The sequence below is a fragment of the Salmo salar genome, chromosome ssa04 (assembly GCF_905237065.1).
Source record: "Salmo salar chromosome ssa04, Ssal_v3.1, whole genome shotgun sequence".
Lineage (NCBI taxonomy): Eukaryota > Metazoa > Chordata > Actinopteri > Salmoniformes > Salmonidae > Salmo > Salmo salar.
Window position 1 is genome coordinate 51743825 of NC_059445.1, and position 233093 is coordinate 51976917.

Sequence of the window (233093 nt, forward strand, 5' to 3'; positions counted from 1 at the left end):
ACAAAACACAATGACGAAATAACAGGCCGGTAAGGCATTAAGGCTATACCTAGCACAATCTCCCACAAATTACCAAAACAAACACATACCTATTATATAGAACCCTCAATCAGAGGCAACGAGAAAACACCTGCCTCCAATTGAGGGTTCAACCCCCCAATTAACTAAACATAAAAACACAAACAACTAGACTTAACCTAGAAATACATAAACAAGAACATTGCCCAAAACCCGGAATAAATAAATCAAACACCCTTCTAAACAACCAACCACCCCAAACCACATAAAACAAATACCCCCTGCCACGTCCTGACCAAACTACAATACAAATAACCCCTATTACTGGTCAGGACGTGACAACATGGTCTCCGATCGGGGTTCTCATCTCAGTTCTGGAAGGCATTCTGCACCCTGTTTGGGTCATCAGCCAGCTTGTCATCCAGATTCCATGCCCAACTAACAGTCAGTCGGAGCTAGCCAACCAAGACCTGGAGACCACCGTAAGGTGCCTGGTCTCAACCAACCCCACTACCTGTAGCCGTCAACTGGTCTGGGTGGAGTATGCCCAGAACACCCTTCCCAGTTCTGCCACGGGACTCTCCCCTTTCGAGTGCTCCATGGGGTATCAGCCTCCACATGGGGTATCAGCCTCCACTCTTCCCGGAACAAGAGCAGGAGGTCAGCGTACCCTCGGCCCAGATGTCTGTCCGCCGCTGTCGACGTACCTGGAGAAGAGCCAGGGCGGCTATTTTCAAGACCAACTCCAGGTATTGTCGACAAGCGGACCGTTGCCGGACCCCAGCTCCCCGCTACCGCATTGGGCAGAGGGTATGGCTTTCCACTCGAGATCTGCCCCTTCGGGTAGAGACCCGCAAGCTGTCTCCCTGGTTCATTGGTCCCTTTCCCATCTCCAGAGTCCTGAGTTCCACTGTGCTACCCCGTACCCTTCGTATTCACCCTACCTTCCATGTGTCTAGGATTAAGGCCGTGTCTCACTGTCCTTTGTCTTCTGTCTCCAGGCCCATCCCTCCCCCCCGGGTTATCGGTGGCTAGCCAGTGTATACGGTGAGACGCCTTCTGAAGGTTCGACCACGGGGCAGGGGTTTCAAGTACCTGGTTGACTGGGAGAGTTATGGCCCGTAGGAGAGGTGCTGGGTCCCTGCTAAAGACATCTTGGACCCGGCCCTCATCGGCGACACTCCGGTCAGCCAGGTATGCGCCCAGGTAGGACGCCAGATGGCATCCCTAAGGGGGGGGGTGGGGTTACTGTCACGCCCTGATCTGTTTCACCTGTTTCCCGGTTTTGACCCTTGCCTGTTTCTGGACTCTGTACACGCCTGCCTGACCATTCTGTCTGCCTTGACCACGAGCCTGTCTGCCACTCTGTACCTCCTGGACTGCCACTCTTTACCTCCTGGACTCCTGATCTGGTTTTGACCTTTTTGCCTGTCCACGACCATTCTCTTGCCTACCCCTTTGGATTATTAAACATTGTAAGACTCCAAACATCTGCCTCCTGTGTCTGCATCTGGGTCTCGCCTTGTGCCTTGATAGTAACCACATTCTGGGTAAGTTGTGTTTAATGGTCTCTTGGAAAAAGTCCTTGCACATCACTGGAACATTCATATTAAAACGTTAGATAATGGCGTAATGAGACTCTTAAGGGAACATTCTCTAAAGTTGTGGGAACGTTTGTTGTTAGCTGTGATGTCAGAGCAAAATGTAAGGCGATTACATCTCAACTTTAGTGTTCAGAGATTCTGAAGTTATTAACACTTCAAGACTGGGTGAACATACACTATATTTACAAAAGTCAGCCCCCAGCACTCTTAATTCTCAGCGAACTGGGTGTGCCTTGCAAGACCCAGACTCTGATGGGTCACAATAGATTAACTTAGCTCATGAGCATCTACAAGTTATATTCTTCAAGAATTAATGGGTATACTATATACACTATACACACAATAGTATATGGACACCCCTTCAAATGAGTGGATTCGGCAGTTTCAGCCACACCCATTGCTGACAGGTGTGTAAAATCGAACACACAGCCATGCAATCTCCATAGACAAACATTGACAGTAGAATGGCCTTACTGAAGAGCTCAGCGACTTTCAACATGGCACCGTCATTGGATGCCACCTTTCCAACAAGTCTGTTCGTGACATTTCTGCCCTGCTAGAGATACTCCTGTCAACTGTAAGTGCTTTTATTGTCAAGTGGAAATGTCTAGGATCAACAACGGCTCAGCCGCGAAGTGGTAGGCCACACAAGCTCACAGAACAGGACCGCCAAATGCTGAAGCGTGTAAAAATCGGCTGTCCTCGGTTGCAACACTCACTACCGAGTTCCAAACTGCCTCTGGAAGCTAAGAACTGTTAGCAGGGAGCTTCCATGGCCGAGCAGCCCACACAAGCCTAAGATCACCATGCGCAATGCCAAGCGTTGGCTGGAGTGGTGTAAAGCTCGTCGCCATTGGACTCTGGAGCAGTGAAAACGTGTTCCCTGGAGTGATGAATCACGCTTCACCATCTGGCAGTCTGACGGACGAATCTGGGTTTGGCGATTGCAAGGAAAACTCTACCTGCCCCAATGCATATTTCCAACTGTAAAGTTTGATGGATGAGGGAAAGGGTCTGGGGCTGTTTTTCATGGTTCGGGCTCCTTAGTTCCAGTGAAGGGAAATCTTAACATTACAGCATACCTTCTAGATGATTCTGTGCTTCCAGCTTTGTGGCAACAGTTTGGGGTAACCCTTTCCTGTTTCAGCATGACAATGCTCCTGTGCACAAAGCGAGGTCCATACAGGCCTTTCCAGAAGAGTGGAGGCTGTTATAGGGGGATCAACTCCATATTAATGCCCATGATTTTGGAATGAGATGTTTGACGAGCAGGTGTCCACATACTTTTGGTCAGGTAGTGTAGGTAGTTAATGGCTGCAGGGCAGCCATTAACTACCTCTCTCTTATAATAAACCCAAACTGGTGCACAGAGGCAGACAGACAGACATACGAGAACTGGCAATAATAAACCAGTACTGTAAATTGTGAATCATTGATCAGAAACAGATGTCTATTTTTGTATGCATGATATCTATCCAAATGTTTGTAATTGGTTTTGTATTCCGAGCAGGGCCCAATTAATGTATGGGCTTACCGGGGCTGAAGCCCCTGGGCCCAGGCCTGTGGGGAGGCCAACAAAATATAATATATATATTTTTTTACTATAATAATAATAATTTTTATCCTACCACACAAGTCTTCTCTCAATGTTCAAAATACACCAGAGAGCATAATTTAGGCACAGAGGGTCAAAAGTTTGTAAAAAAAAAATAACTGAAGATTAGGTTTTATCTCAAGTACATACAGGTAAAATATTATAAAATTAAATTGCCAAAATTAAGGAAACGCCAACATAAAATGTCTTAAAAAAGTGTTGCACCACCACAATAGACCTAAACCATGCCAGGAAAATGCACCCCACACACAACATATTCTTTGTATCCCTCGTTTACTCAAATGTTTCCTTTATTTTGGCAGTTACCAGTATGCCGACAGTTGGAAAGGCTGCAGTATAGGCTACAGCTTGTTGCGGTTGTGGTCAAAGACATATAATTCATAGAAGGGTCTCGTAACCTCTTATCCTGGCAATTTGACTGTGAAACTCATGGGTACACTAGCAATGGATGCCAGTCCTGACTAGAATGGGAACTATCTATAGATTATATTTCTATAGTTGGTTGCGGCTGTCAGTTTGCCTTTTGCAGATTTCAAAATATAATATCAAGAAAAACGTAAAGTATTGGAAAGCAAATGCCGACTGCTGAAAAGAGAAGACTATCTGTCTGTAGAACCAATAGAAATAATCATTTCTCAACAACTCCCAATTTGTAGGGGAGGGGCATGGGGGGAGGGAGCCTATACAAAAACATAGCCCCAGGGCCTATGGTGTCTTAATCCGGCCCTAATTTCTAGGTGTGTGTGTGATCTGAAGAACAGTGAACCCCATCGTGCACATTGTGTTTCTAATAAATATTTGACATTTTAGGTAAAAGCAACATAAGAAAGTGTTACATTTCGAAGTGTTCTCTGCAAAAAGGTAAATAGCTGTATGTAAAAAGCTGTTCAATGTTTGAGCATGCTTTGTGTTTTATGTTTGTTCATTGATGAAGGACAAGCCGGAGGGTAAGTTTAAGTACTTTTAATAACCCAATGCTGCCTGGAGCTAGCGATGTACAACAGTGTGTAGCCATCAGAGGTGGGACCAAATCACAATTATTCGTGTCACAAGCAAGTCGTAAGTCACAATTAAGGTCTTAGTCTCAAGTTGAGTCCAAGTAGAACGGGTCGAGTCTCGAGTCAAGTCCAAGTTGTGCGTTCTAAGAGCAAGTCAAGTTTTTTCAAGTCAATTCTCAAGAAGTAAAAAATCAATCTACACATGCAATGACAACTACAAATATGTGTCCATTTATTAAGGCTATCAGACATCCCTTTTCATTATTTTGTATGAAACACATTTTGACAAGCAGTTTTGACATGCCAAAAGACCAGTAGCTAGGCCTATGCTAGGAATTGTTGCTTGATGCCCCATTGCTGGTGAGCTTGAAAAGTAATATTCTTGATCACCAAACTGTTTTTGGAGCTGGATATTTATTTTTGGCAATTTGCTCTCACTACAATTTGACATATTGCACTAAACTCGATCCTTTAGCTGTACAGCAAATCAGCAATCTGTTTGCTAGCTAAGTGGTTCCTAAACTTTTTGACCCGCGACCCCCAAAAAAACAGTGGTTCAAAGCTTGAGACCCCCCACGCATGCATGTGCGCACACACAATTGCTGCGCAAATGTAGCCTGTCATTTCAAAAGCTGCCATGGCTAATTGAGTGACTCAGTGACTGACATAACAAGACAAAAACTGCTGATGCACAACCACACTGCACCTTGTGTATTCCACTATTCTACATGAACTGTGTTGTCCTTTGTAGCTCTGTTGGTGGCTTACGTTAGTTTTTTTTTTACATCCCAATATTGCACTTTTTATACATCACAGAAGACTGAAATATAATAAAACTGTTTGACATAGACTTCCCAGTTGTCTTGAACTCACTGAAGTCAAGTTTTCGCAGTTCTGAGTTAACAGTTGTTTTGAGCGCGGAACAAATCATGCTTCATTACAGCATGGCCAAGGTTGAATGTTTATCATTTTAAACTTGGAAAAGAGCCCCTTAATCCCAGATTTGGGACCACACAGCAACTCCACTGAATAGCGGGCTAGTGATTGCTTCGCAACGCTTGCAGTTAGCCACTGTCACTGATTTCTTCCAAACCACTCATTGTTGAAATTGCGATTGTGTAATGTTTATTTTCAATGGCCGATGAGCACCGATATGTTTTAGCTATAACTTCTCTTCATTATTTCTCCTCATATGACAAGGATTAAAACGGATTTGCCAGTGAATTGTCAACTTGATTCGTGATGATGACTGCTAGCTAAGATTTTGATAGTATGATGTTGACATAATCAGTCCAATCAAAGCTACTGTAGATATAACGTGATTTGACGTCATTTTATCTGTGGCCAATGACCTTGAGCCTTCTTGGATGGGCACTTCTAATGTAACTCTATGGCAGCACCCAAAGGGCTAGAATTTTCTAGCTCTACCCTTAGACTTGGTAGTCCCCATGAGTGACAGAACACTGAGCCAATCACGGCGCAACGCTCCGTATTTTCTGCTGTCTTGCCCCACCACCACAGAAAGCACTGAGCTAGGCTGAAACACCTGCATTTTGGAGCTGCCTTACTCAAGAAAACAAAAAGAGACCATGTTTGTATGTGGCTTTATTAACTCAATGATACATTCTTTTTTACATTGTTTGCAAACTGATATGTGACACATATTAATGCCAAAATAACATTAACATTAATGCCAAAAAGAAGTTCCAGGTCTCCGGCAGCCTCTGGAACTGCCGGTCTGCAGCCAACAAGGCTGAGTTCATCTCAGCCTATGCTACCCTCCAGTCCCTAGACTTCCTGGCGCTGACGGAAACATGGATTACCACAGATAACACTGCTATTCCTACTGCTCTCTCTTCGTCTGCCCACGTGTTCTCGCATACCCCTAGAGCATCGAGCCAGCGGGGTGGTGGCACTGGAATCCTCATCTCTCCCAAGTGGACATTCTCTCTTTCTCCCGACCCATCTGTCTATCTCCTCATTTGAATTCCATGCTGTCACAGTTACCAGCCCTTTCAAGCTTAACATCCTTATCATTTATCGCCCTCCAGGTTCCCTTGGAGAGTTCATCAATGAGCTTGACGCCTTGATAAGTTCCTTTCCTGAAGATGGCTCACCTCTCACAGTTCTGGGTGACTTTAACCTCCCCACGTCTACCTTTGACTCATTCCTCTCTGCCTCCTTCTTTCCACTCCTCTCCTCTTTTGACCTCACCCTCTCACCTTCCCCCCTTACGCACAAGGCAGGCAATACGCTTGACCTCATCTTTACTAGATGCTGTTCTTCCACTAATCTCATTGCAACTCCCCTCCAAATCTCCGACCACTACCTTGTATCCTTTTCCCTCTTGCTCTCATCCAACACTTCTCACTCTGCCCCTACTCGGATGGTATTGCGCCGTCCCAACCTTCGCTCTCTCTCTCCCGCTACTCTCTCCTCTTCCATCCTATCATCTCTTCCCTCTGCTCAAACCTTCTCCAACCTATCTCCTGATTCTGCCTCCTCAACCCTCCTCTCCTCCCTTTCTGCATCCTTTGATTTTCTCTGTCCCCTATCCTCCAGGCCGGCTCGGTCCTCCCCTCCTGCTCCGTGGCTCGACGACTCACTACGAGCTCACAGAACAGGGCTCCGGGCAGCCGAGCGGAAATGGAGGAAAACTCGCCTCCCCTGCGGACCTGGCATCCTTTCACTCCCTCCTCTCTACATTCTCCTCTTCTGTCTCTGCTGCTAAAGCCACTTTCTACCACTCTAAATTGCAAGCATCTGCCTCTAACCCTAGGAAGCTCTTTGCTACCTTCTCCTCCCTCCTGAATCCTCCTCCCCCTCCCCCCTCCTCCCTCTCTGCGGATGACTTCGTCAACCATTTTGAAAAGAAGGTTGACGATATCCGATCCTCGTTTGCTAAGTCAAACGACACCGCTGGTCCTGCTCACACTGCCCTACCCTGTGCTTTGACCTCTTTCTCCCCTCTCTCTCCAGATGAAATCTCGCGTCTTGTGACAGCCGGCCGCCCAACAACCTGCCCACTTGACCCTATCCCCTCCTCTCTTCTCCAGACCATTTCCGGAGACCTTCTCCCCTACCTCACCTCGCTCATCAACTCATCCTTGACCGCTGGCTACGTCCCTTCCGTCTTCAAGAGAGCGAGAGTTGCACCCCTTCTGAAAAAACCTACACTCGATCCCTCCGATGTCAACAACTACAGACCAGTATCCCTTCTTTCTTTTCTCTCCAAAACTCTTGAACGTGCCGTCCTTGGCCAGCTCTCCTGCTATCTCTCTCAGAATGACCTTCTTGATCCTAATCAGTCAGGTTTCAAGACTGGGCATTCAACTGAGACTGCTCTTCTCTGTGTCACGGAGGCTCTCCGCACTGCTAAAGCTAACTCTCTCTCCTCTGCTCTCATCCTTCTAGACCTATCTGCTGCCTTTGATACTGTGAACCATCAGATCCTCCTCTCCACCCTCTCCGAGTTGGGCATCTCCGGCGCGGCCCACGCTTGGATTGCGTCCTACCTGACAGGTCGCTCCTACCAGGTGGCGTGGCGAGAATCTGTCTCCGCACCATGCGCTCTCACCACTGGTGTCCCCCAGGGCTCTGTTTTAGGCCCTCTCCTATTCTCGCTATACACCAAGTCACTTGGCTCTGTCATATCCTCACATGGTCTCTCCTATCATTGCTATGCAGACGACACACAATTAATCTTCTCCTTTCCCCCTTCTGATAACCAGGCGGCGAATCGCATCTCTGCATGTCTGTCAGACATATCAGTGTGGATGACGGATCACCACCTCAAGCTGAACCTCGGCAAGACGGAGCTGCTCTTCCTCCCGGGGAAGGACTGCCCGTTCCATGATCTCGCCATCACGGTTGACAACTCCGTTGTGTCCTCCTCCCAGAGTGCTAAGAACCTTGGCGTGATCCTGGACAACACCCTGTCGTTCTCCACTAACATCAAGGCGGTGACCCGATCCTGTAGGTTCATGCTCTACAACATTCGCAGAGTACGACCCTGCCTCACACAGGAAGCGGCGCAGGTCCTAATCCAGGCACTTGTCATCTCCCGTCTGGATTACTGCAACTCGCTGTTGGCTGGGCTCCCTGCCTGTGCCATTAAACCCCTACAACTCATCCAGAACACCGCAGCCCGTCTGGTGTTCAACCTTCCCAAGTTCTCTCACGTCACCCCACTCCTCCGCTCTCTCCACTGGCTTCCAGTTGATGCTCGCATCCGCTACAAGACCATGGTGATTGCCTACGGAGCTGTGAAGGGAACGGCACCTCCATACCTTCAGGCTCTGATCAGGCCCTACACCCAAACAAGGGCACTGCGTTCATCCACCTCTGGCCTGCTGGCCCCCCTACCTCTGAGGAAGCACAGTTCCCGCTCAGCCCAGTCAAAACTGTTCGCTGCTCTGGCACCCCAATGGTGGAACAAGCTCCCTCACGATGCCAGGACAGCGGAGTCAATCACCACCTTCCGGAGACACCTGAAACCCCACCTCTTTAAGGAATACCTAGGATAGGATAAAGTAATCCTTCTAACCCCCCCCTTAAAAGATTTAGATGCACTATTGTAAAGTGGTTGTTCCACTGGATATCATAAGGTGAATGCACCAATTTGTAAGTCGCTCTGGATAAGAGCGTCTGCTAAATGACTTAAATGTAAATGTAAATGTAAAAAAAAAATTGGGGGGAGGGGCAAAAAATGTGGGGCTCAAAACAAGTGGGACTCTATGCTGAATGACAAGTCGCAGTCATGGTGAATACTGTTACAGATGTGTTGTCCATGTTTGTCTTGAATTCTGAAAAGACAAGAAACATTGCCTTTATAGAACTCAGTAAAAATATTTACAGAGCTAGATCTTTTCCTCCCATTTGTCTTACAGGACTGGCTATACTGTGCATGTTGAAGGTTCAATCAATCATTTATCTTTCTGCAATATACAGTTGGATTCGGAAGTTAACATACACTAAGTTGACTGTGCCTTTAAACAGCTTGGAAAATTCCAGAAAATGATGTCATGGCTTTAGAAGCTTCTGATAGGCTCATTGACATAATTTGAGTCAATTTGAGGTGTACCTGTGGATGTATTTCAAGGCCTACCTTCAAACTCAGTGCCTCTTTGCTTGACATCATGGGAAAATCTAAAGAAATCAGCCAAGACCTCAGAAAATAAATTGTAGACCTCCACAAGTCTGGTTCATCCTTGGGAGACATTTCCAAACGCCTGAAGGTACCAGGTTCATCTGTACAAACAATAGTACGCAAGTATAAACACCATGGGACCACGCAGCTGTCATACGCTCAGGAAGGAGACCTGTTCGGTCTCCTAGAGATTAACGTACTTTGGTGCGAAAAGTGCAAATCAATCCCAGAACAACAGCAAAGGACCTTGTGAAGATGCTGGAGGAAACAGGTACAAAAGTATCTATATCCACAGTTCTTCGAGTCCTATATCGACATAACCTGAAAGGCCGCTCAGCAAGGAAGAAGCCACTGCTCCAAAACCGCCATAAAAAAGCCAGTCTACGGGTTGCAACTGCTCATGGGGACAAAGATCGTACTTTTTGGAGAAATGTCCTCTGTCCTGATGAAACAAATATAGAACTATTTGGCCATTATGACCATTGTTATGTTTGGAGGAAAAAGGGGGACGCTTGCAAGCCGAAGAACACCATCCCAACCGTGAGACACGGGGGTGGCAGCATCATGTTGTGGGGGTGCTTTGCTGCAGGAGGGACTGGTGCACTTCACAAAATCGATGGCATCATGAGGATTGAAAATTATGTGGATATATTGAAGCAACATCTCAAGACATCAGTCAGGAAGTTAAAGCTTGGTCGCAAATGGGTCTTCCAAATGGACATTGACCCCAAGCATACTTCCAAAGTTATGACAAAATGGCTTAAGGACAGCAAAGTCAAGGTATTGGTGTAGCCATCACAAAGCCCTGACCTCAATCCGATAGAAAATTTGGGGGCAGAACTGAAAAAGCGTGTGCGAGCAAGAAGGCCTACAAACCTGACTCACTTACACCAACTCTGTCAGGAGGAATGGGCCAAAAATCACCAAACTTTTTGTGGGAAGCTTGTGGAAGGCTACCTGAAATGTTTGACCCAAGTTAAACAATTTAAGGGCAATGCTACCAAATACTAATTGAGTGTATGTAAACTTCTGACCAACTGGGAATGTAATGAAATAAATAAAAGGTGAAATAAATCATTCTCTCTACTATTATTCTGACATGTCACATTCTTAAAATAAAGTGGTGATCCTAACTGACCTAAGACAGGGAATTTTTACTTGTATTAAATGTCAGGAATTGTGAAAAACTGAGTTTAAATGTATTTGGCTAAGGTGTATGTAAACTTCAGACTCAACTGTAGTGGGTCAAATTGTATTCACGATCAAGGCTGTATCAAAACAAAGGCACATAAACAGGCACAGACAGACACAGCAGGTTATGCCTGTAAGATATTTTGATATGTGACACGTATTAATGCCAAAATAACATGCAAAACAGGCAAGCCCACTTGCTGGCCAACAGATTTTCTCTGTAGTTTCCATTCAATAGGGCTTTCAGTACATTTATCTTAAGCTATCCCTTTCAATACGGTGTATGTTTAATTATAATTTTGTTGACAGAATCAATAGAATACATGGAGAGAACTGATTCAGAATAGATGGATTAATGAAAGAATGCCATCTATGCATCTTCGTCTCCGTTTCAGCAGCAACTTGTACATTTTAAAATAGTCTGATCTTGTAGATTATTTGGGCACATTTTAGGGTTAGGAAAGCATGTATGAATCATTAAATAAATGGGTTTGGAGAGCCTTTACGCACAAAATATATTGATGAATAAAAAATACAGTGGTTTGATTCATCCTGAAATACATTAAATACTGGATGGTGCAAAAAAGTGTACAATAGGGGTTGAACAGTAGTCCTATAAATGTACCCTTAATCCTCACTATTCATGGAACTGTATGACAACAGTCCAATTGTTGTGAACCGTGCGTTAGGCTCCAGGTTTAAACTGCTACCTGGTCTGAGTTCCATAATGATTCAAATAGACTACATGTCCCAAATTACTGCACAACGTTAGCCTAATATGATCCACTAATGCTAGCAACCCCCAGGAACAACTACAAGGACGTGAAAGAGGAAAGAAAGGTAAACAGAATGGAATGATGCAAAATGTAAACTACAAATTGAAGAAAACTAACACTAAAGTAACAGTTATAAATGTATGTGTGTATTACTGACGGTGGCTCCCGATAGTGGCTAATATATGACATGATACACAATTTAAAATAAAACGGAGAAAAGCCCAAGCATAGGCTATAATTAAAACATACATCAACTCGGCAGGTTCAGCCCTACAGAAGCCTATAACTTGGGTGTCCAAATTTCATCCACGCAAATTATGAGGGCACACAATTAAAATGTTGAATAACGGCACAGCTATTTATTCTAGCCTATTTCACTGTGAAAAAGGGGACGCAATACATGTCATGTTTATATGATTTTCAGTTTGCTTCCATATGGCGAGTTTCACATTCGTCTACATGGTTCCTAAGGAAAAATAATCTAAAACAATTGCAATGTTTATTCACAATCCCCTTCTCCTAACGGACTACTTATTTTCCTAGCTCTTTTATATTGCTCTTATCCATTTATAAATTACAGTGCATGGAGAATGCTATTATTTCTGTCAGAAAAAAGAAAGTAGATGCTTTCTCTACTGAGAAACCGGCAGGTTTGCTCGACCTTATTCATGGTTTCTTGGCGCATAAAGGTGGTTGGATTATGAGGGAGTGAAGTCAAGGTCAGAATAGGGTTCATCTGTAGACACCTCCGCCACACATCCATTTCTTAGATCTCCACCCTGAGCCAACGGGTGAATAGCATGCTATTCTCATGCTTAAATTCAAGGTCAGAATATGCATAGAGATAAAAGTACATAAAAAGGAATTACTTTCCGTTTGCGTGTGCTTACCCTGGGTTGGAATCGGGCCATTGTGAATAGCACATCAATGCAAGGGCTCCCAATCATCATTACTAACATCAGCCATTTGTCAAGCAAAGTAAAACTTTCAGAAATTATGGATTACAGCCAGTCTATATTTTCCATTTTGATCATTACAAACTCTTGTATTCGTTTATACATACTGTAGACAACCCATGATTTAGGTTGATGATTGCTATTTCCAAAATAAAGGAAATCACACACAAAAAACACAGTTGTTTAATCTTGTACTTTTCATTTTTATTATTAAATTGACAGAGAAATTCATGAAATATATATAAGTTACAATATTGTTCATCACTTAACAAATGTTAACTTATTCTGTCTCATTCTCTATGTACAGTAGGCCTCAAATTAAAATGTAGTCTGGTGACTGATGCAGCTGTATGCTGCATAAGATATTAAATATAAAACCTAGACTTGACTAAGAAAACCCACACGGAGCCCTTTTTTGACCTATTGTGTATTTAGATAAATACATAAATGATTATAGCTAAACCAAAAATCAACAGAGATGAAGGGCAGCTCTCTGAGACAGGACAGACAGTAGCAGAAATAGTTCTATTCATACTAATAATGATGATAACATGAAAATATACACTGTTGTAGATTACAGATGCTTTTCATTGTTTTCATACACTTTATTTATAGTGACTTTAGAACTAAAATAATGTTTACAGCATAATTGTAGTTCTACATGGTGGTTTTGAAAAGTATATTCACAAATGTGAAGTGTAAATATCCCATTAAATTCTGTTATAATAGGGTTCATGTAAAGCCCGACACCCTCCTCCCACATCTTGATGAGACATTTACATACAATATCTGTTTCATGTACGTCTTGCCATAGTTGCACGTGGCAGTTTTTCAGTGGCATCGCTTTTACTTTAACAATTTATTCATTATTCATTATGAAAACGTTGTCTACAGGACTAGAACTGTGTTTAACCCATTTTTAACAGGAGGCCAGCCTGTTAGACACACGGTATATTTTTAAGACATGCATTCTGATGGCTTGATTGGCCATTCCGTAAATTGCAGGGTTTATCAATGGTGTAAGCAATGTATAGTATAGTGACATGATGATCCGAAACATAAAAGATGTCCCACTCATGTTAAATCTACTTTGAGCAATTTCAAAAAACCCTCCAATAGAGTAGTTTATTACTGAAAGTAAATGAGGGATGCACGTTTTCAGTGCTTTGACCTGAGATTCTTTTGAGGATTTCAGACAGACCCTGAAAATGTGTGCATATGAGAATATAATCATGAGGAGCTGAGGGATCATAATGAAAGCTATTAGCACAAGTCCTACAATACTATGGTAAAATGTATTAGAACATGCATTTTTGACCAATTCAAAATTGACACAAAACAATTTAAAATGTATGAACCTCCCACAAAACTTCAATCTCAAAGTCAAGCAGAAGTACATCAGAAAGAGAGAAAAGGGATATAGCCATGCCAATGCAACAAGTTTACAAACCTTGGAAATAGACATGATGCTGTGATAATGTAGTGGATAACAGATGGCAACATACCGGTCATATCCCATGACAGCCAAAATATGAAATTCAACCGCTGCATATGTATGTACCCAATAGATTTGTATTAGACACCATGGCAATGATATCTCATATGTCTCAGACAAAAGTAGAATCAGAGTAGAGGGAAGAAATCCAGTGCTACCATATAGTCCGTTAGCAGCTAAGTTACATATGAACACATACATGGGTTGATGCAGAGCTCTCTGACAGCATATCACAGCAATCAGCAGCAAATTGAAAGAGATGATCAAAATATACAACAACATAAATATAGAAAACTGCAGGTACTTGTTATTTTCCATTACAGCATATGCAGTCATGGTAAATACTGTTACAGATGTGTTGTCCATGTTTGTCTTGAATTCTGAAAAGACAAGAAACATTGCCTTTATACAACTCCGCCTTCAGAAAATATTCATACCCCTTGACTTATTACACATTTTGTTACATCCTGAATTCAAAATGGATGAAGTATTTTTTATTCTCACCCATCTACCCACCCTATTATTACAAAGTGAAAACATTTTTATACATTTTTGAAAATGAATAGAAAATGAAATACAGAAATATCTAATTTACACACGCTACCGTTCAAAGGTTTGGGGTCACTAAGAAATGTCCTTGTTTTTGAAATAAAAGCACATGTTTTCGACCATTAAAATAACATCAAATTGGTCAGAAATACAGTGCAGACATTGTTAATGTTGTAAATGACTATTGTAGCTGGAAACTGCTGATTGTTTAGGAAATATCTACATAGGCGTACAGAGGCTCATTATCAGCAACCATCACTCCTGTGTTCCAATGGCACGTTGTGTTAGCTAATCCAAGTTGATAATTTGAAAAGGTTAATTGATCATTAGAAAACCCTTTTGCAATTATGTTAGCACAGCTGAAAACTGTTGTTCTGATTAAAGAAGCAATAAAACCTTCTTTAGACTAGTTGAGTATCTGGAGCATCAGCATTTGTGGGTTCAATTACAGGCTCAAAATGGCCAGAAACAAATAACTTTCTTCTGAAACCCATCATTCTATTCTTGTTCTGAGAAATGAAGGCTATTCCATGTGAGAAATTGCCAAGAAACTGAAGATTTCTTACAATGCTGTGTACTACTCCCTTCACAGAACAGCGCAAACTGTCTCTAACCAGAATAGAAAGAGGAGTGGGAGGCCCCGGTGCACAACTGAGCAAGAGGACAAGTACATTAGAGTGACTAGTTTGAGAAACAATCGCCTCCCAAGTCCTCAACTGGCAGCTTCATTAAATAGTACCCGCAAAACACCAGTCTCAATGTCAACAGTGAAGATGCTGGCCTTCTAGGCAGAGTTGCAAAGAAAAAGCCATATTTTACTAGGCAAGTCAGTTAAGAACAAATTATTATTTTCAATAAGCCTAGGAACAGTGGGTAAACTGCCTTGTTCACAGGCAGAACAACAGATTTGTACTTTTTCAGCTCAGGGATTTGAACTTGCAACCTTTTGGTTACTAGTCCAACACCCTAACCACTAGGCTATGCACTAGGCTCAGACTGGCCAATAAAAAGAAAAGATTAAGATGGGCAAAAGAACACAGACGCGGACAGAGGAACTCTGCCTAGAAGGCCAGCATCCCGGAGTCGCCTATTCACTGTTGACGTTGAGACTGGAGTTTTGTGGGTACTACCTGGTTTTTCAAGCGGTAAAACACACATAAATAAGCTAAAACATGAAATTGCCTTCACTTATTCTTCATCGAAATGACTTATTATTCTCAACAACCTTTCAATTCCACCTAGTGCAAACACTTAGTAAATATGATCTACAGCAAACTCTTATCCATTGTATGAATGTGGTCATTTGATTTGTTTAATTAAAAGCATTAAGGTTCTCCCATGTTCCGACTAGCTCATACTTACCACAGCAGGGACGTCAGGGAACAATTACTTCTGAGAAGGAAGTGCATGTCATTATTCAAACTGGATAGAGAATTGTTAAAGGCCTGGTCCGGTCAAAAAGCTAATTTTCCTGTGTTTTACATATATTTCCACACTATGAGGTCGGAATAATTCTGTGAAATTGTGATAATGCCCTTTTAGTGTACAATCTGTTTGAAAAGACCACGTGTTTTGGTGGGAAGGAGAATTTGGCCAGTAAATTAGTTCATCTTTATTGAACAAGGCAAGTCAGTTAAGAACAAATTCTTACTTTTAATGATGGCCTAGGAGCTCCTGCTTTGTTCAGGGGTAGAACAACAGATTTTTACCTTGTCAGCTCGGGGATTTGATCTTGCAACCTTTCAGTTACTAGTCCAACGCTCTAACCACTAGGCTACCTGCCACCCCATATAGACCAATAAGAAAGAGATTTCCAAACCGCTCTGCCAATAACAGCTCGTTTTCAGTTTCAGTATTGAAAACAATCACAGTAAGGTACTTAAATGTTACACAGAAATGATTTGATAATGAACTAATAAAATGGCTTTAACTAACCTTTATAAATACACTATTTCTAAAATATCATTGTACCTTCAAACAATTTAGCTCCAGTGATCCCTAGTTATTGAATGAAACAATAATAACTCAACAGGAAATCATTCAAAACAAGGAAACAAATGTATACAATGAACACATTTTAAAGAAAATAATTAAAGGAGAAACCATAAATTAAGAGTTATTCAGAAAACGAAAATGCAGTCTGTGCATGATTTACCTGTTTCTGAGAGTCTGAGAGTTAAATAAAGGTTAAATAAAAATGAAATAAAATGTCCCTCTCAATCCAACACTGCCAGTGTTACACCTCCCCAGGTTGGCAGAAGTGAATGAAAATGTTGCATCAAGTGTCTTTTTGTTAAGACATGTAAAAACATGACGTCAGTTATCTGTGCGACATATTTGACTGATGTTGAGTATTCCAATCCCACAGGACACTGGCTGTAATCTGTGTGTTCCTAGACACACCGTGTCAATAACACTTCCTGAAACAATGTCAAATATAGTAGTGACATGAAAAATATGCTTCACTTCACAAATTAATTGCATTTTAATTGATCCATTGATTTATTTCATGAGAAAAACATCTTGACACAGGCTCACACACAGTGAGCAATACTTTTGTTGGTTAGGGCCAGTTTGGATGAAAAAACAACACCCTAGGTCAGGGCAATTCAACTATATTCTTATGGGAGCCAAGTATTGCAAGTATTCTTCTGAAGAACTATAAAAAACAGCGCGCATACACACACACCATATAAAACACTTAAAGATCCCCTCCAGCCTCTGTAGAACCTCATTTATTACCTCATTTACTTAACAAAAGGCTCAATAGGTAGTCCAGGTATCCTCTGACATGGCACAAGTGGGGGTGGCTCTTTTCTCTTTTGTCCTCAATTGCTCCTCTATTGTTCCCGCAAGCAAGGGGAGACCGATGACATCAGAGTACAGGATCAGACCAACTCCTTGAATTGCCAAACGCTTCATTTTCGCAGTTGTGTCTAAACTAAATTTTGCTAAAAAAAATGTGACCATTGAGTGTGTGTACTTTACTGTATTTATACTTGGAATATCGTTTTTTCGCTATGATATTTACTGCCCTAACACATGGATAGTGATAACATGGACCAACCAGCTACTTTATTTTTTATTTTTGTGCTTTTGAATCTGGCCTTTATTGCAATTAAATTTCAGTCTGAATGAAGTATACTTTGAATATATTTTCCTCAGTCATTGAAAAACTTTTCATCCTCACTCACTCTATGTACAACAGACTGTATGTTGTAAATTTCAAAAACAGAATGTTGACGGCTCAGTACATCACCGGGGCCAAGCTTCCTGCCATCCAGGACCTCTATACCAGGCAGTGTCAGAGGAAGGCCCTAAAAATTGTCAAAAGACTCCAGCCACCCTAGTCATAGACTGTTCTCTCTGCTACCGCACAGCAAGTGGTACCGGAGCGCCAAGTCTAGGTCCAAGAGGCTTCTAAACAGCTACTACCCCCAAGCCATAAGACTCCTGAACAGCTAATCAAATGGCTACCGAGACTATTTGCCCCCCCATAAGCTGCTGCTACTCTCTGTTATTATCTATGCATAGCCACTTTAATAACCCTACCTGCATGTACATAATTATCTCAATTACCTCAACACCGGTGCCCCCGCACATTGACACATTAACTCTGTACCGGTACCCCCAGTATATAGACCCGCTATTGTTATTTACTGCTGCTCTTTAATTATTTGTTTTTCTTATCCCTTACTTTTTTTAGGTATTTTCTTAAAACTGCATTGTTAAGGGCTTGTAAGTAAACATTTCTCTGTAAGGTCACCTGTTGTATTCAGCGCGTTTGACAAATAAAGTTTTATTTTATTTGACCTAAGCTCTCATCTACAATAAGGCCCTAGCCAGGAAGGTAATGCTATATGCAGAGGTCACAAAGCAATATAGGCCTACAGTAATTTTAACCCCCTCAAACGTGGATTGCCATTGTTTGCATGGCCACATTGGGTACATGGCTCCCATCTCCCTCCATTCAGTTCCATCAGAGTTACATCAGTGTTGTCTGACGGGAGGTAATTACAGCGCTGTCCTCATCTGCTTCACCCTAACCTCCAGACACTGGCCACAGAGTGCTCCGTTTGGTCGGAGTGTCCTTTAGGTCTCATCAGTGTGTGGTTTTTAATTGCTTTCCAGGGGATGAAAGTATCAAGTGGATAATGACCACTGATAAACATGTTTATCCACTTTGCAATTTGTCAGCGATATCCCAGAAGGTACTGAGAACCCTCCAGAATGTACACAACGTCAGAATATCCAAAATTGGATAACAACATCTATAGTTGAAAGTTAATATACTGTAACTCTAAAGTTACATTCTCTTCATAATGACACTGTTCATACATCATCTGTCAATTACTAGGGAAATCAAATCAAATCAAAACCAAATGTTATTTGTCATATGCTTTGTAAACAACAGGTGTAGACTAACAGTAAAATGCTTACTTACAGGTAATTTTCAATGCAGAGTTAAAGACAAAGATAAAAAAAATAAACGAGGAAAAAATAAACAGGGAATAATGATTAACAGTAATGAGTAAAAATAACATGGCTATATACAAGGAGTACCAGTACCGAGTCGATGTGCAGGGTATAAGGTAATTAAAGTACAGTAGCTATGTACATGTAGGTAGGGATAACGTGACTAGGCAACAGGATAGATAATAGACAGTAGCAGCACTGTATGTGGTGTGTGTGAGTGTGTTTGTGGCGTCAGTATGCATGTGTGCGCATGTTATGTGTGTGTGGACGTATGTAGTGTGTGTGTGTATATGTGTGTTGGGATGTCAGTGTAAGTATGTGTGAGTGTGTGGGTAGAGTCCAGTGTGTGTGCATAGAGTCAGTGCAAGAGTTTGTGCAAAAAAGGGTCAATGCAGGTAATCTGGGTAGCCATTTTATTAGATATTTTGCGGTCTTGTTTAGCAGTCTTCTGACATAGTGGTAGAAGCTGTTCAGGGTAGTGTTGGTTCCAGACTTGGTGCACTGGTATCGCTTGCCATGCGGTAGCAGAGAGAACATTCTTTGGCTCGGGTGGCTGGAGTCCTTGACCATTTTTTGGACACCGCTTGGTATAGAGGTCCTGGTTGGCTGGGAGCTCAGCCCCAGTAATGTACTGGGCTGTAATCACCACCCTCTGTAGCGCCTTACGGTCGGGTACCTTGCAGTTGCTGTACCAATAGTGATGTAGCCAGTCAAGATGCTGTCAGTCGTGCAGCTATAGAACTTTATGAGGATCTGAGGGCCCATACCATATCTTTTCAGCCTCCTGATGTGGAAGAGGGGATGTCGTGCCCTCTTCACAACTGTGTGAGTGTGTGTGGACCATGTCCATTTCTTAGTGATGTGGACACTGAGGAACTTACAGCTCTCGACTTTCTCCACTACAGCCCCATCAGTATGGATGGGGGCGTACTCGCCCCTCTATTTCCTGTAGCCCACAAACAGCTAATTTGTCTTGCTGGCGCTGAGGGAGAGGTTGTTGTCCTGGCACCACACTGGGCCCCCGTGTTGATGATTAGCATGGCGGATATGTTGTTGCCTACCCTCACCGCCTGTGGGCGGCCTGTCAGGAAGTCCAGGAACCAATTGCAGAGGGAGGTGTTCAGTCCCAGGGTCCTGAGATTGGTGATGAGCTTGGAGGGTACTATGGTGTTGAATGCTTAGCTGTAGTCGATGATCAGAATTCTTACATAGGTATTCCTTTGTCCAGGTAGGTAAGGGCAGTGTGGATTGCAATAGAGATTTATCATCTGTGAATCTGTTGGGGCGGTATGCGAACTGGAGTGGCTCCAGGGTGTCTGGCATGATAGTGTTGATGTGAGCCATGACCAGCCTTTCAAAGCATTTCATGGCTATAGAGATGAGTGCTACAGGTTGATAGTCATTTAGGCAGGTTACTTTGATGTTCTTGGGCACTGGGAATATGGTGGTCTGCTTGAAACAGACCGGGTCAGGAATAGGTTGAAAATGTCAGTGAAGACATTTGCCAGCTGGTCAGAGCATGCTCTGAGTACACGTTCTGGTATTCCGTCTGGCCCCGCGGCCTTGCGAATGTTAACCTAGGTCTTACTCACATCGGCTATGGGGAGTGAAATCACACAGTACTCCGGAACAGCTAGTGCTTTCATTTAACTCGGTAGGCTCGTGTCGCTAAGCAGCTCGCAGCTGGGTTTCCATTAGTAATCTGTGATAGTTTAGTAATCCGTTGAGCGTCAGAGCCAGCGCAGTAGGATTCCATTTTAATCCTGTACTCACGCTTTGCCTGTATGATGGTTCATCGATTTTTTTTTTTTTTTTAATTTAAGGATAGACAGGGGAACACTTCAACACATAGACATAATTTACAAACGAAGCATTTGGTGTTAGTGAGTCAGAGGCAGTAGCGATGACCAGGAATATTCTCTTGATAAGTGTGTGAATTAGACAATTTTCCTATCCTGCTAGGAATTAAAAATGTAACTAGTATTATTGGCTGTCAAGGAAAATGTACGGAGTAAAAATAACATTATTTTCTTTAGGAAAGTACAGATACCCCAAAAACTACTTAAGTAGTACTTTAAAGTATTTTTACTGCCCGTTGCTGACAGGTGTATAAAATCGACCACACAGCCATGCAATCTCCATAGACAAACATTGGCAGTAGAATGGCCTTAGTGAAGAGTTCAGTGATTTTCAATGTAGCACCGTCATAGGATGTACAGTACTATATATACACTGCTCAAAAAAATAAAGGGAACACTTAAACAACACAATGTAACTCCAAGTCAATCACACTTCTGTGAAATCAAACTGTCCACTTAGGAAGCAACACTGATTGACAATACATTTCACATGCTGTTGTGCAAATGGAATAGACAACAGGTGGAAATTATAGGCAATTAGCAAGACACCCCCAATAAAGGAGTGGTTCGGCAGGTGGTGACCACAGACCACTTCTCAGTTCTTATGCTTCCTGGCTGATGTTTTGGTCACTTTTGAATGCTGGCGGTGCTTTCACTCTAGTGGTAGCATGAGGCGGAGTCTACAACCCACACAAGTGGCTCAGGTAGTGCAGCTCATCCAGGATGGCACATCAATGCGAGCTGTGGCAAGAAGGTTTGCTGTGTCTGTCAGCATAGTGTCCAGAGCATGGAGGCGTACCAGGAGACAGGCCAGTACATCAGGAGACATGGAGGAGGCCGTAGGAGGGCAACAACCCAGCAGCAGGACCGCTACCTCCGCCTTTGTGCAAGGAGGAGCAGGAGGAGCACTGCCAGAGCCCTGCAAAATGACCTCCAGCAGGCCACAAATGTGCATGTGTCTGCTCAAACGGTCAGAATCAGACTCCATGAGGGTGGTATGAGGGCCCGACGTCCACAGGTGGGGGTTGTGCTTACAGCCCAACACCGTGCAGGACATTTGGCATTTGCCAGAGAACACCAAGATTGGCAAATTCGCCACTGGCGCCCTGTGCTCTTCACAGATGAAGCAGGTTCACACTGAGCACATGTGACAGGCGTGACAGAGTCTGGAGACGCCGTGGAGAACGTTCTGCTGCCTGCAACATCCTCCAGCATGACCGGTTTGGCGGTGGGTCAGTCATGGTGTGGGGTGGCATTTCTTTGGGGGGCCGCACAGCCCTCCATGTGCTCGCCAGAGGTAGCCTGACTGCCATTAGGTACTGAGATGAGATCCTCAGACCCCTTGTGAGACCATTTGCTGGTGTAGTTGGCCTGGGTTCCTCCTAATGCAAGACAATGCTAGACCTCATGTGGCTGGAGTGTGTCAGCAGTTCCTGCAAGAGGAAGGCATTGATGCTATGGACTGGCCCGCCCGTTCCCCAGACCTGAATCCAATTGAGCACATCTGGGACATCATGTCTGGCTCCATCCACCAACGCCACGTTGCACCACAGACTGTCCAGCAGTTGGCGGATGCTTTAGTCCAGGTCTGGGAGGAGATCCCTCAGGAGACCATCCGCCACCTCATCAGGAGCATGCCCAGGCGTTGTAGGGAGGTCATACAGGCACGTGGAGGCCACACACACTACTGAGTCTCATTTTGACTTGTTTTAAGGACATTACATCAAAGTTGGATCAGCCTGTAGTGTGGTTTTCCACTTTAATTTGAGTGTGACTCCAAATCCAGACCTCCATGGGTTGATAAATTGGATTTCCATTGATTATTTTTGTGTGATTTTGTTGTCAGCACATTCAACTATGTAAAGAAAAAAGTATTTAATAAGATTATTTCATTCATTCAGATCTAGGATGTGTTATTTTAGTGTTCCCTTAATTTTTTTGAGCAGTATATATATATACTATATATATATATATATAGTATATATATTTACAGTACCAGTCAAAAGTTTAGACACACCTACTCATTCAAGGGTTTTTCTTTATTTTCACTATTTTCTACATTGTAGAATAATAGTGAAGACATAAAAACTCTGAAATAACACATATGGAATCAGGTAGTAACCAAAAAAGACAATTCAAAATATATTTAAAATATATTTTATATTCTTCAAAGTAGCCACCCTTTGCCTTGATGATAGCTTTGCACACTCATGGCATTCTCTCAACCAGCTTCACCTGGAATGCTTTTCTAACAGTCTTGAAGGAGTTCCCACATATGCTGAGCACTTGTTGGCTGTTTTTCCTTCACTCTGCAGTGTAACTCATCCAAACCATCTCAATTGGGTTGAGGTCGGGTGATTGTGGAGGCCAGGTCATCTGATGCAGCACTCCATCACTCTCCTTCTTGGTCAAATAGCCCTTACACAGCCTGGAGGTGTTGGGTCATTGTCCTGTTGAAAAACAAATGGTAGTCCCACTATGCGCAAACCAAATGGGATGGCGTATTGCTGCAGAATGCTGTGGTGTCATGCTGGTTCAGTGTGCCTTGAATTCTAAATAAATTACCAACAGTGTCACCAGCAAAGCACCCCCACACCATCACACCTCCCCCTCCATGCTTCACGGTGGGAACCACACATGCGGATATCCTCCGTTCACCTACTCTGCGTCTCACAAAAACACGACGGCGGGAACCAAAAATGGCAAATTTGGACTCATCAGACCAAAGGACAGATTTCCACCAGTCAAATGTCCATTGCTTGTATTTCTTGGCCCAAGCAAATCTCTTCATCTTATTGGTGTCCTTAAGTAGTGGTTTCAATTCAACCATGAAGGCCTGATTCATGCAGTCTCCTCTGAACAGTTGATGTTGATGTTATTTGGGCTGCAATCTGAGGCTGGTAACTCTAATGAAGTTATCCTCTGCAGCAGAAGTAACTCTGGCTCTTCCTTTCCTGTGGCGGTCCTCACGAGAGCCAGTTTCATCATAGTGTCACACCCTGATCTGTTTCACCTGTTTTTGTGATTGTCTCCACCCCTCACCAGGTGTCGCCCATCTTCCCCATTATCCCCTGTGTATTTATACCTGTGTTCTCTGTTTGTCAGTTGCCAGTTCGTTTGGTTCGTCAAACCTACCAGCGTTTGTTTCCCTGCTCCTGCCTGTTTTCCAGCTCCTGTTTTCTAGTCCTTCCCGGTTTTGACCATTCTGCCTGCCCTGACCCTGAGACTGCCTGCCGTTTTGTACCTTACCCCACCATTCTGGATTATTGACCCCCACCTGCCCTGACCCTGAGACTGCCCAGCAAAAAGGCACATGAAAGATTAAGATCATGAGCCAAAAGATGATGTGGTTTGATAAGACAAAAATGTAACTATTTGGCCTGAAGGCAAAGTGCTATGTCTGGAAAACCAGACACAGCTCATCACCCATATAACACCATCCCTACCATGAAGCATGGTGGTAGAAGCATCATGCTATGTGGATGCTTTTCAGCAGCAGGAACTGAGAGACTGGTAAGGATAGAGGGAACAATGAATGGAGCCAAATACAGGAAAATCCTTGATGAAAACCTGCTTCAGAGTGCAAACAACCTTAGACTGGGGAGAATATGTATGTTCCAACAGGACAATGACCCCAAGCATACAGCCAAACCAAAGCTGGAATGGTTTAAGAACAAGAATGTGAAAGTTCTTGAGTGGCCCAGCCAAAGCCCAGACTTGAATCCCGTTAAAAATCGATGGAAAGATTTGAAGATTGTTGTTCACCAAGATGACTCAAAACTGTAATCGCCACCAAATGTGATTCTACAAAGTATTTGGAAAATATGGCTAGGTTGTAGATTTGAAGGACCATTAAAATAGGGGAAAACATAGGTGCTGTTATTAGGCCGGTTGTAACCACTACAGAATGTCCAGTTAGAACAATGAAGGGGCAGTGTTTCCAGATTAAGGGTGTTTATTGAAGATCCACACACACACACACACACACACACACACACACACACACACACACACACACACACACACACACACACACACACACACACACACACACACACACACACACACACACTGACCACTCTTGGTTCTAAGTTCTAACCCAATAATATCTGTAGATACAGTAGTATGGTTTCATATTATGCACACACAAGTACAGCTAACTTGTCTTCTGAGGAGAACTCACAAACTGTCTACTTGGCTTCCCGGGACTGCAGATTGCGACGTCGCAGGTCTCGACGAAGGTCTCAGGACTAGAGACTGCAGGTCCGCAACAGCAGAGCTCTTCTAGGGCGTCCGGACTGCAGATAGGGAGGTCGCCCCATCAGCGACAGGAGAGGCCCCCGGGACAGGAGTTGAGATCGGTTGGATCTCCAAAGCAGCGTTGGCAGGAGATCTCAGGACAGCAGACAGCCAGAACCCCACATCAGTGACAGGAAAGGACTGCGGGTCAGGAGCTGAGATCAGCTGGATCCCCACAGCAGCAACAGGTGGAGATCTCAGGACATGAGACAGCTGCACACCTGAACGAGAGGAAGAAAAAAGCAGGAGAGAGCTGGACCCCTGGTCCAGGTGAAACTGACTGAGTGCCCAGAGCTGTTGATTTGGGGCTTGACAGAGCTTGGGGCCTGACTGGGCTACAGACAGTGAGCTAGGGGATGTTAGATCTATTAAGACAGAAAGCTCCGGACCTACTGGGATAGGAAACTTGGTCCTAAATTTCAACCCAGTAATAACTGTAGATAGTGTGGTTTCATATTATGCACGCATAAATACAGCTAAAACATGGTGCAACTTGTAACTTGTCTTTTGAGGAGAACTCACAAACTTCCACTTGTCAATATAGAATGAGCAAAGTATATTTTATACAAACAACACATCCTATACAGTAGTCAGGGTAACATGACTGTCTCTCACAGAGAGAAAAACATCCTCTGGAAATGATTAACATAAGGACAATAGCACGAGTTTGAGATTAGGTGAAACAAAATGTTGCTCTCGGATACCGTGGCACTACTGCATCATGAGCCTACCCTTTGCAGTGAATCAGTTTTACTAATGTGATTAGGAACAGTATGTCTATTCAGACATCCACATAATTCCATCCTGAGGTTCTCACAGTGACCATAGCGTTCCCTATTAAAGTCACTCCTCCCTCAAGACCAACATACAAAACAGGCCATGACTAAAAGGTTTAGTTCCATGTCAAAGTCATTGGAGTAGCACCATCATCTTCTTCAGCAACTAGAATGTCTTGTCAACGTATGGTCACCTTGGTGCTCCTGGTTTTCCTATTGCTTAATAGTAAGTTTGGATTAAATGTGTGTTTACATGTCTTATGAAAATAGCACTGCTGAATGAAATGGTTATATCGCTGCATTGGCATTCAATAGTTACATGTAAGTTGCATGTAATACAGTATATGCCATATGTTTTTCTTAGGTTTCTATTGTTTATTTATTCCAATTTGTACTCCTTTTGGTTCGAACGAAAGTTGTGGAGAATGAGGCTGCATCATTTCCCTTCTCTTGCCCCACCCTGAGTGGAGTCTGTCGAAAACTTTGCCTGCCAACAGAGATGTTCTTTGGACCACTGGGCTGTGGAAAGGGATTCTTGTAAGTCTATATTTCAACAGTTCCACATGAAGTAAATGTATTAAATAGTGGGACACACTTTCATTTTGAATATGTGCACTTACTAATCTATTATATTATTTGCAGGTGCTGTGTTTCTCATTTCTTATGACAACTGAATAATTACTAGATTGTTTCTGATCAATCACACATGAAGACATCACCATCCCCATTTATGGTCTTTCTTCTTATGTCCCTCCACCTGACCTTGGATTCTGTGGACTGCCTTCCATGACTTAACTGTGTGTCTAACTACCTTTATATTTATTTGTTGCAGTTTTCTGTTTGTAACACCCCCCAAATATAACATATCCTACTTTGTATCTAATAGTATTTCATTGCAAGAATCACCACCATCATCACAGCTTAGATGATGGTGGTGGCGGGGTGGGATGATAAATACACTGGGAAAACAATGTAATAAATGCATGTATTAGTGATACAGTTCTCCTGTGAGGAGTGGATGGTTATAAAAGCTGTTCTGTTATATTATGGTGCTATTATGGTACTCTTGTTTGGAAGAACTTATAAAGCATAAAGGGGCAATCTGTGATTGCTACATCCATTGTTTTTGTCAAAATGCACAAGCTCAGAAAATTTGGTTGGAAATCATTGATGGACAGCCATGTTCAAACTTTGTTTTTATTAATTAAGAAACATTTCTATAATGTAGGTTGTATAAATACTGTAAGTAGGAAACAAATCCAATTGAATCCCTTTTAAGATTGAATTTTAAGGCAGCAAAATGTGAAAACTGTGCAAGGGCTATGTAGACTTCCGCTAGGCATTGTTAATATCCACTGACTCTCGAAGAATATAACTTATAAATGCCTCATGAGCTTAGTTCAACTGTCTTACCCCATCAGAACCCCAAATATAAGCTTGTTTTACCACATTGTTTGTAAACAATGCCATTGTAAACAAACACTCTATAAACAATTCCATTGTAAACAAACACTGTATAAAAACATGGTTAAAACTATTTCTCTATGAATTCAAGAATGGTTACATTTCTCCAGCCCAGCCCCATCCCTCAGCTATTTAATAAATAAGTGGCAGGGTGTCAGCTTTGTTATTCTTTGTTTTACAGATTTCCCCTTTAATCCAGAGGGGTTTCTTTGGGGGGGGGGGGGGGTTAGCAAAGAAAATACACATTTGGGATTCATTCAGAAGTCAAGTTATGTCTCCTTAAAAGTATCTTCTCTGTGTGATAATACACATTTACCGGTAATAAGGCATGTGATAAAACTAAGCCTAGGGTTCTGTGGAGAAAAGCATTTACAGTCACTGGTGTGCGTGGCCGAAGAGCTCTATTTTCACGTCATCTGACTATAGCAGCGGTTCCTGGCCATGTGCCATTGCCGTTTATCAAACTTAGCCTAGGCAGCTGATAGTGGGTGCTAGATCTGCACTATTGTTTATGATTGATGCGCATAGCAGGTAATACTCTCCTGTCCCCTGTGGACCAGCTTGTACATAAAGCATCTTCCATTCAGGCAGCAAGGTATGATTTTCCACTTTAACTAGCTTAAAATGACGGGCCGTCTGAAAAACAAATGTGTACTGTCTTAATAAAACACCATCTTCCACCACTGCTGTACACCTTTAGCTGAACGTGGTGTGCAACATCCTAAGTTATCAGAAAATGGTTGTGGACATTTTTGTTTTATTAAGACAGCACACATTTCTCTTCAGATGGCGCGCCATTAAAGCTAGTTAAAGAGGAAAGTAATGCCTTTGCAGCCTGAATGGAGGATACTATATTTACCAGCCGGTCCACAAGGGACACTAGTGTATTACTGGCTAGGCACATCAATCCTAAACGATAGCGCAGATCTAGCGCCCACTATCCTGGCAACGAATGTTCCGCCCTCACAGGCCCCTGAGCCTAAGTAAGGATATGATTGGAATGGAATATTGTCTTTTAAAGACAAAGAAGTGGGAAGTAATAAAACTTTTCATGATGTAGTCCACCCTAAAACCCCACCAAAGAAGAAGAAGCTCATGGAGATCTCCAAGAACAGCGGTTCCCAAACTAGCGGTTGCAACCCCATGTGATATGAAAATGGGGTTGCAGGAGAATTGTCAAAATCCTGGTAAAAAAAAATGTATGTAATAATAATAATATTGTAACATCGTCTTTGTCTCTCAAAATCATTGTAATGTGGTTAATCTTAAAAATCTAAATGAAAATCCTTCAAATCTTAAATCGTGGGAAAAGGCAGCACTTGACTGTTGGACTTGAATCATTCACATGATGAATGGCTAAGCCCGCTACGCTAGCAAACCACACACTATTGCAGAGACTTTCATATTACCAGCCGCAATTGATATGGTGAAAACAATGTGTCGGGAGGCACCGAAACTCACATCAATACCTAAAAAATTGGACTGAACAACTCCGAAACTCCCCACCTTATGCTCTCCAAATGGACGTTAGCTGTGAGGGCTGGGATGCATTGACCTTTGTTCGCTGTATGTCGGGGGATATAATTCAGTGGGACATCATTTTCTGTCTCACGATTCCCGAGCATGAAACAGCACAGGGGATGTTCAGTGTGCTGCGTGGCTATATTGACGAAAAACAGATTCCACGGGATCGAATGGTGGGCTTTTGCACAGATGGGGCTTATTCTATCACGGGTACGGCGGGCAGGCCTCTGCACTCTAATTACGAATACGTCTCCCTCTGCCATATGGACACATTATATGATACACCCACTGAGCTATAATGGATACACCGAGAGCAACTGGCGGCAAAAAAAGCTGAGCGCAGAACTCAGAGATATGCAGCAGGTAACTTCGATTGTAAACTACGTTGCACACGCCTGTTGGCAAAACTACTGTATGTTGAGATATGCGATCAGAGGATGATAATGTTCTATTTCACACTGAGGCTTGGTGGTTATCGAGGGGGAGTGTTGAAAATATTTTTGGAATTAAGAGAGAAACTCTCAATGGATGTTGACTTTCTGTGTAATGAAAATAAAATGTGTCTCCTTGCCTATGTAACAGACATATTTGGGAAACTGAACGAACTGAACGCAAGCATGCAGGGGAAATACAAAAAAATTCTATAGATGAGTGAATGAAATTGAACAGCTGATTGAGCTGTCATGTGACCGAATACTGCAGACAACACATTCACTGGTCACTATGAAGGAATTTTGGTTCCTGACTCAAAGGGAATACTATGCCATTTCACTCCGAGCATTTATTCAATGCACTGATTCAGTGCTCTCGCCTGCATTAAAAACAAATCAATCCAGGTTGGATGTGACAGGAGAGATGAGGTGCGCACTGTCGACCACACCCCTTGACTTAGAGAAGCTCCGACGCGACAAGCATCAAGGACACCTTATTAGTGATGGTGAGATAAGATAAATTATGTCAGACTAATTTGAAATTTACTGTAATAGCCCCACATTAAAAGTATATGATGGTGAGTTTAGAATACAATCAGAAATACTGTTAGTATGTTTTGCAATTGACTGCCATAACCCCAATTCAAAAAGTAAACACACAAAAAGTAAATTACATCATTTTGTTTCAAATGGCTGGGGTCGTGTGAATTTTCAGACATCAAAATTGGGTCGTGGGCCAAAAAAGTTTATGTCGCACCCTGATCTGTTTCATCTGTCTTTGTGCTGGTCTCCGCCCCTCTCCAGGTGTCACCCATCTTCCCCATTATCCCATGTGTATTTATACCTGTGTTCTCTGTTTGTCTGTTGCCTGTTTATTTTGTTTCCCCTTGTGCCTGCCTTGTCTATTTTCCTGTTTTCTAGTTTTCCCGGTTTTGTCCTTTCTGCCTGCCCTGACCCTGAGCCTGCCTGCCATCCTGTACCTTTGCCCTCTACTCTGGATTACCAACCTCTACCTGCCCTGAGCCTGCCTGCTGTCCGGTACCTTTGCCCCACTACTCTGGATTACCGACCTCTGCCTGACCTGAGCCTGCCTGCCGTCCTGTACCTTTGCCTGCCCATGTTCGAATTAATAAACTTTTGTTACTTCGACATTATCTGCACCTGGGTCTTACCTTCAAACGTGAGACAATCCCTGTCCTAGAATAAGAGTTTCAAGGGAACTGTGGCTGCGTCCAGCCCACAGGCCAGGTTTATGCTCACTCTCTGGTCACTCTCTGGTCACTCTCTGGTATTTAGTACAAAGTTTTGGACTTTTGCTCTTTGGAGAACAACAAGAAAATAAAAAAAAACATGCAGCTAAAGGCATTAAACAATTTCTCTGATAGAAAATGTCCTAAGTGGCATCGATATTAGTCAGAAACATTTATTTTATTGTCAGAATTGACAACAAAGTGTAAATAGGATAATTTAGGATAACTGAGTTTTGTAAGTGAGTTCATGACTTGAGAGTTGGGTTTTGATTTTGACAAACCACTAAAACAGGATACACAGCTGCGACGATTGCGCTCTACCCAATCCTACAGCAGAACACACAGTCAGTAGGCAGGTATCCATTGACCCAGGTATATTCGACAAAAGCTAAATAATTGCAATGTGTAATGGAAATGGCAGATACAGGAGAAATGTTCTATAGATTGAAAAAAATATATATTTGTTCGATAGGGATGGATTTGTCTGACTTACTTTACTGCAACAAATAATGATGGAAACTGTGTTTATCTAATAAATTAATGCTGAATAATTTTGAAAGAATGCCTACGCGGGGCACATGATGTCATCACGTAACTATAAAGCTCCACATTTAGTTCTAAATGCAACTGAAGAAATTAGAGAGGCTCTGAATTCAATGAAAAAAGGGAAATCACCTGGCCCTGAAGGCCTATCAGTTGAATTCTATAGACAGTTTGGGGAGTTACTAGAATACCCTATTTTTAATATGTTTCAAGGTTGCATTAAAAGTGGGGAAATGGTCTCCACTATGAAACAGGGCCTTATTTCATTGATTCCGAAGCCCGATAAAGACCCTTCGCTCATTGACCATTGGAGACCAATTACTTGATTAAATATTGATTACAAATTGATTGCTCTGGTTTATGCCAAAAGATTAAAGAAAGGAATAGATACCATTATAAATGAGACTCAAACAGGATTTATGAAGGGCCGTCACATAAGCTCTAACATTCGTTTAGTCTCGGACCTTATAGATTATTCAGATGCAATTGACTCAGATGCGGTTGTCTTATTTCTGGACTTCTGTAATGCCTTTGACACAATTGAACATGAATTTCTCTTCAGGTCACTTAAACTTTTTGGATTCAGTGAAATTGTTATCAAAGTCATTCGCATGTTTTACAAAGATATAAATAGTTCTGTGTTACTAAACCTTAATACTTCCAAAAGATTCAGTATCAACAGAAGTGTACGACAGGGATGCCCAATTTCGCCATTTTTATTCATTTTGGTTGTGGAACTTCTATCTCTAGATATTCTTAATAATGCAAATTTGTATGGCTTAACCATTTTTAACAAAGAAATCACAATTTCTCAACTGGCTGATGATACAACTCTTTTTTTTAAGAGACAAAGACCAGGTTGCCCTTAATGCTATAACTGCATTTTCTATTGCATCAGGATTAAAACTGAATGTTTCTAAATGTGAAATCTTATGTTTATTTGACTCTGATGATAAAGAAATAGAAAATATTCCTGTAAAGGACTGTGTTAAATATTTAGAAATACATCTGTCAAAAAAACACTTAGTCAGACAACATATGAATTTCTCTCCTAAAATTAAGAAAACCAAAAATATATTTAATAATTGGCTACAAAGAGATCTTTCTATACTTGGGAGAGTACTTCTGTCCAAGGCAGAGGGACTGTCTCGTTTTGTGTACCCCTCATTATCTTTATTTGTAAATCCTTCTACTTGTAAAGAGATCAATAAGACCTTTCTTGACTTCATCTGGAAAAATAAGTCTCACAAACTAAAAAAGTCAGTCCTTTCTAATAAAAGAGCTGAAGGCGGTCTGGAAGTGTTGGATTTTGTTGACATAAATAACTCTTTCAAGATCAACTGGTTGAAAAGATGATTGATCAATACTAATTCAATATGGTATTTCATTCCAAATAATGTGTTTAATACATTGGGAGGTCTTCAATTTTTACTGAAATGTAATTATATTCCTGAAAGATTACCCGCTAAATTGGCTAGGTTTCACCAACAAGCTTTAATGGCCTGGAAAATATGTTTCCTGCACAATTCTTCCCCACATAAAGATCGTTTGTGGAATAATTCAGACATAACTGTAAGGAATAAGTCATTGTTCTACCCCAGCTGGCATGAGAGGAATATTGACTTTGTTCTTAATGTTTTCGACAACAGGGGCAATATTCTTACATATGAATAATTTATAACATTGAAAGAGTTTCCAATACCTTTCAGAGAGTGATCAAAGCCATTCCCAGTGGTCTAACTACACTAATGAAAACTCATCTTAGCTTTAGTAATGATCACAAAGCTTATCCAGAACTCAGATGGAAGGTGTGGGCTTACTTGAGAGATCTAGTTGTAATAAATATAAAAGACAAATTCACTATTCACAAAACCAACTAACACTGAGAGGAACATTTTTCTCGAACATGCTTATTGCTGACATTGTCTGGAAAATGCATGGTTAAGGCCTTACAAATATTGTATACCAAACAAAGTTACGGAAGTGCACTTTAAAATTTTACATAAGACATATCCATGTAATTTTATGTTATCCAAATTTGTGGCTATTGATGATATCTGCGTTTTCTGTGAAAAAGAAGGTGAAAATATATCTCACTTGTTCTTTGAAAAAATTTGTGTCAGAAGTTTGGGAAAACCTTGCAAAATACATATTTACCATTATGAACACCACCCATGTTTTGACATGAAGAATATAATATGCTACTATTGCAATGATAACAAGACCATTGAAATTATTGTGAATGTTTTTATTCTTGTTACAAAATACTTTATACACAAACAAAAATTCCAAAATTCTATACCAAAATAACACATATTTCTGATTGAATTTAACTATCTTATTAAAACATTAACCCTAGTGAATAACAATAAGAATAACATTTTCCTGAATCATTATAATAAGATTTTTTCAGAGTGATTACAATTGTTCTAGAATTGTTTCTTTTTTTATTATTTCATTGATATTTTTTGTTTGTTTTAGTATTTTCTTATTAATACCTGCATTCTGTTTTGTATGATGTAACAATGTAAATTGTTGATCTGTATTATGATTAAAAAAATATATATATAAAAACATATATATATATATTATTTGGTTCTAAATGCCTACTTCTTAAATCTATTTTTCAACTATAAACATTTTAGTTGCTTTGCAGGACAAGGATTGTCCTGACTTTAAAGAATGCCAAATTGGGCTAAGCTTGCAGGGGTGCATTTATACAGGGTGTATCGTCTGGTACGCACCTATAATTCAAAAGTTTACTTACAGAGTATGTTTTCACTATGTTAATAATTTCAGTCAATAAAAATATGGAATGAAAAGGTCTAGGTAGCATAACTCAAAATAATGGGAGCATTTCCACAAGGAAAAGGTTAAGCAGGGTAACAACACAGCTGCCATCTTGCTTCTTGTTTTCAGCTTTACGATAACCTATTGGAAAACGGATTAGCCTACTGCATGAATTCTGTTAGCATGAGACAAGGCTTTAAAAATATACATAACTGTCACGTCCTGACCAGTAAAAGGGGTTATTTGTTATAGTAGTTTGGTCAGGGCGTGGCAGGGGGGTGTTTGTTTTGTGTGTTTGGGGTTTTGATGTATGTTCTATATTTTATATTTCTATGTTCATTCTATGTTCCCTATCTAGTTTTTGTATTTCTGTGTTTTGGCCTGGTATGACTCTCAATCAGGGACAGCTGTACTTCGTTGTCGCTGATTGGGAGCCATACTTAGGTAGCCCTTCTTCCACCTGTCTTTTGTGGGAAGTTGATTTTGCATAGCGGTGAGTAGCCTGCAATACTGTTCGTTCGGTGTGTTTTGTTTATTGTTTTGCTGGTTCACGTTAATTAAAATATGATGAACCCAACCCACTCTGCACCTTGGTCTCATTCCAACAACGGATGTTACAATAGCACAGTGGTAGGGATATGCTTCTGGTTTAATGTGACCCTCTCCTAACCCTCAGAAAATTGAACCAACTAAGGTGTCGTAATTTTTTTTTAAATACAAATATTTTCACATGACCCTCCCCTTGTACTGTTAAAACATGCACCACACACATCCAATAAGCAACACATAACGTTGGGATACGGATGTAACCTCGGTTCTCTTTAGTTTTCGTAATGGGTCGCCAAACGACCTATGGGAACTCCCTCCCCTTCACGAGATGTGATTGAGATGCTTAATATCAAAGATGTTTACAGTCGCGCCACACCCTTATTGTACCCATGTGACCTGTCACTAATAAAGGTGGTGTGGCGTGACATCTGTAACCCAATGTTTTATTTCGTTTTCATAACAGGTCACCAAACGACCTATGTGAGAGGCTGTACCAAAGAGATCGTTTGGACAACATTGTCAGGATAACGCACCATTTAACTTAGTCCAGATGAGTCCCTGGGACGTCCTTGTATCCACCACAGAATAACAGGGTAACAGGGTAACACAGAATTCAGCTGTGGTATACAATTGTATACACATGCATGCTGAAAGTTAGAACTTACAACATGAGGCAACAAATTGGGTGCAAAAGCACCAAGAGTGGAAGGCCTCTGTATAGAACATCCATCTCACTGATGGTTGATAAGTATCTACAATGTTCTCAGTCTGCTCACTTATCTAGGTTGAGAGAGCGTGCCGTGTCCAGAACCACAGAACCCACTGATATAACATAACATTGAGCCTGTAGTACCTCATGAAAGTCATGGGTGTTGCCCAATTTGCAGCAGCACAGATAGAGTCCGGGGAGGTTCCTTTGAAAATGGACCATGAAGTGACCACAGCCCTGGTAAAGTGTGCTACCACACTGTCTGGAGTTGGTCTACCTGCTGCAGCGTATGATTTTGACACTGCATTGGTAATCCAAAATGCCAGTCTCTGCTTTGAGACAGCATGCCCTTTGGTGTTCTCCCCATAACACACAAAAAGCTGCTCTATTTGACAAACATTTCTTGTTGCATCAAGATAGGCACACAATGCCCTAATCGGGCAGTGTATGCAACTCACAACTCTCCTGTGAGAAGTGGGGAGGCGGGTGAAATGCCGCTATGATTAAGGGCTGGATGGCATATGATGATGAAAGCACTTTAGGTAAGAATGCTGGATTTTTCCCAAGCACTGCCATAGATCCATCTTCTGCTAAATTGAGGCATGAAGGATGTGTAGAAAACGCATGTTATTCTCCAACACGCTTGGCTGAAACAATAGCCAATAGAAAGGCAGTCTTGACTGAGAGCTCACATAGTTTAAGTGAAGACACTGGCTTAAGTGATCATAGGACAACATCTAACTCCCATGAGTGTACTGAAGGAGCCTTGGGAGCCATAGCCTGCGGGCACCTTCCATGAATTGCGATACTAGAGTGTGTGCCCCTGGTGATGCACCCGTAATCTGGTCACGTCCCATGCAGATGGCTGCCATATACACTTTCAATGTAGATGGGAACTTCCCTACAGCTATAAGCTCCTGGAGGAAAGTCAAAATGACAGAAATTGGGCAGGAAGATGGCAATTCTGCATGGTCGACACACCACTTCCTGGAAACGCATACAGCATCCCCCTTGGCCATCTGTGTGATAGGGCATCGACCCTGAGTGGGCCTGCTGGACCCTTTACGGAGAACCACATAGGACAATGGGTTGAGTCTTGCGATGCGAATAGAACGACGATGGCACTTCCGAATCGAGCTTCAGTTCGTTGATGTGAACCATTGTCCATGGTGCTGACCATACACCATGGACCCCTAACTGGTTCAAGATCAACTCCCCATCCCTGTAGGGAGGCCTCTGTGGTCAAAGTCATCCATTTGCGAACTACGACTAGGAGAGCTCCACTGGGAGTTCGAAGTGCTCGGCGCCACAATTCTATTGCTCTCCAGCAACTCATTGAAATTGTGAGATTTTTTGGTTTGTCCCTATAGATTGTGACACTTGTACCAGTGCTGTATTGGCCGCATGTGGAACAAGCCCAATGGTACAAAATTGACTGCAGCAGCTAGGAGGCCAAGGAGCCTATGACTAGCATTGCCACCTGTTTTCTCAGTTTGGATGTTGAAAGACAATTTGCCAAAGATACCAGAGAGTGTTGCACACATGATTTCAATGTCCAGTGTCAAGCCCAGGAAGTGACTTTTGAAATAGCCTAATCATATTAAAACATTGTGACTAGTTGTGTTTATGCCACACATAAAATGTAAGACATTTTAAAAGTGAAATTATAAATATTTAGGCTTTATTGAAGTGCTAGGTTTTAGGTCGAGGAATAGCCGCTAGGATCGGAAAGAAAGCAGAACACATGTTAAACTTTCCTGAATAACTGGGCCTGCTGGGTGCACAGGCCTATTTATTTCACCAGGTAAGTTGACTGAGAACACATTCTCATTTACAGCAACAACCTGGGGAATAGTTTCAGGGGAGAGGAGGGGGATGAATGAGCCAATTGTAAGCTGGGGATGATGGTATGAGGGCCAGATTGGGAATTTAGCCAGGACACCGGGGCTAACACCCCTACTCTTACGATAAGTGCAATGGGATCTTTAATGACCTCAGAAAGTCAGGACACCCGTTTAACATCCCATACAAAAGACAGCACCCTACACAGGGCAGTGGGATCTTTTTTAGACCAGAGGAAAAAGTGCCTCCTACTGGCCCTCCAACACCACTTCCAGCAGCATTTGGTCTCCCATCCAGGGACTGACCAGGACCAAACCTGCTTAGCTTCAGAAGCAAGCCAGCAGTGGGATGCAGGGTGGTATGCTGCTGGCACGTAGGACGACTATGGAGAATGATGATCGGCAACAGACAGTGCATCAGTATCAGAAGTAAAAATAAAGCCAGACTGGCCTGCTACTATGCCTTTCTATAATCTGTTGAGTGAATGGAATAAAAATTCAAATAACAAGGCTTTTACGCCATTATTCAAATGACATTTTCAGTGCAGTTTACAGAAAAAGGTAACAACAAATTGCTTTTTGTTTTGGTGTGTCTAGGTGTATGACTCGGTATCGGTTGCGGATGCCTAGAGAGAAAGTTATACTTACGGTTGGCTCCGACCTGTTGTGTTTCGGGGTCATATCAGAAGTAAACATACAGTTAGACTGGCCTGCTACTTTCTATAATCTGTGGAGAGTACACTCACAACTGATTGGGCTATGAAGAGAGTAGAGGAAGATGGGTCAAGGATGAGGGATTCTACAAATCCTCCTGGTGAATAGTAGTCCTTTGCCAGTACAGAGTAATAGGCCCATGAATTAAATGGGCTTCAGTCTGGTTGGCTTTTTAGCATTCATTGCCATGGTTATCAACTCTATCACAGAAATGGAACATAAATCACTGACAATAGTTGCGTAGTGGAAGCTGCAGAGAAGTACTTCAGATTTTACTGCAGAGGATTACAGGGAGTGTTGAATGGTGGTGTCCCATCCTCCTAGGCTGTTGGCCTGGGGTAGATTCAGAAAGTAGTGGAATGGGGTGGCAGGTTTTTATTTTATAAGTGACGGGTTAGTTGGCAGGGTAATTTCTTTCCCTTTTCCATCACAAAGTGAAATATATTTACACTCATCTCCAGTTGGTGGTGGCAATGCACCTTTAGGTTGCCAACCTCCATTTAAAGCTGCAATATGTAACTGCTTGGTTGACCCTACCAAATTCACATAGAAATAAGTTATAGATCTGTCATGTTCATTGAAAGCAAGTCTAAGTGCTAGATCTGTTATATGTGCATTAATTCTATGCTTGTATCTTTTACTTTCGGTTTTGTACACCAGCTTCAAACTGCTGAAAATACAATATTTTTGGTTATGGAAAATATATTTCACACCGGTTTAATACCTGCTTGTTTTGGCAGAAATTTTAGCAACCAGGAAATGGCGGAACGATTTCTTCATAGTGCACCTTTAAAAAACACAGAAGAAGAAGAAGAAAAACAGATTACCATTCCAAAGATGTGTATAACTAACCCAAGATAGACCACCGACTTGCGTTTCGAATGGGACCAAATTAATCATAGTAGGCAGAACAAGCAAGAGCCAAGCACGATGTAACGAGATCCGATTGGCGCGTTCTAGCATGTCGTTGCATATTTCCTTTAGAGAACGCCTACTGTGAAGTGTGCGTGTGTAATAACTCAATTGGCCCTTGCACTCCTTCTAAACAACGCAATTAAACAATTTGGCAAATGATAAAGTCTGTTCGTAACATATTCTAGTTCTGGGAACAGAAAACGGTATTGAGATCAAACGTTTCATCGATGTAAAAGAAATTGCAGAATGTTGGCCAAACTCCGTCAATGGGCTTCCTCTCATCGCCATATTTGGTGGGGAGCGAAACCACCAACCGGATGCTTCAGATTTATACATCCGGTGAAACTTCTGGCTCATTTTTCTATCTGTGACCGTTCTCCTAGCGGCAGGATATTATTATACAGGAAATGCATTAGTCTTTAGCATAGCATTTTCATAAGAGTGGCTTTAGACACCAAACAATATAGTTATACACTATTATAACGTATCTAGTTATCTTTCCAATTATACTTTAGTTTGCTAGCTGTGGCATACACCGTTAGCTACTTGAGTCTTCTACAAATTCTAAGCTGTTAACTAGTTAAATTAGTTAGCTAAATCTAGCCTCTGGAACCGGGAAGGAGAGGACAAAACAACAAGGCACTGGACTGGTACAAGAAGGATCATACCACTTTATTTTATAACTCAATTGTCACACCACTTCTCCCCAGATAGCTAACTAGATATGTTTTACTTCCGATTATTGATATTGATCTGATCAGTTGATCGGACAGTCAGTGATGATCAACCTGACATAAAGTACCGTAGTTTTAAGATCGCTAGCTAGCTAACGTTAAAATATCTTAGCTGAGATTATAGCTAACTAATGTAAACATAGCTATCTATCCGTGGTAAGTCAAATTCGTGTTTGTTGTTGTCTTAGCACACCCGGCTAGCGAGCTAACGTCAGCTTATCAGCTAACTAACTTTAACTAGCTGAGTTGTTACCGAACATAATCGTTTTGTCCACCAGACCGAATGTTTTCCCCCCCATTGATTACAATTTAACGTGTTTTCGCTATTTGCTAACTTAGCTGGGAACGCGAAATAGCTATTTGCGTTTTATATACAGGCACCATTGATCGTAAAAAATATTATACCGTGAAAGTGTGTTCGTTTATTTCAACAGCGTGCAATTGCAGCCCGCAATTCTGGGCGTTCCTGTATTGTGGACTTTCCCCGTCATGGGACGATGGCTAGCTTGCTAGTTCGCGACACCGTTAGCTATCGCCTGTTGTGTACCGGAGAAAACCGTGCCTGACAGTCGGGAGCGGTTATTGTCTACGGCTTGCGCGGGAGGCTGGGGCTACACGATGTGTTTGCTACCTAGCACACGGTGTCGTTCCCGCCAGCTGTGTACCGGACTAGCTGGCACACTTTAACAGAACTGCGGGAAAACAGTGCCCGACAGGCGGGGACGAAGGACACTGTCTGCCGATGTACGGCTAGCTAGATACCATTGTCGCCCCGGCCCTTCTATAGGCTTTATCGGCGACTGACATCCAACGTTATTGTGCATTAACGCCACGTACTGTACTGGAGCACCTCTGTTAGTTTAACAATGTACCAATAGAAGTATAAAGAGGGGTTCCTGCAAATGCAAGAACGCCCCGAAATGCAGGCCGCAATTCCACCCTTGTTTATTTGGTTTGGTGTTGGAATCATTTGTTATTATGCAATTGATTAATCGATGTATGAGATTTGCCTCTTCCACTCTCCAGGCTGAACTTCCCAGCTTCCTGGCTCTACTCATCCCATTCTCCAGACAGACTGTGAGGCAGGATGTTGGGTCTGTGGTGCATGGGTGCCCGACTGGGCGTTCTCACTCTGGCGCTGTGCTGCACACTGGCTCCCTTACCTGCGCATGCATACATCTATGCTGTGAGTCCTCATGATTGTTGAACTGTGTGATCAAGTTTGTTGTGGATTTACATGTGATCTCAGTGTACTGGCATTGATTTGAACACTTGTGTCTCTATCTGGTAGCATTACAGCAATATGACCAACATGTTGTTTGAGGACCTGCCTGCCTTTTTTGGATCATCACTACCCAAAGAAGGACTTATGGTGAGTAGTGAGTAAGGTTTAATATCAAAATACTTAATACCAAAACGATACCATGGAAAAAGAAGGCATATTAGCCAAAATAATAGAATGGCACTTGATCCAGACAGAAACTCAGCTACTGCTCTATTCAATCATTAGGCATCTTTTGAGTTCAATATCATTACACTTTACATTTTTGCGTCAACATTTTTCAGAGACAGCCATGTACGTAAAGTATTCAGACTAGAGGTCGGCCGATTAATCGGAATGGCCGATTAATTAGGGCCGATTTCAAGTTTTCATAACTATCGGTAATCAGCATTTTTGGACACTGATCATGGCCGATGACATTGCACTCATCGAGGAGACTGCATGGCAGGCTGACCACCTGTTATGCGAGTGCAGCAAGGAGCCAAGGTAAGGTGCTAGCTAGCATTAAATGTATCTTGTAAAAAACAATCAATCTTAACATAATCACTAGTTAACTACACATGGTTGATGATATTACTAGTTTATCTAGCTTGCCCTGCGTTGCATATAATCGATGCGGTGCCTGTTAATTTATCATTGAATCACAGCCTACTTCGCCAAATGGGTGATTTAACAAGAGCATTCGCGAAAAGAGAACTGTCGTTGCACCAAGGTGTACCTAACCATAAACATCAACGCCTTTCTTAAAATCAATACACAAGTATATATTTTTTAAACCTGCATATTTAGTTAATATTGCCTGCTAACATGAATTTCTTTTAACTAGGGAAATTGTGTCACTTCTCTTGCGTTCTGTGCAACAGAGTCAGGGTATATGCAGCAGTTTGGGCCGCCTGGCTCGTTGCGAACTGTGTGAAGACTATTTCTTCCTAACAAAGACAGCCAACTTTGCCAAACGGGGGATGATTTAAAACTTCATACGACACCGAGTTTGACAATAGCCAGTGAAAAATCAGAGCGCCAAATTCAAAACCACAAATCTAATCATTTATATTTCTCAAACATACGACTATTTTACACCATTTTAAAGATGCACTTCTCCTGAATCGAACCACGTTGTCCGATTTCAAAAAGGCTTTACAGCGAAAGAAAAACATTAGATTATGTTAGGAGAGTACATCGACAAAAATAACCACACAGCCATTTTCCAAGCAACTAGATGCATCACAAAAACCCAAAACACAGCTAAATGAAGCACTAACCTTTGCCGATCTTCATCATTTTTTGTTCGATAAAGTTCATATTTATATCCAAAAATATATTACAAAAATACTCATCATAAACATTGATAAAATATTAAACTGTTATTCAAAGAATTATAGATGAACATCTCCTTTATGCAAACGCTGTGACAGATTTAAAAAAAGCTTCACGGGGAAAGTACACTTTGCAATAATCTGAGTACTGCGCTCAGAAAAAGACATTAGGCAATACAGATACCCGCCATTTTGGAGTCATCTAAAATCATAAATAGCATTAGAAATATTCACTTACCTTTGATGATCTTCATCAGAAGGCACTTCCAGGAATCCCAGGTCCACAATAAATGTTGTATTGTTCGATAAAGTCCATAATTTATGTCCAAATAGCTCCTTGTTGTTTGCGCGTTCAGTTAGCTACTCCAAATGTAGGAAGCGCGCGGAAAATGTCACGACGAAAAGTCAAAAAAAGTTATATTTACGTTCGTTCAAACATGTCAAACGTTGTAAAGCATCAATCTTTAGGGCCCTTTTAACGTCAAACTTCAATAATATTCCAACCGGACGATTCCAATGTCAAGAAAAACATTATGGAACACAGCTACCTCCTCACATGAATGATGTCCTTCCCTGAGTCAATAACTTCCCAGCCTTCTTGTTCGCTCTCTGTTCACTGCAAAAGGCTGAAACAAGGTTCTAAACACTGTTGACATCTAGTGGAAGCCTTAGGAAGTGCTAAATTAATCCTTTGTCACTGTGTGTTAGATAGGCAATGACTTGGAAAGATTCCACACATCAGATTTCCACTTCCTGGTAGGATTTTTCTCAAGTTTTTGCCTGCCATATGAGTTCTGTTATATTCACAGACATCATTCAAACCGTTTTAGAAACTTCAGAATGTTTTCTATCCAAATCAACTAATAATATGCATATCCTTGCTTCTGAGTTTGAGTAGGAGGCAGTTTAATATGGGCACGTATTTTATCCGAAAGTGATAATACTGCCCCCTATGCGATTGGTGTCGTAAGAGGTTAATAAAAGCGCATTTGCGAAAAAAGCACAAACGTTGCACGAATGTACCTAACCATAAACATCAATGCCTTTCTTAAAATCAATACACAGAAGTGTATTTTTTTAAATCTGCATATTTAGCTAAAAGAAATTCATGTTAGCAGGCAATATTAAACTAGGGAAATTGTGTCACTTCTCTTACGTTCATTGCACGCAGAGTCAGGGTATATGCAACAGTTTGGGCCGCCTGGCTTGTTGCGAACTAATTTGCCAGAATTGTACATAATTATGACATAACATTGAAGGTTGTGCAATGTAACAGCAATATTTAGACTTATGGATGCCACCTGTTAGATAAAATACAGAACGGTTCCGTATTTCACTGAAAGAATACATTTTTTGTTTTCGAAATTATAGTTTCCGGATTTGACCATTTTAATGACCTAAGGCTCGTATTTCTGTGTGTTATTATATTATAATTAAGTCTATGATTTAATAGAGAAGTCTGACTGAGCGGTGGTAGGCAGCAGCAGGCTCGTAAGCATTCATTCAAACAGCACTTTACTGCGTTTGCCAGCAGCTCTTCGCAATGCTTCAAGCATTGCGCTCTTTATGACTTCAAGCCTATCAACTCCTGAGATTAGGCTGGCAATACTAAAGTACCTATTAGAACATCCAATAGTCAAAGGTATATGAAATACAAATCGTATAGAGAGAAATAGTCCTATAATAACTACAACCTAAAACTTCTTACCTGGGAATATTGAAGACTCATGTTAAAAGGAACCACCAGCTTTCATATGTTCTCATGTTCTGAGCAAGGAACTTAAACGTAAGCTTTTTTACATGGCACATATTGCACTTTTACTTTGGTCTCCAACACTTTGTTTTTGCATTATTTAAACCAAATTGAACATGTTTCATTATTTATTTGTGACTAAATAGATTTTATTGCTGTATTATATTAAGTTAAAATTGTTGTATTATTACACATATATAAAATCGGCCGATTAATTGGTATCGTTTTTTTTGGACCTCCATGTATCGGCCGTTGAAAAATCATAATCGGTCGACGTCTAATTCAGAGCCCTTGACTTTTTCCACATTTTGTTACATTACAGCCTTGTTCTAAAATGGATTAAATACAAAAAATCCTCATCAATCTACACACAATGCCCCATAATGACAATGTGAAAACAGGTTGTTTTTTTTGCAAATGTATAAAAAATAAAAACATACCTTATTTACATAAATATTCAGACCCTTTGCTATGAAACTCGAAATTGAGCTCAGGTACATCCTGTTTCCATTGATCATCCTTGAGATGTTTCTTCAACTTGATTGGCGTCTGTGGTAAATTATATTGATTGGACATGATTTGGAAAGGCACACACTTGTCTATATAAGGTCCCACAGTTGACACTGCATGTCAGAGCAAAAACCAAGCCATGAGGTGGAAGGAATTTTCCGTAGAGCTCCGAGACAGGATTGTGTCAAGACACAGATCTTGGGAAGGGTACCAAAACATTTCTGCAGTATTGATGGTCCCCAAGAACACAGTGGCCTCCATTATTCTTAAATGGAAGGAGTTTGGAACCATCAAGACTCTTCCTAGAGCTGGCTGCCCGGCCAAACTGAGCAATCGGGGGAGAAGGGCCTTGGTCAGGGAGGTAACCAAGAACCCAATGGTCACTCTGGTAGAGCTCCAGAGTTCCTCTGTGGAGATGGGAGAACCTTCCAGAAGGACAATCATCTCTGCAGCACTCCACCAATCAGGCGTTTATGGTAGAGTGGCCAGACGGAAGCCTCTCCTCAGTAAAAGGCACATGACAGCCCGCTTGGAGTTGGCCAAAGGCACCTAAAGGACTCTCAGACCATGAGAAACAAGATTCTCTGGTCTGATGAAACCAAGATTGAACTCTATGGCCTAAATGCCAAGCTTCATGTCTGGAGGAAACCTTGCACCATCCCTACCTTGAAGCATGGTGACGGCTTAACTGACTTGCCTAGTTAAATAAAGGTTAAATAAAAAAGGGACCTCAGACTGGGGCAAAGGTTCACCTTCCAACAGGAGAACGACCCTAAACACACAGCCAAGACAACACAGGAGTGGCTTCAGGACAAGTCCCTGAATATCCTTGAGGGACCCAGCCAGAGCCTGGACTTGAAACCGATCGAATATCTCTGGAGAGACCTGAAAATAGCTGTGCAGCGACGCTCCCCATCCAACCTGACAGAGCTACAGTCGATCGGCAGAGAATGGGAGAAACTCCCCAAATATAGGTGTATCAACCTTGTAGCGTCTTAACCATGAAGACTCGAGGCTGTAATCACTGCCAAAGGTGCTTCAACAAACTACTGAGTAAAGGGTCTGAATACTTACAGTTGAAGTCGGAAGTTTACATACACCTTAGCCAAATACATTTACACTGAGTTTTTCACAATTCCTGACATTTAGTCTTGTCAGTTAGGATCACCACTTTATTTTAAGAATGTGATATGTCAGAATAATAGTAGAGTGATTTATTTCAGCTTTTATTGCTTTCATCACATTCCCAGTGGGTCAGAAGCTTACTTACACTCAATTAGTATTTGGTAGCGTTTCCTTTAAATTGTTTAACTTGGGTCAAACGTTTCGGGTAGCCTTCCACAAGCTTCCCACAATAAGTTGGGTGAATTTTGGCCCATTCCTCCTGACAGAGCTGGTGGAACTTGAGTCAGGTTTGTAGGCCTCCTTGCTCGCACACGCTTTTTCAGTTCTGCCCACAAATTTTCTATAGGATTGTGGTCAGGGCTTTGTGATGGCCACTCCAATACCTTGACTTTGTCCTTAATCCATTTTGCCACAACTTTGGAAGTATGCTTGTGGTCATTGTCCATTTGGAAGACCCATTTGCGACCAAGCTTTAACTTCGTGACTGATGTCTTGAGATGTTGCTTCAATATATCCACATAATTTCCCTCCCTCATGATGTCATCTATTTTGTGAAGTGCACCAGTCCCTCCTGCAGCAAAGCACCCCCACAACATGATACTGCCACCCTCCGTGCTTCAAGGTTTGGATGGTGTTCTTCGGCTTGCAAGCATCCTCCTTTTTTCTCCAAACATAACGATGGTCATTATGGCTAAACAGTTCTATATTTGTTTCATCAGACCAGAGGACATTTCTCCAAAAAGTACGATCTTTGTCACCATGTGCAGTTGCAAACTGTGGTCTGGCTTTTCTATAGCGGTTTTGGAGCAGTGGCTTCTTCCTTGCTGAGCGGCCTTTCAGGTTATGTTGATATAGGACTTGTTTTACGCTTGTGGAAGCTTTCATTAGACCAATGAATTTGCCGAACGGGTTAAGGTCAAACAACTTTTTTGTTTACTGTTTATATTAAATCGAGCGCTCTCAAACTTCCCATCATTCTGATTACGATAGTCATTTTGTCACCCTCATGGCAAAGACACGGAGAAATGCATATGATGCAGCTTTGAAGTTGAAGGCGATTGATCTGGTTGTTGGAAAAGGAAATAGAGCTGCTGCACGGGAGCTTGGTCTTAATGAGTCGATGATAAGACGTTGGAAACAGCAGCGTGAGGAATTGACTCAGTGCAAAAAGACAACTAAAGCTTACTGCTAATTTTTTTTTACAAGCCGTGTTTCGTTAAAGCCTATTTATTTTTGTTACAAACCGTGTTTCGTTAAAGCCTGTGTAAAGTTAATTTGTTTCAATGTACCGGTAGGCACCTGCGGCTTATAGACATGTGCGGCTTATTTATGTTCAAAATAAAAATTAAATTCAGTGGGTGTGGCTTATATTCAGGTGCGCTTAATAGTCCGGAAATTACGGTATTTAAACTTCTGAACCACTGGGAATGTGATGAAAGGAATAAAAGCTGAAATAAATAATTTTCTCCACTATTCTGACATTTCACATTCTTAAAATAAAGTGGTGATCCTAACTGACCTAAGACAGAGAATTTTTATTAGGATTAAATGTCAGGAATTGTGAAAAACTGAATGTAAAGGTATTTGGCTAAAGTGTATGTAAACTTCTGACTTCAACTGTAGATATTTTTGTACCTGTTTCCTTCAGCATCTTCACAAGGTCCTTTGCTGTTGTTCTGGGATTGATTTGCACTTTTTGCAGCAAAGTACGTTCATTTCTAGGAGACAGAACGCGTCACCTTCCTGAGCGGTATGACGGCTGCGTGGTCACATGGTGTTTATACTTGCGTTGTATTGTTTGCACAAATGAATTTGGTACCTTCAGGCCTTTGGAAATTGCTCCCAATGATGAGCCAGACTTGTGGAGATTTTTTTCTGAGTTTTTTTGGCTGATTTCTTTTGGTTTTCCCATGATGTCAAGCAAAGAGGCACTGAGTTTGAAGGTAGGCCTTGAAATAAATCCTCAAGTACACCTTCAATTGACTCAAATTATGTCAATTAGCCTAATCGAAGCTTCTAAAGCCATGACATGGAATTTTCCAAGCTGTTTAAAGGCACAGTCAACTTAGTTTATTTAAACTTTTGACCCACTGGAATTGTGATACAGGGAAATAATCTGTCTGTAAACAATTGTTGGAACGTGTACTTGTCATTACAAAGTAGATATCCTACCCGACTTGCCAAAACTAGAGTTTGTTAACAAGAAATTTGCATATACCTATACAGGTGAATGCATATTCAATAGGAGTGTGTGCATGCATTGAGTTATTGGGCTTGTTTTGCCTTATTTCAAATCAAATGTATTTATATAGCCCTTCTTACATCAGCTGATATCTCAAAGTGCTGTATAGAAACCCAGCCTAAAACCCCAAACAGCAAGCAATGCAGGTGTAGAAGCACGGTGGCTAGGGAAAACTCCCTAGGAAGAAACCTAGAGAGGAACCAGGCTATGAGGGGTGGCCAGTCCTCTTCTGGCTGTGCCGGGTGGAGATTATAACCGAACATGGCCAAGATGTTCAAATGTTCATAAATGACCAGCATGGTCAAATAATAATAAAAACAGTAGTTGTTGAGGGTGCAACAAGTCAGCACCTCAAGAGTAAATGTCAGTTGGCTTTTCATAGCCGATCATTGAGAGTATCTCTACCGCTCCTGCTGTCTCTAGAGAGTTGAAAACAGCAGGTCTGGGACAGGTAGCACATCCGGTGAACAGGTCAGGGTTCCATAGCCGCAGGCAGAACAGTTCAAACTGGAGCAGCAGCACAGCCAGGTGGACAGCAAGGAGTCATCATGTCAGGTAGTCCTGAGACATGGTCCTAGGGCTCAGGTCCTCAGAGAGAAAGAGAGGGAGAGAGAGAGCATACTTAAATTCACACAGGACACCGGATAAGACAGGAGAAATACTCCAGATATAACAGACTGACCCTAGCCCCCCGACACATAAACTACTGCAGCATAAATACTGGAGGCTGAGACAGGAGGGGTCAGGAGACACTGTGGCCCCATCCGACAATACCCCCGGACAGTGCCAAACAGGAAGGATATAACCCCACCCACTTTGCCAAAGCACAGCCCCCACACCACTAGAGGGATGTCTCCAACCACCAACTTACCATCCTGAGACAAGGCCGAGTATAGCCCACAAAGATCTCCGCCGCGGCACAACCCAAGGGGGGGGGGGGCGCCAACCCAGACAGGAAGACCACGTCAGTGACTCAACCCACTCAAGTGACGCACCCCTCCTAGGGACGGCATGGAAGAACACCAATAAGCCTGTGACTCAGCCCCTGTAATAGCGTTAGAGGTAGAGAATCCCAGTGGAGAGAGGGGAACTGGCCAGGCAGAGACAGCAAGGGCAGTTCGTTGCTCCAGAGCCTTTCCGTTCACCTTCACACTCCTGGGCCAGACTACACTCAATCATAGGACCCACTGAAGAGATGAGTTTTCAGTAAAGACTTAAAGGTTGAGACTGAGTCTGCAACTCTCACATGGGTAGGCAGACTATTCCATAAAAATGGAGCTCTATAGGAGAAAGCCCTGCCTCCAGCTGTTTGCTTAGAAATTCTAGGGACAATTAGGAGGCCTGCGTCTTGTGACCGTAGCGTACGTGTAGGTATGTACGGCAGGACCAAATCCGAAAGATAGGTAGGAGCAAGCCCATGTAATGCTTTGTAGGTTAGCAGTAAAACCTTGAAATAAGCCTTTGCCTTTAACAGGAAGCCAGTGTAGGGAGGCTAACACTGGAGTAATATGATCACATTTTTGGGTTCTAGTCAGGATTCTAGCAGCCGTATTTAGCACTAACTGAAGTTTATTTCATGGGACCATATGGGATTTATTTTATTTTACTGCAGTTTAAGCACCCGGCCCAGAAAAACAATTTCCATAGTTGGCCAAATAGAGAAGTCAGATTAGAAATTTCCTAATAAGACACTTTAGTCAACACCTTTGTTCACAAAACAGCCATTGGATTATTCAAATAAGGCCAGGTCTTTTTCATCACTCAGCCACAGATCCTAACGTTTTATATTCATCCCAATGTCTGCCATGTTGTGTCGCTGCTCCCTGTGCACCCTGAGTGCTAGTGTGCAGGTGATGTTGGTCTATGTAAACCAAATGTAACCTGGATATAGACGGTCCATGAATCGGCGTATACAAACATGAGTAGATTACCTTGAAAACAGCGCTCAGACATTTTAGAGTCAGTCTCCAGTTCTTATTATACCTCAGTGATTCATACACAGTTTCACTGTGGCAATAAATCATCTTTCGGAGAGACGTGAGAGAGAGACCAATTTTAAGTGAATGGCACAAACATTATGAAATCAGCATATTTTGCATTATGGTTAGCATATTATCACAAAGTACTAGGGTAGTTAATTGATATTCGCTTCAGCTGTAAGCTAGCAAGGAAAGTTAGTTTACAAAGCTGGAAGCTACTGGTATCTTCTTGCATTATCAAGTGTTCTTGCCATTATGGATGTTGTTTTGCGAACAGTAATTAACAGTTTTTACATGCCGTGTCGCATTATTCAAGTGTGTTAACTTCTGTGCTGTATGAGTGGTGAGGTAGCATATGATGCAGGCACGGTATAAAGGTTTCTACACACTTAATGTTCGTAGAGTTGTACGTGCGCTGGGTGGAGTCATGCACCTTTTGTTACATGATATCTCATCAGTCCATACTCCCAAATAGCATCATTCACAAGGGGGTGACAGAGGTGTTCTTGTTGTCTTCTCATTTGTTGTGAAAGCAAAATAAGAGTCTCTTGCCTTCTTTTCTTCCCTTGCTAGCAAGTTGGCTAAACATTGCAAGCTAGCTAGCCTTTTAGCATCCCACATTGCCATGTGAAATAATATGCCCCGGCAAATATTCTTAAACTTTCCGGTGTGACTTAAAACATTATTCCAACTTTGATATGCTTCTTCAATGTCTTTGCTCCCATATCAGCTAAAAAAATATATCTTAAACTTGATTGCTAACATGCGAAACATTTTGGGACTATGTCAACAATTCATTAATGAAAGAAATACCAAAAGATTTTATTTTAAGGGGGACATCGGCTTCGCTCAACAGACTTGATCCGTGAGACACATTTCACAGAAGTACCGAAAGTAAAAACAAATTCTAGTACATTTACATTTTAGTCATTTAGCAGATGCTCTTATCCAGAGCGACTTAGTTGGTGCATTCATCTTAAGAATGCTAGGTGGGACCACCACAACTCACAGTTATAGTAAGTACATTTTCCCTCAATTTAAAGGTCAAGTGTTAGTTCACAAAAGGCATTTTTTCCTTGTTTTTTTGTGAGGGTCAGGGTGAGAAGGGGGGTGCTGTGGGATTATTTAACATAGGGTTTCAGATGTTTTCGGAAGATGGGCAGGGGCTCTGATGACCTAGCTTCAGGGGGAAGCTGGTTCCACCATTGGGATGGCAGGACAGAGAAGAGCTTGGACTGGGCTGAGCGGGAGCTGCCCTCCCGTATGGGTAGGAGGCCCAAGAGACCTGAGGTGGCAGAACGGAGTACTCAGGTTGGGGTGTAGTACCGAACCGTTTTCAGGTTCTAGTATCGAAAAAGTACAGACGTTTCCGTATACCATGCAACACTAATGTGAGAGAAGGGTAATGGAAGAGTGAATACAGGAGCAACATGTCCTTTGATCCATTGCAAACATCAGCAGAAACCTCCTTTCTCTCTCTCCAAGGGTGTGTTAGTAGAGTCACGACCACTCAACGGCTGCACTCCGATAGAACCTCCACCACCACGGCCCACATCTAGTGATCCCAACACGACCACTACTAACTACATAGTCCTCATCCGACGCTATGACTGCAATTTTGATATCAAGGTTGGTGTGTGTTGCTATGCTGTTGGGTTGCTTAGGATATAAGGTGTTGCAATTACATTTGAATTCAACAGATTATCTATGGCAACATATTCAGTGTAAAATCACACTGCGCCTAGTGTTTTCAATTATTACAATGTAAATGATGGTTCTGTATTCAACGCAGGTGCTGCATGCACAGCAAGCTGGATTCAGTGCAGCCATTGTTCACAACATGTACTCAGAGACTCTACTCAACATGAACTACAGCAATGGTGAGGATCCTACAATCATCACCTTCTCTAAGCTGCCTTTATCCATTTCTTACAGAATCAGTTCTGTTAGTACAATGTTTACTTAACCAGGTTGCTTGATTTGTCTTCTCTCTCCTCAAAGTCTCAAGTAGTCTTTATTAACCAGTATCATCCTAATAATTAAATACATTGGTAATGCTGAGTGGCAGTGCCCCCCTTTTTGTTTGTTTGTGTGTAGAAACTATTGCAGAGGAGATTGAGATCCCCTCAGTATTCACCAGCTACTACGCCTCCCAAATTCTCCGGACCTTCATCATTCCTGAACAAGGGTGAGTACCATTGTGACGTTTTTATTTTTGTCAAACTCAACTTCCATGACAAGCTGTTAATTGGTGATTAATTGGTGATTTCTACCCCTAGTCACAATGTTAGATGGAGGTATGACTTAACTGTCTGTTGAGGGGTTATGATTGCTTATGTAACCATTCAACAGGGTCTTTTATTGGATATTTGTTCATGGTCTTGCACCATAGTGAAGACCGGACCTTTATTGATTAGATTTGCGCTGAGATTCAGTCATATTCTTCACATCTTTGCACTCAATTATATTTGTCACGTGCTTCGTAAACAACAGGTGTGGACTGACAGTTAAATGCTTACTTATGGGCCCGTCCCAACAATACAGAGAGAAAGAAAATAGAGAAATAATAGAAAAGTAAAACATGTAATAGCAGATACACAATGAGTAACGATAACTTGGTATTATACAAGGAGTACCCGTGCCGAATCGATGTACAAGGTAATTGAGGTAGATACGTACATATAACTAGGAATAAAGTGAGATTGGCTGGTCCTATGTGGACGTCATCACTATGTTGGAGATGGTGTTGAGTCTGGCACTGCTGTCCCTCTTAGCCATACAGATTTGTGATCCGGAGGTGGTCGCTGTTCTGAACAATACCCCCATACTAATGCTGATGGTGCTGTATTTGGTATGCAGGGCCTATGTGATCCTCAAGCCGGAGTTTGCCTTCCCACTCTCATACTATCTCATCCCCTTCACTGGAATAGTGGGCATGATCATCCTTGTGATGGTTGTCATCCTGGTAAGTGCCTTTAGGAAACAGACTCATTTTGCTATGAATGGGGAATTGATTTCACAATTTGAATAGTTAAATATTCATTTCATACATCCTAAAGGAATGGAATTCAATAATTGTATTCGCATATTAAAAAGCACTGTGACTCTCAATCCTTAGATTTTGGTGTGGCCTGTGTCTCTTCATTCCCTGCCTTGTCTTGGTTTAGATTGTGCGCTGTGTGCAGTACAGGAAAAGGATGAGGAAATATAGGCTGACTAAGGAACAGCTGAAGAGGATCCCCATTCACAAGTTCACTAAAGGTAACGAGAGAGTCCCTCCACACATTCAAATGAGAATCTGTCACCAGTGTAACTAGTCAAAGATGTTGCAAAACACTTTGAAACAGCAGTACAGTATTTCTTCTCTGGAATGTTGAGAAACCTGATTAACAAGAAGGGTAATCTGATTGATTGTCTGCTCCTGTTATTATTACATTACACGTAGCATTACAATGCATTGTATTTCCACCTGTCACATGTCAATCTTATTTGTATTCTAGGTGATGAATATGATGTCTGTGCTATTTGTCTGGATGAGTATGAAGAGGGTGACAAACTGCGAGTTTTGCCTTGCTCACACGGTAATTGCAAATGATCACATTTGGCCCCGTCTCACTCAGAAGTTGTTCTCACAGTTCCAAGGCCATATGGTAACGGTTTTATTTCTGTCATCTCTTCAGCGTACCACAGCAAGTGTGTGGACCCCTGGCTTACAGGGACTAAGAAAACTTGCCCTGTGTGTAAACAACGCGTAACCCGACCTAATCCAGAGTATTCTGAGTCCGAGTCTGAGGATGATGGGGCACCTCGTGCAGACGAAGAGGGGGCAGAGGGTGAAGCTGACACCGAGCGCACCCCTCTGCTCCGCCCCTCCATCCCAGGCTCCCCTTCTGGCAACCCAGGGGCCTACTCTGCCACTGTCACCACGGTAACCACCGCCCAGTGCCTAGGCTCCCCCGGGCACAGCGACTCGCCCATCCTGGAGTACGAGGGCTACTACTCCCCTCAGGAGGAGTCAGACTCTGATACTGAGGAAGAGGGGGTGGACTCCCACCCCTCAGATGATGACACTGCCCAGCTCATTGTTAGGGGTGCAGTGGGGGTCTGAAAGCCTGGAGGGAGCTGAGATTAAATTACTTTGTGCTAGGTGAAAAGGGTCAGGCTTGTCCCTGCAGGGTGTTTTTAAATGGTTTATGGAGTTGTGGCTATGAAGTTGTCTCAGCCATAGACTTTCTAGAACACTATTGTCACTTTGGTTACGTAGGACAGATTTACATATTTTATCCAATTTAGACTCAATGTTGCTAGCTCTAAGATGTTAATATTTAGCCAAGATTCTGTTATGTTTTAGCAGCTCTGTCTTCAACATGAGGCACACATTGATAAGTACAGTAAATCAGTTACAACATTTAGCTTTGAGTCTTTGCCAGTGAACTATAACCCCCCCACCCACTCACCCATCCCTAAAACTTAAGATTTGCACAAAATGAATCAACTGACAGGTAGTCTCAATCTTAACTAGCAGTATTTAGTCGAATACATTTTTTCAATGCACTATTTGACAATTGACATACCCCAAATTCTTATCTTCAATGAACATATTGTACAAGGAGATAAACCACCTGAGATTATTTTTGTAGTTATTGAGTAGACTCAAGTCATCCACCAGTTGTTCTTCATATTTCTTCAACATTTTTATTCTAGTATTACATTGTTATTGCATTGTTGGGTTTTGAGTTTGAAAGAAAGGCATGTCACTGTACTTGTGCATGTGACATTAAAACTTGAAACTTGAGTTGAAAGGAAACTACAGTGCTGCAGTCTCATTAATAAGATCTTTTCCCCATGCTAGTAGTATACTGTACTGTATGCATCTCTGTAACTGGTTTCTTTCATTATATTGGTGAAGTGGGAGTATAGTTTACTCTATGGGGTGTTTCTCTCTCTGATGGGTTTATGGAGTTTTTGGACTGTTAATTTGTTATGCATCATTGACCAGTAATCGGGGCATGCCAATGGAGATTATTATTATTATTTCTTTTTTACTTCACTGTAATATATTTTTATTATCCAGCATTGTTTCTTTTAACTTCTTTTACTCCTTTTAAAAGTTCAGAATTTGTCCAGTTTAATTTTATTTCAACCTCTTCTATGATAGATCGTTCAGAGTTCTTCATGATGTTGTAATATTTCTTTGTTTTCTGTCTGTTTTTGTTTTTGAAAACTGGTGATGTGGTTCCGTCTAAAAGAGATTCCATCTGCTCTCTGAAGAAGTTGAACAAACTCAGGAATAGGAACATATTCACTCTGTATGGAAATTACATTTCAGAATTCTTCATGGATATTCTTGTTTTATTTTCATACAGAATGAACATAATATTACACTATAGAATATAACAAACCATCGGCACAATTCTTTCCAGTTTTGTCAGTCTCCTCACATCAGCCTTTGTCTACCTGTAGAAGTACAGATTTATTGTTAGGAGAATAGTGTGTATCTTAAGGGACTATTACTCATGTAACAGTGTTTTTTTTTTCTTCTTCCTGTGTAGCCTTTTATACACAGTACACACTTTAGGAACAAGGTAGGCAACCATGTATATGATCATATGTCCATGCATCAAAATACACTCTGTTTAGATCATTTTTTTTCTCTGGAAAAGAGCAGAAGGGGGATGCCAGTACTTACACATTGTTACATATTCACGTTGGTCTCCACCTCGGCTATGAATCTATTGCTTTCTGTATGCAATTTCTTGATTGTCTGTGTACGTTGCGTATTCTAGTATTCCTAGGATGGCAATTATTTGTTGACAAATTATATGTTGACATCTCCCATATGACATGATGTATGATTTAGCTTTTGAGTAGAATGTGCCTAATTTCAGTCAGAATGTATCTTTATTGCTGATAAATGATCAATGTTCATATACCACAATGTAATTTGTAGATGTATTTTTTTTAACATTTTGGAAATCATTTATGTTGGATGAAAGACTTATGTCAATGTACCTTTAAGCACAAGCAAAACGCTAGTAACAAGAGTAATGGAACTGGCTATAAGCTTCCGTGGCGCTCATGCCATTGGGACCAAGTTTGAAGTCTTATGTAAAACTTTCTTTTTTGTCATTGTCAGTTAGTCCTTGACTGCTGCTTTTCCATAACCTCCTTTCTCACTGCTGAAGATTTATATAGTCTTGTGACATTTTATGTTGGTCCCATAAAAATAAATTACATATTTTGGGCTTCTGTTTTAAGTCTTGAGTTTTTATCAGCCAGGAATCAACTTCCTATCAACATTAGTTAGAATACGGTAAATTAACTTAAATATCCCCTCTCCCTCCACCAAAGTACCATGTTTAGCAAGAATGGTGTCTTGCCTGGCTGAGTTTGAAAATGAAGAACAATTGTCATAAGATTCACAACAGTCATGGAAATCAGAATAATTCTAAAAATAGGCTATTTCTTTGATGATAAATGTCCTAAATCATTACCAACTACAAAACTAGTGACTCATACTGTACCATAACTGAATGACAGCATGAATTTGCTTCTAGCCCCCTGCAGTCAGTCCTGCAGTTCCATTGGTTGAATTGAACTGAGCCATGAATGGTTATGGTCAATGGATTGGACCAGTCACCACGCCTCTCTCATTTCTATTCTGTGTCAAAGAGACACAGGTTCATTTATAAGCAAATACCTCAGAGTACAGTCCTTAGGGTAATTAACATTGAGCATAGCTCAACAAGTCTGGCTATGATATGTTCCCTGGCTGTGTTTTCATTTCAATAAGGCTCTCCCCCACACACTTTAACTCCATTTATAAAAGACATTCAGCTAGTAAACAGTCATCACACAAATCAGTTGTGCACTTGCCCTTTAGAAAGTGTTTGACATCACGCCTGTGAAAGCATATATATAACCTCCAATGATCTAAAACCTCCAATGTTCATTATACCTGATACAACATATCTGTTATTTCTTACTGTCTGTTGTGGGAAATGATGCCTGGATCATCACTTTCCCGCTCTCCTGTGTCTCTCACTTACTATTCTAACTGATCTCATCTTTTTTGCTTGTTTCCAAAGAGTTCCCTTAAAAACTGGACAGGGAGGAACGTGACCAAATGTATTTGCCTTTGTGCTGAATAAAAAACATGTTAGCTACAAGAACATCACTGTTTTTAGGGGACCCTGTGTTCCACTTAAAGCTGAAATAAACACTTGTACTGTAATTCATGTATAATACAAATGATGGTTTCAGACTGTTTGTATTGTTTTTCCCTGTCTATCATTGGTTTTGTCAAATTACTATTTTGTACCACAAATTAATTTCATGTCTCTTAAGCAGCCAGATGTCAATGACGAGTCAGGGGATGTCCGTATATTATCATCATACAAGGATGTATGGTTTAACGTGGATCAGGGTGCTGAACCCACTCCTGTCTGGTCGCACATCCTCTGGGACTTCATGGATCACCAGCATAAGTTCAGTGGCAAGACTAAGAGCCAAAAGGATGTGTCATACCATTGAATGACAAAGGTGAGTACTGGAATATATGTGCTGTAGCCAACTCTTTTATTGTTGTTGTCATGCCAATGATAGAGGAGTTGGCTACAGCACACAGTATGGGACCAGACATGATAATGTAGCCTGGTGGTAATGTGCACAGCACCTGTCAGGTGGATGATTTATCTTGGAAAATAATAAATGCTCACTAACAGGGATGTAAACAAATTTGTGCACACAATTTGAGAGAAATAAGCATTTGTGCTCATGTAAAATTTCTGGGATCTTTTATTTCAGCTAATGAAACATGTGGCCAACACTTTACATGTTGCGTTTTATTTTTGTTCAGTGTATATTTTTGAAACTACCCCTTTATGATTCATATTTTTGTGCAATTATTAACATCCCCTGAAATTCATATGCTGCCTTTGAAGCATACAACCTGATATATATATGTATAATTAAATGTATATAAGACCTCTGTGACGTTTGTAAAAGTTATTTTTATTATATGTTTTATTGTTCTTTATTTTTTTTTAAACCTGTGTGTTTGGCTATATGCTTATTAACTAAATATGCAGTTTGAACGTGTAATCCAACTTCCGGGAAATGTGTTTCCTGTCTAACAGCGTCGCCATTAAGAGACCACGCAGGATTGCTAAAAGAACGTGATTTATTAACAGGTAATTTACCCCCTATAAAGTTTCATTTCATGTGGTCACGAGATGTATACTAAAGCTGATGTTATGTAAAGAAAGTAACAGCATATGTTTTGTAGCACGTAAAATACAACGGCCTAGTAAAAGTACCGACCTTGCTTTGTTTGCGTCTACCGGTACTAGCTAGCAACTTCCAACTAACGCGGCTAGTTAGATAGCTAGCTAAATTACAGTGCTGGGGGCGCTAGCTAAGCTAATTTTAGCTTACTACTATGAACATGTAAACTAAGCTAGCAGTAAATTGGAAGTACCTAATTAAACTACAACTAGCTACCATGGAGAAAGAAGTAGCTAGGTGGCTAGCTTTACTAAACCTACTTCGAAAAACAGATATTCAAGCTAGCTAGTTAATGCGGCGCGAACACTAGCTAGTTACGTTAGCTACCTAAACAGCTAGCTAGCTACTTGAAATGCCATGTAAGATGTTGGTTAGCTAACTGGTCATGTGACTCCCAGCAGCAGAACTCAACTCTTTGCTACACACATTTGGCTAAGGACAACGTAATGTTGGTGTTTAACAAATTATGATGATTATATTAGCTTGATTACTGTGGCCCGTTCGATTTCATTTGTTTGTTGCCATTAGCTACTTACCATTTTAATGTTTATGCTCATTTGTCCACTGACCTCAATTTTTAGGGTGATGGCGGACAGTGATGATGAATATGATCGCAGAAGGAGAGACAAGTTCCGTCGTGAGAGGAGCGACAACTATGACCGCTCCCGAGAGAGAGAGGAAAGGCGTAGGGATGACTGGAATGACAGGTGAGGAAGAGGGAATAGACTTGTATAAAACAAGAGAGAAATAATGGCACGTTGGAGGCAACTTTTGAAATTAGGTCGAACAATTCCAATCCATATCATACATGCATGGTGTTTCACATTTATCTTTTTGCTCTTTCCGTTTACTGGCGCCCATCTGCCAGGGAGTGGGACAGGGGCAGGGAGCGGCGTAGCCGGGGGGAGTATCGGGACTACGAGAGAGGTCGCAGGGAGAGGTTCTCCCCACCCAGGCACGACATGAGTCCCCAACAGAAACGCATGAGGAGAGATTGGTGAGAATCAAATTTATCTACGTGACCTACATTGCTGTCCACAATGTTTGAGTTAATCTTCCCTCTGTTTTGATCAGGGATGACCATGGAGGAGATCCCTACCATGGTGGGTATGACTTGGGCTACGGTGGTGGCGGAGGCCCCAGCTACGCCCCTCCACAGCCTTGGGGCCACCCTGACCTTCATCTCATGCAGCCTCACCATGGCATACCCATCCAGGCAAGGTGAGGAGGGTAGACTGGTCACAACCAACCTGTTCATGCAAAGATGCTGTCTTTGTCATCTGTGGAAAGCAAATGACAGTAAAATGGCACCATGTCCTTGACTGGAGCTGTGACTGTTCCAGCTTGCCCTTAGTTAGTCAAAGTTTCTAAGTACCTGGTGATCTCACACTCTTTTTAACCCTGTCATTTGTCTACTAGGCTAGGAAACATCCATGATATGGATCTGGGCCTGCCACCTCCGGTGATGAAGAGCTTTAAGGAGTTCCTTCTGTCTCTGGATGACTCTGTTGATGAGACCGAAGCAGTCAAACGTTATAATGAGTACAAGATAGACTTCCGACGGCAGCAGATGCAGGACTTCTTCCTTGCGCACAAAGATGAAGAGTGGTACGATTATCATAGCCTTTGCTGCTCTATTATTAGTATTCATGATCAGTTTGCTGTGAATTAGGCTGGCAACACTGACAACCTTTCGATTCACAGAAATTGTCAGTCAAATGGATCTGGCACTATCGGAGCTGTTCGTTAATAGCTTGGTAAAGACAGTATAGTTTGTGGAAGACGTGCGGCCTATATTTGACAGGCTGCGATATCAAGGCAATCAAGACTTTTAGTTGGTTAGCTAACTAAAAAAGGGTATAGTTGAATGGGTGTATTTAAAACATCCTGAACATACTTAATTTAAGCTATTTTTATATATAAAGATTTTGATCTATTATTGAATGTGTTAAGAAAATACTTGGTATTTTTGGGCAGGCTTATCATGCATACCATGCCACCTTCAGATAAGAATAGTTGGTTAATGCTATGGGCGGTTACCATCATGAATAGAGAGGTCAGTAAATAGCTTAGCTACTAAACAGTACAGGATAGAGATTTGGCTCTTAAGTGAGTCTGATTTGGATTGTCAGTTGACACAGTTTTTAACAGAGTATGTTTGTCGGTTTAGTTTCACACTTCACACAGGGATTATGATACAATGTCAATGTTATTTTCTTTTCTTAACTTAACCAAACCTTCTTCCCTCCCACTCCTCCCCCTGCCCTTCACAACAAGGTTTTTGAAGATGAGAAAAACTGGAACTCCTCGCAGGAATCGTTGTTAGACAGCTAGGGTTTGCACTGCGCACAATGCAGTTGCTTTTAGACGTACAGTACCAGGGATACTAGCTAGACAGACAAATAAACCACTTGCGCGCATGGAAATATTTTCTTTTCTTTAGTATGTGATGCTTTTTTCCCCCCATTTTTGTTTTTATATTTGGATCAAATCGAATCCCAAAACCGAAAATGAAATTGTGTATGCACACAAACACAGTAGGGGGGTGAAGTGGAGCCCATTTTTACAGAAGAGACCCCTCTCAGTATATATGTGTTGTTATACTGGGAGAAAAAAAGGTAAATTTTGTCCACTCCATGGCAAATTTGCTCTTCTGAACTGTAAAATTCTAAACTGTGTTATGTTATTTTATTTGAATATCTGTGTCCCTTTTGCCTTTGAGTTATTTTTGGTGCGTTGACCTAAAGCATCTTGATATGTTTCACAAACGGCTATACTCACACACAAACATAACACCATGCAAACTTTGTGAAGAATCCACAGTAGGACACCAGAGCATTTCCAGGTGCAGAACAAAAGTGTTTCTTCATATGCCAGTCACTTGAGTGGACCTGGATACACTACATAACCAAAAGTATGTGGACACCTGCTTGTCGAACATCTCATTCCAAAATCATGGGCATTAATATGGAGTTGCTCCCCACATTGCTGTGTTAATAGCCTCCACTCTTCTTGGAAGGCTTTCCACTAGATGTTGGAACATTGCTGCGGGGGACTAGCTTCCATTCAGCCATGAGCATTAGTGAGGTCGGGCACTGATGCTGGGAGATTAGGCCTGGCTCGTAGTCTGCGTTCCAATTCATCCCAAATGTGTTCGATGGGGTTGAGGTCAGGGCTCTGCAGGCCAGTCAAGTTCTTCCACACCGATCTCAACAAACCAACCATTTCTGTATGGACCTCGCTTTGTGCACGGGGCCATTGTCATGCTGGAACAGGAAAGGGCCTTCCCTAAACTGTTGCCACAAAGTTGGAAGCACAGAATCGTCTAGAATATCATTGTATGCTGTAGTGTTTATAGGCTCGTAGGCTTGTGTGCAGCTGCTCGGCCACGGAAACCCATTTCATGAAGCTCCCGACAAACAGTTATTGTGCTGACGTTGCTTCCAGAGGCAGTTTGGAACTCTGTCGTGAGTATTGCAACCGAGGACAGACGGTTTTTACACGCTTCAGCACTTGGCGGTCCCGTTCTGTGAGCTTGTGTGGCCTACTACTTCATGGCTGAGCCGTTGTTGCTCATAGTTGTTTCCACTTCACAAATACAGCACTTACAGTTGACTGGGGCATAAATGTGACAACTGGACTTGTTGGGAAGGTGGCATGCTATGATGGTGCCCTGTTGAAAGTCACTGAGCTTTTCAGTAAGGTTATTCTACTGCCAATGTTCCTCAATGGAGATTGCATGGCTGTGTGCTCAAGGTTGTACTCCTGTCTGCAACGGGTGTGGCTGAAATAGCCAAATCCACTAATTTGAAGTGGTGTCCACATACTTTTGAGTATATATTGTAGTTGCATTTAATTGATGGACATGCTGTGTCCCCCCCCCCAAATAAGACATTGCAGGATACAGGAACGTTCAGAAAAAAGTTGTCCTCCAGTATTTTAATTTTGTTTTTTTAATTTGATTTAGTGTTTGGGTATAGAATGGCAGTATATTAGTCCCAGTTCATTGCTGTAGGCCAGTTTATTTGGCCTGGCCATACATACAAGGGCGTTCTCTAACATTCTGCTCTCCTCCCCTCCATCCCTGCCCCTGTCTCTCCCGTGCTCTTTTGGGACATTGTTGTGAACTCAGGTTCAGATCCAAATACCACCCGGATGAGGCGGGCCGGCGGAAGGCTGAGGCCCACAGTGGCTTGCAGAACCGGCTGAATGTCTACATATTCCTGATGGAGAACGGATGGTTCGACACAGTCTCCCTAGACATGGAGAAGGCCCAGGCCATCATGAAGGTCTTGGATGCAGGTAGAGTAGTGGGTGTGGTTGGCGGTGGTTAGCTGTGGGAGACTTCTCTAATGGCTTCATTCATCTCTCTTGCAGAGTATTTTGATGTCAACCTTAGTTTCGAGCATTGTCAGGATGAGTGTTATTTGTTGGTGGGTTTAGTTATTTCAACAGGTTATATATCCTAACCCAGTGGTCACCAACCTTTTTCTGATTCAATATCACTTTCTGAGTCAAAATGCAAGCTGAGTTCTACGATTCACAATTTTGTAACATGACTTAAAAAATGTACGCGTATGCAACATTAACCTATTAAAACAAGTTCTGTAGCAATGAGGGTTTTTCAATGTTTTTCTCAGACCAATTTGAAATTATATTTAAAAATGTAAGGTATATGATCACACTGGTAATATACTTTGTTGTATTACTTAAAACCCCTTAACACGCGAATCCCGTTAGTGGATCGATTTGACAACTGCCAGTGAAATAGCACAGCGCCAAATTCAAAACAACAAGAATCTCATAACTCAAATTTCTCACACATACATGTATTATACACCATTTTAAAGATAAGATTCTCCTTAATCCAACCACAGTGTCCGATTTCAAAAAGGCTTTACGGCGAAAGCATAGCATTAGATTGTTAGGACAGCACCTAACAAGAAAAACCACACAGCCATTTTCCAAGCAAAGAGAGGCGTCACAAAAACCAGAAATACAGCTAAAATGAATCACTAACCTTTGATCTTCATCAGATGGCACTCATAGGACTTCATGTTACACAATACATGCATGTTTTGTTCGATAAAGTTCATATTTATATCCAAAAATCTCAGTTTACATTAGCGCGTAATGTTTTGCCTCCAAAACTTCCGGTGATTTTGCAGAGCCGCATCAATATACAGAAATACTTATCATAAACTTTGACAAAATATACAGGTGTTATGCACAGAATTATAGATACAGCAGTTGCATTAAGGAGGAGTGTGTCAGATTTCAAAAAGCTTCACGGCGAAAGCAAACTTTGCAATCTGAGTGCGGCGCTCAGACAACAACAACAAGCCAAACAGAAACCCGCCATTTTGGAGTCAAGAAAACTCAGAAATAGTATGATAAATATTCACTTACCTTTGATCTTCATCAGAATGCACTCCCAGGAATCCCAATGTTTGTTTTTTTCGATAAAGTTCATCTTTATGTCCAAATACCTCCATTCTGTTCGCATGTTAGGTTCACTATTCCAGGCGCGCGCTTACTAACTCCAGACGAAAAGTCAAAAAAGTTATACTACAGTTTGTAGAATCATGTCAAACGATGTATAGAATCAATCTTTAGGATGTTTTTAACATAAATCTTCAATAAAATTCCAACCGGACGATTCCGTTCTCTTTAGGAATGAAGATGAACTCAGCTCGCTCCCAAGCCTGCGCGCGTGACTGAACTCATGCCTTATCCTGGGACACCTGGTTGGAACAGCTCTTGTTGGCTCCCTACTCACAGTAAAAGCCTGAAACGATGTTCTAAAGACTGTTGACATCTAGTGGAAGTCTTAGGAAGTGCAACATGACCCCGTTAACACTACAAATTGGAAAGGAATTAACTTCAAAAACTAAAAGCCTCAGATTTCCCACTTCCTGGTTGGATTTTTCTCAGGTTTTGGCCTGCCATACGAGTTCTGTTATACTCACAGACATCATTCAAACAGTTTTAGAAACGTCAGTGTTTTCTATCCAAATATACTAATAATATGCATATCCTACCTTCTGGGCCCGAGTAGCAGGCAGTTTAATTTGGGCACGTTTTTCATCCAGACGTGAAAATACTGCACCCATCCCTAAGAAGTTTTAAGGCACAGCTGAGTGAGCATAATTTGCTTTTTAAAATTTTACTGAACTGATGGCCTGCGTCTAAGGCTTCCTCTCACCGTCCCTCTGCCGAGACTGACCAAAAAGGAGCTAATGGCAACTCGAGTCGCACTGCATTATTTCTGCCCCGTGCACCAATTCATGTTGTTACTCCTATGACCAGAGAAAGTAATATTTCTTAATATTGAAGACAAGCTGATAATAATAACGCAAGCTTATCTATACAATTTGCTACTCATGCATTGCAACTGCAGTGTTGGTTGTAGCGTGAGTGGAAGTAGGGAGAAGCACATTTAATGATTGAACAAAGTGTTGACAGTGAAGTGCTGAATGCCTTAAATATGAACTTCCTTGTAAAAACAGCAGGTCTTTGCTGATTTCATTCTCTTTAGTCATGGTTTTAATCTCACAGTCTCAACTTTGCTGTGCGTTTGAGGCTTTTTTTTACAGTCTTTACATAAGGAAGCTCAGATCAGTGTCTGCAGTTATCTTGATTTGCTCTCTGGGGCTGCCGGGTAGGCACAGTTTTAGCTTCAGACACATGAAATGGTTCAAACTGGGAACACTTCACTATGCCAGCGCTTGGGCAGCTAGTGCACCTACTGCCAACAGCATGAAATGAATAAGACAAAAATAGACATGCAAGGCTTTATCATTGGGTTTTTTACAGAAAAGTTTGCTGATCGACTATGAATGCTTTGGAGATCGACGATCGGCCGGTTGGTGACCAGTGTCCTAACCCCTGTCCTCCCTCTGTCATTCAGCGGTGATAAAGATGGAGGGAGGGACAGATCATGACCTGCGTATCTTGGAGCTGCCGTCTGAGGAGGAAGAGGAGAGGGAGAGAGCTGACAGGGCGGCAGCTGTTGGTCCGGGAACTGAACCCCCCAAAAAAGAGGAGCCCAAGGATAAGAATCAGGACAATGACCGCAAACCCCCAGCCGACAAAGAGAATGTATGCTGTCTTGTCGTAACCACTTTCTTTGCCCTGCTCTATTCTTCCCCCTCGAGAACAGGAAGTCATCAAATTTTATTGGTCACATACTCATATTTAGCAGATGTTATTGCGGATGTCGTGAAATGCTTGTCAACTAGTCATTGATGTAGCAAACTCTGCCACAGGGGGAGAGTGATGCCTGCAGCACGGAGAAGGGTGCAAACGGTGGTGGTGAAGCAGCAGCAGAAAGGAGTGAGGGAGAAGAGAAAGGAGAAAAAGAGGCGAAAAGCAAAGAAGTTGTGCCTGAGCCTAAGAAGGTTAGTGTTTAGCATCCATGCTTCTTATTCTGTCTTTTATAATGAATGTGCTGCTCTTAATGGGCCAAATCCTAACTTGCATTGATGACAGTGAGAAATTTGCACTAAAACAGTTCTCAAGTTAGGATTTGGGATAATTGATTTGAATCAGTGATGGATCTATTGACCTTTACCACCACCTATTTTCCTTCCCATGTGTGTGTTAGCTGAGTAAGAAGAGGAAGCGGAAGCACAGTGGAGACAGTGAAGATGAGGCCAGTGCCTCTGAGAGTGACTCCGATTCGGACTCCAATTCCCATCATTCCTCTGATAAAAATCCAGAGAAGGAAGATGAGGGTGAGGAAAAGGAGGAAGGGGAGGACAAGGATGATGAGGAAAAGGAGGAAGGGGAGGACAAGGATGAAGAGGAAGAAGAGGGTGAAGGTGAGCGATGAAGGGACTGTGTTGGAGTCACTGTTTTTACAAATTCTAGTATTCAAATATATTTTTGGTAAGCTAATGACTTCTCTGCTCCACTCAAATTGTGTAGCTGACGGGAAGAAAAGCAAAGAGGAGAAACCAAAGGAAAGGGCGAGAGAGAGGGAGAAGCAAGAGGAGAAGAAACCCAAGGAGGACCAGCCCCTGAGACCCAGGCCTCTCCACAGGACCTGCTCTTTATTCATGAGGAGCATCGCCCCTACAATATCCAAGGCCGAGATCATAGCTGTGAGTTCAAGCAATTTGACTGTACAAACATACTGAACACTTGTATGGACTGTCAGAATGACACTACTCTGGAGTTACATTGATACAAGGGACTCTCAGATACAGCTGTTACCCACACACACACAATGGCTGGAGGCATCCTGGAGGAAGGACTAACGTGTTGTTTTTGCCTCCCTCAGCTATGTCGGAGATATCCTGGGTTCATGCGAGTGTGCTTATCTGATCCCCAACCGGAGCGCAGGTTAGTTCCACTTCCATGTGACCACAGCCAGACCCTCTCTGCTGCTTCTTGCTGCTAATGGACTATAGTGGATGGTTGAAAATGTAACGTCTGTCATTCACCTCATGTATGTATACCTCTAACCACCTCCATTCAATGTGTCAGGTTCTTCCGACGCTGCTGGGTGACGTTTGACCGTAGTGTCAACATCAAGGAGACCTGCTGGAACCTCCAGAACATCAGAGTGAGTTTAACAGCCTTTCAAGACTACAACATTAGGTAGTACTGGAACCTGATGATGAGCAAGATATGGCACTTGAGTCACACAGCTGGTTAGTGAGTGTTCTGACCCTGTATGTGTCCTCTTGACTGTGTGTAGCTGCGTGACTGTGAGCTGGCCCCGGGGGTGAACAGAGACCTAGCCCGGAGGGTCCGCAACATCAACGGCATCACTCAGCACAAACAGGTGCTGCGCAATGACATCAAACTGTCAGCCAAACTCATCCACTCTCTGGACGACAGAGGCAGGCTGTGGACCCAAAAGGCCCGGGGAGATAATGTGTCTGCTGTGGAGGTACAAGACACTGAAAGCAATTTGGCGTCTTTGCAGTATGTATCATGAACTTATCAGTTTCGTTGATGTTTAATCCCGTTTTGTGTGGTTGTATCAGATGGCGGCTCAGAACCCCATCCTGAAGAACATCACTGACTACTTGATAGAGGAGGTGAGCGCTGAGGAGGAGGAGCTACTGGGCAGTGTGGGCGGAGCTGATGCAGAGGAGGGCAGCAAGGAGGGGAACCCAGCCGAGATCACTGTGGAGAGGGACGACACGCTGGTCAAGGTCCATCCATCTGCCTTGGCACACACTGATACACAGCAGCTTTACATTATTTTTATGCAATGAACTGTTTGGGTTTTGTCGCTAAAGTAGTCAAATGGTCAAATGAAAAGGAAAAAGTACATTATATTGACTTGATTTCCTTCATCTCTTCCCAGGTGTTGGACCGTCTTCTCTTGTACCTGCGTATTGTCCATTCCATTGACTACTACAACAACTGCGAGTACCCCAGCGAGGATGAGATGCCCAACCGCTGTGGCATGATACATGTGCGTGGGCCCATCCCTCCCAACCGCATCACACACGGGGAAGGTGAGCAGGACACTACTGTAATATTCAACACTGGCTAGGCACACATTTGAGATGGCTACATCATACACTGACACGCTATTGACTGGCTGTCTCCCCCTCCCCCTGTCATGCACCCAGTGTTGGAGTGGCAGAAGACATTTGAGGAGAGGCTGAGCCCCCTATTCAGTGTGAAGGAGAAGCTATCAGAGGAGGAGGCAGGCAAGATGGGCCGGAAGGACCCGGAGCATGAGGTGGAGAAGTTTGTGTCGGCAAACACCCAGGAGCTGGGCAAGGACAAGTGGCTCTGCCCCCTCAGTGGCAAGAAGTTCAAGGTGTGTGTCTGTTAGGATGGAAGTAAATTGTCAAACAGAAATATTGTATATCCAAAGAACATTAAACATGTACTGGTCTGTATCTCCCTTGCCACTGTGTGGTGCAGATTAAAATGTGAATTAATTCGTTCCCTCTGCCTGGCCAGGGCCCAGAGTTTGTGCGCAAGCACATCCTGAACAAACACGGGGACAAAATTGATGAGGTGAAAAAGGAGGTGGTGTTTTTCAACAACTTCCTCATGGATGCCAAGCGACCTTCCCTCCCGGAGATGAAGCCACCTCCTCCACCTGGCCCAGGACAGGGTGATGAACGCGTTGCACATAGAAATAGAATGAATAGAGCTGACACAATTCCCTGTTGTCGCTGACAGTCATATTTGTTCTACACCATACATTTTGTATTCGAACGTTCTGTAATGTTACATCCTCCTGAACAGGCCCCCGGGGAACAAATGTTTCAAGAATAGTTTAGGTGTAGCTGTATCATTGAATCTTAGTGTGTTTTTCCACTGACCCTGTCTCTCTCCATCTCTCTGTAGGAGTTCTTTCTCCAGGCATGCCCTTCCCTCCCCAGGGCCTCATGGGCTTCGGTCCCGGCCAGCCTCGTCCTCCTGTCATGGGTTACGGAGGTGAGCCTCTGCCTCATCTTCTATCGTATTATCAATCACATTGATTTATTAAGCCCTATTTACATCACCACTTATCCTGAGAATTGAACAAATTAAGTTTACCACAACTATGTAATTTGGTTGCAGCTCTCAGGTATTCTGTTCTGACATGACACACATACTGTACGTTTCTCTTCCCAAGGTGGACCTCCTTACCCACCAAACCAGTATGGGGGCGGTCGGGGTAACTATGACAACTTCCGTGGACAGGGTGGTGGCTACCCTGGTAAACCCCGCAACAACAGGTGAGACCATGGTCAGTTATGGAGGAATACCGCACCAATAGCTTCGGCCAGCGGCATACCACCCTGCATCCCACTGCTGGCTTACCTCTGAAGCTAAGCAGGGTTGGTTTTGGTCAGTCCCAGGATGGGAGACCAGATGCTGCTGGACGTGGTGTTGGAGGGCCAGTAGGAGGCACTTTTCCTCTGGTCTAAAAAAAAACATCTGAATTCTCAATGGCGGTGATTGGGGACATTGCCCTGTTTAGGGTGCTGTCTTTCGGATGAGTCGTTAAACGGGTGTCCTGACTCTGGTCACTAAAGATCCCATGGCACTTATCGTAAGAGTAGGGGTGTTAACCCCGGTGTCCTGGCTTAATTCCCAATCTGGCCATCATGGCCGCCTAATCATTGCCAGTTTCCAATTGGCTCATTCATCCCCCCTCTCCCCTGTAACTATTCCCCAGGTCATTGCTGTAAATGAGAATGTGTTCTCAGTCAACTTGCCTGATAAAATAAGAGTTAAATAAAAACATTTTTAAAAAGCTTTCCTTTTCTGCTAATGACAGACTTGCGTTTAGAAACCTTTGTTAATTTTTCTCTCACTCTTTCCTATTTCTGTGCTGTGCCTCTTCGCTCTGCATCCTGGCTGTTTCCTTCAGAATGTCTCGGGGAGATCCACGCAACATCATTGAATACCGTGACCTGGATGCACCTGATGACATGGACTTCTTCTAGACCATCCATTTCATTATTTTAATCTCATTTGTTTCTAATCATTTGTAATTTCCCCTTCTCATCCCCTTATGTTAAGTGATGAATTAGCCTCCTATTTTTTTTGTTCAGTGTCTGCGGAGCAAAGGCTCAGTACAATTGTAACCAACTTGAATTCCAAAAATGTATAACCTCAATAAAAACGAATTTGATGACAGTGGCAATTTGTTTTATTATATCAGCAAAAAAAGAAACGTCTTCTCACTGTCAACTGTGTTTATTTTCAGCAAACTGAACGTGTAAATATTTGTATGAACATAAGATTCAACTGAGACATAAACTGAACAAGTTCCACAGACATGTGACTAACAGAAATGCAATAATGTGTCCCTGAACAAGGGGGGGTCAAAAGTAAGTCAGTATCTGGTGTGGCCAACAGCTGCATTAAATACTGCAGTGCATCTCTTCATGGACTGCACCAGATTTGCCCGTTCTTGCTGTGAGATGTTACCCCACTCTTCCACCAAGGCACCTGCAAGTAACCGGACATTTCTGGGGGGAATGGCCCTAGCCCTCACCCTCTGATCCAACAGGTCCCAGACGTGCTCAATAGGATTGAGATCCGGGCTCTTCGCTGGCCATGGCAGAACACTGACATTCCTGTCTAGCAGGAAATAACGCACAGAACGAGCAGTATGGCTGGTGGCATTGTCATGCTGGAGGGTCATGTCAGGATGAGCCTGCAGGAAGGGTACGACATGAGGGAGGATGTCTTCCCTGTAATGCAGGCAATCTCAACGCTGTGCAATGATGACAAGCTCATGCCGATGATGCTGTGACACACCGCCCCAGACCATGACGGACCCTCCACCGCCAAATCGATCCTGCTCCAGAGTACAGGCCTCGGTGTAACACTCATTCCTTCGACAATAAACGCGAATCCGACCATCACTCCTGGTGAGACAAAACCGTGACTCGTCAGTGAAGAGCACTTTTTGCCAGTCTGGTCCAGCGACGGTGGGTTTGTGCCCATAGGCGACGTTGTTGCCGGTGATGTCTGGTGAGGACCTGCCTTACAACAGGCCTACAAGCCCTCAGTCCAGCCTCTCTCAGCCTATTGCGGACAGTCTGAGCACCGATGGAGGGATTGTGCGTTCCTGGTGTAACTCGGGCAGTTGTTGTTGCCATCCTGTACCTGTCCCACAGGTGTGATGTTCGGATGTACCGATCCTGTGCAGGTGTTACACGTGGTCTGCCACTGCGAGGACGATCAGCTGTCCGTCCTGTTTCCCTGTAGCGCTGTCTTCGGCGTCACACAGTACGGACAAAGCAATTTATTGCCCTGGCCACATCTGCAGTCCTCATGCCTCCTTGCAGAATGCCTAAGGCACATTCACGCAGATGAGCTGGGACCCTGGGCATCTTTCTTTTGGTGTTTTTCAGAGTCAGTAGAAAGGCCTATTTAGTGTCCTAAGTTTTCATAACTGTGACCTTAATTTCCTACCGTCTGTAAGCTGTTAGTGTCTTAACGACTGTTCCACAGGTGCCTGTTCTTTAATTATTTATGGTTCATTGAACAAGCATGGGAAACAGTGTTTAAACCCTTTACAATGAAGATCTGTGAAGTTATTTAGATTTTTACGAATTATCTTTGAAAGACGGGTCCTGAAAAAGGGATGATTATTTTTTTGCTGAGTTTAGATATATACATACACACACACACAATCAAAAGGTTGGACACACCTACTCATTGAAGCGTTTATCTTACTTTTTACTATTTTTCTACATTGTAGAATAATAGTAATAGTGAAGACATAAAAACTATGAAATAACACAAGGAATCATGTAGTAACCAAAAAACAATTCAAGTGCAGTTGCAAAAACCATCAAGCGCTATGATGAAACTGGCTCACATGAGGACCACAACAGGAAAGGAAGACACAGAGTTACCTCTGCTGCCGAGGATAAGTTAGAGATACCAGCCTCAGAAATCTGCCATTAACTGCACCTCAGATTGCAGCCCAAATAAATGCTTCATTGAGGAGACTGTGAATCAGGCCTTGATGGTTGAATTGCTGCAAAGAAACCCCTACTAAAGGACACCAATAAGAAGGGACTTGCTTGGGCCAAGAAACGTGAGCAATGGACATTAAACCGGTGGAAATCTGTCCTTTGGTCTGACGAGTCCAAATTTGAGATTTTTGGTTCCAAATGCCATGTTTTTGTGAGACGCAGAGTAGGTGAATGGATGATCTCACCAGGGAAGAAACCCAGCATCTGGTGATGTCTATGGGTTCCAGACTTCAAGCAGTCATTGACTGCAAAGGATTTGCAAACGAGTATTACAACTCACAATATAATTTATGATTGCTAGTTTGTGCAATGACTCTTGAGCCCCTAAAATTGGTGGGGGGGGGCTATGTACACTGCTCCAAAAAATAAAGGGAACACTAAAATAACACATCCTAGATCTGAATGAATGAAATAATCTTATTAAATACTTTTTTCTTTACATAGTTGAATGTGCTGACAACAAAAGCACACAAAAATAATCAATGGAAATCCAATTTATCAACCCATGGAGGTCTGGATTTGGATCTGGAGTCACACTCAAAATTAAAGTGGAAAACCACACTACAGGCTGATCCAACTTTGATGTAATGTCCTTAAAACAAGTCAAAATGAGGCTCAGTAGTGTGTGTGGCCTCCACGTGCCTGTATGACCTCCCTACAATGCCTGGGCATGCTCCTGATGAGGTGGCGGATGGTCTCCTGAGGGATCTCCTCCCAGACCTGGACTAAAGCATCCGCCAACTCCTGGACAGTCTGTGCAACGTGGCGTTGGTGGATGGAGCGAGACATGATGTCCCAGATGTGCTCAATTGGATTCAGGTCTGGGGAACGGGCGGGCCAGTCCATAGCATCAATGCCTTCCTCTTGCAGGAACTGCTGACACACTCCAGCCACATGAGGTCTAGCATTGTCTTGCATTAGGAGGAACCCAGGGCCAACCGCACCAGCATATGGTCTCACAAGGGGTCTGGGGATCTCATCTCAGTACCTAATGGCAGTCAGGCTACCTCAGGCGAGCACATGGAGGGCTGTGCGGCCCCCCAAAGAAATGCCACCCCACACCATGACTGACCCACCGCCAAACCGGTCATGCTGGAGGATGTTGCAGGCAGCAGAACGTTCTCCACGGCGTCTCCAGACTCTGTCACGTCTGTCACATGTGCTCAGTGTGAACCTGCTTTCATCTGTGAAGAGCACAGGGTGCCAGTGGTGAATTTGCCAATCTTGGTGTTCTCTGGCAAATGCCAAACGTCCTGCACGGTGTTGGGCTGTAAGCACAACCCCCACCTGTGGACGTCGGGCCCTCATACCACCCTCATGGAGTCTGTTTCTGACCGTTTGAGCAGACGCATGCACATTTGTGGCCTGCTGGAGGTAATTTTGCAGGGCTCTGGCAGTGCTTCTCCTGCTCCTCCTTGCACAAAGGCGGAGGTAGCGGTCCTGCTGCTGGGTTGTTGCCCTCCTACGGCCTCCTCCACGTCTCCTGATGTACTGGCCTGTCTCCTGGTAGCGCCTCCATGCTCACCGCCAGCATTCAAAAGTGACCAAAACATCAGCCAGGAAGCATAGGAACTGAGAAGTGGTCTGTGGTCACCACCTGCAGAACCACTCCTTTATTGGGGGTGTCTTGCTAATTGCCTATAATTTCCACCTGTTGTCTATTCCATTTGCACAACAGCATGTGAAATGTATTGTCAATCAGTGTTGCTTCCTAAGTGGACAGTTTGATTTCACAGAAGTGTGATTGACTTGGAGTTACATTGTGTTGTTTAAGTGTTCCCTTTATTTTTTTGAGCAGTGTATAAAAATGGTTATAATTCCTACATGGTTCATACAATAATTTTTACAAAACCCTTAAATTAAAGATGAAAGTCTACACTTAAAACATATCTTGATTGTTTCCTTTCCAATCCATTGTGGGGACATACAGAGCTAAAATGATGCAAATTGTGTTATTGTCCAAATACTTATGGACCTGACTGTATATATATATAATAGGATTTTGTAATATCCTGTTGTGTACCTTTGGTAATGTTATAGTATGACTTATTAATATACAGTATATAACTACTAGAGAGACAGCGCTGCACTTGAACTTGGTTTAATGCCATGACTGCCATGCAATACCCAACCTTGCGCATGTGGAAACTACATCACAGACTTCTACTGTTTTCTTCTTGACCATAATGTCTTATTGCAACATTGCAATCGAAAATGCGTTATTATGATCCAACACCAATAAAATGTCTCTCACTCCCACCCTGAAAATTATTACGGGTGGGACTTTTAGGGGTGGGTGGAGAAGAAAATAGCAATGGCGAAGAAATGTCCATTTTTGTTCATAAACGTTTCAATTATTTGTAAGAGAGGACCTCGCACTTACAACTGATAACAGTGATGCTGAATCTCTTCTCATAGAAATTCCCTCCGTTTTTTGGGGGGGTGGTAAAAAAGTGGTAATTGGATGCATCTATCGACCACCCAATTCTGACATTGGTCATTTTATTGATATCCTTGCATCAACCTTGGATTTGATTAATAATGAAGATAAAATGTGTTTTCTGTTGGGTGATGACAACATAAACTTATTTAAAAGTGAGAACCACTCACTGACATCTGACTTTTTGAATACTTTATACTACAGCTATCAGTATCCAATCATCTAGAAGCCCACAATAGTGATCAATTCATCTACCACCCTTATTGATATTTTTACAAATTATTTTAATAATGTGACTAACTTTATACTGACATTTCGGACCAAAAGTAATTGTGAGGGCTTTAAGATGTTAATGGATGATATTTCATGGGAAAATGTGTATAATCAGGCTGATGTAGAGTCTGCTTACCAGACTTCTCACATCTTCTAACTCTGTATTTCACCACCAGTTGGGTTCTGTAAACCTTGGTTTGCAACCGGTCGCAAAAACATCCCCAGTTAAAAACAAAGTTGTATAAAAAGTTTCTCACAAATGTCCTCTCCCCTGATTTCTGCAAATTACAGAAAGTATAAGAGCAAATTGAATCAACTACTTAAGATATCCCCAAAAATATAGATTTACTAACAAATTCCAAGAATCCTAAATAATATAACATCAACTTGGAAAATCATCAATCAACTGTTGAATAAGAAAAAGGCATCTACAATTATCCCGTCTCCATTTATTGTTGAAAATAAGACCTATAGTGATCCTGATGATAAGTTTCTAAGATGGTGCCGACAGACACAGCAGCTCTGCTTCTAGCTCCTAAGCAATTTTGCAGTATTTCGGTTTTTCTTGTGTTATTTCTTACATTATTAACCAGAAGTTTTTTCTACTGCACTGTTGGAGCTAGGAACACAAGCATTTCGCTACACCCGCAATAACATCTGATAAATATGTGTATGTGACCAATACATTTATTTGATGTTATTTCATGTGAATTTAATAACTTTTTTTGTGAATGGGTTCCTCTATGTCAAAGAAAATAGAGAAAACTGATGGAAATCCCTTGGATTACATTAAGGGACATTTCCCTTCTCTGCTTCAGTTTGATCTTCCTGATGTGATAATGGAGGTGATGGAGGTAATTGGTTACTTCAAGATATCAGCAGCAGGGCAAGGTGAGATTGGTGCCTCTGGTGAAATCAGTGTCTTCATCGATTACTGAGCTTCTAACGTACAGTACCAGTTAAAAGTTTGGACACAGTTACTCATTCAAGGGTTTTTCTTTATTTTTACTATTTTCTACATTGTAGAATAATAGCAAAGACATCAAAACTATGAAATAATATATATGGAATCATGTAGTAACCAAAAAAGTGTTAAAAAATACAAAATCTATTTTATTTGAGGTTCTTCAAAGTAGCCTCCCTTTGCCTTGATGACAACTTTGCAACGGTCTTGAAGAAGTTGCCACACATGCTTAACACTTGTTGGCTGCTTTTCCTTCACTCTGCGGTCCAACTCATCCCAAACATCTCAATTGGGTTGAGGTCGGGTGATTGTGGAGGCCAGGTCATCTGATGCAGCACTCCATCACTCTTCTTCTTGGTCAAATAGCCCTTACACAGCCTGGAGGTGTGTTTTGGGTCATTGTCCTGTTGGAAAACAAATGATAGTTCCACTAAGCACAAACCAGATGGGATGGCGTATCGCTGTAGAATGCTGTTGTAGCCATGCTGGTTAAGTGTGGCTTAAATTCAAAATAAATCACAGACAGTGTCACCAGCAAAGCACCCCACACCATCACACCTCCTCCTCCACGATTCATGGTGGGAACCACACATGCAGAGATCATCCGGACATCAGTCCCTACTGCTTAAACACACGGATCACTCTCAAACAACATTCTGCTTTTCCCCCTATTGCAAGGTTTAAAACAAAACAAACATTATAACTTCCTCCATATTGGAAGGCATTGTTTTCATCTTAGTATCCCTTCAAAAGTTACTCTATATTTATTTTACATTTCTGTTGGATATTCACTTTCTGCTTCAATATTTATTAAATGTTTATTATTTTAAGATGCATATGTAACGCTTTGGAGGCATCAACATGTAATAAATGGGTGGCACTGTCTATCAGTCCCCTGTAGATGGCGTGCTCTGTCCATAAAAAGTCTCTACCGAGCACGTTAAACGGTTGAGTAGGAGAATACAGGAAATCATTGGTTCTATTTTCTATTTAACAGGGTATGGGCTTATTTCAAAATGTATTACCAGGGTGGAGGAAATCTCATAAGTGTGTATAATTTTATTGGTTATGGGTAAATCAAGTCCCGCACAATGCTTTAACCTCATCTTTATCATATGATCCATAAAGGGACCACTCTGAACAGAATCATTTTTACACCACTTATGTACGTCTACGTGAGGATGTGCATGTTTTATATTAGTATTATTATTTATATTGTTACTTCATCAGATCTCTAGTAACCCTTTATACATTTATGCTACATCTCAAATTCCTCCTCTACACTCGTGTTCTATTTAACAGCATATTCTGAAATATATTCAGCATATTCTCATTTCATATCTCCATACAGAATCCTTTTATAACGTTATAGGGCTTCTCCTGTCTGTGCTCACTACCTGTAGATCGATGGGCAGTGGTGGACAGAACCCCATGATAACGTTATCGATCTGAAAACTCAGCTCACACAGAATCAGTAATCCTCTTTCCCAGTGGAGCTAGTCCCCTGACAGCTCTCATTCACTCTGTACAGTCAGCTTAATATCCACATTTCAATCAGCTTATTATCCAAATTTCAATCAGCTTAACATCCAAATTTCAATCAATCATCTTATTATCCAAATTCCAATCAGCTTAACACCCAAATTTCAATCAATCAGCTTATTATCCAAATTTCAATCAGCTTAACACGTCCTTTCCTCACTAACACAACCAAACACAACTTTCACATCCACATTCACTTAGTACAATTCCCAAACACACTCTGTAATCTCCCTTATTTCTCCATGAGCATCTTCAACGATTCTCTGTCGTTATCTCCTATGCACCATATGTATCTTCACTATACATATAAAATAGCACAGAGTGCACCTGATGCTATTCTCTACCAGTGGCTGCAGACCACGTGCACATTTCTCTTATAAATGCCTACAGACAGCTGTCAGCGGAGCGTGATACTGTTACTTGCCCCTGCTCTAGTCTTCTCTCTAGGACTAGGTCTAGCCTTCTTCCACGTCATATGTATCTTCTGCAGTTCCTCTATAGTCTCTACAGTCGCCATAGTCTCTACAGTATCCATGGTCCCTGAGCATCTGTAGTCCCTGAGTATCCATAGTCCCTATAGCATCGATGGTCCCTGAGCATCTATAGTCCCTCAGCATCTACAGTCCCTCAGCATCCATTGTGTCAATAGTTGATATAGTCATAAATTGCTATGGTCTCTATAGGTTCTATAGTCTTGCCACTTCCCATACATGTAAATAAAACCTGGTATTCAAAAACATATTGTGTTATCTTGTAGGTTAGTGGTACCATCCTTCTACATCTTTATGTTTAGTTTCATTGGTTTTATAATTTAAATGTAATTTTTATACAAATTCCTTTAAATTGACTAACTGAAATCAGTTGCCATCCCTCAATTGTTTGCAGATGATGTGTCTCCTCCTGCGCAGCTCACAGTAAGGGTCTGATCTGGGCGGGTTCTTGTCCTCTTTTGGTCAGATGGAAATTTCCCTCACGCTTCATAAAATGCGCAACCGGTTTTCCTCGCAGACCCATACTGGGAAAACTCCGCAGGTAGAATCAACTATGTTGTTCGTGACGCCAAATTGTCGTGGAAGTTCACTACCATGTCGTGGAAATTACCACCAGAGACACTCAAAGTCAATCTTAAATGAATCATCCTTTATTATCAGCACGCTGGAGAGGTTCCAAACAACTCAAAGCGCCATAGTACACTTGTCAATCAGGAGCTCTGCTGGGGCAGTCCCAGCAGTTGTCTTAAATAGGGCTATACGCAGACAAGTTATATTTCCATGATTTAGCATAATTAATTAATCATTACCGTTTTGTTTCATTCATGTGACTGACCAATACTGGCTCATAACATGTGACAGACCAATACCTCACGAGTCTTCTTCTCTCTTAGCTGAGATCTTGAAACAGATATCTTTCATTCTCAAAACAAAGGTCTGGACGTACTGTCAAAATGCAGCTACTGATTTGTTCAGTCAGTCACTTGCATGAACACAGAAAACAGTTATTAGAAAAGCACAAACATTAAAAAAAATTCCAGTACAATTCTAAATACATTTTCAAGACTGGCCACCTCTAATTACCTGGCACCATCTGCACCTTTGTTTAAGAAATTCAATATGTTGTCTATTTACAACATTAATGTATGCCAATTATGCACTTCTATCTACAAATATTTATACAGCCCAGACAGTTTACTGAAACCCTTCAATGGATTCTTCCAGGTTAATTCTGAAATCCATCTATATAACACAAGACCTCACATTGCCAGGTCGCTGTCAGATATGGAGGTACCATACCCTCGATTTGTTATCTTCACATTGCCAAAACATCATCATCCCTCAATAACTTCAAGCAAAGACTTGGGGTCAGCCTGATGAACCAAACTACTCTGTAATCTCCTCCATATGGTGTCAATACTCTCACATGTACACACCCATTTTAAAAAAACAAACATTTTTTTCATGATTACAATTGATTTATACATTTATAATTAGTAAGTTTTGTTATTTGTTTTAACAAACCTTTTTTATTTTTGTACTTACAGTGGGGGGAAAAAGTATTTGATCCCCTGCTGATTTTGTACGTTTGCCCACATACAAAGAAATGATCAGTCTATAATTTTAATAGTAGGTTCATTTGAACAGTGAGAGACAGAATAACAACAAAAAAATCCAGAAAAACGCTTGTCAAAAATGTTATAAAATGATTTACATTTTAATGAGGGAGATAAGTATTTGACCCCTCTGCAAAACATGACTTAGTACTTGGTGGCAAAACCCTTGTTGGCAATCACAGAGGTCAGACGTTTCTTGTAGTTGGCCACCAGGTTTGCACACATCTCAGGAGGGATTTTGTCCCACTCCTCTTTGCAGATCTTCTCCAAGTCATTAAGGTTTCGAGGCTGATGTTTGGCAACTCGAACCTTCAGCTCCCTCCACAGATTTTCTATGGGATTAAGGTCTGGAGACTGGCTAGGCCACTCCAGGACCTTAATATGCTTCTTCTTGAGCCACTCCTTTGTTGCCTTGGCCGTGTGTTTTGGGCCATTGTCATACTGGAATACCCATCCACGACCCATTTTCAATGCCCTGGCTGAGGGAAGGAGGTTCTCACCCAAGATTTGACAGTACATGGCTCCGTCAAATGATGCGGTGAAGTTGTCCTGTCCCCTTAGCAGAAAAACACCCCCAAAGCATAATGTTTCCACCTCCATGTTTGACGGTGGAGATGGTGTTCTTGGGGTCATAGGCAGCATTCCTCCTCCTCCAAACATGGCAAGTTGAGTTGATGTCAAAGAGCTCCATTTTGGTCTCATCTGACCACAACACTTTCACCAGTTGTCCTCTGAGTCATTCAGATGTTCATTGGCAAACTTCAGATGGGCATGTATATGTATTCTTGAGCAGGGGGACCTTGCGGGCGCTGCAGGATTTCAGTCCTTCACGGCGTAGTGTGTTACCAATTGTTTTCTTGGTGACTATGGTCCCAGCTGCCTTGAGATCATTGACAAGATCCTCCCGTGTAGTTCTGGGCTGATTCCTCACCGTTCTCATGATCATTGCAACTCCACGAGGTGAGATCTTGCATGGAGCCCCAGGCCGAGGGATATTGACAGTTCTTTTGTGTTTCTTCCATTTGCGAATAATCGCACCAAATGTTGTCACCTTCTCACCAAGCTGCTTGGCGATGGTCTTGTAGCCCATTCCAGCCTTGTGTAGGTCTACAATCTTGTCCCTGACATCCTTGGAGAGCTCTTTGGTCTTGGCCATGGTGGAGAGTTTGGAATCTGATTGATTGATTGCTTCTGTGGACAGGTGGATTTTATTGTTGTTATTCTGTCTCTCACTGTTCAAATAAACCTACCATTAAAATTATAGACTGATCCTTTCTTTGTCAGTGGGCAAACGTACATAATCAGCAGGGGATCAAATACTTTTTTCCCCCACTGTATGTATTGTATATATTTTTTTTGTGGTGACATTTTCATATAACCCCTTGGGGTTCCAACCAGACATGTACACTGTTTTTTGTTGTTGTTTTAATTTGTTTTATCTGTATTGTCATCTATCACTTAGTTTTCCTTGTTGCAAATAACTAAAGTAATATTTAAAAATAAGTGAGTATGTGTTTATACAGGAAGTACCGCCCCCATGGGACCAAATACCTAACTTCTTACTACTTTAATACACATAAGTGAACTTGTCCCAATACTTTTGCTCCCCTAAAATTGGGGGACTATGTACCAAAAGTGCTGTAATTTCTATACGGTTCACCCAATATGGATGAAGATAATTAAAGTTGATTTCAATTCCAAACTTTTGGAGTATAGAGTCAAAAGACAAAATGCTTCAACCAATCATGTCAATGGGAAGCTATACGGAGCCCGCCGCATTGTTACAACATTTGAGAGGTGCATGGAGCTTGATTTGGCCTCTGCATGCTTCCAGAGGCTCCACAATTGCGCCAGAAGCGCCATACGAAGCCTCCGACCACATTTTCGGATCAAGCATAAATTGGCTTTTAACCAGACAGCTAGACACTTAGAAAAGGACAATTGATGATCCTCATTCCAGCCTAAACCAGCTGACCAAGAGGCTCCCCTAGTTCGAGGACAGTCATGAGTCTAAAGCAAACATAATCAGAGATACCTAATGCACAAGTTTTGCAATGACTGATCTGTCCATTCCTGGCTCACTCCACTTATGTCCTCAGGCAAGAAGAGGAAGACACTAGGAGATCATTTCAAATTGAGATTTCAGAAAAATTTCCTGGCTCTACTGGAGGAAGAGGTGAGGTCCAAAAGTCTGGCCCTGCGGCTCTGCTTTCCTCCCCTCTCTTTAATCATCTGCTCCTTCTCTTCACAATCCTTCTGTTTCCTTTCATCTCCAGCTGCTCGCTATAGGAACTGAGTCGGAATGAGGGACCCGACTGCCTGTGCCGAGCCCTCCAAACTGCCCCAGCATCACTTTTGTGGCATGTGTGGCTTCCGGGTCTCCCTGCACCTGCAATTCCTGTGGGGCGCGCTACTGTGTCCGCTGCCTGGGAACGCAACATGAAACCAGGTACACCACTGGCACTGCAGAGGGTGTACCTGGTCTCTTCTCTTTTGGTTGAATGTTGTTAGTGTTGTGATGGGTAGAACTTGTGAGCTTCTCCACTCATAATTTAACAATGACTCCCTCTCTCCCTCCTTTCACAGGTGTCTGATATTTATGTCTAACTTTCTCCCTCATTATTCACGATTCATTCAGGACTACCTGTAATCATGGTAGCATCCATATTCATGTAGAAGTGTATGCACATTATTTCCTTATAAATCCTAAATCACACAATCAATCTCTGTTATGAAATGGAGAGTATCTTAATGGCGTCAGCATGCTTCCCAGCCGAAACTGTTCAGTGGAGTTCGTGCATTAATTACGACAACATTTTGTGACGTTTTTGTTCGTTATGGACTTCGGTGAGATTTTTTTTCGGCTGTTCGGGAACACAAATGTTTTTCTGGAGGCGAGCCGAAGTTCGGAGCAGAAGTCTACGCCCCTTCGTCGGTGATTGGTCAACAGTAGGGATTCTTTAATAATGTCTATGTTGTCATTTAATGAGAGACGACTCATTTTCATGTACATTTTTTTCATTAACTAAGATGTTTGGTGCATTCTTTTTCAGATGTAAAATTGTGTGACTAAGATCCCTCTGGCAAAAACGTCAACATTAATGGCAGAATTATTCAGTTATCTTAGATTAATTCTGACTATTTTGATAAAGTGTATACTGGCTACGGCGTCTCAAAATTGACAAACAGTACTATTGCCACTTTTTTCTCATTTTTCAAACAATGGAGTATGCGAGCACACTCGTTCGGGTCGGCTAGCTGCCACCCAAACTGAAGCATAATGACGCCTTTAGAGGGCACCATGCTGTCAGGCTTATGGAGGTTAAACTCCGCCTTGGGTCACTCAACTCCTGCAGGGCATTCCACTCGTCCATACATCTCCATGGCAACCTGTACCTACCTGTACCACCACCTCCTCCTCCACATCTGATGGTCTGTGATGGATAGGAGGGATATATAATACACACATTACAACTACTAAAAATATAATTATCTACCTGTTGCACTGCGCATCTTGCCGTATCAATCAATATTATTATCCCCAAAAGTTGTTGAGTTGTGGTGTGTGTGTTGTACTTAACAGCTTTTGGGGGTAATAACATTGAGATGTGGGATGTTGGACGAGTGGCAGGCGTCAGTATGCTTCAGTTCGGCTGGTTGGCTAGCCAAAGTCGTAGCCAGTATACACATTCTCAAAATAGTCCGAATTAATATAAGATGACTCAATAAATTTGTCATTAATTTTGACGTTTTTGCCGAGGAGATCTTACATTTAAGATGTTTGGTGCAGTATTTCTCAATGAAAAAATGTGCATGAAAATGAGTCGCCTCTTGCTGAATGACAGCAAAGATTTGACTGAAGAATTCTACGGTTGACTACCGACAAAGGGGCTACCGACTTCGGCTTGCCTCAAGATTATTTTTTGTGTACCTGAACAACTGAAAAAAAACCTTACCAAAGTGGTTAAATTATTGGTACATTAAAGCACATGCACTGTTCCCTTACAGTAAATACAGTCAAAAGTTATTAGCCAGGCAGCTTAGTGGATCCAGGGATCAATGATTGGAACATCGCTGGATCCTGAGTTGGAATATGTTCATTCAAGTAGTCTCACTGTGGAGATCGGTTGGCTACAGTATCTGACAAAAAGACACCATGACAAATCACGTCATTCACATAGTCCTTGTGGGAGCAGTCTAAATGATTGGCCTATATGATGCGCAGCTCGTGGCTGTCTGAGAGTCCACAGCTGGCCTTGTGTCCATGGAAGAGCTTGGCCAGGGCCTCCATGTAGAGGCCATGGTAGTGATCCACTTCCTCCTGAGTGGGGGAAGGCCGCTTTGGCACTGGGATAGGACTACCCACTGGAGAGGAATACACAAAAATGGGTGGAGCAGAGTGAGATACTTAACACTATGTTGCTGTGCATACTGTATCACAAAGAGAGAGAGCATTTGTTCAAAGCTACACAAGCTGCGTTCTATAATCAGTCACTCGAAGCGGTTTTCTAATCTAGTGAATTACTAAAGTGACTTTAAAACTCACTAAAAGTTACTAAAACACTTCTGAAGCCACTACTTTTGCAAACTACTGTGTAACAGAAAAAAGCTAGACCTCAGTAACCAATGGCGACTCTGGAAGAGATTGTAGATCATAAGACAACGCTGTGCATTTTCAAAATGACAAGTTAATCAGTAAATTAAGCAAGGCATTTCGTTGACATAGTGACTGACCGACAGTGGTGACAGGGCAGTGGTAAGGCATCCAGAACCAGCATTCACCCACGAACAGACAGGGGGCAAAGCCCATGAGCTTCTTAAAGAGTTGCTGCAACCTCCAGCCCACACTGTCCTCTGTGAAGATCACCTGGCGGAAGATATTGTTCTCCCCATACGAGTAGACGGGCACGAGGTCAGCCCTGAGGAACAATGAGAGAGATGAGAACTGACCCACTGGGTTGTTATCTAATAAATGTATAAAAAAAGTCATTCTTAAACACAGCCAAAAGCAGTTAGCCAGTCAGTTCAGTGGATCAATGATGAAGCTATGTGATGTATGGTTGTATTCTTTTTATAACTACCACACTGCTTTCTTGTGTATTCGTGGCCTCTCACTACTGGTCCATCCATAAGATAGATAACTCACCCAAACTCCAGGGCCACCCGGACGAAGCCTTTCCTCTGCTTCATATACACAGTATTGACCCCAGGCAGACTCAGCAGAGACTCAGCAGCGCCCCCTATCACAATCACTACCGCATTGCCTTTCCCACTTTTAGACAGAAGGTGCTCTAGACTGGGCTTGCTGACTGGATAACAACCTGATGAGAGGAATAACAGACAGAGAGACAGAGAGACAGACAGAGTAATTTATTGAACAGAGGCGAGTAGAAGGATATTGTGTTACATTAAGGGGGGAATTCATGGTGATTGATTGGCAACAACACAACATCCCTTTTCCTCACAGAAAACATTTACATCTCCTTACAATATCAATTACTACAGCTTCCAGAGAGCCAAACTTCCCTGGAAGCCATATATACCTGTGGCCATGGCATATTCCCTGTAGAGGGGGACCTTGAAGATGCCACCTAGTATGCAGAGGCAGGAGCGCACCCCAGGGAAGAGGTCCATAAAGCCACAGGCCTCAGTGCTGAAAGAGGTAAAGGCTCCCATACTCATGACACCATGAGGATGACACCCTAAGATGTAGTTCTTGTTTGGGTTCAACTCCGCTGTCTTCACCAACTGAACAAAGGCAGGGAGAGAGATACAGATTGGGGGATAGAAGCAGGGTGTTTAAATTGATTAAAACAAAAAACAAAACAATAATTCCGGTCAATTTACAAAGCTTGTCATCATCAACATACCTTCATTGGGAAGTAGTCCCTTACATGTTTCCACATTTTCCAGTTTCTCACAAATGCAGTTCTCCTGCCCCCTGGTGGTGACAGAGAAGAACTTTCACACAAGCAAATTAAGTTGCACACATTCAGGAATTCAATTTTTTGTTTACTTGAGAGTTAAAAGAGACCTTAAAAGAGATTAGTATCACTTGAAAAATGCACAACATTGAAGAATTCAGGGCAACATTCAGTATGCCAGTACCTCTTTCAGGTGTGTGCCAGTCCTTCAACTGCCATATGAAGTAGAGAGTAGGCAGTGGCCACAGAGAGGTAAACATAAGGTACACCATCAACCCAATACAAGCCAGACCTGAGGAATAGGGAATGGTGAGCGGGTCCACAGGGAGGGAAGCAAAATATGACACATACATTTTGCTCAATGCCAGTCAGCATAAGGGCTCCCGAGTGGCGCAGTGGCCTAAGGCACTGCATCTCAGTGCTAGAGGCGTCACTACAGACCCGGGTTGATTCCAGGCTGTATCACATCCGGCCGTGATTGGGAGTCCCATAGGGCGGTGCACAATTGTTAGGGTTTGGCCGGTGTAGGCAGTCATTGTAAATAATAATTTGTTCTTAACTGACTTGCCTAGTTAAATAAAGGTTAAATACGTTTTATTAAAAAGCATGTTTCTCTCTCAGACACAAATGTACAAGCACAGATACATGCAAATATGGGGTCTCACCTAATAAGAGGAAGGTCAGTATCCATTGCAGTACACTGATATTCTCTAGGAAATCCTTCAATTTAGTCTTTTTCTGCTTCATCCCTTCAACCTAAAGAGCAAAAAGAGATATAGTTCAATATGATCAGGCATTCACATCTCTGTCAGCAATGTGTGTGTTTCAAATGAGATTGTTTTTGGGACGTGTAGGCCTTTAGGCTAGGCTACTACACTTGTTGGAGACTTGAGATGACAAATCAAATGCAGTGGTATTGTCTACATCACTAATCTAAATTAAATTTGACTTGTGACCTTAGCATTGGCGATAGCACTAATGTTGTGCATCAATATATCATTATGTCTAGCCTACGGAATATCAATCAAAAGATCAGGGCAATGTTTTAAATGTAAAATCGATAATCCACCAAAAAGTTTACTTGACAATCTAGACAAACTAGAATGCATTTAGGCAAACTGGTTAAATTACATTTAATCGGAAAAGGATTTGATTTTTGTTACCTTTTCTGTAATTTCCCCTAAATTGTTCACAGAGCAACTGTCCGGAGAAGCCTAGTTGACCTAACGTTATATCCTGCATGGACGAAGGATACTTCGATCGACTGTCCGGAGAAGCCTAGTAGACCTAACGTTATACCCTGCATGGACGAGCCTACTTCGATCACAGTTCAAGTTGCATATATGGCAAATAACGATCACTTCCACTCCCCCAACACTTTGACACACTAACGAGCTATTGTTAGTGTTTCTAATATGTTGAACCATTGACAGTAGAACAAGTTACTATATTAACAATACTATCATCTTTAATAGTAACTCAAGATCATCAATTTACTAGAACAAATCTCGGAGCGGAAGAGTACGTCCCTCGGTGAGTTTCCGGATCAACAGTCAACCCGCTTCTCTAGAACAATGAGACAGATATTTCACTGGATGTATAAATATGAAGCATCCGCTTGGCGTTTCTACTCATTACCAAATATAGTAGTGATGACGTTAAATTGATTTTGTCCAACATTGTGCAGAATCTTTCCAAACACTATATTCTGCTACGAACAGAGCGAACAAAGTTTTTTAGACTTTACCTTTTGTCAAAGATTTAAAAAAAATGCGTTGTTTAGAAGGAGTAAAAAGGCGAATTGGGTTATTGCACCCGCGCACTTCACGGAGCAGGCGTTCCCTAACGGAAATGTGCAAATATCTGTTAGAACGCGCCAATAGGACCTCGCTAGCTCGTATTTGGCTCTGCCCACCTCCTTGCTCGTTCTGCCCACTATGATTCATTTGTTCCCAATAGAAACGACGGGCTGTGGTCTATCTTGGTTTAGCTATAACAAAAATATTTGGTCAAACGATAGACCGCAGCCTGGCTTCTTCTTCATCTTCTTCTTCTTCTTCTTCTTCTGTGTGGTTTAACGGCGTTTGGCGTTCAATATGTTGCATTACCGCCCCCAATTGGAATATAGTATAATTCCATTATACTTTGTGATACAAAATGGCAAAAAAGGAAAATAAAAAAACACCGAACTAACCCTAACGCTACCCCTTTCCACTACTTTGACCCTATCTGCTCCTGCACCATGCCAACGGCCTGGGAGGACAGAACACCACCACTCAACACACCCTGTATCTCATACACTCAAGTACGTCCCTGCAGCTGCCACCACAACATCTATTTTCTGTGATTTTACGTTCCATTTCAGCGGTACGGTTAATAACCATTGCTATGATTGATAAGAAGCCAACCTTACTGAAGCATATATCTGCTCCTTTTATTTTATTTGTCCCCAACGCACTAGACGACCAGTTCTTATAGCCTCTAGCCGTACCCTTCCCGACTCCTCCTCTGTTCCACTGGTGATGTAGAGGTTAACCCAGGGCCTGTAGCCCCTAGTTCCACTCCTATTCCCCAGGCGCTATCCTTTGTTGACTTCTGTAACTGCAAAAGCCTTGGTTCATGCATGTTAACATCAGAAGCCTCCTCCCTAAGTTTGTTTTACTCACTGCTTTAGCACACTCTGCCAACCCTGATGTCCTAGCCGTGTCTGAATCCTGGCTTAGGAAGGCCACCAAAAATGCAGAAATTTCCATCCCCAACTACAACATTTTCCATCAAGATAGAACTGCCAAAGGGGGTGGAGTTGCAATCTACTGCATAGTTAGCCTGCAGAGTTCTGTCATGCTATCCTGGTCTGTACCCAAACAGTTCGAGTTTCTACTTTTAAAAATCCACCTTTCCAGAAATAAGTCTCTCACTGTTGCCACTTGTCATAGACCCCCCTCAGCCCCATGCTGTGCCCTGGACACCATATTTGAATTAATTGCCCCCCATTTATCTTCAGAGTTTGTACTGTTAGGTGACCTAAACTGGGATATGCTTAACACCCCGACCGTCCTACAATCTAAGCTAGATGCCCTCAATCTCACACAAATTATCATGGAACCTACCAGGTACAACCCCAAATCTGTAAACACGGGCACCCTCATAGATATCATCCTGACCAACCTGCCCTTTAAATACACCTCCGCTGTCTTCAACCAGGATCTCAGCGATCACTGCCTCATTGCCTGCATCCGTAATGGTCCGCGGTCAAACGACCACCCCTCATCACTGTCAAACGCTCCCTGAAACACTTCAGCAAGCAGCCCTTTATAATCGACCTGCCCCGGGTATCCTGGAAGGATATTGACCTCATTCCGTCAGTAGAGGATGCCTGGTTATTCTTTAAAAATGCTTTCCTCACCATCTTAAATAACCATGCCCCATTCAAAAAATGGAGAACTAAGAACAGATAAAGCCCTTGGTTCACTCCAGACCTGACTGCCCTTGACCAGCACAAAAACATCCTGTGGCGTACTGCATTAGCGTCGAATAGCCCCCGCGATATGCCACTTTCAGGGAAGTTAGGAACCAATATACACAGGCAGTTAGGAAAGCTAAGGCTAGCTTTTTCAAACAGAAATTTGCATCCTGTAGCACTAATTCCAAAAAGTTCTGGGACACTGTAAAGTCCATGGAGAATAAGAGCACCTCCTCTCAGCTGCCCACTGCACTGAGGCTAGGAAACACTGTCACCACCAATAAATCTACAATAATCAAGAATTTCAATAAGCATTTCTTTTTACGGCTGGTCATGCTTTCCACCTGGCTACCCCTACCCCGGTCAACAGCTCTGCATCCGCCCACAGCAACTTGCCCAAGCCTCCCCCATTTCTCCTTCACCCAAATCCAGATAGCTGATGTTCTGAAAAAGCTTCAAAATATGGTCCCCTACAAATCAGCTGTGCTAGACAATCTGGACCTTCTCTTTCTAAAATGATCTGCCGAAATTGTTGCAACCCCTATTACTAGCCTGTTCAACCTGTCTTTCGTATCGTCTGAGATCTCTGAAGATTGGAAAGCTGCCGCGGTCATCCCCCTCTTCAAAGGGGGTGACATTCTAGACCCAAACTGTTACAGACCTATATCTATCCTACCCCGCCTTTCTAAAGTCTTCGAAAGCCAAGTTAACAAACAAATCACCGACCATTTCGAATCCCACTGTTCCTTCTCCGCTATGCAATCTGGTTTCAGAGATAGTCATGGGTGCACCTCAGCCACGCTCAAGGTCCTAAATGATATCATAACCGCCATCGATAAAAGACAATACTGTGCAGCTGTATTCATCGACCTGGCCAAGGCTTTCGACTCTGTCAATCACCGCATTCTTATTGGCAGACACAACAGCCTTTGTTTTTCAAATGACTGCCTCACCAACTACTTCTCAGATAGAGTTCAGTGTGTCAAATTGGAGGGTCTGTTGTCTGGACCTCTGGCAGTCTATGGGACTGCCACAGGGTTCAATTCGGGGGCCGACTCTTTTCTCTGTATACATCAATGATGTCGCTCTTGTTGCTGGTGATTCTCTGATCCACCTCTACGCAGACGAGACCATTCTGTATACTTCTGGCCCATCTTTGGACACTGTGTTAACAAACCTCCAGACGAGCTTCAATGCCATACAACACTCCTTCCGTGGCCTCCAACTGCTCTTAAATGCAAGCAAAACTAAATGCATGCTCTTCAACCAATCGCTGACCGCACCCGCCCGCCCGTCCAGCATCACTACTCTGGATGGTTCTGACTTAGAATATGTGGACAACTACAAATACCTAGGTGTCTGGTTAGACTGTAAACTCTCCTTCCAGACTCACATTAAGCATCTCCAATCCAAAATCAAATCTAGAATTGGCTTCCTATTTTGCAACAAGCATCCTTCACTCATGCTGCCAAACATACCCTCGTAAAACTGACTATCCTACCGATCCTTGACTTCGGCGATGTCATTTACAAAATAGCCTCCAACACTCTACTCAGCAAATTGGATGTCGTCTATCACAGTGCCATCCATTTTGTCACCAAAGCCCCATATACTACCCACCACTGCAACCTGTATGCTCTCATTGGCTGGCCCTCGCTTCATATTCGTTGCCAAAACCACTGGCTCCAGGTCATCCATACGTCTTTGCTCGGTAAAGCCCCGCCTTATCTCAGCTCACTGGTCACCATAGCAGCACCCACCCGTAACACGCACTCCAGCAGGTATATTTCACTGGTCATCCCCAAAGCCAACTCCTCCTTTGGCTGCCTTTCCTTCCAGTTCTCTACTGCCAATGACTGGAACGAATTACAAAAATTACTGAAGCTGGAGACTTATATCTCCCTCACTAACTTTAAGCATCAGCTGTCAGAGCAGCTTACCGATCATAGCACCTGTACATAGCCCATTTGTAAACAGCCCACCGAACTACCTCATCCCCGTGTTGTTATTTTTTTTTTCTCCTTTGCACCCCAGTATCTCTACTTGCACATTCATCTTCTGCACATCTATCACTCCAGTGTTTAATTGCTAATATGTAATCATTTCGCCACTATGGCCTATTTATTGCCTTACCTCCTTAATCTTACTACATTTGCACACACTGTATATAGACTTCTATTGTGTTATTGACTGTACATTTGTTTATCCCATGTGTAACTCTGTGTTGTTTGTGTCGCACTATCTTGGCCAGGTCGCAGTTGTAAATGAGAACTTGTCTCAACTGGCCTACCTGGTTAAATAAAGGTGAAGTAAAATAATAAATAAATAAATATATCACTCGTTTGCCTATCTCTCTGTGCTGGCACAGATCTACTACTCACAGGGATCCTCTCAGGATTCCTCACTCTTGACCCATCCTCCTCTACTTTCTTCACTGCCTCAGCATAAGACACCTTCTGCACTACTCTGACTCTGGCCACCTCAACCTGCCTCTCTCGCACCGGACACTTCTGATCCCCAGCAACATAGGCAGCCCTACAGTTGACAGAGACAACTCTTTCCACCAAAACAACATAATCCTCTGTCCCATGTGCTCCTGCACACTTCCCACATCTTGGAATCTCCCTACTACACACTGCTGCGACATGACCATAAGCATTGCAACTAAAACACCGCAGTGGATTCGGCACAAAAGCTCTAACAGGATTACTGATATATCATAACATGACTTTGATTCAAAACGCAAAAGGACAGACTGTGACAACTCTGCTTCACCACACTCCCCACTGGGTCTGCGTCGCACCAAACGACGGGCGTCACAAACACCAGGGATGTTCAACTTCAATTGCTCCACCTCCACACTAAACGGTACCCCAGAAATCAATTATTTCAATGGTGCCCTGTTCCTAAGAGCAAATTAAGAAACGGTACTTGACCCGAGTTGCGTGGCACCGAGTGCCCATTCCCTTTTGGCAGAAGAAACACAGACAAACATTACAAGTCCACTTTGGGTTACCTTCACTGATTTAACAGTACTCAACATCTTTTCCACCCAACCTGATACCACATATGGATCAGCCAAAAGGCCTGAATCTCACTCCCACTGGGCCAAACTCAACTTTATTATAACCATGTCCATCGATGCAAGACTCACCGCGCCTTTCATCTCAGTTTAATCTCCCTCATTCACTTCCATTTCACCTCCAGAACTCAGTCTGGCAGACATCTCACTCTGTTTGTACTTGACCCCAGTCTTCTTCGACAGACCATCTCCCTTTTAATCGCTATCTTCATCAAATTCAGATTTAACCTCAGCTTTCCTCATTCCCTTTGACCTCTTCTTTCTCTTTTCCCTCCTTCATTCCTCCTCCGAAATCCACCTTTCCGTGTTCCTGTCCCAATATTCCTCTTCTCCCGGCTTTGCTAGCGGCCTGGTGGCATCCCCACATAACTCCATCTCTTGATCATCCTGCTCACCTCTGAAACGTGTATTCTCCGGGTGCCAACATTTTGAGCGCATAAGAAGTGTCACAACTCCTTCATTCTTCATCCACCAACCTCAGTCAACGACAGCCTCAAAACCAGAGTGTAACGCCCTGGCCATAGAGAGGGGTTTTTGTTCTTTATTTTGGTTAGGCCAGGGTGTTACATTGGGTGGGTGTTCTATGTTCCTTTTTCTATGTTTTTGTATTTCTTTGTTTTGGGCCGTGTGTGGCTCCCAATCAGGCACAGCTGAAGCTCGTTGTTGCTGATTGGGAGTCACACATAAGGAGCATGTTTTTCCTTTGGGTTTTGTGGGTAATTGTTTTCTGTTTAGTGTGTTCCTAACAGAACTGTTGCTAGTCGTTTTTGGTTTCTTTTGTATAGTGGTTGTTGATCATTAAAACCTTTTATGATGAACACTAACTCCGCTGCACCTTGGTCTCTCTCTCACGACAGCCCTTACACAGAGCCTGTCATTTTCAATGGGAGCAAAATAATCATAGTGGGCAGAACAAGCAAGGAGGTGGGCAGAGCCATGCATGAGCTAGCAAGATCCTATTGGTGTGTTTGAGCATTTATTTGTATATTTCCATTAGGGAATGCCTACTTCGTGAAGTGCACGTTTGCAATAACTCAATTCACCCTTGCACTCCTTCTAATTTTCTGAAACTTTGGCAAACGGTAAAATCTACAAAATGTTGTCCACTCTGTTCGTAACAGATTCTAGTTTTAGGAACAGAAAACTATATTGAGATCAAAGGTTTCATCAATGAGAAAATTAGCAGAATATTGGCCGAAATCCATCTCACTCAATCTTCTCCCACTGCCGGCCACTGGGCTTCCTCTCATCACCATATTTGGCTCAGATGTATACATCTGGTGAAACATCTGGCTCATTGTTCTATCTGTGTCTATACTACTCGGTTTAAACTATAGAGTCTAGACCACAGGTGTCAGACTCATTCCACGGAGGGCCCAGTGTGAGTTTTCACTCTCCCCTTGTACATGATTAATGAATTAAGGTCACTAATTAGTTCGGAATTCCCCACACCTGGTTGTCTAGGGCTTAATTGAAAGGAAAAACCAAAAACCTGCAGACAATAGGTCCTCCATGGAATGAGTTTGACACCCCTGGTCTAGACTGTCAAGTGACAGCAAAGTTGGTGGGTAACTAAAGATAGTTCACTCAGGCCATTTACCATTGGAAAAAATGATAAGTTCCAGTCTACTTAACTGGGTGTCTCCCATAGACACCAATGCAATAGCAGGTCAGCCTGGTCTACTTGTTACATTGACTTTCATTGAACCAGAAAACAAAACAAAAAAACAGCGAGTGGCACTTCCTCTTCCATCTCTGATGACAGCCATTGGTGTCAGCTCATAACAGGTAGACAATGCATGGAGTGCTTGGCAAGTTTCGAGGAGTCATGTCAATCGCAATGTACCAGCTTGGACGTACATTTACATCTTACATGAATGCATGCATTCCAGATACACATTCTGTGCAAGCCTGCTCATATTAGAAGATAATTATATGATATTCATGTGGTTCATGAGATGTAAAAGCTTATCCAGGCATTGGAAAGCAGTGGGGGCTGCTGAGAGGACAGCTCATAACAATGGTTGGAATGGTGCGAATGGAATGGCATGATGTATTTGATACCATTCCACTGATTCCGCTGCAGCCATTACCATGAGCCCATCCTCCCTAACTAAAGTGCCACCAACCTCCTGTGTTGAAAAGATCTGATGTTCTACGCACGCCTGCCCAGAATTTGTGTATCTGATACGCTCCTTATATGTCTTCTGACTATGGCTGTGTTCGAAGAGGATCAAAACTGTAATGTATCATGGGTAAATTGTGACTGACTGATCTACAAAAAGTAATGAGTAGTTATTTATGATGCAATGTTCTTTGTAGATCAGTCAGTCGGTAGTTGCCTGCACTGTTGGCTGCAATGTCAAACAAGCCCATTGTCTTTTGACTTCCGAGACCGTGGGAGGAGGCCTGTAGGTCTACATACTGTAGAGATGGAAGGGCCCTTCCGAAAGTGTGTGTTGATTACGACATCTGGCTATTCAGGGGCTGTGAAATATGAAAAGCAAGGTGTGGACTTGTCTCCAAATAGTAATAAATATTTAAAGGGACTCACCATAAGCTACATTATCTTGGATATGAGTCTTATTAAGTTGATTATTCATTATATTTCTGGCACATTTCTTAAGTAGGCTACACTCTCAGAAAAAAATATGTTATCTAGAACCTAAAATGGGACTTTCCCCATAAGAGGACCCTTAGAAGAACCCGTTTTGGTTCTAGATAGAACCCTTTTGATTCAAGGTATAACCATTTAGGGTTCCAAGAAGAACACTTTCCACAGAGTGTTCTACATGGAATCCAAAAGGTTTCTACCTAGAACCAAAAAGGGTTGTACCTCTAAGCAAAATATTTATCCTATTGGGACAGACGAAGAACCCTTTTGGAACACTTTTTTCTAAAAGTTTAGATCTACTGGTGCTCTACATGCCTAGTGTCACCTGTTTCCCTTCAAAGGCCACAAACTATCATGGTCCAAACACTCCAAGGCAGTTGTGAAGAGGGCATGACAACACCTTTTCCCCCTCAGGAGACTGAAAAGATTTGGCATGAGTCCCAAGATCCTCAAAAGGTTCTACAGCTGCACCATCGAGAGCATCCTGACCGGTTGCATTACCACCTGGTATGGCAACTGCTTGAAATTTGACGGTAAAGGCGCTACAAAGGGTAATGCATATGGCCCAGTACATCACAGGGGCCAAGCTTCCTGACATCTAGGACCTAAACTCAGGAAAAAAAGAAACGCCCCTTTTTCAGGACCCTGTCTTTCAAAGATAATTCGTAAAAATCTAAATAACTTCACAGATCTTCATTGTAAAGGGTTTAAACCCCTTTTCCCATGCTTGTTCAATGAACCATAAACAATTAATGAACATGCACCTGTTGAACGGTCGTTAAGACACTAACAGCTTACAGACGGTAGGCAACTAAGGTCACAGTTATGAAAACTTAGGACACGAAAGAGGCCTTTCTATTGACTCTGAAAAACACCAAAAGAAAGATGCCCAGGGTCCCTGCTCATCTGCGTGAACATGCCTTAGGCATGCTGCAAGGAGGCATGAGGACTGCAGATGTGGCCAGGGCAATAAATTGCAATGTCTGTACTGTGAGACGCCTAAGACAGCGCTACAGGGAGACAGGACGGAAAGCTGATCGTCCTCACAGTGGCAGACCACGTGTAACACCACCTGCACAGGATCAGTACATCCGAACATCACACCTGCGGGACAGGTACAGGATGGCAACAACAACTGCCCAAGTTACATCAGGAAAGCATAATCCCTCCATCACTGCTCAGACTGTCACCAATAGGCTGAGAGAGACTGGACTAAGAGCTTGTAGGCCTGTTGTAAGGCAGGTCCTCACCAGACATCACCGACAACAACGTCGCCTACGGGCACAAACCTACCATCGCTGGACCAGACAGGACTGGCAAAAAGTGCTCTTCACTGATGAGTCGTGGTTTTGTCTCACCAGGGATGATGGTCGGATTCGTGTTTATCGTCAAAGGAATGAGCGTTACACCGAGGCCTGTACTCTGGAGCGGGATCGATTTGGAGGTGGAGGGTCCATCATGGTCTGGGGCGGTGTGTCACAGCATCATCGGACTGAGCTTGTTGTCATCGCAGGCAATCTCAACGCTGTGCGTTACAGGGAAGACATCCTCCTCCCTCATGTGGTACCCTTCCTGCAGGCTCATCCTGAGATGACCCTCCAGCATGACAATGCCACCAGCCATACTGCTTGTTCTGTGCGTGATTTCCTGCAAGACAGGAATGTCAGTGTTCTGCCATGGTCAGCGACGAGCCCGGATCTCAATCCCATTGAGCACATCTGGGACCTGTTGGATCGGAGGGTGAGTGCTAGGGCCATTCCCCCCAGAAATGTCCTGGAACTTGCAGGTGCCTGGTGGAAGAGTGGGGTAACATCTCACAGCAAGAACTGGCAAATCTGGTGCAGTCCATGAGGAGGAGATGCACTGCAGTACTTAATGCAGCTGGTGGCCACACCAGATACTGACTGTTACTTTTGATTTTGACCCCCCCCCCCCTTTGTTCAGGGACACATTATTTCATTTCTGTTAGTCACATGTCTCAGTTGTTGAATCTTGTTATGTTCATACAAATATTTACACATGTTAAGTTTGCTGAAAATAAACGCAGTTGACAGTGAGAGGACGTTTCTTTTTTTTAATGAGTTTATGTACTAGGTGGTGTCAGAGGAAGGCCCCAAAAATTGTCAAAGACTCCAGTCACCCAATTCATAGACTGTTGTCTCTGCTACTGCATGGCAAGCGGTACCAGAGCACCGAGTCTAGGACCAAAAGGCTCCTTAACAGCTTCTACCCCCAAGCCATAAGACTGTTGAAAAATTAATCAAATGGCCACAGGGACTATTTACATTGACCCCCCCCCCCCTTTGTTTTTCAGTGCTGCTACATGCTGTTTATTATCTATGAATAGTCACTTGACAAATTACCTCGACTAACCTGTACCACGCACATTGACTTAATATTGGTACCCCCTGTATATAGCCTCGTTATTGTTATGTAATTTTGCTGTGTTACTTATTTGTATTTATAAAAAAAATTTAAAACTTTATTTAGTAAATATTTTCTTGACTCTATTTCTTGAACTGCGTTGTTGGTTAACGCTTGTAAGTAAGCATTTCATGGTAAGGTCTGTTTTATTCAGCCCATGTGACGAATGTCATTTGATTTGATTTGAAAGGGTATAAAGCACTAAAGGTAGGCCTTTAACTAATGGTAAAATTAAGTTAAGAGTATGAGTCGAATAGAGACTACATAAAAAATGTCAGTTATTTATCTAGAAAGGGTATTACACATATGCCCTCAGCTATTTTCGATTAAGGCAGCACCCCGCACCTCTCTGATTGAGGGGTTGGGTTAAATGCCTAAGACACATTTCAGTTGAAGGAATTCAGTTGTACAACTGACTAGGTATCCCCCTTTCCCTTTCTTTTCTCTCATTTCTTCCATCTCCCTGGTTTGGAGCTTAGGCCTACACAGTAGCCTAATGGATATGATTCTTTCTACTGTAGCGATATTTGCATACAGTTGAATTCGGAAGTTTACATACACCTTAACCAAATACATTTAAACTAAGTTTTTTTGCAATTCCTGACATTTAATCCTAGTAAAAATTCCCTGTCTTAGGTCAGTTAGGATTCCACTTTATTTTAAGAATGTGAAATGTCAGAATAATAGTAGAGAGAATTATTTATTTCAGCTTTTATTTCTTTCATCACATTCCCAGTGGGTCAGAAGTTTATATACACTCAATTAGTATTTGTAGCATTGCCTTTAAATTGTTTAACTTGGGTCAAATGTTTCAGGTAGCCTTCCACAAGCTTCCCACAATAAGATGTGTGAATTTTGGCCCATTCCTCCTGACAGAGCTGGTGTAACTGAATCAGGTTTGTAGGCCTCCTTGCTCGCAGACGCTTTTTCAGTTCTGCCCACACATTTTCTATGGGATTGAGGTCAGGGCTTTGTGATGGCCACTCCAATACTTTGACTTTGTTGTCCTTAAGCCATTTTGCCACAACTTTGGAAGTATGCTTGGGGTGATTGTCCATTTGGAAGACCCATTTGCGCCCAAGCTTTAACTTCCTGACTGATGTCTTGAGATGTTGTTTCAATAAATCCACATGATTTTCATTCCTTATGATGCCATCTATTTTATGAAGTGCACCAGTCCCTCCTGCAGCAAAGCACCCCCACAACATGATGCTGCCACCCCCGTGCTTCACGGTTGGGATGGAGTCTTCGGCTTGCAAGCTCCCCCTTTTTCCTCCAAACATAATGATGGTCATTATGGCCAAACAGTTCTATTTTTGTTTCATCAGACCAGAGGACATTTCTCCAAAAAGTATGATTTTTGTCTCCATGTGCAGTTGCAAACCGTAGTCTGTCTTTTTTATGGCGGTTTTGGAGCAGTGGCTTCTTCCTTGCTGAGCGGCCTTTCAGGTTATGTCGATATAGGATTCGTTTTACTGTGGATATAGATACTTTTGTACCTGTTTCCTCCAGCATCTTCACAAGGTCCTTTGCTGTTGTTCTGGGATTGATTCGCACCAAAGTACGTTCATCTCTAGGAGACAGAATGCGTCTCCTTCCTGAGCGGTATGACGGCTGCGTGGCCCCATGATGTTTATACTTGCATACTATTGTTTGTACAGATGAACGTGGTACCTTCAGGCATTTGGAAATTGCTCCCAAGGATGAACCAGACTTGTGGAGGTCTACAAATTTTTGCTGAGGTCTTGGCTGATTTCTTTTGATTTTCCCATGATGCCAAGCAAAGAGGCACTGAGTTTGAAGGTAGGTCTTGAAATACATCCACAGGTACACCTCCAATTGACTCAAATGATGTCAATTAGCCTATCAGAAGCTTCTAAAGCCATGACATCATTTTCTGGAATTTTCCAAGCTGTTTAAAGGCACAGTCAACTTAGTGTATGTAAACCTCTGACCCACTGCAATTGTGATACAGTGAATTATAAGTGAAATAATCTGTAAACAATTGTTGGAAAAATTACTTGTGTCATGCACAAAGTAGATGTCCTAACCGACTTGCCAAAACTTTAGCTTTAACAAAAAATGTGTGGAGTGGTTGAAAAATGAGTTTTAATGACTCCAACCTAAGTGTATGTAAACTTCCGACTTTAACTGTATAATCACGGAGAGCCTATGGCTACATACAGGCAATGAATATACTTATACGAACACTTCTCAGGAGGAACCAGGTAATGTACACATTTTTATACTACCTGTAACAAAGCATGTAATGGACTGTTGACTGCATGACTGAGACCCCAAGCATTGGACCCCTCCCTGCGTTGTAACTGACATTGTAGAAGCCGCAAGTACAATTAAGATATCTCTAGCCTGCAGGAATCCATTGATATGCCTCATCGCCTCACAAACATTCAACAACATGGGCAGTTACGAGTTCAGCTCAAAGTAAACAGAAACTTTAGCACCACTGTTCAACTGAACAGCAATGCGCTCAGGCCCACACACATTTTAGCACCGTGGACAGTACCTCGACCAGCATGAAGTAGGCTAGCCTAAACAGAAGACTGACAGCTGATTCAGCACCACGGCCACTGAACAGCGCTGTAGCCATGAGCACCTTAGTTCAGCACCATGGACAATACCGCGAAGGCGAAAAGCGAAGTAAAGAGAAAACCATCTAGATTCAGCACCACAGCCGCTGAACAGCGCCGCACCCAGGCAGCTCATATCCTGAGTGAACATTCCAAACACCTCTAATTGCAGGCGGAAAGCCTGCGGACAGATTACATACTTTGCTATAGTTTCCATCCCCCCTTTCCAGTCCCCCTGAATTTTAGAATTGCGAACTTGTAGGAAATAAATAAAACATAATTGCAAAACTGCTCTCAGACTCTTTGGTATCCCGTTACACCCTGACAGTGTTCAGCTTCTGAGAATAAATCTGCTACATATTTCCTTTCTTCACATGCCAACCTGTCATATAAGACAGTGATGATGGTGCAGCCATTTTCAAAGGTGCTTCTATTTATAGATTAAGAGGAGAGTGATGGGATGGAGAGGAGAAACTAGGCGGGATTGAAGGAAACCAACATGAAAGTAAGCCTTAGAGAACTTTAGGCTAAATAGGCAACTGTTATAGAGTGGTAATTTAATAGACTGGCTATCTGTTTAAAAAAGATCATAGTGGAATGTAAAACAGTTTTGGGACACTTCCACCGCCGACAAAATCCCAATTTAACTCAATCCCAATTCAGTTTGCAGTTCACAATATTGAAAATACAGACCTCAAGATGGGAAAGAGGACTAGCCTAACGAAGTGACAGGGTTAATACCTGTAATAAACTGTTCATAACTGGCTAGTCGACAAAGTTGATACAAGTCCTGAAATGGTTTAATGTATTTCTGAAGATTTTGTTTTGACCCTGTCTGTTGAAGTTCAATGCGTTTGGTGTGAATGTGTGTCATGTCAACCGGTGCACAATGTGCTTTTCGCAAGCCGTGTGTTATTTTATGTGTGAATGTAATGTTGGTGCCTATGTCTGTCCGTTTCTAAGGTGAAGATGGGCTGCTATAGGGGATGTGCGTTTAGGAATGCACACGCTGTCAGTCTGCTTACGTCTGCAACGAGTCCGCAGACGAAATTGCAAATAGCCTACTGGAGCGGAGTCAGTTGATAGAGGTGGAGAAAAGGGCAGACATATAAATGTAGAAAAAAAACGACGTATAGAAAATTCGGAGGCTACTCGGTCAGGCGGGCAGATATGTTGACTCGACCATCGAAAAAAACGACGTCACATCGTGTTGAACGAGACGCGCATTATATAATCTTTATAAACCTGCCTCGTTGCATCCGTTTTTTTTTTATCAACCAATGGCCTCTTCTGGACAACTATGCATATGAATATAAATGCAAATATCTGGTAGCGCACTGCTTGAACCGAAATGTCTGTGTTTATTTGTGCTGTTGTTATTTTTAGCCTAAGCCATCCATGTTTCATCTGATGGTTCCGAAAAGGCGCATAATTTAATAGCATTACATTATTTTATTTGTGAATGGGGTTTATCCCTCTGTTTTTTGGAGACGAACATTTTATAACGTCGCAATGAACTGCACCATGGATTTCAATCAGATTTCTTAGGGTATAGTGCCGGTTTAATCGGTGGAAAGAGGGAAACGCTGTTCATGTAAACAAGAGCCGACAATCCTCTCAGATCCGCCCCATTTATTTATTATATCTTTCAGTATTTCTTGACACATCTGGAAAAGTGTTTTTTTCTACCGTTCTTCCATGAAGACGGCAATGTCATCATCAACATCCCGGCGTGGTTTTGTTGTTGTCTGATTTTACTACTGGATATCGGCAGTTACCCCTGCGCCAAGCCATACATCAGCATTTCTATAAGGTAATGCCTTTACCTTCATTTCCCATAACATGTTATAGGAACAGCAAATGTTGCCCCAAACACCATAGATGAAATCAGATCCCTTAAATATATTATTGCATATAGCCTACCTTACTGTAATATTGCATGTGAAGTCAATGTAAATAGGAGCTAGAGGTCGGTGTAAGGTGTTTTTCCACAATAATTGACATGTATGCAATTTCTGCTGTAGCACAAGTAGGCCTAGTAGATGATACATCGTGTGTTTGTATGCTATGCCATTTCCCACAGAAACTCTAGTCAGCATGTCTGCTTTATTTGCGATAGAACTATAAAGATAACGTATCCCAGGTTTTAGTACTGTGCGTTTAACTTCAGTCGTGACGTGACTAGTGCTCGTAAATATTTCACAGAAAAACAAAAAGTCGATCAGCTGACTTCTGATGATGGAGCCCATGCACGGTATCTTTCTAATCATATTTTAACGGATGGCTTTGTCAGAAAACCTCTTATCAGACTTGGTCATCGCGTAAACATACCGACAGTGTCGTTGGAATTCATAATAATGACATTGTTTCTGTTGTTTATGTGAATAAATGTGTAGACATTAGGCCTACGCACCGCGTCTGTGCGCGTTGTCAGGTGAATGGGTTTATCATGCTCGCGTCTTTGGGGTGTTGGGGTTGGGGATGTGCTCGTCTGGCTGGGATGATAATTTGTTTTGAGTTCATGAAGCTATTTCGATATCAGTGCTTTAGCTAATATAATTTCATCTGAAACACATTTAATGACAGCGTGAGGATGCATATGCCCCATGTACAGAATGCCTCTATCAAGCTGCCTCTACCATGGTCGTTAAATTGGACAAACAGAGGCGTGGGGGCGTGGCGTGTGTAACATTTTAGTGCTGGATACGCTGAGACGTGACGAGTACTCACTCAGATTCACCTTTCAGGCTAAAATATTTGTATTGCAGACTGACAAATGAACACAGAATGTAGGCCTACCAAATTACAGGAGGGAGGCTGGTGGCGTGGGGGATTCCAATATACACTATCTGTAAGTTATTTGTATGACTGTGACTGCAGCCATTTGTCTCCACCCTTGCAGAGCCATGTGGAGCTTTTCTATACACGCATATTCTATGCCAATAATTATAATCAGTTTCATTTGAATACCAGGGTGTAGTGAGGAGTTTTAGCTTGGGGAAGGAAGCTTTGATAAAAACGAAAAGATAAGAAGCTCCACATGATAAGAAACTCCACATGTACAATGATGTCCACACATGTCTGGAGGCTAACAATTTATGTGACCCAATCCAATTCCATGTCGTGTCACAAGTTCCTACTGTATGTACAGTTGAAGTCGGAAGTTTACATACACTTAGGTTGGAGTCATTAAAACTCGTTTTTCAACCACTCCACACATTTCTTGTTAACTTTGTGCACGATACAAGTAATTTTCCAACAATTGTTTACAGACAGATTACTTCACTTATAATTCACTGTATCACAATTGCAGTGGGTCAGAAGTTTACATACACTAAGTTGACTGTGCCTTTAAACAGCTTGGAAAATTCCAGAAAATTATGTCATGGCTTTAGAAGCTTCTGATAGGCTAATTGACATCATTTGAGTCCATTGGAGGTGTACCTGTGGATGTATTTCAAGGCCTACCTTCAAACTCAGTGCCTCTTTGCTTGACATCATGGGAAAATCAAAAGAAATCAGCCAAGACCTCAGAAAAAAATTGTAGACCTTCACAAGTCTGATTCATCCTTGGGAGCAATTTCCAAACGCCTGAAGGTACCACGTTCATCTGTACAAACAATAGTATGCAAGTATAAACCCCATGGAACCACGCAGCCGTCATACCGCTCAGGAAGGAGACGCGTTCTGTCTCCTAGAGATTAATGTACTTTGGTGCGAAAAGTGCAAATCAATCCCAGAACAACAGCAAAGGACCTTGTGAAGATGCTGGAGGAAGCAGGTACAAAAGTATCTATATCCACAGTAAAACGAGTCCTATATCTACATAACCTGAAAGGCCGCTCAGCAAGGAAGAAGCCACTGCTCCAAAACCGCCATAAAAAGACAGACTACGGTTTGCAACTGCACATGGGGACAAAGATCGTACTTTTTGGAGAAATGTCCTCTGGTCTGATGAAACAAAAATAAAACTGTTTGGCCCCAATGACCATCGTTATGTTTGGAGGAAAAAGGGGGAGGCTTGCAAGCCGAAGAACACCATCCCAACCGTGAAGCACGGGGGTGGCAGCATCATGTTGTGGGGGTGCTTTGCTGCAGGAAGGACTGGTGCACTTCACAAAATAGAGGGCCTCATGGGGAAGGAAAATCATGTGGATATATTGAAGCAACATCTCAAGACATCAGTCAGGAAGTTAAAGCTTGGTTGCAAATGGGTCTTCCAAATATTTGTACCATTTGCTCTAGCTTGCCTAGAGTGCCAGGTTTTAGTTTTTTTAATTTTGTGATGATTCTATTGTTCCATGATGTCAGACAATGTCACAGTATCTAACGAAGGTGGCCCCCCTCCTCGGTCGGGCGGCGCTCGGCGGTCGTCGTCGCCGGCCTATTAGCTGCCACCGATCGTTGTTTCTGTGTCTCTTGGTTTTGTCTGTCTATCCCGCACCTGTTTTGTGTCTGTCATTAGTGGGGGGTTATTTAGTGTGTATTTTCAGTTGGGGTTCTCGTGCGGGATTGTTTATTGTCTACTCTAGACAGTTGCGAGTATAGCTGTTTTTTTTGCTGGATATTGTCTATTGTATTGACGGGCTGCGCCCCGTGCGCTTTTCCGGAGCGTTTAATTTTTTGGGAATGTGTTTTTCCCTGGCGGACTTTGTCACGCGCCCTGTGCCCTACGGCTATTGTGTTGGCATTTATTATTAAAACACTGTTGCTCCGGCCCTCTGCCTCCTGCTCCTGATTCCACATCTCCACTGGTCCTAGACAGCCGTGACAGACAAGCTCAATCCAGCACAGATAAAGTATATGTAATATCTATTTTTAACTTGCATACTTCCAAAGTTGTGGCAAAATGGCTTAAGGACAACAAAGTCAAGGTATTGGAGTGGCCATCACAAAGCCCTGACCTCAATCCCATAGAACATTTGTGGGCAGAACTGAAAAAGCGTGTGTGAGCAAGGGGGCCTACAAACCTGACTCAGTTACACCAGCTCTGTCAGGAGGAATAGACCAAAAATCACCAAACTTATTGTGGGAAGCTTGTGGAAGGCTACCCGAAACGTTTGACCCAAGTTAAAGGCAATGCTACCAAATACTAATTGAGTTTTTGTAAACTTCTGATCCACTGGGAATGTGATGAAAGAAATAAAAGCTGAAATAAATAATTCTCTCTACTATTATTCTGACATTTCACATTCTTAAAATAAAGTGGTGATCCTAACTGACCTAAGACAGGGAATTTTTACTAGGATTAAATGTCAGGAATTGTGAAAAACGGAGTTTAAATGTACTTGGCTAAGGTGTATGTAAACTTCCAACTTCAACTGTATGTTCCTATGAGTGTACATGTGCAGTAATATGTGTCTGATTTGTGGTCATTTTCATTTAATTTCTGGTCAGTTGAATTTAACATCAACTTCCAGTGCAATTCCTGAATTGACTGGCATCAAGATGGCAAACTGCTTCTTACTCGAGTGTGTGTTTGTTTGACGATTTTCTGCTATCGTGAAAGTTTGCATACATATTGGTATTATACTGTAAATGTGCATGCATATGTCGGGATTTGATCATATTTATATATGAAAATCAATCTCCATATAGGTATTTATGTGCGTGTGTCTCTGTGTGTGTCTGTGTTATTAGAGGGTGCTTTAGGTACCAATGTATCCTAAAATATTGTTGAAAATAAAACTTAAAAGCATTAAGTATCCTAGTGGTTAGAGCATTGGGCCAGTAACCGAGAGGTTGCTAGATCAAATCCCTGAGCTGACAAGGTAAAAATCTGTTTTTCTGCCCCTGAACAAGGCAGTTAACCTACTGTTCCTAGGCTGTCATTGTAAATAATAATTTGTTCTTAACTGACTTTCCAAGTTAAATAAAGGTAAAATGGAAGAAAAAAGTAGCATCATCCTTACCCAAAGTCCCTAAACTCCTCCAATGTTCAGTGATTATAGCAGCAAGATAATCTATAGCAACTCCTAGTGGTTGTGGATTAGAACACACAGCTTAAATCTTTCTCTTCCTACTAAGTTGGCCAATGCATTAGTAAAGTACACATTCCCATCTTTCCCACCTCCCACACATTCCCACCTTTCTCCCTGAATGTCACAGAATTCTGTTTTTTCTTTGCTAATGCTACCATCCACCTAAGAAAGGACAGTTACAGTGGAGTCGATGGACCCAATGAACCCTCTCTATATTGAGCAGCTTCTGACTGAAAATACATGAATGAAAAACACATGTTTCAGCAGCATTGTAGGAACCCTCTCATTCATTTTGACATCCATTTCAAGATATCGATGAGTAGGATGCAAACAGCGACACAGGCGTGGATAGTGTTGTGCCTTCAGAAAGTTTTCATACTCCTTGACTTATTCCACATTTTGTTGTGTCATAGCCTAATTTCAAAATTGATTAAATATATTTTTTTCTCACCTATTTACACACAATACCCCATCATGACAAAGAGAAAACATGTTTTTAAAATCTTCTGCAAATGTATTGAAAATTAAATGCATTAATATCTCATTTACAAGTATTCTCTCTAGTATTCTCTCATTTACAAGCACACTCTCTAAAGGCTTTCCACACTTGGATTGTAGCAACATTTGCCTATTTTTCTTTTCAAAATTCTTCAAGATCTATCAAATTGGTCGTTGATCATTGCTAGACAACCAATTTAAGTCCGTGCCATATATTTTCAAGTAGATTTAAGTCAAAACTTTAACTTGGCCACTCAGGAACATTCACTGTCTTCTTGTTAAGCAACTCCAGTGTAGATCTGGCCTTGTGTTTTAGGTTATTGTCCTGCTGAAAAGTAAATTCATTTTTTACATTGTAGCAGACGCTCTTATCCAGAGCGACTTACAGTAGTGAATGCATCCATTTCATCCAATGCATTTTTTTGTACTGGCCCCCCATGGGAATCGAACCCACAACCCTGGCGTTGCAAACACGATGCTCTACCAACTGAGCCACAGGGAAGGCTTATCTACCAGTGTCTGGTGGAAAGCAGACTGAACCAGGTTTTTCTTTAGGATTTTGCCTGTACTTAGCTCCATTCCGTTTCTTTTTTATCCTGAAAAACTGCCCAGTCCTTAATGATTACAAGCATACCCATAACGTGATGCAGCCACCACTATGCTTTAAAATATGGAAAGTGATACTCAGTAATATGTTGTATTGGATTTCCCCCAAACACAACACTTTGTATTCAGGACAGAAAGTGAATTGCTTTGAAATATTTTGTTACAGTATTATTTTAGTGCCTTGTTGCAAACCAGATGCATGTTTTTGGAAAAATAAATTCTGTACTTCCTTCTTTTCCCTCTGTCAATTAGGTTAGTATCGTGGACTAACTACAATGTTGTTGATCCATCCTCAGTTTTCTCCTATCACAGTCATTAAACTCTTTAACTGTTTTATGGATGCCTGTATCTTTGTAGTGACTGGGTAAATTGATACACCATCCAAAGTGTAATGAATAACTTTACCATTCTGAAGGGGATATTCAATATCTGCTTTTTTAAACCCATCTACCAATAGGTGCTGTTCTTTGCGAGGCATTGGAAAGCCTCTCTGGTCTTTGTGGTTGAATCTGTGTTTGAAATTCACTGCTCGACTGAGGAACCTGACAGATAATTGTATATGTGGGGTTCAGAGATGAGGTAGTAATTAAAAAATCATGTTAAACCCTATAATTGCACACAGAGTAAGTCCATGCAACTTATTATGTTACTTGTTAAGCAAATGTTTACTCCTGAGCTTAGTTAGGCTTGCCATAACAAAGGGGCTGAATACTTATTGACTCAAGACATTTTAGCATTTCATTTTTTCTTAATTTGTAAACATTTCAAAAAAACATAATTCCACTTTGACATTATGGGGTATTGTGTGTAGGCCAGTGACAAAAAATATTTAATCCATTTTAAATTCAGGCTGTAACACAACAAAATGTGGAAAAACTCAAGGGATGTGAATACTTTCTGAAGGCACTGTAGGTGTAAAACTGGTGATGATGACTAAAAGAGGGAAAACGAAAGGGTCCACTGCAATGAACGAGAGGGAAAGAGAGAGAGCCCACTATCTGGCCATTTGCCCGAGGAGGGCTAAGACGTTCCATCAGACACAGACATGCAGTGGGATTCCAGAGATGTTGAGGGATTGAAAGATGGAGGGATACTCAAATGAGCCTGACAGACAGGGGGCAAGAAAAGGCTCACAGAGGGAAATACGGAAGAGAGACAAAGAGAGAGAGGACAGAGAGAGAGAGGACAGAGAGAGAGAGAGAGAGAGCACAGAGAGAGAGAGCTAGAGAGAGGACAACGAGAGAGAGGACAGAGAGATAACAGAGAGAGAGAGGACAGAGAGAGAGGACAGAGAGAGAGAGAGAGCACAGAGAGAGAGAGAGCTAGAGAGAGGACAGAGAGAGAGAGAGGACAAAGAGAGAGGAGAGAGAGAGAGGACAGAGAGAGAGAGGACAAAGAGAGAGAGAGGAGAGAGAGAGAGAGGGAGAGGACAGAGAGAGAGAGAGGACAGAGCGAGAGAGAGGACAGAGAGAGAGGACAGAGAGAGAGAGAGAGGACAGAGAGAGAGAGAGGGAGGACAGAGAGCGAGGACAGAGAGAGAGAGGACAGAGAGAGAGAGAGGACAGAGAGAGAGAGAGAGAACAGAGAGAGAGAGAGGACAGAGAGAGAGAGGACAGAGAGAGAGGACAGAGAGAGAGAGAGAGGAGAGAGAGAGGACAGAGAGAGAGAGAGAGAGAGGACAGAGAGAGGACAGAGAGAGAGAGAGAGAGGACAGAGCGAGAGAGAGAGGACAGAGAGCGAGGACAGAGAGAGAGCGTGTGAGAGAGAGCGTGTGAGAGAGAGAGGACAGAGAGAGAGAGGACAGAGAGAGAGGACAGAGAGAGAGAGAGGACAGAGAGAGACAGAGAGAGAGGACAGAGAGAGAGAGGACAGAGAGAGAGGACAGAGAGAAAGAGGACAGAGAGAGAGAGGACAGAGAGAGAGAGAGAGAGGGGACAGAGAGAGAAAGAGAGGACAGAGAGAGAGAGGGGACAGAGAGAGAGGACAGAGAGAGAGAGGACAGAGAGAGAGAGAGGACAGAGAGAGAGAGAGGACAGAGAGAGAGGACAGAGAGAGAGAGAGGACAGAGAGAGAGCGAGGACAGAGAGAGAGGACAGAGAGAGAGAGAGGACGGAGAGAGAGGACAGAGAGAGAGAGCGCGAGAGAGATGAAGGGAGGAACTGACTAGTGTCAGACAGACATGGCAGATGCTCACATTTAAAGCTCATTTCTCCACTAGAGTTCCGCACTGCCGGGCTCCTGATCTGGCTGATCCGCGATGAATCTTTTACTGCAGATGTCCTGGAAGCGCAAAATTTAATTTGACTGGACCAGAGTGTGAGCAGTATGATTATATACAGTATGATTCAGAGCCCTGTTTGTGGGGAGGGAGGGAGAGAAAGAGAGAGCGGGAGAGAGGGGTAGAGAGAGAGAGAGAGAGAGAGAGAGAGAGAGAGAGAGAGAGAGAGAGAGAGAGTCTGTGAGTGTGGGTAAAGGAACCAGAGCAGGTGTAGTAATAGCACATACTGTAGTGTGACTGGAGTCCAGCTGTAGTCCTCTCTAAAGCTGAGGACGGATGGGAGGAGGAGTGGGGTGTTCACGGGATCAAGATAATTCCCAGATTTGTTAGTAGATTAAGTTAAGGAATAAGAGGAACAAGATGGCGGACTGAACACAGCAGTGCAGTTCACCTCAATATAAAAACATAATATTCAATATCTGTAAGTTAGACTAAATATTAACACTTCACATACTGGTGGGTAATAACCTGGATAACAACACAAAACAAATCATAAGGCTAGAGAAATGTATCGACAAATATTACAAAAACATGCAACACCCAAACATGATGGAGAACCAATCTCCAAAAGAAAACGTGACTCCTTGACGGACAGAGACGATTTAAGCTTTTCACCAACAGGAATGGTAAGGGTGGAAAACCGATCTGTTAAAATTGATAAATCACAAACTGGGCATACGGTACTTGAATCAGATGGTAAAGATATAAAGGAGTTATTAAAGGCGAGTGATGAAAAAGCTGTGACAATGGAGAAAGAAACAAACAAGCTAAAAGGGACTAAGATTGAAACGGACGTTAATGAACTTAAAAAGGAAACATCTTTCTGAGAGAAGCCTTAATTGACATACATACTAGATCTAGGAGAGAACATCTGGTACTTACTGGTATCCAAGAGAAAGAAGGAGAAGTTCCTGGGGGTGTAGTTAGAGAGTTCCTCCTTACAGCGTTTCAGATCCCACGCGAAGCTGTCGACAAAATCACACTAGAATGTGTACACTGTTTTGGACAGAGAGGACTGAGATATGAACGTCCAATCGTTGCCAAATTTGCTATTTAAAGATAAAATAATGGTTAAAGCCTGGGTAAAAGACTTGCTAACACAAAAATAGGCATGAATGATCAGTTCCTGAAGGAAATTGAAGAATGGCGCAAAGTTTTGTACCCAATCTTCAAGGAGAATAGATTAAAAGGGAAACGTGAAGCTCTCATAGTCAATAAACTGTATATTGATACAAATGTTCCGAGACACAAAGATGACTCAATGGCTATTCTAAATATTACAAAGTTCCCATAGAGGAGTCGAATAATGGAAAACCCAATACTAGCCATGTTAGGGATTGTAATAAAAAAACAATTGTTAAAGAAATAAACAACAACTACACTATACCATTCTAGATAGGGAATGTTGTAAAATAATTAGTACTTCGACTTTCCATTTATAGTATTTCATAAATTGATAAGACAGCATTAGAAGAAAGGATAATTAACAAAATAATACATCTTCAAATATAAGGAACTGGAACACAAAAGCACTCAATCAACATGGTAGAGATTAAACACAGAGGACATAGAAGACTCAGTATGTGGGTATGTACAGATGTATTGTGATGGAAGGTGGGGTGTGTGTTTTTGTGTTTGGAAAAGTGTGGAGTTAAGTGAGTGAAAAAGGATAATGGTTGCAAATCCCAGAGCCCATGTGTTTGTGAGCAGGGGTTGTGAGCGAGAGCTTTTTTGTGCAGATATGGGATATACATTTGAAAATAAATTATAAATATAGTTGATTTATTTATTGTCCTATCATGATGGAACGGTCCCCAACCCTATACCCTAGACACCCACCTGAGCAACCCACACACTAAGGAGAAGTCCTTATCTGTTTTATGGGCCTACTGTAAGTAGCCTATATGCAGCCAAATCAGAAAGATGAATGTGGTCAGAGACCTTCTACAGCAGCACCGCCCCCTCAAGATTCTGAGCCTGCCTGGCAGGGTTGGTCCTGCAAAGCCAGAGCCCCTGATGGTAGAACATAATATAAGGAAATTCTCAAAGCTGCTGATGAGAACCTTGATGACCTTGTACCTAGCCGGGGGGGATTCCGGTGGGGTGCCCCCACCCAGGCAGTGGCAGTGCTGGCAACACTAGCTGCAGTAACCCATGGGCAGGGGGTCACTCAGACATTCAGAGGGGGCATATTATTGTGGCCCTGGTGGCACAAAATCAAAGGTCTGATTGCACAGAGATGCTTGGGAATATGGTCACAACGGGGGACCATGTGTGGGTGTTTCAGGGGAACGGGATATATCTGACCTCTATCACCTGGGACGTGACAATGGTTAATCAAATCTCCCCATTTTTGCCTACTTTATGCTCAGTTTTGCCTGCCTTCTCAAACAGCTGCAACTGTATATGCATTCGTAAATCAAGACCTTTCTTGAGTTGGGCTCTGGGATGGGCAACTGTTGAGAATCTGAGACTATGGTTGGTTGTGTGTGTGTGTGTGGTGTGTGTGTGTGCCACAACTGTTGAGAATCTGAGACTATGGTTGGTTGTGGGGGAAAGGGGTTGATATACTTCTCCCATGGGCAAAGAAACTAGAAAGGGGTGATGATATTAATTAACAGTAATTTTGATCAAAAATGTGCAAATTGTCTAAACAGATCCTCAAAGGTAGATGGATGATTTTAAATATGTTATTAGAACATAAACAGATATGGCTTATTAACCTATACGGTCCAAATAATGATGATCCACTCTTCTTTGAAAATATACAGTACCAGTCAAAAGTTTGGACACACCTATTCATTCAAGGGGTTTTTCTTTATTTGTACTATTTTCTACGTTGTAGAATAATAGTGAAGACATCAAAACTATGGAATAACACTTATGGAATCATATAGTAATCAATACATATATTTATATTATATTTAAATATACTCATATTTTATATTTGAGATTCTTCAAAGTAGCCTCCCTTTGCCTTGATGACAGCTTTGCACACTCTTGGCGTTCTCTCAACCAGCTTCATGAGGTAGTCACCTGGAATGCATTTCAATTAACAGGTGTACCTTGTTAAAATTTCATTTGCGTAATTTCTTTCCATCTTAATGCGTTTAAGCCAACCAGTTGTATTGTCAAATCAAATCAAATCAAATGTAATTGGTCACATACACGTGATTAACAGATGTTATTGTGAGTGTAGTGAAATGCTTGTGCTTCTAGTTATGACAGTGCAGCAATATCTAACAAGTAATATCTAACAATTCCACAACAGACACCCAATACACACAAATCTAAGTAAAGGAATGGAATAGGAACAAATGAATATATGGATGAGCAATGTCAGAGCGACATAGGCAAGATGCAGTAGATAGTATAGAATACAGTATATACATGACAAGGTAGGGGTGGTATACAGAAGATAGCTCTATTTGGTAAAAGACCAAGTTCATATTTTGGCAAGAACAGCTCAAATAAGCAAAGAGAAATGACAGTCCATCATTACTTTAAGGCATGAAGGTCAGTCAATTCAGAAAATTTCAAGAACTTTGAAAGTTTCTTCAAGTGCAGTCGCAAAACCCATCAAGCGCTATGATGAAACTGGCTCTCATGAGGACCGCCACAGGAAAGGAAGACCCAGAGTTACCTCTGCTGCAGAGGATAAGTTCATTAGAGTTAACTGCACCTTAGATTGCAGCCCAAATAAATGCTTCACAGAGTTAAAGTAACAGACACATCTCAACATCAACTGTTCAGAGGAGACTGGGTGAATTAGGCTTTCATGGTCTTATTGCTGCAAAGAAACCACTACTAAAGGACACCAATAAGAAGAAGAGACTTGCTTGGGCCAAGAAACACAAGCAAGGAAAAGCAGCCAACAACTGCTCAGCATATGTGGGAACTCCTTCAAGACTGTTGGAAAAGCATTCCAGGTGAAGCTGGTTGAGAGAATGCCAAGAGTGTGCAAAGTTGTTATCAAGGCAAAGGGTGGCTACTTTGAAAAATCTAAAATCTATTTTGATTTGTTTAACACTTTTTGGTTACTACATGTTTCCAAATGTGTTATTTTGTACATTTACGTTACATTTACGTCATTTATCAGACACTCTTATCCAGAGCGACTTACAAATTGGTGCATTCACCTTATGATATCCAGTGGAACAACCACTTTACAATAGTACATCCATATCTTTTTGGGGGGGAAGGGGGGGGGTTTAGAAGGATTACTTAATCCTATCCCAGGTATTCCTTAAAGAGGTGGGGTTTCAGGTGTCTCCGGAAGGTGGTGATTGACTCCGCTGTCCTGGCGTCGTGAGGGAGCTTGTTCCACCATTGGGGTGCCAGAGCAGCGAACAGTTTTGACTGGGCTGAGTGGGAACTGTGCTTCCGCAGAGGTAGGGAGGCGAGCAGGTCAGAGGTGGATGAACGCAGTGCCCTTCTTTGGGTGTAGGGACTGATCAGAGCCTGAAGGTACGGAGGTGCCGTTCCCCTCACAGCTCCGTGGGCAAGCACCATGGTCTTGTAGCAGATGTGAGCTTCAACTGGAAGCCAGTGGAGTGTGCAGAGGAGCGGGGTGACGTGAGAGAACTTGGGAAGGTTGAACACCAGACGGGCTGCGGCGTTCTGGATGAGTTGTAAGGGTTTGATGGCACAGGCAGGGAGCCCCGCGAACAGCGAGTTGCAGTAATCCAGACGGGAGATGACAAGTGCCTGGATTAGGACCTGCGCCGCTTCCTGTGTGAGGCAGGGTCGTACTCTGCGAATGTTGTAGAGCATGAACCTACAGGATCGGGTCACCGCCTTGATGTTAGCGGAGAACGACAGGGAGTTGTCCAGGGTCACGCCAAGGCTCTTAGCACTCTGGGAGGAGGACACAATGGAGTTGTCAACCGTGATGGCGAGATCATGGAACGGGCATTCCTTCCCCGGGAGGAAGAGCAGCTCCGTCTTGCCGAGGTTCAGCTTGAGGTGGTGATCCGTCATCCACACTGATATGTCTGCCAGACATGCATAGATGCGATTTGCCACCTGGTTATCAGAAGGGGGAAAGGAGAAGATTAATTGTGTGTCGTCTGCGTAGCAATGATAGGAGAGACCATGTGAGGATATGACAGAGCCAAGTGACTTGGTGTATAGCGAGAATAGGAGAGGGCCTAGAACTGAGCCCTGGGGGACACCAGTGGTGACAGCACGTGGTGCGGAGACGGATTCTCGCCATGCCACCTGGTAGGAGTGACCTGTCAGGTAGGACGCAATCCAAGAGTGAGCCGCGCCTGAGATGCCCAACTCGGAGAGGGTGGAGAGGAGGATCTGATGGTTCACAGTATCAAAGGCAGCAGAAAGGTCTAGAAGGATGAGAGCAGAGAGAGAGTTAGCTTTAGCAGTGCGTTTTGATGTCTTCACTATTATTCTATGTCCAGCTTTTGACTGGTACTGTATATATATGTGGGGCGGCAGGGGCGGCAGGTAGCCTTGACATTTTCAAAATGTTATGTTACAGCGTATTCTAAATTGGATTAAAATATGTTTTCCCTCATCAATCTACACATAATGACAAAGAAAAAACATGGAAATATCACTTTTACATAGGTATTCAGACCCTTTACTTAGTACTTTGTTGAAGCACCTTTGGCAGCAATTACAGCCTCGAGTCTTCTTGCGTGTGACGTTACAAGCTTGGCAAACCTGTCTTTGGGGAGTTTCTCCCATTCTTCTCTGAAGATCCTCTCAAGCTCTGTCAGGTTGGATGGGGAGCATTGCTGCAGAGCTATTTTCAGGTCTCTCCAGAGATGTTCGATCGGGTTCATGTCCGAGCTCTGGCTGGGCCACTCAAGGACATTCAGAGACTTGTCCCAAAGCCACTCGTGCATTGTCTTGGCTGTGTGCTTAGGGTCGTTGTCCTGTTGGAAGGTGAACCTTCACCCCAGTCTGAGATCCTGAGCGCTCTGGAGCAGGTTTTCATCAAGGATCTCGCTGTACTTTGCTCTGTTCATTTTTCCTTGATCCTGACTAGTCTCCCAGACCCTGTCGCTGAAAAACATCCCCACAGCATGATACTGCCACCACCATGCTTCACCATAGGGATGATGCCAGGTTTCCTCCTGACGTGACACTTGACATTCAGGCCAAAGAGGTCAATCTTGGTTTCATCAGTCCAGAGAATCTGTTTCTCATGGCCTGATGTAACGCCCTGGCCATAGAGAGGGGTTTTTTGTTCTTTAATTTGGTTAGGCCAGGGTGTTACATTGGGTGGGCGTTCTATGTTCCTTTTTCTATGTTTTGGTATTTCTTTGTTTTGGGCCATGTGTGTGGCTCCCAATCAGGCACAGCTGAAGCTCGTGCTGCTGATTGGGAGTCACACATAAGGAGCATGTTTTTCCTTTGGGTTTTGTGGGTAATTGTTTCTGTTTTGAGTATTTTCCTAACAGGACTGTTTGCTGTCGTTTTTGTTCATTTTGTAGTGTTCTCTTGTTTATTTGAATTAAAATTCTAATGATGAACACATCCTCTGCTGCACCTTGGTTCCCTCTTCCAGACAGCCGTTACACCTGAGAGTCTTTAGGTGCCTTTTGGCAAACTCCAAGCAGGCTGTCATGTTCCTTTTACTGAGGAGTGGCTTCCATCTGGCCACTCTACCATAAAGGCCTAATTGGTGGAGTGCTGCAGAGATGGTTGCCCTTCTGGAAGGTTCTCCCATCTCCACAGAGGAACTCTGTTGCTCTGTCAGAGTGACCATCGGGTTCTTGGTCACCTCCCTGACCAAGGCCCTTCTCCCCCAATTGCTCAGTTTGGCTGGGCGGCCAGCTCTAGGAAAAGTGTTGGTGGTTCCAAACTTCTTCCATTTAAGAATGATGGAGGCCACTGTGTTCTTGGGGACCTTCAATGCTGCAGAAATGTTTTGGTACCCTTCCCCAGATCTTTATCTAAACACAATCTTGTCTCAAAGGTCAACGGACAATTCCTTCGACCTCATGGCTTGGTTGTACTGATATGCACTGTCAACCGTGGGACCTTATATAGACAGGTGTGTGCCTTTCCAAATCATGTCCAATCAATTTAATTTACCACAGATGGGCTCCAATAAAGTTGTAGAAACATCTCAAGGATGATCCATGGAAACAGGATGTCAAAGGGTTTGAATGCTTATTTAAATAAGGTATTTCTATTTTTAATAAAGTTGTTAACATTTCTAAAAACCTGTTTTCACTTTGTCATTATGGGATATATATATATATATACAATATATATGGGGGATTGGAAATTATGCAGAAAATTACAATCTATCTGCAATATTAAAGCTGATCTAACCCCTAAAAACATATAAATTAAAATAAAATAAAAGTTCCCCTACACAGAATCTTCCCAGATGATGTAAGGTTCTGAGTCACATGGAAGTCTAGATCAATCATAATAACTGTCTTTATATGGCAATAAACTTGACAGAGATGAGGGTTTCAATGAGATACTGTGATGTGTATGTCTCTCGTAACAACAGCCCCCACCTCTCCTCTTCTCTCCTCTCCTCTTTGAGAACTCAGCCTGTGTGGATGAGCTCCTCTCCGTCTGATCGAAACCCAGACATTCATTTATTAAAAACTATATTTTTCTGCGCAGACATTAGTCCAACATTAGTATCTTCCAACATCAGTCGCTGTATCATGAGTCTGGCAGCGAGACTGGTCCAACATCTATTTGTGATTTGGTCGAATTGACCTTCCAAATTGGATGCACAGTACAATATGCCTTACAGTAGAATACTGGTTGAAATGACCATAATGTGATTAGTGTTAGTGTTGTGTTGATTAAGCCCATTTTGTTGGAGCCAGCAATACAAGCCATTCACCCACTGAACTGCACAAAGCTGACATACAGTATAAATGAAGATAAATTAAGGGGAAAGGGTTAAATGACTATTTAGACTGTAGTGAACAAGAGAGAGAGGGAGAGAGAGGAGAGAGTTAGATGTAGAATATGATTCCTGCTCAGCAACAGTGCAGAATTTTTTTGGGGGAAAAGAGGCAGTTGAAAGGAACAAAAGAGGGCAGCGATAGGAGAAAAACAAATAAACCACATAAATGTTTCAAAGAAGTGGTTTATTGGAACATGAATCATACACAACAGCGAGGGAGCGAAACAGGCATGGAAGGCAGTGCAGAGCAGCAGACCTCCTTCCAGAAGCCTCCTTCCAGTAGCATCCCTTTCTCCTCTCTTTCGCTGGCAGGCCCAGAAACAGGTAAACATTACAGAAACACTGCTCCTTGCTGCTCGCTCCACTTCAGAAGAGGTCAAAGGGTACACACCCCCAGGGGTAGGGCTCTATCTTCTCCAAATACTGTGTTAATTGTCATGGATCTCATCTCATCTGGGTTTGCTACACAGTATGTAAATATATTTAACTCAGAAATAGACCTCAACTACAGTAGACAGACAGACACACTCTTAGACATTGGTGTCTTCTCAGACAGAATATGATGACAATTTTGGGAGATGGTATAAATGAAAGGGGTTGGTACATGACTTTGGATCATGTTGTATGTATTTCACATAGTCCTGATTCATTGCCTCATGATGCTACTACATTTTTTATGATGTCAGAGGCATTGTAGGTTTGCCTAAAAACAAATTTGCATCCATGTTTTTCAATGTTTCATATATTTTCATAATTTTTTGATTGGTCACCAAACAAACACATGCTCTGAATTATACAAAAGATTTCAGAGTACCAAGGAGGGCGCAGGGCAATGTTGCAGGGAAATTGGCATCAGACGATAGGATAGTCAGATCCTGTTTCTGAAAGGATGCTGGCTTAGTGTTCAGGAGTGTGTGTGTCTTTAGGCTTCAGCAGAACGGGGCGCCCCGTCCTCCCTGAGGAACTGCATTTTTACCATTTTCATTACTGATACCAATCCTCTCTCTCTCTCTTTCTCACTCCTCTCTCTCTTTCGTTCTCTCTCCCTCTCTCTCTCTCTCTCTCTCCCTCTCTCTCTCTCTTTCATATGCGCGTGCGGACTCACGTGCGTACACACACACACACACACACACACACACACACACACACACACACACACACACACACACACACACACACACACACACACACACACACACACACACACACACACACACACACACACACACACACACACGCGCCTTCTCTATACTTTAGCTACCCAGAGGGGAGGGATGAACCCAGTAGCACAGACAGCACATGACAGGAAGTAGTCACAGGAAGTACCCTCATCCAGCCAAGATGCACCCCAGAGATTTAGAGGTGGGAGGGATATTAGTGTGTGTTTGTTTGCATGACGTGCTGTTTTTTTTGTTTGTGTGCATGCATGAGTGCAAGTAAGTGAGTGTTTATGTGTGTCCCTGTCTGTGTGTGTATGACATGATGGTGGATACCAAATTGCCCATGGCAACGCAGGACACCAGCAGCAGGTCAAGCTGGCCTGGTCATTTGGAGTGTGTGAATTTCGGCTCACAGAGGCAGCTGAGGCAGAGTGTGTCTGTGTCTCAAGGGCAAGCTATCCTGTTGTATGAAAGACTCAGCAGCAACCCATTGGTGTCACTGAGGAGTGTGATGTGCTGTTGTGCCAAGCCTCTCATCATGCACATACTGTACCACACATGCTGAGCTTTCAGTGGCGGTGTATACTCTGTCTCTTCCTCTCTCTCTTTCTCTCTCTTCCTCTCCCCCCTTCTCTGTCATTCTCTTTTCCTCTCTTCTTCTCTGCCCCCTCTCTTTCTCTCGCTCTATCTCTCAACTTTCTTTCTCTCTCTCTCGCTTCCTCTCTCTTCATCCCCCCTTCTCTCTCTCTCGCTTTGTCTTTCTCTCTCTGTCTCTCTTCCTCCCCCCTCTCTATCTCTTGCTCTCTGTCTTTCTCTCTCTCTCTCGCTCACTCTCTCCCTCTCTCCCCCCTCTCTCTTCCTCTCTCTCTCTCTCTCTCTCGCTCTCTCACAGAGCAGCTCTAAGGTATTGTCTGAGACAGTAGAGGTGGTTGTGTGTGTCTGGAGCTCTGGGGTTGTTGTAGCTTCTCTTCCATTTGGAATTTTCTTGAGCACAGTGTGTGTGTGTGTGTGTGTGTGTGTGTGTGTGTGTGTGTGTGTGTGTGTGTGTGTGTGTGTGTGTGTGTGTGTGTGTGTGTGTGTGTCTGGGTGTCTGGGTGTCTGTGTGTGCGTGTGTGTGTGGCCAGTGAATGTTCATGTGTGCTGAGTGCACTGAGTCACCTTGGTTACACTGCAGATACCAGCCAGAGATGATGAAGCCAACGGCAGGTTGGGGTAGGGAATGGAGGGTAGGAGGGAGGGAGGGGGAGAGGGAGGTCATTGAGTGCCTTTGTATGTTGACTACACCATGGAGGGAGAGCGAGAGAGAGAGAGAGAGAGAGAGCACGATTAGTTTGCTGTAATTTTAATTTGCTTATAAAAATAGGAAAGAATCATAAGGTAATATACAATATGGTTTCGGCCTTAAACACATACTCAAAAAAAAGTTACACTACAACTTGGAATTAAAATAGATTTTAGGGGGTTTGTATCATTTCATTTACACAACATGCCTACCACTTTGAAGACGCAAAATATATTTTTTGTGAAACAAACAAGAAATAAGACAAAAAAACAGAAAACTTGAGCATGCATAACTATTCACCCATGTTGCTATAGCACTATGCTTAGGGTAATTGTCCTGCTGGAAGGTGAACCTCCGTCCCAGTCTCAAATCTCTGGAAGACTGAAACAGGTTTCCCTCAATAATTTCCCTGTATTTAGCGCCGCCCATCATTCCTTCAATTCTGACCAATTTCCCAGTCCCTGCCGATGAAAAACATCCCCACAGCATGATGCTGCAGCCACCAGGCTTCACTGTGGGGATGGTGTTCTCTGGGTGATGAGAGGTGTTGGATTTGCGCCAGACATAGCATTTTCCTTGATGGCCAAAAAGCTCAATTTTAGTCTCATCTGACCAGTGTACCTTCTTCTATATGTTTGAGGAGTCTCCCACATGCCTTTTGGCGAACACCAAACGTGTTTGCTTATTTTTGTCTGTAAGCAATGGCTTTTTTCTGGCCACTCTTCCGTAAAGCCCAGCTCTGTGGGGTGTATGTCTTAAAGTGGTCTTATGGACAGATACTCCAATCTCTGCTGTGGAGCTTTGCAGCTCCTTCAGGGTTATCTTTGGTCTCTTTGTTTCTTTCCCCTCCTTGCCTGGTCCGTGAGTTTTGGTGGGCGGCCCTCTCTTGGCAGGTTTGTTGTGGTGCCATATTCTTTCCATTTTTTAATAATGGATTTAATGGTGCTCCGTGGGATGTTCAAAGTTTCTGATATTTTTTTATAACCCAACCCTGATCTGTACTTCTCCACAACTTTGTCCCTGACCTGTTTGGAGAGCTCCTTGGTCTTCATGGTGCCGCTTGCTTGGTGGTGTCCCTTGCTTAGTGATGTTCTCTGGGGCCTTTCAGAACAGGTGTATATATACTGAGATGATGTGACAGATCATGTGATACTTAGATTGCACACAGGTGGACTTTATTTAACTAATTATGTGACTTCTGAAGGTAATTAGTTGCACCCGATCTTATTTAGGGGCTTCGTACATGAAATCCAAATAAAAATCAATTTAAATTACAGGTTAAATTACAGGCACTGTACACACGCACACACACACACACACACACACACACACACACACACACACACACACACACACACACACACACACACACACACACACACACACACACACACACACACACACACACACACACACACACACAGCTCTACTATTGGCTTTTCTTCACATAATGCAATGAAACAGAAATATATGTGAGGACGGAGGAAGGTATTTTGAGTATATTTTTGGTTCCAACTCAATGAAAGATTCATCGGTCACTCCGTTTGTACAATGCAGAGGAAGAGGAGCAGCCGTTGACTGGGCTGGCTGGAGCAGCCAATGTAGGGATGGAAGACGGATATGCCAACCAAGGAGGGTGTAGTGTGTTTATATACAGTGTGTTTGTGCGTGTGTGTGTGTGTATGCGGTGTGCGTGCATGCGCGTGTGTTTGTGTTTGTTTTTGTGTGTGTGTGTACGAGTCTGTATGTTCTTTGAACTAGGTGACTATACACAGTGCACTTTGTTAGGGTCAGCATCCAATGTTTTTATTTAAAAGATGCAGATAGTGAATCACTTTAGTGTACTCTCTCAGTTTCATTTGTTTCAGTGTCTTTCTCTTTCTATTCTAATTTTATTGATCTGGTAAAATTGAGTCTGTCATAATTATCACACAGAAATGGAAGATTATACTGCCTACCATATCAGTTTTAGTCAGCTTAGTCAATTGTATTTTTAAGTCCTCATGCATTTTAACAGTACATTTTCATTGATCCTCCTCTTTCTTTTTTTTTTATTTTTGGGGGGGACTCAATCGGGGTCTCAACTTCCTGTTGAGAGTTAGAATAGTAGAATAAACAAGGTGACATTTCTAAATGTGGTTGTGCATCAGCAGTTTCTCTCCTGCTATGTCAGTCACTGACAGTCACTCAATTAGCTCATGTCAGCTAACATTTTGCAGATTGGTAAATTAGTTTAGCCACCTATCTAAACTTGTATTAATCATGGTCGAATTACAGAACGGGGTGCCCCCAATGATTTTGTTAGTCAATATCACTCAGATGTCATGTTAAAAACTGCAACAAAATTTCACTTAGGGTCCCCAAAAGTCTAGGGCCGACTCTGACTCCATGTGTGGGTATGGATGTGGGTAAGCAGACTCTTGAGCCAATGCGACCCCTCATGATGAGTTCAGATTTTTTTGTGGTCCCCACCCCATCTAAATTGCCCATCACTGACCTTCAGAATTGTATTGTACTTGTCTTGTACTCAATCTCTAGTCCATACATTGCATTATTCAATTATCTTCATTCTGAAGTGCTGCCGGTCACATGCAGTCATTTGACACCCAATACTGCTCTATTTCTCATGCATTGTATGAATGAAGGTGTTTGTATTCATTTGTTTTAGTGTGAGCAGCCCAGTGGTTGGCAGTAATCCCATGGAGTGTCCCAGTGGGGTTCCTCTCTGACCATACATCACATCACAGTGACTCAACACACTGTGTTCTCTTAACTACCACAACGATATACAGCAAATACAGTGTGATAACATCATCACACCATTGGAAAGGTTGTGTCCAATTTAATTTCATAGTAGGCATATATGGATTTTCGTAATACATACATGTGGAATTGACTGGTAACCTTAGAGATGACTGTGTATCATTTGGAGAATATATGAAAATGGCACTCTCTACACAGCGTATGGTATCTATATTATAGATATACTATGGAAATGAAGACACAATGTAGGTGTACACAGAAAGACTAATTAAGCGGGGTAGAATTGGATCCCTAGCATGTTAACTTTCCCATTCAGATAATCATGAACGAGAGCGCTAACATCCCCCTTTGTGAATATTTAGCGGTTGGAGAGAGACAAGTAGCAGACAGTGTTGCTAGGAGACCACACACGCAGTGACTGGTGTGAAAGACTTGTTGGTTTCACATGCAGCCCTCCCCCATTCTTACAGTCCAGCTCCTTCTCTCTTTCACTGTTTATCTATTGCCTCCTTTTTTCTCCATTTACTCATCCCCTCGCTCTCTTTCTCCATCTCACTATTTCTCTCTATCAATCTGTCCCCATTTTGTTTTCTTGTTTATCTCTACCTTGATCTCTCTCTCTGTCTCTATTTATCGGCTTCCCTCATCCTTCCCCATACCTCCTCTCCTCTCTTCCCCATACCTCCTCTGCTCTCTTCCCCATACCTCCTCTCCTCTCTTCCCCATACCTCCTCTCCTCTCTTCCCCATACCTCCTCTCCTCTCTTCCCCATACCTCCTCTCCTCTCTTCCCCATACCTCCTCTCCTCTCTTCCCCATACCTCCTCTCCTCTCTTCCCCATACCTCCTCTGCTCTCTTCCTCATACCTCCTCTGCTCTCTTCCCCATACCTCCTCTCCTCTCTTCCCCATACCTCCTCTCCTCTCTTCCCCATACCTCCTCTGCTCTCTTCCCCATACCTCCTCTCCTCTCTTCCCCATACCTCCTCTCCCCTCTTCCCCATACCTCCTCTGCTCTCTTCCCCATACCTCCTCTGCTCTCTTCCCCATACCTCCTCTGCTCTCTTCCCCATACCTCCTCTCCTCTCTTCCCCATACCTCCTCTCCTCTCTTCCCCATACCTCCTCTCCTCTCTTCCCCATACCTCCTCTCCTCTCTTCCCCATACCTCCTCTGCTCTCTTCCCCATACCTCCTCTGCTCTCTTCCCCATACCTCCTCTCCTCTCTTCCCCATACCTCCTATCCTCTCTCCCCATACCTCCTCTCCTCTCTTCCCCATACCTCCTCTCCTCTCTTCCCCATACCTCCTCTCCTCTCTTCCCCATACCTCCTCTCCTCTCTCCCCATACCTCCTCTCCTCTCTTCCCCATACCTCCTCTCCTCTCTTCCCCATACCTCCTCTCCTCTCTTCCCCATACCTCCTCTGCTCTCTTCCCCATACCTCCTCTCCTCTCTCCCCCATACCTCCTCTCCTCTCTTCCCCATTCCTCCTCTCCTCTCTCCCCATACCTCCTCTCCTCTCTTCCCCATACCTCCTCTCCTCTCTTCCCCATACCTCCTCTCCTCTCTTCCCCATACCTCCTCTCCTCTCTTCCCCATACCTCCTCTCCTCTCTCCCCATACCTCCTCTCCTCTCTTCCCCATACCTCCTCTCCTCTCTTCCCCATACCTCCTCTCCTCTCTTCCCCATACCTCCTCTCCTCTCTTCCCCATACCTCCTCTCCTCTCTTCCCCATACCTCCTCTCCTCTCTTCCCCATACCTCCTCTCCTCTCTCCCCATACCTCCTCTCCTCTCTTCCCCATACCTCCTCTGCTCTCTTCCCCATACCTCCTCTCCTCTCTTCCCCATGCCTCCTCTACTCTCTTCCCCATACCTCCTCTCCTCTCTTCCCCATACCTCCTCTCCTCTCTTCCCCATACCTCCTCTCCTCTCTTCCCCATACCTCCTCTCCTCTCTTCCCCATGCCTCCTCTGCTCTCTTCCCCATACCTCCTCTCCTCTCTTCCCCATACCTCCTCTCCTCTCTTCCCCATGCCTCCTCTGCTCTCTTCCCCATACCTCCTCTCCTCTCTTCCCCATACCTCCTCTCCTCTCTCCCTCAAGCTCCTGCCTGAGCTGTCTTCCTCCCTCCCTATCCCTTCCTCTCCCTTCCTCTTCTTTTCTCTCTCCTTGTCTATGCATCTCTACCCATCCTACTCTAGAGGACCATTTATCTCTCCCCTCCTCCCCACTCCTCCCTTGTCTCTCTCTCTCTCTTTCTCTCCCACACCCACTCCTCCCCTCTCTACCTCTCCCTCTCCCTTTTCACTCTCTGTATCTCTTTCAATACCTATCTCTCTCCCTTCCTCTCGGTCCTTCTCTCCCTGACTGATTGGCTGCAGTGTGTTGGACTGCCATGGCGTACAGCCGGGCGTGTCAGAGTGTGGTGATAGTGACATTGTGAATGCGTGCGGCACAACACGGCCACAGGGGTCAGGCCATAATAACACGCCATGTGGTTCTGTGCTGTATGCTGTGACGGTGTGGCGGTGTGGTGGAGCCCTGTAACAGGCCAGCAATGTGGAGTGACAGACAGCAGCCCCACGGCCCAATAGAGCAGACGGCCTGACAGCTAGCTGCTCTCTCTGCCACCACTGGGAGGCAGGGTGGGGGAGGAGGGAGACAGACAGAGAGGCAGGGAGAGAGGAAGGGACGAGGGGAGACATGGGAGACGGGTGGGGAGACAGAAATGAGGGAGACAGTAGGAGGGGGAGAAGGGGTTGAGGATGTAGGGCTCACTGTCTCGGGAGCACTGTCTCCCACAAACAATCCAGATGGCAGGGAATGCAAAGCCTGCATCCAGAAGTCATCCAAGGTTGAGTTTAAATAGGAAATGTAGAAACAGCCACAGTCCTTTGACACCACAGATCCTCAATATACTGTCGGCCTATAATGGTTAGCCACTCCCTTTTTTTATAATCAGAGATACTTCTCACAGTAATTATTGTTTGATTAGTTTAAATTGTGGACATCTCATTTTCACATCTTTTCCCAAATCATTTACTGTGGCAAGCGTCTACATTCTAATACTGTGGCAAGCCTCTTCATTCTAATACTGTGGCAAGCGTCTACATTCTAATACTGTGGCAAGCCTCTACATTCTAATACCGTGGCAAGCCTCTACATTCCAATACTGTGGCAAGCCTCTACATTCTAATACCGTGGCAAGCCTCTACATTCCAATACTGTTGCAAGCCTCTACATTCTAATACCGTGGCAAGCCTCTACATTCTAATTCTGTGGCAAGCCTCTACATTCTAATACTGTGGCAAGCCTCTACATTCTAATTCTGTGGCAAGCCTCTACATTCTAATTCTGTGGCAAGCCTCTACATTCCAATACTGTGGCAAGCCTCTACATTCTAATTCTGTGGCAAGCCTCTACATTCTAATTCTGTGGCAAGCCTCTACATTCCAATACTGTGGCAAGCCTCTACATTCTAATTCTGTGGCAAGCCTCTACATTCTAATTCTGTGGCAAGCCTTTACATCCCAATACTGTGGCAAGCCTCTACATTCTAATATCGTGGCAAGCCTCTACATTCTAATGTTGTGTTGTGGTCATGTGTCACAGTGTGTGTGTTTGTGTCTATGTGTTACAGTGTGTTTTTGTGTCCATGTGTCACAGTGTGTGTGTGTCCATGTGTCACAGTGTGTGTTGTGTCTGTGTCTATGTGTCACAGTGTGTGTGTGTCCATGTGTCACAGTGTGAGTTGTGTCTGTGTCTATGTGTCACAGTGTGTGTGTGTCCATGTGTCACAGTGTGAGTTGTGTCTGTGTCTATGTGTCACAGTGTGTGTGTGTCCATGTGTCACAGTGTGTTTTGTGTCTGTGTCCATGTGTCACAGTGTGTGTTGTGTCTGTGTCTATGTGTCACAGTGTGTGTGTTTGTGTCTGTGTGTCACAGTGTGTGTGTATGTGTTTTGTTTGTTGTCCATGTGTCACAGTGTGTGTGTGTATTGTTTGTTGTCCATGTGTCACAGTGTGTGTGTGTGTGTGTGTATTGTTTGTTGTCCATGTGTCACAGTGTGTGTGTGTGTGTGTGTGTTTTGTTTGTTGTCCATGTGTCACAGTGTGTGTGTGTGTGTGTGTGTGTGTGTGTGTGTGTGTTTTGTTTGTTGTCCATGTGTCACAGTGTGTGTGTGTGTGTGTGTTTTGTTTGTTGTCCATGTGTCACAGTGTGTGTGTGTTGTGTTTGTTTATGTGCCTGAATGGCTACATTTTCTGCAGCCTTGCATGCAGATCCAGTAATGTGAATCACGCCTCCGTCTGCCTCCGTCTGCCTCCGTCTGCCTCCTAGCTCTAACGAGGTGGATTTGAATGACTTCTGACCCTGTAAATGCCTCTTAAGCTGCTTTTACAATCCCTGAATTGCTGATTTAATGTGTCAGTGTGGGGGCTTTGGTTGCATATCTACATTGTGGGCTGCATATACAGTATAGCCTATGTAGTGTGTGTGTGTGTGTGTGTGTGTGTGTGTGTGTGTGTGTGTGTGTGTGTGTGTGTGTGTGTGTGTGTGTGTGTGTGTGTGTGTGTGTGTGTGTGTGTGTGTGTGTGTGTGTGTGACTGTGTGCATGTGTATGCTTATAGCACATGTAAGACCTGATTAAAACTGGGACGTCTATGTGAGCGATGCTGTTGCCTCCATATTCATTTAGGCTCTGTTAAGGACATACAGTAGCTGCGGAATTTGTTTTGAGTTGTGAGTGCTGGAGGGTGGGGGGTGGGGGGGTAGAAACATTCCCCTTTATAATAAAGCATTGCATGCATCTATAACGCATACAGCTGAGCAGACATGTTTTTAGTTGCCTTTTATAAAGCATTTCATGCAATTCTACATCATTTATATGCTAGAAGACATTAGTAGAATATTTTGTAATACCACACAAATGGCCAAATGCAGGCTACTGTGCAACTCACTATTCAGGTAGGATGCAATGTTTTTACTTTATTTATTTTTTCATATTTGTTCTATCATTATTATTATAAATCATTGTTATTTTTGTAGGCCTATTTATTAATCTTAAACCAGTTGTTTAAATATGCTAAATGTGTTTTGTTTCATTCTGTTGAGACAGTTTTGTTGGCTAAATGAAGTTTGATCTGTATTTTTAATGGTATGTTCCTTATTTGGTTTAAGATAGGTTATAAGTAGGCCTTTCAATATCATTAGCCTATTGCTGTCATTTGTTGGGTAGAGCAGGCACTAGCCTTTCTTGGTAATTTCAGCAATAAAGCCTGTTCAAAACTTTTGTGAAGTTTTAAACCACTTAGCAAGTGTTTTGTTTAATTCTGTTGAGCCATTTTCTTTGGCCAAATGAAGTTTCCAACTATAATGTTGTGTTTGCCATGATATAATATCCTGCTGGTATTTTCCCTATAAACAATGGCTTGACTTGGCGCTCCAGCTGACTCCTACAGTTGAACTTGAGGTGAGGATGAATGTTTTAGGCCTACCAGAGTTACTCCTATAATCTAACAATATAATGCTTATCTTTATAAAAAATATTCTGATCGAATTTTTTTTCAATTAACCTTCTTCTGTATGCCTATATCTTTATAGCAGACAGCAGTAGCCTATCCGACAACGATAAAGCATATCTCTCACTCTCTCTTTCTCTGTGTCTAGGCCGAGGCTTCTCTTCCTTTATATTTTAAATATTCATCTCAGTGGAAGCCTAGGCCTATAAGCCTATATCCATGCAATACCCTGATGCATTTAGTGAAGACATGACGATGAAATAACACATATGGAATCATGTAGTAACCAAAAAAGTGTTAAACAAATAAAAATATGTTTGAGATTCTTCAAACATTCACCATTTGCCTTGATAACAGCTTTGCACACTCTTGGCATTCTCTCAACCAGCTTCACGAGGTAGTCATCTGGAATGCATTTCAATTAACAGGTGTGCCTTATAAAAAAATGCATTTGAGCCAGTCAATTGTGTTGTGACAAAGTAGGGGTGGTATATAGAAGATAGCCCTATTTGGTAAAAGACCAAGTCTATATTATGGCAAGAACAGCTCAAGTAAGAAAACAGTAACAACAGTCCACCATTACTTTAAGACATTAAGGTCAGTAAATATGGAAGAATTTCAAGAACTTTGGAAGTTTCTTCAAGTGCAGTTGCAAAAACCATCAAGCGCTATGATGAAACTGGCTCTCCTGAGAACCGCCACAGGAAAGGAAGACCCAGAGTTACCTCTGCTGCAGAGGATAAGATCATTAGAGTTACCAGCCTCAGAAATTGCAGCCCAAATAAAGACTTCACAGAGTCCAATAACAGACACATCTAAACATCAACTGCTCAGAAGAGACTGCGTGAATCAGGCCTTCATGGTCAAATTGCTGCAAAGAAAGAAATACAAGCAATGGCTATTAGACGAGTGGAAATCTGTCCTTTGGTCTGATGAGTCCAAATTTGAGATTTTTGGTTCCAACCGCCGTGTCTTTGTGAATGGATGATCTCCACATGTGTGGTTCCCACCGTGAAGTATGGAGGAGGAGGTGTGATGGTGTGGGGGTGCTTTGCTGGTGACACTGTCAGTGATTTATTTAGAATTCAAAGGCACACTTAACCAGCATGGCTACCACAGCATTCTGCAGCAATACACCATCTGGTTTGCGCATCATTTGTTTTTCAACAGGACAATGACCCAAAACACACCTCCAGGATGTGTACAGGCTATTTGACCAAGAAAGAGAGTGATGGAGTGCTGCATCAGCTGACCTGGCCTCGACAATCACCCAACCACAACCAAATTGAGATGGTTTGGGATTAGTTGGACCACAGAGTGTTGTAAAAGCAGCCAACAAGTGCTCAGCATATGTGGGAACTCCTTGAAGACTGTTGGAAAAGCATTCCTCATGTAGCTGGTTGAGAGAATTCCAAGAATGTGCAAATCTGTCATCAAGGCAAAGGGTGGCTACATTGAAGTATCTAAAATCTCAAATATATTTTGACTTGTTTAACACTTTTTTGGTTACTACATGATTCCATATGTGTTATTTCATAGTTTTGATGTCTTCACTATTATTCTACAATGTAGAAAATAGTAAAAACAAACAAAACACTTGAATGAGTAGGTATGTCCAAACTTTTGACTGGTACTGTGTGTATATATATATGAAGTTTATATATATATATATATTTTATTTATTTTATTTCACCTTTATTTAACCAGGTAGGCTAGTTGAGAACAAGTTTTCATTTGCAACTGCGACCTGGCCAAGATAAAGCATAGCAATTTGACACATACAACAACACAGAGTTACACATGGAATAAACAAACATACAGTCAATAATACAGTAGAACAAATAAAAAAAAAGTCTATATACAGTGAGTGCAAATGAGGAAAGTTAAGACAATAAATAGGCCATGGTGGCGAAGTAATTACAATATAGTAATTAAACACTGGAATGGTAGAATTGCAGAAGATGAATGTGCAACTAGAGATACTGGGGTGCAAAGGAGCAAGATAAATAAATAAATACAGTATGGGGATGAGGTAGTTGGATGGGCTATTTACAGATGGGCTATGTACAGGTGCAGTGATCTGTGAGCTGCTCTGACAGCTGGTGCTTAAAGCTAGTGAGCGAGATATGAGTCTCCAGCTTCAGAGATTTTTGCAGTTCTTTCCAGTCATTGGCAGCAGAGAACTGAAGGAAAGACGACCAAAGGAGGAATTGGCTTTGGGGGTGACCAGAGAGATATACCTGCTGGAGCGCGTGCTACGAGTGGGTGCTGCTATGGTGACCAGTGAGCTGAGATAAGGCGGGGCTTTACCTAGCAGAGACTTGTAGATAACCTGTAGCCAGTGGGTTTGGCAACGATTATGAAGCGAGGGCCAACCAACGAGAGCGTACAGGTCGCAATGGTGGGTAGTGTATGGGGCTTTGGTGCCAAAACGGATGGCACTGTGATAGACTGCATCCAGTTTGTTGAGTAGAGTGTTGGAGGCTATTTTATAGATGACATCACTTTAGTCGAGGATCGGTAGGATGGTCAGTTTTACGAGGGTGTGTTTAGCAGCATGAGTGAAGGATGCTTTGTTGCGATATAGGAAGCCGATTCTAGATTTCATTTTGGATTGGAGTTGCTTAATGTGAGTCTGGAAGGAGAGTTTACAGTCTAACCAGACACCCAGGTATTTGTAGTTGTCCACGTATTCTAAGTCAGAGTCGTCCAGAGTAGTGATGCTGGACGGGCGAGCAGGTGCGGGCAGTGATCGATTGAATAGCATGCATTTAGTTTTACCTGCGTTTAAGAGCAGGGCCACGAAAGGAGAGTTGTATGGCATTGAAGCTCGTCTGGAGGTTAGTTAACACAGTGTCCAAAGATGGGCCAGAAGTATACAGAATGGTCTCGTCTGCGTAGAGGTGGATCAGAGAATCACCAGCAGCAAGAGCAACATCATTGATGTATATAGAGAAGAGTCGGCCCGAGAATTGAGCCCTGTGGCACACCCATAGAGACTGCCAGAGGTCCAGACAACAGGCCCTCCGATTTGACACACTGAACTCTATCAGAGAAGTAGTTGGTGAACCAGGCGAGGCAATCATTTGAGAAACTAAGACTGTCGAGTCTGCCAATAAGAATGTGGTGATTGACAGAGTCAAAAGCCTTGGCCAGGTCGATGAATACGGCTGCACAGTAATGTCTCTTATCGATGGCGGTTATGATGTCGTTTAGGACCTTGAGCGTGGCTGAGATGCACCCATGACCAGCTCTGAAACCAGATTGCATAGCGGAGAAAGTACAGTGGGATTCGAAATGGTCGGTAATCTGTTTGTTAACTTGGATTTCGAAGACCTTAGAAAGGCAGGGTAGGATAGATATAGGTCTGTAGCAGTTTGGGTCTAGAGTGTCACCCACTTTGAAGAGGAGGATGACCGCGGTAGCTTTCCAATCTTTGGGAATCTCAGATGATTTGAAAGAGAGGTTGAACAGGCTAGTAATAGGGGTTGCAACAATTTCAGCAGATCATTTTAGAAAGAGAGAGTCCATATTGTCTAGCCCTGCTGATTTGTATCGGTCCAGATTTTGCAGCTCTTTCAGAACATCAGCTATCTGGATTTGGGTGAAGGAGAAATGGTGGGGGCTTTGGCGGGTTGCTGTTGAGGGTGCCAGGCAGTTGACCGGGGTAGGGGTAGCCAGGTGGAAAGCATGGCCAGCCGTAGAGAAATGCTTATTGAAATTCTCAATTATAGTGGATTTATCGGTGGTAACAGTGTTTCCTAGCCTCAGAGCAGTGGGCAGCTGGGAGGAGGTGCTCTTATTCTCAATGGACTTTACAGTGTCCCAGAACTTTTTTGAGTTGGTACTACAGGATGCAAATTTCTGTATATATATACTGTGTCCAGTGACACTGACTCACCCAATGGTGAAGATGAAGCATAGGCTACTCATCGGTGATAAGCTACTTTGAAAAGCAATGCCGTTCACTCAGAATCCCTCAACAGTTGTTGATAAAACAATAGTTTTCCTCTACAGACAGATTAGTCTTCTATTTTCAGCAGTAGGCATTTGCTTTCCAAACGGTAGGCCTACATTTTCTCGCTGATATCTATGGCCACAATGCTACAAGCTGTTCTATTTTTGGCACATGTGCTGCCCAAATTGCGACTTGTAATAAAACTTCATCCACAGTTATTTTTTTGAAGCTATTGATCCTCTGTAGCTAAATGATGCTCTCTGGTGTAGTAATTTGAATGATTTTATTTATGTCTGTTCAGACAGGAGTAATAGCATTTTGGGGGAAAAGATGTATGGCCCACGGCTATGGATAATACATGCTCTAGGAGTAGAGGAAGTGTGCTGTATAATGGATTAGTGAACTTGACGAACCGTCTCTCAAGCAGTGTCCTTTTCCTCAGCAGCCTGCGTAATTGCACACTTCCCAACAGCTGTAATGCGACAATTGTAGGGCTGCCTGCTCAGCTGCCAGGTCCTGGAAGCCCAAATCAGCGGCCCTGTTAACAGAAGCCCAACCTACACAGTCTCAACTCCCTAACCTAATTAACACTGAGTCATACAACACGCCACCCCACGCCATGCCACGCAGGGCAGCCAGGCCGCAGCAATGCAGCAGGGCATTGTGTGTAGGGAGGCCAGGGCACTGGACAATAGGAATAGCGCGAGCTACGATGGCACACAGGGTGACACACAGGGCCATGTCAGAACCATGATGGGCTGACACTGCTCTCTGTATGATGTCATCTCTCACTGTAGAGAACCCTGTGTTCTCAGAGCCATATTGTTTATGACTCTGCAGCCTGCACTCTTCCACTGGAATCGGATTAAGGTTTACATTTGTATTGGTTATAGACATTAAATTGGTCTCTTATTTATAGAATGCCAATCGGTAAAAATAGATAGTTCAACAGAACAACAAAGTACAGAGACAATAATTGATGTGTAACCTAATGGAGACAGTTTAGAGAATTCCCTGTGCTGTTGGAGAAGGGTTAATAAAGTTATGTATGGGTGGGTTCATTGAGTGCTTACTTGAATGTGTAGTAGCAGTAGACCTCTAAATGGATTTGTCTACAGTGTATGTTGGTGTGCGTTTCATCCAGTGTTTGCACGATGATGTTCAAACCAAAACCAATTGCAAGGAGAGAGTGTCCCATGCTGTATAAGTAAACCACCAAAAGCACTTGAACACTCACACTCCATTTTTTTACATTTAAGATGGAAAAATACTGGGAACCCTCGCACACCAGCTGACAGCTGCGCTTTTCTTAGCCAATCGCAGCGCCGTGCTCACATACATACTCCAACGCACACAACACTGTTAGGCCCTCAAATATCTGCCCCACAACAAGCCTGACTCTTCATGGGGTGAATAGCGTGTGCAGGAAGCCCTGCGTGCGCTACATATGACAAACCACATTACTGCCTGGGTAGCAAACAGCCCTAGTTAGGCCACCCCAAGGCCCCCAGCCAGAGAGAAACACTGCAGCTGAGTTACATGCTTACTCAGATAGTCATAATTGGATAATGAAAATATAAATAGTGTTTTCATGTGATCCACTGTAGGTTGGGCGTTGGGGTAAACAACACAGTGGGCTGGGTAAACATACAATACCTTGCTACCTCACTACCTGGCTACATGGCTCCCTGGCTACCTGGCTGCCTGTCTACCTGGCTGCTTGGCTACATGGCTCCCTGGCTACCTGGCTGCCTGTCTACCTGGCTGCCTGGTCCAATGCCCAGTTTGTTTTAGCCTGGAGGAAAGGATGTCCATGACACACAGAGCCTTATTACTTATGTTTCCTTCCTGTCCGTTTATTTGGATGTTTTCACATATTTTGGTCAGATATTTTGTCAGACACGCGGCCTCTCTGGTTTTTACCTTTCACTCCTGGTAAGTCCTACCCTGTCTCTGAGCACCTCATTATGTCTGGAGGAATCCCTCCTGGAATCCCTCCTGCCCTGTTTACCTGGATGGAAGAGAAGGAACCAGGTACCATAACCATGTTGTAATTGCTACTGCCCTACATACAGCATGTTGACATGAGAGCTGTATAAGAGGACAACTGGACAGGGCTCTGTCATGTCAGCTCAACATATTTGTTTGATGACTATTAACAATGACAATGTCCCCATCTTCTCCATGTCTAGGTGACTCAAGCTTGGTCTGCAGTGACATCCATCATCTTCACCCTATTGGTCTTCTATACCATGAGCTCTGGCTCCGCCCAGGATGTGGCGGTGGAGCATTTCTTGCGTGACATAGAGAGGAGGGGCAAGCGGCTACATTGCGCTGTGATTGGCTGCGAGGAGGAGCAGTGTCCCCGCGGCGACATGAACCTGCTGTATCGTAAGAGCCGGCTGGACTGGAGGCACAAGGACCAGGAAGGCAATAAGAAGAGGTGAGGAGAGGTGAACTGATCTCAACTCACAGCTGCATGCCGCACTGGAGAGATGGAATGAAGATTATTCATTTCAGTTCAATTGTAAATTTCTGAACTGAAGTGGAAGAGTTTTATTGTTCATTTTTTATGTGCAACCTCTTAATTGTCATCCTAAGGGGAGTGGGGGCATGTAGAAAGGAAGATAAGAAACAAGATGAGAGGAAGAGAAGATGGGAAGAGAGGAGCTTTATGGCCTTCATTACAGGGCCAATGTGGCCCATTGGTGTCTATCTAGATTATGGCATGCACACACACTTCCACACCCGCAGGCGCACACACACACATATACACACAGGCACACTTAAAGACACACACACACAGAGAGAGCTCTGCTCTTGGCTTTTCTTCACATAATGCAATGAGACAGAAAACAGTTGCATCTCTGTTCTCCATGATGAACATGCTCAGTGCTGTTTCCGCTCCCTGCGCTAGCTTCCCTCCTCTCAAAAGGAAGGTGCAAGCTCACATTGTCTCCCTGCTGCTTCACCGCTTCATAAGGAATGATGGCAGAATTAAGGCTCATCAGTAGTACAAGACTACACATTGTGACCTAAAAACGAGGCCTACATTTGGATGTGTAGTTTGTTATGTTTTATCGCTCTTGCTTCCTCTACCTCAAACAAACAAGGCAACATGCACTCAAGGTTCACTCACATGCGATAACCTCCTAAATGAGGCCTTTGATTGCATGCTCGGAAGCTCAACATCTCTTCCTCCTCTTCTCACACACGTAGAGACCCAGTTACCTAGGCTCTCTCTCTCTCTCTCTCTCTCTCTCTCTCTCTCTCTCTCTCTCTCTTTCTCTTTCTTTCTTTCTTACTAACACACACACACCAGACACACGCACATGTGTGCACCCACGCACTCAGCCCCCACTCGTTCCCTGCAGGGAAACAAAAAGGCGGTCGTTGTCCCTGGCACCATTCCACCAGCACCATTCCACCAGCACCATTCCTCCAGCACCATTCCACCAGCACCATTCCTCCAGCACCTTTCCTTCAGCACCATTCCACCAGCACCATTTTACCAGCACCATTCCTCCAGCACCTTTCCTTCAGCACCATTCCTCCAGCACCATTCCTCCAGCACCATTCCTCCAGCACCATTTTACCAGCACCATCCCTCCAGCACCATTCCTCCAGCACCATTCCTCCAGCACCATCCCTCCAGCACCTTTCCTCCAGCACCATTCCTTCAGCACCTTTCCTTCAGCACCATTCCTCCGGTCCTGCTAGATAAGTCAGATCCCACCCATTCATCCCCTCTTTCCTTCCTTACAATGGCTACCTCTCCTCTCGTCGCCACGGTGGAACAGGACCAATAGAATCGGAGAAACCGGTTGAAAAGGACACGAGCCATAGCTGACACTCAGTAGAGGCTTTTTATGTCCTGTACCAGACAGCCAATCATTTCCTTCTAGATGGTTGTAGAGGTATCATTTCAGCTCTTTTCATGGTAATTGTTGTGCACAGTGTTTTTCTAATGACTTCAGCCACTGTTGTTACGGCTGAGTCACCTTTATAAAGGATCATTTACGGACCTATACTGTATATTTTATATGTAATAACTCCAGATTTGGACCATGTTAGCTGCAACTCCCCGTCCCATGTTGTTGCTCATCAAGGTACGGCTGTATGGATTCTGCTCCAATTGAATCAATCAGTAGCTTGATTGTAGAGATATAGATTTTGGTTTCACCTGTTAGGAAACCAAAGATGTTCTGAATCTGTGGCGTTCCTGCATGATGGTAGTTTGGATGCGGTCATGATGACCTTCAAAAGACCTTCAGGGATTATCCATATGACGTTCTTGAAAGTAAAATTGTCTTTAGCAAATAAGAATTGAGTAATCTGTTTAATCAAAGGAACAGCACAGTAGTTTATACATTCAACTCCAATATATTTTATTGAAGAAAACTCCAGTTTGAATTTTTATGCTGCACTGCCACACCTTTTTTCAGGCAATAAATAGCCCCAAAAAATTGCAGTTCCTTTGTGTGCTTGTTTGCAGTATGTTTAGTACTGTACATTGGCAAGCAATACCATGTGAAATTGGTGAGTTTTAAGACAAACCACTAAACCAATAAACAGGCAAGCCAGTTGCCATGGAAACAGATCAAATGCTTGGCAGAGGTCATGATGAGTGTAGTGAAGAGACAACGTAATAAAACAGATAAAGAATTAGTTAGAGATACCCAGTGACACAGTGATGTACATACAGGGAGATTACACTCAGAGAGGAGTAGCTAGATTTTGGGGAGTTCGATTTTAGGGGAAGTAATTTCCTAATTGAATGTGTTTGTGAGCTAGGGGAGCAGATGTGGAGGGAAATGGAAGGATGGAAGAGTCCCCCCCACACACAATACTGGCATGCACAGCTGCTGCACTGCCTCGCCCAATCTCTCATCACTCACTCTTCAACGGGAAGCTAGTCTCCCTGTGCCATCCATGTATGAGCAGCAGTGTGTGTGTGACAGACAGAGGGAGAGGAAGAGGAGTAAAGGACAGAAGCTATTTAAAGAACGTTTCTGAAGAGAAAAAGAAAAAGGGAGCGAGGCAGAAAAGGGGAGGGGCAACACAATGGGGAAATAAATGAAGGTCCTTGACTGAGACGTGATTAACTGCTGAATGACGGAATGCTGTTCTTCCTGTGTTCTCCAGCTCTAGCCAGAAGGACCCCTCCTCAGCCACGGTGGGCAAGGTCCGTGACCTGGCGTCCTTCCGACGCCACTTCCGCATGGGCTTCATGACCATGCCTGCCTCCCAGGATCTGTCCCCTCACTCCTGTGCCTCCGCCATGGCCCCCCGCTCCCAGTCCTGCCACGCCGTGGGCGCTGGAGACACAGGTCTGGAGAACGGGGAGGATTACTCTGACACCCAGTCACAGCACGGCGGGCGCTGCCCCCCTACCAAACCCAAACGACACCCCAGCACCCGCCTCAGCTCCTCCTCCTCAGACCCCAGAGCACCTCACGTCCTCCCGGACACCCCTCCACCGCCCCTACCCACTCACTCGCAGGCCAAACACTCTGAGAAGAAGAATGGTAGGCTATTGCAACAGTAATGAGGGTAGTGAAGTGGGGAAATTAGGAAATGTGGGTTATCATTATTGTCCCTGTTGTGATGATTGAAATATCTCTAGTTCATTGCTCTGTCTCTTTCCCCTCCAGCAATGAAGAAGTCGGACTCGGGGGACATGTCCAAGAAGGTGCCACCTCTGAAGCCCAAACGAAGTCCCAGCACTCAGCTCTCGTTTGATCCCCCACCGGCCCGCGTGCCCCCTCCTGCCACGCCCCTGCCTTTTCAGGGGGGTGAGGGTAAGCCCCAGGGTGAGGAGGGGGATGATGAGCCTGTCTACATAGAGATGGTGGGCCAGGTGTTCACCAGGGAGAGCCAGACTGCCACCCCTCACCCTGTCACTCCCGTCGCCACCACACCCGACTCAGACTCAGACCAAAACGAGGCCATCTATGAGGAGATGAAGTACCCGTTGCCAGAGGACAGAGAGGGACACAAACGTGTCCCTCTCAAACACGAGAGACTCAAATCCTCCAAACACCACTCCTCTGGCATCTCTGCCCCTCTACCTCGCCCCTCCTCCTCTTCCCCCTCCTGTTCCAAACCTAAAGCCACAGTGTCCATCTCCCACTCCTCGCCCCTCCCCTCCTCCACCACCCCTGTCCCCCAGCCACTCTCCTCCAGCCCGCAACCCCCACGGGCCCCTACCCCCTATCTCCTCCAGGGAAACAAATCAGAGACAGAGTCCACCAGTAAGATCCCGGCCCCCTTCCCCAACCTGCTGCAGCACCGGCCTCCGCTGCTTGCCTTCCCCCAGCCAGCTGCTGCCTCCAGCGGGGTCGGGGTCCAACACAAAGCTGTTGCTGCCAAACTGGGAACCATCAGCATCCAGACCTCCTCCAGTATGACAACTCCATCCAGCACCTCCTCTGCCTCTACCACCCCCTCATCCAATCTCCCAATGCTCCTGTCAGGCTGTAAGGAGTCTAAGGAAAGAGACAAGCAGAGCAGAGACAAAGACAGAGACAGAGACAGAGACAGAGACAGAGACAGCCAGCTCGACCCTGCACCGGGTCTAAGGGCCAGGAGCCACTCCACACCGCTGCCCCCTTCCTCCAAGTCCACCTCCCCTTACTCCCACCAGCACCACCACCCCCACCACCGCCCCTCACACTACCACCACTACCGCAAGCCAGATAGAGGAGACTCTCCCAACCCCAACACCAACAACAAGAATGGCTCAGAAACCTCCTCCAAGTCCACTGCCCAGACCCAGACCCAGGGCTCTGGCAAGGAGGGCAAGTCTGTGAGCTTCTGCTTGAAGTCAGACAAAGGAGACAGGGACAGGGACAGAGAGAGGGACAGGGACAGAGAGAGGGAAAGAGACAGTCACAGGGACAATCACAGAGACAGGGACAGTGACAGAGAGAGACACAGGGAGAGAGACAGAGAGCGAGACCGTGACAGAGACAGAGACAGAGAAACAGGGTCCCACTCTACCTCATCTCAGGCTGAGAGCACTCCCACCACCAACAGCCATTCATCCCAGACCAGCACCAGTTCAAACCCAACCCAGTCCTCCTCCTCCACCTCCTCCCACTCTCGCCCTCACTCTCGTCCCCACCTCCAACGCTCCCACACCCCTCATGGCCTGCCTGCCTACAAGCCCCCCTCCTCAGACAGCCCCCTGCTCTGGACCTACCCCTCGGTGGGCTTCCGGAGACCCCCGGCATACGACAGCCTGCGAGGAGGGTCTCATCTGCCCTCCTTGCACCACCAGGGTCACGGGGATGTGGCCTCCAAAAGCAGCACGGTGCCTGGGCCCGTCCAGGGGAAGGCTGCGTTCATGCCCTGGGACAGCAGTGGCTTTGGAGACGACGGGTCCTACTGGCCCGTGCAGAGGAAACTCTCCTTCAGTCACAGCAGCCGAGAGACAGCAAGAGAAAGTAAGTTAACATGTGCTGGGGGGCATAATGGGTTAAAATTAAATATTGAATTTTATCAGAAGTTCTTCTCATCCCTTGGAGGGATAATCAGACTATTAGACTGTAAGTTGAGTGTCATCTGTTACTATACTGTCAATAGACAATCATTGTATGTTTACTCAACAATTTCCTTCTGTCATTCCCCTCTCAGAGGATGAAGGGCGTGCATGGAATGGTAGTGCCGATGCCCTCCTGAGGGTGGACAAGGAGGAGCTGGTCCCAGGGCATCGAGGAGGAGGAGGCCACTCTGGGATCCCAGTACGCTTCACTGGAGGGAGGGGGCTGGGCCACAGTGAGTCCCTGGCCGGGATGGAGGAGGGGTTCTTGGGGTTCCGAGCCCTGCCTAGAGGGGGTCTCCCTCTCCCCTGCCAAACCTTCCCAGCCTATCGCAATGGAGGTAAGCACCTAGACACCTAGAACAGAATCCTTCTAGCAGAATCTTTCCAAGGGAAAGTGCTCTAAAGTATGTCAAGGATTTCACTAGCGCACAAAAAGTTCTTTAGAAAAGAGACGACATCAGCAGATGTCTCTGAAGATCCTATTAAGTGGATTTCTTCCATCCACAGTCACATGATCATGGTGTTATGGGTTAAGATCATCAGTAGCAGCATGTGTAGTACCAGAGCTATACATACACACATATACACATACTTATGCATACAATACCTCCCCCACATGTACCAGCGGTTGTGCATAGACACATGTAAGACTGCACTGCCTTCTATATGCACAGCTGTTCTCCCTGGCAACATGAACAGCACAATAACCATAATTGATTTGTGGTTATAGACAGGTGTATGAACAGTCCTTTTTTTGTTTTGTGTTCCAGAACTGGGTCGATTCGGCCGCTCATCATCCACCTCTGGGGTGAGGCAGGTGGGTGGATGCGACGTTCAGAGGCAGAGCAGCCTGCCTCATCGAGAGGCACTGAGTCAGGTGAATAATACCTATTATTATAATGACGTTGATCTTTGGTATTACTGTGATTACTATAATTTGTACAAGTAGTAGTATTGGAATTATTCTGAAGAATATGGCCATTCTTATCATGCCCTGTGCTGATAGCAACAACCCTCCTCCTGAGCTATTTATAGTGTGGAGATATGTTCAGTGAGCAGAATAAGGATGTGGCCAGCAGCCTTAAAGAATAAGTCCAGGAGAGAGCAATGCTCTAACTGACGTATGCGGAGATGTAAGGAGTATGCTTCCCTACAGTGTTTTGGAGCAGTGAGTCGATGTCCAATAGTGTTGCGTTTTGCCCAGTCACTTGGCTGCATTTCAAATGCTGACGCAGTTCAAGTGTGCTGTGCTGTGCTGCAGAGACTGTCTGCGTGTGCTGCCTGACCCTCCCTCGCACACCACGGGGAGCCACAGGCCCAAAGATGGTGTCACACTGTCCTCTAGTGGCAGGACATGGTGCAACACATTCTTATTGATGCTGTGGTGGTTGCTGGGCTTGGTCTTCAATGCTCAAATAAAATTGAATTGTATTTGTCACATGCTTAGAAAAAAACAGGTGTAGACTAACAGTGAAATGCTTATTTATGGGTCCTTTTCCAACAATGCAGAGTTAAAGATAAAGATAAAAGAAAAAAATAGAAATAGTGACACAAGGAATAAATACACAGTGAATAATGAATAACAATAATGAGTAAATATAACATGGCTCTGTACAAGGAGTACCAGTACCGAGTCGATGTGCAGGGGAACGAGGTAATTGAGGTAGCTACAGTATATACAGTTGAAGTTGGAAGTTTACATACACCTTAGCCAAATACATTTAAACTCAGTTTTTCACATTCTGACATTTAATCCTAGTAAACATTCCCTGTCTTAGGTCAGTTAAGATCACCACTTTATTTTAAGAATGTGAAATGTCAGAATAATAGTAGAGAAAAATATTTATTTCAGCTTTTACTTCTTTCATCACATTCCCAGTGGGTCAAAAGTTTACATACACTCAATTAGTATTTGGTAGCATTGCCTTCAAATTGTTTAACTTGGGTCAAATGTTTCAGGTAGACTTTCACAAGCTTCCCACAATAAGTGAATTTTGGCCCAATCTTCCTGGCAAAGCTGGTGTAACTGAGTCAGGTCTGTAGCCCTCCTTGCTCGCACATGCTTTTTCAGTTCTGCCCAAAAGTTTTATATAGGATTGAGGTCAGGGCTTTGTGATGGCCACTCCAATACCTTGACTTTGTTGTCCTTAAGCCATTTTGCCGCAACTTTGGAAGTATACTTGGGGTCATTGTCCAGTTGGAAGACCCATTTGCGACCAAGCTTTAACTTCCTGACTGATGTCTTGAGATGTTGCTTCAATATATCCACATAATTTTCATTCCTCATGATCCCATCTATTTTGTGAAGTGCACCAGTCTCTCCTGCAGCAAAGCACCCCCACAACATGATGCTGCCACCCCCGTGCTTCACGGTTGGGATGGTGTTCCTTGGCTTGCAAGCCTCCCCCTTTTTCCTCCAAACCTAACGATGGTCATTATGGCCAAACAGTGCTGTTTTTCTTTCATCAGACCAGAGGACATTTCTCCAAAAAGTACGATCTTTGTCCCCATGTGCAGTTGCAACCCGTATAGTCTGGCTTTTTTATGGCGGTTTTGGAGCAGTGGCTTCTTCCTTGCTGAGCGGCCTTTCAGGTTATGTCAATATAGGACTCATTTTACTGTGGATATAGATACTTTTGTACCTGTTTCCTCCAGCGTCTTCACAGGGTCCTTTGTTGTTGTTCTGGGATGGATTTGCACTTTTCGCACCAAAGTACGTTCATCTCAAGGATTCAGAACACGTCTCCTTCCTGAGCGGTATGACTGCTGCGTGGTCCCATGGTGTTTATACTTGCGTACTATTGTTTGTACAGATGAACGTGGTACCTTCAGGCATTTGGAAATTGCTCCCAAGGATGAACCAGACTTGTGGAGGTCTACAATTTTTTTCTGAGGTCTTGGCTGATTTCTTTTGATTTTCCCATGATGTCAAGCAAAGAGGCACTGAGTTTGAAGGTAGGCCTTGAAATACATCCACAGGTACACCTCCAATTGACTGAAATGATGTCAATTAGCCTATCAGAAGCTTCTAAAGCTATGACATATTTTTTCTGGAATTTTCCAAGCTGTTTAAAGGCACAGTCAACTTAGTGTATGTAAACTTCTGACCCACTAGAATTGTGATACAGTGAATTATAAGTAATCTGTCTGTAAACAATTGTTGGAAAATTGACTTGTCATACACAAAGTAGATGTCCTAACCAACTTGCCAAACCTATTGTTTGTTAACAAGAAATTTGTGGAGTGGTTGAAAAACAAGTTTTAATGACTCCAACCTAAGTGTATGTAAACTTCCGACTTCAACTTTACATATAGGTAAAGGTAAAGTGACCAGGCAACAGGATAGATAACAGACAATATTTTTTATTTTATGAATTTTTTTAGATAATAGACAGTAGCTGCAGCGTATGTGGTGAGTGTGAAAGTGTGTGGGTGTGTGTGAGTGTGGCATTAGTATGCATGTGTACGCATGTTATGTGTGTGTGGGCGTATGTGTGTGTTGGGGTGTCAGTGTAAGTATGTGTGAGTGTGGGGGTAGTGTCCAGTGTGTGTGCATAGAGTCAGTGCAAGAGGGTCAATGCAGGTAGTCCGGGTATTTAGCAGTCTTGTTTAGCAGTCTTATGGCTTGGGGATAGAAGCTGTTCAGGGATTCAGTGCTACAACAAAGATTCAGTGTTTACAGGGATACAACATGGATGCAGTATTCATGCATACCCCAGGTTAAATTGAAGGTATTGTACTAATACAAAATCCCCAAATCATGCATCATCTTTTAACTCCCATTCTTTCTCCCTATCTGCCTCTCTCTGTCCAGTTGCATGGGCTGTCCCACTCCTCCCAGACACCCTGCAGTCCCAGTCTGTCTAGACAGCAGCAGCAGCTCCAACTCCATCAGCAGCAGCTGCAGTTACAGCAGCAGCTCCAGCAGCTGCAGCAGCAGCACCACCTCCAGCTGCAGTTCCAGCACCTGGCTCAGCTAGCCCAGGGACAGCCTCCCAACACCGGGGGCGCCGCCGCATCCGCAGCCCAGACCCAGAGGGATGGCAAGCTGCTGGAGGTCATCGAGAGGAAGCGCTGCCTATGCAAAGAGATCAAGGCCCAGCGGCGCCCGGACAAGAGCCTGTGTAAGCAGGACAGCATGCCTATCCTGCCCAGCTGGAGACGGACCCCTGAACCCCGCAAGACGGGCACACCTCCCTGCCAGAGGCCCCAGGCTGTGGTGTGGGACACTGCCATCTGAGGGGGGGCCGGGTGGGGCAGGAGAGGTACAGTAGAAAGATAGGGGCAAGTACTATGTACTAAATAAGTACTATTGGGCACTATTGTGGTGAGACACAAGAAGTTTACAAGTGGAGAGAGATGGTGGGAATCACTTTCTACAAAGGGTGGAGGACTGTTTTCTCTCTTAGGAGTGACAGTGTGATTACCGCCGACCACAGAAGAGAGAGAATATGCATGAGAGTAAGATGAGAGTTTTGTGCTCTCATATGGTAAGATAAACTTCATGTGGAGCTGATACAAGGTCGTCAAGGTTACTGAGATGTTTAGAGGTGTGTGGGCCAGAGAAATAATGAACAACTGAATCATAAACATGATTTAAAGTATGACTTTGTAGAGATGGAAAAAGATGGGGAAGATTCAGTTGAGGGATATACCAATACAACATTAAACCAAGAAGAGACATACAATCAGTCAGTACTGTGTGATATTTTACACTTTAAATGTGATTTCTTACCCTTTAAATGTAGTATTCTAAAAGCCCTTCCTTGACTCTTTATTAATTTATTAAACTAGTCGACTCAGCCTTCGCTGATATAAAATAAAAGGGGAGTATTTATACTATAAGAGGGAGTATTTATACTATAAGAGGGAGTATTTATACTATAAGAGGGAGTATTTATACTATAGGATGGAGTATTTATTCTATAAGAGGGAGTATTTATACTATAAGAGCAACACTGGTTCAATTCATTTGGCCTAATTTTCCCTAAATTAAAGTAACTGTCCAGTGTTTTCAGAATACTATGAAATATGACCAATAACTACTTACATTATGAGTGAAATGGTTTTCCTTCCAACATTTTATAATTAAGTATGTTAAAAATCAGCTTTTCTGTGTTGGAATGGTGTGGGCGTACCAGAACAACAGAATGGTGTGGGCGTACCAGAACAACAGAATGGTGTGGGCGTACCAGAACAACAGAATGGTGTGGGCGTACCAGAACAACAGAATGGTGTGGGCGTACCAGAACAACAGAATGGTGTGGGCGTACCAGAACAACAGAATGGTGTGGGCGTACCAGAACAACAGAATGGTGTGGGCGTATACTGGTGATTAAAAATATGAATGTGAGTAGGCCACTCAGGAGTATGAGGAAATAGCATGCATTTTTGAAACCTCTGAGATACAAGTTTAAGTCGTTTTTCTCCAATGTATACTTTGGCCACAAATACGAGTAAGGACAAGTCAACAACATTATTTGGTATGAGTTAACAGAATATGAACTTTTGATGTGAGATTTTCACTGAACAGTTACTTTAAGTACAGTTTACATCAACTCATGGTTGACATGAAAGCTCTCTTCCTCAAATGTCATGGACATTGGGAGGGAGAGTTTGAATGAGACTTATTAAGGTTGATCCTCAACAAGATACATTTTATACACACTTGTGTTCAAGCATATAGACATAAACTTGGTTTCCATCCAATTGACGACAGATTTACATGCGAATATTCTCAAATCCACATAAATACAAAATGTGCATTTTCCCACCAGAGATGTGTTTCCATTAAATTAACTTGTTGCACATAAAAGGCTGTGAGTGATGAATTAGTGCACATAAAATAAATGTTGCTGTTAAATTCCTATGTACTGCATAAAAAATACTTTTTCAAGTCTACTGGTGGTTTTCGAACAGAATATGTTGCTTTATATTTTTTACATTTTAGTCATTTAGCAGACGCTCTTATCCAGAGCGACTTACAGTAGTGAAGGCATACATTTCATTTCATGCATTTTTTTGGTACTTGTACTGGGCCCCCATGGGAATTGAACCCACAACCCTGGCGTTGCAAACACCATGCTCTACCAACTGAGCCACATAGCGAGTGTGCACACTCTGATATTGATGAAAGATTATCATGGACAAAAGAGCAAGATTATGTGTATTTGTCAAACGGCAGCCAAGCATCGATGATCATGTCACCAGAATAAGACCATCGATATTTATTGGAAAGGAACATCAAGCTCATCACCGTGCACTTTACCACACAACTTCATCATCATTTATTTCATCTGTAGCCTTATAAACTGCATGCTTTCCCGACGAGTCCTAGTGGGAGGACCACACAACTTGCCATAGCGTGACTTCAAATTTACTTCGATATGATGGTTATAATATTAATATTTGCGCATAAAAGCATTTCCACCAATATTTCTCGCATAATTAATTTTACAGACACAAAAAGATCCCACCTTCTCTAGTATATTTTCTTTTGTCAACGTTTGAAAAGTTTACCAAAAAATGTTTTGTTTCCATCAGGCCTGCCATCACATTTTTTGTACTTTACTCGCAAAAAAGTTTGGATGGAAACCTGGTTACAGACATTTAAAACACACTTCTCTCTAGCCTTTTCTAAAAATGAGATGGGATAAGGGATTCTTACTATTATAGAAACATTGAAACATGTTGAGTGCATATGAGATGGATTGGTTTGCCTTGTTGTTTGGGTAGAAGTAGATTGTTATTGTGGAGATGAAGTAATCATGATTGAAGAGGGAAATACCACCTAACTGTTTGCATATTTATAATGTAAATATACAGACTTTCTCAAAGTTTCTGCAATTTTATAGCAATATGTTCCCAATGTGGGAGTAACGATGTTAAAGCGTGTCAGCCGGCCAAAACATATCTCAGACTTGAACTCAAAGTCACAGTTAACGTGTCATATCCTGCATGTCATTGATCAGACATACAGTACTGCTTAAAACCATGTCAATTAATTGTGCGGAGATGGTCATGTGAGATGTTAACATTATTCTTGAAGATGCCATTATATAACTACATACAACTTGAAAAGTCCTGCTGAAATGTTAAATTGTGGTTGTTTAAAAAGATTAAAGTGTTGCTGGGGGAATCATTTAAAAATACATTATGACAGATGGCATATTCTGTACACTCAAATGCAATACAAAAGGACACAGATTAATTGTACAAAAACATCACCAGTAAAAAAAACACCACTGGTCATGTGGACTCACTGTTGCATTTTGCTGATCAAAACAAAGCACGGACACGCCTATCAACACAGACAGTAGAAGAAGCTGCAGATGATAGGGCAGTGTAACATCATCACACACATCACACTCTCAAACAGAATGCTGGAAGAACCTGCAGAAAAACATAGCATACGCTTACGAGAAACAAAACCCCTATATACTACTGTAAATAGATGTACAACTGTATTGAAAATGTAGCAATTGTTTCCACTTTCATACTTGTAATCAATAAATATAATGTAGCATATAATGTATAAACCTACATTTGTTCAATTGTTTAAAAAAAAGAATTAGTTACTTTATCTGTTGCAATTGGTCTACACACACATTACTGTATGATTCCACCAATAAATGACAAGCCATCAAGACAAAGGCACTGTCTCTCAATTGTCATATCATATTCGTGCAATATTCCCTTTATGAAGTACATACAGTTGTTGTATTTATGCCCTTTTCTACATACATTGTATTTATGTACAGGTTTGAACAACTCAGTTTGATCATTGTTTCGACATTTTCTTAAATACTTTGCTGCTATCTCGAACTACTAATACTACTAATGTTGTTGTTAATCCAATTACAAATCCAATTTCAGTATTCATGACCATATCTAACATGACTACTATTGTGGTTGTTACATACTTGTTTTTATTCACTGAAAAAGCCATGTGAGATGAAGTTTGTACTTTGATGAGTCAATCCCTCTGTACTTGTATTCTAGCCCTTGAATGTCTCCTGGTTGATGTTGTTGTTTTAATAGTTAGCACCGACCTGTTCATTTCCTGTTCCACCCCGTGAAAAAGTATCCAAAATGTTGAGGTGACATTGCACCAATGTTACTAAGTCACTGCTTCACTTTTTGCTACTTCACCAGTCAGTTTTGATGGTCCAGGTTAGTTTTCAGTCATCTGACTATAGTTTAAAACAAACAAACAGTGATGAAGACCATGTTGAGGGAGAGAAGGAACTGCAATGCATGCAGGGATTCCTTACATTGAAAACATGTCAGAGTTTGGGTTCTATCCCAAATCCATTGAAAAGTGTGCCCAATTGTATTTCAGATATACCAAGTTATCATATTGTTTTTAATTCATCACAACAATTGATAACTTATGCATCATTTACTAACTAGTTTACAGAAGCTGTCAGCTTTGTGTGTTGACTAAAACAGTGGCCAATATATGAGTGCCATACTATATTGATATGGTAAGATACGGTGTACCTTGGAAATCACTGTAGTGCTATATTCGCATTGATATCGTAATTAAATAAATTTTATATAATGAACAGGAGTTTTGCATGTCTATGTTTCATGTCATACAGAAGCGTACTAACATAATCTCTTTGCTTTGCATTATATCTTCACATTTCTTATGTTGTAGGTTTTATATCTGCTATCATTGGTAAGATAAGTAGTGGTGAATGTAGAAGATTGTCTCTGGTTTAAACCATGCAGACATTCGGAATGCACTCTAACAGGATTCTGCTGCAAGGCTATGAACCCGGTGACACCACCCAGACACACACGTGTTGTAATGTCTTAGATCTCCATGTGAGGGCACTATTCTCATCAAATCAAATCATTGGTCACATACACATATTGAGCAGATGTTATTGTTGGTGTAGGGAAATAGTGTTCCGCATTGCCACTGTCTGATAACGGATGTAAAAAAGAACGATAGCAAAAATGTGTTATGTTAAAATTATTTCATACTCCACATTTAGGGGGGCCACAAGGGGGTACAAAATTGTTGTTTCCCCCCCCAGAACCGCTAGTGGCCAGTGGCAGAACAGGCCACGTCATATGGCACCGAGTCTACTGCAGAGTAATCCATCAGCCTTTAGACTCGACCCTGCATTGCCATTAGACTGACTGGGAGACCAGACACCATTGCCACGCAATGCAGGGATCAATTTAACCAAGGCAACTCCCCAAAATATCTGGACAGGCTTTATACTGACTCTGCCGATAATCACATCACCCTGCTTTTCCCTGTTGGCTAGCCTCTGCTACAGTAAACTACGTTATCATTGACATCCAGTTGCCAGTTGTGTGCAAATATATATCATATTGATATTGTGTGAGTGAACTCCATATGGCTCTCCTTCCTCTTCCTTCCTTCCCTTGTGACAGCCAGGTTTAGAGGACTGCAGGGGAATGAACCGCAACATAATAAACACATCCTCGGGGGAATCAGCATTATTCACCGTGTGGGTATCAGGAAGGGGATGTTGAGGGGGGAGACATTTCATTCAGATGGATGTGACTATGAGCTATGTTCAAGACTCTCATTTTACTCCCACCAAATATGTAATATATTTCTGTGGCACCACTGTCTTTAGACACATGCACAAGCTGCAGTTGGAATCTCCAGTGATTATAATTAGCTGGAATGCTTGTCACTCAAGTCCTTGCTCTGACGTTAACTGAACAACACAGGTTGTAGAGGGCATATGATTGGTTAGAGAGGGATGGGTAGGGGGTGAGGTTTGAGTGACGATGAGCGAGAGAGAGACTGGTAAAGAGAGAGAGAGATGAAGAGAGAGCGCTTTACTGCAGTATCACTACATTTCTGCATCACTCATCAAAACTCTGCGGCATGCGGACGAGAACGGCAGATGCCGGGGTTGTACTGAGTGTATGTCAACATGAACTGTAACTAGATACCCTAGTACGGAGCTGACAGATGTTCATCCTTCTTGCAAAGCAGCTCTTCATTTGTGCGCTTGATAGCGTTTTTCTGCTTTCTATCTGAGTAATTGGCACCCGTTTGTTTCCAGAGCAACTCTAACAAGTTTTGCAGTGTAGGCCTACCTCACAGCTAGATATTCCACATATCACCCTAACGACTATCTACATTAGGCTATAAAGCCCGGTAATAACACATCTAGAAATGGCAAAAGATGCCGAGAAGAGCACTTGGAAGGACGCCATATGGAACCCCAGTACGCGGGAATTTTGTGGCAGGACAGCGAGCAGCTGGGGTGAGTCTAGTCGTTGACCTAGTGATGGTCGCCTGCAGCAATGCAGCACATATGGCCCCTCTACCTCTAAAACCATGGAGGAAGACAGGGTTGTGTCATCAATGAGGTGAGGCCCATTGTTTAGTTTAGACCACGAAGGGTAAAGAAAGCATCAGAACGTCGGAAAACCCATTCAATTACGTGTTTTGCTTGAAATTAACATGCTATATTTGTAGGTTTAAAAAGTATTCGTGCGATTTTAAATGTCTGTATAATATATCATTTACTACAGCACTACTAATATTCAACTTGGACTTGAATAATGTATTTTCTGTAGTATAAGTATTTAGCTAGCTGCCCATTGCTAGCTGGTTGGATGGGCAGCTAGCGGATTAAACTCAACTCTACGATTTACGACTAGTGTGTGCGGACTGGAGATCCGACGTCACACACAATTCAGTTTTTATCTAAAACTACTGATTTCAGCACCCCAAAGAATAGCCCGCAATTTCACACAGTGTAGGCAGGTTGGTATGGCATAGATAGCTAGCATTACAGATCGACGAAAGGTTTCAAGTATTATGACGGCTAGATTAAGCTAGTGTGCAACCTTATTTGGGTTATGAAACAAATGCCTAAATCGAAAATAGTTAGCTAACTAGCTAATTTTTAGTATTTGGGTTGTTTGAAAGTTGTCATGTTCAAAATGCTCCACAGCTAGCAGTTGAATGAGTCACTTTAGACCGCGCAGTCAGTCCCGACCGTAAAACACATGTTATTCAAATCAGATGTGTCATCGACAACAACTAGCTGGCTCGGGTCTTTAATTTGCACAAAGTGGTGATGTCGTTTTCTCATCTATATTTGTTTTTATTTATGCTGATGAAGAGTGACAGACACTGTTTCTGCCTTGCCACAAGCTATATATATAGCTAGTTAGGTATGCATAACATGCACGAGTCATGACAATTGACAAACGCTCCTCATTTCAGTTTTGTCTCATCGATATTAGTTAGCTACTGGTAGTAACTTTACATAGCAGCCAATTTCATGACTGGCTGACTATCCAACCCGTTAATGTGCACGATATAGTTCCAGTCCTAGCCTCCAGAAATACACTGCAGTGGAGAAGAAGCAAAGCAAAAACTCAATGATAATGTTCCCACAGTTCCCACAATGTTCCTACAGTGGCACAGGGCACCCGCCTGCATGCAGTTATTGCATTTAATTCGAATTTTACTACTTCGGCTTCATAATTTGAAATAAATTGTCAAAGTTATTTTATTTTTAAATGTGCAGGTCCGCAGCATCTCGTTACCTACAGGCTTTACAATGATGGAATGAGCATCCTTTAATTGTACACTTAGGAATGCGTAAAGAGTCAATTTGACCAGGCGGAAATGTAGAATTTGTGAACAGATTGTAGCATAGCCTATAATGCGCAATTTAAAGCTTCTGCCTCACCCGAGCATCAGTTAATAAGATTGGTTGCTGTCCAGTGCAAGGCGGCGCTGAAGCTCAAATGTGCCATTATGTGTGGTTTGAGCTTGTGCGAGCTCACGAAATTTTGCCTACATTATTATTTTGTATTTATTAATTTATGTCACAGAGTTTTATGCGCAGTGCGTCTGGATATACAACCTGATCTCATAGACTAGACGTAACATAGTAAATGGTAAATCTGTGACACTTAAATTAGTATAATATGTTACATTTGGTATGGTTACATAAGACAAAAAGTTACTTAAGGCAAAGAAGGGTGGATGGGTGGGAGTATAACGCAAACATCTAGCAACCTAAAGGTTGCATGTTCAAATCTCATCTTGCACAATTTTAGCAACTTTGCAACTACTTATTATTTTTTAGCTACTTTGCAACTTCTTAGCATGTTAGCTAACCCTTACCCTAACCATAATCCTTTTAGCTAACCCTTCCCCAAACCCTAAAGTTAATCCTTCAACCTAACTCCTAACCTTAACCCTAAGCTTAACCTCTAACCCTAACCCCTAGCCTACCTAACATTAGCAACAACAAATTGGAATTCGTAACATATCATACGTTTTTAATATTTGTAACATATTTTACATTTTGCAAATTTGTCACATACATCCACCAATGAATGCATGCCATACGAAACATAACATGTCATACTACATGGAATTGCAAACATCACTGAAGCTGGAGTCATATATCTCCCTCACTAACTTTAAGCATCAGCTGGCAGAGCAACTTACCGATCATTGACACAGCCCATCTGTAAATAGCCCACCCAACTACCTCATCCCCATATTGTTATTCTTTTTTGCTCCTTTGCACCCCAGTATCTCAACTTTCACATTTATCTTCTGCACATCTCTCACTCCAGTGTTAATGCTACATTTTATTTATTTCGCCACTATGGCCTATTTATTGCTTTACCTCCCTAATCTTACTACATTTGCACACACTGTATATAGATTTTTCTATTGTGTTATTGACTGTACGTTTGTTTATCCCATGTGTAACTCTGTGTTGTTGTGTCGCAGTGCTTTGCTTTATCTTGGCCAGGTCGCAATTATAAATGAGAACTTGTTCTCAACTGGCCTACCTGGTTAAATAAAGGTGAAATAAATAAATATATCACTCGTTTGCCTATCCCTCTGTGCTGGCACAGATCTACTACTCACAGGGATCCTCTCAGGATTCCTCACTCTTGACCCATCTGTAACGGATTGTCAGTCGAGGTGAAGGAATGAGGCACAGGAAGCAGCGAGCACAGGGTAGTGGCGTATTTAATGTACACTCACTCATCAAACCAAATACTCCCAAACACAGGGGAGAAAATACACACGGCGTAAAATAGCGCCGACACGAACTTGAGCCGTCACAATATAAATAATCCCGCACAACACGGAAGCGGACCAGCTAACATAAATAGCCCCGCTAATTAACCAAACTAAACACAGGTGCACAAAACCAAAAAGAAGGGAAAACCAAAAAGTGAATCAGTGGTAGCTAATAGGCCGGTGACGACGACCGCCGAGCACCACCCGAGCAGGAGGGGGCGCCACCGTCGGTGGGAATCGTGACAGTACCCCCCTCTTGACGCGCGGCTCCCGCAGCGCGCCGACACCGGCCTCGAGGACGACCCGGAGGGCGAGGCGCAGGGCGATCCGGACGGAGGCGATGGAAATCCTTCAACATGGATGGGTCCAAGACGTCCTCCGCCGGCACCCAGCACCTCTCCTCCGGGCCGTACCCCTGCAGGCCCCTCGCCCGGCGTCTTGAGTCCAGAATGGCCCGTATGCTGTACGCCGGGGACCCCCCGATGTCCAGAGGGGGTGGAGGGACCTCCGGCACCTCACCTTCCTGCAGGGGACCAGCTACCACCGGCCTGAGGAGAGACACATGAAACGAGGGGTTAATACGGTAATAGGAAGGGAGTTGTGACCGATAACACACCTCGTTTATCCTCCTCAGGACTTTAAAGGGCCCCACACACTGCGGCCCCAGCTTCCGGCAGGGCACGCGGAGGGGCAGGTTCCGGGTCGAGAGCCAGACCCTGTCTCCCGGTACGAACACGGGTGCCTCATTGCGGTGGCAGTCAGCACTCCTCTTCTGCCGTCCACTGGCCTCCTTCAGGGAGTCCTGGACGGCTCTCCAGGTCTCCTTGGAGTGCTGTACCCAGTCCTCCACCGCAGGAGCCTCGGTCTGGCTCCGGTGCCATGGTGCCAGGACCGGCTGGTAACCCAAAACACACTGAAAGGGTGACATGTTAGTAGAGGAGTGGCGAAGTGAGTTCTGGGCTAACTCAGCCCAGGGAATGTACCTCGCCCACTCCCCTGGCCGGTCCTGGCAATACGACCTCAGAAACCTGCCCACCTCCTGGTTCACCCTCTCCGCCTGCCCATTGCTCTCGGGGTGAAAACCGGAGGTCAAACTGACCGAGACCCCCAGCCGCTCCATAAACGCCCTCCAGACCCTGGATGTGAACTGGGAACCTCGATCAGAGACAATGTCCTCCGGCACCTCGTAGTGCCGGAAGACGTGGGTAAATAGGGCCTCCGCAGTCTGCAGGGCCGTAGGGAGACCGGGCAATGGGAGGAGATGGCAGGACTTAGAGAACCGATCCACAACCACCAGAATCGCAGTGTTCCCCTGAGAGGGGGGAAGATCTGTCAAGAAATCTATAGACAGGTGCGACCATGGCCGTTGTGGAACGGGGAGGGGCTGTAACTTCCCTCTCGGTAGATGCCTAGGAGCCTTACTCTGAGCGCACACCGAACAGGAAGAGACATAGGACCTCACGTCCTTAGCCAAGGTGGGCCACCAGTACTTCCCCCTGAGACTCCGCACTGTCCTCGCCACACCAGGATGACCCGCAGTAGGTAGCGTGTGCGCCCATCGAATCAAACGATCACGAACACCGAGCGGCACATACATGCGACCCACGGGAACCTGCGCAGGCGCAGGTTCCAACACTAATGCCCGCTCGATGTCCGCGTCCACCTCCCATACCACCGGTGCCACCAGCCTAGACGCTGGAATGATGGGAGTTGGATCGATGGGCCGGTCCTCCGTGTCATAGAGACGGGACAGCGCGTCGGCTCTAGTGTTAAGGGAACCCGGTCTATAGGAGATAGTGAACCTAAACCGGCCGAAGAACATGGCCCACCTTGCCTGACGCGGATTCAGTCTCCTCGCTGCCCGGATGTACTCCAGGTTTCGGTGGTCGGTCCAGATGAGAAAGGGGTGTTTAGCCCCCTCAAGCCAGTGCCGCCACACCCTCAAAGCTTTTACCACCGCTAGCAACTCCCTGTCCCCCACATCATAGTTACGCTCCGCCGAACTGAGCTTCTTCGAAAAGAAAGCGCAGGGGCGGAGTTTCGATGGCGTACCCGAGCGCTGTGATAGCACGGCACCCACCCCAGCCTCGGATGCGTCCACCTCCACTATGAATGCTAGAGACGGGTCCGGGTGCGCCAACACGGGTGCGTCGGTGAACAGGGTCTTCAACTTCTTGAAGGCTCCGTCCGCCTCCGTCGACCATCGCAAACGCACCGGCCCCCCCTTCAGCAGTGAGGTAATGGGAGCCGCTACCTGGCCAAAACCCCGGATAAACCTCCGGTAGTAATTGGCAAAGCCTAAGAACCGCTGCACTTCCCTCACCGTGGTTGGAGTCGGCCAATTACGCACGGCCTTAACGCGGTCACACTCCATCACCACCCCCGTGGTGGAAATGCGATAACCCAGAAAGGAAACGGCTCGTTTGGAAAACACATTTCTCAGCCTTAACGTATAGGTCATGCTCCAGCAGTCTACCAAGCACCTTGCGCACCAGGGACACATGTGCGGAGCGGGTGGCGGAATATATCAGAATGTCATCGATATAGACAATCACGCCCTGCCCGTGCAGGCCCCTGAGAATCTCGTCAAAAAGGATTGAAAGACGGCTGGAGCATTTTTCAACCCATACGGCATGACGAGGTACTCATAATGGCCCAATGTGGTACTAAATGCGGTTTTCCACTCGTCTCCCTTCTTGATACGCACCAGGTTATACGCGCTCCTGAGATCCAGTTTTGTGAAGAACTTTGCTCCGTGAAATGATTCCACCGCCGTAGCGATGAGAGGTAGTGGGTAACTAAACCCCACCGTGATAGCGTTTAGACCTCTGTAATCAATGCACGGACGCAGACCTCCCTTTTTCTTCACAAAAAATAAACTCGAGGAGGCGGGTGAGATGGAGGGCCGAATGTACCCCTGTCCCAGGGATTCAGTGACATATGTCTCCATAGCCGCTGTCTCCTCCTGTGACAAGGGGTACACGTGACTCTTGCGAAGCGCAGCGTTAACCTGGAGGTCTATCGCACAATCCCCCTGTCGATGGGGTGGTAATTTAGTCGCCCTCTTTTTACAGAAGGCGATCGCCAAATCGGTAGTACTCAGGGGGAATGCGCACGGGGGACACCTGGTCTGGACTCTCCACCGACGTGGCACCTATGGAAACTCCTAGACACCTCCCTGAACACTCCTCTGACCACCCCTGGAGAACCCCCTGTTTCCATGAAATACGGGGATTGTGACCAGCCAGCCAGGGGACCCCCAGCACCACCGGAAACGCAGGCGAATCAATAAGGAAAAAACTAATGCGTTCCTTATGATTCCCCTGCGTTACCATGTCCAGTGGCACCGTAGACTCCCTGACTAGCCCTGACCCTAATGGTCGGCTATCTAGGGAGTGCACGGGGAAGGGGGGATCTATCGGCACCCGCGGAATGCCCAGCTTAATGGCAAGTCCACGATCCATAAAGTTCCCAGCTGCGCCTGAATCGACTAGCGCCCTATGCTGGGAAGAGGGAAAAAAATTTAGAAAACAAAACAGGTAAGAACACGTGACCAACAGGGGGTTCTGGGTGAATCTGGTGCTGACTCACCTGGGGTGACCGAGAAGTGTTCTGCCTGCCCTCTCGACTCCCAGACTGGCTCCTCCAGCACCGGTCGGCCGTGTGTCCTCTCCGACCACAGCTGGTGCAGGAGGAGCCAGCTCCTCCGGTGCCCCTTGGCACGGCCCCCCCTACCTCCATAGGAGTAGGGGCGGGGGTGCACGGAGGCGGAACGGGCAGGACCTTCTCCGAATGCCCGCGGGCAGCCAGCAGATTGTCCAAACGAATGGACATGTCGATGAGCTCGTCCAGGGATAGAGCGGCATCTCGACAGGCCAGCTCCCTGCGGACGTCCGCCCGGAGACTGCATCTATAGTGGTCTATGAGGGCCCTGTCGTTCCACCCCGCCCCAGCAGCCAATGTCCTGAACTCCAACGCGAAGTCCTGAGCGCTCCTCTTCTCCTGCCTGAGGTGGAACAGCCGTTCACCCGCCGCTCTTCCTTCCGGAGGGTGGTTTGAACACGGCCCGAAAGCGGCGGGTGAACTCTGGATAATGGTCCCTCGCCGAGTCTGGGCCATTCCAGACCGCATTAGCCCACTCCAGAGCTCGGCCTGTCAGGCAGGAAACGAGGGCACTCACGCTCTCCTCTCCTGAGGGAGCAGGTCTGACGGTGGCAAGGTACAGCTCGAGCTGGAGCAGAAATCCCTGGCACCCAGCCGCCGCCCCATCATACTCCCTCGGGAGCGCCAAACGAAGCGTTCCTCCATCAAGGGGACAGGGGTGGCCGCTGCTCCTGCTGATTCCATGCCTTTTCGTGGTGCGGGATTCTGTAACGGATTGGCAGTCGAGGTGAAGGAAAGAGGCACAGGAAGCAGCGAGCACAGGGTAGTGGCGTATTTAATGTACACTCACTCATCAAACAAAATACTCCCAAACACAGGGGAGAAAATACACACGGCGTAAAATAGCGCCGACACGAACATGAGCCGTCACAATATAAATAATCCCGCACAACACGGAAGCGGACCAGCTAACATAAATAGCCCCGCTAATTAACCGAACTAAACACAGGTGCACAAAACCAAAAAGAAGGGAAAACAAAAAAGGGAATCAGTGGCAGCTAATAGGCCGGTGACGACGACCGCCGAGCACCACCCGAGCAGGAGGGGGCGCCACCGTCGGTGGGGAGTCGTGGGAATCGTGACACCATCCTCCTCTACTTCCTTCACTGCCTCAGCATAAGACACTTTCTGCACTACTCTGACTCTGGCCACCTCAACCTGCCTCTCTCGCACCGGACACTTCTGATCCCCAGCAACATAAGCAGTCCTACAGTTGACACAGACAACTCTTTCCAATGAACTACCTCATCCCCATGTTGTTCTTTTTTTTCTTCTCCTTTGCACCCCAGTATCTCTACTTGCACATTCATCTTCTGCACATCTATCACTCCAGTGTTTAATTGCTAATATGTAATTATTTCGCCACTATGGCCTATTTATTGCCTTACCTCCTTAATCTTACTACATTTGCACACACTGTATATAGACTTTTCTATTGTGTTATTGACTGTACGTTTGTTTATCCCATGTGTAACTCTGTGTTGTTTGTGTCGCACTGCTTTGCTTTATCTTGGCCAGGTCGCAGTTGTAAATGAGAACTTCTTCTCAACTGGCCTACCTGGTTAAATAAAGGTGAAATAAATTTAAGAAAATGAAATGGAGTGTATCAGATCTTTTTATTTAACCTTTATTTAACTTGGCAAATCAGTTAAGAACAAATTCTTATTTACAACGACAGCCTACGTACATTTATGTACAGAATAATCCGAAATGCTCTGAGACCAGGTTGGGACATAAGGGTTGAGGCAGTGGAACTACACTATATATACACAAGTATGTGGACACCCCTTCAAATTAGTGGATTTGGCTATTTCAGCCACACCCGTTGCTGGCAGGTATATAAAATCGAGCACACAGCTATTCAATCTCCATAGATATACATTGGCAGTAGAATGGCCCATACTGGAAAGCTCAGTGACTTTCAAGGTGGACCGTCATAGGATGCCACCTTTCCAACAAGTCAAATTTCTACCCTGCTAGAGCCACCCCGGTCAACTGTAAATGCTGTTATTGTGAAGTAGAAACGTCTAGGAGTAACAACGGCTCAGCCGCGAATTGGTACGCCACACAAGCTCACAGAACGGGACCGCCGAGTGCTGAGGCACGTAGCGTGTAAAAATTGTCTGTCCTCGGTTGCAACACTCACTACCGAGTTCCAAACTGCCTCTGGAAGCAACGTCAGCACAAGAACTGTTCGTCAGGAACTTATGAAGTGGGTTTCCATGGCCGAGCAGCTGCACACAAGCCAAAGATCACCATGCGCAATGCCAAGCGTTGGTTGGAGTGGTGTAAAGCTTGCCGCCATTGGACTCTGGAACAGTGGAAACGCGTTCTCTGGAATGATGAATCACGCTTCACCATCTGTCAGTCTGACGGATGAATGTGGGTTTGGCGGATGCCAGGAGAACGCTACCTGCCACAATGCATAGTGACACCTGTAAAGTTTGGTGGAGGAGGAATAATGTCTGGGGCTGTTTTTCATGGTCTGGGCTAGATTTTCACTTGTTCCAGTGAAGGGAAATCTTAATGCTACAGCATACAATGACATTCTAGACGATTCTGTGCTTCCAACATTGTGGTAACAGTTTGGCGAAGATCCTTTCCTGTTTCAGCATGACAATGCCCTCGTGCACAATGCGAGGTCCATACAGAAATGGTTTGTCGAGATCGGTGTGGAAGAACTTGACTGCCCTACACAGAGCCCTGACCTCAACACCATCGAACACCTTTGGGATGAATTGGAACACTGACTGAGCCCAACATCAGTGCCCGACCTCACTAATCTGAATGGAAGCAAGTCCCTGCAGCAATGTTCCAACATCTAGTGGAAAGCCTTCCCAGAAGAGTGGAGGCTGAGTCTGTTATAGCAGCAAAGGTGGACCAACTCCATATTAATGCCCATGAGGTGTCCACATACCTTTGGTCATGTAGTGTATTTTAAATCAAATTAATATGCCGTTGACCACCATTTAAAATACAATTCTCTGTTGTACTTTGTAAAGGCTAGTGGGCCTCTTGAGATTGAATACTCATTACTTTAATCTGTCTTCTGGTACAGAGCGAGATTTGAGGGCCAGTTGTTACTTGAAATAGCCTCAGCGTTGATAAGGCCTATTATTAACCCGAAAAGGCTATACAAAACGCAAAAGTAGTGGGTTTCTGCTATTGATTTCAACTACATGCTATTAGGTTGCAATCAATGTTAAAATGCAGGTTTTGTTTCAGTGAAGAATTATTTTGATAAGAGAAAAATGATATCGTCTAAGTGTCAAGATCAGCACGATAATCTGCACAACCAAGATCTGCAATAATATATGGTAATGTATCTAACATCCGAGAGTTGAAACGATGACCGCTACGTCATAAACACCCGACCTGAAACTATTTCAAATGTTCATGAAAATAATTGCGCGCATATCAAGTTTAAAGTTTTTAATTTCAAGTGCAGACGTGTAGTGAAATGCATTTATTTCTCCAAACTGAACAATGCAGTAATCAATATCAATGTAGTGCTAAACATAACATAAGGTAGAACAAACACACATTAAATAAAAATAAGAAATAAGAAGAACACGAGAAAGTAAGCGTACTATATACACAGAGTCAGTTCCTATACCATATTTACAATGTTCAGGAATACTGGAGTGATAGAGGTAGATATGTATAGGGGTAAGGTGACAGGGATACTGGAGTGATGGAGGTAGATATGTATAGGGGTAAGGTGACAGGGATACTGGAGTGATAAGAGGTAGATATGTATAGGGGTAAGGTGACAGGGATACTGGAGTGATAGAGGTAGATATGTATAGGGGTAAGGTGACAGGGATACTGGAGTGATAGAGGTAGATATGTATAGGGGTAAGGTGACAGGGATACTGGAGTGATAGAGGTAGATATGTATAGGGGTAAGGTGACAGGGATACTGGAGTGATAGAGGTAGATATGTATAGGGGTAAGGTGACAGGGATACTGGAGTGATAGAGGTAGATATGTATAGGGGTAAGGTGACAGGAATACTGGAGTGATGGAGGTAGATATGTATGGGGTAAGGTGACAGGGATACTGGAGTGATAAGAGGTAGATATGTATTGGGGTAAGGTGACAGGGATACTGGAGTGATAGAGGTAGATATGTATAGGGGTAAGGTGACAGGGATACTGGAGTGATGGAGGTAGATATGTATAGGGGTAAGGTGACAGGGATACTGGAGTGATAGAGGTAGATATGTATAGGGGTAAGGTGACAGGGATACTGGAGTGATAGAGGTAGATATGTATTGGGGTAAGGTGACAGGGATAATGGAGTGATAGAGGTAGATATGTATTGGGGTAAGGTGACAGGGATACTGGAGTGATGGAGGTAGATATGTATAGGGGTAAGGTGACAGGGATACTGGAGTGATAGAGGTAGATATGTATAGGGGTAAGGTGACAGGGATACTGGAGTGATAGAGGTAGATATGTATAGGGGTAAGGTGACAGGGATACTGGAGTGATAGAGGTAGATATGTATAGGGGTAAGGTGACAGGGATACTGGAGTGATAGAGGTAGATATGTATAGGGGTAAGGTGACAGGGATACTGGAGTGATAGAGGTAGATATGTATAGGGGTAAGGTGGACAGGGATACTGGAGTGATAGAGGTAGTTATGTATAGGGGTTAGGTGACAGGGATACTGGAGTGATGGAGGTAGATATGTATAGGGGTAAGGTGACAGGGATACTGGAGTGATAGAGGTAGATATGTATAGGGGTAAGGTGACAGGGATACTGGAGTGATAGAGGTAGATATGTATAGGGGTAAGGTGACAGGGATACTGGAGTGATAGAGGTAGATATGTATAGGGGTAAGGTGACAGGGATACTGGAGTGATGGAGGTAGATATGTATAGGGGTAAGGTGACAGGGATAATGGAGTGATAGAGGTAGTTATGTATAGGGGTAAGGTGACAGGGATACTGGAGTGATAGAGGTAGATATGTATTGGGGTAAGGTGACAGGGATACTGGAGTGATGGAGGTAGATATGTATTGGGGTAAGGTGACAGGGATACTGGAGTGATAGAGGTAGATATGTATTGGGGTAAGGTGACAGGGATAATGGAGTGATAGAGGTAGATATGTATAGGGTTAAGGTGACAGGGATACTGGAGTGATGGAGGTAGATATGTATAAGGGTAAGGGGACAGGGATACTGGAGTGATAGAGGTAGATATGTATAGGGGTAAGGTGACAGGGATACTGGAGTGATAGAGGTAGATATGTATAGGGTTAAGGTGACAGGGATACTGGAGTGATAGAGGTAGATATGTATAGGGGTAAGGTGACAGGGATACTGGAGTGATAGAGGTAGATATGTATTGGGGTAAGGTGACAGGGATACTGGAGTGATAGAGGTAGATATGTATAGGGGTAAGGTGACAGGGATACTGGAGTGATAGAGGTAGATATGTATAGGGGTAAGGTGACAGGGATACTGGAGTGATAGAGGTAGATATGTATAGGGTTAAGGTGACAGGGATACTGGAGTGATAGAGGTAGATATGTATAGGGGTAAGGTGACAGGGATACTGGAGTGATGGAGGTAGATATGTATAGGGGTAAGGTGACTAGGCATCAGGATATAGGTGTTGGAGTGTCAGTGTGTGTCAGTGTGTAGAGTCCTGTGAGTATACATATAATTAAATACAGATAGTCCATGTAGCCATTCTGTTAGCTATTTAGCAGCCTAATGGCATATGGCTCTTTTCTAATGACGTTGAGGCGTTTTAATCTTGGTAAAGCCTCATTCTATTTGTATCACCTTCAACCCCACAGCCGTTCCCATCTCTTAGTGTGAGTAAATCAGTGCAGGATTTAATCCTAATCTAATGACTTCATAGGCTGACTCGGCCAAGTATCAATTGTAGACGTCAAATCAAACTGTACATCAACTTCAGAACATTCCCTTAAATTGATTTTGCTGAATTTAATCAGAATGGTTTCAGATGTAATCTCTCATCAATGTAAATTCTATGATTTGAGATGTCACCCGCCATACTCAATCACACACAAAGACACAAAGACACACACACATACACACACACACACACACACACACGACACCTGACTTTATCTGAAAGTGAGTGTGTAAAAAAATTGTGTATTATTTTTTGGTGAATTGTTTTAACCATTTCGTGCAAATTAACATTATAATATATTTTTAGAACACAAGTGCACATCAAATCCTAATTTATCATAACCATTACAGATAACAAATCCTAATTTATCATAACCATTACAGATAACAAATCCTAATTGCTAAATTTCCCCATATATATTCAGTAAATAAAAAAACAAGTGCCATTTTAAGATTGATTTATTGAAACCATAATATCAACTTGGGTATGACGCTACAAGCTTGGCACAGCTGTATTTGGGGAGTTTCTCCCATTCTTCTTTGAAGATCCTCTCAAGGTTTCATCAAGGATCTCTATGTACTTTGCTCTGTTCCTATTTCCCTCAATCCTGACTAGTCTCCCAGTCCCTGCTGATGAAAAACGTCCCCACAGCATGATGCTGCCACCACAATGCTTCACCATAGGGATGGTGCCAGGTTTCATCCAGACGTGACTCTTGGCATTCAGACCAAAGAGTTCAATCTTGGTTTCATCAGACCAGAGAAACTTGTTTCTCATGATAGGAATCCTTTAGGTGCCTTTTAGCAAACTCCAAGCGGGCTGTCATGTGCCTTTTACTGAGGAGTGGCTTCCGTCTGGCCGCTCTACCATAAAGGCCTGATTGGTGGAGTGCTGCACAGATGGTTGTCCTTCTGGAAGGTTCTCCCATCTCGACAGAGGAACTCTGGAGCTCTGTCAGAGTGACCATCGGGTTCTTGGTCACCTCCCTGATCAAGGCCCTTCTCCCCCGATTGCTCAGTTTGGAGGAGAAGAATGATGGAGGCAACTGTGTTCTTCGGGACCTTCACTGCTGCAGAATTTTTTTGGTACCCTTCCCCAGATCTGTGCCTCAACACAATCATGTCTCGGAGCTCTACGGACAATTCCTTAGACCTCATGGCTTGGTTTTTGCTCTGACATGCACTGTCAACTGTGGGACCTCACATAGACAGTTGTGTGCCTTTCCAAATCATGTCCAATCAATTGAATTTACCAGAGGTGGACTCCAATCAAGTTGTAGAAACATCTCAAGGATGATCAATGGAAACAGGATGTACCTGAGCTCAATTTCGAGTCTCGTGGCAAAGGGTCTGAATACTTATGTAAATAAGGTATTTCAGTTTTTTATTTTTAATAAGTGTGCAAAAATGTATAAAAACCCTGTTTTCACTTTGTCATTATGGGGTATTGTGTGTAGATTGAATGGGAAAACAATTAATTTAATACATTTTAGAATAAGGCTGTAATATAATTTTTTGGTGGAAAAAGTCAAGGGATCTGAATACTTTCCAAATCCACTTTATGGTTGTGCATTGGCATAGCCTTGTTTTGTTAATTTAGCAGACAAGATGCTCTTATTCCCCGAGCCCTTATCACTGTTAAGACACACCTATTGTATAGTAAAAAACATGATGCAATATAACATTGTAGTCATTTAGCAGACGCTCTTATCCATTTTTTTTTTACTTTTTCTTACTGGTTCCATGTGGGAATCCAACCCACAACCCTGGCAGTTCATGTGCCAGGCTCTACCAACTGAGCCACACAGGAAGGAAATAAACAGAATAAAATATGAAATAAGATTTTTCCAAATGAAAAAGTTCCCAGTGCGAAGTGATGCACATCTCGCGTCTGGAACCGTCATTCTCAAAGAGTGATAATTTGAAACAGGCTCAATTTGGCGTGTTGAAAGACAATTATTTAGGGTTACAAACCAGAATATCTCTGCTTTTCGATTTACAGATATTCAATTTTGTTTGTTCTACATGTTATATTTAGTTTTTCTAAATGGACAATTCCACATTGAACACTACGTGGTGATGAATTACGACCATAGCATCTGTTTGGGGAGTAGGCCTAGGCTTAATGTTTCTGATAAATACACTCTTTGTCTTTATCAAACAAATGTTTTGCATATTTTCAGTGTGGAGCCTGTCTATGTATAGGGGGGGTTATAGCCTAACCCTAGGCTAACCAATTCTAAATGGCACTAGCAGTTTGCAAAGTAGCCTAAGCGCAAAATAGATGGGAAGCAATTATTCCAAAACAGCAGCTCATTGTTGGAACATAAACTCAGCAAAAATTGAAACGTCCTCTCACTGTCAACTGCGTTTATTTTCAGCAAACTTAACATGTGTAAATATTTGTATGAACATAACAAGATTCAACAACTGAGACATAAACTGAACAAGTTCCACAGACATGTGACGAACAAAGGGGGGGTTAGAAGTAACAGTCAGTATCTAGTGTGGCCACCAGCTGCATTAAGTACCGCAGTGCATCTCCTCATGGACTGCACCAGATTTGCCAGTTCTTGCTGTGAGATGTTACCCTACTCTTCCACCAAGGAACCTGCAAGTTCCAGGACATTTCTGGGGGAATGGCTCCGGCCCTCACCCTCCGATCCAACAGGTCCCAGACGTGCTCAATGGGATTGAGATCCGGGCTCTTCGCTGGCCATGGCAGAACACTGACATTCCTGTCTTGCAGGAAATCACGCACAGAACGAGCTGTATGGCTGGTGGCATTGTCATGCTGGAGGGTCATGTCAGGATGAGCCTGCAGGAAGGGTACCACATGAGGGAGGAGGATGTCTTCTCTGTAACGCACAGCGTTGAGATTGCCTGCAATGACAACAAGCTCAGTCCGATGATGCTGTGACACACCGCCCCAGACCATGACGGACCCTCCACCTCCAAATCGATCCCGCTCCAGAGTGCAAGCCTCGGTGCAACGCTCATTCCTTCGACAATAAACGCGAATCCGACCTTCACCCCTTGTGAGACAAAACCACGACTTGTTTGTGAAGAGCACTTTTTGCCAGTCCTGTCTGGTCCAGCGACGGTGGGTTTGTGCCCATAGGCGACGTTGTTGCCGGTGATGTCTGGTGAGGACCTGCCTTACAACAAGCCTACAAGCCCTCAGTCCAGCCTCTCTCAGCCTATTGCGGACAGTCTGAGCACTGATGGAGAGATTGTGCGTTCCTGGTGTATCTCAGGCAGTTGTTGTTGCCATCCTGTACCTGTCCCGCAGGTGTGATGTTCGGTTGTACCGATTCTATGCAGGTGTTGTTTCACGTGGTCTGGCACTGCGAGGATGATCAGCTGTCCGTCCTGTCTCCCTGTAGCGCTGTCTTCAGCGTCACACAGTTCGGACATTGCAATTTATTGCCCTGGTCACATCGAAAGTCCTCATGCCTCCTTGCAGCATGCCTAAGGCACGTTCACGCAGATGAGCTGGGACCCTAGGCATCTTTCTTTTGGTGTTTTTCAGAGTCAGTAGAAAGGCCTCTTTCGTGTCCTCAATTGCCTACTGTCTGTAAGCTGTTAGTGTCTTAACGACCGTTCAACAGGTGCATGTTCATTAATTGTTTATGGTTTATTGAACAAGCATGGGAAACAGTGTTTAACCCTTTACAGTGAAGATCTGTGAAGTCATTTGGATATTTATGAATTATCGTTGAAAGACAGGGTCCTGAAAAAGGGACGTTCATTTTTTTGCTGAGTTTATTTCCCTACTTCAATCAACCAGTCCATTTTTAATTTGTGATAAAACTGTCATCATTTGGCAAGAAATGTAGCTTGTGTATCCCATAAGTTATATTACAGTTTATAGGAATTTATTTCTGTAGGCCTTACGAGAACTTGTGTGTGCATTCTGGACACGTGTGTAGAGGGAGTGGTCAGAACGCAATTGAGTGAGTGAGACAGGGAGGGGAAAGGGAATTTATGGAGAAGAACTGCATGATGCCTGGCTTGTTTTTTTGTTGTTGTATTGTTCTCCGCAAATGCGCATGTAGGCTTACAAATGGAACACTAGAGTCAAAGCAATTTAACGTGTCTTGAAGACAATAAAAAATAAATAAAAATCGGGACAAAATGTCACTTGCCCGTTCGGGTAGCCACAAATCAGATTCCACCAAATAGTTTCAGTATTTTAAACAAATGTGATCTCTGGTTAAAGATCACATGTTGAGGTCTGTCGAGACTCATGCCCATCCACACCTCCGACGTTGACCTTTTTTTTGTTCGAGGCTAAATGCTAACGATCAAAAACAAACGTAAACTAATTGCGAAGAAAGACAAATCCAGGTCATTAAGTTATACAAGCTAGTAGCTACCAAATCTAATTTACGGTAAGTGTGGACATATACAGTGCATTTCGAAAGTATTCAGACCCCTCATGTTGTTACGTTATATCCTTATTCTAAAATGGATATATATATATACCCTAATTACATAAGTATTCAGACCCTTTGCTATGAGACTCGAAATTGAGCTCAGGTACATCCTGTTACCATTGATCATCCTTGAGATGTTTCTACAACTTGATTGGAGTCCACCTGTGGTAAATTCAGTTGATTGGACTTGATTTGGAAAGGCGCACACCTGTCTTTATAAGGTCCCACAGTTGACAGTGCATGTCAAAGCAAAAACCAAGCCATGAGGTCTAAGAAATTGTCCGTAGAGCTCCGAGACATGATTGTGTCGAGTCACAGATCTGGGGAAGGGTACCAAAAATGTGTGCAGGTCCCCAAGAACACAGTGGCCTCCATCGTTCTTAAATGGAAGAAGTTTGGAATCACCAAGACTCTTCCTAGAGCTGGCCGCCTGGCCAAACTGAGCAATCGAGGGAGAAGGGCCTTGGTCAAGGCGATGACCAAGAAGCCACTCCTCAGTAAAAGGCACATGACAGCCCGCTTGGAGTTTGCCAAAAGGCACCTAAAGGACTCTCAGACCATGAAATCAAGATTCTCTGGCCTGATGAAATCAAGATTGAATTCTTTGGTCTGAATGCCAAGCGTCACGTCTGGAGGAAACCTCGCACCATCCCTACGGTGAAGCATAGTGGTGGCAGCATTATACTGTGGGGATGTTTTTCAGCAGCAGGGACTAGGAGACTAGTCAGGATCGAGGGAAAGATGAACGGAGCAAAGTACAGAGAGATTCTTAATGAAAACCTGCTCTAGAGCGCTCAGGACCTCAGATTGGGGCAAAGGTTAATCTTCCAACAGGACAACGACCCTATGCACACAGCCAAGACAACGCAGGAGTGGCTTCGGGACAAGTCTCTGAATGTCCTTGAGTGGCTCAGCCAGAGCCCGGACTTGAACCCGATCGAACATCTCTGGAGAGACCTGAAAATGGCTGTGCAGTGATGCTCCCCATCCAACCTGATAGAGCTTGAGAGGATCTGCAGAGAAGAATGGGAGAAACTCCCCAAATACAGGTGTGCTAAGTTTGTAGAGTCATACCCAAGAATATTCGAGGCTGTTATCGCTGACAAAGGTTTCTCTTATAATTTACTGTATCACAATTCCAGTGGGTCAGAAGTTTACATACAGTAAGTTGACTGTGCCTTTAATCAGCTTGGAAAATTCCAGAAAATGATATCATGACTTTAGAAGCTTCTGATAGGCTAATTGACATCATTTGAGTCAATTGGAGGTGTACCTGTGGATGTATTTCAAGGCATACCTTTAAAGTCAGTGCCTCTTTGCTTGACATCATGGGAAAATCAAAAGAAATCAGCCAAGACCTCAGAAAAAAATTGTAGACCTCCACAAGTCTGGTTCATCCTTGGGAGCAATTTTCCAAATGCTTGAAGGTACCATGTTAATCTGTACAAACAATAGTACGCAAGTATAAACACCATGGGACCACGCAGCCGTCATACCGCTCAGGAAGGAGACGGGTTCTGTCTCCTAGAGATGAACGTACTTTGGTACGAAAGTGCAAATCCATCCCAGAACAACAGCAAAGGACCTTGTGAAGATGCTGGAGGAAACAGGTACAAAAGTATCTATATCCACAGTAAAACGAGTCCTATATCGACATAACCTGAAAGGCCGCTCATTAAGGAAGAAGCCACTGCTCCAAAACCACCATAAAAAAGCCAGACTACGGTTTGCAACTGCACATGGGTGCAAAGATCGTACTTTTTGGAGAAATGTCCTCTGGTCTGATGAAACAAAAATAGAACTGTTTGGCCATAATGACCATCGTTATGTTTGGAAGAAATCCATCCCAACCGTGAAGCACGGGGGTGGCAGCATCATGTTGTGGGGGTGCTTTGCTGCAGGAGGGACTGGTGCACTTCACAAAATAGATGGCATCATTATGTGGATATATTGAAGCAACATCTCAAGACATCAGTCAGGAAGTTAAAGCTTGGTCACAAATGGGTCTTCCAAAGGGACAATGACCCCAAGCATACTTCCAAAGTTGTGGCAAAATGGCTTAAGGACAACAAAGTTAAGGTATTGGAGTGGCCATCACAAAGCCCTGACCTCAATCCTATAGAAAATTTGTGGGCAGAACTGAAAAAGCGTGTTCGAGCAAGGAGGCCTAGAAACCTGACTCAGTTACACCAGTTCTGTCAGGAGGAATGGGACAAAATTCACCCAACTTATTGTGGGAAGCTTGTGGAAGTCTACCTGAAACGTTTGACCCAAGTTAAACAATTTGAAGGCAATGATCCCAAATACTAATTGAGTGTATGTAAACTTTTGACCCACTGGGAATGTGATGAAAGAAATAAAAGCTGAAATAAATAATTCTCTCTACTATTATTCTGACATTTCACATTCTTAAAAAAAAGTGGTGATCCTAACTGACCTAAGACAGGGAATGTTTACTAGGATTAAATGTCAGGAATTGTGAAAAACTGAGTTTAAATGTATTTGGCTAACATTTCCAAAAACCATTTTTTTCTTTGTCATTATGGAGTATTGTGTGTAGATTGATGAGTTGAAAAAACAATTTAATACATTTTAGAATAAGACTGTAACGTAACAGTAAAGGGGTCTGAATACTTTCCGAATGCACTGTACAAGTGAAAGTGAATGAGAGAAATTGACCAATCACATGCACAAAGGACCCTAGTTAATGTAATTGCTACTTTTTCTATGATAGCGCACACTGATGAAATTAGCTGGGGTTGAAATTCACTACTGTTCCTTGTGGATATGCAAGTGTGTGTGTGTGTGTGTGTGTGTGTGTGTGTTGCACAATTATGGAAATAGTTGTTAGATCCCTTGGCAATTTCAAAAGCACATGAATATTAAAACAGCCACAGCACATAAATATTATTTTATTCTTACCATATTTTCCATTCACAGCCTCTGTTTGATAACCCAGATTCAAAGCAGCGTCCACAGTATTCATTGATGTTTGAATACTATCCTCTTTTCAAAGGCGTCCATGTTGCCATTGTAGGACGCTGCCAGACTATTCTGTCCCGCCATTTTATTATTTGCTTTTAACTCTCCCTGTGATGGGGGGATAAAAAGAGCGAGGCGGAGGAAGAGTGAAAGAGAGAGGGGCATGGTGATGAGAGGTCAGGCAGGATAGCTAGTAAACTGGATACCCTCCTGGTGTGGCCAGGGGAAAGGTGACCCTCTCTACACTCCTCCTGACCTGGGTCTGCACACAACACTCAGTCTGTCTCCCCAAAGGGGGGGATCTGGTCACCATGACGCCCCATAAAGTCAAATAAATAATATCCTCCCTGATGGTAGTCCCTCACTGCATTGGTTAGACCAGAGCCATAGTCTCAGCCAGGGCTAGACGCAGGGCCTGTACACTATCTGTGATTACTCAGCAGGGTTTTTCCTTCTTGCACTGTGTGCCACAGCAGCCCTTTCCATCTCACCCCACAGGATGCCACTCTGCTCTCCTCTCCTTTCCTCTTACGCTCCTCTCTATGAGGTTACATTTCAACGTAGATTCCCCACCCTGGGGACTGGCAGATCGTCACACTCAACCATTTACCCTCACTCACCAAGAAGGTCCAGTGTTTGTAACCGTGTCCTGTGGAGAAGCTTCTTCTTGGCATTTGGTTATGTCTGCCCATGGCCCTACGCAGCACTGGACCTGCTGACAAAGGGAACCCCCATGGTGTCGACAGGGCCCAGGGGTGGAGCGCCGCAAAGGGGCCCATCCAGCAGAGACACAGCAGGCCTACGCTCCAGGACTGACCTCAGTTGTCCATGCTGAGAGGGCAGTGGAAGGCAAGGAGGGCTATTGATAGGCTCAGTCAACTCACCTGCTTAATTCATTATATTTTACTCTAAATTGTATTTCCCACCCGCTGTATGATCATATAATATTTAGCAGCTGAGGTGATTTTATGTTGTCAATCCAACAGATGATTTAAACAATAGCCTTTCTGGCCTCCCGAGTGGAGCAGCGGTCTAAGGCACTGCATCGCAGTGCTTGAGGCGTCGCTACAGACCCGGGTTCGAACCCAGGCTGTCACAACCGGCTGTGACCGGGAGTCCCATAGGGGGTGTACAATTGGCCTGGGTTTGGCCGGGGTGGCTTTACATCACGCTCTAGCGACTCCTTGTGGTGGGCCAGGTGCCTGCAAGCTGACACCGGTCGTCAGTTGAACGATGTTTCCTCCAACACATTGGTGTGGCTGGTGTTAAGGAGAGTGGTTTGGTGGGTCATGTTTCAGAGGTTGCATCAATCAACCTTTGCCTCTCCCGAGCCCGTTGGGGAGTTGCAGCAATGAGACAAAATTGCAAATGGATATCACGAAATTGGGGAGAAAAAGGGGGGTAAAATACAGCAACAAAAAATAACAATAGCCTTTCCCTTTGGGCCCTGGCTATACTGGTATGATACACTGTCGGTATTTTCTCTATACTGTTTGTGTAAGTGGGCTTCTGTACATGGCTCCAAATCCCTTGACCTAATCTCCAGGGGGCTTCTCTTCTCCTCCCCTCTTCCCTTCTGTCACCACTCCTTCCTCCCTCTCTTTCACCCTCCCCCTCTTCTCGGCTCTCTCCCCCATTGTTGGTGTTACTTGATAATTAATTTGAACAAAGACCAGACATTCAACCCTAGATTAATCAGCCCTGTTTAACAATGGGCGAAGGGCGTGTGTGTTTGTTTGCAGGTTGTGTGTGGTCGGTAGTGTGAGTGCAGACATCTAAGGAGAAGTGTGCATATCCAATTAATGTTTCCACATATAGTCAATATGCATTAAACATGTTTTTAGATTTCTATTTAGAGAAATGTGTAAGAGAGAGAGAGAGTGTCTTTTCACTTTTAATTGTTGGTACGGTATAGTGTGATACAGACAGAGAGAGTGGTATAGGGTGATAAAGACAGAGAGAGTGGTATAGGGTGATACAGACAGAGAGAGTGGTATAGGGTGATAAAGACAGAGAGAGTGGTATAGGGTGATAAAGACAGAGAGAGGGGTATAGTGTGATAAAGACAGAGAGAGTGGTATAGGGTGATACAGACAGAGAGAGAGTGGTATAGGGTGATACAGACAGAGAGAGTGGTATAGGGTGATACAGACAGAGAGAGAGAGTGGTATAGGGTGATAAAGACAGAGAGAGTGGTATAGTGTGATAAAGACAGAGAGAGTGGTATAGGGTGATAAAGACAGAGAGAGTGGTATAGGGTGATGAAGACAGAGAGAGTGGTATAGGGTGATACAGACAGAGAGAGTGGTATACGGTGATACAGACAGAGAGAGTGGTATAGGGTGATACAGACAGAGAGAGAGAGTGGTATAGGGTGATAAAGACAGAGAGAGTGGTATAGTGTGATAAAGACAGAGAGAGTGGTATAGGGTGATACAGACAGAGAGAGTGGTATAGGGTGATACAGACAGAGAGAGAGTGGTATAGGGTGATAAAGACAGAGAGAGTGGTATAGTGTGATAAAGACAGAGAGAGCGGTATAGGGTGATACAGACAGAGAGAGCGGTATAGTGTGATACAGACAGAGAGAGTGGTATAGGGTGATACAGACAGAGAGAGTGGTATAGGGTGATACAGACAGAGAGAGAGTGGTATAGTGTGATAAAGACAGAGAGAGAGTGGTATAGTGTGATACAGACAGAGAGAGTGGTATACGGTGATACAGACAGAGAGAGAGTGGTATAGGGTGATACAGACAGAGAGAGAGTGGTATAGTGTGATAAAGACAGAGAGAGAGTGGTATACTGTGATTCAGACAGAGAGAGAGTGGTATAGTGTGATAAAGACAGAGAGAGTGGTATAGGGTGATACAGACAGAGAGAGTGGTATAGGGTGATACAGACAGAGAGAGAGTGGTATAGTGTGATACAGACAGAGAGAGTGGTATACGGTGATTCAGACAGAGAGAGGGTATAGTGTGATAAAGACAGAGAGAGTGTATACTATAAGAGAGGTATAGTGTGATAAAGACAGAGAGAGTGGTATACGGTGATACAGACAGAGAGAGAGTGGTATAGGGTGATAAAGACAGAGAGAGAGTGGTATAGGGTGATAAAGACAGAGAGAGTGGTATAGTGTGATACAGACAGAGAGAGTGGTATACGGTGATACAGACAGAGAGAGAGTGGTATAGGGTGATAAGGACAGAGAGAGTAGGGTGATAAAGACAGAGAGAGTGATATAGGGTGATACAGACAGAGAGAGAGTGGTATAGTGTGATACAGACAGAGAGAGTGGTATACGGTGATACAGACAGAGAGAGAGTGGTATAGGGTGATAAAGACAGAGAGAGCGTGGTATAGGGTGATAAAGACAGAGACAGTGGTATAGTGTGATACAGACAGAGAGAGTGGTATAGGGTGATAAAGACAGAGAGAGAGGTATAGGGTGATACAGACAGAGAGAGTGGTATAGTGTGATACAGACAGAGAGAGTGGTATAGTGTGATACAGACAGAGAGAGTGGTATAGTGTGATAAAGACAGAGAGAGTGGTATAGGGTGATACAGACAGAGAGAGTGGTATAGGTGATTACAGACAGAGAGAGTGGTATAGTGTGATACAGACAGAGAGAGTGGTTTAGTGTGATACAGACAGAGAGAGTGGTATAGTGTGATACAGACAGAGAGAGTGGTATAGTGTGATAAAGACAGAGAGAGAGAGTGGTATAGGGTGATAAAGACAGAGAGAGTGGTATAGGGTGATACAGACAGAGAGAGTGGTATAGTGTGATACAGACAGAGAGTGTGGTATAGTGTGATACAGACAGAGAGAGTGGTATAGTGTGATAAAGACAGAGAGAGTGGTATAGGGTGATACAGACAGAGAGAGTGGTATAGTGTGATACAGACAGAGAGAGTGGTATAGTGTGATACAGACAGAGAGAGTGGTATAGTGTGATACAGACAGAGAGAGTGGTATAGGGTGATACAGACAGAGAGAGAGTGGTATAGGGTGATACAGACAGAGAGAGTGGTATAGTGTGATACAGACAGAGAGAGTGGTATAGTGTGATACAGACAGAGAGAGTGGTATAGTGTGATACAGACAGAGTGGTATAGTGTGATACAGACAGAGAGAGTGGTATAGTGTGATACAGACAGAGAGAGTGGTATAGTGTGATAAAGACAGAGAGAGTGGTATAGTGTGATAAAGACAGAGAGAGTGGTATAGGGTGATAAAGACAGAGAGAGTGGTATAGGGTGATACAGACAGAGAGAGTGGTATAGTGTGATACAGACAGAGAGAGTGGTATAGTGTGATACAGACAGAGTGGTATAGTGTGATACTGACAGAGAGAGTGGTATAGGGTGATACAGACAGAGAGAGTGGTATAGTGTGATACAGACAGAGAGTGGTATAGGGTGATACAGACAGAGAGAGTGGTATAGGGTGATACTGACAGAGAGAGTGGTATAGTGTGATACAGACAGAGAGAGTGGTATAGGGTGATACAGACAGAGAGAGTGGTATAGTGTGATACAGACAGAGAGAGTGGTATAGGGTGATACAGACAGAGAGAGTGGTATAGGGTGATACAGACAGAGAGAGTGGTATAGTGTGATACAGACAGAGAGAGTGGTATAGGGTGATACAGACAGAGAGAGTGGTATAGTGTGATACAGACAGAGAGAGTGGTATAGGGTGATAAAGACAGAGAGAGTGGTATAGGGTGATACAGACAGAGAGAGTGGTATAGTGTGATACAGACAGAGAGAGTGGTATAGTGTGATACAGACAGAGAGAGTGGTATAGTGTGATACAGACAGAGAGAGTGGTATAGTGTGATACAGACAGAGTGGTATAGGGTGATACTGACAGAGAGAGTGGTATAGGGTGATACAGACAGAGAGAGTGGTATAGGGTGATAAAGACAGAGAGAGTGGTATAGTGTGATAAAGACAGAGAGAGTGGTATAGTGTGATAAAGACAGAGAGGGGTATAGTGTGATACAGACAGAGAGAGAGTGGTATAGGGTGATAAAGACAGAGAGGGGTATAGTGTGATACAGACAGAGAGAGTGGTATAGGGTGATAAAGACAGAGAGAGTGGTATAGGGTGATACAGACAGAGAGAGTGGTGTAGTGTGATACAGACAGAGAGAGTGGTATAGGGTGATACAGACAGAGAGAGAGAGTGGTATAGGGTGATAAAGACAGAGAGAGTGGTATAGTGTGATAAAGACAGAGAGAGTGGTATAGGGTGATACAGACAGAGAGAGCGGTATAGTGTGATACAGACAGAGAGAGTGGTATAGGGTGATACAGCCAGAGAGAGTGGTATAGGGTGATACAGACTGAGAGAGAGTGGTATAGTGTGATAAAGACAGAGAGAGTGGTATAGGGTGATACAGACAGAGAGAGAGTGGTATAGTGTGATACAGACAGAGAGAGTGGTATACGGTGATACAGACAGAGAGAGAGTGGTATAGGGTGATACAGACAGAGAGAGAGTGGTATAGTGTGATACAGACAGAGAGAGAGTGGTATAGTGTGATACAGACAGAGAGAGTGGTATAGTGTGATACAGACAGAGAGAGAGTGGTATAGGGTGATAAAGACAGAGAGAGTGGTATAGTGTGATACAGACAGAGAGAGTGGTATAGGGTGATACAGACAGAGAGAGAGTGGTATAGTGTGATACAGACAGAGAGAGTGGTATACGGTGATACAGACAGAGAGAGGGTATAGTGTGATAAAGACAGAGAGAGTGGTATAGGGTGATACAGACAGAGAGAGAGTGGTATAGGGTGATACAGACAGAGAGAGTGGTATAGTGTGATACAGACAGAGAGAGTGGTATAGTGTGATACAGACAGAGAGAGTGGTATAGTGTGATACAGACAGAGAGAGTGGTATAGTGTGATACAGACAGAGAGAGTGGTATAGTGTGATAAAGACAGAGAGAGTGGTATACGGTGATACAGACAGAGAGAGAGTGGTATAGGGTGATAAAGACAGAGAGAGAGTGGTATAGGGTGATAAAGACAGAGAGAGTGGTATAGTGTGATACAGACAGAGAGAGTGGTATACGGTGATACAGACAGAGAGAGAGTGGTATAGGGTGATAAGGACAGAGAGAGAGGGGTATAGGGTGATAAAGACAGAGAGAGTGGTATAGGGTGATACAGACAGAGAGAGAGTGGTATAGTGTGATACAGACAGAGAGAGTGGTATACGGTGATACAGACAGAGAGAGAGTGGTATAGGGTGATACAGACAGAGAGAGAGTGGTATAGTGTGATACAGACAGAGAGAGAGTGGTATAGTGTGATATAGACAGAGAGAGAGAGTGGTATAGTGTGATAAAGACAGAGAGAGTGGTATAGGGTGATACAGACAGAGAGAGTGGTATAGGGTGATACAGACAGAGAGAGAGTGGTATAGTGTGATACAGACAGAGAGAGTGGTATACGGTGATTCAGACAGAGAGAGGGTATAGTGTGATAAAGACAGAGAGAGTGGTATACGGTGATACAGACAGAGAGAGAGTGGTATAGGGTGATAAAGACAGAGAGAGAGTGGTATAGGGTGATAAAGACAGAGAGAGTGGTATAGTGTGATACAGACAGAGAGAGTGGTATAGGGTGATACAGACAGAGAGAGAGTGGTATAGGGTGATAAGGACAGAGAGAGAGGGGTATAGGGTGATAAAGACAGAGAGAGTGGTATAGGGTGATACAGACAGAGAGAGAGTGGTATAGTGTGATACAGACAGAGAGAGTGGTATACGGTGATACAGACAGAGAGAGAGTGGTATAGGGTGATAAAGACAGAGAGAGAGTGGTATAGGGTGATAAAGACAGAGAGAGTGGTATAGTGTGATACAGACAGAGAGAGTGGTTTAGTGTGATACAGACAGAGAGAGTGGTATAGTGTGATACAGACAGAGAGAGTGGTATAGTGTGATAAAGACAGAGAGAGAGTGTATAGTGTGATAACAGAAGAGAGTGGTATAGGGTGATAAAGACAGAGAGAGAGTGGTATAGGGTGATACAGACAGAGAGAGTGGTATAGTGTGATACAGACAGAGAGAGTGGTATAGTGTGATACAGACAGAGAGAGTGGTATAGTGTGATACAGACAGAGAGAGTGGTATAGTGTGATACAGACAGAGAGAGTAGAGTGGTATAGGGTGATACAGACAGAGAGAGGTGGTATAGGGTGATAAAGACAGAGAGAGTGGTATAGGGTGATACAGACAGAGAGAGTGGTATAGTGTGATACAGACAGAGAGAGTGGTATAGTGTGATACAGACAGAGAGAGTGGTATAGTGTGATACAGACAGAGAGAGTGGTATAGTGTGATACAGACAGAGAGAGTGGTATAGGGTGATACAGACAGAGAGTGGTATAGGGTGATAAAGACAGAGAGAGTGGTATAGGGTGATACAGACAGAGAGAGTGGTATAGTGTGATACAGACAGAGAGAGGTGGTATAGTGTGATACAGACAGAGAGAGTGGTATAGTGTGATACAGACAGAGAGAGTGGTATAGGGTGATACAGACAGAGAGAGTGGTATAGTGTGATACAGACAGAGAGAGAGTGGTATAGGGTGATACAGACAGAGAGAGTGGTATAGGGTGATACAGACAGAGAGGTGGTATAGTGTGATACAGACAGAGAGAGTGGTATAGTGTGATACAGACAGAGAGAGTGGTATAGGGTGATACAGACAGAGAGAGTGGTATAGTGTGATACAGACAGAGAGAGATGGTATAGGGTGATAAAGACAGAGAGAGAGTGGTATAGGGTGATAAAGACAGAGAGAGTGGTATAGTGTGATACAGACAGAGAGAGTGGTATAGTGTGATACAGACAGAGAGAGTGGTATAGTGTGATACAGACAGAGAGAGTGGTATAGTGTGATACAGACAGAGAGAGAATGGTATAGGGTGATAAAGACAGAGAGAGTGGTATAGGGTGATAAAGACAGAGAGAGTGGTATAGGGTGATACAGACAGAGAGAGTGGTATAAGGTGATACTGACAGAGAGAGTGGTATAGGGTGATACAGACAGAGAGAGTGGTATAGGGTGATACAGACAGAGAGAGTGGTATAGGGTGATACAGACAGAGAGAGAGTGGTATAGGGTGATACAGACAGAGAGAGTGGTATAGGGTGATACAGACAGAGAGAGGGTATAGTGTGATACAGACAGAGAGAGTGGTATAGTGTGATACAGACAGAGAGAGTGGTATAGTGTTATACAGACAGAGAGAGTGGTATAGTGTGATACAGACAGAGAGAGTGGTATAGGGTGATACAGACAGAGAGAGTGGTATAGTGTGATACAGACAGAGAGAGTGTATAGTGGTGATACAGACAGAGAGAGTGGTATAGGGTGATACAGACAGAGAGAGTGGTATGGGTGATAAAGACAGAGAGAGGGGTATAGTGTGATACAAGACAGAGAGGTGGTATAGGGTGATACAGACAGAGAGAGTGGTATAGGGTGATACAGACAGAGAGAGAGTGGTATAGTGTGATACAGACAGAGAGAGTGGTATAGGGTGATACAGACAGAGAGAGTGGTATAGGGTGATACAGACAGAGAGAGTGGTATAGTGTGATACAGACAGAGAGAGTGGTATAGGGTGATACAGACAGAGAGAGTGGTATAGGGTGATACAGACAGAGAGAGTGGTATAGTGTGATACAGACAGAGAGAGTGGTATAGTGTGATACAGACAGAGAGAGTGGTATAGGGTGATACAGACAGAGAGAGTGGTATAGTGTGATACAGACAGAGAGAGTGGTATAGGGTGATACAGACAGAGAGAGTGGTATAGTGTGATACAGACAGAGAGAGTGGTATAGTGTGATACAGACAGAGAGAGTGGTATAGGGTGATACAGACAGAGAGAGTGGTATAGGGTGATACAGACAGAGAGAGGTGGTATAGGGTGATAAAGACAGAGAGAGTGGTATAGTGTGATACAGACAGAGAGAGAGTGGTATAGTGTGATACAGACAGAGAGAGTGGTATAGTGTGATACAGACAGAGAGAGGTGGTATAGTGTGATACAGACAGAGAGAGTGGTATAGGGTGATAAAGACAGAGAGAGTGGTATAGGGTGATACAGACAGAGAGAGTGGTATAGGGTGATAAAGACAGAGAGAGTGGTATAGGGTGATACAGACAGAGAGAGTGGTATAGTGTGATACAGACAGAGAGAGTGGTATAGTGTGATACAGACAGAGAGAGAGAGCGGTATAGTGTGATACAGACAGAGAGAGTGGTATAGTGTGATACAGACAGAGAGAGTGGTATAGGGTGATACAGACAGAGAGAGTGGTATAGGGTGATACAGACAGAGAGAGTGGTATAGGGTGATAAAGACAGAGAGAGTGGTATAGGGTGATAAAGACAGAGAGAGTGGTATAGGGTGATACAGACAGAGAGAGTGGTATACGGTGATACAGACAGAGAGAGTGGTATAGGGTGATACAGACAGAGAGAGTGGTATAGGGTGATAAAGACAGAGAGAGGGGTATAGTGTGATAAAGACAGAGAGAGTGGTATAGGGTGATACAGACAGAGAGAGAGTGGTATAGGGTGATACAGACAGAGAGAGTGGTATAGTGTGATAAAGACAGAGAGAGTGGTATAGGGTGATAAAGACAGAGAGAGTGGTATAGGGTGATACAGACAGAGAGAGTGGTATAGGGTGATACAGACAGAGAGAGTGGTATAGTGTGATACAGACAGAGAGAGTGGTATAGGGTGATACAGACAGAGAGAGTGGTATAGGGTGATACAGACAGAGAGAGAGTGGTATAGGGTGATACAGACAGAGAGAGAGTGGTATAGGGTGATACAGACAGAGAGAGTGGTATAGTGTGATACAGACAGAGAGAGTGGTATAGGGTGATACAGACAGAGAGAGAGTGGTATAGTGTGATACAGACAGAGAGAGTGGTATAGGGTGATAAAGACAGAGAGAGTGGTATAGGGTGATACAGACAGAGAGAGAGTGGTATAGGTGATACAGACAGAGAGAGTGGTATAGGGTGATACAGACAGAGAGAGTGGTATAGTGTGATAAAGACAGAGAGAGAGTGGTATAGGGTGATACAGACAGAGAGAGTGGTATAGTGTGATACAGACAGAGAGAGTGGTATAGGGTGATACAGACAGAGAGAGTGGTATAGTGTGATACAGACAGAGAGAGTGGTATAGTGTGTAACAGACAGAGAGAGTGGTATAGTGTGATACAGACAGAGAGAGTGGTATAGTGTGATACAGACAGAGAGAGTGGTATAGGGTGATACAGACAGAGAGAGTGGTATAGTGTGATACAGACAGAGAGAGTGGTATAGTGTGATACAGACAGAGAGAGTGGTATAGTGTGATACAGACAGAGAGAGTGGTATAGTGTGATACAGACAGAGAGAGAGTGGTATAGGGTGATACAGACAGAGAGAGTGGTATAGGTGATACAGACAGAGAGAGAGTGGTATAGGGTGATACAGACAGAGAGAGTAGTATAGGTGATAATAGACAGAGAGTGGTATAGGGTGATACAGACAGAGAGAGAGTGGTATAGTGATGAACAGACAGAGAGAGTGGTATAGCGTGGACAGACAGAGAGAGAGTGGTATAGTGTGATACAGACAGAGAGAGTGGTATAGTGTGATACAGACAGAGAGAGTGGTATAGTGTGATACAGACCAGAGAGTGGTATAGTGTGATACAGACAGAGAGAGTGGTATAGGGTGATACAGACAGAGAGAGTGGTATAGGTGATACAGACAGAGAGAGTGGTATAGTGTGATACAGACAGAGAGAGTGGTATAGGGTGATACAGACAGAGAGAGTGGTATAGTGTGATACAGACAGAGAGAGTGGTATAAGGTGATACAGACAGAGAGTGGTATAGTGTATACAGACAGAGAGAGTGGTATAGGGTGATACAGACAGAGAGAGGTGGTATAGGGTGATCACAGAGAGAGTGGTATGAGTGATACAGACAGAGAGAGTGGTATAGTGTGATACAGACAGAGAGAGTGGTATAGGTGATAAAGACAGAGAGAGTGGTATAGTGTGATACAGACAGAGAGAGTGGTATAGGTGGGTGATACAGACAGAGAGAGTGGTATAGTGTGATACAGACAGAGAGAGTGGTATAGTGTGATACAGACAGAGAGTGGTATAGGGTGATACAGACAGAGAGAGTGGTATAGTGTGATACAGACAGAGAGAGTGGTATAGGGTGATACAGACAGAGAGAGTGGTATAGTGTGATAAACAGAGAGAGAGTGGTATAGTGTGATAAAGACAGAGAGAGTGGTATAGTGTGATACAGACAGAGAGAGTGGTATAGGGTGATAAAGACAGAGAGAGTGGTATAGTGTGATACAGACAGAGAGAGTGGTATAGGGTGATACAGACAGAGAGAGTGGTATAGGGTGATACAGACAGAGAGAGTGGTATAGTGTGATACAGACAGAGAGAGTGGTATAGGGTGATAAAGACAGAGAGAGTGGTATAGGGTGATACAGACAGAGAGAGTGGTATAGGGTGATACAGACAGAGAGAGTGGTATAGGGTGATACAGACAGAGAGAGCGGTATAGTGTGATACAGACAGAAAGAAAGGTATAGGGTGATGCAGACAGAGAGAGTGGTATAGGGTGATACTGACAGAGAGAGTGGTATAGTGTGATAAAGACAGAGAGAGTGGTATAGGGTGATACAGACAGAGAGAGTGGTATAGGGTGATACAGACAGAGAGAGTGGTATAGGGTGATACAGACAGAGAGAGTGGTATAGGGTGATACAGACAGAGAGAGGTGGTATAGTGTGATACAGACAGAGAGAGTGGTATAGGGTGATACAGACAGAGAGAGTGGTATACGGTGATACAGACAGAGAGAGAGTGGTATAGGGTGATAGAGACAGAGAGAGAGTGGTATAGTGTGATACAGACAGAGAGAGAGTGGTATAGGGTGATACAGACAGAGAGAGTGGTATAGGGTGATACAGACAGAGAGAGAGTGGTATAGTGTGATACAGACAGAGAGAGAGTGGTATAGGGTGATAAAGACAGAGAGAGAGAGTGGTATAGGGTGATAAAGACAGAGAGAGTGGTATAGGGTGATACAGACAGAGAGAGAGTGGTATAGTGTGATACAGACAGAGAGAGTGGTATACGGTGATACAGACAGAGAGAGAGTGGTATAGGGTGATAAAGACAGAGAGAGAGTGGTATAGGGTGATAAAGACAGAGAGAGTGGTATAGTGTGATACAGACAGAGAGAGTGGTATAGGGTGATAAAGACAGAGAGAGAGGTATAGGGTGATACAGACAGAGAGAGTGGTATAGTGTTTAACAGACGGAGAGAGTGGTATAGTGTGATACAGACAGAGAGAGTGGTATAGTGTGATAAAGACAGAGAGAGTGGTATAGGGTGATACAGACAGAGAGAGTGGTATAGTGTGATACAGACAGAGAGAGTGGTTTAGTGTGATACAGACAGAGAGAGTGGTATAGTGTGATACAGACAGAGAGAGAGTGGTATAGGGTGATAAAGACAGAGAGAGTGGTATAGGGTGATACAGACAGAGAGAGTGGTATAGTGTGATACAGACAGAGAGAGTGGTATAGTGTGATACAGACAGAGAGAGTGGTATAGTGTGATAAAGACAGAGAGAGAGAGTGGTATAGGGTGATAAAGACAGAGAGAGAGTAGTATAGGGTGATAAAGACAGAGAGAGAGTGGTATAGGGTGATACAGACAGAGAGAGTGGTATAAGGTGATACTGACAGAGAGAGTGGTATAGGGTGATACAGACAGAGAGAGTGGTATAGTGTGATACAGACAGAGTGGTATAGGGTGATACTGACAGAGAGAGTGGTATAGGGTGATACAGACAGAGAGAGTGGTATAGTGTTATACAGACAGAGTGGTATAGGGTGATAAAGACAGAGAGAGTGGTATAGGGTGATACTGACAGAGAGAGTGGTATAGGGTGATAAAGACAGAGAGAGTGGTATAGGGTGATACAGACAGAGAGAGTGGTATAGTGTGATACAGACAGAGGGAGTGGTATAGTGTGATACAGACAGAGAGAGTGGTATAGTGTGATACAGACAGAGAGAGTGGTATAGTGTGATACAGACAGAGTGGTATAGGGTGATACTGACAGAGAGAGTGGTATAGGGTGATACAGACAGAGAGAGTGGTATAGGGTGATAAAGACAGAGAGAGTGGTATAGTGTGATAAAGACAGAGAGAGTGGTATAGTGTGATAAAGACAGAGAGGGGTATAGTGTGATACAGACAGAGAGAGAGTGGTATAGGGTGATAAAGACAGAGAGGTGGTATAGTGTGATACAGACAGAGAGAGTGGTATAGGGTGATAAAGACAGAGAGAGTGGTATAGGGTGATACAGACAGAGAGAGTGGTGTAGTGTGATACAGACAGAGAGAGTGGTATAGGGTGATACAGACAGAGAGAGCGGTATAGTGTGATACAGACAGAAAGAGAGCGGTATAGTGTGATACAGACAGAGAGAGTGGTATAGTGTGATACAGACAGAGAGAGTGGTATAGGGTGATACAGACAGAGAGAGTGGTATAGTGTGATACAGACAGAGAGAGTGGTATAGTGTGATACAGACAGAGAGAGTGGTATAGGGTGATCAGACAGAGAGAGAGTGGTATAGGGTGATAAAGCTAGACAGAGAGAGTGGTATAGTGTGATACAGACAGAGAGAGGTGGTATAGTGTGATACAGACAGAGAGAGTGGTATAGTGTGATACAGACAGAGAGAGTGGTATAGGGTGATACAGACAGAGAGAGTGGTATAGTGTGATAAAGACAGAGAGAGAGTGGTATAGGGTGATACAGACAGAGAGAGTGGTATAGTGTGATACAGACAGAGAGAGTGGTATAGGGTGATACAGACAGAGAGAGTGGTATAGGGTGATACAGACAGAGAGAGTGGTATAGTGTGATACAGACAGAGAGAGTGGTATAGGGTGATACAGACAGAGAGAGTGGTATAGTGTGATACAGACAGAGAGAGAGTGGTATAGTGATACAGACAGAGAGAGTGGTATAGTGTGATAAAGACAGAGAGAGTGGTATAGGGTGATACAGACAGAGAGAGTGGTATAGTGTGATAAAGACAGAGAGAGTGGTATAGGGTGATACAGACAGAGAGAGAGTGGTATAGGGTGATACAGACAGAGAGAGTGGTATAGTGTGATACAGACAGAGAGAGTGGTATAGGGTGATACAGACAGAGAGAGTGGTATAGTGTGATACAGACAGAGAGTGGTATAGGTGATACAGACAGAGAGAGTGGTATAGGGTGATACAGACAGAGAGAGTGGTATAGTGTGATACAGACAGAGAGAGTGGTATAGGGTGATAAAGACAGAGAGAGGTGGTATAGGGTGATACAGACAGAGAGAGTGGTATAGTGTGATACAGACAGAGAGAGTGGTATAGGGTGATACAGACAGAGAGAGAGTGGTATAGTGTGATACAGACAGAGAGTGGTATAGGGTGATAAAGACAGAGAGAGTGGTATAGGGTGATACAGACAGAGAGAGTGGTATAGGGTGATAAAGACAGAGAGAGTGGTATAGGGTGATACAGACAGAGAGAGTGGTATAGTGTGATACAGACAGAGAGAGTGGTATAGTGTGATACAGACAGAGAGAGAGTGGTATAGTGTGATACAGACAGAGAGAGAGTGGTATAGGGTGATACAGACAGAGAGAGTGGTATAGGGTGATACAGACAGAGAGAGTGGTATAGGGTGATAAAGACAGAGAGAGTGGTATAGGGTGATAAAGACAGAGAGAGTGGTATAGTGTGATAAAGACAGAGAGAGTGGTATAGGGTGATAAAGACAGAGAGAGTGGTATAGGGTGATACAGACAGAGAGAGATGGTATAGGTGATAAAGACAGATGTGATACAAAGAGAGTGGTATAGGGTGATACAGACAGAGAGAGTGGTATAGATATGTGATAAAGACAGAGAGAGTGGTATAGGGTGATACAGACAGAGAGAGTGGTATAGGGTGATACAGACAGAGAGAGTGGTATAGGGTGATACAGACAGAGAGAGTGGTATAGTGTGATACAGACAGAGAGAGTGGTATAGTGTGATACAGACAGAGAGAGTGGTATAGGGTGATACAGACAGAGAGAGTGGTATAGGGTGATACAGACAGAGAGAGAGTGGTATAGGGTGATACAGACAGAGAGAGTGGTATAGGGTGATACAGACAGAGAGAGTGGTATAGTGTGATACAGACAGAGAGAGAGGTGGTATAGGGTGATAAAGACAGAGAGAGTGGTATAGTGTGATAAAGACAGAGAGAGTGGTATAGGGTGATACAGACAGAGAGAGTGGTATTGGGTGATACAGACAGAGAGAGAGAGTGGTATAGGGTGATACAGACAGAGAGAGTAGTATAGGGTGATACAGACAGAGAGAGAGTGGTATAGTGTGATAAAGACAGAGAGACTGGTATAGGGTGATACAGACAGAGAGAGAGTGGTATAGTGTGATACAGACAGAGAGAGTGGTATACGGTGATACAGACAGAGAGAGAGTGGTATAGGGTGATAGAGACAGAGAGAGTGGTATAGTGTGATACAGACAGAGAGAGAGTGGTATAGGGTGATACAGACAGAGAGAGAGTGGTATAGGGTGATACAGACAGAGAGAGTGGTATAGGGTGATACAGACAGAGAGAGTGGTATAGGGTGATACAGACAGAGAGAGGTGGTATAGTGTGATACAGACAGAGAGAGTGGTATAGGGTGATACAGACAGAGAGAGTGGTATAGGGTGATACAGACAGAGAGAGTGGTATAGTGTGATAACAGACAGAGTGGTATAGGGTGATACAGACAGAGAGAGTGGTATAGGGTGATACAGACAGAGAGAGTGGTATAGTGTGATAACAGACAGAGAGAGTGGTATAGGGTGATAAAGACAGAGAGAGTGGTATAGGGTGATAAAGACAGAGAGAGGTGGTATAGGGTGATAAAGACAGAGAGAGGTGGTATAGGTGATACAGACAGAGAGAGTGGTATAGGGTGATACAGACAGAGAGAGTGGTATAGGGTGATACAGACAGAGAGAGTGGTATAGGGTGATACAGACAGAGAGTGGTATAGGGTGATAAAGACAGAGAGAGTGGTATAGGGTGATACAGACAGAGAGAGTGGTATAGGTGATACAGAGTGATAAAGACAGAGAGAGTGGTATAGGGTGATAAAGACAGAGAGAGTGGTATAGGGTGATAAAGACAGAGAGAGTGGTATAGGGTGATAAAGACAGAGAGAGTGGTATAGTGTGATACAGACAGAGAGAGTGGTATAGTGTGATACAGACAGAGAGAGTGGTATAGGGTGATAACAGACAGAGAGTGGTATAGGGTGATAAAGACAGAGAGAGTGGTATAGGGTGATAAAGACAGAGAGAGATGGTATAGGTGATAAGACAGAGAGAGTGGTATAGTGTGATAAAGACAGAGAGAGTGGTATAGTGTGATACAGACAGAGAGAGAGTGGTATAGGGTGATAAAGACAGAGAGAGTGGTATAGGGTGATACAGACAGAGAGAGTGGTATAGTGTGATACAGACAGAGAGAGTGGTATAGGGTGATACAGACAGAGAGAGTGGTATAGTGTGATACAGACAGAGAGAGTGGTATAGTGTGATACAGACAGAGAGAGTGGTATAGGGTGATACAGACAGAGAGAGTGGTATAGGGTGATACAGACAGAGAGAGAGTGGTATAGGGTGATAAAGACAGAGAGAGTGGTATAGGGTGATACAGACAGAGAGAGAGTGGTATAGTGTGATACAGACAGAGAGAGTGGTATAGGGTGATACAGACAGAGAGAGTGGTATAGTGTGATAGAGACAGAGAGAGAGTGGTATAGTGTGATACAGACAGAGAGAGAGTGGTATAGGGTGATACAGACAGAGAGAGTGGTATAGGGTGATACAGACAGAGAGAGAGTGGTATAGGGTGATAAAGACAGAGAGAGTGGTATAGGGTGATACAGACAGAGAGAGTGGTATAGGGTGATACAGACAGAGAGAGTGGTATACGGTGATACAGACAGAGAGAGTGGTATAGGGTGATACAGACAGAGAGAGAGTGGTATAGTGTGATAAAGACAGAGAGAGTGGTATAGGGTGATAAAGACAGAGAGAGTGGTATAGGGTGATACAGACAGAGAGAGTGGTATAGTGTGATAAAGACAGAGAGAGTGGTATAGGGTGATACAGACAGAGAGAGAGTGGTATAGTGTGATACAGACAGAGAGAGTGGTATAGGGTGATACAGACAGAGAGAGAGTGGTATAGGGTGATACAGTCAGAGAGAGTGGTATAGGGTGATGCAGACAGAGAGAGTGGTATACGGTGATACTGACAGAGAGAGTGGTATAGGGTGATAAAGATAGAGAGAGGTGTATAGGGTGATACAGACAGAGAGAGTGGTATAGGGTGATACAGACAGAGAGAGTGGTATAGTGTGATACAGACAGAGAGTGGTATAGGGTGATACAGACAGAGAGAGTGGTATAGTGTGATACAGACAGAGAGAGTGGTATAGTGTGATACAGACAGAGAGAGTGGTATAGGGTGATACAGACAGAGAGAGTGGTATAGTGTGATACAGACAGAGAGAGTGGTATAGGGTGATACAGACAGAGAGAGTGGTATAGTGTGATACAGACAGAGAGAGTGGTATAGTGTGATACAGACAGAGAGAGTGGTATAGGGTGATACAGACAGAGAGAGAGTGGTATAGTGTGATACAGACAGAGAGGAGTGGTATAGGGTGATACAGACAGAGAGAGTGGTATAGGGTGATAAAGACAGAGAGAGTGGTATAGTGTGATAAAGACAGAGAGAGTGGTATAGTGTGATACAGACAGAGAGAGTGGTATAGGGTGATACAGACAGAGAGAGTGGTATAGGGTGATACAGACAGAGAGAGAGTGGTATAGTGTGATACAGACAGAGAGAGAGTGGTATAGGGTGATACAGACAGAGAGAGTGGTATAGTGTGATACAGACAGAGAGAGGGTATAGGGTGATACAGACAGAGAGTGGTATAGGGTGATACAGACAGAGAGAGTGGTATAGGGTGATACAGACAGAGAGAGTGGTATAGGGTGATACAGACAGAGAGATTAGTGTGATAAGCAGAGAGAGAGTGGTATAGGGTGATACAGACAGAGAGAGCGGTATAGTGTGATACAGACAGAGAGAGTGGTATAGGGTGATACAGACAGAGAGAGTGGTATAGGGTGATACAGACAGAGAGAGAGTGGTATAGGGTGATACAGACAGAGAGAGTGGTATAGGGTGATACAGACAGAGAGAGAGTGGTATAGTGTGATACAGACAGAGAGAGTGGTATAGTGTGATACAGACAGAGAGAGAGTGGTATAGTGTGATACAGACAGAGAGAGTGGTATAGGGTGATACAGACAGAGAGAGTGGTATAGGGTGATACAGACAGAGAGAGTGGTATAGGGTGATACAGACAGAGAGAGTGGTATAGGGTGATACAGACAGAGAGAGTGGTATAGTGTGATACAGACAGAGAGAGTGGTATAGGGTGATACAGACAGAGAGAGTGGTATAGTGTGATACAGACAGAGAGAGTGGTATAGGGTGATACAGACAGAGAGAGTGGTATAGGGTGATAAAGACAGAGAGAGTGGTATACGGGTTGATACAGACAGAGAGAGAGTGGTATAGGGTGATACAGACAGAGAGAGTGGTATAGGGTGATAAAGACAGAGAGAGTGGTATAGGGTGATAAAGACAGAGAGAGTGGTATAGGGTGATACAGACAGAGAGAGTGGTATAGGGTGATACAGACAGAGAGTGGTATAGGGTGATACAGACAGAGAGAGTGGTATAGTGTGATACAGACAGAGAGAGTGGTATAGGGTGATAAAGACAGAGAGAGAGTGGTATAGGGTGATAAAGACAGAGAGAGTGGTATAGGGTGATAAAGACAGAGAGAGTGGTATAGGGTGATACAGACAGAGAGAGTGGTATAGGGTGATACAGACAGAGAGAGAGTGGTATACGGTGATACAGACAGAGAGAGAGTGGTATAGGGTGATAAAGACAGAGAGAGTGGTATAGGGTGATACAGACAGAGAGAGTGGTATAGTGTGATACAGACAGAGAGAGTGGTATAGGGTGATACAGACAGAGAGAGTGGTATAGGGTGATACAGACAGAGAGAGTGGTATAGGGTGATACAGACAGAGAGAGTGGTATAGGGTGATAAAGACAGAGAGAGTGGTATAGTGTGATAAAGACAGAGAGAGTGGTATAGTGTGATACAGACAGAGAGAGGTGGTATAGGGTGATACAGACAGAGAGAGTGGTATAGGGTGATACAGACAGAGAGAGTGGTATCGTGTGATACAGACAGAGAGTGGTATAGGGTGATACAGACAGAGAGAGTGGTATAGTGTGATACAGACAGAAAGAGAGTGGTATAGTGTGATACAGACAGAGAGAGTGGTATAGGGTGATACAGACAGAGAGAGTGGTATAGGGTGATACAGACAGAGAGAGTGGTATAGGGTGATAAAGACAGAGAGAGTGGTATAGGGTGATACAGACAGAGAGAGTGGTATAGTGTGATACAGACAGAGAGAGTGGTATAGTGTGATACAGACAGAGAGAGTGGTATAGTGTGATACAGACAGAGAGAGAGTGGTATAGTGTGATACAGACAGAGAGAGTGGTATAGGGTGATACAGACAGAGAGAGGTGGTATAGGGTGATACAGACAGAGAGAGAGTGGTATAGGGTGATAAAGACAGAGAGAGTGGTATAGGGTGATACAGACAGAGAGAGTGGTATAGTGTGATACAGACAGAGAGAGTGGTATAGTGTGATACAGACAGAGAGAGTGGTATAGTGTGATAAAGACAGAGAGAGTGGTATAGGGTGATAAAGACAGAGAGAGTGGTATAGTGTGATACAGACAGAGAGAGTGGTATAGGGTGATACAGACAGAGAGAGTGGTATAGGGTGATACAGACAGAGAGAGTGGTATAGTGTGATACAGACAGAGAGAGTGGTATAGGGTGATACAGACAGAGAGAGAGTGGTATAGTGTGATACAGACAGAGAGAGTGGTATAGGGTGATACAGACAGAGAGAGTGGTATAGTGTGATACAGACAGAGAGAGTGGTATAGGGTGATACAGACAGAGAGAGAGTGGTATAGGGTGATAAAGACAGAGAGAGAGTGGTATAGGGTGATAAAGACAGAGAGAGTGGTATAGGGTGATACAGACAGAGAGAGTGGTATAGGGTGATACAGACAGAGAGAGAGTGGTATAGTGTGATACAGACAGAGAGAGTGGTATAGTGTGATACAGACAGAGAGAGTGGTATAGGGTGATACAGACAGAGAGAGTGGTATAGTGTGATACAGACAGAGTGGTATAGGGTGATAAAGACAGAGAGAGTGGTATAGTGTGATACAGACAGAGAGAGTGGTATACGGTGATACAGACAGAGAGAGAGTGGTATAGGGTGATAAAGACAGAGAGAGTGGTATAGGGTGATAAAGACAGAGAGAGTGGTATAGGGTGATACAGACAGAGAGAGAGTGGTATAGTGTGATACAGACAGAGAGAGTGGTATACGGTGATACAGACAGAGAGAGAGTGGTATAGGGTGATACAGACAGAGAGAGTGGTATAGGGTGATAAAGACAGAGAGAGTGGTATAGGGTGATAAAGACAGAGAGATGGTATAGTGTGATACAGACAGAGAGAGTGGTATAGTGTGATACAGACAGAGAGAGTGGTATAGGGTGATAAAGACAGAGAGAGAGTGGTATAGGGTGATACAGACAGAGAGAGAGTGGTATAGGGTGATACAGACAGAGAGAGTGGTATAGTGTGATACAGACAGAGAGAGTGGTATAGTGTGATACAGACAGAGAGAGTGGTATAGGGTGATACAGACAGAGAGAGTGGTATAGTGTGATACAGACAGAGAGAGTGGTATAGTGTGATACAGACAGAGAGAGAGTGGTATAGGGTGATACAGACAGAGAGAGTGGTATAGGGTGATACAGACAGAGAGAGTGGTATAGTGTGATACAGACAGAGAGAGTGGTATAGTGTGATAAAGACAGAGAGAGAGTGGTATAGGGTGATAAAGACAGAGAGAGTGGTATAGGGTGATAAAGACAGAGAGAGTGGTATAGGGTGATACAGACAGAGAGAGTGGTATACGGTGATACAGACAGAGAGAGTGGTATAGGGTGATACAGACAGAGAGAGTGGTATAGTGTGATACAGACAGAGAGAGTGGTATAGTGTGATACAGACAGAGAGAGTGGTATAGTGTGATACAGACAGAGAGAGTGGTATAGGGTGATACAGACAGAGAGAGTGGTATAGGGTGATACAGACAGAGAGAGTGGTATAGGGTGATACAGACAGAGAGAGAGTGGTATAGTGTGATAAAGACAGAGAGAGTGGTATAGGGTGATACAGACAGAGAGAGTGGTATAGGGTGATAAAGACAGAGAGAGAGTGGTATAGGGTGATAAAGACAGAGAGAGTGGTATAGTGTGATACAGACAGAGAGAGTGGTATAGGGTGATACAGACAGAGAGAGAGTGGTATAGGGTGATACAGACAGAGAGAGAGTGGTATAGGGTGATAAAGACAGAGAGAGTGGTATAGGGTGATACAGACAGAGAGAGAATGGTATAGTGTGATACAGACAGAGAGAGTGGTATAGGGTGATACAGACAGAGAGAGAGTGGTATAGGGTGATACAGACAGAGAGAGTGGTATAGGGTGATACAGACAGAGAGAGAGTGGTATAGGGTGATAAAGACAGAGAGAGAGTGGTATAGTGTGATAAAGACAGAGAGAGTGGTATAGGGTGATAAAGACAGAGAGAGAGGTATAGGGTGATACAGACAGAGAGAGTGGTATAGTGTGATACAGACAGAGAGAGTGGTATAGTGTGATAAAGACAGAGAGAGTGGTATAGGGTGATACAGACAGAGAGAGAGTGGTATAGGGTGATAAAGACAGAGAGAGTGGTATAGGGTGATACAGACAGAGAGAGTGGTATAGTGTGATACAGACAGAGAGAGTGGTATAGTGTGATAAAGACAGAGAGAGAGTGGTATAGGGTGATACAGACAGAGAGAGTGGTATAGGGTGATACAGACAGAGAGAGTGGTATAGTGTGATACAGACAGAGAGAGTGGTATAGGGTGATACAGACAGAGAGAGTGGTATAGGGTGATACAGACAGAGAGAGTGGTATAGTGTGATACAGACAGAGAGAGTGGTATACGGTGATACAGACAGAGAGAGAGTGGTATAGGGTGATAAAGACAGAGAGAGAGTGGTATAGGGTGATAAAGACAGAGAGAGAGTAATATAGGGTGATAAAGACAGAGAGAGAGTGGTATAGGGTGATAAAGACAGAGAGAGTGGTATAGGGTGATACAGACAGAGAGAGTGGTATAGTGTGATACAGACAGAGAGAGAGTGGTATAGTGTGATACAGACAGAGAGAGTGGTATAGTGTGATACAGACAGAGAGAGAGTGGTATAGGGTGATAAAGACAGAGAGAGTGGTATAGGGTGATACAGACAGAGAGAGAGTGGTATAGTGTGATACAGACAGAGAGAGTGGTATACGGTGATACAGACAGAGAGAGAGTGGTATAGGGTGATAAAGACAGAGAGAGTGGTATAGGGTGATACAGACAGAGAGAGAGTGGTATAGTGTGATACAGACAGAGAGAGTGGTATAGGGTGATACAGACAGAGAGAGAGTGGTATAGGGTGATAAAGACAGAGAGAGTGGTATAGGGTGATAAAGACAGAGAGAGTGGTATAGGGTGATACAGACAGAGAGAGTGGTATAGGGTGATAAAGACAGAGAGAGTGGTATAGTGTGATACAGACAGAGAGAGTGGTATAGTGTGATACAGACAGAGAGAGTGGTATAGTGTTATACAGACAGAGAGAGTGGTATAGTGTGATAAAGACAGAGAGAGAGTGGTATAGGGTGATAAAGACAGAGAGAGTGGTATAGGGTGATACAGACAGAGAGAGTGGTATAGTGTGATACAGACAGAGAGAGTGGTATAGTGTGATACAGACAGAGAGAGAGTGGTATAGTGTGATACAGACAGAGAGAGAGTGGTATAGGGTGATAAAGACAGAGAGAGAGTGGTATAGGGTGATACAGACAGAGAGAGTGGTATAGGGTGATACAGACAGAGAGAGTGGTATAGTGTGATACAGACAGAGAGAGTGGTATAGGGTGATACAGACAGAGAGGTGGTATAGGGTGATGCAAGACAGAGAGAGTGGTATAGGGTGATACAGACAGAGAGAGAGTGGTATAGTGTGATACAGACAGAGAGTGGTATAGGGTGATAAAGACAGAGAGAGTGGTATAGGGTGATACAGACAGAGAGAGTGGTATAGTGTGATACAGACAGAGAGAGTGGTATAGGGTGATACAGACAGAGAGAGGTGGTATAGTGTGATACAGACAGAGAGAGTGGTATAGTGTGATACAGACAGAGAGAGTGGTATAGGGTGATACAGACAGAGAGAGAGAGTGGTATAGGGTGATACAGACAGAGAGAGTGGTATAGGGTGATACAGACAGAGAGAGAGTGGTATAGTGTGATAAAGACAGAGAGAGTGGTATAGGGTGATAAAGACAGAGAGAGTGGTATAGTGTGATACAGACAGAGAGAGAGTGGTATAGGGTGATACAGACAGAGAGAGTGGTATAGGGTGATACAGACAGAGAGAGAGTGGTATAGTGTGATAAAGACAGAGAGAGTGGTATAGGGTGATACAGACAGAGAGAGTGGTATAGTGTGATACAGACAGAGAGAGTGGTATACTGTGATACAGACAGAGAGAGATGGTATAGGGTGATACAGACAGAGAGAGTGGTATAGTGTGATACAGACAGAGAGGAGTGGTATAGGGTGATACAGACAGAGAGAGGTGGTATAGGGTGATACAGACAGAGAGAGAGTGGTATAGGGTGATAAAGACAGAGAGAGTGGTATAGGGTGATAAAGACAGAGAGAGTGGTATAGGGTGATACAGACAGAGAGAGTGGTATAGGGTGATACAGACAGAGAGAGTGGTATAGGGTGATACAGACAGAGAGAGTGGTATAGTGTGATACAGACAGAGAGAGTGGTATAGTGTGATACAGACAGAGAGAGTGGTATAGTGTGATACAGACAGAGAGAGTGGTATAGTGTGATACAGACAGAGAGAGTGGTATACGGTGATACAGACAGAGAGAGTGGTATAGGGTGATACAGACAGAGAGAGTGGTATAGGGTGATACAGACAGAGAGAGTGGTATAGGGTGATAAAGACAGAGAGAGTGGTATAGGGTGATACAGACAGAGAGAGTGGTATAGTGTGATACAGACAGAGAGAGTGGTATAGGTGATACAGACAGAGAGAGTGGTATAGGGTGATAAAGACAGAGAGAGTGGTATAGTGTGATAAAGACAGAGAGAGTGGTATAGGGTGATACAGACAGAGAGAGATGGTATAGTGTGATACAGAGAGAGAGTGGTATACGGGTGATACAGACAGAGAGAGAGTGGTATACGGTGATACAAACAGAGAGAGAGTGGTATAGGGTGATAAAGACAGAGAGAGAGTGGTATAGGGTGATAAAGACAGAGAGAGTGGTATAGTGTGATAAAGACAGAGAGAGTGGTATAGGGTGATAAAGACAGAGAGAGAGTGGTATAGGGTGATAGAGACAGAGAGAGTGGTATAGGGTGATACAGACAGAGAGAGTGGTATAGGGTGATAAAGACAGAGAGAGTGGTATAGGGTGATACAGACAGAGAGAGTGGTATAGGGTGATAAAGACAGAGAGAGAGTGGTATAGGGTGATACAGACAGAGAGAGTGGTATAGTGTGATACAGACAGAGAGAGAGTGGTATAGGGTGATAAAGACAGAGAGAGATGGTATAGGGTGATACAGACAGAGAGAGTGGTATAGTGTGATACAGACAGAGAGAGTGGTATAGTGTGATACAGACAGAGAGAGTGGTATAGGGTGATACAGACAGAGAGAGAGTGGTATAGTGTGATACAGACAGAGAGTGTGGTATAGTGTGATACAGACAGAGAGAGTGGTATAGTGTGATACAGACAGAGAGAGTGGTATAGGGTGATAAAGACAGAGAGAAGTGGTATAGGGTGATAAAGACAGAGAGAGTGGTATAGGGTGATACAGACAGAGAGAGTGGTATACGACAGAGAGGTGGTATAGGTGATACAGACAGAGAGAGTGGTATAGGGTGATACAGACAGAGAGAGGTGGTATAGTGTGATACAGACAGAGAGAGTGGTATAGTGTGATAAAGACAGAGAGAGAGTGGTATAGGGTGATAAAGACAGAGAGAGTGGTATAGGGTGATACAGACAGAGAGAGTGGTATAGGGTGATACAGACAGAGAGAGTGGTATACGGTGATACAGACAGAGAGAGTGGTATAGTGTGATAAAGACAGAGAGAGTGGTATAGGGTGATACAGACAGAGAGAGTGGTATAGTGTGATACAGACAGAGAGAGTGGTATACGGTGATACAGACAGAGAGAGTGGTATAGGGTGATAAAGACAGAGAGAGAGTGGTATAGGGTGATAAAGACAGAGAGAGTGGTATAGTGTGATACAGACAGAGAGAGTGGTATAGGGTGATAAAGACAGAGAGAGTGGTATAGGGTGATACAGACAGAGAGAGTGGTATAGTGTGATACAGACAGAGAGAGTGGTATAGTGTGATACAGACAGAGAGAGTGGTATAGTGTGATAAAGACAGAGAGAGAGTGGTATAGGGTGATAAAGACAGAGAGAGAGTGGTATAGGGTGATACAGACAGAGAGAGTGGTATAGTGTGATACAGACAGAGAGGTGGTATAGTGTGATACAGACAGAGAGAGAGTGGTATAGGGTGATAAAGACAGAGAGAGTGGTATAGGGTGATAAAGACAGAGAGAGAGTGGTATAGGGTGATACAGACAGAGAGAGTGGTATAGGGTGATACAGACAGAGAGAGTGGTATAGGGTGATACAGACAGAGAGAGTGGTATAGTGTGATACAGACAGAGTGGTATAGGGTGATACAGACAGAGAGAGTGGTATAGGGTGATACAGACAGAGAGAGTGGTATAGTGTGATACAGACAGAGAGTGGTATAGGGTGATAAAGACAGAGAGAGTGGTATAGGGTGATACTGACAGAGAGAGTGGTATAGGGTGATAAAGACAGAGAGAGTGGTATAGGGTGATACAGACAGAGAGAGTGGTATAGTGTGATACAGACAGAGAGAGTGGTATAGTGTGATACAGACAGAGAGAGTGGTATAGTGTGATACAGACAGAGAGTGGTATAGTGTGATACAGACAGAGAGTGGTATAGGGTGATACAGACAGAGAGAGTGGTATAGGGTGATACAGACAGAGAGAGTGGTATAGGGTGATAAAGACAGAGAGAGAGTGGTATAGTGTGATAAAGACAGAGAGAGTGGTATAGTGTGATAAAGACAGAGAGGGGTATAGTGTGATACAGACAGAGAGAGTGGTATAGGGTGATAAAGACAGAGAGAGTGGTATAGGGTGATACAGACAGAGAGAGTGGTATCGTGTGATACAGACAGAGAGAGTGGTATAGGGTGATAACAGACAGAGAGTGGTATAGTGTGATACAGACAGAAGAGAGTGGTATAGTGTGATACAGACAGAGAGAGTGGTATAGGGTGATACAGACAGAGAGAGTGGTATAGGGTGATACAGACAGAGAGAGTGGTATAGGGTGATAAAGATAGAGAGAGGTGTATAGGGTGATACAGACAGAGAGAGTGGTATAGTGTGATACAGACAGAGAGAGTGGTATAGTGTGATACAGACAGAGAGAGTGGTATAGGGTGATACAGACAGAGAGAGAGTGGTATAGGGTGATACAGACAGAGAGAGAGTGGTATAGTGTGATAAAGACAGAGAGAGTGGTATAGGGTGATACAGACAGAGAGAGTGGTATAGTGTGATACAGACAGAGAGAGTGGTATAGTGTGATACAGACAGAGAGAGTGGTATAGTGTGATAAAGACAGAGAGAGTGGTATAGGGTGATAAAGACAGAGAGAGTGGTATAGGGTGATACAGACAGAGAGAGTGGTATAGGGTGATACAGACAGAGAGAGTGGTATAGGGTGATACAGACAGAGAGAGAGTGGTATAGGGTGATACAGACAGAGAGAGTGGTATAGGGTGATACAGACAGAGAGAGAGTGGTATAGTGTGATACAGACAGAGAGAGTGGTATAGGGTGATACAGACAGAGAGAGAGTGGTATAGGGTGATAAAGACAGAGAGAGAGTGGTATAGGGTGATAAAGACAGAGAGAGTGGTATAGGGTGATACAGACAGAGAGAGTGGTATACGGTGATACAGACAGAGAGAGTGGTATAGGGTGATACAGACAGAGAGAGAGTGGTATAGGGTGATAAAGACAGAGAGAGTGGTATAGGGTGATACAGACAGAGAGAATGGTATAGTGTGATACAGACAGAGAGAGTGGTATAGGGTGATACAGACAGAGAGAGTGGTATAGGGTGATACAGACAGAGAGAGTGGTATAGGGTGATACAGACAGAGAGAGAGTGGTATAGGGTGATAAAGACAGAGAGAGTGGTATAGTGTGATAAAGACAGAGAGAGTGGTATAGGGTGATACAGACAGAGAGAGTGGTATAGGGTGATAAAGACAGAGAGAGTGGTATAGGGTGATACAGACAGAGAGAGTGGTATAGTGTGATACAGACAGAGAGAGTGGTATAGTGTGATACAGACAGAGAGAGTGGTATAGTGTGATAAAGACAGAGAGAGTGGTATAGGGTGATACAGACAGAGAGAGTGGTATAGTGTGATACAGACAGAGAGAGGGGTTTAGTGTGATACAGACAGAGAGAGTGGTATAGGGTGATACAGACAGAGAGAGTGGTATAGTGTGATACAGACAGAGAGTGTGGTATAGTGTGATACAGACAGAGAGAGTGGTATAGTGTGATAAAGACAGAGAGAGAGTGGTATAGGGTGATAAAGACAGAGAGAGAGTAGTATAGGGTGATAAAGACAGAGAGAGAGTAGTATAGGGTGATACAGACAGAGAGAGTGGTATAAGGTGATACTGACAGAGAGAGTGGTATAAGGTGATACAGACAGAGAGAGTGGTTTAGTGTGATACAGACAGAGAGAGTGGTATAGTGTGATACAGACAGAGAGAGTGGTATAGTGTGATACAGACAGAGAGAGAGTGGTATAGGGTGATACAGACAGAGAGAGTGGTATAGGGTGATACAGACAGAGAGAGTGGTATAGTGTGATACAGACAGAGAGAGTGGTATAGTGTGATACAGACAGAGAGAGTGGTATAGTGTGATAAAGACAGAGAGAGAGAGTGGTATAGGGTGATAAAGACAGAGAGAGTGGTATAGGGTGATACAGACAGAGAGAGTGGTATAGTGTGATACAGACAGAGAGAGTGGTATACGGTAATACAGACAGAGAGAGTGGTATAGTGTGATACAGACAGAGAGTGGTATAGGGTGATACAGACAGAGAGAGTGGTATAGGGTGATACAGACAGAGAGTGGTATAGTGTGATACAGACAGAGTGGTATAGGGTGATAAAGACAGAGAGAGTGGTATAGGGTGATACAGACAGAGAGAGTGGTATAGGGTGATAAAGACAGAGAGAGTGGTATAGGGTGATACAGACAGAGAGAGTGGTATAGTGTGATACAGACAGAGAGAGTGGTTTAGTGTGATACAGACAGAGAGAGTGGTATAGTGTGATACAGACAGAGAGAGTGGTATAGTGTGATACAGACAGAGAGATGGTATAGGGTGATACTGACAGAGAGAGTGGTATAGGGTGATACAGACAGAGAGAGTGGTATAGGGTGATAAAGACAGAGAGAGTGGTATAGTGTGATAAAGACAGAGAGAGTGGTATAGTGTGATAAAGACAGAGAGGGGTATAGTGTGATACAGACAGAGAGAGAGTGGTATAGGGTGATAAAGACAGAGAGAGTGGTATAGTGTGATACAGACAGAGAGAGTGGTATAGGGTGATAAAGACAGAGAGAGTGGTATAGGGTGATACAGACAGAGAGAGTGGTATAGTGTGATACAGACAGAGAGAGGTGGTATAGGGTGATACAGACAGAGAGAGTGGTATAGTGTGATACAGACAGAGAGAGAGTGGTATAGTGTGATACAGACAGAGAGAGTGGTATAGGGTGATGAAGACAGAGAGAGTGGTATAGGGTGATACAGACAGAGAGAGTGGTATAGGGTGATAACGACAGAGAGAGTGGTATAGGGTGATACAGACAGAGAGAGTGGTATAGTGTGATACAGACAGAGAGAGTGGTATAGTGTGATACAGACAGAGAGAGTGGTATAGTGTGATACAGACAGAGAGAGTGGTATAGTGTGATACAGACAGAGAGAGTGGTATAGTGTGATACAGACAGAGAGAGAGTGGTATAGGGTGATACAGACAGAGAGAGTGGTATAGGGTGATAAAGACAGAGAGAGTGGTATAGGGTGATAAAGACAGAGAGAGTGGTATAGGGTGATACAGACAGAGAGAGGTGGTATAGGGTGATAAAGACAGAGAGAGTGGTATAGGGTGATACAGACAGAGAGAGTGGTATAGGGTGATAAAGACAGAGAGAGAGTGGTATAGGGTGATAAAGACAGAGAGTGGTATAGGGTGATACAGACAGAGAGAGTGGTATAGGGTGATACAGACAGAGGAGAGTGGTATAGGGTGATACAGACAGAGAGAGCGGTATAGGGTGATAAAGACAGAGAGAGTGGTATAGGGTGATAAAGACAGAGGTGGTATAGGGTGATACAGACAGAGAGAGTGGTATAGTGTGATAAAGACAGAGAGAGTGGTATAGGGTGATAAAGACAGAGAGAGTGGTATAGGGTGATAAAGACAGAGAGAGGTGGTATAGTGTGATAAAGACAGAGAGAGTGGTATAGGGTGATAAAGACAGAGAGAGTGGTATAGTGTGATACAGACAGAGAGTGGTATAGGGTGATACAGACAGAGAGAGTGGTATAGGGTGATACAGACAGAGAGAGAGTGGTATAGGGTGATAAAGACAGAGAGAGTGGTATAGTGTGATAAAGACAGAGAGAGTGGTATAGGGTGATACAGACAGAGAGAGTGGTATAGGGTGATACAGACAGAGAGAGTGGTATAGGGTGATACAGACAGAGAGAGAGTGGTATAGGGTGATACAGACAGAGAGAGTGGTATAGGGTGATACAGACAGAGAGAGTGGTATAGGGTGATACAGACAGAGAGAGTGGTATAGGGTGATACAGACAGAGAGAGTGGTATAGGGTGATAAAGACAGAGAGAGTGGTATAGGGTGATACAGACAGAGAGAGTGGTATAGTGTGATACAGACAGAGAGAGTGGTATAGTGTGATACAGACAGAGAGAGTGGTATAGTGTGATACAGACAGAGAGAGAGTGGTATAGTGTGATACAGACAGAGAGAGTGGTATAGGGTGATACAGACAGAGAGAGAGTGGTATAGTGTGATAAAGACAGAGAGAGTGGTATAGTGTGATAAAGACAGAGAGAGTGGTATAGTGTGATAAAGACAGAGAGAGTGGTATAGTGTGATACAGACAGAGAGAGTGGTATAGTGTGATACAGACAGAGAGAGTGGTATAGGGTGATACAGACAGAGAGTGGTATAGTGTGATACAGACAGAGAGAGAGTGGTATAGGGTGATAAAGACAGAGAGGGGTATAGTGTGATACAGACAGAGAGAGTGGTATAGGGTGATAAAGACAGAGAGAGTGGTATAGGGTGATACAGACAGAGAGAGTGGTATAGTGTGATACAGACAGAGAGAGTGGTATAGTGTGATACAGACAGAGAGGTGGTATAGTGTGATACAGACAGAAGAGAGCGGTATAGTGTGATACAGACAGAGAGAGTGGTATAGGGTGATGCAGACAGAGAGAGTGGTATAGGGTGATACAGACAGAGAGAGTGGTATAGGGTGATAAAGACAGAGAGAGTGGTATAGGGTGATACAGACAGAGAGAGTGGTATAGTGTGATACAGACAGAGAGAGTGGTATAGTGTGATACAGACAGAGAGAGTGGTATAGTGTGATACAGACAGAGAGAGAGTGGTATAGTGTGATACAGACAGAGAGAGTGGTATAGGGTGATACAGACAGAGAGAGTGGTATAGGGTGATACAGACAGAGAGTGGTATATGGTGATAAAGACAGAGAGGAGTGGTATAGGGTGATACAGACAGAGAGAGTGGTATAGGGTGATACAGACAGAGAGAGTGGTATAGGGTGATAAAGACAGAGAGAGTGGTATAGGGTGATACAGACAGAGAGAGTGGTATAGGGTGATAAAGACAGAGAGAGTGGTATAGGGTGATAAAGACAGAGAGAGTGTTATAGGGTGATACAGACAGAGAGAGAATGGTATAGGGTGATACAGACAGAGAGAGTGGTATAGGGTGATACAGACAGAGAGAGCGGTATAGTGTGATAAAGACAGAGAGAGTGGTATAGGGTGATAAAGACAGAGAGAGTGGTATAGTGTGATACAGACAGAGAGCGGTATAGGGTGATAAAGACAGAGAGAGTGGTATAGGGTGATACAGACAGAGAGAGGGTATAGGGTGATAAAGACAGAGAGAGTGGTATAGGGTGATACAGACAGAGAGAGTGGTATAGGGTGATAAAGACAGAGAGAGTGGTATAGGGTGATACAGACAGAGAGAGTGGTATAGTGTGATACAGACAGAGAGAGTGGTATAGTGTGATAAAGACAGAGAGAGTGGTATAGGGTGATACAGACAGAGAGAGTGGTATAGTGATACAGACAGAGAGTGGTATAGTGTGATACAGACAGAGAGAGTGGTATAGGGTGATACAGACAGAGAGAGTGGTATAGTGTGATACAGACAGAGAGTGTGGTATAGTGTGATACAGACAGAGAGAGTGGTATAGTGTGATAAAGACAGAGAGAGAGTGGTATAGGGTGATAAAGACAGAGAGAGTGGTATAGTGTGATAAAGACAGAGAGAGTGGTATAGGGTGATACAGACAGAGAGAGAGTGGTATAAGGGTGATACAGACAGAGAGAGTGGTATAGTGTGATACAGACAGAGAGAGTGGTATAGTGTGATACAGACAGAGAGAGTGGTATAGTGTGATAAAGACAGAGAGAGAGTGGTATAGGGTGATAAAGACAGAGAGAGTGGTATAGGGTGATACAGACAGAGAGAGTGGTATAGTGTGATACAGACAGAGAGAGTGGTATAGTGTGATACAGACAGAGAGAGTGGTATAGGGTGATAAAGACAGAGAGAGTGGTATAGGGTGATACAGACAGAGAGAGAGTGGTATAGTGTGATACAAACAGAGAGAGTGGTATACGGTGATACAGACAGAGAGAGAGTGGTATAGTGTGATACAGACAGAGAGAGTGGTATAGGGTGATAAAGACAGAGAGAGTGGTATAGTGTGATAAAGACAGAGAGAGTGGTATAGGGTGATACAGACAGAGAGAGTGGTATAGTGTGATACAGACAGAGAGAGTGGTTTAGTGTGATACAGACAGAGAGAGTGGTATAGTGTGATACAGACAGAGAGAGTGGTATAGTGTGATAAAGACAGAGAGAGAGAGTGGTATAGGGTGATAAAGACAGAGAGAGTGGTATAGGGTGATACAGACAGAGAGAGTGGTATAGTGTGATACAGACAGAGAGTGTGGTATAGTGTGATACAGACAGAGAGAGTGGTATAGTGTGATAAAGACAGAGAGAGAGTGGTATAGGGTGATAAAGACAGAGAGAGAGTAGTATAGGGTGATAAAGACAGAGAGAGAGTGGTATAGGGTGATACAGACAGATAGAGTGGTATAAGGTGATACTGACAGAGAGAGTGGTATAGGGTGATACAGACAGAGAGAGTGGTATAGGGTGATACAGACAGAGAGAGTGGTATAGTCTGATACAGACAGAGAGAGTGGTATAGTGTGATACAGACAGAGAGAGTGGTATAGGGTGATAAAGACAGAGAGAGTGGTATAGGGTGATACTGACAGAGAGAGTGGTATAGGGTGATAAAGACAGAGAGAGTGGTATAGGGTGATACAGACAGAGAGAGTGGTATAGTGTGATACAGACAGAGGGAGTGGTATAGTGTGATACAGACAGAGAGAGTGGTATAGTGTGATACAGACAGAGAGAGTGGTATAGTGTGATACAGACAGAGTGGTATAGGATGATACTGACAGAGAGAGTGGTATAGGGTGATACAGACAGAGAGAGTGGTATAGGGTGATAAAGACAGAGAGAGTGGTATAGTGTGATAAAGACAGAGAGAGTGGTATAGTGTGATAAAGACAGAGAGGGGTATAGTGTGATACAGACAGAGAGAGTGGTATAGGGTGATAAAGACAGAGAGAGTGGTATAGGGTGATACAGACAGAGAGAGTGGTGTCGTGTGATACAGACAGAGAGAGTGGTATAGGGTGATACAGACAGAGAGAGTGGTATAGTGTGATACAGACAGAGAGAGCGGTATAGTGTGATACAGACAGAGAGAGTGGTATAGGGTGATGCAGACAGAGAGAGTGGTATAGGGTGATACTGACAGAGAGAGTGGTATAGGGTGATAAAGATAGAGAGAGGTGTATAGGGTGATACAGACAGAGAGAGTGGTATAGTGTGATACTGACAGAGAGAGTGGTATAGTGTGATACAGACAGAGAGAGTGGTATAGGGTGATACAGACAGAGAGAGTGGTATAGGGTGATACAGACAGAGAGAGAGTGGTATAGGGTGATAAAGACAGAGAGAGTGGTATAGGGTGATACAGACAGAGAGAGTGGTATAGTGTGATACAGACAGAGAGTGTGGTATAGTGTGATACAGACAGAGAGAGTGGTATAGTGTGATAAAGACAGAGAGAGAATAGTATAGGGTGATAAAGACAGAGAGAGAGTAGTATAGGGTGATACAGACAGAGAGAGTGGTATAAGGTGATACTGACAGAGAGAGTGGTATAGGGTGATACAGACAGAGAGAGTGGTATAGGGTGATAAAGACAGAGAGAGTGGTATAGGGTGATACAGACAGAGAGAGAGTGGTATAGGGTGATAAAGACAGAGAGAGAGTGGTATAGGGTGATAAAGACAGAGAGAGTGGTATAAGGTGATACTGACAGAGAGAGTGGTATAAGGTGATACAGACAGAGAGAGTGGTATAGTGTGATACAGACAGAGTGGTATAGGGTGATACAGACAGAGAGAGAGTGGTATAGTGTGATACAAACAGAGAGAGTGGTATACGGTGATACAGACAGAGAGAGGGTATAGTGTGATAAAGACAGAGAGAGTGGTATACGGTGATACAGACAGAGAGAGAGTGGTATAGGGTGATAAAGACAGAGAGAGAGTGGTATAGTGTGATAAAGACAGAGAGAGTGGTATAAGGTGATACTGACAGAGAGAGTGGTATAGGGTGATACAGACAGAGAGAGTGGTATAGTGTGATACAGACAGAGTGGTATTGGGTGATACTGACAGAGAGAGTGGTATAGGGTGATACAGACAGAGAGAGTGGTATAGTGTGATACAGACAGAGTGGTATAGGGTGATAAAGACAGAGAGAGTGGTATAGGGTGATACTGACAGAGAGAGTGGTATAGTGTGATACAGACAGAGGGAGTGGTATAGTGTGATACAGACAGAGAGAGTGGTATAGTGTGATACAGACAGAGAGAGTGGTATAGTGTGATACAGACAGAGTGGTATAGGGTGATACTGACAGAGAGAGTGGTATTGGGTGATACAGACAGAGAGAGTGGTATAGGGTGATAAAGACAGAGAGAGTGGTATAGTGTGATAAAGACAGAGAGAGTGGTATAGTGTGATAAAGACAGAGAGGGGTATAGTGTGATACAGACAGAGAGAGTGGTATAGGGTGATAAAGACAGAGAGAGTGGTATAGGGTGATACAGACAGAGAGAGTGGTGTCGTGTGATACAGACAGAGAGAGTGGTATAGGGTGATACAGACAGAGAGAGTGGTATAGTGTGATACAGACAGAAAGAGAGAGCGGTATAGTGTGATACAGACAGAGAGAGTGGTATAGGGTGATGCAGACAGAGAGAGTGGTATAGGGTGATACTGACAGAGAGAGTGGTATAGGGTGATAAAGATAGAGAGAGGTGTATAGGGTGATACAGACAGAGAGAGTGGTATAGTGTGATACTGACAGAGAGAGTGGTATAGTGTGATACAGACAGAGAGAGTGGTATAGTGTGATACAGACAGAGAGAGAGTGGTATAGTGTGATACAGACAGAGAGAGTGGTATAGGGTGATACAGACAGAGAGAGTGGTATAGGGTGATACAGACAGAGAGAGAGAGTGGTATAGGGTGATAAAGACAGAGAGAGTGGTATAGGGTGATACAGACAGAGAGAGTGGTATAGTGTGATACAGACAGAGAGTGTGGTATAGTGTGATACAGACAGAGAGAGTGGTATAGTGTGATAAAGACAGAGAGAGAATAGTATAGGGTGATACAGACAGAGAGAGTGGTATAAGGTGATACTGACAGAGAGAGTGGTATAAGGTGATACAGACAGAGAGAGTGGTATAGTGTGATACAGACAGAGTGGTATAGGGTGATACAGACAGAGAGAGAGTGGTATAGTGTGATACAAACAGAGAGAGTGGTATACGGTGATACAGACAGAGAGAGGGTATAGTGTGATAAAGACAGAGAGAGTGGTATACGGTGATACAGACAGAGAGAGAGTGGTATAGGGTGATAAAGACAGAGAGAGAGTGGTATAGGGTGATAAAGACAGAGAGAGTGGTATAGTGTGATACAGACAGAGAGAGTGGTATACGGTGATACAGACAGAGAGAGAGTGGTATAGGGTGATAAAGACAGAGAGAGAGTGGTATAGGGTGATAAAGACAGAGAGAGTGGTATAGGGTGATACAGACAGAGAGAGAATGGTATAGTGTGATACAGACAGAGAGAGTGGTATACGGTGATACAGACAGAGAGAGAGTGGTATACGGTGATACAAACAGAGAGAGAGTGGTATAGGGTTATAAAGACAGAGAGAGAGTGGTATAGGGTGATAAAGACAGAGAGAGTGGTATAGTGTGATAAAGACAGAGAGAGTGGTATAGTGTGATACAGACAGAGAGAGTGGTATAGGGTGATAAAGACAGAGAGAGAGGTATAGGGTGATACAGACAGAGAGAGTGGTATAGTGTGATACAGACAGAGAGAGTGGTATAGTGTGATACAGACAGAGAGAGTGGTATAGTGTGATAAAGACAGAGAGAGTGGTATAGGGTGATACAGACAGAGAGAGTGGTATAGTGTGATACAGACAGAGAGAGTGGTATAGGGTGATACAGACAGAGAGAGTGGTATAGTGTGATACAGACAGAGAGTGTGGTATAGTGTGATACAGACAGAGAGAGTGGTATAGTGTGATAAAGACAGAGAGAGAGTGGTATAGGGTGATAAAGACAGAGAGAGAGTAGTATAGGGTGATAAAGACAGAGAGAGAGTAGTATAGGGTGATACAGACAGAGAGAGTGGTATAGGTGTCTGACAGAGAGATGGTATAGGGTGATACAGACAGAGAGAGTGGTTTAGTGTGATACAGACAGAGAGAGTGGTATAGTGTGATACAGACAGAGAGATGGTATAGTGTGATAAAGACAGAGAGAGAGTGGTATAGGGTGATAAAGACAGAGAGAGTGGTATAGGGTGATACAGACAGAGAGAGTGGTATAGTGTGATACAGACAGAGAGTGTGGTATAGTGTGATACAGACAGAGAGAGTGGTATAGTGTGATAAAGACAGAGAGAGAGTGGTATAGGGTGATAAAGACAGAGAGAGAGTAGTATAGGGTGATACAGACAGAGAGAGTGGTATAAGGTGATACTGACAGAGAGAGTGGTATAGGGTGATACAGACAGAGAGAGTGGTATAGTGTGATACAGACAGAGTGGTATAGGGTGATACAGACAGAGAGAGTGGTATAGGGTGATACAGACAGAGAGAGTGGTATAGTGTGATACAGACAGAGTGGTATAGGGTGATAAAGACAGAGAGAGTGGTATAGGGTGATACTGACAGAGAGAGTGGTATAGGGTGATAAAGACAGAGAGAGTGGTATAGGGTGATACAGACAGAGAGAGTGGTATAGTGTGATACAGACAGAGAGAGTGGTATAGTGTGATACAGACAGAGAGAGTGGTATAGTGTGATACAGACAGAGAGAGTGGTATAGTGTGATACAGACAGAGTGGTATAGGGTGATACTGACAGAGAGAGTGGTATAGGGTGATACAGACAGAGAGAGTGGTATAGGGTGATAAAGACAGAGAGAGTGGTATAGTGTGATAAAGACAGAGAGAGTGGTATAGTGTGATAAAGACAGAGAGGGGTATAGTGTGATACAGACAGAGAGAGAGTGGTATAGGGTGATAAAGACAGAGAGGGGTATAGTGTGATACAGACAGAGAGAGTGGTATAGGGTGATAAAGACAGAGAGAGTGGTATAGGGTGATACAGACAGAGAGAGTGGTGTAGTGTGATACAGACAGAGAGAGTGGTATAGGGTGATACAGACAGAGAGAGTGGTATAGTGTGATACAGACAGAAAGAGAGAGCGGTATAGTGTGATACAGACAGAGAGAGTGGTATAGGGTGATGCAGACAGAGAGAGTGGTATAGGGTGATACTGACAGAGAGAGTGGTATAGGGTGATAAAGACAGAGAGAGGTGTATAGGGTGATACAGACAGAGAGAGTGGTATAGTGTGATACTGACAGAGAGAGTGGTATAGTGTGATACAGACAGAGAGAGTGGTATAGTGTGATACAGACAGAGAGAGAGTGGTATAGTGTGATACAGACAGAGAGAGTGGTATAGGGTGATACAGACAGAGAGAGTGGTATAGGGTGATACAGACAGAGAGAGTGGTATAGGGTGATAAAGACAGAGAGAGTGGTATAGGGTGATACAGACAGAGAGAGTGGTATAGGGTGATAAAGACAGAGAGAGTGGTATAGGGTGATACAGACAGAGAGAGTGGTATAGGGTGATAAAGACAGAGAGAGTGGTATAGGGTGATAAAGACAGAGAGAGTGTTATAGGGTGATACAGACAGAGAGAGAGTGGTATAGGGTGATACAGACAGAGGAGAGTGGTATAGGGTGATACAGACAGAGAGAGCGGTATAATGTGATAAAGACAGAGAGAGTGGTATAGGGTGATAAAGACAGAGAGAGTGGTATAGTGTGATACTGACAGAGAGAGCGGTATAATGTGATAAAGACAGAGAGAGTGGTATAGGGTGATAAAGACAGAGAGAGTGGTATAGGGTGATAAAGACAGAGAGAGTGGTATAATGTGATAAAGACAGAGAGAGTGGTATAGGGTGATAAAGACAGAGAGAGTGGTATAGTGTGATAAAGACAGAGAGAGAGTGGTATAGGGTGATACAGACAGAGAGCGGTATAGTGTGATAAAGACAGAGAGAGAGTGGTATAGGGTGATAAAGACAGAGAGAGTGGTATAGTGTGATAAAGACAGAGAGAGTGGTATAGGGTGATACAGACGGAGAGAGTGGTATAGGGTGATACAGACAGAGAGAGAGAGTGGTATAGGGTGATACAGACAGAGAGAGGTGGTATAGGGTGATACAGACAGAGAGAGTGGTATAGGGTGATACAGACAGAGAGAGTGGTATAGGGTGATACAGACAGAGAGAGTGGTATAGGGTGATACAGACAGAGAGAGTGGTATAGGGTGATAAAGACAGAGAGAGTGGTATAGGGTGATACAGACAGAGAGAGAGTGGTATAGTGTGATACAGACAGAGAGAGTGGTATAGTGTGATACAGACAGAGAGAGTGGTATAGTGTGATACAGACAGAGAGAGTGGTATAGTGTGATACAGACAGAGAGAGTGGTATAGGGTGATACAGACAGAGAGAGTGGTATAGGGTGATAAAGACAGAGAGAGTGGTATAGTGTGATAAAGACAGAGAGAGTGGTATAGTGTGATACAGACAGAGAGAGTGGTATAGTGTGATACAGACAGAGAGAGTGGTATACGGTGATAAAGACAGAGAGAGAGTGGTATAGGGTGATACAGACAGAGAGAGTGGTGTAGTGTGATAAAGACAGAGAGGGTATAGTGTGATACAGACAGAGAGAGTGGTATAGGGTGATAAAGACAGAGAGGTGGTATAGTGTGATACAGACAGAGAGAGTGGTATAGGGTGATAAAGACAGAGAGAGTGGTATAGGGTGATACAGACAGAGAGAGTGGTGTAGTGTGATACAGACAGAGAGAGTGGTATAGGGTGATACAGACAGAGAGAGTGGTATAGTGTGATACAGACAGAGAGAGCGGTATAGTGTGATACAGACAGAGAGAGTGGTATAGGGTGATACAGACAGAGAGAGTGGTATAGGGTGATACTGACAGAGAGAGTGGTATAGGGTGATAAAGACAGAGAGAGTGGTATAGGGTGATACAGACAGAGAGAGTGGTATAGTGTGATACTGACAGAGAGAGTGGTATAGTGTGATACAGACAGAGAGAGTGGTATAGTGTGATACAGACAGAGAGAGTGGTATAGTGTGATACAGACAGAGAGAGTGGTATAGGGTGATACAGACAGAGAGAGTGGTATAGGGTGATACAGACAGAGAGAGTGGTATAGGGTGATAAAGACAGAGAGAGAGTGGTATAGGGTGATAAAGACAGAGAGAGAGTGGTATAGGGTGATACAGACAGAGAGAGTGGTATAGGGTGATAAAGACAGAGAGAGTGGTATAGGGTGATACAGACAGAGAGAGTGGTATAGGGTGATAAAGACAGAGAGAGTGGTATAGGGTGATAAAGACAGAGAGAGTGTTATAGGGTGATACAGACAGAGAGAGATGGTATAGGGTGATACAGACAGAGGGAGAGTCGTATAGGGTGATACAGACAGAGAGCGTGGTATAATGTGATAAAGACAGAGAGTGGTATAGTGTGATACAGACAGAGAGAGCGGTATAGTGTGATAAAGACAGAGAGAGTGGTATAGGGTGATAAAGACAGAGAGAGGGTATAGGGTGATAAAGACAGAGAGAGTGGTATAATGTGATAAAGACAGAGAGAGTGGTATAGGGTGATACAGACAGAGAGAGTGGTATAGTGTGATAAAGACAGAGAGAGGTGGTATAGGGTGATACAGACAGAGAGAGCGGTATAGTGTGATAAAGACAGAGAGAGAGTGGTATAGGGTGATAAAGACAGAGAGAGAGTGGTATAGTGTGATAAAGACAGAGAGAGTGGTATAGGGTGATACAGACGGAGAGAGAGTGGTATAGGGTGATACAGACAGAGAGAGTGGTATAGGGTGATACAGACAGAGAGAGAGTGTATAGGGTGATACAGACAGAGAGAGTGGTATAGGGTGATACAGACAGAGAGAGAGTGGTATAGGGTGATACAGACAGAGAGAGTGGTATAGGGTGATACAGACAGAGAGAGTGGTATAGGGTGATAAAGACAGAGAGAGTGGTATAGGGTGATACAGACAGAGAGAGTGGTATAGTGTGATACAGACAGAGAGAGTGGTATAGTGTGATACAGACAGAGAGAGTGGTATAGTGTGATACAGACAGAGAGAGTGGTATAGTGTGATACAGACAGAGAGAGTGGTATAGGGTGATACAGACAGAGAGAGTGGTATAGGGTGATAAAGACAGAGAGAGTGGTATAGGGTGATAAAGACAGAGAGAGTGGTATAGTGTGATAAAGACAGAGAGAGGGTATAGTGTGATACAGACAGAGAGAGTGGTATACGGTGATAAAGACAGAGAGAGTGGTATAGGGTGATACAGACAGAGAGAGTGGTGTATTGTGATAAAGACAGAGAGTGGTATAGTGTGATACAGACAGAGAGAGTGGTATAGGGTGATAAAGACAGAGAGGGTATAGTGTGATACAGACAGAGAGAGTGGTATAGGGTGATAAAGACAGAGAGAGTGGTATAGGGTGATACAGACAGAGAGAGTGGTATAGTGTGATACAGACAGAGAGAGTGGTATAGGGTGATACAGACAGAGAGAGTGGTATAGGGTGATACAGACAGAGAGAGAGTGGTATAGTGTGATACAGACAGAGAGAGTGGTATAGGGTGATACAGACAGAGAGAGTGGTATACGGTGATACTGACAGAGAGAGTGGTATAGGGTGATAAAGATAGAGAGAGGTGTATAGGGTGATACAGACAGAGAGAGTGGTATAGTGTGATACTGACAGAGAGAGTGGTATAGTGTGATACAGACAGAGAGAGAGTGGTATAGTGTGATACAGACAGAGAGAGAGTGGTATAGTGTGATACAGACAGAGAGAGTGGTATAGGGTGATACAGACAGAGAGAGTGGTATAGGGTGATACAGACAGAGAGAGAGGTGGTATAGGGTGATAAAGACAGAGAGAGAGTGGTATAGGGTGATAAAGACAGAGAGAGAGTGGTATAGGGTGATACAGACAGAGAGAGAGTGGTATAGGGTGATAAAGACAGAGAGAGATGGTATAGGGTGATAAAGACAGAGAGAGTGGTATAGGGTGATAAAGACAGAGAGAGTGGTATAGGGTGATACAGACAGAGAGAGGTGGTATAGGGTGATACAGACAGAGAGAGTGGTATAGGGTGATACAGACAGAGAGAGCGGTATAATGTGATAAAGACAGAGAGAGTGGTATAGGGTGATAAAGACAGAGAGAGTGGTATAGTGTGATACTGACAGAGAGAGCGGTATAATGTGATAAAGACAGGGAGAGTGGTATAGGGTGATAAAGACAGAGAGAGTGGTATAGGGTGATAAAGACAGAGAGAGTGGTATAATGTGATAAAGACAGAGAGAGTGGTATAGGGTGATAAAGACAGAGAGAGTGGTATAGTGTGATAAAGACAGAGAGAGAGTGGTATAGGGTGATACAGACAGAGAGAGTGGTATAATGTGATAAAGACAGAGAGAGAGTGGTATAGGGTGATAAAGACAGAGAGAGTGGTATAGTGTGATAAAGACAGAGAGAGTGGTATAGGGTGATACAGACGGAGAGAGTGGTATAGGGTGATACAGACAGAGAGAGGTGGTATAGGGTGATACAGACAGAGAGAGTGGTATAGGGTGATACAGACAGAGAGAGTGGTATAGGGTGATACAGACAGAGAGAGTGGTATAGGGTGATACTGACAGAGAGAGTGGTATAGGGTGATACAGACAGAGAGAGTGGTATAGGGTGATACAGACAGAGAGAGTGGTATAGTGTGATACAGACAGAGAGAGTGGTATAGTGTGATACAGACAGAGAGAGTGGTATAGTGTGATACAGACAGAGAGTGGTATAGTGTGATACAGACAGAGAGTGGTATAGGGTGATACAGACAGAGAGAGTGGTATAGGGTGATACAGACAGAGAGAGTGGTATAGTGTGATAAAGACAGAGAGAGTGGTATAGTGTGATAAAGACAGAGAGAGTGGTATAGTGTGATACAGACAGAGAGAGTGGTATACGGTGATACAGACAGAGAGAGTGGTATAGTGTGATACAGACAGAGAGAGTGGTATAGTGTGATAAAGACAGAGAGGGGTATAGTGTGATACAGACAGAGAGAGAGTGGTATAGGGTGATAAAGACAGAGAGGGGTATAGTGTGATACAGACAGAGAGAGTGGTATAGGGTGATAAAGACAGAGAGAGTGGTATAGGGTGATACAGACAGAGAGAGTGGTGTAGTGTGATACAGACAGAGAGAGTGGTATAGGGTGATACAGACAGAGAGAGTGGTATAGTGTGATACAGACAGAAAGAGAGAGCGGTATAGTGTGATACAGACAGAGAGAGTGGTATAGGGTGATGCAGACAGAGAGAGTGGTATAGGGTGATACTGACAGAGAGAGTGGTATAGGGTGATAAAGATAGAGAGAGGTGTATAGGGTGATACAGACAGAGAGAGTGGTATAGTGTGATACTGACAGAGAGAGTGGTATAGTGTGATACAGACAGAGAGAGTGGTATAGTGTGATACAGACAGAGAGAGTGGTATAGTGTGATACAGACAGAGAGAGTGGTATAGGGTGATACAGACAGAGAGAGTGGTATAGGGTGATACAGACAGAGAGAGAGTGGTATAGGGTGATAAAGACAGAGAGAGAGTGGTATAGGGTGATAAAGACAGAGAGAGTGGTATAGGGTGATACAGACAGAGAGAGAGTGGTATAGGGTGATAAAGACAGAGAGAGTGGTATAGGGTGATACAGACAGAGAGAGTGGTATAGGGTGATAAAGACAGAGAGAGATGGTATAGGGTGATAAAGACAGAGAGAGAGTGTTATAGGGTGATACAGACAGAGAGAGTGGTATAGGGTGATACAGACAGAGAGAGTGGTATAGGGTGATACAGACAGAGAGAGCGGTATAGTGTGATAAAGACAGAGAGAGTGGTATAGGGTGATAAAGACAGAGAGGTGGTATAGTGTGATACTGACAGAGAGAGCGGTATAATGTGATAAAGACAGGGAGAGTGGTATAGGGTGATAAAGACAGAGAGAGGGTATAGGGTGATAAAGACAGAGAGAGTGGTATAATGTGATAAAGACAGAGAGAGTGGTATAGGGTGATAAAGACAGAGAGAGTGGTATAGTGTGATAAAGACAGAGAGAGAGTGGTATAGGGTGATACAGACAGAGAGAGCGGTATAATGTGATAAAGACAGAGAGAGAGTGGTATAGGGTGATAAAGACAGAGAGAGTGGTATAGTGTGATAAAGACAGAGAGAGTGGTATAGGGTGATACAGACGAGAGAGTGGTATAGGGAGATACAGACAGAGAGAGTGGTATAGGGTGATACAGACAGAGAGAGTGGTATAGGGTGATACAGACAGAGAGAGAGTGGTATAGGGTGATACAGACAGAGAGAGGTGGTATAGGTTGATACAGACAGAGAGAGTGGTATAGTGTGATACAGACAGAGAGAGTGGTATAGGGTGATACAGACAGAGAGAGTGGTATAGGGTGATAAAGACAGAGAGAGTGGTATAGGGTGATAAAGACAGAGTGGTATAGTGTGATAAAGACAGAGAGAGTGGTATAGTGTGATAAAGACAGAGAGGTGGTATAGGGTGATAAAGACAGAGAGAGGTGGTATAGTGTGATAAAGACAGAGAGAGTGGTATAGGGTGATAAAGACAGAGAGAGAGTGGTATAGGGTGATAAAGACAGAGAGAGTGGTATAGTGTGATACAGACAGAGAGAGTGGTATAGTGTGATACAGACAGAGAGAGTGGTATAGGGTGATACAGACAGAGAGAGTGGTATAGATTGATACAGACAGAAAGTGGTCAACAAGAGTGGTATAGGGTGATACAGACAGAGAGAGTGGTATAGGGTGATACAGACAGAGAGAGAGTGGTATAGGTTGATACAGACAGAGAGAGTTGTATAGTGTGATACAGACAGAGAGAGTGGTATAGGGTGATACAGACAGAGAGAGTGGTATAGGGTGATAAAGACAGAGAGAGTGGTATAGTGTGATAAAGACAGAGAGAGTGGTATAGGGTGATACAGACAGAGAGAGTGGTATAGGGTGATACAGACAGAGAGAGTGGTATAGGGTGATACAGACAGAGAGAGAGTGGTATAGGGTGATACAGACAGAGAGAGTGGTATAGGGTGATACAGACAGAGAGAGATGGTATAGGTTGATACAGACAGAGAGTGGTATAGGGTGATACTGACAGAGAGAGTGGTATAGGGTGATAAAGACAGAGAGTGGTATAGGGTGATACAGACAGAGAGAGTGGTATAGTGTGATACAGACAGAGAGAGTGGTATAGTGTGATACAGACAGAGAGAGTGGTATAGTGTGATACAGACAGAGAGAGTGGTATAGGGTGATACAGACAGAGAGAGTGGTATAGGGTGATAAAGACAGAGAGAGTGGTATAGTGTGATAAAGACAGAGAGAGTGGTATAGTGTGATAAAGACAGAGAGTGGTATAGTGTGATACAGACAGAGAGAGTGGTATACGGTGATAAAGACAGAGAGAGTGGTATAGGGTGATACAGACAGAGAGAGTGGTGTATTGTGATAAAGACAGAGAGAGGGTATAGTGTGATACAGACAGAGAGAGTGGTATAGGGTGATAAAGACAGAGAGGGGTATAGTGTGATACAGACAGAGAGAGTGGTATAGGGTGATAAAGACAGAGAGAGTGGTATAGGGTGATACAGACAGAGAGAGTGGTGTAGTGTGATACAGACAGAGAGAGTGGTATAGGGTGATACAGACAGAGAGAGTGGTATAGTGTGATACAGACTAGAGAGAGAGCGGTATAGTGTGATACAGACAGAGAGAGTGGTATAGGGTGATGCAGACAGAGAGAGTGGTATAGGGTGATACTGACAGAGAGAGTGGTATAGGGTGATACACAGAGAGAGTGGTATAGGGTAACAGACAGAGAGAGTGGTATAGTGTGATACTGACAGAGAGAGTGGTATAGTGTGATACAGACAGAGAGAGTGGTATAGTGTGATACAGACAGAGAGAGTGGTATAGTGTGATACAGACAGAGAGAGTGGTATAGGGTGATACAGACAGAGAGAGTGGTATAGGGTGATACAGACAGAGAGGTGGTATATGGTGATAAAGACAGAGAGAGTGGTATAGGGTGATAAAGACAGAGAGAGTGGTATAGGGTGATACAGACAGAGAGAGAGTGGTATAGGGTGATAAAGACAGAGAGAGTGGTATAGGGTGATACAGACAGAGAGAGTGGTATAGGGTGATAAAGACAGAGAGAGTGGTATAGGGTGATACAGACAGAGAGAGTGGTATAGGGTGATACAGACAGAGGAGAGTGGTATAGGGTGATACAGACAGAGAGAGCGGTATAATGTGATAAAGACAGAGAGAGTGGTATAGGGTGATAAAGACAGAGAGAGTGGTATAGTGTGATACTGACAGAGAGAGCGGTATAATGTGATAAAGACAGAGAGAGTGGTATAGTGTGATACAGACAGGGAGAGTGGTATAGTGTGATACAGACAGAGAGAGTGGTATAGGGTGATACAGACAGAGAGAGTGGTATAGTGTGATACAGACAGAGAGAGTGGTATAGTGTGATACAGACAGAGAGAGTGGTATAGTGTGATACAGACAGAGAGAGTGGTATAGTGTGATACAGACAGAGAGAGTGGTATAGGGTGATACAGACAGAGAGAGTGGTATAGGGTGATAAAGACAGAGAGAGTGGTATAGTGTGATAAAGACAGAGAGAGTGGTATAGTGTGATAAAGACAGAGAGGGGTATAGTGTGATACAGACAGAGAGAGTGGTATACGGTGATAAAGACAGAGAGAGTGGTATAGGGTGATACAGACAGAGAGAGTGGTGTATTGTGATAAAGACAGAGAGTGGTATAGTGTGATACAGACAGAGAGAGTGGTATAGGGTGATAAAGACAGAGAGGGGTATAGTGTGATACAGACAGAGAGAGTGGTATAGGGTGATAAAGACAGAGAGAGTGGTATAGGGTGATACAGACAGAGAGTGGTGTAGTGTGATACAGACAGAGAGAGTGGTATAGGGTGATACAGACAGAGAGAGTGGTATAGTGTGATACAGACAGAAAGAGAGAGCGGTATAGTGTGATACAGACAGAGAGAGTGGTATAGGGTGATGCAGACAGAGAGAGTGGTATAGGGTGATACTGACAGAGAGAGTGGTATAGGGTGATAAAGACAGAGAGAGTGGTATAGGGTAATACAGACAGAGAGAGTGGTATAGTGTGATACTGACAGAGAGAGTGGTATAGTGTGATACAGACAGAGAGAGTGGTATAGTGTGATACAGACAGAGAGAGAGTGGTATAGTGTGATACAGACAGAGAGAGTGGTATAGGGTGATACAGACAGAGAGAGTGGTATAGGGTGATACAGACAGAGTGGTATAGGTGATAAAGACAGAGAGAGTGGTATAGTGTGATAAAGACAGAGAGAGTGGTATAGGGTGATACAGACAGAGAGAGAGTGGTATAGGGTGATACAGACAGAGAGAGTGGTATAGGGTGATAAAGACAGAGAGAGTGGTATAGGGTGATAAAGACAGAGAGAGTGGTATAGGGTGATAAAGACAGAGAGAGAGTGGTATAGGGTGATACAGACAGAGAGAGTGGTATAGGGTGATACAGACAGAGAGAGTGGTATAGGGTGATACAGACAGAGAGAGTGGTATAGTGTGATACAGACAGAGAGAGTGGTATAGTGTGATACTGACAGAGAGCGGTATAATGTGATAAAGACAGAGAGAGTGGTATAGGGTGATAAAGACAGAGAGAGGGTATAGGGTGATAAAGACAGAGAGAGTGGTATAGTGTGATACAGACAGAGAGAGTGGTATAGGGTGATAAAGACAGAGAGAGTGGTATAGTGTGATAAAGACAGAGAGAGTGGTATAGGGTGATACAGACAGAGAGCGGGTATAATGTGATAAAGACAGAGAGAGTGGTATAGGGTGATAAAGACAGAGAGAGTGGTATAGTGTGATACAGACAGAGAGAGTGGTATAGTGTGATACAGACAGAGAGAGTGGTATAGTGTGATACAGACAGAGAGAGTGGTATAGTGTGATACAGACAGAGAGAGTGGTATAGGGTGATACAGACAGAGAGAGTGGTATAGGGTGATACAGACAGAGAGAGTGGTATAGTGTGATACAGACAGAGAGAGTGGTATAGTGTGATAAAGACAGAGAGTGGTATAGTGTGATACAGACAGAGAGAGTGGTATACGGTGATAAAGACAGAGAGAGTGGTATAGGGTGATACAGACAGAGAGTGGTGTATTGTGATAAAGACAGAGAGGGGTATAGTGTGATACAGACAGAGAGAGTGTTATAGGGTGATAAAGACAGAGAGGGGTATAGTGTGATACAGACAGAGAGAGTGGTATAGGGTGATAAAGACAGAGAGAGTGGTATAGGGTGATACAGACAGAGAGAGTGGTGTAGTGTGATACAGACAGAGAGAGTGGTATAGGGTGATACAGACAGAGAGAGTGGTATAGTGTGATACAGACATAAAGAGAGAGCGGTATAGTGTGATACAGACAGAGAGAGTGGTATAGGGTGATGCAGACAGAGAGAGTGGTATAGGGTGATACTGACAGAGAGAGTGGTATAGGGTGATAACGACAGAGAGAGTGGTATAGGGTAATACAGACAGAGAGAGTGGTATAGTGTGATACTGACAGAGAGAGTGGTATAGTGTGATACAGACAGAGAGAGTGGTATAGTGTGATACAGACAGAGAGAGAGTGGTATAGTGTGATACAGACAGAGAGAGTGGTATAGGGTGATACAGACAGAGAGAGTGGTATAGGGTGATACAGACAGAGAGAGTGGTATATGGTGATAAAGACAGAGAGAGAGTGGTATAGGGTGATAAAGACAGAGAGAGTGGTATAGGGTGATACAGACAGAGAGAGAGTGGTATAGGGTGATAAAGACATAGAGAGTGGTATAGGGTGATACAGACAGAGAGAGTGGTATAGGGTGATAAAGACAGAGAGAGTGGTATAGGGTGATAAAGACAGAGAGAGTGTTATAGGGTGATACAGACAGAGAGAGAGTGGTATAGGGTGATACAGACAGAGGGAGAGTGGTATAGGGTGATACAGACAGAGAGAGCGGTATAATGTGATAAAGACAGAGAGAGTGGTATAGGGTGATAAAGACAGAGAGAGTGGTATAGTGTGATACTGACAGAGAGAGCGGTATAATGTGATAAAGACAGGGAGAGTGGTATAGGGTGATAAAGACAGAGAGAGGGTATAGGGTGATAAAGACAGAGAGAGTGGTATAATGTGATAAAGACAGAGAGAGTGGTATAGGGTGATAAAGACAGAGAGAGTGGTATAGTGTGATAAAGACAGAGAGAGAGTGGTATAGGGTGATACAGACAGAGAGAGCGGTATAATGTGATAAAGACAGAGAGAGAGTGGTATAGGGTGATAAAGACAGAGAGAGTGGTATAGTGTGATAAAGACAGAGAGAGTGGTATAGGGTGATACAGACGGAGAGAGTGGTATAGGGAGATACAGACAGAGAGAGTGGTATAGGGTGATACAGACAGAGAGAGATGGTATAGGGTGATACAGACAGAGAGAGTGGTATAGGGTGATACAGACAGAGAGAGATGGTATAGGTTGATACAGACAGAGAGAGTGGTATAGGGTGATACTGACAGAGAGAGTGGTATAGGGTGATAAAGACAGAGAGAGTGGTATAGGGTGATACAGACAGAGAGAGTGGTATAGTGTGATACAGACAGAGGGAGTGGTATAGTGTGATACAGACAGAGAGAGTGGTATAGTGTGATACAGACAGAGAGTGGTATAGTGTGATACAGACAGAGTGGTATAGGGTGATACTGACAGAGAGAGTGGTATAGGGTGATACAGACAGAGAGAGTGGTATAGTGTGATAAAGACAGAGAGGGGTATAGTGTGATACAGACAGAGAGAGTGGTATACGGTGATAAAGACAGAGAGAGTGGTATAGGGTGATACAGACAGAGAGAGTGGTGTATTGTGATAAAGACAGAGAGGGGTATAGTGTGATACAGACAGAGAGAGTGGTATAGGGTGATAAAGACAGAGAGGGGTATAGTGTGATACAGACAGAGAGAGTGGTATAGGGTGATAAAGACAGAGAGAGTGGTATAGGGTGATACAGACAGAGAGAGTGGTGTAGTGTGATACAGACAGAGAGAGTGGTATAGGGTGATACAGACAGAGAGAGTGGTATAGTGTGATACAGACATAAAGAGAGGCGGTATAGTGTGATACAGACAGAGAGAGTGGTATAGGGTGATGCAGACAGAGAGAGTGGTATAGGGTGATACTGACAGAGAGAGTGGTATAGGGTGATAACGACAGAGAGAGTGGTATAGGGTAATACAGACAGAGAGAGTGGTATAGTGTGATACTGACAGAGAGAGTGGTATAGTGTGATACAGACAGAGAGAGTGGTATAGTGTGATACAGACAGAGAGAGAGTGGTATAGTGTGATACAGACAGAGAGAGTGGTATAGGGTGATACAGACAGAGAGAGTGGTATAGGGTGATACAGACAGAGAGAGTGGTATATGGTGATAAAGACAGAGAGAGAGTGGTATAGGGTGATAAAGACAGAGAGAGTGGTATAGGGTGATACAGACAGAGAGAGTGGTATAGGGTGATACAGACAGAGAGAGTGGTGTAGTGTGATACAGACAGAGAGAGTGGTATAGGGTGATACAGACAGAGAGAGTGGTATAGTGTGATACAGACATAAAGAGAGAGCGGTATAGTGTGATACAGACAGAGAGAGTGGTATAGGGTGATGCAGACAGAGAGAGTGGTATAGGGTGATACTGACAGAGAGAGTGGTATAGGGTGATAACGACAGAGAGAGTGGTATAGGGTGATACAGACAGAGAGAGTGGTATAGTGTGATACTGACAGAGAGAGTGGTATAGTGTGATACAGACAGAGAGAGTGGTATAGTGTGATACAGACAGAGAGAGAGTGGTATAGTGTGATACAGACAGAGAGAGTGGTATAGGGTGATACAGACAGAGAGAGTGGTATAGGGTGATAAAGACAGAGAGAGTGGTATAGGGTGATAAAGACAGAGAGAGTGGTATAGTGTGATAAAGACAGAGAGAGTGGTATAGGGTGATACAGACAGAGAGAGAGTGGTATAGGGTGATAAAGACAGAGAGAGTGGTATAGGGTGATACAGACAGAGAGAGTGGTATAGGGTGATAAAGACAGAGAGAGTGTTATAGGGTGATACAGACAGAGAGAGAGTGGTATAGGGTGATACAGACAGAGGGAGAGTGGTATAGGGTGATACAGACAGAGAGAGCGGTATAATGTGATAAAGACAGAGAGAGTGGTATAGTGTGATACTGACAGAGAGAGCGGTATAATGTGATAAAGACAGGGAGAGTGGTATAGGGTGATAAAGACAGAGAGAGGGTATAGGGTGATAAAGACAGAGAGAGTGGTATAATGTGATAAAGACAGAGAGAGTGGTATAGGGTGATAAAGACAGAGAGAGTGGTATAGTGTGATAAAGACAGAGAGAGAGTGGTATAGGGTGATACAGACAGAGAGAGCGGTATAATGTGATAAAGACAGAGAGAGTGGTATAGGGTGATAAAGACAGAGAGAGTGGTATAGTGTGATACAGACAGAGGGAGTGGTATAGTGTGATACAGACAGAGAGAGTGGTATAGTGTGATACAGACAGAGAGAGTGGTATAGTGTGATACAGACAGAGAGAGTGGTATAGGGTGATACAGACAGAGAGAGTGGTATAGTGTGATAAAGACAGAGAGAGTGGTATAGTGTGATAAAGACAGAGAGTGGTATAGTGTGATACAGACAGAGAGAGGGTATAGGGTGATACAGACAGAGAGAGTGGTATACGGGTGATAAAGACAGAGAGAGTGGTATAGTGTGATACAGACAGAGAGAGTGGTGTAGTGTGATAAAGACAGAGAGGGGTATAGTGTGATACAGACAGAGAGAGTGGTATAGGGTGATAAAGACAGAGAGGGGTATAGTGTGATACAGACAGAGAGAGTGGTATAGGGTGATAAAGACAGAGAGAGTGGTATAGGGTGATACAGACAGAGAGAGTGGTGTAGTGTGATACAGACAGAGAGAGTGGTATAGGGTGATACAGACAGAGAGAGTGGTATAGTGTGATACAGACATAAAGAGAGAGCGGTATAGTGTGATACAGACAGAGAGAGTGGTATAGGGTGATGCAGACAGAGAGAGTGGTATAGGGTGATACTGACAGAGAGAGTGGTATAGGGTGATAACGACAGAGAGAGTGGTATAGGGTAATACAGACAGAGAGAGTGGTATAGTGTGATACTGACAGAGAGAGTGGTATAGTGTGATACAGACAGAGAGAGTGGTATAGGGTAATACAGACAGAGAGAGTGGTATAGTGTGATACAGACAGAGAGAGTGGTATAGGGTGATACAGACAGAGAGAGTGGTATAGGGTGATACAGACAGAGAGAGTGGTATATGGTGATAAAGACAGAGAGAGAGTGGTATAGGGTGATAAAGACAGAGAGAGTGGTATAGGGTGATACAGACAGAGAGAGAGTGGTATAGGGTGATAAAGACATAGAGAGTGGTATAGGGTGATACAGACAGAGAGAGTGGTATAGGGTGATAAAGACAGAGAGAGTGGTATAGGGTGATAAAGACAGAGAGAGTGTTATAGGGTGATACAGACAGAGAGAGAGTGGTATAGGGTGATACAGACAGAGGGAGAGTGGTATAGGGTGATACAGACAGAGAGAGCGGTATAATGTGATAAAGACAGAGAGAGTGGTATAGGGTGATAAAGACAGAGAGAGTGGTATAGTGTGATACTGACAGAGAGAGCGGTATAATGTGATAAAGACAGGGAGAGTGGTATAGGGTGATAAAGACAGAGAGAGGGTATAGGGTGATAAAGACAGAGAGAGTGGTATAATGTGATAAAGACAGAGAGAGTGGTATAGGGTGATAAAGACAGAGAGAGTGGTATAGTGTGATAAAGACAGAGAGAGAGTGGTATAGGGTGATACAGACAGAGAGAGCGGTATAATGTGATAAAGACAGAGAGAGAGTGGTATAGGGTGATAAAGACAGAGAGAGTGGTATAGTGTGATAAAGACAGAGAGAGTGGTATAGGGTGATACAGACGGAGAGAGTGGTATAGGGAGATACAGACAGAGAGAGTGGTATAGGGTGATACAGACAGAGAGAGAGTGGTATAGGGTGATACAGACAGAGAGAGTGGTATAGGGTGATACAGACAGAGAGAGAGTGGTATAGGTTGATACAGACAGAGAGAGTGGTATAGGGTGATACTGACAGAGAGAGTGGTATAGGGTGATAAAGACAGAGAGAGTGGTATAGGGTGATACAGACAGAGAGAGTGGTATAGTGTGATACAGACAGAGGGAGTGGTATAGTGTGATACAGACAGAGAGAGTGGTATAGTGTGATACAGACAGAGAGTGGTATAGTGTGATACAGACAGAGTGGTATAGGGTGATACTGACAGAGAGAGTGGTATAGGGTGATACAGACAGAGAGAGTGGTATAGTGTGATAAAGACAGAGAGAGTGGTATAGTGTGATAAAGACAGAGAGGGGTATAGTGTGATACAGACAGAGAGAGTGGTATACGGTGATAAAGACAGAGAGAGTGGTATAGGGTGATACAGACAGAGAGAGTGGTGTATTGTGATAAAGACAGAGAGGGTATAGTGTGATACAGACAGAGAGAGTGGTATAGTGTGATAAAGACAGAGAGGGGTATAGTGTGATACAGACAGAGAGAGTGGTATAGGGTGATAAAGACAGAGAGAGTGGTATAGGGTGATACAGACAGAGAGAGTGGTGTAGTGTGATACAGACAGAGAGAGTGGTATAGGGTGATACAGACAGAGAGAGTGGTATAGTGTGATACAGACATAAAGAGAGAGCGGTATAGTGTGATACAGACAGAGAGAGTGGTATAGGGTGATGCAGACAGAGAGAGTGGTATAGGGTGATACTGACAGAGAGAGTGGTATAGGGTGATAACGACAGAGAGAGTGGTATAGGGTAATACAGACAGAGAGAGTGGTATAGTGTGATACTGACAGAGAGAGTGGTATAGTGTGATACAGACAGAGAGAGTGGTATAGTGTGATACAGACAGAGAGAGAGTGGTATAGTGTGATACAGACAGAGAGAGTGGTATAGGGTGATACAGACAGAGAGAGTGGTATAGGGTGATACAGACAGAGAGAGTGGTATATGGTGATAAAGACAGAGAGAGAGTGGTATAGGGTGATAAAGACAGAGAGAGTGGTATAGGGTGATACAGACAGAGAGAGAGTGGTATAGGGTGATAAAGACATAGAGAGTGGTATAGGGTGATACAGACAGAGAGAGTGGTATAGGGTGATAAAGACAGAGAGAGTGGTATAGGGTGATAAAGACAGAGAGAGTGTTATAGGGTGATACAGACAGAGAGAGAGTGGTATAGGGTGATACAGACAGAGGGAGAGTGGTATAGGGTGATACAGACAGAGAGAGCGGTATAATGTGATAAAGACAGAGAGAGTGGTATAGGGTGATAAAGACAGAGAGAGTGGTATAGTGTGATACTGACAGAGAGAGCGGTATAATGTGATAAAGACAGGGAGAGTGGTATAGGGTGATAAAGACAGAGAGAGGGTATAGGGTGATAAAGACAGAGAGAGTGGTATAATGTGATAAAGACAGAGAGAGTGGTATAGGGTGATAAAGACAGAGAGAGTGGTATAGTGTGATAAAGACAGAGAGAGAGTGGTATAGGGTGATACAGACAGAGAGAGCGGTATAATGTGATAAAGACAGAGAGAGAGTGGTATAGGGTGATAAAGACAGAGAGAGTGGTATAGTGTGATAAAGACAGAGAGAGTGGTATAGGGTGATACAGACGGAGAGAGTGGTATAGGGAGATACAGACAGAGAGAGTGGTATAGGGTGATACAGACAGAGAGAGAGTGGTATAGGGTGATACAGACAGAGAGAGAGTGGTATAGGGTGATACAGACAGAGAGAGAGTGGTATAGGTTGATACAGACAAAGAGAGTGATATAGTGTGATACAGACAGAGAGAGTGGTATAGGGTGATACAGACAGAGAGAGTGGTATAGGGTGATAAAGACAGAGAGAGAGTGGTATAGGGTGATAAAGACAGAGTGGTATAGTGTGATAAAGACAGAGAGAGAGTGGTATAGTGTGATAAAGACAGAGAGAGTGGTATAGGGTGATAAAGACAGAGAGAGAGTGGTATAGTGTGATAAAGACAGAGAGAGTGGTATAGGGTGATAAAGACAGAGAGAGAGTTGTATAGGGTGATAAAGACAGAGAGAGTGGTATAGTGTGATACAGACAGAGAGAGTGGTATAGTGTGATACAGACAGAGAGAGTGGTATAGGGTGATACAGACAGAGAGAGTGGAATAGATTGATACAGACAGAAAGTGGTCAAACAAAGAGTGGTATAGGGTGATACAGACAGAGAGAGAGTGGTATAGGGTGATACAGACAGAGAGAGAGTGGTATAGGTTGATACAGACAGAGAGAGTTATATAGTGTGATACAGACAGAGAGAGTGGTATAGGGTGATACAGACAGAGAGAGTGGTATAGGGTGATAAAGACAGAGAGAGTGGTATAGTGTGATAAAGACAGAGAGAGTGGTATAGGGTGATACAGACGGAGAGAGTGGTATAGTGTGATACAGACAGAGAGAGTGGTATAGGGTGATACAGACAGAGAGAGAGTGGTATAGGGTGATACAGACAGAGAGAGTGGTATAGGGTGATACAGACAGAGAGAGAGTGGTATAGGTTGATACAGACAGAGAGAGTGGTATAGGGTGATACTGACAGAGAGAGTGGTATAGGGTGATAAAGACAGAGAGAGTGGTATAGGGTGATACAGACAGAGAGAGTGGTATAGTGTGATACAGACAGAGGGAGTGGTATAGTGTGATACAGACAGAGAGAGTGGTATAGTGTGATACAGACAGAGAGAGTGGTATAGTGTGATACAGACAGAGAGAGTGGTATAGGGTGATACAGACAGAGAGAGTGGTATAGGGTGATAAAGACAGAGAGAGTGGTATAGTGTGATAAAGACAGAGAGAGTGGTATAGTGTGATAAAGACAGAGAGGGGTATAGTGTGATACAGACAGAGAGAGTGGTATACGGTGATAAAGACAGAGAGAGTGGTATAGGGTGATACAGACAGAGAGAGTGGTGTATTGTGATAAAGACAGAGAGGGGTATAGTGTGATACAGACAGAGAGAGTGGTATAGGGTGATAAAGACAGAGAGGGGTATAGTGTGATACAGACAGAGAGAGTGGTATAGGGTGATAAAGACAGAGAGAGTGGTATAGGGTGATACAGACAGAGAGAGTGGTGTAGTGTGATACAGACAGAGAGAGTGGTATAGGGTGATACAGACAGAGAGAGTGGTATAGTGTGATACAGACATAAAGAGAGAGCGGTATAGTGTGATACAGACAGAGAGAGTGGTATAGGGTGATGCAGACAGAGAGAGTGGTATAGGGTGATACTGACAGAGAGAGTGGTATAGGGTGATAACGACAGAGAGAGTGGTATAGGGTAATACAGACAGAGAGAGTGGTATAGTGTGATACTGACAGAGAGAGTGGTATAGTGTGATACAGACAGAGAGAGTGGTATAGTGTGATACAGACAGAGAGAGAGTGGTATAGTGTGATACAGACAGAGAGAGTGGTATAGGGTGATACAGACAGAGAGAGTGGTATAGGGTGATACAGACAGAGAGAGTGGTATATGGTGATAAAGACAGAGAGAGAGTGGTATAGGGTGATACAGACAGAGAGAGTGGTATAGGGTGATACAGACAGAGAGAGAGTGGTATAGGGTGATAAAGACAGAGAGAGTGGTATAGGGTGATACAGACAGAGAGAGTGGTATAGGGTGATAAAGACAGAGAGAGTGGTATAGGGTGATAAAGACAGAGAGAGTGTTATAGGGTGATACAGACAGAGAGAGAGTGGTATAGGGTGATAAAGACAGAGGGAGAGTGGTATAGGGTGATAAAGACAGAGAGAGCGGTATAGTGTGATAAAGACAGAGAGAGTGGTATAGGGTGATAAAGACAGAGAGAGTGGTATAGTGTGATACTGACAGAGAGAGCGGTATAATGTGATAAAGACAGGGAGAGTGGTATAGTGTGATACAGACAGAGAGAGTGGTATAGTGTGATACAGACAGAGAGAGTGGTATAGGGTGATACAGACAGAGAGAGTGGAATAGATTGACACAGACAGAAAGTGGTCAAACAAAGAGTGGTATAGGGTGATACAGACAGAGAGAGAGTGGTATAGGGTGATACAGACAGAGAGAGAGTGGTATAGGTTGATACAGACAGAGAGAGTTATATAGTGTGATACAGACAGAGAGAGTGGTATAGGGTGATACAGACAGAGAGAGTGGTATAGGGTGATAAAGACAGAGAGAGAGTGGTATAGGGTGATAAAGACAGAGTGGTATAGTGTGATAAAGACAGAGAGAGAGTGGTATAGTGTGATAAAGACAGAGAGATTGGTATAGGGTGATAAAGACAGAGAGAGAGTGGTATAGTGTGATAAAGACAGAGAGAGTTGTATAGTGTGATACAGACAGAGAGAGTGGTATAGTGTGATACAGACAGAGAGAGTGGTATAGTGTGATACAGACAGAGAGAGTGGTATAGTGTGATAAAGACAGAGAGAGTTGTATAGTGTGATACAGACAGAGAGAGTGGTATAGTGTGATACAGACAGAGAGAGTGGTATAGTGTGATACAGACAGAGAGAGTGGTATAGGGTGATAAAGACAGAGAGAGTGGTATAGGGTGATAAAGACAGAGAGAGAGTGGTATAGGGTGATAAAGACAGAGAGAGAGAGTGGTATAGTGTGATACAGACAGAGAGAGTGGTATAGGGTGATAAAGACAGAGAGAGAGTGGTATAGGGTGATAAAGACAGAGAGAGAGTGGTATAGGGTGATAAAGACAGAGAGAGAGTGGTATAGGGTGATACAGACAGAGAGAGTGGAATAGTGTGATACAGACAGAAAGTGGTCAAACAAAGTATTGTCTTGGGTCTTAGACACCTACTCTACATGACCTTTTCACTTTTCAGCTTTTCAGGCTTTGTTTTTACATAGGGAAAAATCTTAAATGGCAACCTATTCTGTATAAGTGGGGAATATGGAATGGCCATAATCTGTAATGGCCCCAGTGTATAGGTAATAGGGTGCCATTTTGGACATAGCCATATTTCGTTGAATGTTGCGTTTCCTTCGAACTTGTGTGATGTTAATACTGTGTCTGTGTGCTGGCTGTGTCTCCCTCTCAGGCCTCATCCTGCTCTTCTACCTAGTGTTCTACATCTTCCTAGCAGGCATGTTCTGCCTCACCATGTATGTCATGCTGCAGACCTTGGATGACCACAAACCCACCTGGCAAGACAGGCTTGGCACACCAGGTATTATACACTACTACACCAATACCACCATTTAAGAGGTTTTGATACACTTAAACCTCACATTACAAACTAACATTTTTACAACTGCTACTGTATAGCCGTGAACACCCCAGACAGTCACACATTGTATTGTATGCATATGATGAAGGCTAAAATCCCTCCCGCTCCTCTTTCTCTCTTTTCACCAGGCATGATGATCAGACCCAGGGGAGACACCATGGAGATCAACACCCACAACACTGAGAGCTGGGACATGTATACCAAGACCCTGGACAACTTCCTCTCCTGTGAGTGAGTGAGTGAGTGAGTGAGTGAGTGAGTGAGTGAGTGAGTGAGTGAGTGAGTGAGTGAGTGAGTGAGTGAGTGAGTGAGTGAGTGAGTGAGTGAGTGAGTGAGTGAGTGAGTGAGTGAGTGAGTGAGTGAGTGACTGAGTGAGTGAGTGAGTGAGTGAGTGAGTGAGTGAGTGAGTCTGTCTGTCTGTCTGTCTGTCTGTCTGTCTGTCTGTCTGTCTGTCTGTCTGTCTGTCTGTCTAATGTCATTTCCATTGGGGAAAACAAAATGTTAAACTGTATCTCTCCCATCCAGCCTACAACAACTCTCTGCAGGCTGAAAAGAATGACAAGTGCACACCGGACCAGTATTTTTTTCAGGCAGACAGTGGTGATGTGAAGAACAACCCCAAGCGCTCCTGCCAGTTCAACCGATCCCTTCTACAAGAATGCTCTGGCCTCGATGACCATACCTATGGATACCAGGCTGGCAAGCCATGCATCATCATCAAGCTGAACCGGGTATGGGAGAGGGGGGGGACTTGTGGTGTTGCTTGGAGACGTAAGGGAGAGGGGAATGGAGCAGGAAACGGTTGGGAGCCTGGAAGAGATCATACCAATTAAATTCAAACAATGTTGGAAAAGTTTAGAATTGTTTGTTTTATTGTATTGAGAATCCCAACATTTCTCTGTTGAATGGATGTGCTTTAAGGAGGGATGAAGTGGGGATGGTGGTGGAACTGCCAGGTTAACACAGGTCTGTCTGTCCCTCTAGGTCATTGGGATGTTGCCAGGAAAGGATGGCCAGGCTCCATTTGTCACTTGTGGAGCGAAGGTGAGTCTCTCTCTCGCTCTTTCAGCCCCCCCTCTCTCAGAATTAACCCATCTTGTATCTTTTTAATTTTTTTTTATTTTACATTTATTTAACCAAGTAGGCCAGTTGAGAACAAGTTCTCATTTACAACTGCGACCTGGCCAAGATAAAGCAAAGCAGTGCGACAAAAACAACAACACAGAGTTACACATAAACAAATGTACAGTCAATAACACAAAGAAAATAAAGATTTTTCTATTTATGTACAGTGTGTGCAAACGTAGAAGAGTAGGGAGTTAGGCAATAAATAGGCCCTAGAGGCGAAAATAATTACAATTTAGCATTAATACTGGAGTGATAGATGTGCAGATGACGATGTGCAAGTAGAGATACTGGGGTGCAAAAGAGCAAGAGGGTAAGTAATAATATGGGGATGAGGTAGTTGGGTGTGCTATTTACAGATGGGCTGTGTACAGGTACAGTGATCGGTAAGCTGCTCTGACAGCTGATGCTTAAAGTTAGAGAGGGAGATATAAGACTCCAGCTTCAGAGATTTTTGCAATTCGTTCCAGTCATTGGCAGCAGAGAACTGGAAGGAAAGGCGGCCAAAGGAAGTGTTGGCTTTGGGGATGACCAGTGCAATATACCTGCTGGAGTGCGTGCTACGGGTGGCTGTTGCTATGGTGACCAGTGAGCTGAGATAAGGCGGGGGGGTTGGTCAAGTTGCTGCAGGGGGTGCTGAGATGTTGGCCAGGGTAGGGGTAGCCAGTTGGAAAGCATGGCCAGCCGTGGAAAAATGCTTACTGAAATTATCAATTATCGTAGAGTGACAGTGTTTCCTATGCTCAGTGCAGTGGGCAGCTGGGAGGAGGTGCTCTTATTCTCCATGGACTTTACAGTGTCCCAAAACTTTTTGGAATTAGGGCTACAGGAAGCAAATTTCTGTTTGAAAAAGCTAGCCTTAGCTTTCCTAACTGACTGAGTATATTGGTTCCTGACTTCCCTGAAAAGTTGCATATCGCGGGGGCTATTCGATGCTAATGCAGAACGCCACAGGGTGTTTTTGTGCTGGTCAAGGGCAGTCAAGTCTGGGGTGAACCAAGGGCTATATCTGTTCTTAGTTCTACATTTTTTGAATGGGGCATGCTTATTTAAGATGGAGAGGAAAGCACTTTTGAAGAGCAACCAGGCATCCTCTACTGACGGGATGAGGTCAATATCCTTCCAGGATACCCGGGCCAGGTTGATTAGAAAGACCTGCTCGATGAAGTGTTTTAGGGAGCGTTTGACAGTGATGAGGGGTGGTCGTTTGACCGCGGACCCAGTACGCACGCAGGCAATGAGGCAGTGATCACTGAAATCCTGGTTGAAGACAGCAGAGGTGTATTTAGAGGGCAGGTTGGTCAGGATGATATCTAAGAGGTTGCCCAGGGTTACGGATTTAGGATTGTACCTGGTAGGTTCCTTGATGATTTGTGTGAGATTGAGGGAATCTAGCTTAGATTGTAGGACAGCCAGGGTGTTAAGCATGTCCCAGTTTTGGTCACCTAACAGTACGAACTCTGAAGATAGATGGGGGGCGATCAATTCACATATGGTGTCCAGGGCACAACTGGGGGCCGAGGGGGGTCTATAACAAGTGACAACGGTGAGAGACTTGTTTCTGGAAAGGTGGATTTTTAAAAGTAGAAGCTCGAACTGTTTGGGCACAGACCTGGATAGTATGACAGAACTCTGCAGCTATCTCTGCAGTAGATTGCAACTCCGCCCCCTTTGGCAGTTCTATCTTGTCGGAAAATGTTATAGTTAGGGATGGAAATTTCTGGATTTTTGATGGCCTTCCTAAGCCAGGATTCAGACATGGCTAGGACATCCGGGTTGGCAGAGTGTGCTAAAGCAGTGAATAAAACAAACTTAGGGAGGAGGCTTCTAATGTTAACATGCATGACACCAAGGCTTTTACAATTACAGAAGTCAACAAATGAGAGCGCCTGGGGAATGGGAGTGGTGCTGGGGGCTGCAGGGCCTGGGTTAACCTCTACATCGCCAGAGGAACAGAGGAGGAGTAGGATAAGGTTACGGCTAAAGGCTATAAGAACTGGTCATCTAGTGCGTTCGGAACAGAGAGTAAAAGGAGCAGGTTTCTGGGCACGGAAGAATAGATTCAAGGCATAATGTACAGACAAGGGTATGGTAGGATGTGAGTACAGTGGAGGTAAACTTAGGCATTGAGTGACGATGAGAGAGGTTTTGTCTCTAGAGGCACCATTTAAGCCAGGTGCGGTCACCGCATGTGTGGGGGGGTGGAGCATAAGGGCTAGCTAAGGAATATTAAGCAGGGCTCGAGGCTCTACAGTGAAATAAGACAAAAATTACTAACCAAAACAGCAATAGACAAGGCATATTGACATTAGGGAAAGGCATGCGTAGCCGAGTGATCATAGGGTCCAGTGAGTAGCTAGGTGAGCTGGAGACACGGCGATTCAGACAGCTAGCAGGCCGGGGCTAGCAGGCTAGCAGATGGGCCTCAGGGGGACGTCGCAACAGGAGAGTCTGTTGAAACCCCCTCGGACGGTTACGTCGACAGACCAGTCGTGATGGATCGGCGGGGCTCCGTGTCGGCAGCAAAGGGTCCAGGCCAATTGGCAAAAGAGGTAATTGAAGCCCAGGGATTGCTTGATGGAATCTCTTCAGCTAGCTGGGAGATGGGCCTAGTTCGAGGCTAGCTCCAGGCTAACCTGTGCTTGCTTCGGGACAGAGACGTTAGACAAGAGTAGCCACTCGGATAGCAGCTGCGATGATCCAGAGTAAAGGTTCAGAGCTTGCGGAAGGAATCCGGAGATGTGGTACAGAAAAGCAGTCCGATATGCTCTGGGTAGATATCACGCTGTGCAGGCCGGCAGGAGTTGCCCGGGCTGAGGCTGGCAGTCCGAGTTAACGGTGATGACCGCTAGCAGTGGGTAACTGACTACTAGCTAGTAGCTAGTTAGCTGGCTAGCTTCAGAAGGGGGTTCCAGTTCGAAAGTGTAAAAATAACAGATCCATACCACATTGGGTGAGGCAGGTTGCAGGAGAGTATGTTCAGTCCGTAGATGGAAAATTAGATTTTAAAAAAAATTCTACAAATATATACGAAGAAAAACGATATATACAAGGGACGGGACAATACAATCAAAACAGTTACTGCTACACCATCTTGAAATCTTGTTCTCATCTATGTCATCCATTACCTTCCTTTATGTCTGTGTCTTTCTTTGCTCGTCTGTGTTGCGTGACACAATGTCATTTCATCCTTTCATACCCTATGTGTATTTTGTTGTTCTCTTCTTTCTGTTACCGTCCATTCCGTCCTTCCACTCTCAGAGGTACAAAGTTGGCAAAGATGAGTGGGTAAGGGTGCCACTGTAGTGATCTTAGTGACAGATAGATATGTATTGTAGTAGATATGTATTGTGTAGTTGCTAGTGATACACTGGTACACTCAACTTTTTATATTCCAAGCTAGAGAGATACAATAACGTTGTAGCATAGCATGTACAGGTAGACTCAATGTCTAAAATAAATGTCAATAAATAGTAGTTTACTATTGCAAGTCCACAAGGACAGTATAGAGATAGACATGCAGTAAATGCCAAAGATACATTTCCATCAAGTCTACTGTAATTGTCATGGTGTCCTTTCAAAGCGCGTCCACTCCTTCAGATTGGGCAGTCCTACCCTGCTACGCCCACACACTTCCGACTGAACATTCTCTAACTAATAACCTTGATCCTCTGCCCCTGCAGAAAGAAGACTCTGATAAGATTGGAAAGGTGGCGTACTACCCTGAAAATGGCACCTTCAACCTCATGTACTACCCTTACTATGGCAAGAAAGCTCAGGTGAGAATCCCGCGACACCAACCCAGCAACACTCAGAAAGCATCACTTATCAACCTATTTTTATGGTTAGAATATCTAATATTAGTGATCCAATGTCATTACATTGTTATTACGCATTAATCTGCATGTGCTTTCAATACATTATAGATCAAATGTTGCTGGAAAGCAATGCTGAAAGCTTATGTAACAATAGCTTACGAATCTATTGTCTTGTTTCAGGTGAACTACTCCCAGCCTCTGGTTGCCATTAAGTTCCTCAACATCACCCTCAACGAAGACATCAACATCGAGTGCAGGATCATCTCCAACAACATTCCTCCTGGGAGTGAAAGAGACAAGTTTGCTGGAAAAGTGTCTTTCAAACTGAGGATCAACACGAAACAATAGATGTACATTCTCTTTCTCTCACAAATATTCCCACCCACATTCTGTGCACAGGTACACACACACACACACATACAGAAACAGATAACAGAATTAACACCCTCCGTTTGACGAATAGAATATGTTTACAACTTCCATTTACCCTCGATGTCGGGCATTGTATGCCCAGTGGAGTGATGTCAGATTGGTTCAGTAAAAAGGGTGGTCATTCTGTCTCTGTTTCTGTGTGTGAGCTTTGGGACTGATTCTGTTCTGTAAGTTAGTTTGACTTGAAGTCGATTTATCAATAAATCTTACCAGTTTACTGTGGGTCCTTCCTTGCTGCCTCCCTCTAGAGTGCCCCTTTATATACGAATATACATAAAATACAATACAAAACGTGTATATCTATTTATATATAATATCCTTATATCAGTGTGTCTATTTTGGTGCACTTGAATAGTTCAACAGCTAAACGTATGATGTAAAAACCATTTTGGTGGATGAATGCAGAGACGGAGTCATTTTTCATGTGTGTATAGTCTTTAGTGTCCTAAGAAAGCGGGAGGCGTCATGTCCCAGCTCTCTGCAGGAATTATTAATTAGGTTATGTTAAACCACCGGCCAGCAGCACTCTGCAGTGATCATCCCCCCCCCCCACACAGCCATTGTGTGAATGAAATGTGAGCTATAAGAAGATAGCATCTCCAACATGGGGAGTTATTGAGGTCAACACCTTTGAGTATATGTTTGTATGTGTGTGTATGTTTGTATGTGTGTATACTGTATGTTTGTTTGTATGTGTGTGTACTGTATGTATATGTTTGTATACTGTATGTTTGTTTGTATATGTTTGTTTGTATGTGTGTGCTGTATGTGAATGTGTATGTTTGTATGTGTGTGTGTGTGCTGTATGTGTATGTTTGTATGTGTGTGTGTGTACGTGTATATGTTTGTGTGTGTGTACTGTATGTTTGTATGTGTACTGTATGTGTATGTTTGTATACTGTATGTGTATGTTTGTGTATGTTTATATGTACTGTATGTTTTTATGTATGTGTATGTTTATATGTGTACTGTATGTGTATGTTTGTATGTGTGTACTATATGTGTATGTTTGTGTCTGTATGTATGTGTGTGTATTGTATGGGTTTGTTTGTATGTG

The 233093-nt window shown here is 43.6% G+C and overlaps 5 protein-coding genes and 1 long non-coding RNA gene across 11 annotated transcripts; 5 read left to right on the forward strand and 1 right to left on the reverse strand.

Annotated features, from left to right (window-relative positions):
* Positions 1 to 25851: 25851 nt before the first annotated feature.
* Positions 25852 to 27377, forward strand: LOC123742580 (uncharacterized). The gene is made up of 3 exons (XR_006769736.1): positions 25852 to 25987; positions 26178 to 26298; positions 26404 to 27377. It is a non-coding gene; the product is annotated as an uncharacterized lncRNA (long non-coding RNA).
* An 11525-nt stretch (positions 27378 to 38902) lies between these two features.
* On the forward strand, positions 38903 to 55678 carry rn167 (E3 ubiquitin-protein ligase RNF167). Of its 2 annotated transcripts, none has more exons than NM_001165409.1 (10): positions 38903 to 39141; positions 40252 to 40411; positions 40517 to 40597; positions 50918 to 51061; positions 51225 to 51312; positions 51530 to 51620; positions 52292 to 52397; positions 52600 to 52693; positions 52933 to 53013; positions 53113 to 55678. In NM_001165409.1, the coding sequence occupies exons 2-10, from the start codon at positions 40313 to 40315 to the stop codon at positions 53538 to 53540; spliced, it is 1212 nt and encodes a 403-aa protein (NP_001158881.1). In that variant the 5' UTR covers positions 38903 to 39141; positions 40252 to 40312; the 3' UTR covers positions 53541 to 55678. The 2 variants fall into 2 exon arrangements, with proteins under 2 accessions (NP_001158881.1, XP_014052078.1); XM_014196603.2 differs by having other exon boundaries at positions 39131 to 39381; positions 53113 to 55677.
* Positions 55679 to 57356: 1678 nt separating this feature from the next.
* LOC106603397 (serrate RNA effector molecule homolog) lies at positions 57357 to 69328 on the forward strand. 2 transcript variants are annotated; one of them, XM_014197035.2, is made up of 20 exons: positions 57357 to 57624; positions 58300 to 58425; positions 58572 to 58715; positions 58793 to 58939; positions 59138 to 59326; positions 61851 to 62020; positions 64629 to 64819; positions 64987 to 65118; positions 65325 to 65541; positions 65648 to 65823; positions 66003 to 66064; positions 66209 to 66287; positions 66423 to 66617; positions 66715 to 66885; positions 67041 to 67194; positions 67312 to 67505; positions 67652 to 67808; positions 68045 to 68134; positions 68316 to 68418; positions 69057 to 69328. In XM_014197035.2, the coding sequence occupies exons 2-20, from the start codon at positions 58304 to 58306 to the stop codon at positions 69130 to 69132; spliced, it is 2769 nt and encodes a 922-aa protein (XP_014052510.1). In that variant the 5' UTR covers positions 57357 to 57624; positions 58300 to 58303; the 3' UTR covers positions 69133 to 69328. The 2 variants fall into 2 exon arrangements, with proteins under 2 accessions (XP_014052510.1, XP_014052511.1); XM_014197036.2 differs by lacking the exon at positions 57357 to 57624 and having other exon boundaries at positions 58286 to 58425.
* Positions 69329 to 82471: 13143 nt separating this feature from the next.
* On the reverse strand, positions 82472 to 86479 carry LOC106603399 (diacylglycerol O-acyltransferase 2-like). 3 transcript variants are annotated; one of them, XM_014197038.1, is made up of 8 exons: positions 86347 to 86479; positions 85097 to 85187; positions 84616 to 84723; positions 84378 to 84448; positions 84051 to 84255; positions 83654 to 83828; positions 83242 to 83426; positions 82472 to 82872 (listed from the first exon to the last, which is right to left on the reverse strand). In XM_014197038.1, the coding sequence occupies exons 2-8, from the start codon at positions 85176 to 85178 to the stop codon at positions 82718 to 82720; spliced, it is 981 nt and encodes a 326-aa protein (XP_014052513.1). In that variant the 5' UTR covers positions 85179 to 85187; positions 86347 to 86479; the 3' UTR covers positions 82472 to 82717. The 3 variants fall into 3 exon arrangements, with proteins under 3 accessions (XP_014052513.1, XP_014052514.1, XP_014052512.1); XM_014197039.2 differs by lacking the exon at positions 86347 to 86479 and adding an exon at positions 86179 to 86312; XM_014197037.2 differs by lacking the exon at positions 86347 to 86479 and adding an exon at positions 85595 to 86109.
* Positions 86480 to 99563: 13084 nt separating this feature from the next.
* LOC106603400 (neuronal tyrosine-phosphorylated phosphoinositide-3-kinase adapter 1) lies at positions 99564 to 145749 on the forward strand. Its single transcript, XM_045717080.1, has 7 exons — positions 99564 to 100418; positions 132748 to 132998; positions 135701 to 136083; positions 136210 to 138003; positions 138194 to 138439; positions 138872 to 138978; positions 141916 to 145749. Exons 2-7 carry the CDS (start codon positions 132808 to 132810, stop codon positions 142339 to 142341), a joined length of 3147 nt encoding a protein of 1048 aa, XP_045573036.1. The 5' UTR covers positions 99564 to 100418; positions 132748 to 132807; the 3' UTR covers positions 142342 to 145749.
* A 2146-nt stretch (positions 145750 to 147895) lies between these two features.
* LOC106603606 (sodium/potassium-transporting ATPase subunit beta-2) lies at positions 147896 to 232253 on the forward strand. 2 transcript variants are annotated; one of them, XM_014197492.2, is made up of 7 exons: positions 147896 to 148366; positions 226473 to 226601; positions 226790 to 226888; positions 227187 to 227392; positions 227646 to 227705; positions 231470 to 231565; positions 231785 to 232253. In XM_014197492.2, the coding sequence occupies exons 1-7, from the start codon at positions 148276 to 148278 to the stop codon at positions 231950 to 231952; spliced, it is 849 nt and encodes a 282-aa protein (XP_014052967.1). In that variant the 5' UTR covers positions 147896 to 148275; the 3' UTR covers positions 231953 to 232253. The 2 variants fall into 2 exon arrangements, with proteins under 2 accessions (XP_014052967.1, XP_045573037.1); XM_045717081.1 differs by having other exon boundaries at positions 148364 to 148472.
* Positions 232254 to 233093: the final 840 nt, after the last annotated feature.

Coding starts and splice junctions, on each gene's coding strand:
- LOC106603606 (XM_014197492.2), top strand. CDS start 148,276: ATGGCAAAAGATGCCGAGAAGAGCACTTGGAAGGACGCCATATGGAAC. Junction 227,706..231,469: donor TTGTCACTTGTGGAGCGAAG/GTGAGTCTCTCT, acceptor CTGCCCCTGCAG/AAAGAAGACTCTGATAAGAT. Junction 231,566..231,784: donor ACTATGGCAAGAAAGCTCAG/GTGAGAATCCCG, acceptor GTCTTGTTTCAG/GTGAACTACTCCCAGCCTCT.
- LOC106603400 (XM_045717080.1), top strand. CDS start 132,808: ATGAGCTCTGGCTCCGCCCAGGATGTGGCGGTGGAGCATTTCTTGCGT. Junction 132,999..135,700: donor CAGGAAGGCAATAAGAAGAG/GTGAGGAGAGGT, acceptor TGTGTTCTCCAG/CTCTAGCCAGAAGGACCCCT. Junction 138,979..141,915: donor ATCGAGAGGCACTGAGTCAG/GTGAATAATACC, acceptor CTCTCTGTCCAG/TTGCATGGGCTGTCCCACTC.
- rn167 (NM_001165409.1), top strand. CDS start 40,313: ATGTTGGGTCTGTGGTGCATGGGTGCCCGACTGGGCGTTCTCACTCTG. Junction 40,598..50,917: donor TACCCAAAGAAGGACTTATG/GTGAGTAGTGAG, acceptor TCTCTCTCCAAG/GGTGTGTTAGTAGAGTCACG. Junction 51,313..51,529: donor CAACATGAACTACAGCAATG/GTGAGGATCCTA, acceptor GTTTGTGTGTAG/AAACTATTGCAGAGGAGATT.
- LOC106603397 (XM_014197035.2), top strand. CDS start 58,304: ATGGCGGACAGTGATGATGAATATGATCGCAGAAGGAGAGACAAGTTC. Junction 68,135..68,315: donor TCCTGTCATGGGTTACGGAG/GTGAGCCTCTGC, acceptor TCTCTTCCCAAG/GTGGACCTCCTTACCCACCA. Junction 68,419..69,056: donor GGTAAACCCCGCAACAACAG/GTGAGACCATGG, acceptor TGTTTCCTTCAG/AATGTCTCGGGGAGATCCAC.
- LOC106603399 (XM_014197038.1), bottom strand. CDS start 85,178: ATGAAGCAGAAAAAGACTAAATTGAAGGATTTCCTAGAGAATATCAGT. Junction 84,256..84,377: donor GGGACTACTTCCCAATGAAG/GTATGTTGATGA, acceptor GCCTTTGTTCAG/TTGGTGAAGACAGCGGAGTT. Junction 82,873..83,241: donor CTGCCCTGTCACCACTGTCG/GTCAGTCACTAT, acceptor ATTCCTCTCCAG/TGGGTAGTCCTATCCCAGTG.